General features: G+C 43.3%; 1 protein-coding gene and 1 long non-coding RNA gene across 3 annotated transcripts; both read left to right on the forward strand.

Annotated features, from left to right (window-relative positions):
* The first annotated feature begins 74,225 nt into the window (after positions 1-74,225).
* LOC138673014 (uncharacterized) lies at positions 74,226-75,684 on the forward strand. The gene is made up of 3 exons (XR_011319797.1): positions 74,226-74,555; positions 74,653-74,803; positions 75,233-75,684. It is a non-coding gene; the product is annotated as an uncharacterized lncRNA (long non-coding RNA).
* Positions 75,685-93,799: 18,115 nt separating this feature from the next.
* On the forward strand, positions 93,800-202,668 carry LOC138673015 (granulocyte-macrophage colony-stimulating factor receptor subunit alpha-like). 2 transcript variants are annotated; one of them, XM_069761547.1, is made up of 11 exons: positions 93,800-93,905; positions 99,392-99,509; positions 113,586-113,734; positions 122,136-122,277; positions 125,263-125,383; positions 149,919-150,100; positions 157,717-157,853; positions 163,379-163,529; positions 169,985-170,078; positions 191,966-192,050; positions 202,547-202,668. In XM_069761547.1, the coding sequence occupies exons 2-11, from the start codon at positions 99,425-99,427 to the stop codon at positions 202,640-202,642; spliced, it is 1,242 nt and encodes a 413-aa protein (XP_069617648.1). In that variant the 5' UTR covers positions 93,800-93,905; positions 99,392-99,424; the 3' UTR covers positions 202,643-202,668. The 2 variants fall into 2 exon arrangements, with proteins under 2 accessions (XP_069617648.1, XP_069617649.1); XM_069761548.1 differs by lacking the exon at positions 191,966-192,050 and having other exon boundaries at positions 93,819-93,905.
* The last annotated feature ends 52,497 nt before the right edge of the window (positions 202,669-255,165 follow it).

The following is a 255,165-nucleotide window of genomic DNA, read 5'->3' on the forward strand; positions in this document are numbered from 1 at the left end:
TTTGGATTAGGGTTAGGGTTGAGATTAGGGAAACAGGAACACATGGGCTACTTGCACAGTGAACAAGTCTGTATGATCATGTTCACACACCACCAAGAAACCTGAAGACACAAAAGAGAATAGTAAAACCAAAAACACTCAGTTTGAAAAAATGTTGCAGTAATCCGCAAGTGCTAGTAAAAGATGTAAAAAACAGGGTATTTGGTTGATACGTTTTTTGCAAAAAATGTATACTAAGCTGCTCTACCAATCTTCACGGTATACCCTTATCAGAGCAGTCCTAACTAATGTATGCAATCCCTATCTGATGTATTTAAAAACCTGATCATCTGTATATAACCTGTGTGAACAGGGTTCAGAGAGGAAAAATCCATGTGTGCATACAGGGTAGAACAGCTTTTGTGCAGATAGCCCAAGAGGAGTGGTGGAACTCCCCAGTCTTGTAGACACAAGAGAACAATTATGGAAACAGGAACACATGGGCTACTTGCACAGTGAACAAGTCTGTATGATCATGTTCACACACCACCAAGAAACCTGAAGACACAAAAGAGAATAGTAAAACCAAAAACACTCAGTTTGAAAAAATGTTGCAGTAATCCGCAAGTGCTAGTAAAAGATGTAAAAAAACAAGGTATTTGGTTGATACGTTTTTTGCAAAAAATGTATACTAATCTGCTCTACCAATCTTCACGGTATACCCTTATCAGAGCAGTCCTAACTAATGTATGCAATCCCTATCTGATGTATTTAAAAACCTGATCATCTGTATATAACCTGTGTGAACAGGGTTCAGAGAGGAAAAATCCATGTGTGCATACAGGGTAGAACAGCTTTTGTGCAGATAGCCCAAGAGGAGTGGTGGAACTCCCCAGTCTTGTAGACACAAGAGAACAATTATGGAAACAGGAACACATGGGCTACTTGCACAGTGAACAAGTCTGTATGATCATGTTCACACACCACCAAGAAACCTGAAGACACAAAAGAGAATAGTAAAACCAAAAACACTCAGTTTGAAAAAATGTTGCAGTAATCCGCAAGTGCTAGTAAAAGATGTAAAAAACAGGGTATTTGGTTGATACGTTTTTTGCAAAAAATGTATACTAAGCTGCTCTACCAATCTTCACGGTATACCCTTATCAGAGCAGTCCTAACTAATGTATGCAATCCCTATCTGATGTATTTAAAAACCTGATCATCTGTATATAACCTGTGTGAACAGGGTTCAGAGAGGAAAAATCCATGTGTGCATACAGGGTAGAACAGCTTTTGTGCAGATAGCCCAAGAGGAGTGGTGGAACTCCCCAGTCTTGTAGACACAAGAGAACAATTATGGAAACAGGAACACATGGGCTACTTGCACAGTGAACAAGTCTGTATGATCATGTTCACACACCACCAAGAAACCTGAAGACACAAAAGAGAATAGTAAAACCAAAAACACTCAGTTTGAAAAAATGTTGCAGTAATCCGCAAGTGCTAGTAAAAAAAAGATGTAAAAAACAGGGTATTTGGTTGATACGTTTTTTGCAAAAAATGTATACTAAGCTGCTCTACCAATCTTCACGGTATACCCTTATCAGAGCAGTCCTAACTAATGTATGCAATCCCTATCTGATGTATTTAAAAACCTGATCATCTGTATATAACCTGTGTGAACAGGGTTCAGAGAGGAAAAATCCATGTGTGCATACAGGGTAGAACAGCTTTTGTGCAGATAGCCCAAGAGGAGTGGTGGAACTCCCCAGTCTTGTAGACACAAGAGAACAATTATGGAAACAGGAACACATGGGCTACTTGCACAGTGAACAAGTCTGTATGATCATGTTCACACACCACCAAGAAACCTGAAGACACAAAAGAGAATAGTAAAACCAAAAACACTCAGTTTGAAAAAATGTTGCAGTAATCCGCAAGTGCTAGTAAAAGATGTAAAAAACAGGGTATTTGGTTGATACGTTTTTTGCAAAAAATGTATACTAAGCTGCTCTACCAATCTTCACTCTTATCCTTCACTCTTATCCAAGAGAACAATTATGGAAACAGGAACACATGGGCTACTTGCACAGTGAACAAGTCTGTATGATCATGTTCACACACCACCAAGAAACCTGAAGACACAAAAGAGAATAGTAAAACCAAAAACACTCAGTTTGAAAAAATGTTGCAGTAATCTGCAAGTGCTAGTAAAAGATGTAAAAAACAGGGTATTTGGTTGATACGTTTTTTGCAAAAAATGTATACTAAGCTGCTCTACCAATCTTCAAAGGGTTAAGTTTGGGACTAGAGTTAGGTTTGGGATTAGGTTTATGGTTAGGGTTGGGATTAGGGTTAGCGGTGTATTGGGATTAGGTTGGGAATATGGTTAGGTTTGTGGTTAGGGTTAGGGTTGAGATTAGGGTTAGGGGTGTGTTGGGCTTAGGGTTTTGAATAGGGTTATGGCTAGGGTTGGGATTAGGGTTAGGGGTGTGTTGGGGTTAGGGTTGTGATTAGGATTATGGATCGGGTTGTGATTAGGGATAGGGATGTGTTGGGGTTAGGGTTGGAGTTAGAACTGGGGGGTTTCCACTCTTTTGGTGCATCAGGGGGTCTCCAAACACGACATGGCTCCACCATTGATTGCAGCCAATTTTGCATTCAAAAAGTCAAATGGTGCTCCATCCCTTCCGAGCTCTGCCGTGCGCCAAAACAGTGGTTTACCCCCACATATGGAGCATCAGCATACTCAGGACAAATTGGACAACAACTTTTGGGGTCCAGTTTCTGTTGTTACCCTTGGGAAAATAAAAAAATTGGGTGCTAACAAATATTTTTTGTGGAGAAAAAATTATTTTTTCATTTTCACGGCTCTGCGTCAAACTTCTGTGAAGCACTTGGGCATTCAAAATACTCACCACACATCTAGATAAGCTCCTTGAGGGAATCTAGTTTCCAAATTGGGGTGACTTGTGGGGGGTTTCTACTGGGGCTTCTTCAGGGGCTCTGCAAAAGCAACATGATGCCCGCAGACCATTCCATCAAAGTCTTCATTCCAAAACATCACTACTTCCCTTCCGAGACCCGACGTGTGCCCAAACAGTAGTTTTCTCCCACATATGGGGCATCAGTGTACTCAGGACAAATTCAACAGCTTTTGGGGTCCAATTTCTCCTGTTACCCTTGGGAAATTAAAAATTGGGGAATTGTGAAAAAAAAGATTTTTTATTTTCACGGCTCTGCATTATAAACTTCTGTGAAGCACTTGGGGGTTAAAAGTGCTCATCAAACATCTACATAAGTTCTTTGGGCGTCTAGTTTCCAAAATGGGGTCACTTATGGGGAGTTTCCACTGTTTAGGTACGTCAGGGGCTCTGAAATTGCAACATGACACCCACAGACTATTCCATCAAAGTCTGCATTTTAAAACGTCACTACTTCCCTTCCGAGCCCCGATGTGTGCCCAAACAGTGGTCCCCCCACATATAGGGTATCAGCGTACTCAAGACAATCTGGACAACAACTTTTGGGGTCCAATTTCTCCTGTTACCCTTGTGAAAATAAATTTTGTGGAAAAAAATGATTTTTTATTTTCACGGCTCTGCATTATAAACTTCTGTGAAGCACTTGGGCGTGCAAAATTCTCACAACACATCTAGAAAAGTTCCTTAATAGGTCTAGTTTCCAAAATGGTGTCACTTGTGGGGGTTTCTACAAGTGCTCTGCAAACGCAACATGATGCCTACAGACAATTCTATCAAAGTCTGCATTCCAAAACGGCACTCCTTCCCTTCTGAGCTCTGCCATGTGCCCAAACAGTGGTTTTCCCCACAGATGGGGCATCAGTGTATTCAGGATAAATTGCACAATAAATTTTGGGGTCTAATTTCTCCTGCTACCCTTGAGAAAGTTGAAAATTTAGGGGGGGGAGATAATTTTTGTGGAAAAATATGATTTTTTATTTTCATGGCTCTAAGTTATAAACTTCTGTGAAGCACTTGGGGGTTCATAGTGCTCACCACACATCTAGATAAACTCCATTGGGGGTATAGTTTCCAAAATGGGGACACTTCTGGGGGGTTTCTACTTTTTAGGTACATCAAGAGCTCTGCAAATGCAACATGACGCCCGCAGACCATTCCAACAAACTCTGCATTTTAAAATGTCCCTACTTCCCTTTCGAGCCCCAATGTGTGCACAAACAGATGTCCCCCCACATATGGGGTATCAGTGTACTCAGGAGAAACTGGACAACAAATTTTGTGGTCCAATTTATCCTGTTACCCTTGTGAAAATAAAAAATTGTGGGCTAAAAAATCATTTTTGAGGAAAAAAAAGATTTTTAATTTTCACGGCTCTACGTTATAAACTTCTGTGAAGCACTTGGAGGTTCAAAGTGCTCACGACACATCTAGATAAGTTGCTTAATGGGTCTAGTTCCCAAAATGGTGTCATTTGTGCGGGGCTTCCACTGTTTAGGCACATCAGGGGCTCTCCAAACACGACATAGTGTCCAATCTCAAATCCAGCCAATTCTGCATTGAATAAGTCAAATGGCCCTGCATGCAAATAAACAGTGGTTTATTCCCACATATTGGGTATCGGCGTACTCAGGACAATTTGCCAAACAACGTTCGTGGTCTAAATTCTCTTGTTACCCTTGTAAAAATAGGAATTTGGGGGCGAAAAGATCATTTTTGTGGAAAAAATACGATTTTTTATTTTCATGGCTCAACGTTAAAAACTTCTGTGAAGCACTTGGGGGTTCAAAGTGCTCAACACACATCTATATAAGTTCCTTAAGGGGTCTGGTTTCCAAAATATTGTCACTTGTGGGGGTTTTTCACTGTTTAGGCACATCAGGGGCTCTCCAAACACGACATGGCATCTGATAGATTCCAGCCAATTTCTGCATTGGAAAAGTCAAACGGCACTCCTTCTCTTTCAAGCTCTGCCGTGCACCCAAACAGTGGTTTACCCCCACATGTGGGGTATCGGCATATTCAGGACAAATTGCATAATACATTTTTTGGTTCATTTTCTCTTTTTACACTTGTGAAAATAAAAAAAATTGGTTCTGAAGTAAAATGTTTGTAAAAAAAAAGTTAAATGTTAATTTTTTCCTTCTACATTGTTTCAGTTCCTGTGAAGCACGAAAAGGGTTAATAAACTTCTTGAATGTGGTTTTGAGCACCTTAAGGGGTGTAGTTTTTAGAATGGTGTCACTTTTGGTTATTTTCTGTCATGTAGGCCCCTCAAAGTGACTTTAAATGTGAGATGGTCCCTAAAAAATTGTTTTGTAAATTTTGTTGTAAAAATGAGAGATTGCTGGTCAACTTTTAACCCTTATAACTTCCTAACAAAAGCAGAAAAAATATTGCTTCCAAAATTGTGCTGATGTAAAGAAGACATATGGGAAATGTTATTTATTAACTATTTTGTGTGACATATCTCTCTGATTTAAGGGCATAAAAATTCAAAGTTTGAAAATTGCAAATTTTTAAAAATTTTCACCATATTTCCGTTTTTTCATAAATAAATGCAAGTATTGTCGAAGAAATTTTACCATTAGCATGAAATACTATCTATCAGGAAAAGAATTCTCAGAATCAGCAGGATCCGTTAAAGCATTCCAGAGTTATAACCTCATAAAGTGACATTGGTCAGAATTGTAAAAATTATCTTGGTCTTTAAGTACCAAATTGGTTCTGTCACTAAGGGGTTAAATACAAAATTTTACACTGACTTATCTTCTGACATGTTCTCAAGGGCGCAGCTCTCCAATATCTGACAGCTGAAAACTTCTCAACATGACATTTAAAAAAGTCGTGGCAATATTTATTTCTAGACAAGATCTAGGAGGAATTAGGAGGAAATGTTCTATTTTTATACATATTTCTACAATGTTGTGTAATTCACAGGTTTCCCTTCTCATTAAATTTGTCAGAATGCTGCAAAACATTTACTGTAAGACATTGTAAAGGATATAACAATTGCAGGAAAGAATTACATTTCTTATCATAAAGTAATTTAACATGTTCTTTTATGACATGGTTTTAAAAGTTAATTTAAATAGTCATAAACTGTTATCAATGTGGCTTAGAGGGTTTGTTACCTGAAGACAATCATTGTTTATAGGCTTTATTAAGGCATACAGAAATAATGAAGAGGGGCCCTTCACTATGAGATAAGAATAATTTTATTTATATAGGACCACACATATTCAGCTCCAGTTTACAATTATGAAAGGGAGAACTGAATTGTATGAGCAACTCCAATTCTGGCAGAATTGGCAGAGTCAAACTACCCTTGTACTACATGAACAGCTACTGAGAAAATACTTGAATGGCTTTTGCCTTCACTGGCTCCATTCCAGCCATCTCAGCACTGGTTTTTCCAGTGATTGTGTGACATTTTATGCCACATGATCCCTGTGGCCAATCAGCACTGGCTTCACTCTACCTGCCTTTGGATATATCACATACAGTGCCTTGCGAAAGTATTCGGTGCCATGCAACTTTTCAACCTTTTCCTACATATCATGCTTCAAACATAAAGATAATAATTTTTGATTAAGAATCAACAAGTGGAACACAATTGTGAAGTTGAACAAAATTTATTGGTTATTTAAAAATTTTGTGGAAATTCAAAAAACTGAAAAGTGGGGCGTGCAATATTATTCGGCCCCTTTAACTTAAAACATTGGTGCCTCATCTTTTGCTGCGATTACAGCTGCAAGTCACTTGGGGTATGTCTCTTATCAGTTTTGTACATCGAGAGGCTGAAATTCTTACCCATTCTTCCTTGGCAAACAGCTCGAGCTCAGTGAGGTTTCATGGAGATCGTTTGTGAACAGCAGTTTTCAGCTCTTTCTACAGATTCTCGATTGGAATGAGGTCTGGACTTTGACTTGGCCATTCTAACACCTGGATATGTTTATTTGTGAACCATTCCATTGTAGATTTTTCTTTATGTTTGGGATCATTGTCTTGTTGGAAGACAGATCTCCCTCGCAGCCTCAGGTCTTTTGCAGACTCCAACAGGTTTTCTTCAAGAATGGTCCTGTATTTGGCTCCATTAATCTTCTCATCAATTTTAACCATCTTCCCTGTCCCTGCTGAAGAAAAGCAGGCCCAAACCATGATGCTGCCACCACCATGTTTGACAGTGGGGATGGTGTGTTCAGGGTGATTAGCTGTGTTGCCTTTACTCCAAACATATTGTTTGGCATTGTTCATCTGACCAGAGCACCTTCTTACACATTTGGTGTGTCTCCCAGGTGGCTTGTTGCAAACTTTAAACAACACTTTTTATGGATATATTTGAGAAATGGCTTTCTTCTTGCCACTCTTCCATAAAGGTTAGATTTGTGCAGTGTACGACTGATTGTTGTCCTATGGACAGACTGTCCCACCTGTAGATCTATGCAGTTCATCCAGAGTGATCATGGGACTCTTGGCTGCATCTCTGATCATTCTTCTCCTTGTTTGAGATGAAAGTTTAGAGGGACGGCCGGGTCTTGGTAGATTTGCAGTGGTATGCTACTCCTTCTATTTCAATATGATCGCTTGCACAGTGCTCCTTGGGATGTTTAAAGTTTTGGAAATCATTTTGTATCCAAATCCAGCTTTAAACTTCTCCACCCACAACAGTATCACAGAGCTGCCTGTTGTGTTCCTTGGTCTTCACGATGCTCTCTGTGCTTCAAACAGTACCCTGAGACTATCACAGAGCAGGTGCATTTATACAGACTTTATTACACACAGGTGGATTATATTTATCATCATTAGGCATTTAGGACAACATTGGATCATTCAGAGATCCACAATGAACTTCTGGAGTGAGTTTGCTGCACTGAAAGTAAAGGGGCCGAATAATATTGCACACCCCACTTTTCAGCTTTTGAATTTCCACAAAAATTTAAAATAGCCAATAAATTTCGTTCAACTTCACAAATGTGCTCCACTTGTTGTTGATACTTCACCCAAAATTTGCATTTGATATCTTTATGTTTGAAGCATGAAATGTGAGAAAAGGTTGAAAATATCCAGGGGGCCGAATACTTTCGCAAGGCACTGTATATCCAAAGGTAGTGAAAGAAAAGCAGCTGTTGATGCGTTGATTGATAATTTGGCTGTCCAGCCTGAGACTGGGAGGCGCTAACTGTCTCCAAGTGTTCATTATCCCAGGTGATTGCCAGGCTACTTAACTGAGCTGTTTCTCCCACACATCTGTCAGACGTACATAAGTGTAGTTTGTTCTCGTTGTGTTTTGCGTTCTATATGTTGATCTTTCATTGCCTGACCCTGGACCTGGTTCTGACCATCCGTCTGTTTAACCCTTTCTGCTCTTATCCACTATCTCCTGGTATTCTGACTTCAGAATGTTACCCGACTATGCTTTTGTCTCTTCCTTCCATTTGACATACCCTCCTGGATTCAGACCTTGGACTCTTTGACTTTCCTTACTCACGGCTTGGCTGTGAGAAGTGACTAGTGTCACAGGTTGGCTAGGTAATACACAAACCCTTTAAATTGCTGCATTACATGATATGTCGATATTTATGAAACCTTTGACAGTGTCAGTAGACATACAATTTTGCAGTCCTCTATAAATTTGTCTTCCACATTCCCAGTATGAGTGTTCTCAAACTGCCATATGATATTCCAGCAGCTGTAACGACAATACAACACAAGGCTGTCCTTTCTGTCCCACTTGGAATAGAGCCCTTGGCTGCTGCCATTGGAGAGCACTAGTCCAGTCACAGTTTCTCTTTCAAAGGTCAATTAAATAAATGTAGACTCTTTGCAGATTATATCTTCACTGAACTGGAATATTTTGGAATAATGCACGAATTCTGACACCTTGTCAAGAAGTATTCTAAGCACCTAAGAAACAACATAATTTCCTGGAGGTGAGCTGGGTACCTTTCTATTCTTTTTTGTAACGCAAATACAAATCAATTATCTAGTGTACTTTTTAGCTCCTAACTTTGATAAATACTGCTGAGTTACTCCAATAGTAAAGCTGATGGGATGCAAGAATAACACTTCTTCTAGATGGGCCCATCTAGAATCTGCTTTAGGGCTTGGTCACACGAGCTTATAACTAAAGTTGAGCAAATTTTTCAAAATTTGGTTCCGATTACAATCGATGGCGAATATTGTTTTTGCAATATTCACCAAACACAGCTGAACGTCATTGTCAATGGGAGTAGAAATTAATGAATATGTTTGGAACCGATCATCAAACATAAATTCAGCATAAATAGGGTAGCAATATGGTAGAATATGGCAAATCCATATTCGGCGGCTGATTCCGAACATAGTCGCTTAACTCTACTTATAACACGGCTGAGTACTATCTGATATTTTGTCGGACAACACTCGGCCTTATGTTATACTATGGTGCAGTGACGACTATCACTTTTGTCTCATGCAAGTGCATCTGGAAATTGGACCATGCACACCCATACATGGCTATGGGTGCACGTAAAACATCAGTCTGCACTCAGATAGCATCCTAGTGCATACCAGCATCTGTGAACTCTGACAATTGAGAAGATGGAGAAATTAAGTTCTCCACTTATGGCTCATCATGTAAAATGAGACCTGTTTATCTCACACATGGCTGTGTGTATGGAGGGGTGCAGATTACCTGGAATGAGTTTCTTTACTAAAGAACTAAGAAGCTGGACTCTAAGCCAGGCAGGCTAACCAGCACTATTGCATGGACTTTTTGCTTTATGTTGTACTTTGAGCCAGACAAGGGCTATATTTGAACTTCCTGTGTTGTTGTTTATGAGGACTGCAATAAACCAGCTAGGCTTTTAAATAGAACGGTTCTGGTGATTTCTTTGTTGTTACATTTGGTGTTAGAAGTGCAGGCAGCATTCCGAGGGCATACCTGTGACTGCTACAGAAGTCCTGCATGTCATGGGTGAATGCACCTATAAGCCAGGGAGCAACGTCAGACTGCATGGAGGACCTGATTAAACAACTGGTGCAAGCCCAACAGCAGCAGCTGGGGAACCATGTCTGAAGGATTGCCCTTCCCTTGGGCTTAGAAGGTTAATGCCAATGTTAACTCTTTATAATCATGATAAAATTGGATCTGGTAAAAGATATACAATAGCAAATTCAAAACAAAAAATACAATAAAGCATTCATCATTATGCAAGTAATAATTAATTGTTTAACCCCTTTCTGTCATTGGACGTACTATTCTGTCCATGTGGGGTGGGCCTAAATTCCCAAGGACGGAATAGTACGTCCAGGGCGATCGGCCGCGCTCACGGGGGGAGCGCGGCTAATCGCGGCCCGGGTGTCAGCTGCCTATCGCAGCTGACATCCGGCACTATGTGCCAGGAGCAGTCACGGACCACCCCCAGCACATTAACCCCCGGCACGCCGCGATCAAACATGATCGCGGTATGCTGGCGCTGCAGGGAAGCATCGCGCAGGGTGGGGGCTCCCTGCGGGCTTCCCTGAGACCCCCGCAGCAACGCGATGTGATAGCGTTGCTGTGAGGGTCTCCTTACCTCCCTCCCTGTAGCAGGCCCGGATCCAAGATGGCCGCTGCATCCGGGTCCTGCAGGAGGGAGGTGGCTAACCAAGTGCCTGCTCAGAGCAGGTGCTTGGTAAGCCTGCAGCGCTGCAAGTCAGATTGCTGATCTGACAGACTGCTGTGCAAACTGTCAGATCAGCGATCTGTGATGTGCCCCCCGGGACAAAGTAAAAAAGTTTAAAAAAAAAATTCCACATGTGTAAAAATAAATAAATAAATAAATTCCTAAATAAAGAAAAAAAAATATTATTCCCATAAATATATTTCTTTATCTAAATAAAAAAAAACAAACAATAAAAGTACACATATTTAGTATCGCCGTGTCCATAACGAGCCAACCTATAAAACTGTCCCACTAGTTAACCCCTTCAGTAAACACCGTAAGAAAAAAAACGAGGCAAAAAACGCTTTATTATCATACCGCCGAACAAAAAGTGGAATAACACACGATCAAAAAGACAAATATAAATAACCATGGTACCGCTGAAAGCGTCATCTTGTCCCGCAAAAAACAAGCTGCCATACAGCATCATCAACAAAAAAATAAAAAAGTTATAGTCCTCAGAATAAAGCGATGCAAAAATAATTATTTTTTCTATCAAATAGTTTTTATCGTATAAAAGCGCCAAAACATAAGAAAATGATATAAATGAGGTATCGCTGTAATCGTACTAACCCGAAGAATAAAACTGTTTTATCAATTTTACCAAACACAGAACGGTATAAACGCCTCCCCCAAAAGAAATTCATGAATAGCTGGTTTTTGGTGATTCTGCCTCACAAAAATCGGCATAAAAAGCGATCAAAAAATGTCACACGCCCAAAAATGTTACCAATAAAAACGTCAACTCGTTACGCAAAAAACAAGACCTCACATGACTCTGTGGACTCAAATATGGAAAAATTATAGCTCTCAAAATGTGGTAATGCAAAAAATATGTTTTGCAATAAAAAGCATCTTTCAGTGTGTGACGGCTGCCAATCATAAAAATCCACTAAAAAACCCGCTATAAAAGTAAATCAAACCCCCCTTCATCACCCCCTTAGTTAGGGAAAAATAAAAAAAATTAAAAAATGTATTTATTTCCATTTTCCCATTAGGGTTAGGGTTAGGGCTAGGGTTAGGGCTAGGGTTAGGGTTAGGGCTAGGGTTAGGGTTAGGGTTAGGGCTAGGGCTAGGGTTAGGGCTGGGTTAGGGCTAGGATTAGGGCTAGGGCTAGGGATAGGGCTGGGGTTAGGGCTAGGGTTAGGGCTAGGGTTAGTGCTAGGGTTAGGGCTAGGGTTAGGGCTATGGTTAGGGTTGGGGCTAGGGTTAAGGCTACAGTTAGGGTTGGGGCTAAAGTTAGGGTTAGGGTTTGGATTACATTTACGGTTGGGAATAGGGTTGGGATTAGGGGTGTGGTTAGGGTTACCGTTGGGATTAGGGTTAGGGGTGTGTTTGGATTAGGGTTTCAGTTATAATTGGGGGTTTCCACTGTTTAGGCACATCAGGAGCTCTCCAAACGCAACATGGCGTCTGATCTCAATTCCAGCCAATTCTGCGTTGAAAAAGTAAAACAGTGTTCCTTCCCTTCCGAGCTCTCCCGTGTGCCCAAACAGAAGTTTACCCCAACATATGGGGTATCAGCGTACTCAGGACAAATTGGACAACAATTTCTGGGGTCCAATTTATCCTGTTACCCTTGAGAAAATACAAAACTGGGGGCTAAAAAATAATTTTTGTGGAAAAAAAAAGATTTTTTATTTTCACGGCTCTGCGTTATAAACTGTAGTGATACACCTGGGGGCTCAAAGTTCTCACAACACATCTAGATAAGTTCCTTTGGGGGTCTAGTTTCTAATATGGGGTCACTTGTGCGGGGTTTCTACTGTTTAGGTACATTAGGGGCTCTGCAAACGCAATGTGATGTCTGCAGACCATTCCATCTAAGTCTCCTGTTATGACCTGGTGGTCAGGACAATAATGGACCTGGTGGTTAAGAGCACACGGAATGACCTGATAGTTACTGATAAAAAAGGACGAGCTCTGGGACGTGGGAACTCTGCTGACCGCAATCCCTAATCCTATCAAACACACTAGAAATAGCCGTGGATTGCGCCTAACGTTCCCTATGCAACTCGGCACAGCCTAAGGAACTAGCTAGCCCTGAAGATAGAAAAATAAAGCCTACCTTGCCTCAGAGAAATTCCCCAAAGGAAAAGGCAGCCCCCCACATATAATGACTGTGAGTAAAGATGAAAATACAAACACAGAGATGAAATAGATTTAGCAAAGTGAGGCCCGACTTACTGAACAGACCGAGGATAGGAAAGGTTACTTTGCAGTCAGCACAAAAACCTACAAAAAGACCACGCAGAGGGTGCAAAAAGACCCTCCGCACCGACTCACGGTGCGGAGGCGCTCCCTCTGCGTCCCAGAGCTTCCAGCAAGCAAGACAAAAATGAAAATAACAAGCTGGACAGAAAAATAGCAAACCAAAGAAATACAAGCTGGAACTTAGCTTCTGTTGGGAAGACAGGTCACAAGAACGATCCAGGAGTGAACTAGACCAATACTGGAACATTGACAGGTGGCATGGAGCAAAGATCTAAGTGGAGTTAAATAGAGCAGCCAGCTAACGAATTAACCTCGTCACTGTTAGGGCTAGCGGAACGCACCGAGTAAATAGAGATGTTTATTGATATTGGTGCGTTCGCAGCCCGGGGTCCACCGTGCAGGAGTACCTGCTGCTAGCAAACGGCGGAGCTATATGGCGGTATAGACTAACTCAGTTAATTCACTGAGTAGCCGTGAAAGGAAAGCACTGTGCCCTGTTAGACTCCACAGAGGCACAGGCTAACTGCCCAAACAGAGAGCAGTCAGTGGTCACACAAACACACAAAACTCCTCGCCGGAGGAGCCAGCATTCTAGGGGCTTATTTCAGCCGGGTCCCTGAATACACTCAGACTCAATCTCCTCGCCGGAGGAGCCAGCATTCTAGGGGCTTATTTCAGCCGGGTCCCTGAACACACATACATGTGACCACACTGGCGCAAAGCACATAACATAAGACAATACTAGCGCATGGCCGTGCGGTCATGCGCAGTTTATATAGTTGCAGCACAGGAAGCTGCCACTGAAGTTTTTGCCCTTTCAGGACCTTCCAGAAGGACCAATGGAAAGTGCTGCAGTACCTGAGCATGTTTTGCCCTTTCAGGACCTTCCAGAAGGACCAATGGAATGTACTGCAGCACCTGAGCATGTGACCGAACATGTGGCCCTCGACCTCCAATGGAAGACCCTGCCCTGGGCATGCTCAGTGTGAGTAAACAAGGACTTAGTCCCAGAGAGGCTCGCTCGCCGCAGATCAGTGCAGGGTACCATAGGAAATCCAGAAAAGGCAGTAGTGACCCTATGCACCGAATCAGCCCCAGCGAGACGCTGGGAGCGACGTCTCCGCTGAGCAGAGCCCACTGCGGCCGATACCGAATGGGAGACCGCAGCAGACACGGATCGAGATTCCCCCTGTGCAGCAGAGGAAACTCGATTCCTAACAGTCACCTGAGGAAGGAAACTCAGAAACACCCACCAGAGGAATTGCATGGACAGAACCAGCTGAAGTACCATTCATGACCACAGGAGGGAGCCCGACAAGAGAATTCACAACAGTCTCCATTCCAAATGGAGCTCCTTCCCTTCCGAGCCCTCCCATGCACCCAAACGGTGGTTCCCCCCACATATGGGGTATCAACGCACTCAGGAAAAATTGGACAACAACTTTTGTGGTCCAATTTCTCCTGTTACCCTCGGGAAAATACAAAACTGGGGGCTAAAAAATAATTTTGGGGGGAAATGTCTTTTTTTTATTTTCACGGCTCTGCGTTATAAACTGTAGTGAAACACTTGGGGGCTCAAAGTTCTCACAACACATCTAGATAAGTTCCTTGGGGGGTCTAGTTTCCAATATGGGTCACTTGTGGGGGGTTTCTACTGTTCAGGTACATTAGGGGCTCTGCAAACGCAATGTGATGCCTGCAGATCATTCCATCTAAGTCTGCATTCCAAATGGCGCTCCTTCCCTTCCGAGCTCTCCCATGCACCCAATCGGTGGTATCAGCACACTCAGGACAAATTGGGCAACAACTTTTGGGGCCCAATTTCTTCTGTAACCCTCGGAAAAATGCAAAACTGGGGGCTAAAAAATAATTTTTGTGGGAAAAATTTTTTATTTTATTTTTACGGCTCTGCATTATAAACTTCTGTGAAGCCCTTGGTGGGTCAAAGTGCTCACCACACATCTAGATAAGTTCCTTAGGGGGTCTAGATTCTAAAATGGTGTCACTTGTGGGGGGTTTCAATGTTACGCACATCAGTGGCTCTCCAAACGCAACATGGCGTCCCATCTCAATTCCTGTAAATTTTGCATTGAAAAGTCAAACGGCGCTCCTTCCCTTCCGAGCTCTCCCATGCGCCCAAACAGTGGTTTACCCCCACATATCGGGTAACAACGTACTCAGGACTAATTGTACAACAACTTTTTTGGTCCAATTTCTTCTCTTACCCTTGGGAAAATAAAAAATTGGGGGCGAAAATATAATTTTTGTGAAAAAAAATGATTTTTTATTTTTACGGTTCTGCATTATAAACTTCTGTGAAGCACTTGGTGGGTCAAAGTGCTCACCACACCTCTAGATAAGTTCCTTAGGGGGTCTACTTTCCAAAATGGTGTCACTTGTGGGGGGTTTCAATGTTTAGGCACATCAGTGGCTCTCCAAACGCAACATGGCGTCCCATCTCAATTCCAGTCAATTTTGCATTGAAAAGTCAAACGGCGCTCCTTCGCCTCCAAGCTCTGTCATGCGCCCAAACAGTGGTTTACCTCCACATATGGGGTATCGGCTTACTCAGGACAAATTGTACAACAACGTTTGTGGTCCATTTTCTCCTGTTACCCTTGGTAAAATAAAACAAATTGGAGCTGAATTAAATTTTTTTGTGAAAAAAAGTTAAATGTTAATTTTTATTTAAACATTACAAATTTTTTTGTGAAACACCTGAAGGGTTAATAAACTTCTTGAATGTGGTTTTGAGCACCTTGAGGGGTGCAGTTTTTAGAATGGTGTCACACTTGGGTATTTTCTATCATATAGACCCCTCAAAATGACTTCAAATGAGATGTGGTGCCTAAAATAAAATGGTGATGGAAAAATGAGAAATTGCTGGTCAACTTTTAACCCTTATAACTCCCTAACAAAAAAAAATTTTGGTTCCAAAATTGTACTGATGTAAAGTAGACATGTGGGAAATGTTAATTATTAAGTATTTTGTGTGACATGCAGTACAGAACAAAAGTTTGGACACACCTTCTCATTTAAAGATTTTTCTGTATTGTCATGACTATGAAAATTGTAAATTCACACTGAAGGTATCAAAACTATGAATTAACACTTGTGGAATTATATACTTAACAAAAAAGTGTGAAACAACTGAAAATATGTCTTATATTCTAGGTTCTTCAAAGTAGCCACCTTTTGCTTTGATGACTGCTTTGCACACTCTTGGCATTCTCTTGATGAGCTTCAAGAGGTAGTCAGCGGAAATGGTCTTCCAACAATCTTGAAGGAGTTCCCAGAGATGCTTAGCACTTGTTGGCCCTTTTGCCTTCACTCTGCGGTCCAGCTCACCACCCCAAACCATCAGGTCATCTGGCGTAGCACCCCATCAATCTCCTTTTTCGTCAAATAGCCCTTACACAGCCTAGAGATGTGTTTGGGGTCATTGTCCTGTTGAAAAATAAACGATGGTCCAACTAAGCGCAAACCGGATGGAATAGCATGCCGCTGCAAGATGCTGTGGTAGCCATGCTGGTTCAGTATGCCTTCAATTTTGAATAAATCCCCAACAGTGTCACCAGCAAAGCACTTCCACACCATCACACCTCCTCCTCCATGCTTCACGGTGGGAACCAGGCATGTAGAGTCCATCCGTTCACCTTTTCAGTGTCGCACAAAGACACAGTGGTTGGAACCAAAGATCTCAAATTTGGACTCATCAGACCAAAGTACAGTTTTCCACTGGTCTATTGTCCATTCCTTGTGTTCTTTAGCCCAAACAAGTCTCTTCTTCTTGTTGCCTGTCCTTAGCAGTGGTTTCCAAGCAGCTATTTTATCATGAAGGCCTGCTGCACAAAGTCTCCTCTTAACAGTTGTTGTAGAGATGTGTCTGCTGCTAGACCTCTGTGTGGCATTGACCTGGTCTCTAATCTGAGCTGCTGTTAACCTGCGATTTCTGAGGCTGGTGACTCAGATAAACTTATCCTCAGAAGCAGAGGTGACTCTTGGTCTTCCTTTCCTGGGGCGGTCCTCATGTGAGCCAGGTTCTTTGTAGCGCTTGATGGTTTTTGCAACGGCACTTGGGGACCCTCTCAAAGTTTTCCCAATTTTTTGGACTGACTGACCTTCATTTCTTAAAGTAATGGCGGACACTCGTTTTTCTTTACTTAGCTGCTTTTTTCTTGCCATAATACAAATTCTAACAGTCTATTCAGTAGGACTACAGGTCCTTCTCAAAAAATTAGCATATAGTGTTAAATTTCATTATTTACCATAATGTAATGATTACAATTAAACTTTCATATATTATAGATTCATTATCCACCAACTGAAATTTGTCAGGTCTTTTATTGTTTTAATACTGATGATTTTGGCATACAACTCCTGATAACCCAAAAAACCTGTCTCAATAAATTAGCATATCAAGAAAAGGTCCTCTAAACGACCTATTACCCTAATCTTCTGAATCAACTAATTAACTCTAAACACATGCAAAAGATACCTGAGGCTTTTATAAACTCCCTGCCTGGTTCATTACTCAAAACCCCCATCATGTGTAAGACTAGCGACCTGACAGATGTCAAGAAGGCCATCATTGACACCCTCAAGCAAGAGGGTAAGACCCAGAAAGAAATTTCTCAACAAATAGGCTGTTCCCAGAGTGCTGTATCAAGGCACCTCAATGGTAAGTCTGTTGGAAGGAAACAATGTGGCAGAAAACGCTGTACAACGAGAAGAGGAGACCGGACCCTGAGGAAGATTGTGGAGAAGGACCGATTCCAGACCTTGGGGAACCTGAGGAAGCAGTGGACTGAGTCTGGTGTGGAAACATCCAGAGCCACCGTGCACAGGCGTGTGCAGGAAATGGGCTACAGGTGCCGCATTCCCCAGGTAAAGCCACTTTTGAACCATAAACAGCGGCAGAGGCGCCTGACCTGGGCTACAGAGAAGCAGCACTGGACTGTTGTTAAGTGGTCCCAAGTACTTTTTTCTGATGAAAGCAAATTTTGCATGTCATTCGGAAATCAAGGTGCCAGAGTCTGGAGGAAGACTGGGGAGAAGGAAATGCCAAAATGCCTGAAGTCCAGTGTCAAGTACCCACAGTCTGTGATGGTGTGGGGTGCCATGTCAGCTGCTGGTGTTGGTCCACTGTGTTTCATCAAGGGCAGGGTCAATGCAGCTAGCTATCAGGAGATTTTGGAGCACTTCATGCTTCCATCGGCTGAAATGCTTTATGGAGATGAAGATTTCATTTTTCAGCACGACCTGGCACCTGCTCACAGTGCCAAAACCACTGGTAAATGGTTTACTGACCATGGTATTACTGTGCTCAATTGGCCTGCCAACTCTCCTGACCTGAACCCCATAGAGAATCTGTGGGATATTGTGAAGAGAAAGTTGAGAGACGCAAGACCCAACACTCTGGATGAGCTTAAGGCCGCTATTGAAGCATCCTGGGCCTCCATAACATCTCAGCAGTGTCACAGGCTGATTGCCTCCATGCCACGCCGCATTGAAGCAGTCATTTCTGCCAAAGGATTCCCGACCAAGTATTGAGTGCATAACTGAACATTATTATTTGTTGTTTTTTTTGTTTGATATTAAAAAACACTTTTATTTGATTGGATGGGTGAAATATGCTAATTTATTGAGACAGGTTTTTTGGGTTATCAGGAGTTGTATGCCAAAATCATCAGTATTAAAACAATAAAAGACCTGACAAATTTCAGTTGGTGGATAATGAATCTATAATATATGAAAGTTTAATTGTAATCATTACATTATGGTAAATAATGAAATTTAACACTATATGCAAATTTTTTGAGAAGGACCTGTATCAGCTGTGTATCCACCAGACTTCTGCTCAACACAACTTACGGTCCCAACCCCATTTATAAAGCAAGAAATCCCACTTATTAAACCTGACAGGGCACACCTGTGAAGTGAAAACCATTCCCGGTGACTACCTCTTGAAGCTCATCAAGAGAATGTAATGAGTGTTCAAAGCAGTCATCAAAGCAAAAGGTGGCTACTTTGAAGAACCTAGAATATAAGACATATTTTCAGTTGATTCACACTTTTTTGTTAAGTATATAATTCCACATGTGTTAATTCATAGTTTTGATGCCTTCAGCGTGAATTTACAATTTTCATAGTCATGAAAATACGGAAAAATCTTTAAATGAGAAGGTGTGTCCAAACTTTTGGTCTGTACTGTATCTCTGTGATTTAATTGCATAAAAATTCAAAGTTGGAAAATTGCAAAAGTTTCAAAATTTTCGCCAAATTTCTGTTTTTTTTCACAAATAAACGCAGGTAATATCAAAGAAATTTTACCACTATCATGAAGTACAATATGTCACGAGAAAACAGTGTCAGAATCACCGTGATCCGTTGAAGTGTTCCAGAGTTATAAAGGGAAAGTGGTCAGAATTGTAAAAATTGGCCCGGTCCATAACGTGCAAACCACCCTTGGGGGTAAAGGGGTTAAGGACCGTGATTATAACAGTGCGGGCAATGTCTTCTCCATTTCATCTGGTGAAAGAAAGAGGTAGAAAGACAATTTACCTCCTCTATATAAACCCCCCCCCTCCTCTATTAGTTAAAATGAGTCCACCTTAACTTGTCCACAACTTTCACCTGACTCCTAAACCACCACCAAGAGGCCATTTGACACCTTAATGGACTCGACCACCATCAACCATTTCTACATGCTATGGAAAGACTGTGCCTACAAGTAACACAATTCCAGAGCTCCAACAAAATAATTTTATCAATGCAACTCTACCAAATTATGATAGATAATACTGCAATTAAAGCAAAATAACAGTCACCAGACATCCAGCAATGAGGATCCCACCATGGGAATGTGAAAAGTAAACCATAACAATGGTGTTAGGCACAGTCTTTATACCTGGATGCATCATAACCAGCTCTAATATTTCACCAATTCACAGTTTTTTGGTTCTAGAAACCACCACTATATGCAATAGCTGTGCTGTGCAGGAATCATTTCTTAAACCCACTTACTACTACTACCGGAAAAATTATGAGTATACAGTATATAAAGTAAAAAATACTATAAAGTAATTAAAACACAACACAATATAACATCAACATTAAAACCGGCCCTTAAATAACTTTTATAATATTTGGACATAGAAATTGAAATAAACCTATAGCAGAAAAAATGTACAAATGCATTATGAATAATCCTGCCACGCCATTGTTGATTGTTTTAATGCACTTGATGACATTCTCTGTTAACCGCTCTAACTGGGTCAAAATCATCAGGGAAAACATCTTACTTGATTACTTCACCGTTAGTCACTCCCCACTGACTCAAGGGCACACAGATTAAGCATACTGTTCTTCAGTTTAATGCACTGCTTTGTCAAGAACACAACCTTAAGACAAACAAGAGTTGGTCAATACAATGTATATTATTTATGTTCTGCGCACGAGCCACCACCACCACCAGCGCTCCAAGCCTCACTCTGGCTGCACGCTCTAGTACCGACCTCCCCCCTCATTTCCACCACCTGGTTATAGTGGTATTTAAAGCACACTGCCACCAGTGTCCACTAGGGTTGAGCGAAACGGGTCGAACATTTTCAAAAGTCGCCGACTTTTGGCTAAGTCGGGGTTTCATGAAACCCGATCCGACCCCTGTGCGGGGTCGGCCATGCGGTACGCGACTTTCGCGCCAAAGTCGCGTTTCAATGACGCGAAAAGCGCCATTTCTCAGCCAATGAAGGTAAACGCAGAGTGTGGGCAGCGTGATGACATAGGTCCTGGTCCCCACCATCTTAGAGAAGGGCATTGCAGTGATTGGCTTGCTGTCTGCGACGTCACAGGGGCTATAAAGAGGCGTTCCCGCCGACCGCCATCTTACTGCTGCTGATCTGAGCTTAGGGAGAGGTTGCTGCCGCTTTGTCAGAAGCAGGGATAGCGTTAGGCAGGGTCCATTAACCACAAAACCGCTTGTGCTGCAGCGATTTGCACTGTCCAACACCACCCTCGGTGTGCAGGGACAGTGGAAGTTTTTTTTTTTTTTTTTTTCCCCTCAGCGCTGTAGCTCATTGGGCTGCCCTAGAAGGCTCCCTGATAGCTGCATTGCTGTGTGTACGCCGCTGTGCAAACCAACTGCTTTTTTCAAAGCACAAATCCTCTTGTTCCTTCCTTTCTGCACAGCTATCTTTTTTGTTTGTCCACACTTTTTATTTCATTTGTGCATCAGTCCACTCCTTATTGCTGCCTGCCATACCTGGCTGAGATTACTGCAGGCAGGGAGATAGTAGCTGCCTGCCATACCTGGCTGAGATTACTGCAGGCAGGGAGATAGTAATTGTAGGACATTCCCTGTTTTTTTTTTTTTTTTTTTTTTGGTGGGAGATTAAGATTGGCAATTTGGCATTTCTGCTAGAGTGCCATCCCTGTGTGTGCCATCTCTCTCACATAGTGGGCCATAGAAAGCCTTTTCATTTTTCTGTATTTTTTTTTGTGGGGTGTATAAATTCTCCCTGATAAAAATACAGTGGGAGATTAATATTGGCCTTTGGGCTTGTGTGCCAGTCCTGAGCGTGCCATCTGTGCCAGCCCTGAGCGTGCCATCTCTCTCACAAATAGTGGGCCATAGAAAGCCTATTTATTTTTTTTTTTGGTTTTATAAATTCTCCCTGAAAAAAAGGGAGATTAATATTGGCCTCTGGGCTTGTGTGCCAGTCCTGAGCGTGCCATCTGTGCCAGCCCTGAGCGTGCCATCTCTCTCACAAATAGTGGGCCATAGAAAGCCTATTTAATTTTTTTTTTTGTTTTATAAATTTTCCCTGAAAAAAGGGAGATTAATATTGGCCTCTGGGCTTGTGTGCCAGTTGTGAGCGTGCCATCTGTGCCAGTCCTGAGCGTGCCATCTCTCTCACAAATAGTGGGCCATAGAAAGCCTATTTAAATATTTTTTTGGTTTTATAAATTCTCCCAGAAAAAAAGGGAGATTAATATTGGCCTCTGGGCTTGTGTGCCAGTCCTGAGCGTGCCATCTGTGCCAGCCAGCCCTGAGCGTGCCATCTCTCTCACAAATAGTGGGCCATAGAAAGCCTATTTAATTTTTTTTTTTGTTTTATCAATTTTCCCTGAAAAAAGGGAGATTAATATTGGCCTCTGGGCTTGTGTGCCAGTTGTGAGCGTGCCATCTGTGCCAGTCCTGAGCGTGCCATCTCTCTCACAAATAGTGGGCCATAGAAAGCCTATTTAAATATTTTTTTGGTTTTATAAATTCTCCCAGAAAAAAAGGGAGATTAATATTGGCCTCTGGGCTTCTGTGCCAGTCCTGAGCGTGCCATCTGTGCCAGTCCTGAGCGTCCCATCTCTCTCACAAATAGTGGGCCATAGAAAGCCTATTTTATTTTTTTTTTGGGTTTTAGAAATTCTCCCTGAAAAAAGGGAGATTAATATTGGCCTCTGGGCTTGTGTGCCAGTTGTGAGCGTGCCATCTGTGCCAGTCCTGAGCGTGCCATCTCTCTCACAAATAGTGGGCCATAGAAAGCCTATTTAAATATTTTTTTGGTTTTATAAATTCTCCCAGAAAAAAAGGGAGATTAATATTGGCCTCTGGGCTTCTGTGCCAGTCCTGAGCGTGCCATCTGTGCCAGTCCTGAGCGTCCCATCTCTCTCACAAATAGTGGGCCATAGAAAGCCTATTTTATTTTTTTTTTGGGTTTTAGAAATTCTCCCTGAAAAAAGGGAGATTAATATTGGCCTCTGGGCTTGTGTGCCAGTTGTGAGCGTGCCATCTGTGCCAGTCCTGAGCGTGCCATCTCTCTCACAAATAGTGGGCCATAGAAAGCCTATTTAAATATTTTTTTGGTTTTATAAATTCTCCCAGAAAAAAAGGGAGATTAATATTGGCCTCTGGGCTTCTGTGCCAGTCCTGAGCGTGCCATCTGTGCCAGTCCTGAGCGTCCCATCTCTCTCACAAATAGTGGGCCATAGAAAGCCTATTTTTTTTTTTTTTTGGGTTTCAGAAATTCTCCCTGGAAAAAAAAAGGGAGATTAATATTGCCCTTTGGGCTTGTGTGCCAGTACTAAGCGTTCCATCTCTCTCTCTCTCTCAGTCAGTGGGCCATAGAACGCATATTTTTGGTTTTATTTGTTTTCTAAATTCTCCCTGAAAAAATCATTTTATTTTATTTGGTTTCTAAATTCTTCCTGATAAAATCATATTTTTTTTATTATTTTTTTTTCTAAAGTCTCCCTGAAAAAAAAAAAAAAAAACAGTGGGAGATTAATATTGGCCTTTCTGCTTGTGTGCCAGTCTTGACTCCTGGGTGCGTCATCTCTCAGTCAGTGGGCCATAGAACGCCTATTTTTGGTTTTATTTGTTTTATAAATTCTCCCTGAAAAAATCATTTTATTTTATTTGGTTTCTAAATTCTTCCTGATAAAATCATATTTTTTTTATTATTTTTTTTTCTAAAGTCTCCCTGAAAAAAAAAAAAAAAAAACAACCAAAAAAAACAGTGGGAGATTAATATTGGCCTTTCTGCTTGTGTGCCAGTCTTGACTCCTGGGTGCGTCATCTCTCAGTCAGTGGGCCATAGAACGCCTATTTTTGGTTTTATTTGTTTTATAAATTCTCCCTGAAAAAATCATTTTATTTTATTTGGTTTCTAAATTCTTCCTGATAAAATCATATTTTTTTTATTATTTTTTTTTCTAAAGTCTCCCTGAAAAAAAAAAAAAAAAAAACAACCAAAAAAAACAGTGGGAGATTAATATTGGCCTTTCTGCTTGTGTGCCAGTCTTGACTCCTGGGTGTGCCATCTCTCTCTCTCTCTCTCTCTCTCTCTCTCTCTCTCTCTCTCTCCAATTGTGGTCCATAGAAAGCCTATATTTTTTTTCCTTGATTTGGGTTCTAAAATCTACCAGAGAAAATAACTACATCAATCATTGGTAGAAAAATATTGGCCTCTGGGTTTGTGTGCCACTCCTGACTCCTGTGTGCGTCATCTCTCAGTCAGTGGGCCATAGAACGCCTATTTTTGTTTTTATTTGTTTTATAAATTCTCCCTGAAAAAATCATTTTATTTTATTTGGTTTCTAAATTCTTCCTGATAAAATCATATTTTTTTTATTATTTTTTTTTCTAAAGTCTCCCTGAAAAAAAAAAAAAAAAAAAAAAAAAACAGTGGGAGATTAATATTGGCCTTTCTGCTTGTGTGCCAGTCTTGACTCCTGGGTGTGCCATCTCTCTCTCTCTCTCTCTCCAATTGTGGTCCATAGAAAGCCTACATTTTTTTTCCTTGATTTGGGTTCCAAAATCTACCAGAGAAAATAACTCCATCAATCATTGGTAGAAAAATATTGGCCTCTGGGCTTGTGTGCCACTCCTGATTCCTGTGTGCGTCATCTCTCACTCAGTGGCCCATAGAAAGCATATAGTTTGTTACATTTGTTTTCTAAATTCTCCCTGCAAAAATCTATTTTTTTTTTTTGGGGGGGTTTCTAAAGTGTTCCTGAAAAAAATAAAAATAAAAAAAAAATAATAGTGTGACATTAATATTAACATTTGTGCTTCAGTGACAGTCCTGCGTGTGGGGCATCTCTCTAATTTGCAGCCACCAAAAAAAGAGTGTGTAACATTGGGCCTGATTTTCGCTGTGGTCTCACCAACCTGTAAAGGGGTAGCTAAATCATACTGAAGTTATAGCTCACCGTGTAAGTTGTGTGACTGCAACAAATAACGTTAGTTTGGTTACGTTTTTAAAACAATGAGGAAGTCTAGTGGAAGAGGTCGTGGCCGGGGGCGTTCATTGTCAGCTGGTAATGAGGGTAGTGGTAGTGGTGGAGCATCAGGTGGTCGTGGGGGAAAAAATATTGCACCTAAGTCTGGAGCTGTGGAGCCAGGTTCGTCGTCCGGCTACACAAGGCCTCGAACGCTCCCTTTTCTGGGATTAGGAAAACCGCTTTTAAAGCCGGAGCAGCAAGAGCAAGTTTTGGCTTATCTTGCTGACTCAGCCTCTAGCTCTTTTGCCTCATCTCGTGAAACTGGTAAAAGTAAAAGCAGCGCGTCGTTAGTGGATGTTCACGGTCAGGGACAAGTCACTTCCTTGTCCTCTTCAGCAAAAACAACAACAGAGAAGAATGCAGCAGGCGACACAACGGGTTACTCCATGGAGCTCTTTACACATACCGTCCCTGGCTTAGAAAGTGAAGCAGTTAACAGTCCATGCCCATTACAAATTGAATCTGACATGGAGTGCACTGACGCACAGCCACAGCCAGACTACTATGCTGGTCCTTTGACTCAGACCACAACATTGCCCTCGCAGGGTGCTGATCAAGAATCAGACCCTGATGAGACTATGTTGCCCCATCACGAACGCTATACCACCGAACGACACGGTGACACAGACGAAGTTGCGCAGGAGGTACAAGAAGAGTTATTAGATGACCCAGTTCTTGACCCCGATTGGCAGCCATTGGGGGAACAGGGTGCAGGCGGCAGCAGTTCTGAAGCAGAGGAGGAGGAGGGGCCGCAGCAGGCATCAACATCGCCACAGGTTCCATCTGCCGGGCCCGTATCTTGCCCAAAACGCGTGGCAAAGCCAAAACCTGGTGGAGGACAGCGTGGCCATCCGGTTAAAGCTCAGTCTGCAATGCCTGAAAAGGTATCCGATGCTAGAAAGAGTGCAGTCTGGCATTTTTTTAAACAACATCCAATTGATCAGCGCAAAGTCATCTGTCAAAAATGTTCTACTTCCTTAAGCAGAGGTCAGAATCTGAAAAGTCTCAATACTAGTTGCATGCATAGACATTTAACCACCATGCATTTGAAAGCTTGGACTAACTACCAAACGTCCCTTAAGGTTGTTGCACCCTCGGCCAATGAAGCTAGTCATCAACGCAACATCCCTTCCGGCAGTGTAGGACCACCATTTAGCGCACCACCTGCTGTATCTGTGCAGGTATCTTTGCCAGGCCAAAGCAGTCAGGGTCAGGGAATCACCAGTTTCGTAGTAGGAAACACTGCATCTAGGGCACCGGCGGCAACAATACCATCTCCCACCGTCTCTCAGTCTGCCATGTCCACCGGCACCCCCGCTAGTTCCACGATCTCCAGCTCTCCAGTCCAGCTCACCCTACATGAGACTATGGTTAGAAAAAGGAAATACTTAGCCTCGCATCCGCGTACACAGGGTTTGAACGCCCACATAGCTAGACTAATCTCGTTAGAGATGATGCCCTACCGGTTAGTTGAAAGCGAAGCTTTCAAAGACCTGATGGACTACGCTGTACCACGCTACGAGCTACCCAGTCGACACTTTTTTTCCAGAAAAGCCATCCCAGCCCTCCACCAGCATGTTAAAGAGCGCATCGTCCATGCACTCAGGCAATCTGTGAGCACAAAGGTGCACCTGACAACAGATGCATGGACCAGTAGGCATGGCCAGGGACGTTACGTGTCCATCACGGCACACTGGGTAAATGTGGTGGATTCAGGGTCCACAGGGGACAGCAAGTTTGGGACAGTTCTGCCTAGCCCACGGTCTAGTAAACAGTTGTCTGTAGCCGTTCGCACCCCCTCCTCCTCCTCCTCCTCGTCCTCCTGCAGAAGCAAGAGCTCGTCCACAGACCGCAGTCGCACAAACACTCCATCCGCACCTGCCACTGTTGCACACCAGGTCTCCCATTATGGGGCAGCTACTGGCATACGTCAGCAGGCTGTATTGGCTATGAAGTGTTTGGGCGACAATAGACACACCGCGGAAGTTCTGTCCGAGTTCTTGCAGCAAGAAACGCAGTCGTGGCTGGGCACTGTAGATCTTGAGGCAGGCAAGGTAGTGAGTGATAACGGAAGGAATTTCATGGCTGCCATCTCCCTTTCCCAACTGAAACACATTCCTTGCCTGGCTCACACCTTAAACCTGGTGGTGCAGTGCTTCCTGAAAAGTTATCCGGGGTTATCCGACCTGCTCCTCAAAGTGCGTGGACTTTGCGCACATATCCGCCGTTCGCCTGTACACTCCAGCCGTATGCAGACCTATCAGCGTTCTTTGAACCTTCCCCAGCATCGCCTAATCATAGACGTTGCAACAAGGTGGAACTCAACACTGCACATGCTTCAGAGACTGTGCGAACAGAGGCGGGCTGTTATGTTTTTGTGGGAGGATACACATACACGGGCAGGCAGTAGGATGGCAGACATGGAGTTGTCAGGTGTGCAGTGGTCGAAGATTCAAGACATGTGTCAAGTCCTTCAGTGTTTTGAGGAATGCACACGGCTGGTTAGTGCAGACAACGCCATAATAAGCATGAGCATCCCCCTAATGCGTCTGCTGATGCAAAGTTTGACGCACATAAAGGATCAGGCGTCTGCACCAGAGGAAGAGGAAAGCCTTGATGACAGTCAGCGATTGTCTGGTCAGGGCAGTGTACATGACGAGGTACCGGGCGAAGAGGAGGTGGAGGATGAGGAGGATGATGGGGATGAGTATATTTTTAATGAGGAAGCTTTCCCGGGGGCACGGGAAATTGGTGGCGTGGCAAGGCCGGGTTCTGGTTTTTTGAGGGACACAAGTGACGTAGATTTGCCTGCAACTGCCCCTCAACCAAGCACAACCGCAGATTTGACAACGGGAACTTTGGCCCACATGGCGGATTATGCCTTGCGTATCCTCAAAAGGGACACACGCATTACAAAAATGATGAACGATGACGATTACTGGTTGGCCTGCCTCCTTGATCCTCGCTATAAAGGCAAATTGCAAAATATTATGCCACATGAGAACTTGGAACTAATATTAGCAACAAAACAATCAACTCTTGTTGACCGTTTGCTTCTGGCATTCCCTGCACACAGCGCCCGTGATCGTTCTCACACGAGCTCCAGGGGCCAGCAGACCAGAGGTGTTAGAGGGGCAGAAATCAGAAGTGGCGTTGGACAGAGGGGTTTTCTGACCAGGTTGTGGAGTGATTTTTCTATGACCGCAGACAGGACAGGTACTGCAGCATCAATTCAAAGTGACAGGAGACAACATTTGTCCAGTATGGTTACAAACTATTTTTCATCCCTTATCGACGTTCTCCCTCAACCGTCATTCCCATTTGATTACTGGGCATCCAAATTAGACACCTGGCCAGAATTGGCAGAATATGCATTGCAGGAGCTTGCTTGCCCGGCAGCTAGTGTCCTATCAGAAAGAGTATTCAGTGCTGCAGGTTCAATACTAACAGAAAAAAGGACTCGTCTGGCTACCCAAAATGTAGATGATCTAACCTTCATTAAAATGAACCACAACTGGATTTCAAAATCTTTTGCCCCACCCTGCCCGGCTGACACCTAGCTTTCCTATGAAAAGGTCTTGCCTGTGGACTATTCTGAATGACTTTTCCAATCTCGTAATTTTCTTCACCTGATTGTCCAGCATACGACATGTTTCCACCTCACGAAATGGCCAAACTCCCCACACGGGGCCGTGCTATCGCCACTTTGCGCTTGGACCCTTGAGAGTGCTGTTTGTCTGAAGAGGTGGGTGTGGCCGCTTTTGGTCGACGGCACTGCCACTGGGTCCCTCATAGTACAATAAAGTGTCTCTGGCGGTGGTGGTGCGCACCCAACGTCAGACACACCGTTGTAATATGAGGGGCCCTGTGCCTGTACCGCCGGCCACAAGACAGTTCCCCCCCCCAGCTCAAACAGTGCTCTACCACTAGCAAAATTATCTCTCACAGCTTCACCAATGTGTAGTCTAGCCGCTGACATCCTTCAATGCCTGGCACTGACAATACCATTGTTTTGACATTTTTGTTATGTTAGGCCTTCGAAGCCTGTCTGCGGTCCCTTCTTTCTACAACTACTACACTGACCAGGCCACTGCTGGCCGTGTTACCCTGGAACCAATTTAAAAGTGCCTACAGTCAGCCCAATTTTGTTATGTTAGGCCTTCGAAGACTGTCTGCCGTCACTCCTTCCACTAGACTTCCACTGACCATACACTGCTGCCCATGTACCCCTGGAACCAATTTAAAGTGCCTACAGCCAGCCCAATTTTGTTATGTTAGGCCTTCGAAGCCTGTCTGCGGTCACTCCTTCCACTAGACTTCCACTGACCAGACCACTGCTGCCCGTGTACCCCTGGAACCAATTTAAAAGTGCCTACAGCCAGCCCAAGTTTGTTATGTTAGGCCTTGGAAGCCTGTCTGCGGTCACTCCTTCCACTAGACTTCCACTGACCAGACCACTGCTGCCCGTGTACCCCTGGAACCAATTTAAAAGTGCCTACAGCCAGCCCAAGTTTGTTATGTTAGGCCTTGGAAGCCTGTCTGCGGTCACTCCTTCCACTAGACTTCCACTGACCAGACCACTGCTGCCCGTGTACCCCTGGAACCAATTTAAAAGTGCCTACAGCCAGCCCAAGTTTGTTATGTTAGGCCTTGGAAGCCTGTCTGCGGTCACTCCTTCCACTAGACTTCCACTGACCAGACCACTGCTGCCCGTGTACCCCTGGAACCAATTTAAAAGTGCCTACAGCCAGCCCAAGTTTGTTATGTTAGGCCTTGGAAGCCTGTCTGCGGTCACTCCTTCCACTAGACTTCCACTGACCAGACCACTGCTGCCCGTGTACCCCTGGAACCAATTTAAAAGTGCCTACAGCCAGCCCAAGTTTGTTATGTTAGGCCTTGGAAGCCTGTCTGCGGTCACTCCTTCCACTAGACTTCCACTGACCAGACCACTGCTGCCCGTGTACCCCTGGAACCAATTTAAAAGTGCCTACAGCCAGCCCAAGTTTGTTATGTTAGGCCTTCTAAGCCTGTCTGCGGTCCATTCTTTCAACTACTACTACACTGACCAGGTCACTGCTGCCCGTGTACCCCTGGAACCAATTTAAAATTGCCTACAGCCAGCCCAATTTTTTTATTTTAGGCCTTCGATGCCTGTCTGCGGTCCATTCTTTCAACTACTACTACACTGACCAGGTCACTGCTGTCCGTGTACCCCTGGAACCAATTTAAAATTGCCTACAGCCATGTGTTATTATTTTAGGCCTTCGATGCCTGTCTGCGGTCACTCCTTCCACTAGGCCTCCACTGACCACACCACTGCTGTCCGTGTACCCCTGGAACCAATTTAAAATTGCCTACAGCCATGTGTTATTATTTTAGGCCTTCGATGCCTGTCTGCGGTCACTCCTTCCACTAGGCCTCCACTGACCACACCACTGCTGTCCGTGTACCCCTGGAACCAATTTAAAATTGCCTACAGCCAGCCCAATTTTTTTATTTTAGGCCTTCGATGCCTGTCTGCGGTCCATTCTTTCAACTACTACTACACTGACCAGGTCACTGCTGTCCGTGTACCCCTGGAACCAATTTAAAATTGCCTACAGCCATGTGTTATTATTTTAGGCCTTCGATGCCTGTCTGCGGTCACTCCTTCCACTAGGCCTCCACTGACCACACCACTGCTGTCCGTGTACCCCTGGAACCAATTTAAAATTGCCTACAGCCATGTGTTATTATTTTAGGCCTTCGATGCCTGTCTGCGGTCACTCCTTCCACTAGGCCTCCACTGACCACACCACTGCTGTCCGTGTACCCCTGGAACCAATTTAAAATTGCCTACAGCCAGCCCAATTTTTTTATTTTAGGCCTTCGATGCCTGTCTGCGGTCCATTCTTTCAACTACTACTACACTGACCAGGTCACTGCTGTCCGTGTACCCCTGGAACCAATTTAAAATTGCCTACAGCCATGTGTTATTATTTTAGGCCTTCGATGCCTGTCTGCGGTCACTCCTTCCACTAGGCCTCCACTGACCACACCACTGCTGTCCGTGTACCCCTGGAACCAATTTAAAATTGCCTACAGCCATGTGTTATTATTTTAGGCCTTCGATGCCTGTCTGCGGTCACTCCTTCCACTAGGCCTCCACTGACCACACCACTGCTGTCCGTGTACCCCTGGAACCAATTTAAAATTGCCTACAGCCATGTGTTATTATTTTAGGCCTTCGATGCCTGTCTGCGGTCCATTCTTTCAACTACTACTACACTGACCAGGGCACTGCTGGCCGTGTACCCCTGGAACCAACATCAGAAAATATAAAAATAAGTATTTTGCTTATAAAAAAGAAAATACTGGTGAGATATCAAATGCAGACATTTTAACATTAAAAACAAACACACAACTCTAATCTGGTACAGTACTAAAAATGGCCACCAGCTACAATTACTTTCTCCTGCAAGTAGTTAACTGAAAGTTTTTTTAAATTGAAAACACACATATGGCATCCACCGAGTGTTGTCCTGTCGCGTCTTCTTTATATTATTGCCGAGAAGATGCAAAATAATGAAAATAATAAAATCATTAATTACCAAAATAATAGAGAAAGTCAACACCACATTGCAAATAAACATTCATTCCAAATAAAGAAGCAGGGCGCGTCCGAGGGTGAGTATATACCTAATAAGAATATAATCACCCTCGGACGCGCAATGCTTATTTCCAACAGCCTTCCTTCCTAAGAATCAGCCCTTCCGTCGTGTAGAGAGACGTTGTGTTACACTCCAAGGTGTTCCCCAGGTTGCCTTTCCTGAGCTTCGATCTTCCCGCTCTCGTTTAGTAGTTCTTGGAAACTACTCTGCATTAGGCCTTCAAATTGGGTATGGGGTGTAGAGAGATGGTGTGTTCCACTCCAAGGTGTTCCCCAGGTTGCCTTTCCTGAGCTTCGATCTTCCGGCTCTCGTTTAGTAGTTGTTGGAAACTACGCTGCATTAGGCCTTCAAATTGGGTATGGGGTGTAGCGAGAGGGTGTGTTACACTCCAAGGTGTTCCCCAGGTTGCCTTTCCTGAGCTTCGATCTTCCGGCTCTCGTTTAGTAGTTCTTGGAAACTACACTGCATTAGGCCTTCAAATTGGGTATGGGGTGTAGAGAGAGGGTGTGTTACACTCCAAGGTGTTCCCCAGGTTGCCTTTCCTGAGCTTCGATATTCCGGCTCTCGTTTAGTAGTTGTCGGAAACTACGCTGCATTAGGCCTACAAATTGGGTATGGGGCGTAGAGAGAGGGTGTGTTACACTCCAAGGTGTTCCCCAGGTTGCCTTTCCTGAGCTTCGATATTCCGGCTCTCGTTTAGTAGTTGTCGGAAACTACGCTGCATTAGGCCTACAAATTGGGTATGGGGTGTAGAGAGAGGGTGTGTTACACTCCAAGGTGTTCCCCAGGTTGCCTTTCCTGAGCTTCGATCTTCATGCTCTCGTTTAGTAGTTGTCGGAAACTACGCTGCATTAGGCCTACAAATTGGGTATGGGGTGTAGAGAGAGGGTTTGTTACACTCCAAGGTGTTCCCCAGGTTGCCTTTCCTGAGCTTCGATCTTCCGGCTCTCGTTTAGTAGTTGTTGGAAACTACGCTGCATTAGGCCTTCAAATTGGGTATGGGGTGTAGCGAGAGGGTGTGTTACACTCCAAGGTGTTCCCCAGGTTGCCTTTCCTGAGCTTCGATCTTCCGGCTCTCGTTTAGTAGTTCTTGGAAACTACACTGCATTAGGCCTTCAAATTGGGTATGGGGTGTAGCGAGAGGGTGTGTTACACTCTAAGGTGTTCCCCAGGTTTCCTTGCCATTGCTTCGGTCTTCCGACTCTCGTTTAGTAGTTGTAGAAAAGTACACTGCATTAGGCCATACAAAATGGGTATGGGGTGGAGAGAGATGGTGTGTTACACTCCAAGGTGTTCCCCAGGTTGCCTTTCCTGAGCTTCTATCTTCAGGCTCTCATTAAATTGTGGTTAAATGGAACAACTGCATTTGGCGTACTAGTTGGTTTGGGGCCTACTATCGGTGTCTGCCACTCCTTGCTGTTCTCCTCCACTGAACAAAGCTGTGCCGCCTGTTTACTACGGTTGCCAATTTTGAACTGCATTTCGACTACTTACTGATTTGGCCCTACTCTCTGTGTCAGCCTCTCATTCCAGTTGTCCTCCACTGCAATGCCCCCTGGTTATTCCTGTGTTACCAATTTTGAACTGCATTTAGCCCACTTTCTTCTTTGGGCCTATATCTGTGTTTCCACTTCATCGTGCCCATTGCCCAGCCAGTGATAGATGAGTCTGCTGGTACATTGACCCATAACGCAACATTCCCCGTGCACGCTACACAACAACATTGTGACCCTGCTGAAAGTCAGGTTGCTCTTCCCGCATACCATACCACCTTACACGGGGACAAAGAGGAAGGTGCAGATGAAAGTGCAGGTTCCTTCATCAGGTGGGGGGAGGAATACTAGTTGGCGACGTCACTGGCACAGGGCCTCTCATAGTACGCAAAAGTGTTGCTGCCGGTGGGAGGCGCCCCCGCCGTGCAAACACACCGCTGTACTTTGAGGGGCCCTGTGCCAGTGCCAATGCCAACGAGTGGGCCCCCCCTGCTTGCTCAGGTTCACAGCACTTGCAAAGTTGAAATACTTACCTCTCCCTGCTCCACTGCCGTGACGTGGTCCAGATTTCCTGGGCCCACTAATTACTTGAACCAGCCCTACCCCCCACAACTTTAGCCAAATGACCCCCAATTTCAAATGCCTTCCAATTATTATAAGGTAAATTACGCTTGACAAGCTTCATTAAGAAGAATGGATGGTTTTGACATTAAAATGGCCACTCTAGGTGTTTTCCTGGCCCCCACTCACTGCCGACTATGCTGCCCCATTGACTTGCATTGGGTTTCGTGTTTCGGTCGATCCCGACTTTACGTCATAATCGGCCGATTTCACTCGACCCGACTTTGGACATAGTCGGGTTTCGCAAAACCCGGCTCGACTCTAAAAAGGTCAAGGTCGCTCAACTCTAGTGTCCACACATGGCACCACAGAAGGCACTGGATACGCCGCTCTCCCTCAAACCGGCACATAAGTTCAGTATAATCTTTTGTCTACCATCCCCTGCTGGATTTATTGCTTTATAATCAGGTTACATGTTTTCCCCACAGCGTCAACAGGGTGTTCATCCTGAAATTCCCCATACAAATCTTTCTCATACTCAGGTCAGTGCTCCTTTACATTCCTTGTCCAGCATGCCCAGACTGTCCACCTTATCCTTTATACACATTGTATCTTCTGGCCATTGCCAGATGTATTTTGTTTAGTAACTCTGTGAATGGTTACCTGGGTGCTGCTTTACTATATATTTTTTTCTACATATGATATAAGGGAGCTGTGAATTGTATTTTTATGGATCTTCAATCTACTGTATTATATTGCCACATGTATATATGTACCGCACGCTAACATGCTACGTATTTGTTTTACAGTGAGGTTTTACAAAGACCCGGGAAGGGTTGAAACATTACTGTACCTTTAGTGATGAGCAAAAATACTCGTTACTCGAGATTTCTCGAGCATGCTCGGGGGTCCTCCGAGTATTTTTTAGTGCTCGGAGATTTAGTTTTCCTTGCCGCAGCGGAATGATTTACATCTGTTAGCCAGCATAGCAACCAGGCAACCCCCACATGTACTTATACTGGCTAACAGATGTAAATCATTCAGCTGCGGCAAGAAAAACTAAATCTCTGAGCACTAAAAAATACTCAGAGGACCCCCGAGCATGCTCGAGAAATCTCAAGGACCGAGTATATTCGCTCATCACTAATTACCTTACCTTCAATGTTTTTTCTTTCTGTGGTGTTCTATGCACATGTAATAAATACAAAAAAACCTTTATGCAAACTACAGAATTGCCTGAGTGCGGCTGTTTTCTTCTGAGTCAGAACTTTGGGTCCACCCAAGTTCAGCCCCCACCTTTTATTGAGCAGTGGGCACTTCATTTTTCTTTTCTTTACAGTATTCATTGTTCTGGGGTACATTTTTTTGATATATAACACTCCAAACAAGCGTAAAACTGTATTGTTAGGTAAAATTTCATACAGTTTTCCGTGGTGTTGAGTAAGTTTATGGATATCTAACATTACAAAAAAAGCATTTAAAAAATTTGCTGGGTTAAATTTCTCAGCCATACTGTTTTCTGTGGTGTGGAGTACATTTATCTGATATCTATCACTCCAAAAAAGCATTTAAAATGTTTAATGAGTTAAACTACTCACCCATACATTATTCTGTGGTCTAAGGTACATTACTGTGATATATAACACTACAAAAAAGAGTAAAAAAGTTTTACAAAGTAAAATTTGTCACCCATACATTTTTCTGTGGGCTAGGGTACATTTCTGTGATATATAACACTCCAAAAAAGAGTAATACATTTTTACAGAGTAAAATTTCTCACCCATACAATGTTCCGTGGTCTGGGGTACATTTTTGTGATATATGACACTCCAAAAAGAGCGTTTAAAATGTTGAGTTCAATTTATCACCCACACAATATTTGAATGAGGTACTACAGTTGGTGCCTTCAATGGTGTATGGATGACAGTGCTTGGATATTTTGGCAGACTTTGCACTTAGTGAATAGCCTGTATGAGTCTAGGAGAACCACTACATGACAATTTGAACATGTGTTTGAGGCCCTCCTTGTCTCCTTGTCATCGTTTGTCTAATTCACGGTATATATTAGTCCCTCTTGCATCACATTTTTGCAGTTCTTGCTTCCTTCATAAAATACACTACAATTTCAATTTTTTTAATGAAACATTTAAACTTTAGATTACTTAAATTATTATTTTTAAAAAAATTCCTTTTAAAATGTTGCGTTATATAGATGTTATTATACAGGAAAGAACGTTTCTTAACATTTTTTTTTCACTAAACTCTAATTTCTTTTCGACATTGAATGTTTTTTTTCAGTCCAATGTGAATATTTAAATAACAGGTGTTAATAAATGTACTATATGAAATAAAGCTTAATTTCTGCATGTTTAAGTCACCACTCCCTCCCTCCCTCCCTCTTGATTTTCTGCTTCCTGTTTCTCATATGCTGGGAAGTCCTTTCAACTATTAGCTAGTGTGTTTTCCTCTGACCATGCAACTTTATGCCGGACATGGCAAAAACATTCTGCTTCTCTTATATCTTCTATGAAAAAGTGTGTTGCTCTCAGTGCTGAATGTGTTTTTTCATAGTGCTTTTCTTGCTTCTGATGAAAGATTAGATCTTGTTTTTTACATAAATACTTGAAATGTTTCTCTGACATTTTGTAATTTGCTTGCTTCATTTTTTCTTAGAAAGTTTTCTACTTACAAATTATTTTAGCTCATGATGATAACCTATTGATGTTAATTTTTTTAAATGGAGGCGTAACTTTACTATTTCAGAAAGTGTTGTATATTTGCTTGTGATTATATCAAACGAACATCAGTCATAAATTCCTGGACAGTCCACAAAAATAGACAATTTTTTTCACGCATTTGTAATACAGTTAGCATGTGAATATTAGTATAATGAAATATACAGTTAGGTCCATATATATTTGGACAGAGAGAACATTTTTCTAATTTTGGTTATAGACATTACCACAATGAATTTTAAACAAAGCAATTCAGATGCAGTTGAAGTTCAGACTTTCAGCTTTCATTTGAGGGTATCCACATTAAAATTGGATGAAGGGTTTAGGAATTTCAGCTCCTTAACATGTGCCACCCTGTTTTTAAAGGGACCAAAAGTAATTGGACAATTGACTCCAAGGCTATTTAATGGACAGGTGTGGGCAATCCCTTTGCTATGTCATTCTCAATTAAGCAGATAAAAGGCCTGGAGTTGATTTGAGGTGTGGTGCTTGCATTTGGAAGGTTTTGCTGTGAAGTAAACATGCGGTTAAAGAAGCTCTCCATGCAGGGGAAACAAGCCATCCTTACGCTGCGAAAACAGAAAAAACCCTTCCGAGAAATTGCCACAATATTAGGAGTGGCAAAATCAACAGTTTGGTACATCCTGAGAAAGAAAGAAAGCACTGGTGAACTCATCAATGCAAAAGGACCTGGGCGCCCAAGGAAGACAACAGGGGTGGATGATCGCAGAATAATCTCAATGGTGAAGAGAAACCCCTTCACAACAGCCAACCAAGTGAACAACGCTCTCCAGGAGGTCGGCGTATCAATATCCAAATCTACCATAAAGAGAAGACTGCATGAAAGTAAATACAGAGGGTTCACTGCAAGGTGCAAGCCACTCATAAGCATCAAGAATAAAAAGGCTAGACTGGACTTTGCTAAAAAGCATCTAAAAAAGCCAGCACAGTTCTGGAAGAAGAACAGTATGGCGAAGGAATGGTACAGCTCATGATCCAAAGCATACCACATCATCTCTAAAACACGGCGGAGGCAGTGTGATGGCTTGGGCATGCATGGCTGCCAGTGGCACTGGGTCACTAGTGTTTTTTGATGATGTGACACAGGACAGAAGCAGCCAAATGAATTCTGAGGTATTCAGAGCCATACTGTGTGCTCAGATCTAGCCAAGTGCAGCCAAACTGATTGGTCGTCGTTTCATACTACAGATGGACAATGACCCAAAACATAAAGCCAAAGCAACCCAGGAGTTTATTAAAGTAAAGAAGTGGAATATTCTTGAATGGCCAAGTCAGTCACCTGATCTCAACCCAATTGAGCATACATTTCACTTGTTAAAGACTAGACTTCAGACAGAAAGGCCCACAAACAAACTGTAACTGAAAACCACCGCAGTGAAAGCCTGGCAGAGCATCAAAAAGGAGGAAACACAGCGTCTGGTGATGTCCATGAGTTCAACACTTCAGGCAGTCATTGCCAACAAAGGGTTTTCAACCAAGTACTAAAAATGAACATTTTATTTAAAAATTATTGAATCTGTCCAATTACTTTTGGTCCTTTTAAAAACAGGGTGACACATGTTAAGGAGCTGAAACTCCTAAACCCGTCATCCAATTTTAATGTGGATACCCTCAAATGAAAGCTGAAAGTCTGAACTTCAACTGCATTGGAATTGTTTTGTTTAAAATTCATTGTGGTAATGTCTATAACCAAAATTAGAAAAATGTTGTCTCTGTCCAAATATATATGGACCTAACTGTAGACATGCACTATATGGAATATATATTTTTTCTTTCAAAGAGGACCTGGCTGTCACGTGTCCAAAATCCCTGTGCTGCCCTGAATCTGCCAATGATTTCCGTTTTTCATTTAGTGCCTCTGTTATGAAGATATGACTTTTTCTCTATGTTAGTACTAGTTATGCTTGTGCTCCAAGAGGGTGTGGTCAAAAGAGTTTTCACAACTTGGCAGCATCTCAAACTGGTTAAACAATGTGATCTCATAAGATCAGCCTTGTGAGACCATGCTGTAAAAAGGCTATCTGAGCACATGCCACAACCAATCACTTTGACAACAGGTGACCTTTTTGACCCGGTGACCTGTTATGTTTTTATTTTTCCTTTGTTGGTGCTGTGTGAGGGTATGTTATTTATATCGTGAGCTGACATTTTTATTGATAGCAATTTGTGGTACATACAATGTATTGTATCACTTTTGATTGCATTTTCTATAGGGGAATAAGGTGACCAAAAATAATGCAATTTGGCTTTTCAATTTATTTTTTCTTTGCAACATTTACCGTATGGGTTAAATCAGTTTATATTTTGATAGATCCAGCTTTTATGGATAGGGCAGTAGCAAATATGTTTTTTTTTATTTATTATGAAAAAAGACGTGAGTTTAATTTTTGTTTAAACTGAGTTTTATTTTTCAGTTTCATTTTTATTCCCCCTAAGGGACTTGACCCTGTGATTGTCTAATTGCTTATAATATGTATTGTAATACCAAAGCATTGCAGTTTAAGGCAACTCATAGTCTGTTATTAAACCAGCCTGTGGTTGAGATGCACAGGAAATCCAAAATGACAGCAATGAGAGCATTAAGTAGGCCCCTGGCTACCATGGCATCCCATTGGTAGCCCATATTGCAGGGGACCAATGGTAGCATGTGCACGTGTGCATTATCACACCACTACATTGAATGCTGCTGTCAGAGATTGACAGCGACATCCAAATGGTTAACAGCAGAGCTCATAGTTTAGCTCCAGCCACTGCTGTTAGAGACAGATGCTGGCTATGCCACACTTCAGGCATCTGATCACCAACCATACCATTCTTCTGGTGAACCTATGGTGCAAGCAGAGGCTTTTACTCACCTGATCCAGACCTTCATGGATGAGGTAACGGAGCTGCGGTCTCAGGTGGTGCAGCAGCTTCAGCAGGCATCTGGGTTCTTAGTCTCGGCTCATGTCCAGGCTCAACCAGAACCCAAAAGATCTCTCCCTGACAGGTTCTCAGGAGGGAGAGATACATTTATTATATTTAAAGAAGCCTGTAAATGATATTTCAGGCTTCGCCCTCATTCTTCAGGGAGTAAGGAACAGTGTGTGGGGATATAAGTCTCCCTTCTCAAGGGTGATCCCCAATCCTGGGCCTTCTCCCTGCCAACTGATTCATCATCTTTGTGGTCGGTGGACAACAGATTTGCCAGTGTGGTATTTCTGTTACAGCTGTCATATATCTCTGTGCTCCAAGTTTGGGTATTGGAGGCCAGTGCCCTTATTTTTTGGTTGTGTGATACAAAAATTCAATACAGCGCTATTTAGCATAAAAAAATATTGAAAGGCCACAGATTTGCCAGTGTGGTATTTCCGTTACAGCCGTTATATATCTCTATGCTCCAAGTTTGGGCATTGGAGGCCTGTGTACTTATTTTTTGGCTGTGTGATACTCAAATTCTATACAGCACTATTTCGCATCAAAAAAATTCAAAGGCCACAGATTTGCCAGTGTGGTATTTCCTTTACAGCCGTCATATATCTCTGTGCTCCAAGTTTGGGCATTGGAGGCCAATGTACTTATTTTTTGGCTGCATGATACTCAAATTCTATACAGCACTATTTCGCATAAATTAACTTTAAAAATAAAATATTTGAATACAGTCTGTTAGGTCAGGCTGAGGCCTGCCTGGTGTTTGGGTTTGAAAAATCGTAGATTTTCAGGCATACTGATCATGATCACATATTATTTCGCTACTAATAAACACATTTGTGTTGAGCATTTGAAATAGTGCAGTAATCCATTTAAAATGATTAAGGCAAGGGGAAAGGGACGGGGAAGTGGACGTGATGCTGATGGTGCATCCAGAGGACGAGGTCGTGGGCAAGGTGAATGTTGGCAACAACAAAGACCCACATCTTCTCGCTCCACCTTCATGTCCCAGTTTCTAGGGGACCACAGCACACCACTATTGAAGCCAGAGCAGTGTGAAACAGTTGTTGGTTGGATAGCAGATAATGCTTCCAGTCACTTAGCCACCACCACCACCTTGTCTTCCACATGGTCAAGTCAGAGTAGCCGTGAGTGTGGGCAGGATAATCCTCACCCTGATCCTCCTTCCTTCCACCATGCCGAGTGCCCTGAGACAACTGATTCCACACTTGGACACTCTGAATAGCTGTTCAGTTTTCCATTTCAAGATTCAGAAATCTCGGCCCGTCAACTTAAAGTGGGGAAAGGTGAGATTGCATGTAGAGCTGCCCAAAGCTTTGACCAGCCCGGTCAAAAGAAGGCGATGTGGGAAAGAGTCACAAGAGGTGAACGATGATGAGACACAACTGCCAGAAAGTTAGGAGGAGGAGCAGGGTGTGTATGTGGAAGACGAGGTGGTAGATGACTATGTGACTGACCCAACCTGGCAGGAGGACATGCATAGCGAGGACAGCAGCATAAAAGGGGAAGGAGGCATATCCCCCCAACAGGCAGGAAGAAGCAGTGTGGTGGCCACAGACAAAAGGCGTGTATCCATTCCCCGTAACACCAACATGAGTGAAGTTGGCATTCCACCTGTGATTCCCGAGTCTGGCTATTTTTTAAAGACTCTGCCGATAACTCCAAACAGGCCATTTGCAGTACATGCCATGCCCGCATCAGCAGTGGTAGCAAAACAACCAGCCTGACCACCACCAGCATGATCAGGCACATGCAAGCAAAGCACCCGACTTTGTGGGCCGAACCCCAGGCTCCAGGACCACTGCCTGCTGGTCACACCACTGCTTCTTCCACTGTTTTGCTTAGAAGCCAATCCCCAGTACACCGTGCATGTGAAGATGCCTCTAGCCCTGCATCTGTTGTGGCCCACAGTCAAGCAGCACCATCAGCAAGACGGTCCATGTCCTTGTCCCAGCACAGCGTTCAGTTGTCCATAACCCACTCTTTGCAACGCAAGTGGCAATACCCAGCCAACGCCCCACAGACCACAGTCCTCAATTCTAATATTTCTCTTCTGCTTGCGCTTGAAATGCTGCCTTTAGGCTTGTTGAGATGGAAGCTTTCCGCTACCTAATGGCGGCAGCCGTCCCAAGGTACTCGGTCCCCAGCATGAGTCCCACAACATTACCCATGCAACAATGCTGTTACCGGGAAAGTCCACCTAACCACAGACACGTGGACAAGTGCTTGTGGACAGGGACGGTACATCTCAATGACGGCACACTGAGTTAACATAGTGAATGCCGGGACCCAGTCAGACCTTGGGATGGAACACATCCTCCCCACGCCGAGGATTCCTGGCCCTACGTCAATCAGGGTTGCCCCCACAGTCTACAGCTCCTGCACCTCCTCCTCCTCTTCATCCTCCATCTCTGAAATCAACACATCAGTCAGAAGCTGGAAGCACTGCAGCGATGCCTCAGCCAAGTGGCAACAGGCTGTGCTGAAGCTAATCTGCATAGATGACAAACCGCACAATGCAGAAGAGTTGTGGACAGCGCTGAAAGAGCAGTCAGATGTTTGGATGACACCGCTGAACCTACAGACAGGCATGGTCATGTGTGACAATGGCCGTAACCTGGTGGTGACTCTGAGGCAAGGTGAGCTCACACACATACCTTGCTTGGCCCATGTGCTTAACCTCATGGTTCAACGTTTCCTGAAAAGCTACCTGGACCCGCCGCATCTGCTAGTGAAAGTATGCTGTCTGTCTGCCCATTTTAGAAAGTCAGCTATAGCTTCAGCCGCCCTTGCCGTGCTTCAGCAGCGTTTTCAGCTTCCAGCTCACCAACTGTTGTGCGATGTCCCCACGCACTGGAGCTCTACATTGCATATGTTGGAAAGAATTTGTGAGCAGAAGAGTGCCGTTGTTGACTACCAACATCAACAAGGCGGTCTAATTTCAGGTCAGACTCCACACATAAGACCTCAGGAGTGGACATGGATGTCAGACATATGTAACATCCTACAAAACTTTGAGGACTGCACCAAGATGTTGAGCGTTGATGATGCCATAATTAGCGTCACCATCCCGCTTCTCAGCATTCTGAAAACCTTTCTGCTCACAATTAAAGAGGATGCATTGCAGGCAGCGCACGAGTACCTGGAGCAAGGAGACATACAAGGGGATTACACTCAGCCCAGCCTCATGTCTTCTCAACATGGATTGGTAGGCAATGAGGAGGAGGAAGAACAGGACCAACTTTCATGCGCTATAGACGGTACTACAAACACATCTATATTAGCTTCTCTTCAGCGGGGATGGCCTGAGGACAGGGAGAAGGAGGAGGAGGAGAACAGCATGGTCAGTCATAATGAATCATGTGGTTACTCCAGCTCCAATAAAATGGTAAAATTCTTTATTTATCCAACGTAGTCATAAAACAGGATAATCCTTACAGATAGCGGACAAAATAAGTGATTGCACAAGCTATGGCAACGCGTTTCGATCGCTGCAGATCTTACTCACTGGCATGAGTAAGATCCGCAGCGATCGAAACGCATTGCCATAGCTTGTGCAATCACTTATTTTGTCCGCTATCTGTAAGGATTATCCTGTTTTATGACTACATTGGATAAATAAAGAATTTTACCATTTTATTGGAGCTGGAGTAACCACATGATTGATTTTCTGATGCTTGGAGTCCTGTTGTGAATTCCGCTCTTGGGCTCCCTCTGGTGGTTGTAAGTGGCACTTTTGTGAGTTCTGCTCTTAGGCTCCCTCTTGTGGTTTCAAGTGGTATGGCTGCTCCTTGGAGTTAGCTGTCATCAGCTGCCTCCACTTATCGTCTCTTCTGCTCGGCTATTTAGGCCTGGCTGTTCCTTCAGCCAGTGCCACTTGTAAATGGTTCCTGGTTGGATTTACATCTCTTTGGATTTCCCTGTTATCCTGACCAGTTCAACAAAGCTAAGTTTTTGCTTGCGCTTTTCTGTTCACAGATTGTGGACTTATCCGTTCAGTGCTTTCTATGTTTGTCCAGCGTTATCAGTATGAATTAATTCTGTCTTGCTGGAAGCTCTGGGAAGCAGATTTACCCTCCACACCTTTAGTAAGGTGTGGAGATTTTTTTGTAAACTCTGCATGGATTTTTGTAGTGTTTTATACTGACCGCACAGTATTCCATCCTGTCCTATCTATCAAGCTAGACTGGCCTCCTGTGCTCATCCTGGTTTCATTCTATGTATGTCTTTTTCCTCTCCACTCACAGTCATTATTTGTGGGGGGTGTTAGGGGTCGAGTTCCCGCTTCTGCACAGGGGGAATCTCGAGCCACCTCCGCTGCGGTCTCCCATTCTTGTCCAGCCGCAGTGAGTCTGCTCAGCAAAGACGTCGGTCCCAGTGTCTTGCTCATTCTCACTCTGTTCTGAGAGTTACTGCTGCTTCTCCAGTCTCTGCCATTAAAGTCAGTGCTGGTCAGCAGCGAGCGGACTTCTCTGGGACTAAGTCCTTGTCTGCACGTACTGAGCATGCCCAGGGTAAGATCTCCCGTTGGAGATCGAGGGTCATGTGCTCAGGCTCTGCAGCACATTCCATTGGTCCTCTTGGCAGGTCTTGGAAGGGCAAAGGTGCTGTGGCCACTTCCTGTGCTGCTGCTATATAAACTGCGCATGACCACACGGCCATGCGCTAGTATTGTCTTTCAATCGCTAATGTGTGTATGTTGTGAGTGCAAGTCGTCCTTGGATACCCCTACCCTATTGAATGACTGTTCGCGGAAGGTGTATGGCTGCTACCTAGCGCCCGACTTATCCTACAGCACTAGTCACACATTATAGCGTCCAGTTGCTGTGACCGCCAGTACGGCGCCGTGCACTTCCTCTGTGCTTTCCTTACCCAAGCCTGGGTGGTTAGTGGCGTTCGTCAGTGCGGCACTGCATGCACTCTTGTGCCTTAATATTGCTCTTCAGTTTCCTTACACACCCAGTTGCGGTGTTGTGCCAGCAAGGGTCTAATCGGACTTTAATCCTAGTTGGGGTTGAGTTCGCTGACTACTTGCTCGCGCTTTAGGTGCGGTACCGCGGTCCTGTGCCTTAACAGGATTGCTTCTTTCACGCTGGGTGAGGTTAACCCACGCGTGTATCTTTAGTGTAGCGCCATATAGTCTGCTAATTGCTAGCAGCAGGTTTTCACCTGCACGGTGGACCCCGGACTGCGAACGCATCTATACCATCTGTCTTGGTGCGTTCCGCCAGTCCTAACAGGGGGCTAATCTATCCTTTGGGGATTTTTCTCTGAGGCAAGATAGTTTTCCTGCTTCTGTCTTTAGGGGTAGTTAGCTCTTAGGGGCTGTGACGAGATGCCTAGGGAGAGTTAGGAGCATTCCGCGGCTACTTCTAGTGTTGTGTTGAGCTTAGGGACTGCGGTCAGTACAGTTACCACTTCCTTCAGAGCTCGTTCCATGTTGCTCCTAGACCACCGTATCATAACAGAGTCCGGGTCAGGACGAACTCTCGTGCTCCACATCTGATGGTCTGGTTGGTGAGCTGGCTGCGGCTTTTTTTAGCCATTTTTTCTTGCTTTAACAATGGTAGGTCATAATGTTGGTGAGGACACGGAAGTCTTGGCATGCATGGCTGACTTTATGTTGCTCTGCATTTTGGGTGACACTCATTACTGGTTGGTGACACTTCTAGACCCACGCTACAAGGAGAACTACAAGGAGAACTTTCAATCTCTTCTGCCTGAGGCAGAGAGGTGTACTAAAATTTTGCAGTACTACAGGGCCTTTGTAGCGGAATTACTTAGAAAATTCTCATGTGAGAACGCTGGCAGCAGACGTCAGAGTTTGTTGTACAACCAAGGAGTCCAAGCGAGAGAGACAGAAGTAAAATCCAGCTCAGGCAGGGGAACAATGGCCAAGTTCTGTTATACACTCCCAACAACCCCCATGTGCTCCAAATGAGCTTGATGCTCATTTGGAGCACATGGGGGTTGTTGGGAGTGTATAACAGCCGTGACCTTAATAGTAACAACATAACCAACTGGCAACAGTTTTAGGTCATGAATAGGGTTGAGCGAAACGGGTCGAACATTTTCAAAAGTCGCCGACTTTTGGCGAAGTCGAGTTTCATGAAACCCGATCCGACCCCTGTGCGTGGTCGGCCATGCGGTACGCGACTTTCGCGCCAAAGTCGCGTTTCAATGACGCGAAAAGCGCCATTTCTCAGCCAATGAAGGTAAACGCAGAGTGTGGGCAGCGTGATGACATAGGTCCTGGTCCCCACCATCTTAGAGAAGGGCATTGCAGTGATTGGCTTGCTGTCTGCGGCGTCACAGGGGCTATAAAGGGGAGTTCCCGCCGACCGCCATGTTACTGCTGCTGATCTGAGCTTAGGGAGAGGTTGCTGCCGCTTCGTCAGAAGCAGGGATAGCGTTAGGCAGGGTCCATTAACCACAAAACCGCTTGTGCTGTAGCGATTTCCACTGCCCAACACCACCTTCGGTGTGCAGGGACAGTGGAAGCTCCTTTTTTTTTTTTTTTTCCTCAGCGCTGTAGCTCATTGGGCTGCCCTAGAAGGCTCCCTGATAGCTGCATTGCTGTGTGTACGCCGCTGTGCAAACCAACTGCTTTTTTCAAAGCACAAATCCTCTTGTTCCTTCCTTTCTGCACAGCTATCTTATTTGTTTGTCCACACTTTTTATTTAATTTGTGCATCAGTCCACTCCTTATTGCTGCCTGCCATACCTGGCTGAGATTACTGCAGGGAGATAGTAATTGAAGGACAGTTCCTTTTTTTTTTTTTTTTTTTTTTGGTGGGAGATTAAGATTGACATTTCTGCTAGAGTGCCATCTCTGTCTGTGTCATCTCTCACTCAGTGGGCCATAGAAAGCCTATTTATTTTTTTGCTTGATTTGGGTTCCAAAATCTACCAGAAAAAATCACAACATCAATCAGTGGGAGAAAAATATTGGCCTCAGGGCTTGTGTGCCACTCCTTACTCCTGTGTGTGCCATCTCTCACTCAGTGGGCCATAGAAAGCCTATTAATTTTTTTGCTTGATTTGGGTTCTAAATTCTACCTGAAAAAATCAATAAATCAATCAGTGGGAGATTAATATTGGCCTTTGGGCTTGTGTGCCAGTCCTAAGCGTGCCATCTCTCTCTCTCTCAGATAGTGGGCCATAGAAAGCCTATTTTTTTATTATTTTATTGGGTTTATACATTTTCCCTGGAAAAAAAAAAAGTGGGAGATTAATATTGGCCTCTGGGCTTGTGTGCCAGTCCTGAGCGTGCCATCTCTCTCACAAATAGTGGGCCATAGAAAGCCTATTTATTTTTTTGGTTGATTTGGGTTCATAATTCTACCTTAAAAAATCAATCAATCAATCAGTGGGAGATTAGTATTGGCCTTTGGGCTTGTGTGCCAGTCCTAAGCGTGCCATCTCTCTCTCTCAGATAGTGGGCCATAGAAAGCCTATTTATTAGGGTTGAGCGAAACGGGTCGAACATTTTCAAAAGTCGCCGACTTTTGGCTAAGTCGGGGTTTCATGAAACCCGATCCGACCCCTGTGCGGGGTCGGCCATGCGGTACGCGACTTTCGCGCCAAAGTCGCGTTTCAATGACGCGAAAAGCGCCATTTCTCAGCCAATGAAGGTAAACGCAGAGTGTGGGCAGCGTGATGACATAGGTCCTGGTCCCCACCATCTTAGAGAAGGGCATTGCAGTGATTGGCTTGCTGTCTGCAACGTCACAGGGGCTATAAAGAGGCGTTCCCGCCGACCGCCATCTTACTGCTGCTGATCTGAGCTTAGGGAGAGGTTGCTGCCGCTTTGTCAGAAGCAGGGATAGCGTTAGGCAGGGTCCATTAACCACAAAACCGCTTGTGCTGCAGCGATTTGCACTGTCCAACACCACCCTCGGTGTGCAGGGACAGTGGAAGTTTTTTTTTTTTTTTTTTCCCCTCAGCGCTGTAGCTCATTGGGCTGCCCTAGAAGGCTCCCTGATAGCTGCATTGCTGTGTGTACGCCGCTGTGCAAACCAACTGCTTTTTTCAAAGCACAAATCCTCTTGTTCCTTCCTTTCTGCACAGCTATCTTTTTTGTTTGTCCACACTTTTTATTTCATTTGTGCATCAGTCCACTCCTTATTGCTGCCTGCCATACCTGGCTGAGATTACTGCAGGCAGGGAGATAGTAGCTGCCTGCCATATCTGGCTGAGATTACTGCAGGCAGGGAGATAGTAATTGTAGGACATTCCCTGTTTTTTTTTTTTTTTTTTTTTTTGGTGGGAGATTAAGATTGGCAATTTGGCATTTCTGCTAGAGTGCCATCCCTGTGTGTGCCATCTCTCTCACATAGTGGGCCATAGAAAGCCTTTTCATTTTTCTGTATTTTTTTTTGTGGGGTGTATAAATTCTCCCTGATAAAAATACAGTGGGAGATTAATATTGGCCTTTGGGCTTGTGTGCCAGTCCTGAGTGTGCCATCTCTCTCACAAATAGTGGGCCATAGAAAGCCTATTTTATTTTTTTTTGGGTTTTATAAATTCTCCCTGAAAAAAAGGGAGATTAATATTGGCCTCTGGGCTTCTGTGCCAGTCCTGAGCGTGCCATCTGTGCCAGTCCTGAGCGTCCCATCTCTCTCACAAATAGTGGGCCATAGAAAGCCTATTTAATTTTTTTTTTGGTTTTATAAATTTTCCCTGAAAAAAGGGAGATTAATATTGGCCTCTGGGCTTGTGTGCCAGTTGTGAGCGTGCCATCTGTGCCAGTCCTGAGCGTGCCATCTCTCTCACAAATAGTGGGCCATAGAAAGCCTATTTAATTTTTTTTTTGGTTTTATAAATTTTCCCTGAAAAAAGGGAGATTAATATTGGCCTCTGGGCTTGTGTGCCAGTTGTGAGCGTGCCATCTGTGCCAGTCCTGAGCGTGCCATCTCTCTCACAAATAGTGGGCCATAGAAAGCCTATTTAAATATTTTTTTGGTTTTATAAATTCTCCCAGAAAAAAAGGGAGATTAATATTGGCCTCTGGGCTTCTGTGCCAGTCCTGAGCGTGCCATCTGTGCCAGTCCTGAGCGTCCCATCTCTCTCACAAATAGTGGGCCATAGAAAGCCTATTTAATTTTTTTTTTGGTTTTATAAATTTTCCCTGAAAAAAGGGAGATTAATATTGGCCTCTGGGCTTGTGTGCCAGTTGTGAGCGTGCCATCTGTGCCAGTCCTGAGCGTGCCATCTCTCTCACAAATAGTGGGCCATAGAAAGCCTATTTAAATTTTTTTTTGGTTTTATAAATTTTCCCTGAAAAAAGGGAGATTAATATTGGCCTCTGGGCTTGTGTGCCAGTTGTGAGCGTGCCATCTGTGCCAGTCCTGAGCGTGCCATCTCTCTCACAAATAGTGGGCCATAGAAAGCCTATTTAAATATTTTTTTGGTTTTATAAATTCTCCCAGAAAAAAAGGGAGATTAATATTGGCCTCTGGGCTTCTGTGCCAGTCCTGAGCGTGCCATCTGTGCCAGTCCTGAGCGTCCCATCTCTCTCACAAATAGTGGGCCATAGAAAGCCTATTTAATTTTTTTTTTGGTTTTATAAATTTTCCCTGAAAAAAGGGAGATTAATATTGGCCTCTGGGCTTGTGTGCCAGTTGTGAGCGTGCCATCTGTGCCAGTCCTGAGCGTGCCATCTCTCTCACAAATAGTGGGCCATAGAAAGCCTATTTAATTTTTTTTTTGGTTTTATAAATTTTCCCTGAAAAAAGGGAGATTAATATTGGCCTCTGGGCTTGTGTGCCAGTTGTGAGCGTGCCATCTGTGCCAGTCCTGAGCGTGCCATCTCTCTCACAAATAGTGGGCCATAGAAAGCCTATTTAAATATTTTTTTGGTTTTATAAATTCTCCCAGAAAAAAAGGGAGATTAATATTGGCCTCTGGGCTTCTGTGCCAGTCCTGAGTGTGCCATCTGTGCCAGTCCTGAGCGTCCCATCTCTCTCACAAATAGTGGGCCATAGAAAGCCTATTTTTTTTTGGGGGGGGGTTTTAGAAATTCTCCCTGGAAAAAAAAAGGGAGATTAATATTGCCCTTTGGGCTTGTGTGCCAGTACTAAGCGTTCCATCTCTCTCTCTCTCTCTTAGTCAGTGGGCCATAGAACGCCTATTTTTGGTTTTATTTGTTTTCTAAATTCTCCCTGAAAAAATCATTTTATTTTATTTGGTTTCTAAATTCTTCCTGATAAAATCATATTTTTTTTATTATTTTTTTTTCTAAAGTCTCCCTGAAAAAAAAAAAAAAAAAAAAAAAACAGTGGGAGATTAATATTGGCCTTTCTGCTTGTGTGCCAGTCTTGACTCCTGGGTGTGCCATCTCTCTCTCTCTCTCTTTCTCTCTCTCTCTCTCTCTCCAATTGTGGTCCATAGAAAGCCTATATTTTTTTTCCTTGATTTGGGTTCCAAAATCTACCAGAGAAAATAACTCCATCAATCATTGGTAGAAAAATATTGGCCTCTGGGCTTGTGTGCCACTCCTGATTCCTGTGTGCGTCATCTCTCAGTCAGTGGGCCATAGAACGCCTATTTTTGGTTTTATTTGTTTTCTAAATTCTCCCTGAAAAAATCATTTTATTTTATTTGGTTTCTAAATTTTTCCTGATAAAATCATATTTTTTTTATTTTTTTTTTTCTAAAGTCTCCCTGAAAAAAAAAAAAAAAAAAAAAAAACAGTGGGAGATTAATATTGGCCTTTCTGCTTGTGTGCCAGTCTTGACTCCTGGGTGTGCCATCTCTCTCTCTCTCTCTCTCTCTCTCTCTCCAATTGTGGTCCATAGAAAGCCTATATTTTTTTTCCTTGATTTGGGTTCCAAAATCTACCAGAGAAAATAACTCCATCAATCATTGGTAGAAAAATATTGGCCTCTGGGCTTGTGTGCCACTCCTGATTCCTGTGTGCGTCATCTCTCACTCAGTGGCCCATAGAAAGCATATAGTTTGTTACATTTGTTTTCTAAATTCTCCCTGCAAAAATCAATTTTTTTTTTTTGGGGGGGTTTCTAAAGTGTTCCTGAAAAAAATAAAAATAAAAAACAAATAATAGTGTGACATTAATATTAACATTTGTGCTTCAGTGACAGTCCTGCGTGTGGGGCATCTCTCTAATTTGCAGCCACCAAAAAAAGAGTGTGTAACATTGTGCCTGATTTTCGCGGTGGTCTCACCAACCTGTAAAGGGGTAGCTAAATCATACTGAAGTTATAGCTCACCGTGTAAGTTGTGTGACTGCAACAAATAACGTTAGTTTGGTTACGTTTTTAAAACAATGAGGAAGTCTAGTGGAAGAGGTCGTGGCCGGGGGCGTTCATTGTCAGCTGGTAATGAGGGTAGTGGTAGTGGTGGAGCATCAGGTGGTCGTGGGGAAAAAAATATTGCACCTAAGTCTGGAGCTGTGGAGCCAGGTTCGTCGTCCGGCTACACAAGGCCTCGAACGCTCCCTTTTCTGGGATTAGGAAAACCGCTTTTAAAGCCGGAGCAGCAAGAGCAAGTTTTGGCTTATCTTGCTGACTCAGCCTCTAGCTCTTTTGCCTCCTCTCGTGAAACTGGTAAAAGTAAAAGCAGCGCGTCGTTAGTGGATGTTCACGGTCAGGGACAAGTCACTTCCTTGTCCTCTTCAGCAAAAACAACAACAGAGAAGAATGCAGCAGGCGACACAACGGGTTACTCCATGGAGCTCTTTACACATACCGTCCCTGGCTTAGAAAGTGAAGCAGTTAACAGTCCATGCCCATTACAAATTGAATCTGACATGGAGTGCACTGACGCACAGCCACAGCCAGACTACTATGCTGGTCCTTTGACTCAGACCACAACATTGCCCTCGCAGGGTGCTGATCAAGAATCAGACCCTGATGAGACTATGTTGCCCCATCACGAACGCTATACCACCGAACGACACGGTGACACAGACGAAGTTGCGCAGGAGGTACAAGAAGAGTTATTAGATGACCCAGTTCTTGACCCCGATTGGCAGCCATTGGGGGAACAGGGTGCAGGCGGCAGCAGTTCTGAAGCAGAGGAGGAGGAGGGGCCGCAGCAGGCATCAACATCGCCACAGGTTCCATCTGCCGGGCCCGTATCTTGCCCAAAACGCGTGGCAAAGCCAAAACCTGGTGGAGGACAGCGTGGCCATCCGGTTAAAGCTCAGTCTGCAATGCCTGAAAAGGTATCCGATGCTAGAAAGAGTGCAGTCTGGCATTTTTTTAAACAACATCCAATTGATCAGCGCAAAGTCATCTGTCAAAAATGTTCTACTTCCTTAAGCAGAGGTCAGAATCTGAAAAGTCTCAATACTAGTTGCATGCATAGACATTTAACCACCATGCATTTGAAAGCTTGGACTAACTACCAAACGTCCCTTAAGGTTGTTGCACCCTCGGCCAATGAAGCTAGTCATCAACGCAACATCCCTTCCGGCAGTGTAGGACCACCATTTAGCGCACCACCTGCTGTATCTGTGCAGGTATCTTTGCCAGGCCAAAGCAGTCAGGGTCAGGGAATCACCAGTTTCGTAGTAGGAAACACTGCATCTAGGGCACCGGCGGCAACAATACCATCTCCCACCGTCTCTCAGTCTGCCATGTCCACCGGCACCCCCGCTAGTTCCACGATCTCCATCTCTCCAGTCCAGCTCACCCTACATGAGACTATGGTTAGAAAAAGGAAGTACTTAGCCTCGCATCCGCGTACACAGGGTTTGAACGCCCACATAGCTAGACTAATCTCGTTAGAGATGATGCCCTACCGGTTAGTTGAAAGCGAAGCTTTCAAAGACCTGATGGACTACGCTGTACCACGCTACGAGCTACCCAGTCGACACTTTTTTTCCAGAAAAGCCATCCCAGCCCTCCACCAGTATGTTAAAGAGCGCATCGTCCATGCACTCAGGCAATCTGTGAGCACAAAGGTGCACCTGACAACAGATGCATGGACCAGTAGGCATGGCCAGGGACGTTACGTGTCCATCACGGCACACTGGGTAAATGTGGTGGATTCAGGGTCCACAGGGGACAGCAAGTTTGGGACAGTTCTGCCTAGCCCACGGTCTAGTAAACAGTTGTCTGTAGCCGTTCGCACCCCCTCCTCCTCCTCCTCGTCCTCCTGCAGAAGCAAGAGCTCGTCCACAGACCGCAGTCGCACAAACACTCCATCCGCACCTGCCACTGTTGCACACCAGGTCTCCCATTATGGGGCAGCTACTGGCATACGTCAGCAGGCTGTATTGGCTATGAAGTGTTTGGGCGACAATAGACACACCGCGGAAGTTCTGTCCGAGTTCTTGCAGCAAGAAACGCAGTCGTGGCTGGGCACTGTAGATCTTGAGGCAGGCAAGGTAGTGAGTGATAACGGAAGGAATTTCATGGCTGCCATCTCCCTTTCCCAACTGAAACACATTCCTTGCCTGGCTCACACCTTAAACCTGGTGGTGCAGTGCTTCCTGAAAAGTTATCCGGGGTTATCCGACCTGCTCCTCAAAGTGCGTGGACTTTGCGCACATATCCGCCGTTCGCCTGTACACTCCAGCCGTATGCAGACCTATCAGCGTTCTTTGAACCTTCCCCAGCATCGCCTAATCATAGACGTTGCAACAAGGTGGAACTCAACACTGCACATGCTTCAGAGACTGTGCGAACAGAGGCGGGCTGTTATGTTTTTGTGGGAGGATACACATACACGGGCAGGCAGTAGGATGGCAGACATGGAGTTGTCAGGTGTGCAGTGGTCGAAGATTCAAGACATGTGTCAAGTCCTTCAGTGTTTTGAGGAATGCACACGGCTGGTTAGTGCAGACAACGCCATAATAAGCATGAGCATCCCCCTAATGCGTCTGCTGATGCAAAGTTTGACGCACATAAAGGATCAGGCGTCTGCACCAGAGGAAGAGGAAAGCCTTGATGACAGTCAGCGATTGTCTGGTCAGGGCAGTGTACATGACGAGGTACCGGGCGAAGAGGAGGTGGAGGATGAGGAGGATGATGGGGATGAGTATATTTTTAATGAGGAAGCTTTCCCGGGGGCACGGGAAATTGGTGGCGTGGCAAGGCCGGGTTCTGGTTTTTTGAGGGACACAAGTGACGTAGATTTGCCTGCAACTGCCCCTCAACCAAGCACAACCGCAGATTTGACAATGGGAACTTTGGCCCACATGGCGGATTATGCCTTGCGTATCCTCAAAAGGGACACACGCATTACAAAAATGATGAACGATGACGATTACTGGTTGGCCTGCCTCCTTGATCCTCGCTATAAAGGCAAATTGCAAAATATTATGCCACATGAGAACTTGGAACTAATATTAGCAACAAAACAATCAACTCTTGTTGACCGTTTGCTTCTGGCATTCCCTGCACACAGCGCCCGTGATCGTTCTCACACGAGCTCCAGGGGCCAGCAGACCAGAGGTGTTAGAGGGGCAGAAATCAGAAGTGGCGTTGGCCAGAGGGGTTTTCTGACCAGGTTGTGGAGTGATTTTTCTATGACCGCAGACAGGACAGGTACTGCAGCATCAATTCAAAGTGACAGGAGACAACATTTGTCCAGTATGGTTACAAACTATTTTTCATCCCTTATCGACGTTCTCCCTCAACCGTCATTCCCATTTGATTACTGGGCATCCAAATTAGACACCTGGCCAGAATTGGCAGAATATGCATTGCAGGAGCTTGCTTGCCCGGCAGCTAGTGTCCTATCAGAAAGAGTATTCAGTGCTGCAGGTTCAATACTAACAGAAAAAAGGACTCGTCTGGCTACCCAAAATGTAGATGATCTAACCTTCATTAAAATGAACCACAACTGGATTTCAAAATCTTTTGCCCCACCCTGCCCGGCTGACACCTAGCTTTCCTATGAAAAGGTCTTGCCTGTGGACTATTCTGAATGACTTTTCCAATCTCGTAATTTTCTTCACCTGATTGTCCAGCATACGACATGTTTCCACCTCACGAAATGGCCAAACTCCCCACACGGGGTCGTGCTATCGCCACTTTGCGCTTGGACCCTTGAGAGTGCTGTTTGTCTGAAGAGGTGGGTGTGGCCGCTTTTGGTCGACGGCACTGCCACTGGGTCCCTCATAGTACAATAAAGTGTCTCTGGCGGTGGTGGTGCGCACCCAACGTCAGACTCACCGTTGTAATATGAGGGGCCCTGTGCCTGTACCGCCGGCCACAAGCCAGTTCCCCCCCCCCCCAGCTCAAACAGTGCTCTACCACTAGCAAAATTATCTCTCACAGCTTCACCAATGTGTAGTCTAGGCGCTGACATCCTTCAATGCCTGGCACTGACAATACCATTGTTTTGACATTTTTGTTATGTTAGGCCTTCGAAGCCTGTCTGCGGTCACTCCTTCCACTAGACTTCCACTGACCATACACTGCTGCCCATGTACCCCTGGAACCAATTTAAAGTGCCTACAGCCAGCCCAATTTTGTTATGTTAGGCCTTCGAAGACTGTCTGCCGTCACTCCTTCCACTAGACTTCCACTGACCATACACTGCTGCCCATGTACCCCTGGAACCAATTTAAAGTGCCTACAGCCAGCCCAATTTTGTTATGTTAGGCCTTGGAAGCCTGTCTGCGGTCACTCCTTCCACTAGACTTCCACTGACCAGACCACTGCTGCCCATGTACCCCTGGAACCAATTTAAAGTGCCTACAGCCAGCCCAATTTTGTTATGTTAGGCCTTGGAAGCCTGTCTGCGGTCACTCCTTCCACTAGACTTCCACTGACCAGACCACTGCTGCCCGTGTACCCCTGGAACCAATTTAAAATTGCCTACAGCCATGTGTTAATATTTTAGGCCTTCGATGCCTGTCTGTGGTCACTCCTTCCACTAGGCCTCCACTGACCACACCACTGCTGCCCGTGTACCCCTGGAACCAATTTAAAATTGCCTACAGCCATGTGTGATTATTTTAGGCCTTCGATGCCTGTCTGCGGTCACTCCTTCCACTAGGCCTCCACTGACCACACCACTGCTGCCCGTGTAACCCTGGAACCAATTTAAAATTGCCTACAGCCATGTGTTATTATTTTAGGCCTTCGATGCCTGTCTGCGGTCACTCCTTCCACTAGGCCTCCACTGACCACACCACTGCTGCCCGTGTACCCCTGGAACCAATTTAAAATTGCCTACAGCCAGCCCAATTTTTTTATTTTAGGCCTTCGATGCCTGTCTGCGGTCCATTCTTTCAACTACTACTACACTGACCAGGGCACTGCTGCCCAAGTACCCCTGGAACCAATTTAAAATTGCCTACAGCCATGTGTTAATATTTTAGGCCTTCGATGCCTGTCTGTGGTCACTCCTTCCACTAGGCCTCCACTGACCACACCACTGCTGCCCGTGTACCCCTGGAACCAATTTAAAATTGCCTACAGCCATGTGTGATTATTTTAGGCCTTCGATGCCTGTCTGCGGTCACTCCTTCCACTAGGCCTCCACTGACCACACCACTGCTGCCCGTGTAACCCTGGAACCAATTTAAAATTGCCTACAGCCATGTGTTATTATTTTAGGCCTTCGATGCCTGTCTGCGGTCACTCCTTCCACTAGGCCTCCACTGACCACACCACTGCTGCCCGTGTACCCCTGGAACCAATTTAAAATTGCCTACAGCCAGCCCAATTTTTTTATTTTAGGCCTTCGATGCCTGTCTGCGGTCCATTCTTTCAACTACTACTACACTGACCAGGGCACTGCTGCCCAAGTACCCCTGGAACCAATTTAAAATTGCCTACAGCCATGTGTTAATATTTTAGGCCTTCGATGCCTGTCTGTGGTCACTCCTTCCACTAGGCCTCCACTGACCACACCACTGCTGCCCGTGTACCCCTGGAACCAATTTAAAATTGCCTACAGCCATGTGTGATTATTTTAGGCCTTCGATGCCTGTCTGCGGTCACTCCTTCCACTAGGCCTCCACTGACCACACCACTGCTGCCCGTGTAACCCTGGAACCAATTTAAAATTGCCTACAGCCATGTGTTATTATTTTAGGCCTTCGATGCCTGTCTGCGGTCACTCCTTCCACTAGGCCTCCACTGACCACACCACTGCTGCCCGTGTACCCCTGGAACCAATTTAAAATTGCCTACAGCCAGCCCAATTTTTTTATTTTAGGCCTTCGATGCCTGTCTGCGGTCCATTCTTTCAACTACTACTACACTGACCAGGGCACTGCTGCCCAAGTACCCCTGGAACCAATTTAAAATTGCCTACAGCCATGTGTTAATATTTTAGGCCTTCGATGCCTGTCTGTGGTCACTCCTTCCACTAGGCCTCCACTGACCACACCACTGCTGCCCGTGTACCCCTGGAACCAATTTAAAATTGCCTACAGCCATGTGTGATTATTTTAGGCCTTCGATGCCTGTCTGCGGTCACTCCTTCCACTAGGCCTCCACTGACCACACCACTGCTGCCCGTGTAACCCTGGAACCAATTTAAAATTGCCTACAGCCAGCCCAATTTTTTTATTTTAGGCCTTCGATGCCTGTCTGCGGTCCATTCTTTCAACTACTACTACACTGACCAGGGCACTGCTGCCCAAGTACCCCTGGAACCAATTTAAAATTGCCTACAGCCATGTGTTAATATTTTAGGCCTTCGATGCCTGTCTGTGGTCACTCCTTCCACTAGGCCTCCACTGACCACACCACTGCTGCCCGTGTACCCCTGGAACCAATTTAAAATTGCCTACAGCCATGTGTGATTATTTTAGGCCTTCGATGCCTGTCTGCGGTCCCTCCTTCCACTAGGCCTCCACTGACCTGTCTACTGCGGCCCGTGTACCCCTTGAACCAACCTAATAAAATATTTAAAAAATTAATTTGATTATAAAAAATAAGATCGTGTTGAGATCTCAAATGCAGACATTTTAACAATCAAAACAAACACACAACAAATATCTGGAACTGTACTACAAAGGTCCAACAGCTACAATTTCTTTCTCCTGCAAGAAGTTAACTGAAAGTTTTTTGGAGTTGTTAACACAGATATGGCATCCACCGAGTGTTGTCCTGTCGCGTCTCCTTTAAATTATTTCCAATAAGATGTTAAACTATTAATTTAATAAAATCAATAATTAAAAAAATAATTGAGTAAGTCAAAAGCACATTGCAAATAAACATTAATTACAAATCAAGAAGCATGGCGCGTCCGAGGGTGAGTAGATACCGAATAAGAATATAATCACCCTCGGACGCGCAATGCTTATTTACAACAGCCTTCCTTCCTAAGAATCAGCCCTTCCGTGGTGTAGAGAGAGGTTGTTGTTACACTCCAAGGTGTTCCCCAGGTTGCCTTTCCTGAGCTTCGATCTTCCGGCTCTCGTTTAGTAGCTGTTGGAAACTACGCTGCATTAGGCCTACTAATTGTGTATGGGTGAAACAGTGGCGCATCTGCGGTCCCTCCTTCCACTAGGCCTCCACTGACCTGTCTACTGCGGCCCGTGTACCCCTTGAACCAACCTAATAAAATATTTAAAAAATTAATTTGATTATAAAAAATAAGATCGTGTTGAGATCTCAAATGCAGACATTTTAACAATCAAAACAAACACACAACAAATATCTGGAACTGTACTACAAAGGTCCAACAGCTACAATTTCTTTCTCCTGCAAGAAGTTAACTGAAAGTTTTTTGGAGTTGTTAACACAGATATGGCATCCACCGAGTGTTGTCCTGTCGCGTCTCCTTTAAATTATTTCCAATAAGATGTTAAACTATTAATTTAATAAAATCAATAATTAAAAAAATAATTGAGTAAGTCAAAAGCACATTGCAAATAAACATTAATTACAAATCAAGAAGCATGGCGCGTCCGAGGGTGAGTAGATACCGAATAAGAATATAATCACCCTCGGACGCGCAATGCTTATTTACAACAGCCTTCCTTCCTAAGAATCAGCCCTTCCGTGGTGTAGAGAGAGGTTGTTGTTACACTCCAAGGTGTTCCCCAGGTTGCCTTTCCTGAGCTTCGATCTTCCGGCTCTCGTTTAGTAGCTGTTGGAAACTACGCTGCATTAGGCCTACTAATTGTGTATGGGTGAAACAGTGGCGCATCTGCGGTCCCTCCTTCCACTAGGCCTCCACTGACCTGTCTACTGCGGCCCGTGTACCCCTTGAACCAACCTAATAAAATATTTAAAAAATTAATTTGATTATAAAAAATAAGATCGTGTTGAGATCTCAAATGCAGACATTTTAACAATCAAAACAAACACACAACAAATATCTGGAACTGTACTACAAAGGTCCAACAGCTACAATTTCTTTCTCCTGCAAGAAGTTAACTGAAAGTTTTTTGGAGTTGTTAACACAGATATGGCATCCACCGAGTGTTGTCCTGTCGCGTCTCCTTTAAATTATTTCCAATAAGATGTTAAACTATTAATTTAATAAAATCAATAATTAAAAAAATAATTGAGTAAGTCAAAAGCACATTGCAAATAAACATTAATTACAAATCAAGAAGCATGGCGCGTCCGAGGGTGAGTAGATACCGAATAAGAATATAATCACCCTCGGACGCGCAATGCTTATTTACAACAGCCTTCCTTCCTAAGAATCAGCCCTTCCGTGGTGTAGAGAGAGGTTGTTGTTACACTCCAAGGTGTTCCCCAGGTTGCCTTTCCTGAGCTTCGATCTTCCGGCTCTCGTTTAGTAGCTGTTGGAAACTACGCTGCATTAGGCCTACTAATTGTGTATGGGTGAAACAGTGGCGCATCTGCGGTCCCTCCTTCCACTAGGCCTCCACTGACCTGTCTACTGCGGCCCGTGTACCCCTTGAACCAACCTAATAAAATATTTAAAAAATTAATTTGATTATAAAAAATAAGATCGTGTTGAGATCTCAAATGCAGACATTTTAACAATCAAAACAAACACACAACAAATATCTGGAACTGTACTACAAAGGTCCAACAGCTACAATTTCTTTCTCCTGCAAGAAGTTAACTGAAAGTTTTTTGGAGTTGTTAACACAGATATGGCATCCACCGAGTGTTGTCCTGTCGCGTCTCCTTTAAATTATTTCCAATAAGATGTTAAACTATTAATTTAATAAAATCAATAATTAAAAAAATAATTGAGTAAGTCAAAAGCACATTGCAAATAAACATTAATTACAAATCAAGAAGCATGGCGCGTCCGAGGGTGAGTAGATACCGAATAAGAATATAATCACCCTCGGACGCGCAATGCTTATTTACAACAGCCTTCCTTCCTAAGAATCAGCCCTTCCGTGGTGTAGAGAGAGGTTGTTGTTACACTCCAAGGTGTTCCCCAGGTTGCCTTTCCTGAGCTTCGATCTTCCGGCTCTCGTTTAGTAGCTGTTGGAAACTACGCTGCATTAGGCCTACTAATTGTGTATGGGTGAAACAGTGGCGCATCTGCGGTCCCTCCTTCCACTAGGCCTCCACTGACCTGTCTACTGCGGCCCGTGTACCCCTTGAACCAACCTAATAAAATATTTAAAAAATTAATTTGATTATAAAAAATAAGATCGTGTTGAGATCTCAAATGCAGACATTTTAACAATCAAAACAAACACACAACAAATATCTGGAACTGTACTACAAAGGTCCAACAGCTACAATTTCTTTCTCCTGCAAGAAGTTAACTGAAAGTTTTTTGGAGTTGTTAACACAGATATGGCATCCACCGAGTGTTGTCCTGTCGCGTCTCCTTTAAATTATTTCCAATAAGATGTTAAACTATTAATTTAATAAAATCAATAATTAAAAAAATAATTGAGTAAGTCAAAAGCACATTGCAAATAAACATTAATTACAAATCAAGAAGCATGGCGCGTCCGAGGGTGAGTAGATACCGAATAAGAATATAATCACCCTCGGACGCGCAATGCTTATTTACAACAGCCTTCCTTCCTAAGAATCAGCCCTTCCGTGGTGTAGAGAGAGGTTGTTGTTACACTCCAAGGTGTTCCCCAGGTTGCCTTTCCTGAGCTTCGATCTTCATGCTCTCGTTTAGTAGGTGTCGGAAAGTAGGCTGCATTAGGCCTAAAAAATGGGGAATGGGGTGGAGAGAGATGGTGTGTTACACTCCAAGGTGTTCTCCAGGTTTCCTCGCCATTGCTTCGATCTTCCGACTCTCGTTTAGTAGTTGTAGAAAACTACACTGCATTAGGCCTACAAAATGGGTATCGGGTGGAGAGAGATGGTGTGTTACACTCCAAGGTGTTCCCCAGGTTGCCTTTCCTGAGCTTCTATCTTCAGGCTCTCATTAAATTGTGGTTAAATGGAACAACTGCATTTGGCGTACTAGTTGGTTTGGGGCCTACTATCGGTGTCTGCCACTCCTTGCTGTTCTCCTGGTTTCCTGTCCTGAAATTCCATTTTCAGCCTCTCGTTAAGTAGTTGTTAATGTTAGACTGCATTTGGCCTACTAGTTGGGTTGGGGCCTACTATCGGTGTCTGCCACTCCTTGCTGTTCTCCTCCACTGAACAAAGCTGTGCCGCCTGTTTACTACGGTTGCCAATTTTGAACTGCATTTCGACTACTTACTGATTTGGCCCTACTCTCTGTGTCAGCCTCTCATTCCAGTTGTCCTCCACTGCAATGCCCCCTGGTTATTCCTGTGTTACCAATTTTGAACTGCATTTAGCCCACTTTATTCTTTGGGCCTATATCTGTGTTTCCACTTCATCGTGCCCATTGCCCAGCCAGTGATAGATGAGTCTGCTGGTACATTGACCCATAACGCAACATTCCCCGTGCACGCTACACAACAACATTGTGACCCTGCTGAAAGTCAGGTTGCTCTTCCCGCATACCATACCACCTTACACGGGGACAAAGAGGAAGGTGCAGATGAAAGTGCAGGTTCCTTCATCAGGTGGGGGGAGGAATACTAGTTGGCGACGTCACTGGCACAGGGCCTCTCATAGTACGCAAAAGTGTTGCTGCCGGTGGGAGGCGCCCCCGCCGTGCAAACACACCGCTGTACTTTGAGGGGCCCTGTGCCAGTGCCAATGCCAACGAGTGGGCCCCCCCTGCTTGCTCAGGATCACAGCACTTGCAAAGTTGAAATACTTACCTCTCCCTGCTCCACTGCCGTGACGTGGTCCAGATTTACTGGGCCCACTAATTACTTGAACCAGCCCTACCCCCCACAACTTTAGCCAAATGACCCCCAATTTCAAATGCCTTCCAATTATTTTAAGGTAAATTACGCTTGACAAGCTTCATTAAGAAGAATGGATGGTTTTGACATTAAAATGGGCACTCTAGGTGTTTTCCTGGCCCCCACTCACTGCCGACTATGCTGCCCCATTGACTTGCATTGGGTTTCGTGTTTCGGTCGATCCCGACTTTACGTCATAATCGGCCGATTTCACTCGACCCGACTTTGGACATAGTCGGGTTTCGCAAAACCCGGCTCGACTCTAAAAAGGTCAAGGTCGCTCAACTCTACTATTTATTATTATTTTTTTTATTGGGTTTATAAATTTTCCCTGGAAAAAAAAAAAAAATGGGAGGTTAATATTGGCCTCTGGGCTTGTGTGCCAGTCCTGAGCGTGCCATCTCTCTCACAAATAGTGGGCCATAGAAAGCCTATTAATTTTTTTGCTTGATTTGGGTTCCAAAATCTACCTGAAAAAAATCACTAAATCAATCAGTGGGAGATTAATATTGGCCTCTGGGCTTGTGTGCCACTCCTGACTCCTGTGTGCGTCATCTGTCACTCAGTGGGCCCTAGAAAGCCTATTTTTTGTTTTATTTGTTTTCTAAATTCTCCCTGAAACAATCATTTTATTTTCTTTGGTTTCTAAATTATTCCTGAAAAAAATCATTTTTTTTGTATTTTTTTTTCTCTCAAGTCTCCCTGAAAAAAAAAAAAAAAAAAATCTGTGGGAGATTCATATTGCCCCTTCTGCTTGTGTGCCAGTCTTGACTCCTGGGTGTGCCATCTCTCTCTCTCTCCCCAATTGTGGGCCATAGAAAGCCTATTAATTTTTTTGCTTGATTTGGGTTCCAAAATCTACCAAAAAAATCACTAAATCAATCAGTGGGAGATTAATATTGGCCTCTGGGCTTGTGTGCCACTCCTGACTCCTGTGTGCGTCATCTGTCACTCAGTGGGCCCTAGAAAGCCTATTTTTTGTTTTATTTGTTTTCTAAATTCTCCCTGAAACAATCATTTTATTTTCTTTGGTTTCTAAATTATTCCTGAAAAAAATCATTTTTTTGTATTTTTTTTTCTCTCAAGTCTCCCTGAAAAAAAAAAAAAAATCTGTGGGAGATTCATATTGCCCCTTCTGCTTGTGTGCCAGTCTTGACTCCTGGGTGTGCCATCTCTCTCTCTCTCCCCAATTGTGGGCCATAGAAAGCCTATTAATTTTTTTGCTTGATTTGGGTTCCAAAATCTACCAAAAAAAATCACTAAATCAATCAGTGGGAGATTAATATTGGCCTCTGGGCTTGTGTGCCACTCCTGACTCCTGTGTGCGTCATCTGTCACTCAGTGGGCCCTAGAAAGCCTATTTTTTGTTTTATTTGTTTTCTAAATTCTCCCTGAAACAATCATTTTATTTTATTTGGTTTCTAAATTATTCCTGAAAAAAATCATTTTTTTTGTATTTTTTTTTCTCTCAAGTCTCCCTGAAAAAAAAAAAAAAAAAAAAATCTGTGGGAGATTCATATTGCCCCTTCTGCTTGTGTGCCAGTCTTGACTCCTGGGTGTGCCATCTCTCTCTCTCTCCCCAATTGTGGGCCATAGAAAGCCTATTAATTTTTTTGCTTGATTTGGGTTCCAAAATCTACCTGAAAAAAATCACTAAATCAATCAGTGGGAGATTAATATTGGCCTCTGGGCTTGTGTGCCACTCCTGACTCCTGTGTGCGTCATCTGTCACTCAGTGGGCCCTAGAAAGCCTATTTTTTGTTTTATTTGTTTTCTAAATTCTCCCTGAAACAATCATTTTATTTTCTTTGGTTTCTAAATTATTCCTGAAAAAAATCATTTTTTTTGTATTTTTTTTTCTCTCAAGTCTCCCTGAAAAAAAAAAAAAAATCTGTGGGAGATTCATATTGCCCCTTCTGCTTGTGTGCCAGTCTTGACTCCTGGGTGTGCCATCTCTCTCTCTCTCCCCAATTGTGGGCCATAGAAAGCCTATTAATTTTTTTGCTTGATTTGGGTTCCAAAATCTACCTGAAAAAAATCACTAAATCAATCAGTGGGAGATTAATATTGGCCTCTGGGCTTGTGTGCCACTCCTGACTCCTGTGTGTGTCATCTGTCACTCAGTGGGCCCTAGAAAGCCTATTTTTTGTTTTATTTGTTTTCTAAATTCTCCCTGAAACAATCATTTTATTTTCTTTGGTTTCTAAATTATTCCTGAAAAAAATCATTTTTTTTGTATTTTTTTTTCTCTCAAGTCTCCCTGAAAAAAAAAAAAAAAAAAAAAATCTGTGGGAGATTCATATTGCCCCTTCTGCTTGTGTGCCAGTCTTGACTCCTGGGTGTGCCATCTCTCTCTCTCTCCCCAATTGTGGGCCATAGAAAGCCTATTATTTTTTTTAGCTTGATTTGGGTTTCAAAATCTACCTGAAAAAATCAGTACATCAATCAGTGGGAGATAAATATTGGCCTCTGGGCTTGTGTGCCACTCCTGACTCCTGTGTGCGTCCTCTCTCACTCAGTGGGCCCTACAAAGCCTTTTTTTTTTTTTTTTTTTTTCCTAAATTCTCCCTGAAACAATCATTTCATTTTATTTGTTTTATAAATTCTTCTGTAAAAAATAATTTTTTTTTAATTTTTTTTTTTTCTTAAGTCTCCCTTTTAAAAAAAACAAACACAAATCAGTGGGAGATAAATATTTACATTTGCGCTTCAGTGACAGTCCTGCGTGTGTGCCATCTCATTTGTTGCCAACAACAACAGAGTGTGTAACATTGTGGCTGATTTTCGTTGTGGTCTCACCCACCTGTAAAGGGGTAGCTAAATCATACTGAAGTTATAGCTCACCGTGTAAGTTGTGTGACAGCAACAAATACCGTTCGTTTGTTAACGTTTTTAAAACAATGAGGAAGTCTGGTGGAAGAGGTCGTGGCCGGGGGCGTTCATTGTCAGCTGGTAATGAGGGTAGTGGTAGTGGTGGAGCATCAGGTGGTCGTGGGAAAAAAAATATTGCACCTAAGTCTGGAGCTGTGGAGCCAGGTTCGTCGTCTGGCTACACAAGGCCTCGAACGCTCCCTTTTCTGGGAGTAGGAAAACCGCTTTTAAAGCCGGAGCAGCAAGAGCAAGTTTTGGCTTATCTTGCTGACTCAGCCTCTAGCTCTTTTGCCTCCTCTCGTGAAACTGGTAAATGTCAAAGCAGCGCGTCGTTAGTGGATGTTCACGGTCAGGGACAAGTCGCTTCCTTGTCCTCTTCAGCAAAAACAACAACAGAGAAGAATGCAGCAGGCGACACAACGGGTTACTCCATGGAGCTCTTTACACATACCGTCCCTGGCTTAGAAAGTGAAGCAGTTAACAGTCCATGCCCATTACAAGTTGAATCTGACATGGAGTGCACTGATGCACAGCCACAGCCAGACTACTATCCTGGTCCTTTGACTCAGACCACAACATTGCCATCGCAGGGTGCTGATCAAGAATCAGACCCTGATGAGACTATGTTGCCCCATCACGAACGCTATACCACCGACCGCCACGGTGACACAGACGAAGTTGCACACGAGCTACAAGAAGAGGTAATAGATGACCCAAATCTTGACCCCGATTGGCAGCCATTGGGGGAACAGGGTGCAGGCGGCAGCAGTTCTGAAGCGGAGGAGGAGGGGCTGCAGCAGGCATCAACATCGCAACAGGTTCCATCTGCCGGGCCCGTATCTTGCCCAAAACGCGTGGCAAACCTAAAACCTGTTGGAGGACAGCGTGGCCATCCGGTTAAAGCTCAGTCTGCAATGCCTGAAAAGGTATCCGATGCTAGAAAGAGTGCAGTCTGGCATTTTTTTAAACAACATCCAATTGATCAGCGCAAAGTCATCTGTCAAAAATGTTCAACTACCTTAAGCAGAGGACAGAATCTGAAAAGTCTCAATACAAGTTGCATGCATAGACATTTAACCACCATGCATTTGCAAGCCTGGACTAACTACCAAACGTCCCTTAAGGTTGTAGCACCCTCGGCCAATGAAGCTAGTCAGCAACGCAACATCCCTTCCGGCAGTGTAGGGCCACCATTTTCCGCACCACCTGCAGTATCTGTGCAGGTTTCTTTGCCAGGCCAAAGCCTTCAGGGTCAGGGAATCACCAGTTTCGTAGTAGGAAACACTGCATCTAGGGCACCGGTGGCAACAATACCATCTCCCACCGTCTCTCAGTCTGCCATGTCCACCGGCACCCCCGCTAGTTCCACGATCTGCAGCTCTCCAGTCCAGCTCACCCTACATGAGACTATGGTTAGAAAAAGGAAGTACTTAGCCTCGCATCCGCGTACACAGGGTTTGAACGCACACATAGCTAGACTAATCTCGTTAAGAGATGATGCCCTACCGGTTAGTTGAAAGCGAAGCTTTCAAAGCCCTGATGGACTACGCTGTACCACGCTACGAGCTACCCAGTCGACACTTTTTTTCCAGAAAAGCCATCCCAGCCCTCCACCAGCATGTTAAAGAGCGCATCGTCCATGCACTCAGGCAATCTGTGAGCACAAAGGTGCACCTGACAACAGATGCATGGACCAGTAGGCATGGCCAGGGACGTTACGTGTCCATCACGGCACACTGGTTAAATGTGGTGGATGCAGGGTCCACAGGGGACAGCAAGTTTGGGACAGTTCTGCCTAGCCCACGGTCTAGGAAACAATTGGCTGTAGCCGTTCGCACCCCCTCCTCCTCCTCTTCGTCCTCCTGCAGAAGCGAGAGCTCGTCCACAGACCGCAGTCGCACAACCACTCCATCCGCAGCTGCCACTGTTGCACACCAGGTCTCCCATTATGGGGCAGCTACTGGCAAACGTCAGCAGGCTGTATTGGCTATGAAGTGTTTGGGTGACAACAGACACACCGCGGAAGTTCTGTCCGAGTTCTTGCAGAAAGAAACGCAGTCGTGGCTGGGCACTGTAGATCTTGAGGCAGGCAAGGTAGTGAGTGATAACGGAAGGAATTTCATGGCTGCCATCTCCATTTCCCAACTGAAACACATTCCTTGCCTGGCTCACACCTTAAACCTGGTGGTGCAGTGCTTCCTGAAAAGTTATCTGGGGTTATCCGACCTGCTCCTCAAAGTGCGTGGACTTTGCTCACATATCCACCGTTCGCCCGTACACTCCAGCCGTATGCAGACCTATCAGCGTTCTTTGAACCTTCCCCAGCATCGCCTAATAATAGACGTTGCAACAAGGTGGAACTCAACACTGCACATGCTTCAGAGACTGTGTGAACAGAGGCGGGCTGTTATGTTTTTGTGGGAGGATACACATACACGGGCAGGCAGTAGGATGGCAGACATGGAGTTGTCAGGTGTGCAGTGGTCGAAGATTCAAGACATGTGTCAAGTCCTTCAGTGTTTTGAGGAATGCACACGGCTGGTTAGTGCAGACAACGCCATAATAAGCATGAGCATCCCCCTAATGCGTCTGCTGATGCAAAGTTTGACGCACATAAAGGATCAGGCGTCTGCAGCTGAGGATGAGGAAAGCCTTGATGACAGTCAGCCATTGTCTGGCCAGGGCAGTGTACAGGACGAGGTAGCGGGCGAAGAGGAGGAGGAGGACGAGGAGGATGATGGGGATGATTATATTTTTAATGAGGAAGCTTTTCCGGGGCCACTGGAAATTGGTGGCGCGGCAAGGCCGGGTTCTGGTTTTTTGAGGGACACAAGTGACGTGGATTTGCCTGAAACTGCCCCTCAACCAAGCACAACCGCAGATTTGAGAACTGGAACTTTGGCCCACATGGCGGATTATGCCTTACCTATCCTCAAAAGGGACACACGCATAACTAAAATGATGAATGATGACGATTACTGGTTGGCCTGCCTCCTTGATCCTCGCTATAAAGGCAAATTGCAAAATATAATGCCACATGAGAACTTGAAACTAATATTAGCAACCAAACAATCAACTCTTGTTGACCGTTTGCTTCTGGCATTCCCTGCACACAGCGCCCGTGATCGTTCTCACACGAGCTGCAGGGGCCAGCAGACCAGAGGAGTTAGAGGGGCAGAAATCAGAAGTGGCGTTGGCCAGAGGGGTTTTCTGACCAGGTTGTGGAGTGATTTTGCTATGACCGCAGACAGGACAGGTACTGCAGCATCAATTCAAAGTGACAGGAGACAACATTTGTCCAGTATGGTTACAAACTATTTTTCATCCCTTATCGATGTTCTCCCTCAACCGTCATTCCCATTTGATTACTGGGCATCAAAATTAGACACCTGGCCAGAATTGGCAGAATATGCATTGCAGGAGCTTGCTTGCCCGGCAGCTAGTGTCCTATCAGAAAGAGTATTCAGTGCTGCAGGTTCAATACTAACAGAAAAAAGGACTCGTCTGGCTACCCAAAATGTAGATGATCTAACCTTCATTAAAATGAACCACAACTGGATTTCGAAATCTTTTGCCCCACCTTGCCCGGCTGACACCTAGCTTTCCTATGAAAAGGTCTTGCCTGTGGACTATTCTGAATGCCTTTTCCAATCTCGTAATTTTCTGCACCTGATTGTCCAACATACGACATGTTTACACCTCACTAAATGGCCAAACTCCCCACACGGGGCCGTGGTATCGACACTTGGCGACAGCACCCGTGAGAGTGCAGTTTGTCTGAAGAGGTGGGTGAGCCTGCTTTTGGTCGACGGCACTGCTACTGGGTCCCTCCTAGTACAATAAAGTGTCTCTGGCGGTGGTGGTGCGCACCCAACGTCAGACACACCGTTGTAATATGAGGGGCCCTGGGCCTGTACCGCCGGCCACAAGACAGTTTCCCCCCACCCCAGCTCAAACAGTGCTCTACCACTTGCAAAATTATCTCACAGCTCCACCAATGTTTAGTCTATGCGCTGACATCCTTCAATGCCTGCCACTGACAATACCATTGTATTGACATTTTTGTTATGTTAGGCCTTCGATGCCTGTCTGTGGTCACTCCTTCCACTAGGCCTCCACTGACCACACCACTGCTGCCCGTGTACCCCTGGAACCAATTTAAAATTGCCTACAGCCATGTGTTATTATTTTAGGCCTTCGATGCCTGTCTGCGGTGACTCCTTCCACTAGGCCTCCACTGACCACACCACTGCTGCCCGTGTACCCCTGGAACCAATTTAAAATTGCCTACAGCCATGTGTTATTATTTTAGGCCTTCGATGCCTGTCTGCGGTGACTCCTTCCACTAGGCCTCCACTGACCACACCACTGCTGCCCGTGTACCCCTGGAACCAATTTAAAATTGCCTACAGCCATGTGTTATTATTTTAGGCCTTCGATGCCTGTCTGCGGTGACTCCTTCCACTAGGCCTCCACTGACCACACCACTGCTGCCCGTGTACCCCTGGAACCAATTTAAAATTGCCTACAGCCATGTGTTATTATTTTAGGCCTTCGATGCCTGTCTGCGGTGACTCCTTCCACTAGGCCTCCACTGACCACACCACTGCTGCCCGTGTACCCCTGGAACCAATTTAAAATTGCCTACAGCCATGTGTTATTATTTTAGGCCTTCGATGCCTGTCTGCGGTGACTCCTTCCACTAGGCCTCCACTGACCACACCACTGCTGCCCGTGTACCCCTGGAACCAATTTAAAATTGCCTACAGCCATGTGTTATTATTTTAGGCCTTCGATGCCTGTCTGCGGTGACTCCTTCCACTAGGCCTCCACTGACCACACCACTGCTGCCCGTGTACCCCTGGAACCAATTTAAAATTGCCTACAGCCATGTGTTATTATTTTAGGCCTTCGATGCCTGTCTGCGGTGACTCCTTCCACTAGGCCTCCACTGACCACACCACTGCTGCCCGTGTACCCCTGGAACCAATTTTAAATTGCCTACAGCCATGTGTTATTATTTTAGGCCTTCGATGCCTGTCTGCGGTGACTCCTTCCACTAGGCCTCCACTGACCACACCACTGCTGCCCGTGTACCCCTGGAACCAATTTAAAATTGCCTACAGCCATGTGTTATTATTTTAGGCCTTCGATGCCTGTCTGCGGTGACTCCTTCCACTAGGCCTCCACTGACCACACCACTGCTGCCCGTGTACCCCTGGAACCAATTTAAAATTGCCTACAGCCATGTGTTATTATTTTAGGCCTTCGATGCCTGTCTGCGGTGACTCCTTCCACTAGGCCTCCACTGACCACACCACTGCTGCCCGTGTACCCCTGGAACCAATTTAAAATTGCCTACAGCCATGTGTTATTATTTTAGGCCTTCGATGCCTGTCTGCGGTGACTCCTTCCACTAGGCCTCCACTGACCACACCACTGCTGCCCGTGTACTCCTGGAACCAATTTAAAATTGCCTACAGCCATGTGTTATTATTTTAGGCCTTCGATGCCTGTCTGCGGTGACTCCTTCCACTAGGCCTCCACTGACCACACCACTGCTGCCCGTGTACCCCTGGAACCAATTTAAAATTGCCTACAGCCAGCCCAATTTTTTTATTTTAGGCCTTCGATGCCTGTCTGCGGTCCATTCTTTCAACTACTACTACACTGACCAGGGCACTGCTGCCCGTGTACCCCTGGAACCAACATCAGAAAATATAAAAATAAGTATTTTGCTTACAAAAAAGAAAATACTGGAGAGATATCAAATGCAGACATTTTAACATTAAAAACAAACACACAACTAAAATCTGGTACAGTACTAAAAATGGCCACCAGCTACAATTACTTTCTCCTACAAGTAGTTAACTGAAAGGTTTTTTCAATTGAAAACACACATATGGCATCCACCGAGTGTTGTCCTGTCGCGTCTTCTTTATATTATTGCCGAGAAGATGCAAAACAATGAAAATAATAAAATCATTAATTACCAAAATAATAGAGAAAGTCAACACCACATTGCAAATAAACATTCATTCCAAATAAAGAAGCAGGGCGCGTCCGAGGGTGAGTATATACCTAATAAGAATATAATCACCCTCGGACGCGCAATGCTTATTTCCAACAGCCTTCCTTCCTAAGAATCAGCCCTTCCGTGGTGTAGAGAGACGTTGTGTTACACTCCAAGGTGTTCCCCAGGTTGCCTTTCCTGAGCTTCGATCTTCCGCCTCTCGTTTAGTAGTTCTTGGAAACTACACTGCATTAGGCCTTCAAATTGGGTATGGGGTGTAGAGAGAGGGTGTGTTCCACTCCAAGGTGTTCCCCAGGTTGCCTTTCCTGAGCTTCGATCTTCCGGCTCTCGTTTAGTAGTTGTTGGAAACTACGCTGCATTAGGCCTTCAAATTGGGTATGGGGTGTAGAGAGAGGGTGTGTTAGGCTATATTCACACGTTGCGGTTTTTACCGCGGAACCGCAGCGATTTTGCCGCTGCGGGTCCGCTGCAGTTTCCACAGCGTTTACATTTCCATGTAAACCTATGGAAACCGCAAACCGCTGTGCACATGCTGCGGGAAAAACCGCGCAGAAACGCAGCGGTTTTCATTCCGCAGCATGTCACTTCTTTTTGCGGAACTGCAGCGGTTCTGCACCCATTGACCTCCATTGTGAGGGTCAAACCCGGAGTAAAACCCGCAGGTGAAAAAATATCTGCGGGTTTTCTGCGGTTTTGTGGTGCAGAAACCGCTACAGCCGGAAGTGCGGGGAAGCAGGAGGAAGTGCGTGGGCGGAAGTGCGTGGGCGGAGTGTGGCTGTCATGATGGAGGCATATCGTCGCATGGGGATCGATGTCGGTCGCTTGATCGATTTGGTATGTATGTGTATATGTGTGTCCCCATGCGACGATAGTGCCACCCAATTGTGTTAAATCACCGTATGGGACTACTACTCCCATCCGATATTAGGATGGGAGAGTTGTCCCTGTGTCCGGCGACTTTAGCACAATTGTACGGTAAAACAAAACACATCACACATCACACACAATACACACACAATAAACGTGACATACATGACACACAGTACATAAAACATAGAGTATATACTCACCAACACCACACTTGTAGGCGAAGCCCTCGTCCATAGAAAAAAATCCAAAAATAATAAACCAAATCCATACTCCCTGTCCGCAGAATCCATAAAACGATTGTCCCACGACGATCGGCTGCTCTCCGGTGATACACTGCCAGGAGCGAAGCTCCTAGCAGTGTATCGCGTACTGTCCCGGAGCTCAATGGCGCCGGCGTCTCGGTTACCGGCAGTACAGCTGCGTTGAACTTTCCCACGCAGCACTGCCGGTAAGCGCGAGTGCCGGGGTCAATGACCGCCGGTAAACTCGCTCGCGCATGCGCAGTAACACACCGACAGGAACTATGGCTCCTGTCAGTGTGTTGCTGCAGCCATGGAGAGCAGACACATCTCTGGATGTGTCTGTTCTCCATGGAAGATCTTCGTGGGACCCTCGATGGATTTCTGCGGACAGGGCCAGGGAGTATGAATTTGTTTTTTGTTTTGCCTTTTTTTCAGGTCGAGGGTCTTCAGGACGGATTTAAGCGTGCAATAAATTATGGTCAAAAAGTGTGTGTCTTTTTTTTAACCCTTTCATTGGCTTAATAATGGATAGGCGTCTTATTGACGCCTCTCCATTATTAACCGGGCTTAATGCCACCTTACAATAGCAAGGTGGCATTAACCCCTTATTACCCCATATCCCACCGCTACACGGGAGTGGGAAGAGAGGGGCTAAGTGCCGGAATTGGCGCATCTTTTTGATGCGCCTTTTCCGGGGCGGCTGCGGGCTTATATTTGTAGCCAGGGGGGGGCAAATATCTATGGCCCCTTTCCTAGGCTATGAATATAAGCCCACGGCTGTCTGCGTAGCCTTTCTGGCCTAAAAATATAGGGGGACCCCAACACTTTTTTTTTTTGGGGCCCCCTATATTTTAGGGCCAGAAAGGCTACGCAGACAGCTGTGGGTTAATATTCATAGCCTGGGAACAGCCATGGGTATTTTAACCCCTTCCCGGGCCTCAAATATTGGCCCACGGCTGTCTGCCTAGCCTTTCTGGCCTAAAAATATAGGGGGACCCTATGTATTTTTTTTAGGGGGTCCACATATATTATAGTAACCCTTTAATAGGATTAATAATGGATAGGCGTCTTATTGACGCCTCTCCATTATTAACCGTGCTTAATGCCACCTTACAATAGCAACCCTATCATTAACCCTAGGATCCCTTTAGGGTTAGGGTTAGGATCCCTTTAGGGTTAGGGTTAGGGGTAGGGTTAGGATCCCTTTAGGGTTAGGGGTAGGGTTAGGATCCCTTTAGGGGTAGGGTTAGGGTTAGGATCCCTTTAGGGTTAGGGGTAGGGTTAGGATCCCTTTAGGGGTAGGGTTAGGGTTAGGATCCCTTTAGGGGTAGGGGTAGGGTTAGGGTTAGGGTTAGGATCCCTTTAGGGTTAGGGTTAGGATCCCTTTAGGGTTAGGGTTAGGGGTGGGGGTAGGGGTAGGGTTAGGATCCCTTTAGGGTTAGGGGTAGGGTTAGGATCCCTTTAGGGTTAGGGGTAGGGTTAGGATCCCTTTAGGGGTAGGGGTAGGGTTAGGGTTAGGGTTAGGATCCCTTTAGGGTTAGGGGTAGGGTTAGGATCCCTTTAGGGGTAGGGTTAGGGTTAGGATCCCTTTAGGGGTAGGGTTAGGGTTAGGGTTAGGATCCCTTTAGGGTTAGGGTTAGGATCCCTTTAGGGTTAGGGTTAGGGGTAGGGGTAGGGGTAGGGTTAGGATCCCTTTAGGGTTAGGGGTAGGGTTAGGATCCCTTTAGGGTTAGGGGTAGGGTTAGGATCCCTTTAGGGGTAGGGGTAGGGTTAGGGTTAGGGTTAGGATCCCTTTAGGGTTAGGGGTAGGGTTAGGATCCCTTTAGGGGTAGGGTTAGGGTTAGGATCCCTTTAGGGGTAGGGTTAGGGTTAGGATCCCTTTAGGGTTAGGGTTAGGATCCCTTTAGGGTTAGGGTTAGGGGTAGGGTTAGGGTTAGGGTTAGGATCCCTTTAGGGTTAGGGGTAGGGTTAGGATCCCTTTAGGGGTAGGGTTAGGGTTAGGATCCCTTTAGGGGTAGGGGTAGGGTTAGGGGTAGGGTTAGGATCCCTTTAGGGTTAGGGGTAGGGTTAGGATCCCTTTAGGGGTAGGGGTAGGGTTAGGATCCCTTTAGGGGTAGGGTTAGGGGTAGGATCCCTTTAGGGTTAGGATCCCTTTAGGGGTAGGGTTAGGGGTAGGATCCCTTTAGGGTTAGGGTGCCCACGGCTGTCTGCCTAGCCTTTCAGGCCTAAAAATATAGGGGGACCCTACGTATTTTTATTTTGGAGGGATCCGTGTGATGTCCGTGTGTCTGCTTTTGTGTCTGTGTCCTTGCATTGCAACAATTTTTTCAATGTTAACACTATGACAGAAAAAATGCACACGGATGGCACACAGACAACATCCGTGTGCGGTACGTGTTTACACGGACCCATTGACTTTAATGGGTCCGTGTAATCCGTGCGCTCCCACAAACACTGACATGTCTCCGTGTTTTGAAAACGGACACACGGTCCTTGAAAACACGCTGACATCTGTAGAGATACATTGATTTTAAAGTGTCTACGTGAGTCAGTGTCTCAGGTACGTGATAAAACTGTCACCTCACGTACCGGAGCCACTGACGTGTGAAATGCAATGTCAAATTTTTAAACATTTGTGCTGTAAGGAAACCTCTTAACTCCAACATGGAAGTTGAGCTTAGCCCACCGGCATCAGGGGCTTATCTACCCATTCTGGTATACTGTAGATAAGCCCCCGATGTATCCTCAAAGATGATTAAAAGAGGTTAGATTATACTCACCCAGGGTCGGTACCGGTCCAATGAGCGTGGCGGTCTGGTACAGCCCCTCCCATCTTCTTATGATGACGTCCTCTTGTATTCACGCTGTGGCTCATCTCCCTGGTGAGGGCACAGCAACGTACTGCAGTAATGCAACGTAATGCCCTCAACAGGGCAGACAAAGTACGCCTGCGCAGGAGCCGCAGTGTGAATACAAGAGGACATCATAACAACAAGATGGGAGAGGATGGACCGGACAGCAACGCCCATCGGTCCGTTACCGCCCCTGTGTCACTATAATCTAACCTCTTTTGATCATCTTAGAGGAAACATGGAGGGCTTATCTACAGTTCCCATTTTGGGGGTGACAGGTTCCCTTTTAGATTACTTATCATTTGGATATAGTATGTAATGACACTATTCTATTCATTGTAGGTTCGCGATATACCTTGTATATGGGATGCCGCTGATGTGTCCTACAAGGACAAATATTTCCGAGACCATTGCTGGACCAAGATTGTGAGGGACCTCTATCCGGAGTGGGATTCCCTGTCCATTGCAAACCAATTGGAAATTGGTAATTATATTGTTACCGATTATTATTAATATTATTATTATTAGAGTTTATGATACATTTACTTTGAAAAATATATATATATTTTTTTGTTTCTTAGAAAAAAATGTCAAGCAGAGATGGAGGTCAGTTCGTGACCGGTACAATAAATTCATCAATACATGTGACCGGAGTGGATCTTCTCCAAGTCGAATAACCTTTCCTTTTTACGATGAACTGCAGTTCCTGCTCACAAGCCGGACTTTGCGGAGGTAGGTTATAAACCACTAATATATATGTAGCCTCATCAATGTTGCCATGTGGTGTAGCACAGTTGACTGCGTATTGAACCCTGTGTCCTGCCGCAGCGTTCAATACACAGCATCCAGAATTTATACCATAGTGAAGAGAGCATTTTCCAAAATCCTGTCTGCGCTATGATTCAACAGATGGAGTTGTGAGAGGTATGGCACTACACCGTGTCTATTTATCTTGTGTTGGCACTTTGACTGCGCAAGATAACTAGCACATTGTTTGGCTAGCATGTTGTGATAACGCATGTGTTAAATCAAAACATGCATTATCAGCACACATGCAAAAAAATTAACTGCGTTTAGGAGTAATCGGCCTTTATGCAGTTCCTAAAATGTTGCTCCTCCGCAGCGGTCATGATTAATAATTTTTTTCCTTTTCTCACACAGGACTGAGGGAAACCTTTCCAACCCGCCTCCTGTGGATGACCACTCCGAAGATGGAGCAGGCACTGATGGAGCAGGCACTTCCTCGGGAGCGGGAGGGACAATTTTTCCATCTCTTACCACAGCTTCTGCTGAGGCCGCATGTCCAGCAGCTGCTGCAGGCACATCAACTGCAGCAGCTGTTGGATCATCTGGTTCGTCAGAAGCTGTGGTAACAGAGAAGAGAGCTCCCTATCCGGTGGCAGGAGAGTCCATTAAAAAAAAAAAAAAAAAAAAATGAGGATAAAACTGAGAAGATGGCCAGTGACACACTTGATTTACTGAAACAATCCTCAAGTGAGGACCAGTGTGACTTTTTTGCATTGACCATTGCCCGAAAGGCACGCTCACTGCCACCGGATAGGCAGTCTCTCTTCATGTCTCTGTGCCAAACATCCCTCACCGCCCTGGAGGACCCTGCTCCAATTGAGTCATACGAGAATGTTTTGACGGGGGTTTTCGGACTCTTTCGCCCACGACCGAAACCCAGTGAACCGCACTATAGAGTGTCTTCCTACACCCAACCGGCACAGAATTTTTCTGGAGGAGGAAACACAAGCCTGGGACCATCAGCAAGTCAATCTTTCATGACTGACACAAGTAGCTCATATGGGTGTTCCCAGGAATACACCTACTTGCATTAAGATGCAATTGTTTTTGAAAAAGTTAGTTCAGTTTTTCATATTGAAAAAATTTTTCTCAAGTGTTTGGAAAAATTTAGTTGCTTGTTAAATAAATTAATGTTGATCAAATGTCATCTCTGATTTTTAGATACTTTACATACTTAGCTGACAGGTGTACGGTGTCATGGCTATATGGGGGCTGGACTATGGGATGGACATAGTGTGATGGCTGTATGCGCACTGGACAATGGGATGGAGAATAATTCTTAGTTAAGAATTTTATATATACAATACTTATTCAATCCAAAAACAACCAAATTAAAATAAGAATTTTTTTATTAACCATAAATAAAAATTACAAATTATTTTGTTCCCCAAAAAAATACAACAAACAAAATTGAATATCGATGTTGAATTCTCTCCTGTGGCCAAAAATCTGCAAAGAAACAAAAATGAATATTAGAAATGTCACACAAAAATACAATAAAACATGTCAGCAGTTATGGGCGCTATAATATGTGTTCAGCCCCTTTCATGTTTTATCTAAAGTATTCTATAATGCTGCCATTAGTAACACGGCACAACACAAGGGTATCAATAAATAAACCACCAGTCACATCAGAAGGGACTTGCAGGTCCGTGTCCAGCCACTCCAATGTTTAGCCAACGACACCACCCTCCTACTTCCTTCAACGCACTAATCCGGCCTGTTGAGGGCAGAAGTAAGTCCTGCAGTGAGCGAAGGCAAGAAAAGGAGACAGGCCCAGCGCATGCACATCTGCGCACTTTGCTCTATCCTCATCAGGACCAGAAAGTACATCTGCGCAGAAGAGAGGTATCGCAAGAAGGGAGGCGCACAAACTGGACACAGCAAGATGGGATAACATTACAAAACACACACACGGGTATGATGTATCTCCACTGACCCAGGGCCCAAATTATAGAATTCTGTAGATAAGGCATAAAATACAGTGGGCACATCTGGTAGCACACAAAAATGTTTACATTTTCCTGGCGTGTTATAAACATGATATTTCCGGTAAAGCATTTGCCCGTAAAGTATTTGCCCATAAAGCAGAGCACAGTGGTGATGACACCGCTCTGCTTTCCGTCCAGCGCACTTACTGCAGGGAAGCTGACGCTGCGGGACGCGACAGGAATGGATTTTTTTTTTTTTTTTTTTTTTTTTTACAATTATACAATGGTAACTAGGGTAAACATCGGGTTACTAAGCATGGCCCTGCCATGTACCCGATGTTTACCCTGGTTACTCGGGGACTTCGGCATCATTGGTCACTGGAGAGCTGTCTGTGTGAAAGCTCTCCAACGACCACACAGCGACGCTGCAGCGATGGACATCGTTGTCTAGATCGCTGCAGCGTCGCTAAATGTGACGGTACCTTTATTAGTTTGTCAGTGTCTCCGAGACATGTGAAAACTTTCATCACACATACCGGACACACGGACATGTGAAAGAGCCCTAATAACATTCAACCCAAAAATTATTTACTTACCGCAAGGTGATGAGCAGCCTTTCCTCAGCAGAGATGGCCTTCCTCATAAAAGTGTCTTGCAGTGTGAGATGGGGGGAAACTATTGCCAGAAGTCGGTCGAACGCCAGGATTGGCAGACGGCAAAATGAAACGAACTTTTCCGGGTATCTGAAAATGTAAAAAAAAAAAAAAAATTGTTACATAATATATCATAACATTTTTGGAAAAACATTACTTTGTATTTTCATGAATTTCTACTTACTTCCGCAAATCATTATAAAGCACATAACAGTGGCCTTTTTGTGTACGTTCTGCAACAAGCGGGTGCACCCACAGTCTTTTCCGTCTTCTCTCCTGCTGCTGCCTCTAAAATAAAAAAAAATACATTTTTTTTACAACACAACACTGTGAAAATTAAGAAAAATAAAGATGTCGGTAAAGCGCTGTAGAATATGTGTAGCGTAAAAAAAAAAAAAATGCACTTCAGCTTACCTGCTGTCTATGCATATTCAAGATTTGCAGCAGCAACCCCAGCATAAGTATCCGGTGCGGCCTGCGGACGTGTACCTGCGGCATATTTTGGTAACTTCCACTCATGTTTGCACAAAATGGAGGATGAAAGAAGAAGGGGATGGACAAGGAAATGACATCATTATTTTTTTTTTTTTGTAACTGAAGTTTGTCAAGTTTCCAGAGCTTTATTTAGGTAAAAAACGCAGACAATCTGCACTAAAAAACGCACTAAAAAACGCACTGAAAAACGCACCAAAAACGCACCAAAAACGCACCTGCGTTTTCTGCCATGAGCTGCAGATTTTAGTGCAGAAAAAAAAGCTGGAAAATCTGCAATGTGTACACATAGCCTAACACTCCAAGGTGTTCCCCAGGTTGCCTTTCCTGAGCTTCGATCTTCTGGCTCTCGTTTAGTAGTTCTTGGAAACTACACTGCATTAGGCCTACAAATTGGGTATGGGGTGGAGAGAGATGGTGTGTTACACTCCAAGGTGTTCCCCAGGTTTCCTTGCCATTGCTTCGGTCTTCCGACTCTCGTTTAGTAGTTGTAGAAAAGTACACTGCATTAGGCCTACAAAATGGGTATGGGGTGGAGAGAGATGGTGTGTTACACTCCAAGGTGTTCCCCAGGTTGCCTTTCCTGAGCTTCTATCTTCAGGCTCTCATTAAATTGTGGTTAAATGGAACAACTGCATTTGGCGTACTAGTTGGTTTGGGGCCTACTATCGGTGTCTGCCACTCCTTGCTGTTCTCCTGGTTTCCTGTCCTGAAATTCCATTTTCAGGCTCTCGTTAAGTAGTTGTTAATGTTAGACTGCATTTGGCCTACTAGTTGGGTTGGGGCCTACTATCGGTGTCTGCCACTCCTTGCTGTTCTCCTCCACTGAACAAAGCTGTGCCGCCTGTTTACTACGGTTGCCAATTTTGAACTGCATTTCGACTACTTACTGATTTGGCCCTACTCTCTGTGTCAGCCTCTCATTCCAGTTGTCCTCCACTGCAATGCCCCCTGGTTATTCCTGTGTTACCAATTTTGAACTGCATTTAGCCCACTTTATTCTTTGGGCCTATATCTGTGTTTCCACTTCATCGTGCCCATTGCCCAGCCAGTGATAGATGAGTCTGCTGGTACATTGACCCATAACGCAACATTCCCCGTGCATGCTACACAACAACATTGTGACCCTGCTGAAAGTCAGGTTGCTCTTCCCGCATACCATACCACCTTACACGGGGACAAAGAGGAAGGTGCCGATGAAAGTGCAGGTTCCTTCATCAGGTGGGGGGAGGAATACTAGTTGGCGACGTCACTGGCACAGGGCCTCTCATAGTACGCAAAAGTGTTGCTGCCGGTGGGAGGCGCCCCCGCCGTGCAAACACACCGCTGTACTTTGAGGGGCCCTGTGCCAGTGCCAATGCCAACAAGTGGGCCCCCCCTGCTTGCTCAGGATCACAGCACTTGCAAAGTTGAAATACTTACCTCTACCTCCTCCACTGCCGTGACGTGGTCCAGATTTCCTGGGCCCACTAATTACTTGAACCAGCCCTACCCCACACAACTTTAGCCAAATGACCCCCAATTTCAAATGCCTTCCAATTATTATAAGATAAATTACGCTTGACAAGCTTCATTAAGAAGAATGGATGGTTTTTACATTAAAATGGGCACTTTAGGTGTTTTCCTGGCCCCCACTCACTGCCGACTATGCTGCCCCATTGACTTGCATTGGGTTTCGTGTTTCGGTCGATCCCGACTTTACGTCATAATCGGCCGATTTCACTCGACCCGACTTTTGAGATAGTCGGGTTTCGCGAAACCCGGCTCGACTCTAAAAAGGTCAAGGTCGCTCAACTCTAGTCATGAACTATGTCATGGCTTTATTTTTTGGTCCAGTTGTATTGAAATAATATATGAGAAAGATAAAATTATCTATAAATCAGCAATTGTGCAAATTGCATTTGGTTTTCAACAAAAAAAGCCTTCTACATGTTCTCTAATGTTTTTATTGCACGTGTGGGGTACAGGATTCCCTATTTATAGGTGTGATCTATGTCTAGATTTATAGGGGCACCTTTAGTTCATTTTTGTGTGGACAGAGAGACCCTTTGGATTGTTAGGGTCGATTAGGGACTGCAGGGTCAGCCGCCGCTGAGCTGGGGCGCCAGAATCGTATCCCCTAAGGCGCCAACCCCCGCAGATAGGTAGACACCAGCATAGGTATCTTGTAGGGATTTTCCATTTCCCACACTAGTTTTTTCACGGTGGTATTTGTTTTGTGTTCTGTGTGGTGTAGCCACAGGTTTGGTGGCATTTTAATGATATTTAATAAAATGTGTTAATTTTTTTGGGGGGGCTTTATATGATTTTCTTCAGCCTATTACCCATTTACATTTACTTGAAACTGTAAGAGAAAATGCTCATAATGACACAATCTTGACAAATGTTTGTTTGCTCACTTCACAAACAGTTCGAAGCCTCTACATGGTTACTGTTTGTCATTGTAAAACATTAAGGTTTACTGAAAATCTGCCTGTAGTGATTTGATCTAAATCCTTGAGGCTTTTATTTTCTAAGGGTTTATGGCCCCTCGTCTGATGAGTCCATGGCATCTCAGTTTCATCCAACCTTGAAAAGTGGCCACTTGAAGGTCTGGGTGAAATTAGAGTTACTACATACAAAATGCATATTGTGAAGTGGATTTTCATGGGCCCATCCACTATGTGAGTTCCAAGGACTAATGGGGTGCATATGACTATCCAGCAGGGCTGGCCTTGCCGCCAATGTGTAATACTAAAGAGTACGGGAGTACAAAATGCATATTGTGAAGTGGATTTTCCTGAGCATATCCAATATGTGGGTTCCAAGGCCTAATGGGGTGCATATGACTATGCAGCAGGGCTGGCCTTACCACCAATGTGTAAAACCAAGGAGTACGGGAGTACAAAATGCATATTGTGAAGTGGATTTTCATGGGCACATCCACTATGTGGGTTCCAAGGCCTAAAGGGGTGCATATGATTATGCAGCAGGGCTGCCCTTACCACCAATGTGTAACACCAAGGAGTACAGGCGTAAAAAATGCATATTGTGAAGTAGATTTTCATGAGCACATCCAATATGTGGGTTCCAAGGCCTAATGGGGTGCATATGACTGACTATGCAGCAGGGCTAGCCTTGTTGGCAATGTGTAAAACCAAGGAGTGGGTTAGTACAAATGCATATTGTGAAGTGGATTTTCATGGGCACATCCGATATGTTGGTTCCAAGGCCTAATGGGGTGCATATGACTGACTATGCAACAGGGCTAGCCTTGTTGGCAATGTGTAAAACCAAGGAGTGGGTTAGTACAAATGCATATTGGGAAGTGGATTTTCATGGGCACATCCACTATGTGGGTTCCAAGGCCTAAAGGGGTGCATATGATTATGCAGCAGGGCTGCCCTTACCACCAATGTGTAAAACCAAGGAGTACAGGAGTATAAAATGCATATTGTGAAGTGGATTTTCATGAGCACATCCAATATGTGGGTTCCAAGGCCTAATGGGGTGCATATGACTGACTATGCAGCAGGGCTAGCCTTGTTGGCAATGTGTAAAACCAAGGAGTGGGTTAGTACAAAATGCATATTGTGAAGTGGATTTTCATGGGCACATCCACTATGTGGGTTCCAAGGCCTAATGGGGTGCATATGACTGACTATACAGCAGGGCTGGCCTTACCACCAATGTGTAAAAAAAAAGTAGTACGGGAGTACAAAATGCATATTGTGAAGTGGATTTTCATGGGCCCATCCACTATGTGGGTTCCAAGGCCTAATGGGGTGCATATGACTATGCAGCAGGGCTGGCCTTGCCGCCAATGTGTGAAACGAAGGATTGCGGAGTACAAAATGCATATAGTGAAGTGGATTTTTATGGGCACATCTACCACGTGGGTTCCAAGGCCTATTGGGGTGCATATGACTGACTATGCAGCAGGGCTGGCCTTGCTGGTAATGTGTAAAACAAAGGAGTGCGGCGTACAAAATGCATATTGTGAAGTGGATTTTCATGGACCCATCCACTATGTGTGTTCCAAGGCCTAATGGGGTGCATATGACTATCCAGCAGGGCTGGTTGTTATGTTTGCTAATGACAGGTGTTATGAAGGCAATCCAGAAACACAGTGTGCTTAGCGATCAGAGCGCACACAGTGATCTGACAAATACCCAAAAATACAAGAACGAGCTCTGAGACATGGAAACTCTGTAGACTGCACACCTGATCCTATCCTAAACACAACTAAAAGCGGCTGTGGATTGCGCCTAACAACTACCTAGGCAACTCGGCACAGCCTAAGAAACTAGCTAGCCTGAAGATAGAAAAATAGGCCTGACTTGCCCCAGAGAAAGTCCCCAAAGGAAAAGGCAGCCCCCCACATATAATGACTGTGAGTAAGATGAAAAGACAAAACGTAGGGATGAAATAGATTCAGCAAAGTGGGGCCCGATATTCTAGGACAGAGCGAGGACAGTAAAGCGAACTTTGCAGTCTACAAAAAACCCTAAAGCAAAACCACGCAAAGGGGGCAAAAAAAAAACCACCGTGCCGAACTAACGGCACGGCGGTACACCCTTTGCGTCTCAGAGCTTCCAGCAAAACAAAAGACAAGCTGGACAGAAAAAAAGCAACAAAAAAGCAAAAAGCACTTAGCTATACAGAGCAGCAGGTCACAGGAACAATCAGGAGAAGCTCAGATCCAACACTGAAACATTGACAAGGAGCAAGGATAGCAGCATCAGGCGGAGTTAAGTAATGAAGCAGTTAACGAGCTCACCAGAACACCTGAGGGAGGAAGCTCAGAAGCTGCAGTACCACTTGTGACCACAGGAGTGAATTCAGCCACAGAATTCACAACAGTACCCCCCCTTGAGGAGGGGTCACTGAACCCTCACCAGAGCCCCCAGGCCGACCAGGATGAGCCGCATGAAAGGCACGAACAAGATCGGAAGCATGAACATCAGAGGCAAACACCCAGGAATTATCTTCCTGAGCATAACCCTTCCATTTAACCAGATACTGGATTTTCCGTCTAGAAACACGAGAATCCAAAATCTTCTCCACAATATACTCCAATTCCCCCTCCACCAAAACCGGGGCAGGAGGCTCAACAGATGGAACCATAGGTGCCACGTATCTCCGCAACAACGACCTATGGAATACATGTATGGAAAAGGAGTCTGGGAGGGTCAAACGAAAAGACACAGGATTGAGAACCTCAGAAATCCTATACGGACCAATAAAACGAGGTTTAAATTTAGGAGAGGAAACCTTCATAGGAATATGACGAGAAGATAACCAAACCAGATCCCCAACACGAAGTCGGGGACCCACACGGCGTCTGCGATTAGCGAAAAGTTGAGCTTTCTCCTGGGACAAGATCAAATTGTCCACTACCTGAGTCCAGATCTGCTGCAACCTATCCACCACAGAATCCACACCAGGACAGTCCGAAGACTCAACCTGTCCTGAAGAGAAACGAGGATGGAACCCAGAATTGCAAAAAACAGGAGAAACCAAGGTAGCCGAGCTGGCCCGATTATTAAGGGCGAACTCAGCCAACGGCAAAAAGGACACCCAATCATCCTGGTCTGCAGAAACAAAACATCTCAGATATGTTTCCAAGGTCTGATTGGTTCGTTCGGTCTGGCCATTAGTCTGAGGATGGAAAGCCGAGGAAAAGGAAAGGTCAATGCCCATCCTACCACAAAAGGCTCGCCAAAACCTTGAAACAAACTGGGAACCTCTGTCAGAAACAATATTCTCAGGAATGCCATGCAACCGAACCACATGCTGAAAGAACAAAGGTACCAAATCAGAGGAGGAAGGCAATTTAGCCAAGGGCACCAGATGGACCATTTTAGAAAAGCGATCACAGACCACCCAAATGACTGACATCTTTTGAGAAACGGGAAGGTCAGAAATGAAATCCATCGAAATATGTGTCCAAGGCCTCTTTGGGACCGGCAAGGGCAAAAGCAACCCACTGGCACGAGAACAGCAGGGCTTAGCCCTAGCACAAATCCCACAGGACTGCACAAAAGTACGTACATCCCGTGACAGAGATGGCCACCAGAAGGATCTAGCCACAAACTCTCTGGTACCAAAGATTCCAGGATGACCAGCCAACACCGAACAATGAAGTTCAGAGATAAGTTTATTAGTCCACCTATCAGGGACGAACAGTTTCTCTGCTGGACAACGATCAGGTTTATTCGCCTGAAATTTTTGCAGCACCCGCCGCAAATCAGGGGAGATGGCAGACACAATGACTCCTTCCTTGAGGATACCCGCTGGCTCAGATAAACCCGGAGAGTCGGGCACAAAACTCCTAGACAGAGCATCCGCCTTCACATTTTTAGAGCCCGGAAGGTACGAAATCACAAAGTCGAAGCGGGCAAAAAATAACGACCAACGGGCCTGTCTAGGATTCAAGCGCTTGGCAGACTCGAGATAAGTCAAGTTCTTATGATCAGTCAATACCACCACGCGATGCTTAGCTCCTTCAAGCCAATGACGCCACTCCTCGAATGCCCACTTCATGGCCAGCAACTCTCGATTGCCCACATCATAATTACGCTCAGCGGGCGAAAACTTCCTGGAAAAGAAAGCACATGGTTTCATCACTGAGCAATCAGAACCTCTCTGTGACAAAACCGCCCCTGCTCCAATCTCAGAAGCATCAACCTCGACCTGGAACGGAAGAGAAACATCTGGCTGACACAACACAGGGGCAGAACAAAAACGACGCTTCAACTCCTGAAAAGCTTCCACAGCAGCAGAAGACCAATTAACCAAATCAGCACCCTTCTTGGTCAAATCGGTCAATGGTTTGGCAATGCTAGAAAAATTACAGATGAAGCGACGATAAAAATTAGCAAAGCCCAGGAACTTTTGCAGACTTTTCAGAGATGTCGGCTGAATCCAATCCTGGATGGCTTGGACCTTAACTGGATCCATCTCGATAGTAGAAGGGGTAAAGATGAACCCCAAAAATGAAACTTTCTGCACACCGAAGAGACACTTTGATCCCTTCACAAACAAAGAGTTAGCACGCAGGACCTGAAAAACCATTCTGACCTGCTTCACATGAGACTCCCAATCATCTGAGAAGATCAAAATGTCATCCAAGTAAACAATCAGGAATTTATCCAGATACTCACGGAAGATGTCATGCATAAAAGACTGAAACACAGATGGAGCATTGGCAAGTCCGAACGGCATCACTAGATACTCAAAATGACCCTCGGGCGTATTGAATGCAGTTTTCCATTCATCTCCTTGCCTGATTCTCACCAGATTATACGCACCACGAAGATCTATCTTAGTGAACCAACTAGCCCCCTTAATCCGAGCAAACAAGTCAGATAACAATGGCAAGGGATACTGAAATTTAACAGTGATCTTATTAAGAAGGCGGTAATCAATACACGGTCTCAGCGAACCATCCTTCTTGGCTACAAAGAAGAACCCTGCTCCCAGTGGTGATGACGATGGGCGAATATGTCCCTTCTCCAGGGATTCCTTCACATAACTGCGCATAGCGGCGTGTTCGGGCACGGATAAATTAAATAATCGACCTTTAGGGAATTTACTACCAGGAATCAAATTGATAGCACAATCACAATCCCTATGCGGAGGTAGAGCATCGGACTTGGGCTCTTCAAATACATCCTGATAATCAGACAAGAACTCTGGGACCTCAGAAGGGGTGGATGACGAAATCGACAAAAATGGAACATCACCATGTACCCCCTGACAACCCCAGCTGGATACCGACATGGAATTCCAATCCAATACTGGATTATGGGTTTGTAGCCATGGCAACCCCAACACGACCACATCATGCAGATTATGCAACACCAGAAAGCGAATAACTTCCTGATGTGCAGGAGCCATGCACATGGTCAGCTGGGCCCAGTATTGAGGTTTATTCTTGGCCAAAGGTGTAGCATCAATTCCTCTCAATGGAATAGGACACCGCAAAGGCTCCAAGAAAAACCCACAACGTTTAGCATAATCCAAATCCATCAGATTCAGGGCAGCGCCCGAATCCACAAACGCCATGACAGAAAACGACGACAAAGAGCATATCAAGGTAATGGACAGAAGGAATTTGGACTGTACAGTACCAATGACGGCAGACCTAGCGGACCGCTTAGTGCGCTTAGGACAATCAGAAATAGCATGAGTGGAATCACCACAGTAGAAACACAGACCATTCAGACGTCTGTATTCCTGCCGTTCAACTCTAGTCATAGTCCTATCGCACTGCATAGGCTCAGGTTTAACCTCAGGCAGTACCGCCAAATGGTGCACAGATTTACGCTCGCGCAAGCGTCGACCGATCTGAATGGCCAAAGACAAAGACTCATTCAAACCAGCAGGCATAGGAAATCCCACCATGACATCCTTAAGAGCCTCAGAGTGACCCTTTCTGAACAAAGCTGCCAGCGCAGATTCATTCCACTGAGTACTGACCATTTCCTAAATTTCTGACAATATACTTCTATATCATCCTGACCCTGGCACAAAGCCAGCAAATTTTTCTCAGCCTGATCCACTGAATTAGGCTCATCGTACAGCAATCCGAGCGCCAGGAAAAACGCATCGACACTACTCAATGCAGGGTCTCCTGGCGCAAGAGAAAATGCCCAGTCCTGAGGGTCGCCGCGCAAAAAAGAAATAATAATCAAAACCTGTTGAATAGGATTACCAGAAGAATGAGGTTTCAAGGCCAGAAATAGCTTACAATTATTTTTGAAACTTAGAAACTTAGTTCTATCTCCAAAAAACAAATCAGGAATAGGAATTCTTGGTTCTAACATAGATTTCTGATCAATAGTATCTTGAATTTTTTGTACATTTATAACGAGATTATCCATTGAAGAGCACAGACCCTGAATATCCATGTCCACACCTGTGTCCAGAATCACCCAAATGTCTAGGGGAAAAAAAAAAGTGAACACAGAGCAGAAAAAAAAAAAAAAATGATGTCAGAACTTTTTCTTTCCCTCTATTGAGAATCATTAGTTAGGCTCCTTGTACTGTTATGTTTGCTAATGACAGGTGTTATGAAGGCAATCCAGAAACACAGTGTGCTTAGCGATCAGAGCGCACACAGTGATCTGACAAATACCCAAAAATACAAGAACGAGCTCTGAGACGTGGAAACTCTGTAGACTGCACACCTGATCCTATCCTAAACACAACTAAAAGCGGCTGTGGATTGCGCCTAACAACTACCTAGGCAACTCGGCACAGCCTAAGAAACTAGCTAGCCTGAAGATAGAAAAATAGGCCTGACTTGCCCCAGAGAAAGTCCCCAAAGGAAAAGGCAGCCCCCCACATATAATGACTGTGAGTAAGATGAAAAGACAAAACGTAGGGATGAAATAGATTCAGCAAAGTGGGGCCCGATATTCTAGGACAGAGCGAGGACAGTAAAGCGAACTTTGCAGTCTACAAAAAACCCTAAAGCAAAACCACGCAAAGGGGGCAAAAAAAAAACCACCGTGCCGAACTAACGGCACGGCGGTACACCCTTTGCGTCTCAGAGCTTCCAGCAAAACAAAAGACAAGCTGGACAGAAAAAAAGCAACAAAAAAGCAAAAAGCACTTAGCTATACAGAGCAGCAGGTCACAGGAACAATCAGGAGAAGCTCAGATCCAACACTGAAACATTGACAAGGAGCAAGGATAGCAGCATCAGGCGGAGTTAAGTAATGAAGCAGTTAACGAGCTCACCAGAACACCTGAGGGAGGAAGCTCAGAAGCTGCAGTACCACTTGTGACCACAGGAGTGAATTCAGCCACAGAATTCACAACAGCTGGTCTTGCCTCCAATTTGTGAAGCCAAGGCGTACGGGAGTACAAAATGCATATTGTGAAGTGGATTTTCATGGACCCATCCACTATGTGGGTTCCAAGGCCTAAAGGGGTGCATATGATTATGCAGCAGGGCTGCCCTTACCACCAATGCGTAACACCAAGGAGTACAGGAGTACAAAATGCATATTGTGAAGTGGATTTTCATGAGCACATCCAGTATGTGGGTTCCAAGGCCTAATGGGGTGCATATGACTGACTATGCAGCAGGGCTGGCCTTGCTGGTAATGTGTAAAACAAAGGAGTACGGAGTACAAAATGCATATTGTGAAGTAGATTTTCATGGGCCCATCCACTATGTGAGTTAAAAGGCTTATTGGAGTGAATATGCAGCCGGGCAGGCCTTGAATTCAATGCAACACATTTTCAGGAGTCCCCCCTGGACACCTTATGACAGGGTTATTGTGGTGCATCGTAATTCTTGGAAGCCCATTCACTCACAGCATAGGCTACAACAGCTTAGGAGACCCACTATTTCATAATGGCCCTTTAAGAAGATTAATGCCGCCTGATGCACCAGTAAAAATATGTTCTGTGACTTTAGGAGTCCTTCCTTCATAAATGAAACAAGATGGGTCTGCTTATGTGTCACACACCACATGGCCAGCTAGGGTTGTTAAATGTTACAATGACATTTCCCAGTGAATGTATTTGTAGTGGTTGAAAGCAATGTTAAAGTTGAAAAACGCTTCAAAAATGCTGCTTCTGAACTAAGCCTAAGTGGGAGAGGAAATTTTTGGTCTGGGGTTAAATATTTGGCCTTACAGGCAAGTTATTAACCTGCAAAGGATGTACTTGTACATATTTCCCAGCAAAACCCATTTTGGTTTCGTTTTAATGTGTCTTTTGTGGCAACGGCAAAAATGGCATGAATCTCGGAAAAAATTATTAAATCTGTGACCTTGAAGTCAGGAATGCTTCCAGGGGCGATCCCCATGATGTCCCTGTGTCATTTGAGCAGTGTTTCCATCATTTTCAGACGTTTTTAGACCTTAAAAGGTCCCTCGGGTCTCCCATAGACTTACATTGGGCTCGTTGTTCTGGCCGAGTACCCGAGTATTCCAATCTGCTCGACCCGAGCAATGAGCACCCGAGCATTTTGGTGCTCACCCATCACTAATCACTAATCATAAATTATATTCCTGTAAAGAAGAACAAGGAGTCATGGAAGACATGATATGGCCCCCACAGAGCCCTAATTGCTGCATCATCTAGTTTGTGTGAGATTACATGAACAGACAGAAGAATTTCTGTAAACCTACATCCACAGAGTGGTTCGTTCTCTGAGATGTCGGGAACAACCTAACTGATGAGTTCATTCAAAAAACTGTGTGCAAGTGTACCTAGAAGAATTCATGCTGTTTAAAATGCAAAGCAAGGTCACATCAAATGATTTGATTTAAATCCATTTGATTCACTCCCTTTGCATTTTCTTAACTCATAAAATATTCTATGAACACTTCTATCATTTAAAGAATTTTTACTTTCCACATCTGTCTAAAACTTTTGCAAAGCACTGTACTTTATGTAAATCTTACTTTGCAAAGAGGGTGTACTCATTTATGCTGAGCATTATATATATTTACATATATATATATATGTGTGTATATATACTAGATGGTGGCCCGATTCTAACGCATCGGGTATTGCCCAGCGACGTAGTATATTGCCCAGCGATGTAGTATATTGCCCTGCCACGTAGTATATTGCCCAGCCGCGTAGTATATTGCCCAGCGACGTAGTATATTGCCCAGCGACGTAGTATATTGGCCAGCCATGTAGTATATTGCCCAGTCACGTATTGCCCAGCCACATAGTATATAGCACAGCCCACGTAGTACGGTATATTGCCCAGTCACGTAGTATATTGCCCAGCCACATAGTATATAGCAGAGCCACGTAGTATATTGCCCAGTCACGTAGTATATTGCCCAGACACGTAGTATATTGCCCAGTCACGTAGTATATTGGCCAGCACAGAGCCACGTAGTATAGAGACTTAAAAAAATAAATAAACATATACTCACCTATAGCCTGTTGAAGTCCTGCTATACTCACCATCCGCCGCCTTTCCCGCTCCTCGCCACGCTCCTGGGATCGTTCCATTGCAAGCGGCAGCTTGCGGTCCCAGAGCTGGTGTGAGCAGGACCTATGATGACGTCGCGGTCACATGACCGTGATGCCACGGCAGGTCCTTGTCGCACACCAGCCCTGGGACGGCACCGGAAGCTGCCGCTTGCAATGGAGCGGTCCCAGGAGCGTGGCGAGGAGCGAGAAAAGCGGCGGAGGGTGAGTATAGCAGGTTTTTTTATTATTATTATTTTTAACATGACATATTTTTACTATTGATGCTGCGTAGGCAGCATCAATAGTAAATAGTTGGGGACACATAGGGTTAATAGCAGCGGTAACGGAGTGCGTTACACCGCGGGCCATTACCGCTGCCATTAACCCTGTGTGAGCGGTGAGCGGAGGGGATTACGGAGCGGGCACCGGGCAGTGAATGCAGGGGAGTAGGGGAGGGATTAATCGGACTGTGGCCGTTTCTGATTGGTCACGGCAGCCATGACAGGCAGCTGCCGAGACCAATCAGCGAACGAATAACCGTGACAGAAGGACAGACAGACAGACGGAAGTACCCCTTAGACAATTATGCATATAGATATACACTGTTCAAAAAAATAAAGGGAACACCAGAATATAACTCCAAGTAAATCAAACTTCTGTGAAATCAAACTGTCCACTTAAGAAGCAACACTATTTGACAATCAATTTCACATGCTGTTGTGCAAATGGAATAGACAACAGAAGCAAATTATTGGCAATTATCAAGACACACTCAATAAAGGAGTGGTTCTGCAGGTGGGGACCACAGACCACATCTCAGTACCAATGCTTTCTGGCTGATGTTTTGGTCACTTTTGAATGTTGGTTGTGCTTTAACACTCGTGGTAGCATGAGACGGACTCTACATCCCACACAGTGGCTCAGGTAGTGCATCTCATCCAGGATGGCACATCAATTTGAGCTGTGGCAAGAAGGTTTGCTGTGTCTGTCAGCGTAGTGTCCAGAGGCTGGAGGCGCTACCAGGAGACAGGCCAGTACACCAGGAGACGTGGAGGGGGCTGTAGGAGGGCAACAACCCAGCAGCAGGACCGATACCTCAGCCTTTGTGCAAGGAGGAACAGGAGGAGCACTGCCAGAGCCCTGCAAAATTACCTCCAGCAGGCCACAAATGTGTATGTGTCTACACAAACGGTTAGAAACTGACTCCATGAGGATAGTCTGAGTGCACGACGTCCACAGATGGGTTTTGTGCTCACAGCCCAACACCATGCAGGAGGCTTGGCATTTGCCACAGAACACCAGGATTGGCAAATTCGCCAATGGGGCCCTATGCTCTTAACAGATGAAAGCAGGTTCACACTGAGCACATGTGACAGACGTGACAGAGTCTGGAGACACCGTGGAGAGCAATCTGCTGCCTGCAACATCCTTCAGCATGACCAGTTTGGCAGTGGGTCCATAATGGTGTGGGGTGGCACTTCTTTGGAGGGCTGCACAGACCATGTGCTCACCAGAGGTAGCCTGAATGCCATTAGGTACCGAGATAAGATCCTCAGACCCCTTCTGAGACCATATGCTGATGCGGTTGGCCCTGGGTTCCTCCTAATGCAGGACAATGCCAGACCTCATGTGGTTGGAGTGTGTCAGCAGTTCCTACAAGATGAAGGCATTGAAGCCATGGACTGGCCCACCCATTCCCCAGACCTGAATCCGATTGAACACATCTGGGACATCATGTCTCGCACCATCCAACATCACATTGCACCACAGACTGTCCAGGAGTTGACGGATGGTTTAGTCCAGGTCTAGGAGGAGATCCCTCAGGAGACCATCCGCCGCCTCCTCAGGAGCATGCCCAGGCCTTGTAGGGAGATCATACAGGCACGTGGAGGCCACACACACTACTGAGCATAATTTCCTTGTCTTGAGGCATTTCCACTGAAGTTGGATCAGCCTGTAACTTCATTTTCCACTTTCAGTTTGAACATCATTCCAACTCCAGACCTCCGTGGGATATTAGTTGTGATTTACATTGATCATTTTTAGGTTTTATTGTTCTCAACACATGTAATGAATAAAGATTTACAATTGGAATATTTCATTCAGTGATATCTAGGATTTTAGTGTCCCCTTTATTTTTTTGAGCAGTATACAGCATATAGAGGTGCTTCTCACAAAATTAGAATATCATCAAAAAGTTAATTTATTTCAGTTCTTCAATGCAAAAAGTGAAACTCAAATATTATATAGAGTCATTACAAACATAGTGATTGTTTTCAGTGTTTATTTCTCTTAATGTTGACGATTATGGCTTACAGCCAATGAAAACCCAAAAGTCATTATCGCAGTAAATTAGAATAATTAACAAAACACCTGCAAAGACTTCCTAAACATTTAAAAAGGTCCCTTAGTCTGTTTCAGTAGGTTCCACAATCATGGGGAAGATTGACTTGACAGATGTCCAGAAGGCAGTCATTGACACATTATCCAAGGAGGGTGATCCACAAGGAGTGGACTCCTGCTGGAGTCATTGCTTCAAGAGCCACCACACACAGACGTATCCAGGACATGGGCTACAAATGTCGCATTCCTTGTGTCAACCCACTCATGACCAATAGACAATGCCAGAAGCGTCTTACCTAGGCCAAGGAGTAAAATAACTGGACTGTTGCTCAGTGATCCAAGGTGTTAATTTCAGATGAAAGTAAATTTTGCATTTCATTTGGAAATCAAGGTCCCAGAGACTGGCGGAGGAGTGGAGACGCCACAATCCATGCTGCTTGAGGTCTAGTGTGAAGTTTCCACAATCAGTGATGGTTTGGGGAGCCATGTCATCTGCTGGTGTAGGTCTACTGTGTTTTATCAAGATCAAAGTCAGAGCAGCCGTCTACCAGGAAATTTTAGAGCACTTCATGCTTTCCTCTGCTGAAAAGCTTTTTGGAGATGGAAATTTCATTCTCCTGCAGGACTTGGCACCTGTCCACACTGCCAAAAGTACCAATACCTTTTTCAAAAACAAAAGTATCACTGTGCTTGATTGGCCAGCAAACTAGTCTCACCTTAACCCCATAGAGAATCTAATGGGTTTTGTCAAGAGGAAGATGACAGACACCAGACCCAACAATGCAGATGAGCTGAAGGCTGCTAGCAAAGCAACCTAGGCTTCTATAACACCTCAGCAGTGCTATAGGCTGATCGCCTCCATGACACTCTGTATTGATGCAGTAATTGATGCAAAAGGAGCCCAGACCAAGTATTGAGTGCATTTACCGAACATAGATTTCAGTAGGCCAGCATTTTGGATTTTAAAGCTGGTGTGATAAAGTATTCTAATTTACTGTGATAATGACTTTTTGTTTTCATTGGCTGTAAGCCATAATTTTCAAAATTAACAGAAATAAACTCTTGAAATAGATCACTCAGTTTGTAATGACTCTATATAATTTATGAGTTTCGCTTTTTATATTGAAGAACTGCTCAGTACAAATGAGTACATCCTCTTTGAAAAGTAAAATTTATACATTTACCTGAATTTTTGTAATTAAAGTTTATATTATTAACCTTACTTTCATGCGATGTGTTAAAAAACGTTCAATGAAACTCAGTCAGAAATTGTTCTTGGATTCAGTGAGATATTGATTAAAATCTTACTTTTTAAAAGGGGGATGTACTCATTTATGCTGAGCACTATTTACAATCTCTAGACATAATTTAGTTGTCAAATATGAGATATTTAATTGCAATCTAAAAAAGCTAAATATAAGCACTGTACATGTAATATATAAGTATAGCAGGTTGTAAAATAAAATATAAAAACAGTTGTAAAAAAGCCAGCACATTGGAAGCAGTTGTCATGAGTCTGCCAGACCTCCTCCCCTTGTGGAGATAAGTATCGCAGCACTTACTGGAACTGTATTTGCCAGATAGAGCACAGTGAGAACTATTACAAGTCTTATTTGCTTGACGATGCTGCTTGTCTTTTATGCAGAAACATCTGGAAACAGTTATACAGAGGTAAGTGAATACTGAATAAACCCGACAAAGCAATGGAGGGAAAGTAAAGGGTTGGTTAAGGTTAGAGTTAAAGATGAGCAAGCAAAAATAAGCAGAAAAAAATGTAATAAACAGAGGAAGCAGGAAGTGAAACACAAACTGAATAAATTTTATGCTGGTAAAAGCCTCTGTAGTTAACTTCCAGAAGTACCTGCATAAAAAAATCCATTAGCATTTGCCTTATTAATATTACATATTAATAAAGGTTTGAAAAAATGAGATTTGTGTGGATAGGATATACATTTAGGTTTGGTACAAATCTAGTACATATATATATATATATATATATATATATATATATATATATATATATATATATTCAGCAGCACAGTGGCTCAGTGGTTAGCACTGCAGCCTAGTAGCGCTGGGGTCCTAGATTGAAGTCCCACCAAGGACAACATCTGCAAGGAGTTTGTATGTTCTCTCCGTGTTTGCGTGGGTTTCCTCCGGGTTCTCCGGTTTCCTCCCACATTCCAAAGACGCACTGATAGGGAATTTAGATTGTGAGCCCCATTTGGGAGAGTGATGATAATGTATGTAAAGCAGTGCAGAATTTGATAGCGCTGTATAAGCAAAGCATAATAAGTAAATTAATAACTAATAATAATGGAAACATGTCTCCCAGAGATGGTCAGTACTCATTATATAAAGTTCACAAAAAGTGTACACCACTAATAGATGTATTCTTATATGAAGGGAAAAGGAAAAAGGAGGGAAAAGAGTAAGAACTTTTGAGAGATTGGGAACTGACGATCAGTTTGACAGTTTGAGTCTCCTTGACCGGTATAGGGAAAATGACTGTAATCTCCTATAGGGTGGTAATACAGTCATAAAATTGTCAGAAACTCCTCACCAAATTTTCAGGGATAGTTGTTACACAGACATAATCATGTTTATTAATATACCCCTCTTTTCTACCACCAAGGCTGCTAGCGGCTCCTTTCAATTATAGACAGTAAATGATAGAGGTTAAAGTGTGATATTAATATCTGTCACAGACCCTGATCATTATATATTGTTCTATTGTACAGTATGTGTTTTGCTTTTATCTTGTGCTGTGATAATGTAAAGTATTTCATTCCTTACGATTTGGAATGAGCCATACTATTGTCGCATACGGTATTTCATTTTGTAACACAGCATTAGAATATTGATTTTATCATTCCAGATTTGGAATGACAAATTGGTGTGCTATGTAGAAATCGACCACGAATTGAAGCATTGTATATTCATGTATTCAACAGCATGGGTCTAACTCAGAGGCGTAGCTAGGGTTTTGGTCCAGGGGGGGCGAAGCTTCTGAGTGGGCCCCTAACCAGGTAAAATTGATTACAACTCGGTGATGCGCCCTAATAATGGAGGAAAACCTCAGCAGATGACCGCGCTGTTACTGAAGATAATCTCTATATAACACCAATATGGATATTACCGCTATATGGTCAGTGGTAGATACCAGTCCTATAGAACATATAAGAGATCACTGCACAGTTACAGATAATGTCTTACCGCTGACGTCCTTTCTGATGGAATCGTTAATTTTTCCCGTCTCTTCCATCTGGCCCAGACCGACATGACAACTTCTTCCAGCAACGACTCGGCTGCAGAGAATACAACAAAGACACATTTCACTTCTCATATTCCAGCCCCATCACCATCTATTCCCAACCTGCACAAACTCCTCATCCTGCTGATACCTCAATACTGAGTCACTGCTGTCATATGTGACAGTATTACTGCCCCTAATATCCCAATACTGAGCCTCTGCTGCCATATGTGTCCCTATTACTGCCCCTGATACCCCAATACTGAGCCGCTGCTGCCATATGTGTCCCTATTACTGCCCCTGATACCTCAATACTGAGCCGTTGCTGCCATATGTGTCCCTATTACTGCCCCTGATACCCCAATATTGAGCCGCTGCTGCCGTATGTGTCCCTATTTCTGCACCTGATACCCCAATAGCCGTATGTGTCTCTATTGCTATTGCTGCTCCTGCTGTGTGGTTCTCTGTGCCCTCTAAATTCTAAAGCAACTCTCTACAATATATTAATGCCGGGTGCAAGTGCCCTAGAAAACAGTGCCCATACTGTGCCCCTAGAAAGTAATAATTCCCTGTGTGCCCCTTTGATAGCCACAGTAACCTGAGTTCCCCTATAAAAATAAGTGCCCACTTTACATTTAATAAAGTCCCGACTCCGAGTCTCCCCCATACAGCTCCCCTTTACACAGCATGATGCTCTCTTATACATAGTATAATGCACCCACATAGTATACTGACTCCTTAGTAGCCCCCAAACTGTTTGATGGCTCCAACAATGTATAATGACCCCCACACTGTAATCTACACACTGTATGATTGCCCCCTAGATAGCCTAGATATACAGTAGTATAATGCACCAAATAGTCCACAATATAGTATAATGCACTCCCCATAGGCAGACTCTATAGCATACGGCAGCCCCTATAGGCAGACACTGTAATAAGACAGCCCCTATAGTCAGATCCTGTAAAAAGGCAGCCCCTGTAATAAGGCAGCACCCCATAGTCAGACCCTGTAATAAGGCAGCACCCCCATAGTCAGACCCTGTAAAAAGGCAGCCCCTGTAATAAGGCAACACCCCCATAGTCATACCCTGTAATAAGGCAGCACCCCCATAGTGAGACCCTGTAATAAGGCAGCACCCCCATAGTCAGACCCTGTAATGAGGCAGCACCCCTATAGTCAAACGCTACAATAAGGCAGCGCCCCTATAGGTGGACCCTGTATTAAGGCAGCACCCCCATAGTCAGACCCTGTAATGAAGCAGCACCCCCATAGTCAGACCCTGTAATAAGGCAGCACCCCCATAGTCAGACCCTGTAATGAGGCAGCACCCCTATAGTCAAACGCTGCAATAAGGCAGCTCACCTATAGGTGGACCCTGTATTAAGGCAGCACCCCCATAGTCAGACCCTGTAATGAAGCAGCACCCCCATAGTCAGACCCTGTAATAAGGCAGCCCCCTTAGTCAGACCCTGTAATAAGGCAGCACCCCCATAGGCAGATCCTGTAATAAGGCAGCACCCCCATAGTCAGACCCTGTAATAAGGCAGCACCCCTATAGGCAGACCCTGTAATAAGGCAGCACCCCCATAGTCAGACCCTGTAATGAGGCAGCACCTCCATAGTCAGACCCTGTAATAAGGCAGCCCCACAGTCAGACCCTGTAATAAGGCAGCACCCCAATAGTCAGACCCTGTAGTAAGGCAGCACCCCTATAGTCAGACCCTGCAATAAGGCAGCCCCTTAGTCAGACCCTGTAATAAGGCAGCACCCCCCTAGTCAGACCCTGTAATAAGGCAGCACCCCTATAGGCAGACCCTGTAATAAGGCAGCACCCCCATAGTCAGACCCTGTAATGAGGCAGCACCCCCATAGTCAGACCCTGTAATAAGGCAGCCCCCCATAGGCAGACCCTGTAATAAGGCAGCACCCCTAAAGTCAGACCCTGTAATAAGGCAGCCCCCCATAGGCAAACCCTGTAATAAGGCAGCAGCACCCATTAAAAAAAAAAAAATACTCACCTCTCTTCTTCCTGGTTCCTGCGCTGCTCCAGCTGATCTCTTGACAGCGGGCTTCGGGCAGTGATGTCATCGCGCCCGCTGTCAGTGTCGATATAGTTGCAGTAGCGTACTTCCAGGTGGGCCCCCTCAGAGCACCGGGCCCGGGGCGCCCGCACCCTCTGCCCCCCGGTAGCTATACTACTGGTCTAACTGATGAGCTGGAGTGCTGCGAGTGCTGAGTGCAGCACTGGTTGTGGTAGCAAGCACTCTCAGTCCCAATATGACCAGTAATGCATGGCGTAGTCAATGCCCTGGGGCACATGGGCTGCGTATCCCTGAGTGTGTCAGTGTATGCCTGCAGCATAACCATTCCTATTTTTTGTATTGCTTAATATGCATTGCTTATATAGCGCTATCATATTCCACAGCTCTTTACATCTATCTATCTAATCGTCTAAGGGGTACTTCCATCTGTTTGTCTGTCTGTCTGTAACAGAAATCCCGCGTCGCTGATATAATGTTAAAAACCAAAAAAAGTATGCTATTCTCACCTTCCGACGTCCACCGATGCACGCGATGCTGACGCCAGCTTCCGTTCCCAAAGATGCATTGCGAAATTACCCAGATGACTTAGCAGTCTCGCGGGACCGCTAAGTCATCTGAGTAATTTCACAATGCATCACTGGGAACGGAAGCTGGCGGCCGCATCGCGCGCATCGGGACAGCTTCGATGGACGACGGAGGGTGAGTATATAACTAGTTTTTATTTTAATTCTTTTTTTGACAGGGATATGGTGCCTACCTCTGTTTACATCCTAACCACTTTTGTAATCAGATTTATTATAACATATCTTATACTTCTCAGTATCTTCTTAATCCTTAAATGCACTTTTTTTTTACTTCACTTCCTGTGATGTTTCTGTGAGAGGACTCTCAAACAGGACATCACAGGAGGCTGGAGCTGCACTCACTTCTTTGCAGGAATCACCGCTCCTTCTGGAACTGGATATCATCTGGAGGCAGTGCTGCAGTTTCTTACTACAGTTTCTTGCATTGCCGTCCTCTGAAGATGTTCTGGATTAATGGGCATAGCACCAGCACTCTGCTTCTATTACGGCCGCCACTGCTTCTAACTGTGAAAGAAGATATCACTAGGGTGTGGAAAAAGAAGCAATGAGTGGCATCTCCCCACAGTTTTATAGCACCGCCCTCAAACGAGTTATCAGCTGGGGTCTGTGCTAGTGTTAGTCACTGCTTCCATTTCCACCACTGCAGCAACCAAGATAGAAGCAGAGTTCCAGCGCTGTGCTCAAATCTTCCTCAGATCCAGGAAGTCTTCAAAGGGTGGCAATACAATAAACTATAGTAAGTAACTGCAGCACTGATTCCTAATGACATCTTGTTCCAGGGAAGTGAATGCAGCCCCGGCCGCCTGTGTCATCCAATTTGAGACTACTTTCAAATGAAACATCACAGGAAGTGAAATAAAAAACAACTCATTAAGGGATTAGATCGATAGGGAAAAATGTACGGTATTGTGCAGTAAATCTCATTACAAAAGTGGTTAGAATGTAAACGTAGGTATTTAGAAAGGACATTTTAGGTTCCGGACCAACCCTTTAAACATTGTACAGTGCTACTGCTTATTAAAACTTGTGGGTTGTCTCTGTAATACATCGTAGGACAGGTCCTCCAAGGAGAAGGATGCTCATGGCAAACACCCTATACGCTGACCAAAAAATGCAGATCCTAGATAAAGAACTCCCTCTGTTCACTAAGAATTCCCTATTGAAAAATATTTCAAACGTTTCAAATATATTTCTGGGTAATTCTTTTATTGATCTATGTGACACATTTTAAAATGTGATAATAACCATTTATTTTTTCACATTTTTGCTTTCTAGATCTTATAGGATTGAAATCTAAATGACCAGAAAATGGTTAATTCATCCTGTCTGGTATTTTTGCTTTTCATATGGTTTCCTCTTAAAATAGTATGTAATGAAGAAAATACTACTGAAGGTAAGAACATTTTCAGATATAGAATATCTCTTGAAAAACGCAATGTGCAGGTACTCTGGTAACCAAATATTAGGGCTGGGCTGATCATGTATGGATTCCAGTAATGCTTCATGGTTGCTGTGGCAATTCAAGGCCAAATAACAGCCAAATAACAGTTTGTTCAAAACGTAGCGACATTTAGTTGGTAAAAATATATTTTTTTAATTCCTGTCATGCCACTTTACATTAATGCCTGGAAAGCACCCGAAGGGTTAATAAGCTATCTAATAATAGTTTTGAATATGTTGAGAGGTGCAGATTTTAAAATGGTATCACTTTTGGGGACTTTCCGATATACAGGTCTCCCCAAAGTCATTACAAAGCTGACTAGGTCCCTAACAAATATCTTTTGCAAATTTCCTTGAAAAATGAAAAATTACTGCTACAGTTTTAAAGCTTCAAATATCCTAACAAAATGAAAGAACATTTTACATACAGTGCTGATGTAAAGCAACTATGAGGTAAATGTTATTTATAAACTATTTTGTGTGGTCTGATTATCTGAAATAAAAGGATAATCATTCAAAGTTTGAACATTGCTAATTTTTAGATATTTTTGTAAATAAATGCCTAACATATCGACCTAAATTTACATTTCTCATAAAATATAATGTGTCACAAAAAACTGTCTCAAAATGATTGGCATATGTATAAATAATTCCAGAGTTGTTACCACTGTTGTAGATCGGCTCACTCGGCTGAACACAGAGGTATAACTGGAACACTGTCTCTTTAAGAAAAGGCTTGGTTTATTGAAGACAGCTTAAACCAAGCTTTGGAAAGTAAACACTGCCCTCTGGGCAAAATATCAAAACAAAGAAACACAGTCCTTTTCCTAGTGGGGATCATCCTGCTCTCAGGTAGCAATGTCCACAGTTCAGGTCTAGCACACGCTTCTCTGGAGTTCTCCCTCTCCAGGCAGACACTGAACACTGAAAGCTCTGGCCTTAAGCCATTTAAGCCCAGACCTTGTGACTCCTCCATCATGTGACTGATCACATGATCTTGACATCACACAGGTCCTGTCAGGACTCTGAAGCGTCACTGACGCCATTGTGTGCAGTAACACGTATCTCCCCTCCATAACTTCCCCAGTGACTCTGTCACAGCACATAAAGTGACCATGTCAGATTTTAACAATATGGCTTGATCACTAAGGGGTTAAAATGTAATCTTTTTCAATGTACATTTTTGTTTGATAGAGATGATGAGCGATAAAATTTGCAGAACACTGTTCCAGCAACCACATCAGTACTCCTTGCTTATAACAAGAAGAAAGAAAAATGTAGTCAGCTCACTATCCTCGTCTCACTCCGGCGATCCTTCCGGCAGCCAGGGTCGCGGCTCGGCAGCCACACCAACAAAATCCAGATAAAAGATATATGACACGGCGATGTGCAATCCACTGCACCCTCAGAGGTCTTATTTGTATAAAACTTTCATTTATTGAGAAATCGTTAAAAAATGTAAAAAAGCACAATTATATGCAGTCAGATCTAAACAATGGACATCTAGAGCAACATGTTTCGGCCTAAAGCGAGGCCTTAGTCATGGTCCCAGAAACTCACTCAGCTTTAATGCACACACACTGATTACAAGCAAACAGGTCGCAGGTGAGGATGTTACCTTCAGTAGCCATTCAAACCCATTTGTGTCACCTTCTGTGCATGGTATCAGGCCAAAATCACCAGGGTATGTGAATTTTTGATCAGGGTCATTTGGATGTTTTGGGTTGTCATTATGATTTAAAAAGAGAAAACACAGTAGTTTGACAATAAATGGCTTCACCCAACCAGTAACCATAAATGGAGAGAAAGTTTTGGTGTTATCATTGATATTCTCTGAAAAAAGGCCAAGAAGGCAAAAATTCTGCCGGGGTATGTAAGCTTTTGAGCACAACTGTGTAGCTGCACTTCCTGTTCACACTTTAAATAAATGGCTGCCTAACCAGACTAATGTGAAAAAAAGAAAAATGTTAAAAAGGTAGCCCAAAGAGAGAAAAGCATGACTGTTTTCTTCAAGCAGCAGCACAACACCAAGTTGCAAGTGGAACTACAGCACATTCAATTCAATATGGTTCCATGGAGAGGTGTTTGAAAGTCTCTTGATGGAAGCAGTCATGTTATTTTTTTAAGGGGACCCTGTCAGAATGATCTAATCCCCAAACTGTTTATATGGTTATGTTACTCTTTGAAATATAAGATCAAACCAGCATGCTGTCAACCAAACAGATTAATGGTTGTCGTGTGAAAAATCACAACATGTACAAGTCTGACCATTTTTCGATCAGACTCGCTCATTAAGCTCAATTTATGAGCTTTTACTCTGAAAAGTTCCATAATTTTTGTGCAACTCTTAGCTATGCTAAAATGTTGTGATTTATGGCGTTTTCATGCCATGTTCTCCTAGCTCCAACAAAGTGTGCAGAGCTGGGGCAAGACGAAGGCATGGAGAATGCTGCTTGTCAAATTCATGTTGAGCGGTGGCATTTACTAAACCACAAATCTAACTCCAACAGGACATTTGTAGAGAGATGTACCCAGAGTGGCACGCCATTCGTCCGGGGCTCCTGACTCATGAAGAGACATATGCCTCTTCATTAATATGTGATCATCTGATTCCAGGGCTCCCCCTCATTAATACAGACATGTCATGATGAATCGGGCACTCTATGTCATGCAGACATCCTCCATATGACATCCGTTTTAGCACAGCTCCATTTTAATCATTAATTAGGAAACTGTATTTGGTCCTGTACATTTTATTACCTGTTGATTTATTAAAAAAAAATGATGCCATATAGATGTGATAAAGATGTAAAAAAAAACAGATGATTGGCATACTGATGATAATATAGATTAAAAATCGTCCATGTTTGCATAAAAATGAAAAAAGGACCAATTTCCATCCATGTGCTGAATCATTTTTTCAACAGAGTTTTGTCAGTGTGTCAGGTTTTATTATCGGTGTTACATCAGTTTATCTCATATGCAAAAAGAAATATAGAAGTTTCTCTAAGCTTCCCCTAGCAAACAGGCAGTGCAAAACATAGAAAAGCACCATGATGCAACTCACATGGCCTTAGTGTGCAACTCACATGGCATTAGTGGAGCACCCGCCAGGGCCGTGGAGCACTCAGGCCGGGTCCAACGGTTCTTGAGGGGGTGGTCACGGCAGCAGTGACCCGGTACGTGGCTCTGGTCATCCAATAAAAGTCAATGAAATAAAGGGGAAATTAAAGTTTATAGGGGATTTGTTCATGATGCCACTCATGGTGTTCGGCAATAAGTGGCCGACGCTGCTTACGGGGACCGCTGGGGCTGATGGTGATGCAGCAGAGTTGTTATGGCTCTCCACGGGTCAAGCTGGGCCCCAGGGCAATTATGGTGTTAAAGCTGTTGGTGATGATGAATGTTGTGATGCAGGACATGTGATGCAGTAATAATTCAAAGGACACAGCATGGTGCAGCTTCCAAACTTTACTCACAGTTCTTATATGCAGTCCCCAGACGGATGCAGTGTTCTCCAGGTCTGTGGTCCACCCAGCTCTCAGGTAAATTGGGGTTCTTTTTCCCAGAACCCCCTCCTTATGTTTCTTCCCTGGCCTTCTCTCTGTGCTGCTTCGCCCTACTGCCCTGCGCCTTCACACACAGTGTCCCAAGCCAGCAGCCTCGGATCCTGTTGGGCGACGTCCTCTTGGATCCGTTGACCCTATATGGCTGCCTTTTCAGCAACTATGGGTGGAATTGGCTGTAGCACATGCAGTTACTTCAGTCTCCAGTTTGCTAGCTGTGTCCTCAGTTTCTCCACTAGTCTAGGGCCAGTCCCTTACTGCGACCTGGTCCCTCCACCCAACTATGGTCAGGGTGGATTCGGGCCCCAAGGGTGGATTCCTCACTACCTGTGCCCCTAGGACCTCTTCTTCCTCTCTCATTCTCTGTAACTTCTATCTTCCTTGTTCTCTCTCTCTGTCCTCTGGTGCAGGGACGAGCTCCTCACTCCTCAAGTCCCCAGCTCCAACTCTCTCTGACTCCTCATACTTGTTTCCATGACAACTCCCCACAACTGCCACTCTATCCACCAACACCCTCTACCTAGTCCCTCCCTGGCCTGGAGCGGTCTAGTGTTGGGTGCTAGTGTGTGGGTACTGGGTAATGTCCCCTCCTTACCCGAAAGCGGAGTACCACACCTCTGGCTGAGGTGCAGTACCTCTGTGGCAACTGGACCCTCAGGAGGGCCACATTAGTGTGCAACTCACATGGCATTAATGTGCCTCTGGCATGGCATTTGTATGCAACTCCCATGGCATCAGTGTGCATCTCACATGGCATTAGTGTGCAATTGAATTGTAAACACGAAAAGTAAATCCAGCACCGAAATTCAAATCATGATTATGAATTATCATCCAAAACAAGTTGAATGCGACGTGTTCTAAATTCACCGTGCTTTTGTAAAGTGTGTTTTTATGGTGGCTACTTGTATGGAATTTTCCTAATAAAGAAGTGGAGAAGCGGTGGTGGGTCTATTTTTCATGTTTATAGTTCATATAGGAGCCTTGGTTCATGACATTAGGTGTGGGTGCGCTGCACTTACTTCCTAAATAGATTTGTATTCATGAGTTTGATATGTGACTTCTGTCAAAAATGGGCATGATTATTTTTTTAAATTGTTCATTCACACTTGATAAAAAAATGAAAACTAACAATCGATAGCAATTGTGATATTTAGGAAGATTGTGAGGGGGGTGGGTCTCCCTCTCTCACCCCCATCCGCACCTCCATGATGAAATCACAGGGAGCCAGGTGTGACGGCCTTTTAGACCCAACCTTTAGGCAGAGTCTAGTAGGCATTCTGCTAGTGTAATACAGGTGTAATGCATTGCAGACGCAGTACATCTATATTGCAATGCATGAGACTAGTGATCAGAGTAATAATAGTTAATGTCCCATAGAGGGACTAAGTGAAAAAGTAAAAAGTTAAGAAAAAAATTGCAAAAAATATAAAAAAAAATGAAAAACACAAGATAATAGACAAAAATGTAACAGCAATGAATCATATTTATGCAAAATCTAAATTAAAGTACATATATTAGGTATAGCCACGTCCAGAATGACCCGATCAGCAAAATGTTCGCACTATTTATATCTTAGAGTGAAAACTGTAATAAGAAAAAAGTGGCTAAAAGCTATGCTTTTTCATTGTACACCTGAAAAAAGTGGAATAAAATGCAATCAAAAAGACAAGGGTAAATAACAATGATACTGATTAAAACGTCATTTTGACCCATAAAAAACAAGCTGCCATACAGCTCCATCAGTGAAAAAGTAGCTAAAGCTCTCAGAATATAGCAATTTAAAAACAATATTTTTCTATAAAATAACTGTTATTGTCTAAAAGCAACAAAACATAAAAAAATATAAATGTGGTATCGTTGTAATCGTACTGATTAAAATAATGAATCTGCCTTATCAATTTTGCAAAACAGTGAATAATTTAAAAATAACTCCCAAAAAAACAATTCCGGAATTGCTGTTTTTTGTTCAATCTGGCTCCCAAAAATCAGAACATAAAGCGAAAAAAAAAGATATCCCTAAAAATGGAATGAATAAAAACTCCAACTGATCCTGCAAAAAAACAATTCCTCACATCACTCTGTCAGTAGAAATATAGGAAAATTAAGGCTCTCAAAATATGGCAATGCAAAAACATTTTTTTTTAGTGTGTGAAAGCAACCAAACATAAAAAAAGATATAAGAATAGTATCACAGTAATCACACCAACCTGAAGAATAAAGTTATCTAATCACCTATACCGAATAGTGAATGACATAGAAAAATAAAATTGATTCTTGACCTGCTGTTGATTTGTTTCTTCTGCATTCCAAAGATCACAGTAAAGCTCGGCTCTCATTTCTCCTACGCTCTACGCTGAGCGCTTCAATTGGTGTATACATGTAAATCTCTGAAATATGTATTTCAGACGGAATCCTGGACATAAGATTCCCCATAAAGAGGCTGAATGAAGCACTTTGGTCTCTATATGGCCTATGGTCTGACTGTTTGTCATGATCCGTTCCAGGGTTTATTCTTGTCTGCCCTTTTTCCGGGCGGATCATGTCAAGGGTTAACTTTGCTCTGCCTCATTCTGGGTTTAGGTTTGCTATTTAGCTCCCATGAATCTTGCTGGCAGTGTCAGCTATAGTTCTGCCTTCAGCGTGTGAACCTGACTCTAGTAGCTTTTGATTTGTCCTACTGTGAACCCTGACTTATCCCGTGTCTGTTATTTCCCTCTGTCTGCCCTTTTCCCAGCGTTTCTCTGTTTGTCTGTTTGTCTGATTTTCTGGTACCTCACTTGGCTCGTATTTCGGACTCGCTTCTGTTTTCTGACTTTGTCTTATCCGCTTCTGACCGCTGCTGAACCTCCTGGCTTGTCTGACCAGGTTACCTTCTTATCCCTTCTTGTACTTCTGCTTCCGATTTCTATTTTGACCCAGCTTGTCTGACCACTCTCTCGCCACTTGGTGGCGCCTGTGCTGCTGATCTGCGGTACTTCTCTGTGTATGCAGTCTCACTCCCCTCCCGAGCTCCCTCTGGTGGAAGTTATGTTATACTGCACTGCAGCAGAATGACACTGTGCCTTGTGTATTTTTAGGCATGCATAAACGCAGAGTTGAGCACAATTTTTTGCACCTCTTAAAAACCAGATAACGCCGAACAAAAGCCACATGGAGACCAGAGTATCTTTACCCTGTACTCAAGAAACAATTGAACACATAATTTCTTCCTTCTGCAATTCCTTCTGCTACCCTTGTGAAAATTAAACATTTAGGCTCTCAGCAATATTTTTGTTGAAAAAAAAATGTAATATTTCATTTTCAAAGCCCAATATTATAAAATTATGTGAAGCACCAATGGGTTTAAGATGCTCACCCCACTTCTACATAAATTCATTGAAGAGTGTAGTTGCCAAAAGGAGTCAATTTTGGGGGGTTTCGGCTTATCCAATTTTACAAAAATCAAGTAGTGCTCCTTCCCTTCCGAGCACTGCCATGTGCCAAAACAAGAGTTTTTTTTACTATATATAAGGTATCCCTTTACTTGGAAGAAATTGCACATTATGGTACAGTATGTGCACAAGATGTCTTTTAGACATGTGTGATTTTTTTAAGACACTTCACTCCAGGAAACGCGAATGTGTTTTCAGACGTCCTTTTCTATCTACTATAAAATAGAGAGCATTCAGGTCACTCTATTTAACCACTTCATATTTTTTTTCAATCTGTAGAGCACAAAAACAAATCTACAAGACAAAAAATAAGAAAAAACTCCAAAAAAAGCTGCAGTCAAACGAAGTCCCATAAAAAGTCAAAGTTTATTACATATCCAAATCAATAAAATATAACAAGTGAACAGACCAATGGAAAACAGAGGGAGAATGAAGCACTATATGGCGGTACTAGAGTAACCAAAGGACTCGTACACCCAATACTGTAGCACTAATCACATGTTGTGTAATAAAGGGACCCCTGGCCATAAATCAATGATACTGGGATCAGTGACCCCATATAAAGCAATGGTAGCCTATGTCCATATACATCCTAGGGTCAATAACGCCCTGTATAACCAATATTAATGCCACCTAAAGCATAGCCAAGGACCCCAGAAGTATATACTAATTACATGCTAGTGGCACAGTGTGAGGTCCCGAGTCCACCCCGACGCGCGTTTCGGAGCGCTACGCTCCTTCCTATGTCTAGTATGTTTATTCCCATACGGTATATGCACAGGTCCTATCCAGGATGCTAATAAATGTCTCCCATTTTCTTTGTGTATTTTTATGTCTCAGGATATTGTCCCAGTTAATTGCACCGAGATCATCTCTCATCCGTTGGAAATTTGCCCTACTGAAGTTTAGTGTCCTTGTAACCCCTCTACTACACATCTTATTAACCCTCCGTCAGGAACAATATTCGCACTAACTCATAATGGAGCAATGTGCCTGTCAAGCGCAGGCTAGAAAAATGCCTAGAATATCTAATTTTCTCAATTTCAGTGATCTAAAAGTGATCATAGACCTTCATAGGGATGTAATAAAAGAGACTACACATTATCAGGTGCAAAACAAACCCATTTACTCAACATAAAAGTAATAACTTTGATATCCACAAATTTCTAAACTCCCACCAAATAGCCATTCATTTGTAAGAAAATCTGCCTTATTTATATGAAATATCCACAAACCTTTCTCTATCCATTCAGAAAACAAGCTAAATAAACAATAGTAATGACTAAAAACATTACATACCAACCTTATAAAGTGTGATGTGTTCGGGACCAATGAGCCTGAGAAGCCAGCACAGCTATATCTTCCTTCCTGAAGCTCTGCAGACCAACTGTGGTATCAGGTTTCACACAGCAGCTAGAGCCAGGAGACTATCTAGAGGGAGGGGCTTTCCTGAAAATCTGGTGAGAAGGGAGAAATGAAAGTAGAAGTGCTGCGCCTGTCAGATCCATTGTTCCTGACGGAGGGTTAAGGCTATGTGCACACGTTCAGGTTTTTTCACGTTTTTTCGCATTTTTTGCGATAAAAATGCATAAAAACCCATACATATGCATCCTATCATTTAGAATGCATTCTGCAATTTTTGTGCACATGATGCATTTTTTTCCGCGAAAAAAATGCATGGCAGTAAAAAAAACCAGGATGTTTATTAATTTTGCTGATTTTTCGCGTTTTTCCCGCTATTTAATGCATTGGGAAAAAATGCGTCAAAAATGCATAAAAAACGCGAAAAAACGCATGCGGATTTCTGGCAGGAATTGTCAGGAAATTTCTGCACGAAATCCTGAACATGTGCACATACCCTAAATAAGACATGAAAACTTATTATTTTGTGATCACTATTCCCCAAGTGACCCCCAACCCTTATATTTGCTATGCGGTCTGGCCTGTTGGTTAATATTAGGTCTAGCAGTGCCCCCCTTCTTGTTGGGTCATGAAACAGTTGTGAAAGGTAATTGTCTCTCAGAGTTGTCAAAAACCGATTACCTTTGCTGGAACTGCAGGTTTCTGTTCCCCAATCTATTTCAGGGTAGTTGAAGTCCCCCATAATAATGACTTCTCCTTGAGTCGCAGCTTCATCTATTTGCTTTATGAGGATATTCTCTGTTGCTTCCATTATTTTTGGAGATTTATGACAAACCCCTATCATTAATTTATTATTTTCCCCCCTCCCCTTATCTCCACCCACAGGGATTCTACATTTTCATTAGATTCACCTATATCATCACGCCAGATGGGTTTTAAGGATGATTTTACATATAGACACACCCCTCCCCCTCGCTTATCCGTTCGGTCATTACTGAACAGGCTATAGCCCTGCAAGTTAACAGCCCAGTCATGGCTCTCATCCAGCCATGTATCGAATATCCCGACCATGTCATAATTATGCTGCACAACATTAATTCTAATTCCTCCATTTTTTGGCGAGGCTTCTGGCATTACTATACATGCACCTTATGTATCTCTCTGTGTCTCTATATTCTTTCTTAAATTATTCATTGTTCTAACCCCACCCCCCATGCCACCGCCACCCCCAACTTCCTTATTTGTGCCCAGCTCTCTATCTGCACTATCTTCCTCTCCTATAAAATGAATACCCTCCCCCCATTCCCTAGTTTAAACACTCCTCCAACCTTCTACCCATTTTCTCCCCCATCACAGCTGTACCTTCCCCATTGAGGTCTCGAACGCTTCAACATATCCCAATGATTCTGAGACCGTTTCTTCATGACATGTTAGACTTCATATTAATGGCAAATTTAGTTCAATATGATTTGCATTTATTTATGAAAATTTGGCAAAAAAGTAAAAATTTTGCAATTTTCAAACTTTTAATTTGTATGCCCTAAACCAGATAGTCATACCACACAAAATAATTAATAAATAATATTAACCACATGTTTACTTCACATCAGCATCATTTTTGAACAATAGTTTTTGTTATGAGGTTAGAAGGGTTAAAAGTCCAGGTAATTTCTTATTTTTCCAACAAAATTTACAAAACTATTTTTTTTAGGAACCACATCCCTTTTGAAGTGACTTTGTGAACTCTATGTGATAGAAAATACCCCAAAGTGACACCGTTTTTAAAACTATACTCCTCAAAGTGCTAAAAGACCACATTCAACAAGTTTATTAACCATTTAGGTGCTTCACCAGAAAGAAAGCAATGTGAAAGGAAAAAATACAAATGTTACCTTTTCCTACCAAAATAAAGATTTAGCCCCAAATTTTAGATTTTAAAAATGTTAACAGGGGAAAAGGAACCATAAAATGTGTTGTGATTCTTCTCCTGAGTGCGCCGATACCCCAGTTGCCAGGTCACGTTTGTAGAGCCATTAATGTGCCTAATCAGTGGAAACTCTCCAAAAGTTGCAACATTTTTTAAACTAGACTCTCATGGAATATATCTAGCGGTATAGTAAGCACTAGTGTTGAGCATTCCGATACCGCAAGTATCGGGTTACGGCAGATATTTGCGGTATCGGAATTCCGATACCGAGTTCCGATATTTTTGCGATATCGGGAATCGGTATCGGGATCCATATTCATGTGTAAAATAAAGAATAAAAATAAAAAATATTGATATACTCACCCTCGGACGCGCCCTGGTTGAAACCGCTGTAACCGGCAGTCTCCCCTCCTAAGAATGAGCGAGTGAAGGACCTGCGATGACGTCGCGGCTTGTGATTGGTCGCGTGAGTGGTCACATGAGTGGTCACGCGACCAATCGCAAGCCGCGACGTCATCGAAGGTCCTTCACCCTGCATTCTTAGGAACAGAGGCTGCCGGTTACACCGCTTATAGCCAGGGGCCGTCGGAGGGGTGATTATATCGATATATTTTTATTTTTATTCTTTATTTTTTACATGAATATGGATCCCAGGGCCTGAAGGAGAGTTTCCTCTCCTTCAGACCCTGGGAACCATTACAGGATACCTTCCGATATTTGCGTCCCATTGACTTGTATTGGTGTCGGATATCGGTATCGGCGATATCCGATATTTTTCGGATATCGGCCAATACAATCCGATACCGATACTTTCAAATATCGGAAGGTATCGCTCAACACTAGTAAGCACCTTGAAACTGCAGGTGCTTCACAGAATTTTATAACGTAAGGCCATGAAACTAAAAAATCTCATTATTCCCACAAAAATGTTGCTTTAGCTCCAAATTATTCATTTTTACAAGGGTAACAGGAGGAAATGGACCACAAAACTTGTGCAATTGTCCAATTACGCGCATATGCAGTGTAAAACTACTGTTTGGGTGCATGGCAGGGCTTGAAAGGGAAGGAGCACTATTTGACTTTGGCTGGAAAAGATAGCCAATGCCATTTCACGTTTGCAGCACCTTTGATGTGCCAAAACAGTAAATAGCCCCCACAAGTGACCCCATTTTGGAAATTACTCTCCTCAAGAAAGTTATCTACAGGTGCGGTGAGCACATTGAAATGCTAGGCACTTCACAGAATTTTAATGTTAAGTCGTGAAAATAAAAAAATATATTTTTCACACAAAAATATTGCTTCAGACCCAAATTTTTCATTTTCACAAGGTTAACAATAGAAAATAAACCATACAATGTTTTGCAATTTTTCCTGAATATGCCGTACGTGGTTGAAAACTACTCTTTAGGCCACATTCACACGTTCCTTTTTGTCCCGCGGGTTTTCCCGCAGCAGATTTGATAAATCTGCAGGGCAAACCCGCTGCGGTTTTCCCTGCAGATTTATCGCGGTTTGTGTTGCGGGTTCCGCTGCGGGATTTACCCCTACTATTGATGCTGCATATGCAGCAATATGCAGCATCAATAGTAGTGTTAAAAATAATAAAATCATGATGATATACTCACCCTCTGAAGTCGCGATCTCCTGGGCGCTGCAGGCGGCGGTCCGGTTCCAAAGATGCTGTGCGACCAGGACCTTCGGTGACGTCACGGTCATGTGACCGCAACGTCACCGAAGGTCCTGGTCGCATAGCAAACCTGAGACCGGACGGCCGCGTGCAGCGCTGAGACTTCCGAGGGTGAGTATACAAGATTTTTTATTTTAATTCTTTTTTTTTTAATACAAATATGGTTCCCGGGGCCTGGAGGAGAGTCTCCTCTCCTCCACCCCGGGTATAACCCGCACATTATCCGCATTACTTCCCACATGGTGGGCACAGCCCCATGCGGGAAGTAAGCGGATCAATGAATTTCTATGGGTGCAGAATCGCTGCGATTCTGCACAAAGAAGTGACATGGTCCTTCTTTTTTTCCGCAGCAATTCTGCGCGGTTTTTTTTGGGTTTTTCCGCATCATGTGCACTGCGGTTTCTGTTTTCCATAGGGTAACATTGTACTGTACCCTGCATGGAAAACAGCTGCGGACCCGCAGCGGCAAAATCGCCGCGGTTCCGCAGTAAAAACCGCATAGTGTGAACATGGCCTTAGGCACATGCAGGGCTTGTAAGGGAAGGAGCACTATTTGACTTTTGGAGTGCTAAATTGGCTGGAATTAATGCCATGTCGTATTTGCAGAGCCATTGATATGCCTACACAATGGAAACCCCCCACAAGTGACCCCATTTTGGAAACTACACCGTAAAGGAACTTATCTAGGGGTGTGGTGAGCATCTGGAGCACCCAGATGCTTCACAGAACTTTATAACATTTTTCCCTCAAAATGTTACTTTAGCCCCAGATTTTTCCTTTTCACATTGGTAACAGAAGAAAATGGACCACAAAATATGTTATGCAATTTCTCATGTGGATACAGATATCCTACATGTGGTGGAAAACTACAGTTTGGGCGAACAGCAGGATTTGAAAGGAAAGGAGTACCAATTAAATACTAATAATAAAAATTGAAATTGAATTAAAATTTTGTGCTGGAAATTATTCACAAGTCTTTTTTCATTGTATCTCAGAGAAATAAAAAAATGGACTTGTAAGAAATGTGTCACGGCACAGTTGCCAGAGATGCCGGGGCTAGGGCAGTCTCCTTCCCTACTCCTAAATATAGGGGTGCCCTAGCTATCCCTGCTCGCCAGATTGCTTCTGATGATGGAGACACTTGGACCATATGCCTTACTTAGCTCCTAAATAAGCCCTAATCTGTCCACTCCCCCACCCAGTGAAGTGGGGAGTAGCAGTTTATACAAATACACAAAACAGACTAACAGGGGAAAATGTACAATGATAAATGAGAATATTAATCATACAAATATGCACTCACAGACAGAGTGGAACTCCAGGAAGAAAAGGGAGGGAATACTAAATAGGAGAGGATGAACGCACACACACAGACAAATCACCAAGCAATAGTCTTTAGAATAATACTCCAAACACCTCCTAACAAACAACCATTCCAACTCCAGAACCAGGCAGTATAAAACTAACACTGGTAATCACTGATTAACAGAGGTGAGTGGACAACACTGAACAGCTGAAGCCATCAAAGCAGGAAAGCTTCCAGGAGTTCTCAACTGAACAAAGAAACCTCCACTGTTTAATATGAAGAGGGAGTGCTTCTAATCAGCGCAGAAGTACAAGAAATCAGACACTGCAGTTTTCTGGCCCCTCTCAGTCGCAGTAAACTTGTGACAAAATGGTTACATGGATGCAAACAATTCCTAATCTAAACCCAAAGTTCACAATATTAAACTGATCAGTTAAAAGAATTCCATTGCTGTCCGTTCAAATTTAAGGTAAAAAAAGTTTGACAAACTACTTTTTGTCCATCAAAAACACGGGTAGCAGATGAAACATTCACTTTTCAATTCTATGGGAAATGGATCATAATGGATAAATGGATCAGTCCAAAATGATGACCAAAATCAAACCAATTCAAATAAACCTGTAACTGAATGTATAATTCCATTGTTGTGCTTCTCAAGCAAATAATAAAAACAAATATAAACTGGCAAGTGAACACCGCCTTACAGGAAATTATTTTTTTTTTTCTTGTTTGTTTTTTTAAACTTTACAGAAGAAAATACTGTTCCATTATTAAGGGATTTCTCAGTTAACATTTCTCCTGCATTCATCACTATTGCCTGGAACTGCAATATAACAGAGTCTATGAAGAAATACAACTATTATGTTATCATTGGAAACGAAATTTATGAATATCTGACGGTAAGAATATAACACTTTATTTTTTAATGTGTTAAGTACACTCTATGCTTCCTAAGAGTGATCTTTACTATTAGGGCATGTTTATGCAAAGAGGACTTTATTATTTTTGCATCGCTTTCTTTTGAGAACTATAACTTTTTCATTTTTCTACTGATGGAGCTGTATGGTGGCCTGTTTTTTGCGGGACAAGATGACGTTTTCAGCAGTACCATGTTTATTTATATCCATCTTATTCCACTTTTTGTTCTGCAGTATGATAATAAAGCATTGTTTTTTGCCTTGTTTTTTACATAATGTTTACTAAAGGGGTTATCTAGTGGGACAGTTTTATAGGTCGGGTCGTTCCGGACGTGGCGATACCAAATATGTGTACTTTTATTGTTTATATTTTTTTTTTCATACCAATATTTATTTATTTGTACAACATATTTTTATTTTTTAATTATTATTTTGTTATATCTTTTTTAATATTTTTACAATTATTTAAAAATAAGTTGTAATTTCTTTAACTTTTTTTTTGTTTGTCCCACTATGGGACTATCTTTTTTTGCAGGCTGATCGCTTGTATAGCATGGGGATGCAGGAGCATCCCCATGATATAAAAACTGTCAGCTCTGCTCTGAAAGAGAAAGTTGATCATGCACTGCACATGATGAAGCAACTAGTAACATCTTGCTGCTGCAGATTGGACGATGCGGCTGTACGCAGCGTCCAATCCGCAGCATTTACTGACCGTGGAAACATACCCTCACTGACTATGTCGGAATGGGAATAAGATTCATGTTCCTCCTAAAGGTAATATTAGGATTTGAAAGAATATTTCCCGTTAATATAGGATTATTGGTGAGTATCCCCCTTTGTTCTGATAACACACCTCTTATCAGTTTATGAGACTGATTGAAGGTGGTTATCAAACAATATTTGATTTTGTTCTCCATTCTATTGGGATTTGAGAGTGGGGATGATGTTGCATTTTTATCTGATTTTTTTTATAGAGTCTTCCTGTTGCATGTTTACCGTCCATTTGAAGTCATCAGCTATGAGTTTTTTAGGATAATGCTCCTTTTAAAGCTTTTCTTTAAATTGCTGGACTCTTGGAGAAAATCGACCTTTTCTGTACAGCTTTTTCTTATCCTTCTGTTTTGCCCATATGGAATGTTTGTGATCTATTTTGGGTGATAACCGCTGCTGAACTCTAAGTAACTATTCACATTGACACTTTTTAAAAATGTTGAAGTGAGAATAGAGTCCTGTGGACCCTTAGATCTTTACATTTAAGAACTCAATGCTTGTAGAGGAAATTGTATGTGAAAAATTGAGTCCCGAGGTGTTTCTATTGAGATTCCGAACAAACAGTTTTGCTTCATGTGAAGTACCTGTCCATACGATGAACAGGTCATCTATACATCTTTTATAATAGAAAATGTGGCCTACCGGCGGGGAGGAGGTCGAGTGATGTGGACCGATTCAAAACAACCCATGAAGAGTTTCGCATAACTCGGTGCAAATCTCGTCCCCATCGCACAGCCCCTCAACTGACGGTAGGCCACACCCTCAAGAGAAAAAATATTATGTTCCAATACAAACTGAATGCCTTTCAGCAAAAAATAGGACTGGATATCAGATATTGATGAATCTTGGGTTAAATAATATTGAACTGCTTTGAAGCCCAGCCCAAGTAAGAAGTTGGAGTAAAGGACTGCTGCGTCTAATGTCATGAATGCAAAAACTTTAGGTAATTTGAGTTTCTTGAGATCTATAATGAGATGAGTGAAATCTCTCAATTGAAAGGGCAGCTGTAGTACATATGACTGCAGAAAGATATCAACATAATGGGATAAGTTGGCTGAGAGTGATTGGATTCTCGATATAATTGGATGACCAGGGGGATTGGTAAGGCTCTTTTGTACCTTCGACAGGTAGTAGAAAAACAGCAGCTGGAATTGCTTGAAGTCAAGAAAATACCTTTCCTTTTTATTTAACAAGTTGTGGCAGTTGGCTAACTGGATCAAGACATATATTCAGCACGATGTTGGGAGGTGGGATCAGTTTTTAGTTGGACATAGTATTGCTTATCAATTTCACCGCACTTGGAATTTTTTCCCATTTTCCAGCACATGATATGTTAAAACCAATGGTGTTGTTCAAAACTACAAGTTGTCTTACAAAAAAACTAAGCCCTCATATGGTCATATTAACCAAAAAATAAAGAAGTTATGGCTCTGGAAAGGCGAGCGAAAAATGAAAACGCAACAACGGAAATACCTCCGGTCATAAAGGGGTTAATAATCTTCTCTAGGGACTTGGAGACTTAGGGACTTGAATCGTTCCATCACTTCTGCTATGTATAGAGAAAGTCATAATCAACTATGAATGCCAGCCATGAGGTCGCTTTCACAGAATGATCATAATAAGAGTCCCTGGGGTCATCAGCAACTCATCTGCATCCCACAATAGAATCACGGATGCTTCGATGAGAGCACTGTGCAAAAAATTTAGACAGGTGTGGAACAAATTCTGCAAAGTAAAAATGCTTTTAAAAATGGAAGCGTTAATTGTAATTTTTATTAACAAAATGCAAAATAGATAAACAAATAAGGAATCAAGATCAAATCAATATGTGGTGTGACCGAACTTTTCCTTAAAATAGGATCAAAACCTCAATTATTATTGAATTGCACACAGTTTTTGAAGTAACTTGTCAGGGAGTTTGTTCCAAACATCTTGAAGAACTAACCACAAATTTTCTCTGGATGCAGACTGCACAAATCCTTCTTCCCTTTAAAGAATTTCATACAGACTCAATGATTGTGAGAGGAGTGTATTGAAGAACATGGAGCCCCGTAAGGCATGATATAGCCCCAATAGAGCCCCAAATATACACTGCTCAAAAAAATAAAGGGAACACTAAAATCCCACATCCTAGATATCTCTGAATTAAATATTCCAGTTGTAAATCTTTATTCATTGCATAGTGGAATGTGTTGAGAACAGTAAAACCTAAAAATTATCAACGTAAATTGCAACTAATATCCCACGGAGGTCTGAAGTTGGAATCATGCTCAAAATCAAAGTGGAAAATGAAGTTACAGGCTGATCCAATTTCAAGGGAAATGCTTCAAGACAAAGAAATGATGTTCAGTAGTGTGTGTGGCCTCCATGTGCCTGTATGACCTCACTACCACTCCTGGGCATGCTCCTGATGAGGCGGCAGATGGTCTCCTGAAGGATCTCCTCCCAGACCTGGACTAAAGCATCTGCCAACTCCTGGACAGTCTGAGGTGCAATGTGATGTTGGTGAAAGGTGCGAGACATGATGTCCCAGATGTGTTCAATTGGATTCAGGTCTGGGGAATGGGCGGGACAGTCCATAGCTTCAATGCCTTCATCTTGCAGGAATTGCTGACACACTCCAGCCATATGAGGTCTGGCATTGTCCTGCATTAGGAGGAACCCAGGGCCAACCGCACCAGCATATGGTCTCACAAGCGGTCTGAGAATATCATCTCGGTACCTAATGGCAGTCAGGCTACTTCTGGCGAGCACATGGAGGGCTGTGCGGCCCTCCAAAGAAATGCCACCCCACACCATTACTGACCCACTTCCAAACCGGTCATGCTGAAGGATGTTTCAGGCAGTAAATCGCTCTCCATGGCATTTCCAGACTCTGTCACGTCTATCACATGTGCTCAGTGTGAACCTGCTTTCATCTGGGAAAATCACAGGGCACCAGTGGCGAATTTGCCAATCCCAGTTTTCTGTGGCAAATGCCAAGTGTCCTACATGGTGTTGGGCTGTGAGCAGAACCCCCTTCTGTGGACATCAGGCACTCAGACCATCCTCATGGAGTCAGTTTCTATCTGTTTGTGCAGACACATGTACATTTGTGGCCTGCTGGAGGTCATTTTGCAGGGCTCTGACAGTGCTCCTCCTGTTCCTCCTTGCACAAAGGCTGAGGAAGCGGTCCTGTGCTGGGTTGGTGCCGTCCTATGGCCCCCTCCACGTCTCCTGGTGTACTGGCCTGTCTCCTGGTAGCGCCTCCAGCCTCTGGACACTACGCTGACAGACACAGCAAACCTTCTTGCCACAGCTCGCATTGATGTGCCATCCTGGATGAGCTGCACTAGCTGAGCCACTTGTGTGGGTTGTAGAGTCTGTCTCATGCTACAATGAGTGTGAAAGCACAACGAACATTCAAAAGTGACCAAATCATGAGCCAGAAAGCATTGGTACTGAGATGTGGACTGTGTTTCCCACCTGCAGAACCACTCCTTTATTGAGTGTGTCTTGATAATTGCCAATAATTTCCATCTGTTGTGTATTCCATTTGCACAACAGCATGTGAAATTGATTGTCAAACAGTGTTGCTTCCTAAGTGGACAGTTTGATTTCACAGACGTTTGATTTACTTGGAGTTATATTCTGGTGTTTAAGTGTTCCCTTTATTTATTTTTTTGAGCAGTGTAGTTCTTAATGTTAATTTCTGTATGTTTGGGGTTCTTGCTGTAGATTAAATTTGGAGCCATACAGACACCTCCCTGATGGTATTGTACTATGCATAAATATCTTCCTATATTTCTCAGCATCGAGGACACTATTTATCCTGATCTACTCTTGTAGCTTGTTCAAAAATGTAACATTTTTCCATTAGTACAGAACACCTGTTGACATTTTCATGCATCCCAGTTCTTATGTTTAAAATGTATAGTTGAGTCAATTGGCCTTCTATATGTTGAACATATGACCTTTTGGTTACAATTCTTTCATGTGGACCATATCTGGCTAGACCTCAAGAAACAGTAGATGGGTGTAGCTGGGTTCAACTGTTTTGTGTCAGTCCTGAGCTAATAGCACTGCTGTACATCTTCCAATTTCAAAGATAAGTGGTATGTGTCTTTTATCTGCTGCACTGAGTTTCTTGGCTGACCATTACATATATAGTCCTCAAAATTGCCTATTTCTTGGTGTCTCTAATGCTGAGAAATACAGGCTGATAATTATCCGTCATGCAGTACCATCTGTGGGGCATCTTTTATCTCCAATTTTATTCTGTAACAGTATCACGACCCCAAACATACAGCCAATGTCATTAAAAACTATCCCCAGCATAAAGAAGAACAAGGAGTCCTGGAAGTTATGATATGATTCCCACAGAGCCCTGATTTCACCATCATTGAGTCTGTCTGGGAATAAATTTGGAGGTGCAAGGATTTGGACCAGCCTACATCCACAGAAGATACGTGACTAGTTCCCAAGATGTTTGGAGCAAGCAGTCAGTTCAAAAACTGTTTGCAAGTGTACCTAGAAGAATTGTTGTTGTCTTGATAAAGGCAAATATTGGTCACACTAAATATTGATTTAATTTAGACTTCTCTTTTATTTGTTCACTTTACATTTTGTTAAATGACAAAATTTAATTTATAACACCTCTATTTTCTAAAATCCTTCTACTTTGCGGCAAGTTTTCCACACCTGACTAAAAATTTTTGACAGAAGGCTTAAACATGACTAATTTCCCCTTTGCGCCTAACTTTCCTTTTCTTTTTAGATTGATAGAATAGATAATTGTAAATATCCTCTATCGAGGTAAGTAATTTATCTTCAAAACTGTGCCTAATGGGATTCTCCAAGACATTTAATAAGATAAATACATAAAATAAATAATGGACATTTAAATATCAAACATTTTTCAAAATATAACTGCAACTACTAGGATACACAGCAGGTCGGACTGCGTGAAGCATGAGTCAGACACAGGTAGAACAGAGTAATATGCTTTCAAGATGCTTGACTTGACTCTGACCCCTATCTCATGCTTCACACAGCCAAGAATAAAACTCAACGCGTTTCCCCTCTTGTATGAGGTTCATCAGGAGTGCATAAACATGTTAGAACGACTACTTAGCTTATCACTTGGTGATACAGAAACATAGATGAAGTCCTCAGCGCACAGGGAGAGTCCCCTCTGGCACTATATCCAGAGGACTTCATCTATGTTTCTGTACCACCAAGTGTTAGGAGTCGAGTTTCCTCTGCTGCACAGGGGGAATCTCGATTCGTGTCTGCTACGGTCTCCCATTCTTGTCCAGCCGCAGTGGAGTCTGCTCAGCAAGGACGACGGTCCCAGCGTCTTGCTTGGTCTCACTCTGTACAGAGAGTTACTGCTGCTTCTTCAGCCCCTGCCATTAAAGCCAGTGCTGGTCAGTGGTGAGCGGACTTCTCTGGGACTAAGTCCTTGTCTGCACACACTGAGCATGCCCAGGGCAAGATCTCCCGTTGGAGATCGAGGGTCATGTGCTCAGGCTCTGCAGCACGTTCCATTGGTCCTCTTGGCAGGTCTTGGAAGGGCAAAGTTTCTGTGGCCACTTCCTGTGCTGCAACTATATAAACTGCACATGACCGCACGGCCATGCGCTAGTATTGTCTTGTAAATATATGTGTGTGTGTAGATGGATGTATGTCGAAGGATGAAAGCTCCTAAGTATCCCTCCCTAGTGTTGTTGTCTGTTTGCGGATGTTGGTAGCTATCTAGCGCCCGACTAGCCATCTGCACAAAACACACATAACAGCGTCTAATTGCTGTGACCGCCTGTACGGCGCCGTGCGTTTTCCTTACCCAAGCCTGGGTGGTTAGCGGCGTCCGTTAGTGCGGCATCGCACGCCCTCTCGTGCCTTTATTTACTATTACTATAGTTTCCTTACACACCCAGTTGTGGTGTTGTGCCAGCAGTGGTCTAATCGGACTTCAATCCTAGTTGGGGTTGTGTCCGCTGACTTATTGCTCGCGCTCTATGTGCGGTACCGCGGTCCTGTGACGCAACAGGATCGCTTCCTTCACGCAGGGTGAAGTTAACCCTTGTATGTATATTTATAGTACCGCCATATAGTCCGTCTTACTAGCAGCAGGGTCCTTACCTGCACGGTGGACCTCGGATTGCGAACGCACCTAGTTTCATACCATCTATACTTGGTGCGTTCCGCCGGTCCTTAACACCAAGTGATAAGCTAAGTAGTCCTTCTAACAAGTTTATGCATTCCTGATGAACCTCATACAAGATGGGAAACGTGTCGAGCTCTGTTCTTGGCATACATGGTTTCTTTGACTTTAGGGACTCCTTTCTTCCCTAAGGATGAGCTCACTAATTAATTTGTTTTTCTATCTATGATGTTAATCTTGGGTCCACGTATGGGGAAATGGCCCGGGGAGCTGTATAGATAATATTTCTGTAGATAATCTCTGGTATATTATAGTTTATACAATTGTAAAGTATCGATATCTGTTATTTGCATCTCGTAAATCCATTGTATTGTCATAGGAGTCAACACCACATGCTTTCCTTAGATGAGCTCTCCTTCATAATATCATGTTTTGCATTTATCACTTGCCCAACTCAACAGTCTATGTATTCTGTTGATGTCTTGCGGAAGCACTCTAGCAATTTATATGTTACAAAATTCCCATTATAATTAACTGGCTAGGGTAATTTGGGACAGCCGTTGAGGAGCAGGGGTGCCAAGTTTGTTATTAAAAAGGGTGCCAACCTCCGTTGACAGGCAGGGTCAGGACAGGGATAGCTATATCCTGTGTCCAGAATATACTTTATACTGACTGTCAGCCCCTTTTTTTTCTCTCCCCCTTTTTACTGAAAAGTTTAAATTTTTTAGTGTATCTACATTGCTGGAGACACTTTATTCTTACTAACAGTTTTCCACCCTATCCGTACAGGGCCTTGAAGGGGTAGAAGGGATAGTCAACGGTGAGCTGGGGCACCATCTGCTCAGGAATAAGGTGCCAACCTCCACTAATTGGTAGGGCGGATTCAATTATAGATTAGGGTCAGGCACCCCCTTTGCCCTTTCCTATCCAGTGCCTTTAATATTTGGTGATGGAATTGGTTTGATTTGCACTGGTTGTCAATCAATAATAGATGTGCATAAATTAAAAAGAGACAAGTTAACAGACTATATCAAAGGGGTTGTCTCAACTTCTTACATAGGTAAAATTGCAAGGTGCTTTTAAATAGAAGCATCTTTGCTATTTAATTCTTATAAAATATTTTCTCCGTTAAGAATGGAGAGATTTTTAATTCTATCATGTAGAGTTAATTGTGACGTCCTTTGCATCCTACTGTACGTGGTCAGTTTGACATACATCTTGCATGCGCAGCTCTGAAGCTTGTCTTATCATCAGATCCAGCTAGGATCAATAGTCCTGTGATCCTCTGCATGTAGCATCATAGAGCATTTCATCCAGACCAGTGGTGAGATCTTGATACTGGTCCGCATTGTCAATCTTCTTAAGCGCAGGAAGTCAGAAGACAAAGGAGAGGTAGGCTCCTAAAGAAAAAAGATTCACGATTAGACAACTCTTTTTTAAAACATTATCTTTTACATCTTGCAGGTTACCGATTGTTCCTATGTTTATGAAGTTTTTCACGAAATGTCACTTACATTACACAAAGGAGTAAGTGTCCAACTTTATGTATGTAATTCGATGAAAGAGAAAGTGAAAAGTGGTAAGGAAGAAACATACCTGCCTGAAGGTAAGGGTCTTTTACTTGATACTCAGCATACAATATTGCTGTCAGTACAATATATTTCTTTGCATTTTTGGACTGAACTAAAGGGATATCATTGATCCTCTGGCATACTTAAAGGGGTTTAAAATATATATATTTTACTCCACAGATTTGCCAAGGTTTAAAAAATTTAATTAAATATTGCTCCCCACCTATGTTCCATCATTAGCGCCCTGCTGCTGACTCTGTTTTTTGTTAAAATAAAATCCAGCTCACCATGGTTACATGTTGAGCATATTGAGAGTGCGCAAGTGCCTTGTCAAGGCGGGGAAAATGCAAAAATGAAAAGACTCCAGCTCCATGAACTGTAATTCTTTATTCACATAAACAATTCTGAGGACACACACAGCCAGCGATACAAATTCACATGACCCACATCAACGTGTGTCAGGTGTCTGCGCACCCTTAATTATGATTTTTGTTGTCCAGCTGTGACGTCACGACATCAGCACATTTTGCTGCTGCAGTCATTCGCTGGGTTCAGCAGTAGTTGACAAGAGACAACTAAGAATAATGTTTGGTTGTCAGCCAAGACCAGTAGCAGCAGCAGAGAGCCGGCACTGGGGCAAAGATGGGTGAGTAATGTTCATATTGTTGTTTTTAATTTTGGAAGTCCATTTATTATTGGAAAAAACTATTCAGCTGTAATAATGTATTAAGCCACCAATTTTGTATATTAAGGATCCAAGCATCTAGCAGGAGACCGAGTCTTTGGGAGCAGGATTTAAAGACAACAATTTATTAGATCTTTCACTGACCTGTCCTGTATTTGCAACTAAAAAATAATTTAATTGACTTAAAAGTAAAGGTTGCTTCTCAAAAAATTAGAATATCAATAAAATGTTAATTTGTTTTAGTTCTTCAATACAAAAGTGAAACTCATATATTATATAGAGTTATTATAAACAGCAAGGTCGCCCTACCTTATCCCCATAGAGAATCTATGGGGTATTGTCAAGAAGAAAATGAGAGACACCAAACCCAACAATGCAGACGAGCTGAAGGCTGCTATCAAAGCAACCTGGGCTTCCATAACACCTCAGCAGTGCCACAGGCTGATCGCCTCCACATTGATGCCGTAATTGATGCAAAAGGAGCCCTGACCAAGTACTGAGTGCATTTACTGAACATATTATTCAGTAGACCAACATTTTGGATTTTAAAATAATTTTTCAAGCTGGTGCTATAAAATATTCTAATTTATTGAATTATTGAGTTTTGGGTTTTCATTGGCTGTAAGCCATAATCATCAACATTAACAGAAATAAACACTTGAAATAGATCACTCTGTAATGACTCTATATAATAGATGAGTTTCACTTTTTGTATTGAAGAACTGAAATAAATTAACTTTTTGATGATATTCTAATTTTGTGAGAAGCACTTGTAGATGTGCCCATGCAGGAGGCGATATTATATGTTAAGAGGGTACTGAGAGGGCTTTATTAATTAAGATGCCACTCAAGGGAATTAAGAAACTGTTAATAGGGCACTAAGAGGCATGATTAATTGTTAAGGGTCACACAAAGGGCGTCTTTATTTTTGGGGGTCAGTCAATGAGAAATATTTCATTTTGGATGTATTATTTTATGATAAGGGCAATCAGGGGATATTATTACATTTAATTGATCAGAATAATGTCCAATAGTAGATTCTAGAAACACAGTCTAATGTTAAAGGACTTTTTCTCTAAAGGACAGTACCTTATTATAGGGGGTGTCCGGTCTAAAACTACAAGTCTCCAGTCACTCTATGTGACTGCACTGCAAACTTGGGAATCCTCAGATTGCGCACTCTGCGTGCTGTGAGGGTTCTCCTTTGTCAGTGCCTCGAATGGCGGTCATGTGAATACAACTATGGGATATGCATACAGCTGGCCACATTCTGACAAGATGGGTGCGTCCTAGCTCAATGCAAGTGTATTGTGCAAGGCCAGGAACAGTCTAGTCGGATTGTGTCCATGAACATCCATATCACATACATGCAATCACATGACCGCCATTCCCAGCACTGACACTGGAGAATTCTCACAGCACGCAGTGTGTGCAATCTGCGGATTCACAAATTTGCAGTCACACAGAGAGACTACAGACTTGTAGTTTTCTAGACTGGACAACTCATTTAATTGCTCCAGTGTGCTGCATAAATAGAAAAAAAATGCATACTTACTTCCACTATTACTAGTGCTGCATCTCTAAGTCATTGCTCCAAAAGAAAACATACTGTAGTTACAGTCCTTTTAATATATTAAGCTTGCTGAGAGATAGTGAAATATGTGTACTGCATCTCTTGGGGATCTATTTAGGGAGCTGAATTTTTTGTTTGTTTGTTTTTTTAAGAAAAGCCATGTGTCATCTATATTAATATTTTTTATTTTTAGAGAACCATTGATTTAATGGTGCCGTACATGAGAAGGGGTTACATATTTGATACATTTATCAAATACATGGAACAGTAAGAGTGTGAAAGAGTGATGGAGGTCTTGGGAGGACCGTAGATTGCATGTTGAAAGATATCTGGGAATTAGTTCAAAGATATATGGAGGAGACAGATTGTGGATGACTTTGTAGGTCAGTGTTAGCAGTTTGAACTGGATGCATTGGGGAATTGGGGGCTAATGAAGGGACATTCAAGGGAGAGGAGCAGCATGGAGAGAGGTGGATTAGCCGAGTAGCAGAGTTAACGACGGACTGGAGAGATGCAAGAGTGTTACCAGGGATGCCACAGAGGAGGATATTGCAGGAGATGATGAGGCATGCTCTACCATTTTAATAGATTCAGGGTTGAGGAAAGGACAGATTATGGAAATATTTTTTTGTTGGAGGCGGCGGGAGGAGGCAAGAGCTTGGATGTGCGGTTTGAAGTACAGGACAGAGTCGAGGGTTACTCTGAGACAACAGACTTCCGGTACTGCAGAATACTCAGTTCTACTAAACGTTTGTTTTTCAGGAAAGAAATACACAGCTGCAGAGAATTTTTCCTGTGTGATTTACAATGTTGACATTGTGAACTGTTCATGGTCTGTGGGCAGGGAAGCCCCTGAAGATACTCAATATTCTTTGATTTTCAGGTAAAAAGTAAGATTAAGGGGGTACTCCACTACTTTTACTTAGTTTAAATTCATATATTTTCCTATAGCATGCCTTCATCTTCTAGTGGGATGTATATTAGGTGACCACTTCAAGTGACCACTGATTGTTTGAAGCATTCCTCTTCCTCCATAACTAGGAGATTGAGTCTTCCAGCTCACATGGAAAATGACCGCTGCAGTCAAACAGTGGCCACTGATTGACTGCAGTTGTCACCTACTGCTCCCATGTCGGAAGACAAGATGGGATACACAAGTAGCAGTAAAGAGAAATATGTGTTTTGTTTTGTTTTTTTACTAAAAGTTAGTTTACATTGGTGCCATGTCTTAATCCTGCTCACGATGCACAGATCGGGATATTTGTTTTTTAACGGGTAATCCAAGCTCAAGGATAATGGACAGCACAGAAAAATAAAAATAATCAAACAAAACATCCTCAGAGATTATTCCTTTGCATTTCAAACCTTATAGATTCTTAGTCTGAGCATACATGATGGGCTAAGTCTCCCAGTTTAGAACAGAGTGTGAAATTAATAAACACCATGCCACGATTCCACAAATCAGTGTGTCTTGAATGCAGTGATTGACAGCTCAGTCATCCAGTCTGGTGCAGGAGCGTGCCAAGCTATCTGTATTTTGATTGACAGCTCTGCCATCCAAGCTGAGACTTGGAAGTGCTGGGCTTCATTCAAGTTTTCCCTGTTCCTTATGATTCCTCAGCTACTTAACTTGACTGGCAGTCCCAGATTGCTGTTGGTCGTAGCTTCAGATAAGTATGGAATGTTTGCCTTGTGCTTTGCTTGTAGATCTATTGCTGCCAGGCCTTGGATCTCATTGTGACCATCTGCCCCTTTGCTCTGATCCACTAACTTCCTGATATTCTGACCTCGGACCATTACCTGACTACACCTCTGTCTTTTCCCTCTGTTTTTGACTTATTCCCTCGGCTCTTGACCTTGGACTCCTTCACTTAAGGCTTGTCTGTGAGAAGTGACTCAGCGTCACACACCAACTGACTTTTGCTAATCACCTATGTGCAATACTGAATATATACTAATCAATATATAATATCATCCACAATATAAGACAAGAGTCATTCTGTGGTATCATAACATGTTAGAAAAACTGCTAAAATAGATATTCGTGAGTTAAATCACTTAGATAATGAAAATAATACAGAATAAATTGTATTGTGATATGGCTAGATGTATCTTTTAGTATCTTTTAGTAAATATTTAACTAAATTAAGTAAATGAAGAACTATAACGAATATAGCAATCAGGCCTCATTCCGACATATTATATTTACGTATGTGTTGAATCCACAGTTTTCATGGAATAAAACATGGGGTGTCTGCAAAAAAATCATGGAGAGATGTGCAGTTTTGATTGGAGTTATGAATCAAAATTACCCATACAAGTCTATGGGTGTGTGAAAATCATGAACAGCACACGGATGGCATCAGTGGGCAGTATGTGTGCTCTCTATGGCAATTTATTTATTTATTTTTTCCATACAAGAAAATCACTGATGAAAAACTGATGGCAAAAACAGACAAATTGACCAAACACTGATGAAAATCTGATGAAAAACACTGATGATACTTGTGTTTTGTTACAGTTTTTTGTGTATGTAAAAAATCACTGATGCCTGAATGAGGTCTTAGACTATATGAAATCATTGTTTATATGGCATTTCCTGAGCTAGAAAAACATAGTAATGGATAAATTGGTACTGATGGAAATAACTTCTGTCAGGGAGTGTAAATGTTATGTCGCTTATCCATGTTATGTAAAGAAAAGCTTATAACCTGACATTAAATTCATCAATTGGTTCTATAAATTATTATTTGAAAGCTGAAAACCTCCGAAATGTGGTTTATGTTAAGAAAATAAATTGGCATCAATGCAGAAATATTGATCAGTTAATGGACACAGAATGGTCAGATTTTGGCAAGACAAAGTTTTGTCGCCCACAGAAAGTAATGTGATATTCAAACAAATAATTAACTTAAAATACAAATACATGTTGCATAACATTGATGAATGAAGTTGTGGTGCTATTAGAGTCATATTTAATATTTTGTGTGACTTCCATGAGCTTGAAGAACTGCATCCATGCCGTTCAAAAATGATTCATACAATTTATTAATTAAGTTATCAGGAATAGCAAAGAATGCAGTCTTACATGTGTCCCAGAGTTCATCTAGATTCCTTGGTTTTGTCTTCCAAGCTTCCTCTTTCATCCTACCCCAAACATGCTCAATGATGTTCATGTCTGGTGACTGGGCTGGCCATTCCTTGAGCACCTTGATCGTTTTTGCCTGGAGGAACTTTGTTGTAGAGATGGATGTATGAGATGGAGCACGATCCTACTGCAGAATTTGACCCCTTTTATTATTTGGAATATAAGAGGTAGCTAAGACTTCTTGATATTTTAGGCTATTGATATTGCCTTCCACCTTGCAAATGTTTCGCACACCCCCACACTGAATGTAACCCCAGACCATGATCTTTCCACCACCAAATTTAACTATTTTCTGGGTGTATTTTGGATCCATATGGGCTGCAGTAGGTCGCCTGCAGTATTTGCGATGGTTGTGGTGTAATTCTACTGAAGATTCCATAGAGAAATCCACCTTCTGCCACTTTTCCAGGGTCCATCTGTTTAGCAGGCTGTGGGACTTTGCAAATGCCACACATTTTTTTATTTACCTTTTGTTTAGTGCTGGCTTCTGGGCACTGATTCCACCATGGACACCATTTAGAGACAGAATCCTACAAACTGTTCTAGTTGACACAGGGACTTGAGGTGACTAGGCCTGTTGGAGCTCTGCTGCAGTGGAAAAGGGACTTGCTTTGGATTTTCTAACCAACAAACGTTCCTCCTGAGCAGTTGTCTTGCGGGATCTGCCAGACCTAGGCTTGTCAAACACATCTCCAGTCTCTTCAAATCTATTTTTAATTCTTTGTACTTGATGCTGAGACACATTAAAGGTGCCAGCCACCTCTGCAGTGGATCTGGTTTTTCAGCCTCTTGATAATCCAGGCTTTGGTCGCAGGGTGGATTTTTGGCAAGTTGTCAGAGCTTAAGTTGCAGTTCAAGTGAAGGTCTGGGGTGCTGGGTTTCTTTTTATACACACACGCTATTTAACCGAGCACTTACTGAGCACAGGTGAGGATGTAAACTAGGATTGGGTGCATTATATGGCCAGGCAACAAAACTTTTGTCTTGCCAAAATTTGACCATTCTGTGTTCATTAACTGATCAATATTTCTGCATTGATGCCAATTTATTTTCTTAACCTAAGCCACATTTCAGAGGGTTTCAGATTTCAAAAGAATAATTTATACAACCAATGGATGAATTTAATGTCAGGTTATAAGCTTTTATTTACATAACATGGATAAGCGACATAACTTCTGTCAGGGAGTGTATAATAATAGGAAAATCAGCCTTATGTTAAAGGTCAAACATTAGATGGAGAGGTAAACGTTTCACAGGTGATATTCTTTCATTTTTCAGTTTATGTCTTTTCACTTTTCCCATCTTTTCTATCTAGCCAGGACTAGTATAAAACCTTTTTCTTCTGGCTATCACTAATACCTGCTGAGTTTGCACCACACACATTTGACGTCTCACATTTCCAGCAGCTTCCGCAGGCTGAAGCTAACTCTGCCTGCATGTAAAGCCAGTGCAGGTGAGCCCCTGCAGGTTGGCTAACTCTGCTGGCATTTGGCGGGTAGGGAGCGCTCCCTGCAGCTTGGCAGCGGAGCGGAGCTGCAGGGATCCGATGCTGTTCTGCTTCCTTCCCGCTGCCCGGCGCTTCCTGTCTGACACAGCACAGTTGGATGACATGACATCATTAAGGGTACAGCTGTTTCAGACAGAAAGCTGCCGGTGACAGAGATGCTGCCGGGATGTGCTGCGGCTATGGGAAACGTTCGGAGAGGTGAGTGATGCTGTGTGCTTGTCTGCGTGCGTGTGTATGTGGTGTGGTGCAGTGCTTTGTGTGTGTGTGTGTGTGTGTGTGTCAGAGTGGTGCGGTGCTGTGTGTGCAGTGCTGTTTGTGTGTATTGGAGATGTGTGTATTGGAGATTGGCAATGATGTAGGTGATGGAGAGAGCAGTGGTGGGGAGAAGACAATTTCGGACTGCCAACCATTTTTCTCTTTGGAAATAAGCATTTGCCAGACATGTTTGGTGGCACCTCTCTCAAAAAGAACACAGAAGCACTCAGAAAAATAAGCGCTCCTGTGTATATGAGAGCAGCCATATGCCATATAATGCATATGGCCTAATTTATCTCCCAGAAACATGATGCAAAACATAAAAGGGTTCTGCAGGCAAATGATATTTATGACTTCTTCGATGCCAGCACCCAAAGCTGTCATTAAAGCTCCAACAGTGGACAGATAGAAATAGTGAATGGAGATGCACTTTGCTGCTTCATTCAATATGTAACCTCAGGGTGGCCAATCATACCGAAATTCCTGGACAGTCAGTAAAGATAGGGCACTTTTTTGCCTTGTCTGTGAAAAAAAAGTGATGGGTCCAAGATTTTTACAAAGCTCGAGAAACTTGTATGGATTATTATGACTGTAATTATTATCATTTTACAATTTACAGTAAATGCTGCTAATATTTTCATGTCACTATTATGGGATGTAGTGATATTATATACTTGAGTAAAAGTTGACCCAAGTACAAGCCTAGGCAACTAGTTTTACAAAAAAAACTGGGAAAACTTATTGACTCAAGTATAAGTCGGGTATGAATTGTCCCCTCATTTCCATTCTGGTATGCATTGCTTTTCATCCCTATCCTTGTATCCATGGCTCCTCATTCCTATCAGTGTATGCATGGCTCTTCATCCCTATCCTTGTATGCATGGCTCTTCATCCCCATCCTGGTCTGCATGGCTCCTCATCCCTATCCTCATCTGCATGGCTCCTCATCCTTCTCCTCGTCTGCATTGCTCCTCATCCCTATCCTGGTCTGCATCGCTCCTCATCCCCATTTTGATCTGCATGGCTCGTCATCAGAATCGTTGTATTCATAGCTCTTCATTCCCATCCTGGTCTGCATGGCTCCTCATCCCTATCCTTGTATGCATGGCTCTTCATCCCTATCCTGGTATGCATGGCTTTTCATCCCTATCCTGGTTTGCATGGCTCATCATCCCTATCCTTCTACGCATGCCCCCCCCCTCAAGAACAATAAAAAAATAAACCATCCTACTTACAGTCCATGCGCTCCCTCACATCGTCTTGTTCCGGTGCCAGCAGCTGATTTATGCTTGTAAGCAACGCATGGCAGTGACATCATGTGCTGCTTACAAGTACAGGGCAGCTGCCAGAATATATGCACTGCTCTCCACGCCAGGACTATGTGTGTGGAGGGCAGTGAGCATACATTGCTATTTAGTAACGCACATAGTGTCAGCCGCAGCTGACGGCTTCCTGTGGCGACCGGTCAATCTCGTGTGCCTGCTACTTAAGGGAATGAATATTCACTGCCATCCATGCCCATGGGAGTAGAGAGAAGTGAATCTTCATTTCTCTTAAGTAGCAGGCACACGTGGTCACCCGACAGCACCAGGAAGCTGGCGGCTGTGACTACTGTGCCCACTATAACAGAGAAATGAATATTCACTGCGAGCACAGTTAATATTCATTTCTTTTTGGCAGCGGGCACAGGCGTTAGCCTCCACAGCCAGCTCCTGCCTCCTGTGACCAACTGCTCCGTCGCTGCTGCTCCTCTTCCATCTTCTGAGACCCTCACTCGAGTATAAGCCAATCAGAGCATTTTCAGCACAAAAAATGTGCTGAAAAACTCGGCTTATACTCTGGTATATACAGTAACTTTAAAATCTAAATGATTAATGATTTTACAATGTGTTCATAAAAAATGATAGCTGTACATCATTTTTGGATAATTTGTCCAGAAAAAAAAATTCAAGTTGAGAAAATCCGCTACCAATGTCTGACTGGGATGCCAGGGGCCCACCAGTAACGTTAATTTTTTTTGGGGGGGGACTTTTCACCTGAATACAAATATTACACTGCCATCATTCAAAAATTTACCTATGTCCCTATATAATAATAAACTGTGTTGTTTACTTAATGAATGATGAGATGCTGCTTTTTTCTGTACAGAGTGAATCAAGTGAATTATGCCAAGTACTGCCCATACAGCGGGGTTGGCAGCCCAGATCTGCACAGGAGCCCACCAGGGGATTCCCCTATTACCCTATGGGCCAGTCCAAGCCTGACTGCTACACATTGGTGTGCAGGGCAGATCTGGTCAATATTTCCATCAGCCCATGGTCAGAGCCCCGTCGCAGCTAATCCATGATGGTGTCACGTGTCAAAACCACATTAATCTGATTTAGATGATCTATCCTTATGATAGCTCCTCTATAATTTTTGACTAGACAAACCCTTTACATTTGTACCCTTATTATGTAAGTTGGTGAAAGTCTTATGTCTTGTATTTTTAATGTTCATTTTTGTCTGACTACTGTTTATATTGTTTAGTATATATCTAGTATTGCACACAACTGATTAGCCAAGGTCAATGCATGTTCATTTACATTACACTATGTTTAAACAGGAAAAGTCATCCAGTTAGTTACGTCATGACTAGGAATCTCATGAGGTTCAAAACATGTACAGTCATGGACAAAAATTTTGAGAATGAGACAAATATTAATTTTTCCAAAGTCTACTGCTTCATTTTTTCTAATGGCAATTTGCATATACTCCTGTATGTCAGAGTGATCAGCTTAACAGCAATTACTGTACTTGCAAAGTCAATATTTACCCAGAAAATGAACTTTAACCCCAAAACACATTTCAACATCATTGCAGTCCTGCCTTAAAAGGAGCAGCTAACATCGTTTTAGTGATTGATCCATTAACACAGGTGTGGGTGTTGATGAGGACAGGGCTGGCGATCAATCAGTCATGATTAAGTAAGAATGACATCACTGGACACTTTAAAAGGAGACTGGTGCTTGGTATCATTGTTTCTCTTCAGTTAAGCATGGTTATCTCTAAAGAAACATGTGGAGCCATCATTGCACTGCACAAAAATGGCCTAACAGGGAAGAGTATCGCAGCTACAAAGATTGCACCTCAGTCAACAATCTATCGCATCATCAAGAACTTCAAGGAGAGAGCTTCCATTGTTGTCAAAATGGCTCCAGGGTGCCCAAGAAAGACCAGCAAGCGCCAGGACTGTATCTTAAAACTGTTTCAGCTGCGGGATCGGACTACCAGCAGTGCCGAGCTTGCTCAGGAATGGCAGCAGGCTGGTGTGAGTGCTTCTGCACGCACTGTGAGGCGGAGACTCTTTGAGCAAGGCCTGGTTTCAAGGAGGGCAGCAAAGAAGCCACTTCTCTCCAGAAAAAAACATCAGAGACCGACTGATATTCTGCAAAAGGTACAGGGAGTGGACTGCTGAGGACTGGGGCAAAGTCATTTTCTCTGATGAATCCCCTTTTCGATTGTTTGGGACATCTGGAAAACAGCTTATTCAGAGAAGAAGAGATGAGCGCTACCACCAGTCTTGTCTCATGCCAACTGTAAAGCATCCTGAAACCATTCATGTGTGGGGTTGCTTCTCAGCCAAGGGAATCGGCTCACTCACAGTCTTGCCTAAAAACACAGCCATGAATAAAAATGGTACCATAATGTCCTCCAAGAGCAGCTTCTCCCAACCGTCCAAGAGCAGCTTGGCGCCCAACAATGCCTTTTCCAGAATGATGGAGCACCTTGCCATAAAGCAAAGGTGATAACTAAATGGCTCATGGAACAAAACATAGAGATTTTGGGTCCATGGCCTGGAAACTCCCCAGATCTTAATCCAATTGAGAACTTGTGGTCAATCATCAAGAGACTGGTGGACAAACAAAAACCAACAAATTCTGGCAAAATGCAAGGATTGGTTATGCAAGAATGGACTGCTATCAGTCAGGATTTGGTCCAGATGTTGATTGAGAGCATGCCAGGGAGAATTGCAGAGGTCTTGAAGAAGAATGGTCAACACTGCAAATATTGACTTGCTGCATTAACTCATTCTAACTGTCAATATAACCTATTGGTACTCATAATATAATTGCAATTATATTTCTGTATGTGATATAAACATCAGACAAACACTAATAAAAACCAGAAGGCAGCAGATCATGTGAAAATATAATTTTGGTGTCATTCTCAAAAATTTTGGCCATGACTGTAGGCTAGATACACTGAGGATGTTTTTTTTGCTATTGTTTGAAGTTAAAGGGAACTTGTCACCCCCATTCTGGAATGCTGTAGATAAGCCCCCGATGTATCATGAAAGATGAGAAAAAGAGGTTAGATTATACTCACCCAGGGGTGCTCCAGGTTCTGTTCTGGTCAGATGGGCGTCGTGGTCCAGTCCGCGGCCTCCCATCTTCTTACGATGACGTCCTCTTCTTGTCTTCAGGCAGCGGCTCTGACGCAGGCGTACTTTGTCTGCTCTGTTGAGGGCAGAGCAAAGTACTGCAGTGCGCAGGCGCCGGCCTCTCTGACCTTTCCCGGCACCTGGGCACTGCAGTACTTTGCCGGAGGCGCAGCCTGAAGACAAGTAGAGGACATCATCGTAAGAAGATGGGAGGCCCCGGACCAGAACAGAACCGGGACTGCCCCTGGGTGAGTATAATCTAACCTCTTTTTCTCATCTTTCAGGACACATCAGGGGCTTATTTACAGTATTACAGAATGCTGTAGATAAGCCCCTGATGCCGGTGGGCATAGCTCACCTTCGATTTTGGTGGTGACAGGTTCCCTTTAAGTTCCTACAATAAGTTTTTGGGGTGTTTTGATGGTACATGTTTTCATTGAGTAAGAAACACATAGTCTTAGGCCATGTGCACACATCCATTCCTTGGCATTCCTGCCTTTTCTAGAATTAGCGGTATAATAATAATAATCTTTATTTTTATATAGCACTAACATATTCCGCAGCGCCTTACAGTTTGCACACATTATCGTCACTGTCCCCAATGGGGCTCACAATCTAAATTCCCTATCAGTATGTCTTTGGAGTATGGGAGGAAACCGGAGTACCCAGATGAAACCCACGCAAACACGGAGAGAACATACAAACTCTTTGCAGATGTTGTCCTGGGTGGGATTAGAACCCAGGACCCCAGCGCTGCAAGGCTGCTGTGCTATCCACTGCTCCACGGTGCTGCTAAGCGGTATCCTTATCTGCTTTATTTCCCACCAGGTCCTTTATCTTATATCTCGGATCCGTCATCTATCCTGACCTGGTTAATCTAGCACCCATAACAGCTGTCAAAGGTAGCGACCCCTATCTTCAGCCCTGTTATGTATAAGCTAGATTAACCAGGTCACTTGTTTTACATGCGTTACTGTGTCATGTTTTAAATAAAATTCCTTAGTTTTTGATCATTCCTGGTACTTAGTGATAAAGTCATGTGTGGATTTCATGATTGTTTAGGTCATGGGAATACAAGGACTGCTACATTAATAAAACTTAATAAAATGTTCGGTAGAAACCAAATAATATCATATATGAATAAATACTAAACAACTGGTAGGATAAATAAGGCTGCAGTGCTTTATTAAGGATAAAATTCCAACAGTCAAATAAATATATCTTTAAAAAAACATAAAAAAATCATAAAACCTTACTGACTCAGTGCTTACTTGACACGAGTCGGTCAACCAAGTCCATTATAAATAATTAATAAAGATCACACAGCCGGGTGGCTTAGGTTTACCTCCCTTCAATAAAGCAATGCGACAAGATGATTAACGAAAAAACAAAGCCGCCTACCTGTGTTGTCCATCATCCAATTGGTACATAATTTTGGCGGGAAAGACAGTATCCAGGTCTCTGAATTCTGATATCCCTGTTTTTTTTTTGTCAATTTACATTGCATAAGACCTTCTTAACATGTCCGTATTTCCAGTACATGTGGAATTGCTTTTTTTCACGGATACCACATGTATCCATTATAACTTATGATGCTATTCACATGTCCGTGTTGTTACACAGACTGTGTATCTGTGCAAAACACACAGATATCCCTGTTTTTTTCCCAGACGCATGGATGACAAGGGCCAAATCAAATCTATGAGTCCATAAAAAACACATACAGCACACAAATGGAATGTTTGTCCCATCCTTGTCCTGTCCATGTTTTAAGGTACCTTCACACTAAACAATTTAACAATGATATCGCTAGCGATCCGTGACGTTGCAGCGTCCTAGATAGCAATATCGTTGTGTTTGACACGCAGCAGCGATCTGGATCCTGCTGTGCCATCGTTGGTCGGAGCTAGAAGGCCAGAACTTTATTTCGTCGCTGGATCTCCCGCAGACATCGCTGAATCGGCGTGTGTGACGCTGATTCAGCGATGTCTTCACTGGTAACCAGGGTAAACATCGGGTTACTAAGCGCAGGGCCGCGCTTAGTAACCCGATGTTTACCCTGGTTACCAGCGTAAACGTAAAAAAAAAAAAACACTACATACTTACATTCCGGTGTCTGTCCCCAGGTGCTGTGCTTCTCTGCACTGTCAGCGCCGGCCAGCCTTAAAGCACAGCGGTGACATCACCGCTCTGCTTTACGGCTAGCCGGCGCTCACACAGTGAGTGGTAGTATATTTGTCCCCACATGTTTATTGTAGGACATTATTTCAATCTGTCCCTTAGAATAGGCTAGTCCATATAAGTTGTCCTGATAAATATGATCTAGTTTGTGCTGTGCGCGTCTTCTGCTCCCGCGGTGTGGGCGCCTACCTTCCCGTGTCCTGCCTGCGGCGCCGTGGGTCGCGCGATAGCGCGATTCTGTGATGCTGCCGCGGGATACGGGGAGGGGGTGCTGTCGCCGTGGAAGTGGAAGACGCGCCACTATCATTGCACAACTTCCTACTGCTCCCATTGGATTTATGTGTGGTGTTTTGCGCATCTCTTGCTCCCGTGGTGGGCGCGCCATCCGTCCTGTGCCTCGCCTGTAGCGCGTCTCTGTGGCGCTGCCGCGGTGTGCGGGGTGGGGGTGTCGTCGCCATGGCAGCGGGCGATGGCCGCTACAGTGTTGTGTGCATTCTCAGCTGCTCGGGTGTGCGCATGCTCAGCCTCTTGCCTGGCTTGTGACGTCTCTGACGGCGCGTCGCGCCTTCTTGTGACGTCGCTGCTGGGCGTGGGGTGGTGTGTGGGCACCGGAGTTGCGTGTAAGGCGCTTAATAATGCGCCGGTATTGTGATTGGATCTTGTTCCAACTCTGATCATATATAAGGTGGCAGCTTGACCTCCCTCACATCACTCCCTGAAGAAGCAAGACATGTGAAACGCACGTTGGAGTGTGAGAAGGCAGCTCCGGTTCATCTGTTATGACTACTGGTTAGTATGTATACTTTTGCACTATGCACTATGCACTTTTCTTGCTTCAAAGCTGCTTTATGTGAGGGGTAGGTGCATTATACTGAAAGTTACTTTTAGAATATTTACTCTGATATAGACATTTATGCACTTTCTCCCCTATACTTATGTCCCATGGTGGAAATACATTGATATAGCAGCCCTGCGAAATATGTTTATATAGCAGCCTTGAGAAGCAGGTGTATTACTTTTTCCTGACTAGTGGTACTCAAATATTATAATAGGAAATATCCTTGTACAAAACATTGTATATATTATTATTTTGGATGTCCAGAGCTGCTCCTCCTGTTTTTATTATTTGTGTATTGTTCTATTGGTGTCAATAAAATATTTTGATTTTTTATATATCTTTCTGATTATTTATATTCAAGTGGTTTTTTTTTTTCTTGATTGGTTTAAAAAAAATAAAAGACTTCGCATAGTTGGTCGCAGGAGAGGTGTCTGTGTGACAGCTCTCCAGCGACCAAACAGCGACGCTGCAGCGATCGGGATCGTTGTCTAGATCGCTGCAGCGTCGCTTAATGTGAAGGTACCTTAACATTGCAAACTGTATGAGAAGTTTTGTAATTTATTTCTTTCTTTATCCATACTGGAAAGACACTGATGGCACACATGGTAAAAACGGACACACTGATGGGAATCACAGGTGACACTGGTATCGTTTATTCATGTACATGTTTTATATGGAAGTGGGAAGAAGGCCTAAAAGGATTTCACATGCTGGATCCATATTCCCTGATGTATAACTGCAATTTCCTTTCTCAGTAATGGAAAAATTTGTCTTCACTGAACACAGATTTTACATGGGAATTGAGAATTTTGAAAATGAATGATTAGTCGTGGTACAGAAAAGCAGATAAATTACAAAGTTTCTTGTTTTGATGTGCACTATTAATTTATTAAATAAAAAGTAAAACAAGGATTACTCTGTGAATATTCACTCTGAGTAAAATTGGCATGGTTTCTTCTGTTAGTAATGTACATGACATAAATATTAGAGATTTATTTTCCCACTAAATCCTTAATCTGTGATTTATCATCTCTGTTCCAGTCCTTCAGTTGCACCATAGTATTCTGGCTCTCTGAATTATCTAAAAACCAACACAATACCACATGGATCAAAGTGCAAAAGAATTATACGAAGGCATAGGGTAAATAGTATATGGCTTTATTAACCCCTTCCCGACCCATGACGCCACGTAGGCGTCATGAAAGTCGGTGCCATTCCGACCCATGACGCCTATGCGGCGTCATGGAAAGATCGCGTCCCTGCAGATCGGGTGAAAGGGTTAACTCCCATTTCACCCGATCTGCAGGGACAGGGGGAGTGGTAGTTTAGCCCAGGGGGGGTGGCTTCACCCCCTCGTGGCTACGATCGCTCTGATTGGCTGTTGAAAGTGAAACTGCCAATCAGAGCGATTTGTAATATTTCACCCATTATAACGGGTGAAATATTACAATCCAGCCATGGCCGATGCTGAAATATCATCGGCCATGGCTGGAAATACTAGTGTGCCCCCACCCCACCCCTCCGATCGCCCCCCCACCCCCCCGATCTGGCCGGTACACTGCTCCGGCTCCCCTCCGTCCAGTGCTCCGCTCCCCCCCGTGCTCGTGCCCGCTCCCCCCGTGCTCCAATCACCCCCCCGTGCTCCAATCACCCCCCCTGCACTCCGATCCACCCCCCCCCGTGCTCCGTTCCACCCCCCCGTGCTCCATTCCAGTCCCCCCGTGCTCCGTTCCACGCCCCCCGCGCTCCGTTCCACCCCTCCCGCGCTCCGATTCCTCCCCCCGTGCTCCGATCCCCCCCCCCGTGGTCCCCCCCCACCCTATCATACTTACCGATCCAGCCGTGGTCCCGTCCGTCTTCTCCCGGGCGCCGCCATCTTCCAAAATGGCGGGCGCATGCGCAGTGCGCCCGCCGAATCTGCCGGCCGGCAGATTCGTTCCAAAGTGCATTTTGATCACTGAGATATAATCTATCTCAGTGATCAAAATAAAAAAAATAATAAATTACCCCCCCCCCCTTTGTCACCCCCATAGGTAGGGACAATAAAAAAATAAAGAATTTTTTTTTTTTCCACTGTTAGAATAGGGTTAGGGTTAGGGGTAGGGTTAGGGGTAGGGTTAGGGGTAGGGTTAGGGTTAGGGGTAGGGTTAGGGGTAGGGTTAGGGGTAGGGCTAGGGGTAGGGCTAGGGGTAGGGTTAGGGTTAGGGGTAGGGTTAGGGGTAGGGTTAGGGTTAGGGCTAGGGTTAGGGTTAGGAATGTGCACACGTATTCTGGTCCTCTGCGGATTTTTCCGCTGCGGATTTGATAAATCCGTAGTGCTAAACCGCTGCGGATTTATGGCGGATTTACCGCGTTTTTTTCTGCGCATTTCACTGCGGTTTTACAATTGCGATTTTCTATTGGAGCAGTTGTAAAACCGCTGCGGAATCCGCACAAAGAAGTGACATGCTGCGGAATGTAAACCGCTGCGTTTCCGTGCAGTTTTTCCGCAGCATGGGCACAGCGATTTTTGTTTCCCATAGGTTTACATTGAACTGTACACTCATGGGAAACTGCTGCGGATCCGCAGCGTTTTCCGCAGCGTGTGCACATACCTTTAGAATTAGGCTATGTGCACACGGTGCTGATTTGGCTGCGGATTGGCCGCTGCGGATTCGCAGCAGTGTTCCATCAGGTTTACAGTACCATGTAAACATATGAAAAACCAAATCCGCTGTGCCCATGGTGCGGAAAATACCACGCGGGAACGCTGCGTTGTATTTTCCGCAGCATGTCAATTCTTTGTGCGGATTCCGCAGCGTTTTACACCTGTTCCTCAATAGGAATCCGCAGGTGAAATCCGCACAAAAAACACTGGAAATCCGCGGAAAATCCGCAGGTAAAACACAGTGCCTTTTACCCGCAGATTTTTCAAAAATGGTGCGGAAATATCTCACACGAATCCGCAACGTGGGCACATAGCCTTAGGGTTAGGGTTGGAATTAGGGTTGTGGTTAGGGTTAGGGGTGTGTTGGGGTTAGTGTTGTGGTTAGGGGTGTGTTGGGGTTAGGGTTGTGATTAGGATTATGGCTACAGTTGGGATTAGGGTTAGGGGTGTGTTGGGGTTAGTGTTGGAGGTAGAATTGAGGGGTTACCACTGTTTAGGCACATCAGGGGTCTCCAAACGCAACATTGCGCCACCATTGATTCCAGCCAATCTCGTATTCAAAAAGTCAAATGGTGCTCCCTCACTTCCGAGCCCTGACGTGTGCCCAAACAGTGGTTTACCCCCACATATGGGGTACCAGCATACTCAGGACAAACTGCGCAACAATTACTGGGGTCCAATTTCTCCTGTTACCCTTGTGAATCTAAAAAAATGCTTGCTAAAACATAATTTTTGAGGAAAGAAAAATGATTTTTTATTTTCACGGCTCTGCGTTGTAAACGTCTGTGAAGCACTTGGGGGTTCAAAGTGCTCACCACATATCTAGATAAGTTCCTTGGGGGGTCTAGTTTCTAAAATGGGGTCACTTGTGGGGGGTTTCTACTGTTTAGGCACACCAGGGGCTCTGCAAACGCAACGTGACACCCGCAGACCATTCCATCAAAGTCTGCATTTCAAAAGTCACTACTTCCCTTCTGAGCCCCGACGTGTGCCCAAACAGTGGTTTACCCCCACATATGGGGTATCAGCGTACTCAGGAGAAACTGGACAACAACTTTGGGGTCCAATTTCTCCTGTAACCCTTGGGAAAATAAAAAATTCTGGGCTAAATAATTATTTTTGAGGAAAGAAAACGTATTTATTATTTTCACGGCTCTGCATTATAAACTTCTATGAAGCACTTGGGGGTTCAAAGTGCTCACCACACATCTAGATAAGTTCCTTTCAGGGTCTAGTTTCCAAAATGGGGTCACTTGTGGGGGGTTTCTACTGTTTAGGCACATCAGGGGCTCTGCAAACGCAACGTGACGCCCGCAGAGCATTCCATCAAAGTCTGCATTTCAAAACGTCACTACTTCAATTCCAAGCCCCGGCATGTGCCCAAACAGTAGTTTACCCCCACATATGGGGTATCACCGTACTCAGGAGAAACTGGACAACAAATATTGGGGTCAAATTTCTCCTGTTACCCTTGGGAAAATTAAAAAATTCTGGGCTAAATAATTATTTTTGAGGAAAGAAAACGTATTTATTATTTTCACGGCTCTGCATTATAAACTTCTATGAAGCACTTGGGGGTTCAAAGTGCTCACCACACATCTAGATAAGTTCCTTTGGGGGTCTAGTTTCCAAAATGGGGTCACTTGTGGGGGGTTTCTACTGTTAAGCCACATCAGGGGCTCTGCAAACGCAACGTGACGCCCACAGAGCATTCCATCAAAGTCTGCATTTCAAAACGTCACTACTTCACTTCCGAGCCCCGGCATGTGCCCAAACAGTGATTTACCCCCACATATGGGGTATCAGCGTACTCAGGAGAAACTGGACAACAACTTTTGGGGTCAATTTCTCCTGTTACCCTTGGGAAAATAAAAAATTGCAGGCTAAAAGATCATTTTTGAGAAAATAATTTTTTTTTTTATTTTCATGGCTCTGCGTTATAAACTTCTGTGAAGCACTTGGGGGTTCAAAGTCCTCACCACACATCTAGATTAGTTCCTTTGGGGGTCTAGTTTCTAAAATGGTGTCATTTCTGGGGGATCTCCAATGTTTAGGCACACAGGGGCTCTCCAAACGTGACATGGTGTCCGCTAATGATTGGAGCTAATTTTCCATTTAAAAAGCCAAATGGCGTGCCATCCCTTCCGAGCCCTGCCGTGCGCCCAAACAGTGGTTTACCCCCACATATGGGGTATCAGCGTACTCAGGACAAACTGGACAACAATATTTGGGGTCCAATTTCTCCTATTATCCTTGGCAAAATAGGAAATTCCAGGCTAAAAAATCATTTTTGAGGAAAGAAAAATTATTTTTTATTTTCATGGCTCTGCGTTATAAACTTCTGTGAAGCACCTGGGGGTTTAAAGTGCTCAATATGCATCTAGATAAGTTCCTTGGGGGGTCTAGTTTCCAAAATGGGGTCACTTGTGGGGGAGCTCCAATGTTTAGGCACACAGGGGCTCTCCAAACGCGACATGGTGTCCGCTAACAATTGGAGCTAATTTTCCATTCAAAAAGTCAAATGGCACGCCTTCTCTTCCGAGCCCTGCCGAGTGCCCAAACAGTGGTTTACCCCCACATATGAGGTATCGGCGTACTCGGGAGAAATTGCCCAACAAATTTTATGATCCATTTTATCCTACTGCCCATGTGAAAATGAGAAAATTGAGGCGAAAAGAATTTTTTTGTGAAAAAAAATTACTTTTTCATTTTTACAGATCAATTTGTGAAGCACCTGAGGGTTTAAAGTGCTCACTAGGCATCTAAATTAGTTCCTTGGGGGGTCTAGTTTCCAAAATGGGGTCACTTGTGGGGGAGCGCCAATGTTTAGGCACACAGGAGCTATCCAAACGCGACATGGTGTCCGCTAACGATGGAAATAATTTTTCATTCAAAAAGTCAAATGGCGCTCCTTCCCTTCCGAGCCTTACCATGTGCCCAAACAGTGGTTTACCCCCACATATGAGGTATTGGTGTACTCAGGAGAAATTGCCCAACACATTTTAGGATCCATTTTATCCTGTTGCCCATGTGAAAATGAAAAAATTGAGGCTAAAAGAATTTTTTTGTGAAAAAAAAGTACTTTTTCATTTTTACGGATCAATTTGTGAAGCACCTGGGGGTTCAAAGTGCTCACTATGCATCTAGATAAGTTCCTTGGGGCGTCTAGTTTCCAAAATGGGGTCACTTGTGGGGGAGCTCCAATTTTTAGGCACACGGGGGCTCTCCAAACGTGACATGGTGTCCGCTAAAGAGTGGAGCCAATTTTTGATTCAAAAAGTCAAATGGCGCTCCTTCCCTTCCAAGCCCTGCCGTGCGCCAAAACAGTGGTTTACCCCCACATATGAGGTATCAGCGTACTCAGGACAAATTGGACAACAACGTTCGTGGTTCAGTTTCTCCTTTTACCATTGGGAAAATAAAAAAATTGTTGCTAAAAGATAATTTTTGTGACTAAAAAGTTAAATGTTCATTTTTTCCTTCCATGTTGCTTCTGCTGCTGTGAAGCACCTGAAGGGTTAATAAACTTCTTGAATGTGGTTTTGAGTACCTTGAGGGGTGCAGTTTTTAGAATGGTGTCACTTTTGGGTATTTTCAGCCATATAGACCCCTCAAACTGACTTCAAATGTGAGGTGGTCCCTAAAAAAAATGGTTTTGTAAATTTCGTTGTAAAAATGACAAATCGCTGGTCGAATTTTAACCCTTATAACTTCCTAACAAAAAAAAATTTTGTTTCCAAAATTGTGCTGATGTAAAGTAAACATGTGGGAAATGTTATTTATTAACTATTTTGTGTCACATATCTCTCTGGTTTAACAGAATAAAAATTCAAAATGTGAAAATTGCGAAATTTTCAAAATTTTCGCCAAATTTCCGTGTTTATCACAAATAAATGCAGAATTTATTGACCTAAATTTACCACTAACATGAAGCCCAATATGTCACGAAAAAACAATCTCAGAACCGCTAGGATCCGTTGAAGCGTTCCTGAGTTATTACCTCATAAAGGGACACTGGTCAGAATTGCAAAAAACGGCAAGGTCTTTAAGGTCAAAATAGGCTGGGTCTTGAAGGGGTTAATGGGATGCCTATATTTAACAAGAATCAAAAAAATGAATAAAAAGTATTTTTAAAAACATAAATAGAATATGCGCAATAACAGGATATATTGAGTTGTATATATATTATACAGTAGTAACACCACCACAATATCAGGATTTTTACAAAATTACAGGCTATACCAAAGTACGTGAAAAAAAGAAAAAAATGGAAAAAATAAAGGAAAAACATAAATAAAATAAAAATATATATATATATATAATATAAAGAATAAAAAAACAAAACAAAAAAACAATTTTATGCCAACGAAACAATAACCATATGTAATTTATGCCTCCACTGCACATAAAGTGACCAAGTGCCAAAGAGTAAAAAAATCTCCAAGTAAAAATCTAATTACAGTACTTTCTCACACATATAGTGTATATTGTGCAAATATAATTCAGTCTGGTAAAAAAGTTTTTCCAAACCATACAGTGGCCCGTATATAAATACCCTTACACGTATCAAAGCACAATATGTGAAAAAACAAGAACTAGAAAAAGCTGCCGTGGACTATAGTAAGGTACAAGTTACTACTAAGAAATAAAAATATTCCTGTTGAGGAACTAAAGTGCAAGTTTCCACTGAGAAATAGAAATAATCCTGTTGAGGAACTAAAGTGCACAAGTGCAGTGACCCACAATTAAACACAGCATAGTGTTGCCATAAAGTGTGTAATAGAAGCGTGCAGTGGTATAGCCTAAGAATAAATTTCAATATACCTGAGGGGGTTAAATCCTGTATATGCGCTCACCCGACGCGCGTTTCGGAACGTATGTCTTCCTTCGTCAGGGGTGGCTATGGTGTATGAAGGGGGGCTTTTTATAGCGTCCAGATCCGAGCGCTGCGGCCCAGGTATATCCGGCGCGTGCGCAGTCAGGAGGTCCGTGAGTTCCGGACCCCGCGTCACATGACCGGCCGCATGGGGACGGAGTACCCAGCGTAACCACAGTAACATGGACGCGGGGAACCGGAACCCCAGGACGCAGACCACGCACGCGCACAGCCAGAGACGCAGCGTGGGAGAGACAAGTAAACAAACAGGGCTGAATGCAGGCATAGTATAAAGTCTCATAGAAACTGGTAGTTATGGGCGTTGGAATGAGTGATGAAGGAAATTATAAATACATGTATAATTTATCCACTGTACCCAAATACATGTGATATGTTTTTGTATATCCTGAAATTTATAAGGTACATCATATGATTCAGATTTGCTAATAAATATAATAGTATCTATAAGAGAATAATTAATGAAAAAACTTCTTTTATAAAAAACATTATATATATTGGTACACTAAAAAAGGAAAAAACAGAAAAACAAATAATCGAAGTATATGAAAAACAATGCATCAAAAAATAAGGAAAAAATATAACAAAAATTATATGATAAAAAATAAAAAATAAATAATATAAATAAGAAAAAATGAATCAAAGGACAGAAATCACCACAGTTGGGCCAATAATATGATAGGCCACACTAATATATTTCTCCTTCCACAATTAATAGAATATCTTTCTCTTTTGTAGTGTCCATAGATATAGAACGTCTCTTCCGGGATCGTCTGTCCAGAGTTTCCTTCCAGCCGACCGATCAGCAACCTGCGATCAGGCCCACAACACGCATATGGTAAGTAGACTGAAATAAATAAAATATAAATTAGCCATAATATAGACAAGAAATAAAATTCCATACAACTAGCCAAATATAAGCTATAAAAAAGAAAATTAGAAAAAATATATATATAATACAATAATAATAAATAAAAAAATAAAAAAATAAAAAATACATAAAAATTCTTTTATGTTTAAAAAATTCTATATTATCCTAAAAAAAGATTAAAAGATCCTATAAAAGCTAAAAATGGTTGTTACAAAAAAGGTACAAAACTCAAGTTTTCATTTAGTCCTTTTGGTGACACTGTATCGAGAGTCCAGATCCACTTAGTTTCTTTCTTGGCCAGTGCTATGCTCACTTTGCCACCCCTCTCATTGGTTTTTATCATGTCTATGCCAGTTATCTTAAGCAGAGATGCATCACAGTTATGATGTAATTTAAAATGCTTCGGTATTGTCTTTAGCAGCGATGGATCATTCACTTCTTTTGCAGCCAAAATACCCAAAATATGTTCCCTGGCACGGACCTTCAGTTGTCTTGTCATCATGCCTATATATACCAAGGAGCAGGGGCATGTAGCATGATAGATCACCGCTCTGGATGTACAAGTTATGGTCTGCTTAATTCTAATTAAGTCTATACCTCCTGGGAGACCTATAGTTTCTGGATGTGGAAACTATCTTGAAAACATCAATAAATTTCTTGACTCAAGGCTACAAACTCTGGTTGAAAATTTGCCGTCTTTTATTAAAGACACGAATGAATTTTTAAAGAAAATAGATGGCCTTTTTGTAGGGAATGATACATTCCTGGTGCCATGCGACGTAGAGAGTTTATACACTAATATCCGCCACCACGATGGTCTGCAGGCGTCAGGCTATTTTTTGGAGACGTCATCAATACCCATGTCCATGAGGAAGTTTGTTATACAACTCCTCGAATTTTCATTGTCTAAGAATTTTTTTCTTTTTAAGGGGTCCCTCTACCTACAGCTCCAGGGGACAGCAATGGGGGCTTCATTTGTGCCCTCATATGCAAATCTGTTCCTGGGGCTGTGGGAGAGGGACCTCTTTCACACTGAGCCAATGTCATCGATGGACCGCATCCCAATTTGGGTGCGGTTCATAGATGACATATTCTTTATTTGGCAAGGCCCTGTGGAATCTCTCCATAAATTTATGGAACGATTGAATTTGAATTCCAGGAATATTCACCTTACATATAAGTGTGACATGAAGTACATGGAGTTTTTGGACGTGGGGGTCCACAAAGGTGACGATGGCTTTCTTTACACTAATATTTTCCGTAAATCCACGGCAGTAAATTCCTTCCTCCACGCTTCCTCGTCACACCCTCCGTCAATGATTAGATCTATCCCCATAGGCCAATTTTTACGCCTACGAAGAATATGTACGAACGAGGTAGATTTTGAGGAACAAGCGTCAGATTTAAAAGAGAGGTTCTTGGAACGTGGGTACAGCAAACGCTCAATCAAGAAAGGCTATAATCGGGCCAAACATGTAACAAGACATCAGGCCCTATATGAAAGAAAACCACCCAAAACCAGCCGGGTGACTAGATATATTACTCAATATCATGGACAGACTGAGTTGATGAAGTCATTTTTGACCAAGTCATGGGCCATTCTAAAGGCGGACCCAATTCTATCGCAATACATCGAGGATAAACCCAACATTACCTATCGTAGATCTAGAAATTTGAAGGACCAGCTGGTTAAAAGTCACTACACTTATGCCTCGGTGGTCCCCTTGTTTCTAACTAACACCAAAGCAGCTGTAGGATGTAGACCATGTGGCCAATGTGTCGCTTGTCCTAATATGAAAAGAACTGATTCATTCTGTAACCATGACGGCACATCTACATTCAAAATTAAGCAGACCATAACTTGTACATCCAGAGCGGTGATCTATCATGCTACATGCCCCTGCTCCTTGGTATATATAGGCATGACGACAAGACAACTGAAGGTCCGTGCCAGGGAACATATTTTGGGGATTTTGGCTGCAAAAGAAGTGAATGATGCATCGCTGCTAAAGACAATACCGAAGCATTTTAAATTACATCATAACTGTGATGCATCTCTGCTTAAGATAACTGGCATAGACATGATAAAAACCAATGAGAGGGGTGGCAAAGTGAGTATAGCACTGGCCAAGAAAGAAACTAAGTGGATCTGGACTCTCGATACAGTGTCACCAAAAGGACTAAATGAAAACTTGAGTTTTGTACCTTTTTTGTAACAACCATTTTTAGCTTTTATAGGATCTTTTAATCTTTTTTTAGGATTATATAGAATTTTTTAAACATAAAAGAATTTTTATGTATTTTTTATTTTTTTATTATTATTGTATTATATATATATATATTTTCTAATTTTCTTTTTTATAGCTTATATTTGGCTAGTTGTATGGAATTTTATTTCTTGTCTATATTATGGCTAATTTATATTTTATTTATTTCAGTCTACTTACCATATGCATGTTGTGGGCCTGATCGCAGGTTGCTGATCGGTCGGCTGGAAGGAAACTCTGGACAGACGATCCTGGAAGAGACGTTCTATATCTATGGACACTACAAAAGAGAAAGATATTCTATTAATTGTGGAAGGAGAAATATATTAGTGTGGCCTATCATATTATTGGCCCAACTGTGGTGATTTATGTCCTTTGATTCATTTTTTCTTATTTATATTATTTATTTTTTATTTTTTATCATATAATTTTGTTATATTTTTTCCTTATTTTTTGATGCATTGTTTTTCATATACTTCGATTATTTGTTTTTCTGTTTTTTCCTTTTTTAGTGTACCAATATATATAATGTTTTTTATAAAAGAAGTTTTTTCATTAATTATTCTCTTATAGATACTATTATATTTATTAGCAAATCCGAATCATATAATGTACCTTATAAATTTCAGGATATACAAAAACATATCACATGTATTTGGGTACAGTGGATAAATTATACATGTATTTATAATTTCCTTCATCACCCATTCCAACGCCCATAACCACCAGTTTCTATGAGACTTTATACTATGCCTGCATTCAGCCCTGTTTGTTTACTTGTCTCTCCCACGCTGCGTCTCTGGCTGTGTGCGTGCGTGGTCTGCGTCCTGGGGTTCCGGTTCCCCGCGTCCATGTTACTGTGGTTACGCTGGGTACTCCGTCCCTATGCGGCCGGTCATGTGACACGGGGACCGGAACTCACGGACCTCCTGACTGCGCACGCGCCGGATATACCTGGGCCGCAGCGCTTGGATCTGGACGCTATAAAAAGCCCCCCTTCATACACCATAGCCACCCCTGATGAAGGAAGACATACGTTCCGAAACGCGCGTCGGGTGAGCGCATATACAGGATTTAACCCCCTCAGGTATATTGAAATTTATTCTTAGGCTATACCACTGCACGCTTCTATTACACACTTTATGGCAAGACCATGCTGTGTTTAATTGTGGGTCACTGCACTTGTGCACTTTAGTTCCTCAACAGGATTATTTATATTTCTCAGTGGAAACTTGCACTTTAGTTCCGCAACAGGAATATTTTTATTTCTTAGTAGTAACTTGTACCTTACTATAGTCCACGGCAGCTTTTTCTAGTTCTTGTTTTTTCACATATTGTGCTTTGATACGTGTAAGGGTATTTATATACGGGCCACTGTATGGTTTGGAAAAACTTTTTTACCAGACTGAATTATATTTGCACAATATGCACTATATGTGTGAGAAAGTACTGTAATTAGATTTTTACTTGGAGATTTTTTTACTCTTTGGCACTTGGTCACTTTATTTGCAGTGGAGGCATAAGTTACATATGGTTATTGTTTCGTTGGCATAAAATTGTTTTTTTGTTTTGTTTTTTTATTCTTTATATTATATATATATATATTTTTATTTTATTTATGTTTTTCCTTTATTTTTTCCATTTTTTTCTTTTTTTCACGTACTTTGGTATAGCCTGTAATTTTGTAAAAAACCTGATATTGTGGTGGTGTTACTACTGTATAATATATATACAACTCAATATATCCTGTTATTGCGCATATTCTATTTATGTTTTTAAAAATACTTTTTATTTATTTTTTTGATTCTTGTTAAATATAGGCATCCCATTAATAAAGCCATATACTATTTACCCTATGCCTTCGTATAATTCTTTTGCACTTTGATCCATGTGGTATTGTGTTGGTTTTTAGTCTCTTCCTCACAGTGGGGTTCACTGTAACTTTGCACAGTACACCCGGGTGGTTCTCTATATTTTATATATATATTTAGAATTGTCTTTTTTAGACTGGGAATTTCTTCTTATTTTCCAATTACGAGTGTACTGTGACATATAAACTCTCTGAATTATGCAGGCTCATATGTGCTGACTGTAATTCACTCTCTCTACTCATTAAGTCACATCAAGGCTCTCGTAAGACTGTATAGAGAGAATGGCTTTACATACTGTCAATGTACAATTCAGAGAGTCAGAGTCACGTCTTACAGCCGACGGACAAGGCACGGCTAGGAAACCAAGAATAGAGTGTTAGGTAAGAAAATGTACAATATTATACTTACATCATGTACTTTACAAATGGAGGATACAATAAAACATTTTCCCTAAGTGTTTATTTCAAAACAAATATGCAATTCTTTTTTCTAAGTGCTTTATTCATTTTGTAATAGGCAGCTGTCTGTATATGACAAGTGCCAAGACTACAGATATGATTCCTTTGGAAGACAAGTAGGATGTGTATTGAGAAAGCCAAACATTTCTTTCAAAGAAAAAGTTTATGTGGAAGTGACGGGATTAAGCACTCAAACTTCAGTCCAGTTCTTTGATGTCGTGTTTTCCCTCATTGATGATGGTAATTAGATGAGCTTCTTATATCATTTGGTTCTAACTTTACTGTTTATTCTTATTACAGTCAATTGATTAAACTTAATGAAAGCCAAGTATTTTTATATCCGTGTATTACTACACACTAGCGCTGCTAACATTCAATGACAGGGCAGCAGTGTGACGGGTCTGATAAAGAATAAAAGCCAATATATAATAACGTAAACCTCCTATACTAATGTCTGTACAACATGAAGAGACAGCCATAAAATGTTAACAAATAACCCTAATATATTATCCAAATACTATATGCCCTGATTTATCAAGACTGCGAGTGTTTGATGAGAGTATGTGCTGCAGTCCGAGGTACCTGATTAATTAAAGGGTCTGGTCTTAAGGTACCTTCACACTGACCAACTTCACAACGATATCGCTAGCGATCCGTGACGTTGCAGCGTCCTGGCTAGCGATATCGTTGTGTTTGACACGCAGCAGCGATCTGGATCCTGCTGGGAGATCGCTGGTCGGAGCTAGAAGGCCAGAACTTTATTTCATCGCTGGCTCTCCCGCAGACATTGCTGAATCGGTGTGTGTGACGCCGATTCAGCGATGTCTTCACTGGTAACCAGGGTAAACATCGGGTTACTAAGTGCAGGGCCGCGCTTAGTAACCCGATGTTTACCCTGGTTACCAGCGTAAATGTAAAAAAAACAAACAAACACTACATACTTACATTCCGGTGTCTGTCCCCCGGCGCTGTGCTTCTCTGCACTGTCAGCGCCGGCTAGCCGTAAAGCACAGCGGTGACGTCACTGCTCTGCTTTATGGCTAACCGGCGCTCACACAGTGCAGAGAAGCACAGCGCCGGGGGACAGACACCGGAATGTAAGTATGTAGTGTTTGGTTTTTTTTACGTTTACGCTGGTAACCAGGGTAAACATCGGGTTACTAAGCGCGGCCCTGCGCTTAGTAACCCGATGTTTACCCTGGTTACCAGGGGACCGGCATCGATGGTCGCTGGAGAGCTGTCTGTGCGGCAGCTCTCCAGCGACCAAACAGCGACGCTGCAGCAATCGGGATCATTGTCTAGATCGCTGCAGCGTCGCTAAATGTGAAGGTACCTTTAAGCTACAAATCTCCAGTCACTCATTGTGATGCAGACTTTTTAATCCTTGCATTCGCACACTGTGGGGATTATCATATGATCATGTGAGATATGCCACATTCCGACTAGACTATTTCCAACCTCGCTCAATACACTTACATGGAACAAATCCACTTCCATCTAGTCGGAATGTGGCCTGGAGTATGCATATTGCATACATGAGTACACATGACCACCGACGCCGTCACAGGAGAATCCTTACAGTGTGAAGTGCAAACAATGCAAGGATTCACCAATCTGTGTTCATAGAGTGACTGCAGACTTGTAGTTTAAAACCAGACAAACTCTTTAAGAGAATGTACTGGGCATGCCACAAAAGTTATGAGCACTTACGTGCACCTCTCCACAAATATTATTGAAGTCAAAAACTGGAGTAAGATTTACAGCATTAAGTACACAACAGGTCATCATAAATTAGATTAGCTGTGGTTTCACACCACCATTCAACTCTCAGCTTGCCCCAGCTTTAGCCAGTGTGCCAGTGCTTGGCAAAACAGGTGTGGAAATGCCAAAATTCATAACATTTTTGAGCAACTTAGAGTTGCGCAAAATGTTACAATTCCTCAAAGTGTTTTACACCTAATTTCTGGCAAAAACATTTTCATGAATCTAGGCCTATGCCTGTGAATGAACAGGTAAAATACAGCATGATAACGAATATGAAAAATGCAAGAAAAATGTATATGAAAGAGCAATGATCAACTGGAACTAGTTAAAACAAAGGAATGGGTCGGGAAATAGACAGATGAAATCGTATAAAAGCAAAGCAGGCGCAATAGTAAGGTTATAACAAAGAGGAACATTTTAAACGTGTCACACTACTGAATACAGCTTTACGTAAAAAAAAAATTAAAAACACACGGGTATACTGGGTCAGGATAGGTTAGAACAGAAACTGCTTCCAGTACACCCTAAGTTTGTTTGTTTTTTAAAAGCTAAAAGCATTCGTAATATTGTAGCATTGACAGTACAACAATTTATGGGGAAAAAAGAATATTATGTCGTTAAGGGCAGGTGCAAAAGACCGTATATTCTCTCATCTGAGAGAATCGGGTTGATAATGCAAATGACACTCTGATCAAACTCTGATCAGAGTCTGATCAGAGTGTGATCATAGTGGGATCCGATTTTCTCAGATGAGGAGAAGATGGAGAAAAAATATCACCAGTGTGACGACCAGAGTGCACAGAAATTGGATTGCACCAGTTCAATGGTTCCCACACACTCATTGACTGCATGGCTGAACGTGATCCGAAGTAGGATCAAAATTGGGCATGCAGTGTTCTTCTCCTTGGACAGTGTCTGTCCAAGGAAAAAATTGGACCTGTGCATAGCCCTATAGACTAACATAGTTCCGGATGCAATACCATGTTTTGTCTGATTGCATTTGGACAGCAAATATGCTTGTCTGCAACCGCCCTTAAGAAAAATGTTTGGGCTTTTTTCCTGTGTAAAGGCCATCGAGAGAAATAACTGTGTAGTCAGCATTAGGGTTGAGCGACCTTGACTTTTTTAGGGTCGAGCCGGGTTTCGCGAAACCCTAGTCAGCATCACAGATCATTCAAAATAAAAAAAAACAAATATTACATTATTACATGATCATGTTCCCTTGTCACAATAATCATGAAGGATTATACAAAACACCATTCCTTTACATGTAAGTATGAGCAGGTGCGCAGGGTGCAGTGACGGATAGGAAGCAGAGCAAGGGATAACAAGTTTAATAACAGGGGAATACTCCACAAAGGGAGGTAAAGGGTTAAATAGGGAATGAAACAGTTTAAATGGCAAAGGATACTGTGAGTTGAAGAACAACAGTTCATTAGCGGCAGTCCTGATGAAAGTCAGTGCTTCCTAAATCCATGAAATGAATAGTGCAGACAACGGCCGGCGTGGTGTCTTTTCCTATGGGGTCCTGTGGACAACAATGTCTCATCTTCTGGCGGCAGTGGTCAGTCTCCGGTACCTTCCACTGAGCCTAGTCCATATCTTGCAGTGGCTGACAAGGGTACGGGCCACAGTCCTATATGAGCCCAACGTGGCTCTGCTAATATACACTGCTGAAGTTAGGGTCTCCTGTGAGCGGGAAACTATGAGCTTGTAAGGTGGGTTATGCAAGTCTATCCAGCACTCGGTTCTCTCTTTGCGGTATCTGCACTGCACTCACTGTCATGAAGCACATGGCACCTCGATCTCTGTCAGCTACAAGGCATGCTGCACTCTTCTCTCTATGCTGCGTGCTGCCTGCTGCTGCCAAGACTGAAACACTAACAACCACTGGCGCTCTGCTTCTCCGGCGGTGTGCTGCACCTGATCTCTCTCTGGCAACACGCACAGCACTCACTAGCCTGGAACGTTTCACACTCCGTGCTGACCAATGGGCACCCTGCACGTCTCTCCTCACAGTCTCTATAAGTGGCAACAGGGATAATATAGCGTGGGCCTGCGGTGTACGAATGCTCCGAGGTCGCAGCACTCACTGGTCCCTGCTGTGCACTATCTGTTCCCACCAAGTCTTTCTCTGAGCTGCTGCTAAGAGCACAGCTCCCCTCAGCGCAGTGGTCCCTCTCTCTGGACTGCTGCACAATGCCGGATTCTCTCCTGGCAGCGGTCCCACTGTAGACGGTGGGGCCCTGTTGCAGCGCCGTTGCTCAGTGGAGGGGAAGGGGAGCGTGCAGCTCTCCTAACTGCACGCTGCCCTTTGTTCACACCAATCTCCTCTGCTGCGCGCGCTTTCTCCTTTTATATCCCCGCCCCCCTAGGACAGGAGGATGGTCCCGCTCACTATTGCTTCCCTCCGGGAACAGGAGATGCAGCCTCGACAGTTCTGGCCCTGCCAAGCAGGTACCTGCGGTGCGGTCATCCCCCTTACATAAGGATAAGAGAACATTTAAAAAATATTATTAATAAATACTGTAGAACATACTTAATTAACAAATTAAGGTACTTCTCTCACAAATTGACAAATTCATGTTTGCCATCAAGCCATTACAACGTGACCATTCTTTGTTACAACACTAAACCTAATATTTAGCAAACATGCCTCTCTGGACTAAAAGCCTACAAATGTAAAGCAAAAGTAGAATCTGTCACTAATTAAAAACAACTTGAGTGCTTGCTCAGTCTAGCATATAACACTGAGGATGCACTCTGGCCAATGTTAGTAAATGAGTCAGTGCTCTTCTGCAATTTTTTTCTAAGCGCAGATCGGGCTAAGGCCTCTTTCACACTTCAGTGTTTTTGTTTCAGTCAAAATCAATTGTTTTGTGAAAAAAACAGATCCAGCGAATTTGCCCAGTGGATCCGTCTTTTTCTCGTAGACTTGTATTAGCGACGGATTACGACGGATGGCCTCACATTTCATCCATCATGCGCTGGATCCGTCGGAATTTGTTTATCCGTCGTCTGGAGAGGACAGACAAAGTAAAATTTTTTGCATGCATCGAAAAGTCAGACAGCGACGAATCCAATGTCGTCCGTCGTTGGCTAGAATGGAAGCCTATGGTCCCAGGAACTGTCGCTGTCCGTCAAATGACAGAATCCAGCGACGGATTCCGTGTTTTTACACTAAGCATGCTCCAAAAGCAAAATCCGCATAGATGGTCACAATATTTGCTAGAACTCCTTCCATTTCTGCCACTTGCTCTACAACCTCTCAAAGATGGGGTGTTAAAACACTCAATATATAGGTTTCCATTATTTTCCAGTAGCCAATCACGTTTATGAGACTCCCATTTAGAGATGTGAAAAAACGGATCCATCGAAAAAACAGAAGAAACGGATGAAAAAACGGATGCAACGGATCCGGTTTTTCGACGGATCTGCTATATGGATCCATCGAAAAACCGTATCCGTTGTTTCCGTTTTTCACTATTTTTGATGGATCCGTCACGATGACGGATTTTGACTGACTCCAGAAGACTGAAGTGTGAAAGAGGCCTAACAGAAAAAATTGAGTCATGCTGCGATTGTTTGCAAGAATGGGATTGCACTCATCAATGAATGTGAGAAAACAATTACACTGCACACAGTCCATGCATGTGCTGTCCAATTTTTACGCACACATCTCATAGAAAACCTGACATTAAAACAGCCAAGTACAGCAAATTCACAGTCCAAATTGTCAGAATAGAATGGATAGTATAGACAGATAGATAGATAGACAGACAGAAAGATAGAAATATGTCATTGAAATATATTATCAGTGCTTTATATGCGTACTTTTCTGTACTTGTATTTAGCAAAATAAATAAATGAAAAAATGGCATGGGGATATCCCCTATTTTTAATAACCATCTAAGGAAAAACAGACAATTGAGAGCTGGTCTTATTAGTCAGGGAAGTGGCAATAACCATGGAACATCCCAGCCTATAAATATCAGCCCCCAGCTGTCTTATTTGCCTTTACAGGTTAATAAAAAGGGCTACCCTAATAAAATGACATGGGGTCCCCTCTATTTTTAATGACCAGCAAAGGCTAAGCAGACAGCTGCAGGCTGATATTAATAGGCTGCGAAGGTCCATTTTTATTGGTTCCTTCCCAGACTATTAAGACCAGCTCACAGCAGTCTGCTTTCCCTTAGCTCGTTATTAAAAAATAGGGGGGACCCCACACCAATTTTTTTACATTTATTCTTAAAAATCTGCTGAATATGCTCCACAGAGCCTAATCAATATTTGACGGCTATCTATATCTTTCTCGGTATCCTATTTATTCTATCTACCTATATCTGTATATAACAATGCCTTATTCTTTAGAAAACTAGCTTTAAATTACATAGGTTACCTCATGCTCTTATGGTCAACTTGGTTCTCTCTCTCTTCTCTCGCATGTGCATATTCCTTCGTGCTCCTTTTACATCCTGTTTAGTGAACTGAATGCATCAAATGTGTATTCTATCACTGTAGGGATTATATAAGCCAAGTAAAGAGTGGTCTCCAATTTTCATAATGCTTGGAATTCAGCCTAAAGAATTTAACATTTATTTTTTCACTGGAACATACTTTTTACAGTCTTTTGAGCAACTTTTGACAAACTTCAAATATGCTGTCAAATACATGTTACTGAGGAGATGCTTCCATAAAAACACAGGATTATAAAGGTCTCATTGGTTCTCAAACCTTGATAGTGGCTGTTTGAAGCTCTGCCATAGTGATCAAGATATTTTGGTCACCTCTATAGCCAAGGACCTTCTTCAAATTGCTATGGTGGTTCTGGTGTTTCTGAAGTTCTTAGCTTTAATAAAAATGACAAAGTGTTTTTCAGGACCTCCAATGCTACAGCAATACTGTATCTTGACACAGTCATGAGACCCTTAACATGGGATTGTTCATGTCAAAGTAATCTTATATGCCAATTGATTAAAGTTGCAATAAGGCTAGGTTCACACTAGCGTTGCGCCGCCCTGCGTCGGCGACGCAACGCGCGACGCACGTAAAAACGCGCGCAAACGCGCGCAAAAACGCGCGCGTTTTGCGACGCGTGCGTCGTTTTTGACGAAAATCGGACGCACAGAAAATGCTACAATGTAGCGTTTTCTTGCGTCCGACGCTAGCGTCGGAAACGACGCACGTGGCGAAAAACGCCACCAAAACAACGCACGCGTCCCCTATGTTAAACATAGGGGCGCGTCGCCGCTGCGTCGCCGCTGCGTCGCCGGCGCAACAGCGACGCACATTGGCAGAACGCCAATGTGAACGTAGCCTAAGATGATTCAACTAGAGTTAAAGAAACATCTCAAAGATTGCTCCTGGAAACAGGATGCCCCTGAGCTCAAATTTCAGTCAAACAGCAGAGAGATTGGATACATAGTATATACAGTAAAAACGCAAAAGTTGAGCTTGGTTTAAGTTGGCCATTGCATCTTAATTTTTCCTCAGGATTACACGTGTCCCAGCCTGGCCATCTTCTGTGAACCTCAGGTCTCGATACACCTCCACTTCTTGTCTTGTGTAGATAAGGCTTGATGTAGGCCCCCACTTGTCTGAGATAAGGAATCCTTCTGTCACTTAATTCTTGTTTACTACAGAATGTGTTACCTGAGCATGGTCCCCCTCCTTTGCACACAACGCCATTTTCAATGCAGGTCTGTGAACAATGGGACATAGTGGAAATTACTGAAAAGGGAAGGACCTAACTGCCTAATAAACAGGAAGCTGGATTTCTTGCGCCCACTTAGCTCCTCCCACTATGGGTTGGCCCCAATAATTAATCCTCTCCAATGGTTAGGCAAGTGCCGCATGCCACAAAATAAATATAACAACATTCAAAATATGGCAATGCATTATATCACTATAAGATCTTCAAGGGGGGGTCTCGACAGCTTCTGCGCTTTGTTATATTTGTAATATTACAAATAATGTTATTACTATGCATTTGGTAACTGTCAGCAATTCAACATTGTTTTCATTTTTTACGTAATATTTTTTTTACTTATATGAAATATGCGTGTGAATAATTCTACAAAACTTAATTTCAGTCATTTTAGACCCTCCAAGGAGCATAACATTAACATACAAAGGAGATGATCTTGAAATTAAATGGCAGAAGCCAAAAACACATGACGATATGCAAGAAACCTGTTTTTTCTACAATATCAACATCACACACAAAGAGGTAATTATTTTACATTCAATTAATATTTAAATTTAAAACTTTCTTTATTCTAAGAAATAATGTAACACTTAGTATTATTAATGAATATTACAAATCATAATATTATTTTTTTTAATTAAAGACAGTCCTATGTAAACCCGTGTATCTGCATGGCTACATGTGTAATCTGACCTTGATGTAATATCAAGTCTCTACCGCCTCTTCTTAAAGTGTAACCATCGTTTTAATTTTTCTTTCATATCTTAACAGTACACATGAAAATAAGAAACATTGTAATATATCTTATTAGAGAATATGGCCAAAGAAAATGGGTCTGTTTCTACGTATAACCTGGCCAGAACAAAGCATATTAGGCCGGCATCACGCTAGCGAGTTTTACGGACATATGAGCGCATAAAATACGTCCGTAAAACACGCATTACACACGGCCCAATTATTCTCTATGCCCCAGCTCCTATCTGCCGTATTTTACTGATCCGTATTGTACGGCTTTCTACGGCCGTAGAAAATCGCAGCATGCTGCGTTTGTCATCGTATTGCGCAAAAAAATCGCCAATGAAAGTCTATGGAAGCCAGAAAAATACGGATTACACATGGACCAGCAGTGTGACTTGCGAGAAATACGCAGCGGTGTTAGAGAGAAAAGCCAGCAATTCAGTGCGGTGTACAGTAAAATCACACTGACAGCTTACAGTAGAATAGGTAGAATAAATGTGTACACATAGAATAGGTATATATATATATATATGTCAGTGAGACACATATATGTATATATATTAATATTTCATACAGCGCTAGATAGCTTTAAAGCCGGTAATTCAATTGCCGTCTTTTGCTATCTCCTTCCTAAACCCGACATTATATGAGACATGGTTTACATACAGTAAACCATCTCATATCCCCATTTTTTTGCACATTCCACACTACTATTGTTAGTAGTGTGTATGTGCAAAATTTGGCCGTTCTAGCTATTAAATTAAAGGGTTAAATGGCGGAAAAAATTGGCGTGGGCTCCCGCACAATTTTCTCCACCAGAGTAGTAAAGCCAGTGACTGAGGGCAGATATTAATAGCCTGGAGAGGGTCCACGGTTATTGGCCCCCCCTGGCTAAAAGCATCTGCCCCCAGCCACCCCAGAAAAGGCACATCTGGAAGATGCGCCTATTCTGGCACTTGGCCACTCTCTTCATCACCGCGAATGAAGGTAAATATAGGTCATTGACCTACTTTACCTTCATTCCCCGGGGTTTTACAACCACGAGCACCACTGCATTAGCAGAGCTCCTGGCTGTAAAATATTTTAACCCCTTCAGATGGATTTACATCGTGGGAAGTTACAGATCTTCGGAAGGTATGTATATTGTTGGTTTATTATTTTTTCTTTGTTACAGAGCAAGGGTCTTCAGGTGGATTGAGAGTACAATAAAATATTACAACAACCTTTGTGTTTATTTCATTAAAATACTTTTTAATAATGTGTTTGAGTTTTTTTTAACCCTTTACTACTATTGGATTAATAATGGATAGGTGTCATAATTGACGCCTCTCCATTATTAATCTGGCTTAATGTCACCTTACAATGGCAAGGCGACATTAACCCTTCATTACCCCATATCCCACCGCTACACGGGAATGGGAAGAGAGTGGCCAAGTGCCAGAATAGGCGCATCTTCCAGATGTGCCTTTTCTGGGGTGGCTGGGGGCAGATGTTTTTAGCCAGGGGGGGCCAATAACTGTGGACCCTCTCCAGGCTATTAATATCTGCCCTAAGTCACTGGCTTTACTACTCTGGCGGAGAAAATTGCGCGGGAGCCCACGCCAATTTTTTCCGCCATTTAACCCTTTAATTCAATAGCTAGAACGGCCAAATTTTGCATATACACACTACTAAAATTAGTAGTGTGGAATATGCAAAAAAATGGGGATATGAGATGGTTTACTGTATGTAAACCATGTCTCATATCATGTCGCGTTTGTGAAGGAGAAAGAAAAAGCCGGCAATTGAATTACCGGCTTTTCACATATCTCGCGCTGAATGAAATATAAATACAGTGTATATATATATATATGTGTCTCAATGACATATATATTTATATATATATATATATATATATATATATATATATACACACTGTATATATGTTTTAACGAACATTTGAGCCCAAAAATCCATTAGATGTCGGTTTTGCAAGTCTGCGAGAAAATATCGCAGTACGTATGCCATACGGATTACATATGGAGGATGCCATGTGCAAAATACGCTGACACACCCTGCCTACGGAGGAGATATGGATCACTATTTTGGGAACATTTCTGCATATTACGGCCGTATTACGGCCGTAAAATATGGACCGTATTGTCTTACGCCGAGTGTGACGCCGGCCTTACTGAGAATATGTAATTACTACGCCCTATCAGGAATGATAGACAACCAAAAACACATGGGATAAATTTGGAAATATTTATTGAACAATACTTATACACACATACAATAATAAAGTGAAAAGTATAAGGTGAGAAGGACAGCTAAATTAGATAGGGAGAATGATGGTCACATATCAAGATAAGAGACAACAAATCCCTCGTGAAAAATGGCTCTTTTCTTGACGGCTATCTAATTTTAGCCGACCTTCTCACCTTATACTTTTCACTTTATTATTGTATATGAATATCAGTATTGTTCAATAAATATTTCCAAATTTATCACCTTGTGTTTTTGGTTCTCTATCATCCCTGATAGAATACAGTTAGGTCCATATATATTTGGACAGAGACAACATTTTTCTAATTTTGGTTGTAGACATTACCACAATGAATTTTAAACAAAACAATTCAGATGCAGTTGAAGTTCAGACTTTCAGCTTTCATTTGAGGGTATCCACATTAAAATTGGATGAAGGGTTTAGGAGTTTCAGCTCCTTAACATGTGCCACCCTGTTTTTAAAGGGACCAAAAGTAATTGGACAATTGACTCCAAGGCTATTTCATGGACAAGTGTGGGCAATCCCTTCGTTATGTCATTCTCAATTAAGCAGGTCAAAGGCCTGGAGTTGATTTGAGGTGTGGTGCTTGCATTTGGAAGGTTTTGCTGTGAAGTAAGCATGCGGTCAAAGGAGCTCTCCATGCAGGTGAAACAAGCCATCCTTAAGCTGCGAAAACAGAAAAAACCCATCCGAGAAATTGCTACAATATTAGGAGTGGCAAAATCTACAGTTTGGTACATCCTGAGAAAGAAAGAAAGCACTGGTGAACTCATCAATGCAAAAAGACCTGGGCACCCATGGAAGACAACAGTGGTGGATGATCGGAGAATAATCTCCATGGTGAAGAGAAACCCCTTCACAACAGACAACCAAGTGACCAACACTCTCCAGGAGGTAGGCGTATCAATATCCAAATCTACCATAAAGAGAAGACTGCATGAAAGTAAATACAGAGGGTTCACTGCACGGAGCAAGCCACTCATAAGCATCAAGAAGAAAAAGGCTAGACTGGACTTGGCTAAAAACATCTAAAAAAGCCAGCACAGTCCTGGAAGAACATTCTTTGGACAGATGAAACCAAGATCAACCTCTACCAGAATGATGGAAAGAGAAAAGTATGGGGAAGGCGTGGTACAGCTCATGATCCAAAGCATACCACATCATCTGTAAAACACGGCGGAGGCAGTGTGATGGCTTGGGCATGCATAGCTGCCAGTGGCACTGGGTCACTAGTGTTTATTGATGATGTGATACAGGACAGGAGCAGCCGAATGAATTCTGAGGTATTCAGAGCCATACTGTGTGCTCAGATCCAGCCAAATGCAGCCAAACTAATTGGTCGTCGTTTCATACTACAGATGGACAATGACCCAAAGCATAAAGCCAAAGCAACCCAGGAGTTTATTAAAGCAAAGAAGTGGAATATTCTTGAATGGCCAAGTCAGTCACCTGATCTCAACCCAATTGAACAGCATTTCACTTGTTAAAGACTAAACTTCAGACAGAAAGGCCCACAAACAAACAGCAACTGAAAACCACCACAGTGAAGGCCTGGCAGAGCATCAAAAAGGAGGAAACCCAGGGTCTGGTGATGTCCATGAGTTCAAGACTTCAGGCAGTCATTGTCAACAAAGTGTTTTCAACCAAGTACTAAAAATGAACATTTTATTTAAAATTATTGAATCTGTCCAATTACTTTTGGTCCCTTTAAAAACAGGGTGGCACATGTTAAGGAGCTGAAACTCCTAAACCCTTCATCCAATTTTAATGTGGATACCCTCAAATGAAAGCTGAAAGTCTGAACTTCAACTGCATCTGAATTGTTTTGTTTAAAATTCATTGTGGTAACGTCTATAACCAAAATTAGAAAAATGTTGTCTCTGTCCAAATATATATGGACCTAACTGAATGTAATTAGTGTGACCTAAGTACAATGATTTGTTCTGGCCAGGTTTTACGTAGATAGAGACCCATTTTTTTTGGTTATATAGTTTAGTTCAGGGGCATGCTCCTCTTTTCAGTGGGACTTCTTTTATAGGTTAAGATATCTTCTTAGAGAAATCCACCTTCTCAAAGTTCTCAATTCACAGGTACAATCTGTATTCAGTGACTACAGAGTCTCCCATTATTGAGATAGGAGATGGCAGTTGGTGTTAATAAAGTTCTATGAAGAAATGTAACTGTTGTTTCAGGTGAACTTGCAGCAGAATTTCTGTGTCTGCCTCTAGCTCCTCCCAATCTCCATAGAAGTGTGAAAGCACCAACTGTCATTTTTTATCTCAGTAATGAGAAAGTATTCACTAAATACAGATTTTACCCATGAATTGAGAGTGAAAGATCAATCCAGGAGGAGAAACAAGCAGTTCACTCTGATGAGGTATATTGCAAAGTTGCTTATTTTCAGGTGTACAAATGATTTATGAGATAAAAATTAAAATGACAGTTACACTTTAAAGTACAGAAGAACTTCAACAGCTAGATTCCAGCAGAATAATAAAGTAAAATATGATTGGAGAATCACACTTTATAATCTGTAACTATTGAGACACATAAATCTCCATAGATGCTATATACACAAAATAATGTTATTAAAATAACAAAATAAAATGACTGCCATGATGTACAAACCCTTTAACCAGAATGTTAGTAGGTGGGATAAATATCAAGATCAACTTCCAAAATCAAAATGTATAAATGTTTGTAGTTAACTGTTAAGTTTTTGTGGAAAATATTGGTCTAAAGTTGCGCTCTTGAGAAGAATAAACCACATATTTTATGGGAAATTACAAGCAATGGGGGGACATGTATCCTCTGACCGGAGGGTCCAGCTGCTAATGTAACATTTTGAAGTGAGAAGACTTTCCTGTAGAGCGCTAGGGCAAAACGACATCTCCGTTGCCTGCAGATTTTTGGGGATGATGCAGCTTGCTCTTCTCAAGAATGTTTTTATAAAAAAACGTATTACATTGTTTCATCGTAACACCATATAAGATGATAACTAATTCCTTTATTTCTTTTCAACTTTCCATTTATTTCATTTTAGGAAACCAACAGTAAGGGGAGCGAGGGAAATGTTTATAAAATCACTAGATTCCATCCAAATGAAAAAGCTACTGTAACCATGAGAGTAAAATGGCTCAGACGTTGCTCACTTAATCATGAGTGGAGTGCATGGAGCAAACCACAGACAATAGGCAAGTAACAGTTTGTAAAAAGGGTTGAAATTTAGGCCACGAGCACACGAGTATTTGCTGAGTTTTTTACCTCAGTATTTGTAAGGCAAAACTAGGAGTGGGTAAAAAATGCAGAAGTGGTGACGTGTTTCTATTATACTTTTCCTCTGATTGTTCCAATCCTGATTTTGGCTTACAAATACTGAGGTAAAATACTGACCAAATACTCAACGTTGCTGTAGGGTTATAATCTATAAACAGTGGTATTTTCATCTGTCTGCAGCAGCGTCGGACTGGAGCACCTTGGGCCCACCAGAAAAAATCCTTCTAGGGGCCCACTAGGGGCCCATAGAAATAGATACAAGACCATCAATTGTGCGGTAAAAAGCACTAATATCAGGGTCTAATATAATGAAGTTCACGTCTTAATTATGTAGCAAGGGTTGGGGTAGTCCCCTCCCAGAATATAATGTAGCCCCCTCATAAAATATAATGCAGTCCCCTCTCATAGAATATAATGCAGCACCCCACAATATATAATGCAACCCCCTCAGGTATAACGCAGTCCCCGCCATAGAATATAATGTAGCCCCCCTCATATAGTATAATGCAGCCCACCACAGAATATAATGTAGTTCCCTGAGAGAATGCAGCCCCACCACATAATATAATGCAGCCCCCCATAGAGTATACTGTAGCCCCCTCATATAGTATGATGTAGCCCCCCATAATATAATGTAGCACCCTGAGAATAATGCAGTTCCCCACGGAATATAATGTAGCCCCCTCATAAAGTATAATGCAGCCCCTCTCCACCCCCATCATTGTCCTCATCACCACCGCCATCATTGCTTCTCCCCTCCACCCCTATCATTCTCCCCCACCACCTCCATCACTGCCCATTCCACCACCTGTATCATTGCCTCCTCCCCACATCATTGTCCATTTCATCACCTCCTTCATCACTTCCTCCCACCACCATCATTGCCCATTTCATCACCTCCATCATTGTTTCCCACCACCATCATTGCCCATCACCTCCATCATTGCCTCCTCCCACCACCATCATTGCCTATCACCTCCATCATTGCTTCCGCATCATCATCACTGCCCATCACCTCCATTATTGTCTCCCCCACCATCATTGCCTATCACCTCCATTATTGCCCATCACCTTCATCATTGCCTCCCCCACCACCATCAGTGCCCATCACCTCCATCATTGCCTCCCCACCACCATCACTGCCCATCACCTCCATTATTGTCTCCCCCACCATCATTGCCTATCACCTCCATCATTGCCCATCACCTACATCATTTCCCATCACCTGCATCATTGCCTCCCCCACCACCATCATTGCCCATCACCTCCATCATTGCCTCCCCACCATCATTGCCTATCACCTCCATTGCCCATCACCTCCATCATTGCCCATCACCTCCATCATTGCCCATCACCTCCATCATTGCCTCCACACTATCATTGCCTATCACCTCCATTGTCTATCACCTCCATCTATGCCCATCACCTCCATCATTGCCCATCACCTCCATCATTGCCTCCCACACCACCATCATTGCCCATCACCTCCATCATTGCCTCCCCACCATCATTGCCAATCACCTCCATCATTGCTCATCACCTCCATCATTGTCTCCCCCCACCATCATTGCCAATGACCTCCATCATTGCCCATCACCTCCATCATTGCCCATCACCTCCATCATTGCCTCCCCCACCACCATCATTGTCCATCACCTCCATCATTGCCTCCCCACCATCTTTGCCTATCACCTCCATTGCCTATCACCTCCATCATTGCCCATCACCTCCATCATTGTCTCCCCCACCACTATCATTGCCTATCACCTCCATCATTGTCTCCCTCCACCAATATCATTGCCCTTCACCACCACACGCACACACACACCTCACTGCAGCAGCAGCTCATCACACACACACACGCGGGCACACACACACTCTCACACACACGCAGACACACACACTCTCACACACACATGCAGGCACACACACACGCAGGCGCACACACACGCAGGCACACACACAAACATGCAGGCACACACACGCAGGCACACAGCACAGCTCACCTCCCCCAGCAGCCTCTTCCTCGCTGGAAGCTTTCTGTCTGAGACAGCATGCTGGATGATGACGTCCTCCAGCTGGGCTGTCTCAGACAGGAAGCAGGACGCCGGGAGGTGAGCTGCTCTGTGTGAGTCTGTGTGCCTGCATGTGTGTGTCTGTGTGCGGTGCTATGAGTGTGTGTGGTGCTTTGTGCGTGTGTGTGGTGCGGCTTTACATGCGGGCAGTGTTAGCTGCACCCTGCGGCTAACGCTGCCCGCTATTAAAGAGAAATGATATTCACGCCCCTCCACGCCCATAGGGGCATGGAAAAGTGTGAATATTCATTTTGCTTTAGCAGCGGGGACAGGATCCTGTCTCCAGCTGCTGCTACTAGCACAGGGCGGGCTCCCTTGACTCAGGGACCCCATAGCCACTGGCTGGGGGCCCCTGGAGCAGTGGGGGCCCTAGGCAGCTGCTGGCCAGTATGCCAGCAGGTGTCAGTGCCTGGGCCCACCGGAGAATCCTCCGGTTCTCCGGTGGGCCAGTCCTAGCCTGGTCTGCAGCTATAAGGCTAGGTTCCCACGATGAGCTTTTGGTGAGTTCTTGATGTTGCACCTCTGACACTTCTGAGTTCATGCGCAGTGCGCCTTACAGGCACAGGTTGTAAAACCACCTGTAATATCTAGTTATCTAAATTTCAGGACTATAAAAGTAATCAGTGACCTTCATAGGGATGTTTTAAAAGAGAGTAGACAAATTCAGATGCCCAAAAAAATTTAATAACCATAAACATATTAGGACAAAAAGTACCAAATTTCTCAACAACCACCAAATAGTCTCCAGTTTTCATGGCATAACTATTACTAAACATTAAAATTGAGAAAAAAAAACTAAATAGTAACGCACTTAGATGCTACTTGATTACTATTTACTCAGATTCAGAGGTTACTTGTTTAGCAGAATAAATACAGTTACACTTGGAGAAGCAAGACAGGCAGATTATATTTGCATGGGACAGGCAGATCTCGTTGTGACATTTTTTACATTCATAATTTGACATCCTTCTGCCACCAGTTTCAACAGTGCAGCTGGTGCATCTGTGTCTTTTGGAAGGTGGGAGAGTTGGTGATTTTTCTCGATCATCTTTGAGATGAAATCTTTTTAGTTGGATTTGCAGGCTAGAGGGGATTCCACTCGTCTTCAGAGTTCTTCGTCACAGCTCTCCACTCACCAGTTCATTAGCCAATGTTTTCAGGTAAATTCTTCTATGCAGTTGTTCCAGTTAATTGCCAAGGTTAATCACTTGTGAGTTGATACCACCAACATTCAACATCGCAGAGAAGATGACCATTGGCCAGCGCTTGGTATTTCGGTTAATGCTGTAAGTGGCTTCTTGCTCCTCTTGGTCTTTTTAACTTTGCCAAAATAATAGGTGTTATCTGTATCTTATTCATCTGTATCAGTTCCTTCACCATCCTGTGTTACTGAATCAAATTTACATGCTTCCACCTCAACTTGAGATGAAATGTTAGTATGTTCCCCTAAATCTTCACTTAGTGTGGGGTCTCCCTTAACATCATTTACGTCCAACACATCTCAATTAGCAATAAGGGTATCGAAAATAAGTTAACAAAGACAAATCCATTTAAATCAGTTTTATTAAGTATAATTAAAATGAACCTATAATGTTCCAAATCACCAGAAGACACAAACAACAGATATAACAAAGAACACATATAGACTCTTAATAAGCCCCTTCCTTCTAAATCAAACGTAGGGGGATGTTACTAGAAAGTGGTCTATATTAATCCTGTTAATCTCAAAAGATAGAGAACGAAAAGGGTCACTGTTCCTGATGTTTAGCCCCTACCTGCGCCACAACGATCGGCACCCTATAATGTCAACAGTGGTGCCCCTGCTGCCTGATCCACAGGCATGTACCAGCTGTTAATTTCACTTTAAGGAAATTTGTATCTGTCAGATATCTGTAGTGGGACTTATATTGTGGAGGAAATACAAAGCAAAAAACATATTTCCTCCTAAATATGTCATTATTAGTGATGAGCGAGTATACTCGTTACTCAAGATTTCCCGAGCATGCTTGGGTGGTCTCCGAGTATTTCAGCGTGCTCGGGGATTCAGTTTTCCTTGCAGCAGCTGCATGATTTACGGCTGCTAGACAGCTTGAATACATGTGGGGATTGGATTCCCTAACAAACAGGCAACCCCCACATGTATTCAGGCTGTCTAGCAGCCGTAAATCATGCAGCTGTGTCGATATAAACTAAACCTCCGAGCACGACGAAATACTCGGAGAGCACCTGTGCATGCTCGGGAAATCTCAAGTAACGAGTATACTCCTCATCACTAGTCTTTATACTTGACAATATTTTACTACTATTACCCTTTGATATCTGTGGCTATTTAGCTATTAATCTGCATCCTGTGCACTAATAAGAGTTAATGTGTTTAATGACATGGCAACTAGAGTGTTCCTGCCCTCTAATTACACAAAAACACCGATGCAAGCTTTTTTTATTTATCATGTTCACTATATGGTAAAACTGACATGGTAATATGTTTTTTTTATTTGAGTGGTAAAAAAGAAATTGGAAATTTGTAAGAACAAAAAAAAATGCTTTTTTTCGCCATTTTCCGAGACCCGTAACTTTTTCAATTTTTGGGATTTGGGGCTGTGTGAGATACGATGTTCTGATCACCTCTTATTGCATTTTTTTGTAATGTTGTTATGTTGATCAAAAAAACATAATTCTGGCATTTCTGCTTTTTTCTAGTTACGCCATTTACTTATCGGATTAATTAATTTTATGTTTTGGTAGAGGGCAATTTTCTGAATGCAGCTACACCAAATATGTGTATTTTTTTAATTGTTTTATTTTTAAGGGGGCAAAAGGGTGATTTGAACAGTTGTCATTTTTCTCACATTTTACATTATCTTTTAGTCTCCTTTGGTGACTTGAATATGTGATCACCTCATAACATGTTAACAGTCACTGGCTCCACTCTGTTCCATCTGCAGCTGTTAGAGGCACATGATGGCTGATTAAATAAGCCACTGAGTGATGGGAAATATGCAGGCTCAACGTGCAAGCCCACATCAAAGGCACATGACATATGGCATAATTGTAAGTCATATGTCATGAAGGGGTTAAAGTCATTATACCATGGCAATAATTATACAACATGAATAGATGAGATTTTATATGTATTTCAATCTCTCCTAAATAGCTTTATTCAGTGGATGCTCCATGGTGATGTATCCAATTGTAACTTCTACAACATTGGTCAAGACTGAGATGGTATTAGGAAATCTGTCACCAGATTTTTGCTATCCCATCAGAGATCAGCATAATATAGGGGCAGAGACTATTCTTCCAGCAATGTGCCACTTACTGGGCTGCTTGTTGTCATTTTGATGTTTTCTCTGCTGCAGATCTACCAGTTCTCTGAATGCTAAGCTCTGTATAACCCCGCCCACACCACTGATTGGCAATGTTGTGCCCATGTACTGTGTACACAGAAAGCTGCCAATCAGTGGTGGGGGTGGGGTTATACAGAGCTTATGAATATGGAGGACTACCTGGCAGCAGGTTTCCTAGTCCTCTAGTGATAATCTCCTGCTGTTAAAACAGTGATTTTTGAAAAGTACAATATCGCTGGAATGAGTGTCTCTATCTCTACATGATGCTGCTCTCAGTTTAAGTGGAAAAAACTGTTGATGGATTCCCTTTAAGATAGCCGTACTCATGAGACAACTATTGTTCTTTCAGAACACATATCTTACCTAAAACCAAAACAGTTGGCCATGAAAATACCAATGGTGCGATCCTCTTCTCCCTGATGTCATCTGTTGGGGAAGAATAGTTTTCTCTTAGGCTATGTTCATACTAGCGTTGTGCGCCGCTGCGTCGGCGACGCACAACGCACCGAAAAACGCGTGCAAAAACGCTGCGTTTTTCGACGCGTGCGTCGTTTTTTGACGAAAATCGGACGCAGGAAAAATGCAACTTGTTGCGTTTTCTTGGTCCGACGCTAGCGTCAAAAAAGACACACGTGTCGGAAAACGCAACAAGCAAAAACGCATGCGTCCCCCATGTTAAACATAGGGGCGCATGACGCGTGCGTCGCCGCTGCGTCGCCCGACGCTAGCGCGACGCACACTAGCCGAACGCTAGTGTGAACGTAGCCTTACAGTAATGTAAAAATTTACCACCATTCCACCTGGTGTTTCTAATTAAGTTGCTTTTAGGATTCCTTATAGCATTTATACTACAAACCTATATTTGTGATACTAATATTCAAAGCGTTTATACTGATTTAGATGATGTGCAGTAAAAAATTTTACCATTAACATATATTTTATTTCCCTTAGGAGATTTTTTTGAGTTCTCAGTATATCACATTTTGACAGTAGTAGGAGTTTGTACAGCTATTATTATTAGTGTCTTCATTTTCCTGTGTTACAGGTAAAGTATTACTTAGTCTTGAATATTGTCTTAGTAGTTAATGATGATTTTTGAGGCTATTTTATTTCTGTTCAGCCCAGAGATGTCTTAAAGAAGATGTCATCAGAAAATGACTAATTGTTTAAATCAAGTTTTTATATTAAATGCATTTTTATAAATTTGTAATAATATTTTAGAAAATTTCCATATGGCTACCTATGTAAAAAAAATGATATTTTGCAATTTTCCCACTTGCCACTAAGCCTACAAGACTCCTTCTTATTGTTCTGTACAGATGACATTTCGGCAGTCAATATCAGAACAGGTAGGATTACAATGTAAGACCCAGCTCCCCAGTGAAAGATTATCTTGCTGAGGTTTTTTTCTATTGCTTCTCCTGTGGTTTATGCAGATATTCCCCTTCTCGGCACTTTTCCCATTTTGATACATTCAGGGTCTGGGGTTTTCACATATACCGAAGGTTTTTCTAGATTCCTTTCTTTGTTTTCTGTCTTTCATGTATGACAGTGTGAACACGTCTTTAGCCCGGTGTCTCACCCTCTGTGTCCACTACATTCTGTTGGTGTTGTGTATGGGTTTCACTCTGTGTATAGTAATAGGTGCAGTTAAGGACACTCATGGTCAGCAAACGTTGAGTGGGGGCGCCAAAATTAGGGTTTAACATCTCCCACAGTTTGTTCATTCACATTTGAGTGTTAAGGCTCAATAATAACAAAGACACACCTAAATCATTAAGAAGTGCACTGCACTTAATGAACTGGGTGCATCTTATCAGTGTTATGTGCCTCCATGGCCTTGCCAGAAATGTTGGGCAACATTTTTGACATAAAGAAAGTCTCTCTTTTTAATGAGTTTGTCGGACAGACTTTGACACAGCCTGTCCTGCCCCAACTCTTTTCCAGTTCTACCCATCTTGGCAGAGCTGCCCAAAATCGCGGAGCCTCAAAGTTGCAAATGTTCTGAGACATATGAAGGTGTTTTACGACAGAATTCTGGCATAAACACAGTGATAAATCAGCCCGTATGAGTTTAGATTTAGACTTAGTGGCCAGTGTAAAATTTGCAATATATTTCTATGTAGATATGGAAAATAAAAGCAAACGTTATCAAACATATTTAAAAAATACAATTAAACTGTACTTGTTGTTTGCATGAATTTTGTGATTTTCAAGTTCTTAAGCTATTTTAATTCTTTAGACAGCATGCAAATAAGCACGTTTGCAATTAACTTGCTTTTTCTACTTGCTGTTATTCTCCTGTTATGAAAACTTTGCCCTTTACAGATCGCTAATTTCCATGGAGCCTGACTTCTACAGCTAGGCTGAGTGTGTGCAGTAGTTACAGGGCAGGAGAGAGGTTAACTCTTAGCATACTAGCCACCTCTGTCCAACTCACTCATTTCTATACAGCAGTTTCTGCTCACCTCCCTCACCCTCTTTTGCAACTCCACCAGTCCAGACCACAGCCTTCAGTGCAAATTTAATCACATCTCTCTGCTCTTGCTGTCTGGAGCTATGTGCTTGCTGAAATACCTTGTTATCTCTATATGAAGAAATAGTATTAGCAGACTTAGAACAACCATTGGTCGTTGAATGTGTTACAACAGTAGTTGTGCTGAGCATTAATTCTACTAATACTGTAGCTTTACTCTGTCACTCAAGGTAGAGTGCCCACCCTGCTAGAAACCAGGAAATAAGGAAACTGCACTGCTATTAGCTGCTCAAGAGACAACTTAAGGATACCCCTTTATTTGCAGAATCCTATATAACATATGATACCTAAGCTAGTATTCAATGTTTTTATCCTTCTAGTTGCACTTAATGACCCGTGCATCTGTCATTACAATGGAATCCCCTTTTCTATTTCTCTGAAGAGTAGAGAGTGTGTGCTATGCTCATTAAGATGCCAGTAATATGTACACCTGACTACGTCTGCCTGTCTTCCACAAAGCATTGCATTATTGTAATAAGGAACATTGCACATAGTCCTATCTATAGTGGGGAAAATACAATAAACATTTGATACAATCCCAATTTTGCAAGTTTTCTCAATTAGAAAGAATGGAGAGGTCTGTAATTTTTATTGTAGGTACACTTCAACTGTGAGACAGAATCTAAAAATAAGAAACATAAATAAATCATATTGTACGATTTATAATTAAACTGCTTTTTATTGCATAACTATTTGATGCAAAAGAAAAACAGAACTTAAACCATTTACCCCCCCAGGGTGGTTTGCACGTTAATGACCAGGCAAATTTTTGCAATTCTGACCACTGTCCATTTATGCGGTAATAACTGTGGAACGCTTCAACGGATACCGGGGATGCTGAGATTTTCTTTTGTGACATATTGTACTTCATGATAGTGGTAACATTTATTTGATATGACTTGTGTTTATTTGTGAAAAAAAATGGAAATTTGGAGAAAATTTTGTAAATTTTGCAATTTTCCAACTTTGAATTTTCATACCCTTAAATAACAGAGATATGTCATGTAAAATACTTAATGAGTAACATTTCCCACATGTCTACTTTACATCAGCACAATTTTGAAACCAAACTTTTTTTTGTTAGGAAGTTATAAGGGTTAAAAGTTGACCAATGATTTCTCATTTTTGCAACACCATTTTTTTTTTAGGGACCACACCACATTTGAAGTCACTTTGAGGGGTCTATATGATAGACGATAACCTAAATTGACACCATTCTTAAAAATGCACCCCTCAATTTGCATTTAAAAAGTGTATTAACCTTTCAGGTGCTTCTCAGGAATTTTTGGAGTGTGGAAAAAAAAATCACTTTTTTTCACTAAAAATTTTATTCAGATTCAATTTTTTTTATTTTCACAAGGGTAAGAGGAAAAAATGGACCCCAAAATTTGTTGTACAATTTCTGCTGAGCATGCCTATACCCCATATGAGAGAGAAAACCATTGTTTGGGTGCACAGCAGAGCTTGGAGGAGAAGGAGTGCCATTTGACTTTTCGAATGCAAAATTTGCTGGAACAATTGGTGAACACCATGTTGCGTTTGGAGAGCCCCTGATGTTTCTAAACAGTGAATATTGTTGCAGAGTGCGTCTTCTTGCAGTCACCGCTGTACTTAGGAGAGCTTCAATCAGCAAGATATCTTGAGTAAACAGTATTTACTTCATACTGGATAAACATGAGATACAATTCAGTATCACACAGTCCGTGCACTGAAGACAACACATTCATGAAGAAAAGCAAAACCGAAAGTAAGAAAAGCAACCAACCACTGAGAGCTTCCCTCCCCACATTACAGCAAGTATATAACTTTACACACTATCGCCATCTGCTGTCTGGTTAGTATAAAGTCCTCCTTTCACTTATAATAAGTCCCAATCTGTTGCATATGCCAACACCCTTTCTCAACAGTAAGGACTTATTCAATCAAACCCAACTTTTTTATTAGTCTCTGATGTTTATCAGCATTCAACGCCTTCGTGAAAATGTCTGCTGTAATTTCTTCAGTAGCACAGTACTCTAACTTCAAGACTCCTTGTTCCTGATGATCTCTCAAGAAATGATATTTCACATCAATATGCTTAGTTCTTGGATTGACTCTTTCCATCTGAGCAAGAACAAGACATCCTTGATTGTCCTCTTTTAGTTTTGTTGGTGCCAACTGTGGTTGTCCTAATTCTGTCAACAATTGTCTTAACCACAGTACTTCTTGACTCGCATGTGCTGCAGCAACATATTCTGCTTCTGTTGAAGATAGTGTCACAATTGACTGTTTCTTACTTGTCCAACTTATTGGTCCACCTGAGAGGAAAAAAATATGTCCACTGGTAGATCTTCTGTCAGTTGGATCTCCAGCCCAATCTGCATCAACATATCCTGTTAAAATGCAATCATCGCTTGTGGGTAATTTCAGCTCAACATTGCTAGTTCCTTTCAAATAACGTATTACTCTCTTCACGGCATTCCAATCAGCTTTATTTGGTTTTGATACCTTTCTACTCAGGATTCCTACTGCTGCTGCGATGTCTGGTCTTGTAACGGTTGCTAGATACAGTAGTTTTCCTATTGCTGTTCTGTATTCTTCATTATTTGGTAGCATATTTTGTTCACCGTTCATCTCTTTGAGATAATTAGTTTCCATTGGAGACTTTACTGTTTTTGCATCCTTTAATCCAAATTTTTCTGTTATGTCTTGAATCATGTGATTTTGATTCAGTAGGAAACTTCCATCTTCTTCTCTTTCTACTTGTATTCCTAGGTATTGTTTTACATTTCCCAAGTCTTTGATTTCGAAATGTTGCTTCAGGATTTTTAGAATGTTTTTGTTATCCCTTTCTTGTTCAAAACAAATCAAAATGTCGTCTACATATATGAGTATGTAAATCCATCTATTAATCAGCCTTTTTGTGTATAAGCATGGATCAGCTTTGCTTCTTTGAAATTTTTCATTTGTAAGTACTTCCGTGATTTTGTCATTCCACGCTTTAGCTGCTTGCTTTAAACCATATATGCTTTTCTGTAGTTTACAAACTTTGTTTGGATTTCTTTCATCTTTGAATCCTGGAGGTTGTTCCATATAAATGTCTTCTGTTAAATCTCCATTCAGAAAAGCTGTCTTTACATCCAGATGTCTCAGTTGCATCTGTTTCATTGCTGCAACTGTAAGTAAAGTTCTTATTGTAGTGTGTTTGACAACTGGAGCAAATGTTTCATCATAGTCTTCTCCATATTTTTGAGAATACCCTTTAGCTACGAGTCTTGCTCGGTATCTTTCAGCTGTGCCATCTGTTTGGTATTTAACTTTAAAAATCCATTTACATCCTATGGTTTTTCTTCCTTCTGGTAAATCTGTCAGTGTCCATGTATTTGAATCTTGCATGGATTTAATTTCTGTTTCTGTTGCTTCTATCCATTTATTAGCTTCTTCCACTGGAAGTTTAGATATTTCCTCCCAAGAAGTAGGCTCATAGATTTTTCTTGTGCTTGTCTTGTATGAGAGACGTTTTGGTGGTTTTCCTTTGTTCTCGCTCATTGAACGTCTTGGTTCTGTGTCTGTTTGTAGTTGTGATTCTTCACTTTCAGTATTTTCTTCTTCATTAACTTCTACTTCTTTCTCATCAGATATTTCTTCAGTTGTGTCATTATTGGTTTTCTCATTTTTTGTTTCAACTGAAATCATAATATCTTCATTCAAATCTTCAATGAATGTCACACTGTTACTCACCGTAACTCTGTCTGTTTTGGGATCTAGGATTCTGTATCCTTTGCAATTTTCACTATATCCAACAAATATTCCTTCCATGGATCTGTTTTGAAGTTTGGAACGTTTTTCTGTTGGAATGAATATGAGAACTTTACATCCAAAAACTTTTAAATGATTGACACTTGGTTTCATACCTTGCCACAGTTCATATGGAGTTTTCGTCAGTTTTCTAGAAAAAAGTCTGTTCTGTAGATAAGTAGCTGTCATTGCTGCCTCACCCCAATATTTCTCTGGTACTTTGGAATCAGTCAGCATACATCTTATCATCTCTGTTAGAGTTCTGTTTTTTCTTTCTACTACTCCATTTTGTTCAGGTGTGTATGGAACCGTTTTCTGGTGTTTTATTCCATTTTGTCTTAAGTAGTCTTCTATTCTGTGACCTGTAAATTCACCTCCATTATCACTTCTGATGACAATTGGCTTCCTTTGAAATTTGTTACTTGATCTTGTTACATAGTCTACAAGTTTATCAAAAACTTCACTTTTGTTTTTAATTAAGTATGTGACTGTGTATCTTGAGTAATCGTCTATAAAAGTCAACATCTATCTATTGCCTCCTGATGTAGTCACTTTCATGGGTCCACATACGTCAGTATGCACCAAATCAAGTGGTCTTTCGCTTTTCATCTCACTTTCTTTTGGAATAGATATCCTTGTGGCTTTGGATTTTATACAACAATCACATCTTATGGTAATTGAGCAATCTGATATCTTTAAATCTTTTGTCAATTCTTTTCTCTGTAGTTCCCTTATACTGTCAGGGTGTCTATGTCCTAGACGTCTATGCCACATGTGAATACAGTTTTTGTGATCATGTGTACATACCTTCATCTGTTCCTTTGGTGTGTCAAAATGATATAATTGTTCATCTGCCTTGACTTTGGTTATCACCTTGTTTCCTGCAATAAGTGCACACTCATTGTCTTTGAATTTCACTGTAAGTCCTTTTGCTGTTAAACGTTTCACAGATAATAATCCGCCTTCCAATTTTGGAACATACAACACATCTTGTACAAGTATCTTTGAATCTTGTCCGAACTTGTTTGAACAATTTAGCATACCTTGTCCGATACCTTCTGCGGTTATTTTGCTTCCATCTGCGAGATAAATGGCTTCATTCTTATCTAAATCAAGATCAGTAAAGAAATTCTTGTCACTTGTCATATGACTTGTTGCTCCTGAATCAATAAACCAACCAAGTGATGATTTCTTGTCTGTTACTTTAAATGTGCCATTCCAATTATTCTCACATGAATCGGAAATTGTCTTTTTTACTTTCTCTGTATGCTTTTTATGTTGTAATTTTTGTTGTTCTACTTTCCATATGGTACAGTCTTTCTTTAAATGACCTTTTTTCTTACATCTGAAGCATTCTCTTGTCTCTTTATTATAGGGGTTTTTTAATTCTGTAGCTTTAAGAGCGTTTTCACTGTCCTTTTCAGTAGAATAATCATTTCTTTGTTCTTTTCTTCTCTGATATTCATCTATTAGTCTTGTTTTCACAAAATCTAATGTAATGTCAGTTTCTGGTCTCGTCTCAAGGGCATTTATCAAGGCTGTATACGAATCTGGTAAACTGCACAACAATATAGCTGCTACATGACTTTCTTTAATATCTTCACCAATAGATCTTAGCTGTGATATCACTTCCATCATTGAGAATATGTGCTTCTGCATATCGTCATTTGCACTCAATCTCATACTGTACAGCTTTCTTTATAAAAACAACTTGTGATTCAAGCTAGGTCTTTCATACAGTTTTCTTAATGCTTCCCACATTCCCTTAGCTGTTTCTTCATTTCTTATATGTATTAATTGAGCATCATCCACTAATAAGCTAATGGTGGCTCTAGCTTTTATATCCTTCTTATCCCATGTCTGATTATCTTGATCTGGTCTTGCTGTAACAATTACTTTCCATAGATCATCCTTAGATAACAACATCTCTACTTTGAATTTCCATAACTGATAATTTTCACTATTCAGTTTAGCTACTGTAAATTTCAGTTCTGTGTTACTCATCATCTTTATATAGTCTTACTTGTTTAGAGAGTTGTACTGAAGATATTCTCCTGTATGTCCTGTGAATTCTCTGCAATTATATCCAGCTCCTGGGATGCTGAATTCCTCTGTCACTCTGTATCTGGATTTAGTTCCTTCTGTTTACAGAGCTTATCTGTGTGCTCCGTTATCTGGGCTATAAACCAGGATCCTTCTCCCTGAGCTTGTAGTGCAGACCTGTAGTGTCTGGAGTGCCTGGGTTGCCTGGAGTTATCTGGGCTGCCTGGGGTTATCTGGGGTGCCTGGGATGTCTGGGCCCATAACCTGTTGCAGAGTGCGTCTTCTTGCAGTCACCGCTGTACTTAGGAGAGCTTCAATCAGCAAGATATCTTGAGTAAACAGTATTTACTTCATACTGGATAAACATGAGATACAATTCAGTGTCACACAGTCCGTGCACTGAAGACAACACATTCATGAAGAAAAGCAAAACCGAAAGTAAGAAAAGCAACCAACCACTGAGAGCTTCCCTCCCCACATTACAGCAAGTATATAACTTTACACACTATCGCCATCTCCTTTCACTTATAATAAGTCCCAATCTGTTGCATATGCCAACAAATATCTCCCACAAATGACACCATTTTGGAAACTGGATTCTTCACGGAACTGATCTAGATCTGTGGTGAGCACATTGAACCCTTAGGTGCTTCACAGAAGTCTATAACAAAGAGATGTAAAAATAAAAAAAAATCATGGTATGGTAAAATTGATAAGGCAGTTTTATTCTATGGGTCAGTACGATTACAGCGATATGTCATCTACATAGTTTTTTATGTTTTGGCGCTTTTATACAATAAAACCTTTTACCAAAAAAATAATTATTTTTGCATCACTTTATTCTTATTATTTTTCTGCTGATGGAGCTGTATGGCAGCTTTTTTTGTTGCAGGACTGGGTTTTTTAGCGCGTTTATTCCACAGTTTAATAGGTTCAGACACGGCGATACCAAATATGTGTACTTTTACTGTTTATATATTTTTTACATTCAAAAATTTATTTAGAGATACAATAACTTTAGATTTTATTATTATTTTTGATTTTTTTTACATATTTTTACAATTATTTAAGAAAAGCTTTTACTTTTTTACTTTGTCCCACTATGGAGCAATCATTTTTTGCAGGCTGATTGCTTCTACAGCATGGAGCAGCATTCCCATGCTGTAGAAACTGTCAGTTCTGCACTGACAAACTTGCTCATCATGCACTGGGCATGATCAGCAAGTTTTCTAGGTCTGGTGTCATGATCCCAATGGCAGGGGATCACAAAAGGACAAGCACAAAAACAAAACAAGCTCTAGGGTGATGGAACCTGAGCTGACCGCGATCCTGAACCTAAACACACAACTAGCAGTAGCCGGGGAACGTGCCTACGATGATTCCTAGACGTCTTGCACCAGCCGAAGGATTAACTTCCCCTATAAGAAGAAACACAGACCTCACTTGCCTCCAGAGAAACACCCCACAGAAATAGCAGCCCCCCACATGTAATAACGGTGAAATGAAAGGAAAGCACATACGTAGTTATGAAAATAGAATCAGCAAAAATGAGGCCCGCTAAAGCTAGATAGCAGAGGATACAAAAGTGAACTGCGCAGTCAGCGAAAAACCCTTCAAAAAACCATCCTGAAATTACTTGAACTCATGTGCCAACTCATGGAACATGAGGAGTAATTTCAGCCCACTAGAGCAACCAGCAGCAAGGAATCACATCTCTGCAAGCTGGACTAAGACAAAAATTAAGCAAAACGTGGAACAGGAAAATCAAAACTTAGCTTGTCCTGAAGATAACAGACGCAGGGAGCAGAGGTAAAAAGACACGCTGATTACATTGATAGCCGGCGAGGAAATGACAAAAAAGCCAGGTTAAATAGGAAACTCCCATAACCTGATGGAACAGGTGGACACCAGAGACCGCAGAGAACACAAGTCACCCAGTACCATCAGTAACCACCAGAGGGAGCCCAAAAACAGAACTCACAACAGTACCCCCCCCTTGAGGAGGGGTCACCGAACCCTCACGAGAACCACCAGGGCGACCAGGATGAGCCCTATGAAAAGCACGAACCAAATCGGCAGCATGAACATCAGGGGCAATCACCCAAGAATTATCCTCCTGACCATAACCCTTCCACTTGACCAAATACTGGAGTTTCCGTCTGGAAACACGAGAATCCAAGATCTTCTCCACAACATACTCCAATTCACCCTCCACCAGCACCGGAGCAGGAGGCTCAAGCGAAGGAACGACAGGTACCTCATACTTCCGCAACAACGACCGATGGAACACATTATGAATAGCAAACAATGCCGGGAGATCCAAACGAAACGACACAGGGTTAAGAATTTCCAAGATCCTATAGGGACCGATGAACCGAGGCTTGAACTTAGGAGAAGAGACCTTCATAGGAACAAAACGAGAAGACAACCACATCAAGTCCCCAACAAGAAGTCGAGGACCCACGCGGCGACGGCGATTAGCAAACTGCTGAGCCCTCTCCTGGGACAACTTCAAATTGTCCACCACATGACTCCAAATCCGATGCAACCTATCCACCACCATGTCCACTCCAGGACAATCAGAAGGCTCCACCTGACCAGAGGAAAAACGAGGATGAAACCCCGAATTACAAAAGAAAGGAGACACCAAGGTAGCAGAACTAGCCCGATTATTAAGGGCAAACTCGGCAAGCGGCAAAAAGGAAACCCAGTCATCTTGATCAGCAGAAACAAAACACCTTAAATAAGTTTCTAAAGTCTGATTAGTTCGTTCCGTCTGGCCATTCGTCTGAGGATGGAATGCAGACGAAAAGGACAAATCAATGCCCATCTTAGCACAGAACGTCCGCCAAAATCTAGACACAAACTGGGATCCCCTGTCAGAAACGATGTTCTCCGGAATGCCATGCAGACGGACCACGTTTTGAAAAAACAGAGGGACCAACTCAGAGGAGGAAGGTAACTTAGGCAAGGGTACCAGATGAACCATCTTAGAAAAGCGGTCACACACAACCCATATGATGGACATTTTTTGAGAGACAGGGAGATCCGAAATAAAGTCCATGGAAATGTGCGTCCAAGGCCTCTTCGGGATAGGCAAAGGTAACAACAATCCACTGGCCCGAGAACAGCAAGGCTTAGCCCGAGCGCAAACTCCACAAGACTGCACGAAAGAACGCACATCCCTCGACAAGGAAGGCCACCAAAAAGACCTGGCCACCAAGTCTCTAGTACCAAATATTCCAGGATGACCTGCCAACACAGAAGAATGGACCTCGGAGATGACTCTACTGGTCCAATTATCCGGAACAAACAGTCTTTCCGGCGGACAACGATCAGGTTTATCCGCCTGAAACTCCTGCAAAGTACGTCGCAAGTCTGGGGAGACAGCCGACAAAATCACCCCATCCCTAAGGATACCAGTGGGCTCAGAATTTCCAGGGGAGTCAGGCACAAAACTCCTAGAAAGAGCATCCGCCTTCACATTCTTTGAACCTGGCAGGTATGAAACCACAAAATTGAAACGGGAGAAAAACAGTGACCGACGAGCCTGTCTAGGATTCAGACGCTTGGCAGACTCAAGGTACATCAGATTTTTGTGATCAGTCAAGACCACCACACGATGTCTAGCACCCTCAAGCCAATGACGCCACTCCTCAAATGCCCACTTCATGGCCAAAAGCTCCCGATTACCAACATCATAATTCCGTTCAGCGGGCGAAAATTTTCTAGAAAAGAACGCACATGGCTTCATCACTGAGCCATCGGAGCTTCTCTGTGACAAAACCGCCCCCGCTCCGATCTCGGAAGCATCGACCTCAACCTAAAAAGGAAGCGACGTATCTGGCTGACGCAACACAGCAGCAGAAGAAAACCGGCGCTTAAGTTCCTGAAAGGCCTCCACAGCCGCAGGAGACCAATCAGTAACATCAGCACCCTTTTTAGTCAAATCCGTCAAAGGCTTAACAACACTAGAAAAATTAGTTATGAAGCGACGATAAAAATTAGCAAAGCCCAAGAACTTCTGTAGACTCTTAAGAGATGTAGGCTGCGTCCAGTCACAAATAGCCTGAACCTTGACGGGATCCATCTCAATAGTAGAAGGGGAAAAAATATACCCCAAAAAAGAAATCTTCTGGACTCCAAAGAGACATTTAGAACCCTTTACAAACAAGGAATTGGCCCGCAGGACCTGAAACACCTTCCTGACCTGCTGAACATGAGACTCCCAGTCATCAGACAAAACCAAAACATCATCCAAATACACGATAATAAATTTATCCAGATATTCACGGAAAATATCGTGCATAAAAGACTGGAAGACAGAAGGAGCATTAGAAAGTCCAAAAGGCATCACCAAATACTCGAAATGGCCCTCAGGCGTATTAAATGCGGTTTTCCACTCATCACCCTGCCTTATCCGCACAAGATTATACGCACCCCGAAGATCAATCTTAGTGAACCATTTAGCCCCCTTAATGCGAGCGAACAAATCAGTCAACAATGGCAAAGGATACTGATATTTGACTGTAATCTTATTCAAAAGACGATAATCTATGCAAGGCCTCAAGGAACAATCTTTTTTGGCCACAAAAAAAAACCTGCTCCCAAAGGGGATGAAGATGGACGGATATGTCCCTTTTCCAAGGACTCCTTAACATAATTCCGCATAGCAGTATGCTCTGGCACTGACAGATTGAACAAACGACCTTTAGGGAATTTACTGCCGGGAATCAAATCTATAGCACAATCGCAATCCCTGTGAGGAGGAAGCGAACTGAGCTTAGGCTCCTCAAAAACCTCCCGATAATCAGACAAAAATACCGAAACCTCAGAAGGAGTAGATGAAGCGATAGAAATCGGAGATGCATCATCATGAACCCCCTGACATCCCCAGCTTAACACAGACATTGTTTTCCAGTCCAGGACTGGGTTATGAGTTTGTAACCATGGCAGACCAAGCACTAAGACATCATGTAAATTATACAGTACCAGGAAGCGAATCACCTCCTGATGAACGGGAGTCATACGCATGGTCACTTGTGTCCAGTACTGAGGTTTATTCATAGCCAAAGGTGTAGAGTCAATTCCTTTCAAAGGAATAGGAACTTCCAGAGGCTCCAGGCTAAACCCACAGCGATTGGCAAATGACCAAACCATAAGACTCAGGGCAGCGCCTGAATCTACATAGGCATCGACGGAAATGGATGATAATGAACAAATCAGCGTCACAGACAGAATGAACTTAGACTGTAAAGTACCAATGGCAACAGACTTATCAACCTTTTTTGTGTGTTTAGAGCATGCTGATATAACATGAGCTGAATCACCACAATAAAAACACAATCCATTTTTCCGCCTATAATTTTGCCGTTCACTTCTGGACTGAATTCTATCACATTGCATTATCTCAGGTGCCTGTTCAGAAGACACCGCCAAATGGTGCACAGGTTTGCGCTCCCGTAAACGCTGATCAATCTGAATAGCCATAGTCATGGACTCATTCAGACCTGTAGGCGCCGGGAACCCCACCATAACATCTTTAATGGCCTCAGAAAGGCCATCTCTGAATTTTGCAGCCAGAGCGCACTCATTCCACTGAGAAAGCACCGACCACTTCCGAAATTTCTGACAATATATTTCTGCTTCATCTTGCCCCTGAGAGAGAGCCAATAAAGCTTTTTCAGCCTGAATCTCTAGGTTAGGTTCCTCATAGAGCAAACCCAATGCCAGAAAAAACGCATCCACATTGAGCAACGCAGGATCCCCTGGTGCCAATGCAAATGCCCAATTCTGAGGGTCACCCCGCAGGAAAGATATAACAATCTTGACCTGCTGAGCAGGGTCTCTGTTATGTTTGCTAATGACAGGTGTTATGAAGGCAATCCAGAAACACAGTGTGCTTAGCGATCAGAGCGCACACAGTGATCTGACAAATACCCAAAAATACAAGAACGAGCTCTGAGACGTGGAAACTCTGTAGACTGCACACCTGATCCTATCCTAAACACAACTAAAAGCGGCTGTGGATTGCGCCTAACAACTACCTAGGCAACTCGGCACAGCCTAAGAAACTAGCTAGCCTGAAGATAGAAAAATAGGCCTGACTTGCCCCAGAGAAATTCCCCAAAGGAAAAGGCAGCCCCCCACATATAATGACTGTGAGTAAGATGAAAAGACAAAACGTAGGGATGAAATAGATTCAGCAAAGTGGGGCCCGATATTCTAGGACAGAGCGAGGACAGTAAAGCGAACTTTGCAGTCTACAAAAAACCCTAAAGCAAAACCACGCAAAGGGGGCAAAAAAAACCACCGTGCCGAACTAACGGCACGGCGGTACACCCTTTGCGTCTCAGAGCTTCCAGCAAAACAAAAGACAAGCTGGACAGAAAAAAAGCAACAAAAAAGCAAAAAGCACTTAGCTATACAGAGCAGCTGGTCACAGGAACAATCAGGAGAAGCTCAGATCCAACACTGAAACATTGACAAGGAGCAAGGATAGCAGCATCAGGCAGAGTTAAGTAATGAAGCAGTTAACGAGCGCACCAGAACACCTAAGGGAGGAAGCTCAGAAGCTGCAGTACCACTTGTGACCACAGGAGTGAATTCAGCCACAGAATTCACAACAGTACCCCCCCTTGAGGAGGGGTCACCGAACCCTCACCAGAGCCCCCAGGCCGACCAGGATGAGCCGCATGAAAGGCACGAACAAGATCGGAAGCATGAACATCAGAGGCAAAAACCCATGAATTATCTTCCTGAGCATAACCCTTCCATTTAACCAGATACTGGAGTTTCCGTCTAGAAACACGAGAATCCAAAATCTTCTCCACAATATACTCCAATTCCCCCTCCACCAAAACCGGGGCAGGAGGCTCAACAGATGGAACCATAGGTGCCACGTATCTCGGCAACAACGACCTATGGAATACATTATGTATGGAAAAGGAGTCTGGGAGGGTCAAACGAAAAGACACAGGATTGAGAACCTCAGAAATCCTATACGGACCAATAAAACGAGGTTTAAATTTAGGAGAGGAAACCTTCATAGGAATATGACGAGAAGATAACCAAACCAGATCCCCAACACGAAGTCGGGGACCCACATGGCGTCTGCGATTAGCGAAAAGTTGAGCTTTCTCCTGGGACAATATCAAATTGTCCACTACCTGAGTCCAGATCTGCTGCAACCTATCCACCACAGAATCCACACCAGGACAGTCCGAAGACTCAACCTGTCCTGAAGAGAAACAAGGATGGAACCCAGAATTGCAAAAAAATGGAGAAACCAAGGTAGCCGAGCTGGCCCGATTATTAAGGGCGAACTCAGCCAACGGCAAAAAGGACACCCAATCATCCTGGTCTGCAGAAACAAAACATTTCAGATATGTTTCCAAGGTCTGATTGGTTCGTTCGGTCTGGCCATTAGTCTGAGGATGGAAAGCCGAGGAAAAGGATAGGTCAATGCCCATCCTACCACAAAAGGCTCGCCAAAACCTTGAAACAAACTGGGAACCTCTGTCAGAAACAATATTCTCAGGAATGCCATGCAACCGAACCACATGCTGAAAGAACAAAGGTACCAAATCAGAGGAGGAAGGCAATTTAGCCAAGGGCACCAGATGGACCATTTTAGAAAAGCGATCACAGACCACCCAAATGACTGACATCTTTTGAGAAACGGGAAGGTCAGAAATGAAATCCATCGAAATATGTGTCCAAGGCCTCTTTGGGACCGGCAAGGGCAAAAGCAACCCACTGGCACGAGAACAGCAGGGCTTAGCCCTAGCACAAATCCCACAGGACTGCACAAAAGTACGTACATCCCGTGACAGAGATGGCCACCAGAAGGATCTAGCCACTAACTCTCTGGTACCAAAGATTCCAGGATGACCAGCCAACACCGAACAATGAAGTTCAGAGATAAGTTTATTAGTCCACCTATCAGGGACGAACAGTTTCTCTGCTGGACAACGATCAGGTTTATTCGCCTGAAATTTTTGCAGCACCCGCCGCAAATCAGGGGAGATGGCAGACACAATGACTCCTTCCTTGAGGATACCCGCTGGCTCAGATAAACCCGGAGAGTCGGGCACAAAACTCCTAGACAGAGCATCCGCCTTCACATTTTTAGAGCCCGGAAGGTACGAAATCACAAAGTCGAAGCGGGCAAAAAATAACGACCAACGGGCCTGTCTAGGATTCAAGCGCTTGGCAGACTCGAGATAAGTCAAGTTCTTATGATCAGTCAATACCACCACGCGATGCTTAGCTCCTTCAAGCCAATGATGCCACTCCTCGAATGCCCACTTCATGGCCAGCAACTCTCGATTGCCCACATCATAATTACGCTCAGCGGGCGAAAACTTCCTGGAAAAGAAAGCACATGGTTTCATCACTGAGCAATCAGAACCTCTCTGTGACAAAACCGCCCCTGCTCCAATCTCAGAAGCATCAACCTCGACCTGGAACGGAAGAGAAACATCTGGCTGACACAACACAGGGGCAGAACAAAAACGACGCTTCAACTCCTGAAAAGCTTCCACAGCAGCAGAAGACCAATTAACCAAATCAGCACCCTTCTTGGTCAAATCGGTCAATGGTTTGGCAATGCTAGAAAAATTACAGATGAAGCGACGATAAAAATTAGCAAAGCCCAGGAACTTTTGCAGACTTTTCAGAGATGTCGGCTGAATCCAATCCTGGATGGCTTGGACCTTAACTGGATCCATCTCGATAGTAGAAGGGGTAAAGATGAACCCCAAAAATGAAACTTTCTGCACACCGAAGAGACACTTTGATCCCTTCACAAACAAAGAGTTAGCACGCAGGACCTGAAAAACCATTCTGACCTGCTTCACATGAGACTCCCAATCATCTGAGAAGATCAAAATGTCATCCAAGTAAACAATCAGGAATTTATCCAGATACTCACGGAAGATGTCATGCATAAAAGACTGAAACACAGATGGAGCATTGGCAAGTCCGAACGGCATCACTAGATACTCAAAATGACCCTCGGGCGTATTGAATGCAGTTTTCCATTCATCTCCTTGCCTGATTCTCACCAGATTATACGCACCACGAAGATCTATCTTAGTGAACCAACTAGCCCCCTTAATCCGAGCAAACAAGTCAGATAACAATGGCAAGGGATACTGAAATTTAACAGTGATCTTATTAAGAAGGCGGTAATCAATACACGGTCTCAGCGAACCATCCTTCTTGGCTACAAAGAAGAACCCTGCTCCCAGTGGTGATGACGATGGGCGAATATGTCCCTTCTCCAGGGATTCCTTCACATAACTGCGCATAGCGGCGTGTTCGGGCACGGATAAATTAAATAATCGACCTTTAGGGAATTTACTACCAGGAATCAAATTGATAGCACAATCACAATCCCTATGCGGAGGTAGAGCATCGGACTTGGGCTCTTCAAATACATCCTGATAATCAGACAAGAACTCTGGGACCTCAGAAGGGGTGGATGACGAAATCGACAAAAATGGAACATCACCATGTACCCCCTGACAACCCCAGCTGGATACCGACATGGAATTCCAATCCAATACTGGATTATGGGTTTGTAGCCATGGCAACCCCAACACGACCACATCATGCAGATTATGCAACACCAGAAAGCGAATAACTTCCTGATGTGCAGGAGCCATGCACATGGTCAGCTGGGCCCAGTATTGAGGTTTATTCTTGGCCAAAGGTGTAGCATCAATTCCTCTCAATGGAATAGGACACCGCAAAGGCTCCAAGAAAAACCCACAACGTTTAGCATAATCCAAATCCATCAGATTCAGGGCAGCGCCCGAATCCACAAACGCCATGACAGAAAACGACGACAAAGAGCATATCAAGGTAATGGACAGAAGGAATTTGGACTGTACAGTACCAATGACGGCAGACCTAGCGGACCGCTTAGTGCGCTTAGGACAATCAGAAATAGCATGAGTGGAATCACCACAGTAGAAACACAGACCATTCAGACGTCTGTATTCCTGCCGTTCAACTCTAGTCATAGTCCTATCGCACTGCATAGGCTCAGGTTTAACCTCAGGCAGTACCGCCAAATGGTGCACAGATTTACGCTCGCGCAAGCGTCGACCGATCTGAATGGCCAAAGACAACGACTCATTCAAACCAGCAGGCATAGGAAATCCCACCATGACATCCTTAAGAGCCTCAGAGAGACCCTTTCTGAACAAAGCTGCCAGCGCAGATTCATTCCACTGAGTGAGTACTGACCATTTCCTAAATTTCTGACAATATACTTCTATATCATCCTGACCCTGGCACAAAGCCAGCAAATTTTTCTCAGCCTGATCCACTGAAGTAGGCTCATCGTACAGCAATCCGAGCGCCAGGAAAAACGCATCGACACTACTCAATGCAGGGTCTCCTGGCGCAAGAGAAAATCCCCAGTTTTGAGGGTCGCCGCGCAAAAAAGAAATAATAATCAAATCCTGTTGAATAGGATTACCAGAAGAATGAGGTTTCAAGGCCAGAAATAGCTTACAATTATTTTTGAAACTTAGAAACTTAGTTCTATCTCCAAAAAACAAATCAGGAATAGGAATTCTTGGTTCTAACATAGATTTCTGATCAATAGTATCTTGAATTTTTTGTACATTTATAACGAGATTATCCATTGAAGAGCACAGACCCTGAATATCCATGTCCACACCTGTGTCCAGAATCACCCAAATGTCTAGGGGGAAAAAAAAATGAACAAAGAGCAGAAAAAAAAAAAAAAATGATGTCAGAACTTTTTCTTTCCCTCTATTGAGAATAATTAGTTTTGGCTCCTTGTACTGTTATGTTTGCTAATGACAGGTGTTATGAAGGCAATCCAGAAACACAGTGTGCTTAGCGATCAGAGCGCACACAGTGATCTGACAAATACCCAAAAATACAAGAACGAGCTCTGAGACGTGGAAACTCTGTAGACTGCACACCTGATCCTATCCTAAACACAACTAAAAGCGGCTGTGGATTGCGCCTAACAACTACCTAGGCAACTCGGCACAGCCTAAGAAACTAGCTAGCCTGAAGATAGAAAAATAGGCCTGACTTGCCCCAGAGAAATTCCCCAAAGGAAAAGGCAGCCCCCCACATATAATGACTGTGAGTAAGATGAAAAGACAAAACGTAGGGATGAAATAGATTCAGCAAAGTGGGGCCCGATATTCTAGGACAGAGCGAGGACAGTAAAGCGAACTTTGCAGTCTACAAAAAACCCTAAAGCAAAACCACGCAAAGGGGGCAAAAAAAACCACCGTGCCGAACTAACGGCACGGCGGTACACCCTTTGCGTCTCAGAGCTTCCAGCAAAACAAAAGACAAGCTGGACAGAAAAAAAGCAACAAAAAAGCAAAAAGCACTTAGCTATACAGAGCAGCTGGTCACAGGAACAATCAGGAGAAGCTCAGATCCAACACTGAAACATTGACAAGGAGCAAGGATAGCAGCATCAGGCGGAGTTAAGTAATGAAGCAGTTAACGAGCTCACCAGAACACCTGAGGGAGGAAGCTCAGAAGCTGCAGTACCACTTGTGACCACAGGAGTGAATTCAGCCACAGAATTCACAACAGGTCTCCAGAGGAGCGAGATTTCAAGGAAAGAAACAACTTGCAATTGTTCCTAAAATTCAGAAAACTAGATCTATCTCCAGAAAAAAACTCTGGGACAGGAATTCTAGGTTCAGACATAGGCGTATGTACAACAAAATCTTGTATATTTTGAACCTTAGCAGCAAGATTATTCAGGCTGGAAGCCAAACTCTGGACGTCCATGATAAACAGCTGAGGTCAGAGCCATTCAAGGATTAAGAGGAGGAAAGAAGCAGTCAAGCTGCAATTAAGGCTAGGCAGCAAACACTGAGGAGGAGAAAAAAAAAAAAAAAAACTTCCTCAGACTACTTTTCCTCCTACTTCAGCCAAAACGATGACCAATTTTTTCTGGCCGGCTATACTGTCATGATCCCAATGGCAGGGGATCACAAAAGGACAAGCACAAAAACAAAACAAGCTCTAGGGTGATGGAACCTGAGCTGACCGCGATCCTGAACCTAAACACACAACTAGCAGTAGCCGGGGAACGTGCCTACGATGATTCCTAGACGTCTCGCGCCAGCCGAAGGATTAACTTCCCCTATAAGAAGAAACACAGACCTCACTTGCCTCCAGAGAAACACCCCACAGAAATAGCAGCCCCCCACATGTAATAACGGTGAAATGAGAGGAAAGCACATACGTAGTTATGAAAATAGAATCAGCAAAAATGAGGCCCGCTAAAGCTAGATAGCAGAGGATACAAAAGTGAACTGCGCGGTCAGCGAAAAACCCTTCAAAAAACCATCCTGAAATTACTTGAACTCATGTGCCAACTCATGGAACATGAGGAGTAATTTCAGCCCACTAGAGCAACCAGCAGCAAGGAATCACATCTCTGCAAGCTGGACTAAGACAAAAATTAAGCAAAACGTGGAACAGGAAAATCAAAACTTAGCTTGTCCTGAAGATAACAGACGCAGGGAGCAGAGGTAAAAAGACACGCTGATTACATTGATAGCCGGCGAGGAAATGACAAAAAAGCCAGGTTAAATAGGAAACTCCCATAACCTGATGGAACAGGTGGACACCAGAGACCGCAGAGAACACAAGTCACCCAGTACCATCAGTAACCACCAGAGGGAGCCCAAAAACAGAACTCACAACAGTCTGGTGACCCGTGTGTCATCATGATAACATCAGCTCACCATGGCGCAGGGTTTCCGATCCAAAGGCAGAGGGGCTATCAACCCTGAGTGGATGATTTACTGATACTATTTTGGGGTAGATACAATGTTTTGATAAGTTCTTATTCAATTTTAATGCAATGATGCGGTGCCCATTAACTAATCGGATTAGTTTACCGTATTTTATATTTTCATAGTTCAGATGTTTATGAGTTCATCGATATCAAATATGTGTACTTTTGAGGCAAAAGGGGGATGAGTTGAACTGTTTTTTCATATTTTCAAAAAAATGTTTTCACTTTTTACTGTATTTATTAGTCCCCTTATTGGACTTAAAGCTGAGATCACCTGATCGCTTGTACTATACATAACAGTGCCAGAGACTGCCATGTACAGTGAAAATCATGATCTCCTATCTGCACCAGCCAAACGCTAGCTTTCACAGAAGAATCGTCATGACAATGTCACACACAGTGTAGGAAAGACTAAGTGCAACACGAAGGGATGAGGGGAAGGGAGCCCATCGCTAGGGAAGGGAGGAGTGGAGACCCCTAGGCAGATCTAAAGTCACCTTGTCTGTCCTAAACATCCCTGCATAGGTTCTGCACCAATCCCCGAGCAGGAACCTAATCCCTGGCAATAAACCCTACCTAGGGAAAGACGGGGTTGCACTAGTCAATCTCCACTACCACTAAATACAGCTGGGATAGATGAACAAGGGGATCACTCATCTTGAGTACACTCAGAGATGTAACACAGAAGTCCTTCAGCAACACTAAAGAGAAAGATAGCCTACTGCTATAGCTCCAAGCCTCAACAGGGGGAAAGGGAAATATCACTGGCAATTCTCAGCTGGCTGGGAGTCTATAAACAATGAAGGGAAAATAATGGGGAAAACATCAGCTCACCATCTGTTGCAGCACCTTGCCGGATGAAGTAACATCGTCCAGAGCTGTCTTCCCCCACCTTTTTGTATTTGCCAGGAGCCTATAAATACCCAGGTCCAGGTGTGTCAATTAGAGCTAAAGAAAGGTTTCCACAAGAGTCAGAAGGGTTAAGAAGGTGTCTGCAAAGCCAAATGCAGAGATCTTCTGCAGATAGATGCAGTGCGACTGTCTGCAGCTTCTGACGTACCCATGACAAGCACGGTGGTCTTCTGTAGACCCCCAGCTGTCATGGCAACCCATCAGCATCCCTCAATCACGTCATGGGTGCATTGATGTGCTCGTGGAATGGCACGCCCCCTGCCAGAGCATGTTAGATGCCACTGTCAGAGGTTGATAGCAGCATATAAAAGTTCGGAAAACTGTTAAAGGCAGACGATGGCTGAATCAAAAATGCAGACATGATGGGGCTTAATTTATGAAGAAATTCCTCTTGACAGAGTCCCTTTAAAGAGACCTTTTAAACAAATCACTGTTTAAAAACTAACCCAGAATTTAAGACTGTTCAGACTTGAATTGAGATTTTGGGTTTATTACAAAAACCATGATGTTTCCCAGATTTATCGACAGACACTGTTCTTTCTGATGGTGTACTTTTATTCATTTAAGTAGTGTTTATTTTTTCGTTATCCTCTATATGTGTAATGTATTTTCCATCACAATTTATTTAACAGAATTAATGGTGACACTGCATTTACTTAGCTTCTTATAGATGGCACTAATTGCAGTGAAAGTAAGAGCATGACTTGCATATAAAAAAAGCTGATATAAACCTACGATCCATTGTTTGAATATAAGTATTTGCAATTTGATTGACTAAATTTATGAGAGACCGATCTAAGTCATATCAAAAGTATTCAATATAGTTCTGCTTGTCTTTAAGGTTCAAAATATGGAAGAAACTGTTTCCGCAAGTTCCTAGACCATCAATGAAATTGTTTGATCAAGTTCAGCAAAATGGAAAATCAGTGGGTAGATTTGAACCATTTCAAATTTGGTTGCTTTTAACATTATACTATATTTTTTCTTTTGAAGTACAGTGATATTTCGGACTATAAGACGCACCAGACCATAAGACGCACCCCAAATTTGGGGTGAAAATTGCAGAAAAAAAGATTTTTTATAAGATGGGGGTCCGTCTTATTGTCCGAATGTACAGTATCTTACCTGAGGGCTGGCGGTGGCAGAGCAGGGTCACAGGAGGCATGGTGTCGGCAGAGGTGGGGTGATGCGGTGTGGCGTGCACCTGAGCAGGGTCTCTTCCTGCTTAGGTGGGCGATGCCACGGCCTGGTGTCCATGGGAGGGTTGCAGCAGTGATTATCAGCAGAGGTGCTGAGATGAGGAGGTGCTGGGATGAGGAGGTGCTGGGATGAGGAGGTGCTGGGATGAGGAGGCGCAGTGAGAGGTATGGCGTGAGAGGGGTCCCTTTCCCCGGTGAGGTGAAGCAGCAGCCCGGTAAGCAGCAGAGTCGGGTGAATCCTGTTGTTATCGGTGGGGTCGGCCATCTTCCTGAAGCCGCGCGTGCGCAGATGAAGCGCTCTGCTTCCCGGGGCTTCAGGAAAATGGCCGCGGGAGGCCGCGCGTACGCAGATGGAGATCGCGTCGGCCATTTTCCTCTTCATCAGGCCGCCCCCACCGATAACAACAGGATTCACCCGGTTCTGCTGCTTACCGGGCTGCTGCATCACCTCACCGGAGAAAGGGACCCCGCTTACTGCGCTTCCTCATCCCCGCACCTCTGCCGCCATGGTAAGCCTGCATTGCGACTATTAGATGCACCCCCAATTTTCCCCCCTTTTTTGGGGGGGAAAAAGTGCGTCTTGTAGTCCGAAAAATACGGTAATAGAGATTCAATTTACTATTATTAGAATGTATTCTCTGACAATTGAATTTACTTTATTATGTTTTGGGATTCGGTGAGATCCAAGTACATAATAAACGTAAAAAAGTAGAAAAAAAATGAAACAATACTTAACTCGTGTCCCAACTTCGCTGCTCACTGTCCACCATATGGTAAACGCCACCTCTTCTTACCACCACCATGCACTGAATCTCCAGGCATCTTTAAGCTATGCTGGATCTTCTGGACATGACTAGGCCTTTGACGTTCTTTTGCTTGTGCAGGGATGTGTAGTGCCTTGTTATGGCTGGAATTCCTTGCCTAGAGAGTACATTGTAAGGTCACGAGTTACGACACATGTCATGAAGTCAAACCATCACCTCAACTTTACAACATGCATGAGCAAAGACGTCCCAAGCCCAGTCATAGACCAGGAGATCCAGCCTGGAGTACCCATGATAAGATCACATAGCATCTCATGACATAATCACAACACCCAACCTTTCAACGCATACTGTATATACTAAAACGTCTCATCAGGCATAGTGGCGGACAGAAGTCCTGCCCTAGAATGCGCATCCTAAGGAACAGCAAATTTCTGCTCATAACAAGCAGGGCCGGTTTTAGGCAAAGTGGGGCCCTAGGCAAATATTTAAAATGGGGCCCCAAATGCTAACATATTGCACCATCAAACAGAAACATTGTGGTTGTAGCTACATGCGCTGATTTAAGGCCACTAAACGAGTGTGATTAACAATATTGAAGTCATTCGCCGCTTGTTTCCAGCCTCTTTACACTGGCTGAGGAATAATGATGGGGACAGAATGATCACTAGTAAATCAATCTGTCCCCGTACAGTATCATCTTAGCAGCATATCTGCAGTTTTAACTGGGCGATGTGCTGATGAGAACAATGATTTTTGTTCCGGCATATACTGTACATACATACACCGTACATACACACAGATACACATACCGTACATACATACACAGACATATACCTTACATGCACACATACAGTTATATACACATATAGTATACACATACCGTACATACAGGCTCGGACTGGCCCACCGGGGAACCGGAGGATCCTCCGGTGGGCCCTGGTACTGACACCTGCTGGCAGGGCCTCCCCCCGCTCCAGAACCCCCGCCGCCGCCGCCCGCCTTGAATACTCACCCTGCTTCAGCGATGGTCTCGGCGTCTGCACTGCAGCTCATCCTGAACGAGCGGTCACGTGACACCGCTCATTAAGATCATGAATATGCGCATATTCATGATTTTAATGAACGGTGTCACATGACCGCTCAAGCAGGAAGAAGGTGCTGCGCCGGCGCCGCCGCCTGGAGTCGGGACAGAGCGCGAGGGATGTCGGCACGGCCGTGCAGTGGGACAGGTGAGTACTGTATGAGGGACGGGGGGGATGAAGGAGGACATAAGCCGGCGCGCCGAGCAGGAGCGGTTGCGGAGAGAAAAGCCTGCATACAGGGGGGAATATAAGCCATGCAGGGGGGAATATGAGCCATGCAGGGGGGAATATAAGCCATGCATACAGGGGGGAATATAAGCCATGCATACAGGGGGGAATATAAGCCATGCATACAGGGGGGATTACAAGCCATGCATACAGGGGGGATTACAAGCCATGCATACAGGGGGGAATATAAGCCATGCATACAGGGGCGGACTATGAGCCATGCATACAGGGGCGGACTATGAGCCATGCATACAGGGGCGGACTATAAGCCATGCATACAGGGGGGAATACAAGCCATGCATACAGGGGGGAATATAAGCCATGCATACAGGGGCGGACTATGAGCTATGCATACAGGGGCGGACTATGAGCCATGCATACAGGGGCGGACTATAAGCCATGCATACAGGGGGGAATATAAGCCATGCATACAGGGGTGGAATATGAGCCATGCATACAGGGGCGGACTATGAGCCTTGCATACAGGGGGGAATATAAGCCATGCATACAGGGGCGGAATATGAGCCATTCATACAGGGGGGGGATATGAGCCATGCATACAGGGGCGGAATATGAGCCATGCATACAGGGGCGGACTATGAGCCTTGCATACAGGGGGGAATATAAGCCATGCATACAGGGGCGGAATATGAGCCATTCATACAGGGGGGGGGTATGAGCCATGCATAGGGGGTGGGGAATATGAGCCATGCATACATGGGGAGATATGAGTCATGCATACAGGAGGGGGTAATATGAGCTATGTATATGGGATAGGAGGGAGATGAGCCATGCATACAGGAGGGGGGTCATTATACAGTATTGAGCATCATGTGTGGCCGTTATACAGTATGGAGCATCATGTGTGGCCAATGGACATTATACAGTATGGAGCATCATGTGTGGCCGTTATACAGTATGGAGCATCATTTGTGGTCACTATACAGTATTGAGCATTATGTGGGATCATTATACAGTATGGAGAACTGTGTGGCCGTTATACACTATGGAGCACTATGTGTTGGTGGTCATTATACAGTATGGAGCACTGTCTGGCCATTATACAGTATGGAGCAATGTGTGGCCATTATACACTATGGAGCATCATGTGTGGCCCTTATACAGTATGCAGCATCATGTGGCCGTTATACAGTATGGAGCATCATGTGTGGTGGCCGTTATACAGTATTGAGCATCATGTGTGGCCATTATACAGTATGGAGCACTGTGTGGCCATTATACAGTATGGAGCATCATGTGTGGCCATTATACAGTATGGAACACTGTGTGGCCATATTTTTGTTTGCTTATAATTATTGTCAGGGCCGGTTTTAGGCAAAGTGGGGCCCTAGGCAAATATTTAAAATGGGGCCCCAAATGCTAACATATTGCACCATCAAACAGAAACATTGTGGTTGTAGCTACATGCGCTGATTTAAGGCCACTAAAGGAGTGTGATTAACAATATTGAAGTCATTCGCCCATTGTTTCCAGCCTCTTTACACTGGCTGAGGAATAATGATGGGGACAGAATGATCACTAGTAAATCAATCTGTCCCCATACAGTATCATCTTAGCAGCATATCTGCAGTTTTAACTGGGCGATGTGCTGATGAGAACAATGATTTTTGTTCCGGCATATACTGTACATACATACACCGTACATACACACAGATACACATACCGTACATACATACACAGACATATACCTTACATGCACACATACAGTTATATACACATATAGTATACACATACCGTACATACAGGCTCGGACTGGCCCACCGGGGAACCGGAGGATCCTCCGGTGGGCCCTGGCACTGACACCTGCTGGCAGGGCCTCCCCCCGCTCCAGAACCCCCGCCGCCGCCGCCCGCCTTGAATACTCACCCTGCTCCAGCGATGGTCTCGGCGTCTGCACTGCAGCTCGTCCTGAACGAGCGGTCACGTGACACCGCTCATTAAGATCATGAATATGCGCATATTCATGATTTTAATGAACGGTGTCACATGAACGCTCAAGCAGGAAGAAGGTGCTGCGCCGGCGCCTCCGCCTGGAGTCGGGACAGAGCGCGAGTGATGTCGGCATGGCCGTGCAGTGGGACAGGTGAGTACTGTATGAGGGACGGGGGGGATGAAGGAGGACATAAGCCGGCGCGCCGAGCAGGAGCGGTTGCGGAGAGAAAAGCCTGCATACAGGGGGGAATATAAGCCATGCAGGGGGGAATAGGAGCCATGCAGGGGGGAATATAAGCCATGCATACAGGGGGGAATATAAGCCATGCATACAGGGGGGAATACAAGCCATGCATACAGGGGGGAATATAAGCCATGCATACAGGGGCGGACTATGAGCCATGCATACAGGGGCGGACTATGAGCCATGCATACAGGGGCGGACTATAAGCCATGCATACAGGGGGGAATACAAGCCATGCATACAGGGGGGAATATAAGCCATGCATACAGGGGCGGACTATGGGCCATGCATACAGGGGCGGACTATGAGCCATGCATACAGGGGCGGACTATAAGCCATGCATACAGGGGGGAATACAAGCCATGCATACAGGGGGGAATATAAGCCATGCATACAGGGGCGGACTATGGGCCATGCATACAGGGGCGGACTATGAGCCATGCATACAGGGGCGGACTATAAGCCATGCATACAGGGGGGAATATAAGCCATGCATACAGGGGTGGAATATGAGCCATGCATACAGGGGCGGACTATGAGCCTTGCATACAGGGGGGAATAAAAGCCATGCATACAGGGGCGGAATATGAGCCATTCATACAGGGGGGGGATATGAGCCATGCATACAGGGGCGGAATATGAGCCATGCATACAGGGGCGGACTATGAGCCTTGCATACAGGGGGGAATATAAGCCATGCATACAGGGGCGGAATATGAGCCATTCATACGGGGGGGGGATATGAGCCATGCATAGGGGGTGGGGAATATGAGCCATGCATACATGGGGAGATATGAGTCATGCATACAGGAGGGGGTAATATGAGCTATGTATATGGTATAGGAGGGAGATGAGCCATGCATACAGGAGGGGGGTCATTATACAGTATTGAGCATCATGTGTGGCCGTTATACAGTATGGAGCATCATGTGTGGCCAATGGACATTATACAGTATGGAGCATCATGTGTGGCCGTTATACAGTATGGAGCATCATTTGTGGTCACTATACAGTATTGAGCATTATGTGGGATCATTATACAGTATGGAGAACTGTGTGGCCGTTATACACTATGGAGCACTATGTGTTGGTGGTCATTATACAGCATGGAGCACTGTCTGGCCATTATACAGTATGGAGCAATGTGTGGCCATTATACACTATGGAGCATCATGTGTGGCCCTTATACAGTATGCAGCATCATGTGGCCGTTATACAGTATGGAGCATCATGTGTGGTGGCCGTTATACAGTATTGAGCATCATGTGTGGCCATTATACAGTATGGAGCACTGTGTGGCCATTATACAGTATGGAGCATCATGTGTGGCCATTATACAGTATGGAGCACTGTGTGGCCATATTTTTGTTTGCTTATAATTATTGTATATAAAACAGTGTGATCAGCAGTGCTAAATGGCTGAAGTTGGGACGTGGATATGGGTGTGACTAGTTGTGAAATGGGTCTGGTCAGAGGCGTGGCCTAAAATTTCCCGCGGCGCACTACGCGCGCAGCAAACTTTATACCTCCTTCCCTTCTTCAAAAGTTGGGAGGTATGGTACCACATTTGCCAGATCACGGCAAGTGCCGCAAATCCCATAGGGAATGAATGAGGCCGAAGGCAGTGTTGCCGTAAGTGATCTGTTACGCGGCAGATGCAGAAAAACTGCCCAATATGCTGCAAAATGCGACTTTCACATCAGCGATTCTTGCCAAAGTCACTGCCAAAAGGGGAGGCAGCGCTAAAAGTGCCTAGGGCAGCAGAAACTCTAAATACGGCCCTGGGGGGCTACATTATATTCTGTGAGGGGGCTACCCCAACCCTTGCTACATTATTAAGACGAACTACCTTATATTATACCCTGATATTAGGGCTTTTTACCGCACAATTGGTGGTCTTGTATCTATTTCTATGTAGCTACATAGTGGGCCCCAAGAATGATTTTCTCTGGTGGGCCCAAGGTGCTCCAGTCCGACGCTGCGTACATACATACACCGTACATACACACAGATACACATACTGTACATACATACACAGACATATACCTTACATGCATACACACATACAGTTATATACACATATAGTATACACATACCGTACATACATACACCGTATATACACACAGATACACATACCGTACATACATACACAGACATATACCTTACATGCATACACACATACAGTTATATACACATATGGTATACACATACCGTACATACATACACCATACATACACAAAGATACACATACCGTACATACATACACAGACATATACCTTACATGCATACACACATAGTTATATACACATATAGTATACACATACCGTACATACATACATACACCGTACATACACACAGATACACATACCGTACATACATACACAGACATATACCTTACATGCATACACACATACAGTTATATACACATATAGTATACACATACCGTACATACATACACCGTACATACACACAGATATACATACAAATACAGTATAAGCAAACACATACATATACCTTACATGCACACAGATAAGTATACATATACCGTCATAAATACACATACCGTACATACACACATGCATATACCGTACATTCACACAAATACAGTACATACATATACCATACATACACACAGATACACATACATATACCATACATACATACACATACCTTACATGCATACACACACATATACTGTACATACACAGATAGTTATATACACATATAGGACACACTGTTGTGAATTCTGTTATCGAACTCCCTCCTGTGGTCATGAATGGTACTTCGGCGAGTTCTGTCCATGGACTCCCTCTGGTGGCTGTGAGTGGAGCTGCTGCTTCTGAGGTTCCTTCCACAAGTGACTCAGTTTATTCTTTGGCTGGCTGCTCTATTTAACTCCACTCAGATCGTTACTCCATGCCAGCTGTCAATGTTCTTGTACTGGTTCAGTTCGGTCTTGGATCTTTCTGGTGACCTGTCTACTCCAGCAGAAGCTAAGTCCCTGCTAGTTTATTATTTGTTCATTGTTTTCTTGTCCAGCTTGCTATCATGATTTTGCCCTGCTAGCTGGAAGCTCTGGGATGCAGAGTGGCACCTCCGCACCGTGAGTCGGTGCGGAGGTCTTTTTGCACACTCTGCGTGGTCTTTTTGTAGTTTTTTGTGCTGACCGCAAAGATACCTTTCCTATCCTCAGTCTGTTTAGTAAGTCTGGCCTCCCTTTGCTGAAACCTGTTTCATTTCTGTGTTTGTGACTTTCATCTTAACTCACAGTCAATATATGTGTGGGGCTTCCTTTACCTTTGGGGAATTTCTCTGAGGCAAGGTAGGCTTTATTTTCTATCTCTAGGGCTAGTTAGCTCTTAGGCTGTGAAGAGGCGTCTAGGGAGAGTCAGGAACGCTCCACGGCTAATTCTAGTGTGTGTGATAGTATTAGGGATTGCGGTCAGAAGAGCTCCCACTTCCCAGAGCTTGTCTTTTGTTAGTTTAACCATCAGGTCTTTTCGGGTGCTCCTAACCACCAGGTCCATAACAACACACATACCGTACATACATATACCATACATACACCCAAATACACATACCGTACATATATATATATATATACACCGAACATACAGATACACATACATGTACCATACATACACACATATAGTATATACACATAGTATACACATACCATACACACATATACATACACATATACTGTATGTACATGCACATAAACATACATATATACCATATATCCAAAGAAATTTATTGCACATACACAGATACACACAGATACTGTACATACATACACACATAGACATACACATACCGTACATGCATACACACACAGCCATACAAATATACCATACATACACACATATGCCGTACATACATACACAGATATACAGACAGATAGAAACATACACACAGATGCACACACACATACATACATACAAGCACATATATACACACATACTAATCTTGTATAGGTGATCAGATGAGCCCTGGATGAGGTCACATAGTTCAGTTGCAGAGGGCTGCAGACCCCACTGTGGGGGATGGGGCACAGAGCAGACAGCACTGATATCAGCCCCCTGGTTCTACCTGCTGTCCCGTGCAGTGAGCCTCCTCCTCCATCTCTTCACAGTGAGGAGACGCTGCAGCCTGCCGGGGACAGAACAGTGGAGGGAGCAGAAGACCCCCTAAGGCTCTCTTCCTCCACTGTTGTCTCTATGTGCTGTGCGGTGGGGCACCTCACCTGACTGTAGGGGTGGGTACTCACGATTGGGACGCGCCATGCAGGAGGACAGCAACCAGTGAGCACTCTCCTCAGTCTGGTCATGGGGAGGTAAGGAAAGCGTTCATTGGCCAGCGTCTCTCCCTGCATGACACGCCCCCTTTTTGATCTCCTGCACTTCGCGCCCCGCTCTCTCCCTCGCACTGGGTGTTCCATCATTATAGGAGGGAGTGAGAGGGGCCCGATCCTGCATAATACCGGGCCTGCCTGCAGGGGCCCCCCCTCCACCGCTGGGCCCTGGAGCAGTGCCATCAGCAGTGTGTCCGCCCCTGGCTGGGGGCCCCTAGGGCAGCGGGGGCCCTAGGCAGCTGCCTTGTCTGCCTGCCCCTAACGCCGGCCCTGATAACAAGGCATGTGCAGGGACATCTCTGACCTGCTCATAGAAATCACAGCCTAGTATGAAGCTCTCCAGTGTTTTAACGCATGGCAGTGGTAAGAAGAGGCATCAGCCAGCCACCATTTTGATGAGTAATCATGAAGCGAATTACAAAAAATCTGGAGAATATGGATTTGTGCAGAATGTGGTAAAGAAACTTTCTTTACCTTGGCCATGTCTTAGAGCTTGTGCTCTATAGCCTGGTGCTTCTTGGCACTCCAGGGAGGTTGCAGTTCTGAAATATATCAGCCCTGGAGAATAATGGGATGGTGGTCGATTGACATTTGATTTTTCTGAAATCTTTGTCAGTTAATGTGTAAACAGATGATGTAAAAAAAGAATTAAGTCTACGTTCACATTAGCGTCGCGTCGCCGTTGCGTCGGCGACGCAGCGGCGACGCACGGAAAAACGTGCGCAAACGCGCGCAAAAACGCGCACGTTTTGCGACGCGTGCGTCGTTTTTGACGAAAATCGGTCGCACAGAAAATGCTACATGTAGCGTTTTCTTGTGTCCGACGCTAGCGTCGGAAACGACGCACGTGGCGAAAAACGCCACCAAAACAACGCACGCGTCCCCTATGTTAAACATAGGGGCGCGTCGCCGCTGCGTCGCCGACGCAACAGCGACGCACATTAGCGTAACGCTAATGTGAACGTAGCCTAACAAGAACCATTTTATCGCATGATGTCCTCTGTAAAATAAATAATGCAGTAGTCAGCTCACTATTGTTAGAGAATTTTGAACTACAACATTAATATCCCACAGAGCAATTGGTCATGTATCAGAAACATTGAGGGGAAAATCCAGTAACACAAAATTTCTGTGCAATGATTACAGTATTTGGTGAAGCATAATTCCCTCTTGGATGGCTATTCGGGGATAAACCCAAACGTGCTATAGCACTTTAGTTGATATACTGTAACAGTATCATAGCATAGTATTTGGTCATATTTTGTTATGGAGCTAAGACTTTGTTCACATGTGCATCATGGTTTGTATTGTATAATGAAAGTCAACAATTTTTTTACAAGTATATGCTATCTACTGTATCACCGAACATGGTATAAACCAAGTCTGAAAAGATCTTATACAGTAGAGTCTAACCTGTACATAGATATAAGGGAATCTGTGTCCATAAAAACATTTATTGAACCCATACATACAGTGTAAGTCCTTACAGTTGTTATAAGCACTTCAACAGTTTTATCTACCGATTGCAACAATTCGTATCATATAGCGCATGTTAGTGCTATACACGTAACCAAAACTGTCTTCTTTGGTTTCAGGTGCAAAAAGAGTCTGAAATGGAAATCAAATTCATGGAAAAAGACAAAGAAGAATTTATATGCACAGATGTGACTGAAATGCCAGAAAATCTTTAAACCTTGAATAAAAATTTAAAAATGTGTGTGAGATTTAAAAAGACTGGTAATAAACTGGAATTTTGCTTTAAAAAGTCAGTTCTTAGGCTAAGTTCACTGTTATGGCTGGCAATCAGGCAACACAGCGTGCAGTAATCAGCGCACATACAGAGATCTGGCAATAACCAAAAACAATAGGACGAGCTCTGAGACGTGGAATCTCTGTAGACTGCAGTACCTGATCTATCCTCACACAACTATAAGCAGCAGTGGATTGCGCCTATCAACTACCTATGCAACTCGGCACTGCCTGAGGAGCTGACTAGCCTGAAGATAGAAATACAAGCCTGACTTACCTCAGAGAAATACCCCAAAGGAATAGGCAGCCCCCCACATATAATGACTGTTAGCAAGATGAAAAGACAAACGTAGGAATGAAATAGATTCAGCAAAGTGAGGCCCGATATTCTAGACAGAGCGAGGATAGCAAAGAGAACTATGCAGTCTACAAAAAACCCTAAAACGAAAACCACGCAAAGGGGCAAAAAAGACCCACCGTGCCGAACTAACAGCACGGCGGTGCACCCCTTTGCTTCTCAGAGCTTCCAGCAAAAGTTAATAGCAAGCTGGACAGAAAAAACAGAAAACAAACTAGAAGCACTTATCTAGCAGAGCAGCAGGCCCAAGGAAAGATGCAGTAGCTCAGATCCAACACTGGAACATTGACAAGGAGCAAGGAAGACAGACTCAGGTGGAGCTAAATAGCAAGGCAGCCAACGAGCTCACCAAAACACCTGAGGGAGGAAGCCCAGAGACTGCAATACCACTTGTGACCACAGAAGTGAACTCAGCCACAGAATTCACAACAGTACCCCCCCCTTGAGGAGGGGTCACCGAACCCTCACCAGAACCCCCAGGCCGACCAGGATGAGCCACATGAAAGGCACGAACAAGATCTGGGGCATGGACATCAGAGGCAAAAACCCAGGAATTATCTTCCTGAGCATAACCCTTCCATTTGACCAGATACTGGAGTTTCCGTCTAGAGACACGAGAATCCAAAATCTTCTCCACAATATACTCCAATTCCCCCTCCACCAAAACAGGGGCAGGAGGCTCCACAGATGGAACCATAGGTGCCACGTATCTCCTCAACAACGACCTATGGAATACATTATGTATGGAAAAGGAGTCTGGGAGGGTCAGACGAAAAGACACCGGATTGAGAATCTCAGAAATCCTATACGGACCAATAAAACGAGGTTTAAATTTAGGAGAGGAAACCTTCATAGGAATATGACGAGAAGATAACCAAACCAGATCCCCAACACGAAGTCGGGGTCCCACACGGCGTCTGCGATTAGCGAAAAGCTGAGCCTTCTCCTGGGACAAGGTCAAATTGTCCACTGCCTGAGTCCAGATCTGCTGCAACCTGTCCACCACATAATCCACACCAGGACAGTCCGAAGACTCAACCTGTCCTGAAGAGAAACGAGGATGGAACCCAGAATTGCAGAAAAATGGAGAGACCAAGGTAGCCGAGCTGGCCCGATTATTAAGGGCGAACTCAGCCAACGGCAAAAATGACACCCAATCATCCTGGTCAGCGGAAACAAAACATCTCAGATATGTTTCCAAGGTCTGATTAGTTCGTTCGGTCTGGCCATTAGTCTGAGGATGGAAGGCCGAGGAAAAAGATAGGTCAATGCCCATCCTACCACAAAAGGCTCGCCAGAACCTCGAGACAAACTGGGAACCTCTGTCAGAAACAATATTCTCAGGAATGCCATGTAAACGAACCACATGCTGGAAGAACAAAGGCACCAAATCAGAGGAGGAAGGCAATTTAACCAAGGGCACCAGATGGACCATTTTAGAAAAGCGATCACAGACCACCCAAATTACCGACATTTTTTGAGAAACGGGAAGGTCAGAAATGAAATCCATCGAAATATGTGTCCAAGGCCTCTTCGGGACCGGCAAGGGCAAAAGCAACCCACTGGCACGTGAACAGCAGGGCTTAGCCCTAGCACAAATTCCACAGGACTGCACAAAAGCACGCACATCCCGTGACAGAGATGGCCACCAGAAGGATCTAGCAACCAACTCCCTGGTACCAAAGATTCCTGGATGACCGGCCAGCACCGAACAATGAAGTTCAGAGATAACTATACTAGTCCACCTATCAGGGACGAACAGTTTCTCGGCCGGACAACGATCAGGTTTATTAGCCTGAAATTTCTGCAACACTCTCCACAAATCAGGGGAGATGGCAGACACAATGACTCCTTCCTTGAGGATACTCGCCGGCTCAGATAACCCCGGAGAGTCGGGCACAAAACTCCTAGACAGAGCATCCGCCTTCACATTTTTAGAGCCCGGAAGGTATGAAATCACAAAATCAAAACGAGCAAAAAATAACGACCAACGGGCCTGTCTAGGATTCAAGCGCTTGGCAGACTCAAGATAAGTAAGGTTCTTATGATCAGTCAAAACCACCACACGATGCTTAGCACCCTCAAGCCAATGACGCCACTCCTCGAATGCCCACTTCATGGCCAGCAACTCTCGGTTGCCCACATCATAATTACGCTCAGCAGCAGAAAATTTCCTGGAAAAGAAAGCACATGGTTTGAACACTGAGCAACCAGAACCTCTTTGTGACAAAACCGCCCCTGCACCAATCTCAGAAGCATCAACCTCGACCTGGAACGGAAGAGAAACATCAGGTTGACACAACACAGGGGCACAGCAAAAACGACGCTTCAACTCCTGAAAAGCTTCCACGGCAGCAGAAGACCAATTAACCAAATCAGCACCCTTCTTGGTCAAATCGGTCAATGGTCTGGCAATGCTAGAAAAATTACAGATGAAGCGACGATAAAAATTAGCAAAGCCCAGGAATTTCTGCAGACTTTTTAGAGATGTCGGCTGAGTCCAATCCTGGATGGCCTGAACCTTAACCGGATCCATCTCGATAGTAGAAGGGGAAAAGATGAACCCCAAAAATGAAACTTTCTGCACACCGAAGAGACACTTTGATCCCTTCACGAACAAGGAATTAGCACGCAGTACCTGGAAAACCATTCTGACTTGCTTCACATGAGACTCCCAATCATCTGAGAAGATCAAAATGTCATCCAAGTAAACAATCAAGAATTTATCCAGATACTCACGGAAAATGTCATGCATAAAAGACTGAAAAACAGATGGAGCATTGGCAAGTCCGAACGGCATCACCAGATACTCAAAATGACCCTCGGGCGTATTAAATGCCGTTTTCCATTCATCTCCCTGCCTGATTCTCACCAGATTATACGCACCACGAAGATCAATCTTAGTAAACCAACTAGCCCCCTTAATCCGAGCAAACAAGTCAGAAATCAATGGCAAGGGATACTGAAACTTAACAGTGATCTTATTAAGAAGGCGGTAATCAATACACGGTCTTAGCGAACCATCCTTCTTGGCTACAAAAAAGAACCCTGCTCCCAATGGTGACGACGATGGGCGAATATGTCCCTTCTCCAGGGACTCCTTCACATAACTGCGCATAGCGGTGTGTTCAGGTACGGACAAATTAAATAAACGACCTTTAGGGAATTTACTACCAGGAATCAAATCGATAGCACAATCACAATTCCTATGCGGAGGTAGGGCATCAGACTTGGACTCTTCAAATACATCCTGAAAGTCCGACAAGAACTCTGGGATGTCAGAAGGAATGGATGACGAAATAGACAAAAATGGAACATCACCATGTACTCCCTGACAACCCCAGCTGGTTACCGACATAGAGTTCCAATCCAATACTGGATTATGGGTTTGTAGCCATGGCAACCCCAACACGACCACATCATGCAAATTATGCAGTACCAAAAAGCGAATAACTTCCTGATGTGCAGGAGCCATGCACATGGTCAGCTGGGCCCAGTACTGAGGCTTATTCTTGGCCAAAGGTGTAGCATCAATTCCTCTCAACGGAATAGGACACCGCAAAGGCTCCAAGAAAAATCCACAACGTTTAGCATAATCCAAATCCATCAGATTCAGGGCAGCGCCTGAATCCACAAACGCCATGACAGAATATGATGACAAAGAGCACATTAAGGTAATGGACAAAAGGAATTTGGACTGTACAGTACCAATAACGGCAGAGCTATCGAACCGCCTAGTGCGTTTAGGACAATTAGAAATAGCATGAGTAGAATCACCACAATAGAAACACAGTCTGTTCAGACGTCTGTGTTCGTGCCGTTCTACTTTAGTCATAGTCCTGTCGCACTGCATAGGCTCAGGCTTACTCTCAGACAATACCGCCAGATGGTGCACAGATTTACGCTCGCGCAAGCGACGACCGATCTGAATGGCCAAGGACATAGACTCATTCAAACCAGCAGGCATAGGAAATCCCACCATTACATCCTTAAGAGCTTCAGAGAGACCCTTTCTGAACAAAGCCGCTAGTGCAGATTCATTCCACAGAGTGAGTACTGACCATTTCCTAAATTTCTGACAATATACCTCTACATCATCCTGACCCTGGCATAAAGCCAGCAGATTTTTCTCAGCTTGATCCACTGAATTAGGCTCATCGTAAAGCAATCCCAGCGCCTGGAAAAATGCATCAACATTACTCAATGCAGAATCTCCTGGTGCAAGAGAAAACGCCCAGTCCTGTGGGTCGCCGCGCAAAAAAGAAATAATAATCAAAACCTGTTGAATAGGATTACCAGAAGAATGAGGTTTCAAGGCCAAAAATAGCTTACAATTATTTCTGAAGCTCAGGAACTTAGTTCTGTCACCAAAAAACAAATCAGGAATCGGAATTCTTGGTTCTAGCATCGATTTCTGATCAATAGTATCTTGAATCTTTTGTACATTTACAACGAGATTATCCATTGAGGAGCACAGAGCCTGAATATCCATGTCCACAGCTGTGTCCTGAAGCACTCTAATGTCTAGGGGAAAAAAAAGACTGAAGACAGAGCTAAGAAAAAAAAATGATGTCAGGATTTCTTTTTTCCCTCTATTGGAAATCATTGGAGGGCTCCTTGTACTGTTATGGCTGGCAATCAGGCAACACAGCGTGCAGTAATCAGCGCACATACAGAGATCTGGCAATAACCAAAAACAATAGGACGAGCTCTGAGACGTGGAATCTCTGTAGACTGCAGTACCTGATCTATCCTCACACAACTATAAGCAGCAGTGGATTGCGCCTATCAACTACCTATGCAACTCGGCACTGCCTGAGGAGCTGACTAGCCTGAAGATAGAAATACAAGCCTGACTTACCTCAGAGAAATACCCCAAAGGAATAGGCAGCCCCCCACATATAATGACTGTTAGCAAGATGAAAAGACAAACGTAGGAATGAAATAGATTCAGCAAAGTGAGGCCCGATATTCTAGACAGAGCGAGGATAGCAAAGAGAACTATGCAGTCTACAAAAAACCCTAAAACGAAAACCACGCAAAGGGGCAAAAAAGACCCACCGTGCCGAACTAACAGCACGGCGGTGCACCCCTTTGCTTCTCAGAGCTTCCAGCAAAAGTTAATAGCAAGCTGGACAGAAAAACAGAAAACAAACTAGAAGCACTTATCTAGCAGAGCAGCAGGCCCAAGGAAAGATGCAGTAGCTCAGATCCAACACTGGAACATTGACAAGGAGCAAGGAAGACAGACTCAGGTGGAGCTAAATAGCAAGGCAGCCAACGAGCTCACCAAAACACCTGAGGGAGGAAGCCCAGAGACTGCAATACCACTTGTGACCACAGAAGTGAACTCAGCCACAGAATTCACAACAGTTCACATTTGCGTTGGGCGGTGCTGCGTCGGCGACGCAACGCACAACGCATGTAAAAACGCATGCAGCTTTTTGTGACATGCGTTCATTTTTGCATGATTTTTGGCGCAGAAAAAAATGCATCATGTAGCGTCCTCTGCGCCATGACAGTTGCGCCAAAATGACGCATGCGTCACAAAACGCATGTCCATGCGCCCCCAATGTTAAATATAGGGTCGCATGACGCATGCGTCGCCGCGGCTGTGCCCGACGCTGCCCCGCACAACACTAATGTGAACATAGCCTTAGGGTGTATAATGTTCTGGAAAGTTTACAAAAATAAAACCATATAGCAACCATTTCAGCTTTTATCAAAAAACTCTGCCTTTAAAAAAAGAGAGAATGGAGTCTGTTGAAGTGTCACGCAGTTACCGCAGAGGAGCCGAAAACTGCAGCATCTGATTGCTCCTACTCCTGCGCTGAAAAGAAGCACAGCACCTTCTTTTTAAATAGGCAAAGGAAAAAGGTGGTCTCCAGGGATGAATAGCTCAGCTTCAGAGGTAGAGTAAAAAGAGTTAGCTTTTAATTAATCCATTAAAATCATACAACCAGTGTAGGTAACAGTACAGATAGTCCACACAAATCATGGCCATGATTAAGACATCAAGTCGAAACGCGTCGGAATAACGCTGCCACTCCATGAATTTTTTATGTGTGATGCTGTGCAATACTTTTTGAGTGGTTTACCATTATCTATATTTTAAATCTGAAGAAATAAACAAGAATTTTTACTTGAATTTCCAGTTGGATCTATCGTATTTTATAATCTGGGTCCTGATTGAAACACATCGTCAGAGCTAGCTTTTGCTGCATGGCTTGGAGCGTTTTTTTTTTTCAATAATATTTATGTAATACAGCAAAACACTTTCTCTAACGCAAAATGCAAAATGTTTCACAATTCATTTATTAAAGCTGTTCAACATGTAAAATGGCTTTGATAGTCAATAGTAACCAATCAGACATCACCTATAATTCCTGAAACTGCTGTAAAAGAGTAAACAAAATTGCACTGTGGTTGTTATGGGTTATTACAGGTTATTGAAAATAAATCTGAAAATCTGTTGTGTATTCATTAACCCACGCTGCTTTTTACGTACAATGTTAATAGCAAATAAAAACACATTTACTTGCATTACTCCAGAATCGTAGTGGAATCTTTACAGACTTCAATACAGAATCAGAGTGTAAATCTAGGATCAGAATCCTCAATTTGTGTTTATGACTACATTTATCGTATACACTATAAAACAATATTATGAATATTTTTGGCTTCTGAGTGTATAAAAATTCTATTTTAAAGGGAACATGTCTGCAGCAGCGCGCAAATAATTCATGGGGCCCCAAGCAGAAGTCCTATTTTTGAACCCACCTTCACTTTCATAAAGAAATTGATGGAATAGGTGGGGACACTGGGCATAGTCAGTCACAGAAGAGAATAGCTCACAACTTTTATAAAAGGACATATGACAGTGAGAAGGGCAAGTATTGCAGTTACAAAGTTATTTTCCTCTTATTCAAGCCCCTTAGAGTTCTCACACAGTATAATAATTTCACTTTCCTATAAAGTATGATAACAAAAATATCCCCAAACACAGCATGATACCCCCATAGAGCATTAATCCAAAGTACCCCTCACACGTACTGTAGAATATGATGACTGCACAGTACCCACAGCAAAACATGTTGCCTCCATAGTTTTCCCCAACACAGTATTATGTCCCCACAGAATCCACACTTACATTATGAGGCCCCCAGTGATCCCATCACAGAATTATACCACAGTTCACCACAGACAATATTATGGCCCTCACAATCCCATGACAAATATGATGGCACCCACATTCCCACAACACATAATGATGTCCCCCCACATTCCTACACACATTATGATGGTGCACAGAGTATGATGACCCACCTCAGCCTTCTATACAATATAATGGACCTCAAATCAAAACCTTCTATGCACAATTATGGCCTCTATATAGCTTTCTCATGCAGTATGATGGCCGCAACAGTCACTCCACACAGAATGATGCTTTCAACAGAATACAGGATCCAGAATCCAGAGTCTTGTAGAAACAAGAAAACAATTATTTAAAGCAGGAACACATGATCCATGCACATGGCTCATGTGTTCCTGCTTTAAATAATTGTTTTCTTGTTTCTACAAGACTAGGGAGCTCTCCACCCCTCCTTGTGAGCCATGTGCACAAGAGCCGTTCTATGCAGCGTGTCCACATTGGACATTACCTTTCTGAATCCTGCTCATGCAGGTATTATACATATGACCAGGTTTTTAAATACATCAGATAGGGATTACATGCATTAGCTAGGACTGCTCTCATACGGGTATACTTTGACGTTTAGCAGAGCGGCTTAATATACATTTTTTGCAAAAAACGCATCAACCAAGTACCCTGTGTTTTTCCATATTTTTACCAGCACTTGCTGTTTACTGTAATTTTTTTTGCAACAGAGTATTTTTTTGTTTTACTGTGCTTTTTTGTGTTTTCAGTCTCTTGGTGGTGTGAACATGTCCCTACAGGCTTCACTGTGCGCATGGCTCATGTGTTCCTGCTTTAAATTATAAATATGTCACACAAAATAGTTAATAAAATAGTTAATAAATAACATTTCACACACAATTTTTTTTTTTAAATGAACATTTAACTTTTTTCACAAAAAATTGACTCAGATCCAAGTTTTTCTTATTTTTGCAAGGGTAACAAAAAAAATGGACCCCAAAATATGTTGTGTAATTTCTCCTGAACATGCTGATACCCATATGAGGGAGAAAACCAATATTTGGGTGCATGGCAGAGCTTAGAAGAGAAGGAGCGTCATTTGACTTTTTGAATGCAAAATTTGCTCGAACAATTGGCAGATGCCATGTTGCGTTTGGAGAGCCCCTGATGTGCCTAAATAGTGTAAACCCCCACAAGTGACACCATTTTGGAAACTAGACCCCTCCGGGAATTCATCTGGATGTGTGGTAAGCACATTGAACCCTCAGGTGCTTCACAGAAGTTTATAAGGTTGAGCCATAAAAATAAAAAAAAATAAAAATGTTCACCACAAATGTTTTTAGCACAAAATATTGCATTTTCATAAGTGTAATAGTAGAAATTGCACCATACAATTTGTTGTGCAATTTCTCCTGAGTACGCTGATATCCCATATATGGGGGAATACTACTTTTGAGGCACAGTGCAAAGCTCAGAAGGGAAGAGGCGCCATATTGGAATTCAGATTTTGCTGGAATGGTTTGAGGGTGCCATGCCACATTGGCAGAGCCCCTGAGGTGCCAGAAGAACATAAACCACCTATATGTGAACTCATTTTACAAACTACACTCCCCAATGAATTCATCTTGTGGTGCAATGATCGTATTGACACATCATGTGCCTCACAGAATTTTATACCACTGAGCGGTAAAGAAAAAGTAAATTACATTTCTATCACTAAAATGTTGCTTTAGCTGTAAGTTTTAAATTTTTCTTTGGGCTAATAGGAATTTATTTTTACAGCAAACTTAGCTATATTTTTCCCAGAGTGCACCAATACCCTACATGTAATTGGGAAATATTTTTCAGGCACAGTGCAAAGCTCAGAAGGCAAGGAGCGCCAGATTTTACTGCTATGGTTTGCAAGTGCCACGACCCACTGGGAGAGGCCATGAGATGCCAAAACAGCAGAATCCCCCATAAGTGACCCCATTTTACAAACTATACCTCTCAATGAATCCATCTAGCGGTGCAGTGATTATATTGACACCACGGGTGTGTCACAGAATTTTATACCATTGGACAGTGAAGAAAACATAACTAAATTTTTACCACAAAAATTTAGTCTTAGCCCCAGATTTTACATTTTTACACAAGAAGTGGGTAAAAATGGCATAAAAAAAATTGTCTCACAATTTCTGCTGAACGTGTACAGTACTACTTAGCCATATAGAAAGACTCGGGAGGAATAGATTGCTTTTTGCCTCATGGAACGCAGATTTTCCTAGAACAGTTTGCGGACTCCATATACAGAGCCACTAATTGCTAGAAGAGCAGAATTCCCTCTCAAGTGACCTCATTTGGGAAAGTACACCCCTTGGGGAATTTATCTACAAGTATAGTGACAATTTTGACTCCATGGGTATTTTCCAGAAACAAGCAACCATGAATGCTGCCGGGTGAAAATTGCAAACTGACGTTGTACTGACCAGTACGTTGCAGTCACCAGTACATTATGCCCAGCCCGTGCTTCTGGAGGCATACATCTGTAAGTTAGGCAGGCTCTCATAGCTTCAGAAATGCCAAACATGGATGATATATGTGGTTTAGATATACTGTGGGGATCAGCAGGGAGGGGTGCATTAGGATTTGGGAGCGCAGAATATGCAGAATTTCTTTTGGCAGGTGAGAAGCTATGTTGCTTTTCCAGAGTCTTCGTGCTACCAGTAACTTGCATGCCCCCTATTTTTCCATTAAGAGATGATGGACCTAAGCCAGGGCTTGCTTTTTTGTGGATTGAGGTGAAGCTTTTTTTTGGAACACTTTACATAATGTTTGGGATCACATTTATCCAAGTGACGTGATTCAGATGAAACCCCCGAGGGATCCATTCACTATAATAAGACAGCAGAGTTCCTCTGGACTCTGTCTGGCCTCTGTTCATCGGTGTCCTTCTTTTCAGAAGTGCATAAAACTGTGGCCAATGGCACGTTTATGCAGTCCTAAAAAGACGGACATCGCCAGATTACAAGTCCTATGGTGTCCATAGTGCCTCCATCTACCTCATTATAGAAAATCTTACGTAGGGGGTTTTGTCTGAATCTCGTATTTTAGAGTCTTACACAGAAAACCTGATGTAAGAGGTCAATGCAGAGCACAGGATAATTCTGCACCGAGCCTTACTGCGATCTTTGGGAGGCAGAATAAAAAAATCAACAGCATGTGAAGAATTGGTTTTATTTATTTTTTACGCCGTTCTTCGTGCAGTATAAGTGGTTAGGCGACTTTATTTTTCAATTCAGTGCGATTACAGAGATACCAGTTTAATATTGGGTTTTTATGTTTGGCAGCTGTCACACACTAAAAGATGCTTTTTATTGCAAAAAATAGTTATCGCATCGCCACATTTTGAGAGCTATAATTTTTCCAGACTTTGGTCCATGAGTTGATGTTTTTATTAACCCCATTTTCGGGTACATGACTTTTTTTATCGCTTTCTATTCTGATTTTGTGAGGAGAATGAACAAAAACCAGAAATTCAGGAATTTCTTATTGGGGGTTATGCTATTCCATGTGTGGTAAAATTGATAAGGCAGTTTAATTCTTTGGGTCAGTATGATTACAGTGATACCTCGTTTCTTTTTTTTATGCTTTGGCGCTTTTATACAATAAAAACTATTTTATAGAAAAAATAATTATTTTTGCATCACTTTATTCTGATAGCAATAAATTGTTTTATTTTTCTGCTGATGGAGCTGTATGTGGCTTGTTTTTTGCAGGCTAAAATGACGTTTTCAAGGGTACCTTGTTTATTTATATCCGTCTTTTTTATCACGTTTTATTCCACTTTTTGTTCGGCGGTACGATGATAAAGCATCATTTTTTGCCTTTTTTATGGTGTTCACTGAATGGATTAACTAGTGGGACAGTTTTATACGTCAGGTCGTTGCAGACGCGGTGATACCAAATATGTGTACTTTTATATTTTTTGTCTTTTTTCATTCAAATATTTATTTTTAGATACAATATATATTTTTATTACTTTTGATTTTTAAAAAAAATATTTTTACAATTATTTTAACATTTTTTTAAATTTTTTTCTTTTTTACTTTGTCCCAATATGGGACTATCATTTTTTGCAGGCTGATCGCTTCTGCAGAACAGAGATGAAGCAGCATCTCCATACTGCAGAAACTGTCAGCTCTGCACTAACAGAGAGACTTGCTGATCATGCGCATGACAACATCCGGTCACCATGGCAACGATCGATACCCTGCGTCACACCGCGGAGTCTCTGATCCAAAGGCACAGGGGGTGTCAGCCCTCTGCCTGCTCCCGGAATGCTGTAATTGTGTTCAATCTCAGCATTTTGAAGGTTAAAGTACCAGGAGTGGTCTGTGACTGCTCCTGGTACTTAGTGCTGGGTGTCAGCTGTCAGAATCAGCTGACACCCGGACGGATCATTACTTCTAATGTCAGAAAGGGGTTACCCTTTTAGATGCTTAACAGGAGTTAAAGCAACATGGAAAAAAAACCTGAAAATTAAGATTTTTCCCCAGAAATGTTGCTGTAGCCCCCAATTTTTCATTTATACAATGGTAACCTGCAAAAACTGGACCCAAACATTTTCAACATTGGTTATAATATATAGCATAAGCCATGTCTCATTTGGAGAGCACCTTAAATCCACAGGTGTTTCACATAATTTGATAACGTTGAGCCGTAAAATTGAAAATTAAGGTTTTTCCCCAAAAAATGTTGCTTTAGCCCCAAATTTTTAATTTTCACAAGGATAACAGGAGGAAATGGATCACACAATTTGTTGTGCAATTCCTCATGGGTATGCCAATACCCCATGTATGATGCAAAAATACTGTTTGGGAGCACAATAAAACTCAGAAGAAAGGGAGCACCATTTGACTTTTGAAGCACAAAATTGACTGGAATGCATAGCGGATGCCATGTTGCATTTGCAGAGCCTCTGATGTGCCTAATTAATGGAAATTCCCCACATGTGACCTCACTTTGGAAACTATACCCCCCAAGGAATTTATCTAGAAGTGTGGTGAGCACCTTGAACCCACAGGAGCTACACATAATTTGATAACGTTGAGCAGTGAAAATGAAAATTAAGATTCTTCCTCAAAAAATGCTGTTTAACCCCTTTACCCTCAAGGGTGGTTTGCATGTTAATGACCAGGCCAATTTTTACAATTCTGACCACTGTCCCTTTATGAGGTAATAACTCTGGAATGCTTCCATGGATCCCGGTGATTCTGACAATATTTTCTTGAGACATATTGTACGTCATGACAGTGGTAACATTTCTTTGATATTGCTTGCATTGATTTGTGAAAAAAACTGAAATTTGGCAAAAATTTTGAGAAATTTGCAATTTTCAAACTTTGAATTTTCATGCACTTAAATCATAGAGATATGTCACAGAAAATACTTAATATGTAACATTTCCCACATGCTTACTTTACAACAGCACAATTTTGGAACCAACTTTTTTTTTGTTAGGAAGTCATAAGGGTTAAAAATTGACCAGTGAATTCTCATTTTTTTACAACACCATTTTCTTTTAGCGACCACCTCACATTTGAAGTCACTTTGAGGGGTCTATATGACAGAAAATACCCAAAAGTGACACCATATCTAAAAACTGCACCCCTCAAGGTGCTCAAACCCACATTCAAAACGTTTATTAACCCTTCAGGTACTTTTGGAATGTTTGAAAAAAATGTTTACTTTTTTTCACAAAAAAATTACTTCAGACCCATTTTTTTAAATTTTACCAAGGGTATCAGGAGAAATTGGACTCTAAAATTTGTGCCATTTTTCCTGAGTACGCTCATACCCCATATGTGGGGGTAAACCACTGTTTGGGCGCACGGCACACCTCAGAAGGGAAGGAGCGCATTTGACTTTTTCAATGCAAAATTGGCGGGAATAAAGATCAGAAGCCATGTCGCATTTTGAGAGCCCCTGATGTGCCTAAACAGCGGAAACTCCTCACAAGTGACACTATTTTAGAAACTAGACCTAACTAAGGAACTCATCTAGATGTGTGGTGAGCACTTTGAACCCTCAAGTGCTTCACAGAAGTTTATAAAGTAGAGCCGTAAAACTAAAAAATAATTTTTTGTCAAAAATGATCTTTTCTCACCCAATTTTTTATTTTCCCAAGGGTAATAGAAGAAATTGGACACAAGAGTTATGTGCAATTTGTTTTGAGTATGCTGATACCCGGTATGTGGGGGTAAACCACTGTTTGGGCACATGGCAGAGCTCAGAAAGGAAGGAGCGCCAGATTTTACTGTTATGGTTTGCAGATGTCATGACCCACTGGGAGAGCCCATGAGGGGCCAAAACAGCAGAATCCCCCATAAGTGACCCCATTTTATGAACTACACCTCTCAATGAATTCATCTAGGGGTGCAGTAATCATATTGACACCATGGGTGTGTCAGAGAATTTTATACCATTGGGCAGCCATGCGGAGAGACTCGGGGGGAACGGAGTGCTATTTGCCTATTCAAGTGAATGGGTCTGTGCACATGTCAGTGTGTTTCCACGGACCGTGTGTCCATGGGCTAAACACGCTGACATGTCTATTTTTCATGTCAGCACGGGCCACAAGACAACCCGCACATGTGTTTACGTATAACACATATGGATGTCATCCATGTGACATGCATCGGCACCGGGGAAAAAGCGTTACAGTAAGCGCTGATCCCCGAAGCTGGATGCTGAACATGCATCTAATCATTCGCTGCTCTGCAAGCGATCGGCAGGGAAGAGCTATAACTTTTTCATATTTTGGCCTGCAGAGTCATGTGAGGTCTTGTTTTTTGCGGGACGAGTTGACATTTTTATTGGTACCATTTTCAGGCACATGACATTTTTCAATCGCATTTTTTGGTTGCGGGGTCTCCGATCCAAAGGCAAAGGGGCTGTCAGACCCTGTGCCTGCTCTGGAATGCTGCGATCGTGTTCGTCCACTTAGTGCCGGGTGTCAGCTGTGAGAATCCAGATCGGCCGCAATCAACCGCACACCACCCGTATGTGTGGCCGAGCGCTATGACGTACTATCCCGTCCATGTGCCCTGGGCCTGTCTGCCCAGGATAGTACACCAGATGTCAGAGAGGGGTTAAACAGGTGCAATCAATACAGGTAATGAGTGCAGAGTAAGAGGCCTTCTTAAAGAAGAATTAACTGGTCTGTGAGAGCCAGAATTCTTGCTCGTTGGTAGGTGATCAAATACTTATTTCATGCAATTTGATTTAAAAATCATGCAACGTGATTTTCTGTTTTTTATTTTTAGATTCTATCTCTCACAGTTGAAGTGTACCTACTATAAAAAAAACTACAGACCTCTCCATTCTTTGTAGGTGGAAAAATGTAGAAAATTGGTATTGTATCAAATACCTATTTTCCCCATTATCTACTATATAATTGTCTAAGGGTCACTTTCGTCTTTCTGTCTGTCCTTCTGTCTGTCTGTCATGGATATTCATTGGTCGCGGCCTCTGTCTGTCATGGAATCCAAGTCGCTGATTGGTCGTGGCAAAACGCCCATGACCATTGCCACGACCAATCAGCGACGGCCACAGTCCGGCGGCAATATGGCCGCTCTTTCCTCCCCGCAGTTAGTTCCCGCTTTATACTCCCCTCCAGTCATCCAGTCAGCCTTCACACAGGGTTAATGCCAGCGTTACCGGAGCGCGGTGTAACGCACTCCGGTTACGCAGCTATTAACCCTGTGTGACTAACTTTTTACTATTGATGCTGTGTATGCAGCATCAATAGTAAAAAAGATGTAATGTTACAAATAAGAATAATAAAAAAAAAAGGTTATTCTCACCCTCCGTTGTGGCGTAGTGTCCTCGGCAGTGCAAGCGGCAGGTTCCGGTGCTAAGGATGCTATGCGAGAAGGACCTGCCATGATGTCACGGTCATGTGACCGCGACCTCATCACAGGTCCTGCGCTCATACCAACCCTGGGACTGGAAGCTGCCGCATGCACCGCACACAAGCGACAGGACTACAAGGGGCCCTCGGAAGGTGAGTATATGTTTATTTTTATTTTTTAACCTGTTACATACGTGGCTGGGAAATATACTACGTAGCTGGGCAATATACTACGTGACTGACCAATATACTATGTGACTGGGCAGTATACTACGTGTTTGTGATGTATACTACGTGGCTGAGTGCTGTATACTACGTTGCTGTGCAATATACTACGTGGCTGGGCAATATACTACGTCACTGGGCAATATACTACGTGACTGGGCAATATACTACGTGGCTGGGCAATATACTACATCACTGGGCAATATACTAGGTAGCTGGGCAATATACTACATCACTGGACAATATACTACGTGACTGGGCAATATACTACGTGGCTGGGCAATATACTACGTGACTGGGCAATATACTACGTGACTGGGCAATATACTACGTAGCTGGGCAATATACTACGTGGCTGGGCAATATACTACGTGGCTGGGCAATATACTACGTGGTTGGGCAATATACTACGTGGCTGGCCAATATACTACGTGGGCTGTGCAATATACTACGTGAACATGCATATTCTAAAATACCCGATGTGTTAGAATCGGGCCACCATCTAGTATATATAATATACATATACACATATTGGCTCTAATGTAATTAAAAATATTGTTACTTTCATTTATATATGAAGTCCTAATTTATTAATGAATTAAACTCTAAATTATATTATATCACTACAAATATACTGCATATAATAATTACAGATAACTAAATAAATACATTGCATAACACTTTTATACAACATATAGCATATTTTTCAGATTATAAGATGCATTTTTATGATCCCCAAAATTAGAGGGGAAATGGGGGTGCATCTTATAAACCGAACACTGTTCTTACCGATGCTGTGGGGGGGTGTTACGGTGGTGGTGCGGTGGCCCTGCGGTGTGCGGTGGTGGTACGGCAGCGAGCGGTGGTCCTGTGGTGCTGATACGGCGGTGAGCGGTAGTGTTATGGCAGCGAGGAGTAGCGCTGCAGCGGTGGCATATGGCGGCAGCCATTCTTCTTCCGGGGTCCGGCTTCCGGCTTCTCACTTGACGCAGGTGCAGATGGAGGAAAGCTGAGATCTCCATCCACTCCTGCCTCTATGCAATGTCTCCAGGAAAATGGCCATGGATGCGGTGCAGGCGCGGATGGAGATCTCGACACCAAGATCTCCATCTGCGCATGTGCCACCTTGGCAGTCATTTTCCCAGAGTCCATCACATAATAAACAGGGTGGGGGATCTGGGCTTTCACAAAATGTCAGCGGAGCCCAAGCACCACCAAACACCGAACACCCTGCTCCACTGCGGCCTGCACCACCGAACACCAGCAGCAACCATGGGACCCCGCTTCACCGCAGTCACCACCCCTGGTAAGCAATAAGATGCCTGGATTGTAATGAGTACCACCATTTTATTAAAAAAAAGTTTTTTTCCTATTTTTCTTGTCTTATAATCCGATGCATCTTATAAACCGCAAAATACGGTAATTAAATTTTTTTTTGTCAATTCCTTAACCAAATCTTATTTCTCTGTTGAAAATGTCCCGAAAAGCTCTATTTAGCATGGCCATTTTAAAATTGACGGATTATTTGAAGAGCTCATTATTTTTCAGTTTACATTCCATGACATCACTCTCAAAAATCACTGGTCCCTGTGTGTCAATTTCTGTAATTTGTCTTCTTAGAGAGAAGATCAGAACTTTGATTTTTTTTAATTCCTTCTGTGAAGCAATGGACTTTTGCATCATTTGATAAAATTTAAAACAAATATGTCATTTTCCACATACTTCGTAGATTTAAGGGGATAACTCAATTTAAGAGAGTTTGATACTGGCTTTCTCTAATATTTTACCCTTTCTGATTTATCATAATTGACTTTTTATTTTTCTTTCATTATTCTGATGTTTTCTAGCAATATCAAGCCTTTGTGCGCGTTTAAATAAAGAATCTATTTGTGACGCAATAACAAAAGTGACAGAATCCAAGAATTCAAACTTGTTTGCAATTGTCTTAATCATGATTGTGATTTGATATTTTCAATGAGAGTTCTGTATAACCGTTCAAATATGGAAATGAATGTAAACGTGTATTCTTTCCAACTAATCCTTAATTTTTGGAGAATATCAAGGCCTGGACAACTATCTTTGGTTGTACAGAAGATCAAATGTCTCAATCTGTCAGTATCAAATATCTGTGAATTACGACACACTTGGATTTTTGCATCATATTTTGGTATGATTTTGCTTAACTTTAAAAAAAAAAGTTAATTTGGAGCTGGGCCTCTGTGGCTTTTTACTTTTTTGCTAGTTTTAGTGGCCTTGGTACATCACTTATCCTTAGGTCAGTTCCTATGTCTCCTCACACATTTCTTCCTACATCATTTCCCACGTCGTCAGACACAAGGTCACGTTCTGCAGCTCTTACAGACATGTCTCACATCTTGTTGAATTTCCACATTACAGACAAAATCACTAACATTACAGTCAGTAACACAATTTTCTTTTGACACAATCTCTACACAGTTATGTTTGGATTTCTCTGACACAAACTTATGAAATATGTCAACCAACTGTAATATTTTTAATTTCTCTTTTTCTCTATTAAGAAACCATCTTAGAACCTAACTTTAGATTTTTCATTTTATATCCTACTTATAAGCAGAGCAATAAAACTGGGCAATATACTATGTGGCTGGGCAATATACTACGTGGTTCTGTGCTGTATACTACGTAACTGGGCAATATACTACGTGGCTCTGTGCTGTATACTACATCACTGTGCAATATACTACGTAGCTACGTAATATACTACGTGGCTGAGCAATACACTACATCACTGGGCAATATACTAGGTAACTGGGCAATATACTCCGTGGCTGGGCAATATACTATGTGGCTGGGCAATATACTACGTGGCTGGGCAATATACTACGTGGCTGGGCAATATACTACGTGGCTGGGCAATATACTACGTGGCTGGGCAATATACTACATGGCTGGGCAATATACTATGTAACTGGGCAATATACTACGTGGCTGGGCAATATGCTATCTGGCTGGGCCATATACTATGTAACTGGGCAATATACTACGTGGCTGGGCAATATGCTACGTGGCTGGGCAATATACTACGTGGTTGGGCAATATGCTACGTGGCTGGGCAATATACCACGTGGGCTGTGCAATATACTACGTGGACATGCATATTCTAGAATACTCGATGCGTTAGAATCGGGCCGCCATCTAGTATATATATATATATATATATATATATATTTTACACAAGAATAACTTGTGTACAAAAATAATTTAAATGTCATGTCAGAAAATATACCCAGTACAAGGTAAAGAGTAAAAAAATGAATCACCTAATTAATATTTAACTGCTACTTGCTTGAAACACAGGCCTTGGAAATTAAGGAAGATCTTTTGGATCTTCTTTTCGCAAAGCTCTTGAGGGACTAGCACAGTGGAAGCACCCCACAATATACACCATTTTGAAAAGTACAACCTACCTATGAATCATTTTATAAGTGTTTTCCAGAAATTAGTGCATAATACAGTAGATCTTGCAGAGTGAAGGTTGCAACTTTTCTCTGCAGCAATGAGTAGTGCCAATATTAGGACGGATTCTGACAATTAAACACTTTAGATACCGTGGTCAATAGTGAATGTGGTGTCTAAGGGGTTGACAGAAGGAAGAGCTCCCTCTGTATCCCATCGGTGTCTTGAAAAGTGGCATTGTTTTCTACAGAAAAGAGACATAAAAATAGTTTTAAGGTCTGAGGGCAATGGAAGGCAATTGGGCCCTGACAACAGAATGGTCTAATAAGCTGAATTTCAGTGTGAAGTTGACAGGTAGAATGCACTATAATAAATTTGTATTGTGAACATACCACTGCCATTTTTGTGAGTGATGCAAGCATCGTAAGATACAGCTCTGTTAACGGCACTGTATATATATGTGATAATTTCAATATGTTATATCAACATGCCAGTAATAACCCTTGACAAGTTGCAGACCACAGCACAACCACTGGGTGGCCACACATAAACATATTTAGCATATAATCTAAATGCATAATATTATAAAATTGTGTTTCTTTTTTTCATTACGCTGATAACCTCACATCATATTTTTTAGGATATCTTTTGCCAATACAAAAGGTAAAGAAGGAGATACCTGTACAATGTCTGTGCTACACATGACAAGTACAAACTTTTATTCACTGGCAGGAGACAATAATTGCTCCTTCTATATGGTAGCAAGTTAAAACCTTAAAGACTGCAGGGACTGGATACAGTTATTAAAAAGTTGTATCATTTTTCATTATATAATGACTAACCTTTATTTGCTGATCACATTTTTAATGGGTATGTTATAGTTTGTTCTAGTGCAGGGTGAACCATGAAACCTTTTAATTAACCTATATAATATTACTTTTTTTTTACAAATGTAAATCTTTCCAGAACAGTGAACATTTATTTCCCCTATAGGATGGATATACTTATTTCTGGTCATATAGTTACACATTTTTGGTAAGTGTCCAAAGCTTAGCATTCATGTACTAAAATTGCCTGAAACTTTAAAAGTAACACTAGCCAGAAATGCTGAACATTTTTACAACTGGTAACCGAACAATTTGTCCTGGAGATATTTGATCTAGGAAATGCCTCTTTTATTATATTTGACTCCCTGTACTATTTTTATAACCATGAGATTATGCCATGAAATTCCCAGACTTATATTGCTTTTCATAAGCTGTAAATGTGAAATACATGTTTTAGGAATACATTTTACCAATTATTTTGTGTTGGGAATATCTAAATGCCTTTATTCTAAGCAATATGACTTGTAAAATGAGTGCATTGGATTGCATAACTGCTAAAATTCTGTGGGAATTATTTTAAAATGTTGCTGCTTGACAGCTATGGACCCTAATTGTGGAAAGCAAACCCTGATTTAGAAACCCAAATGTAGCTATAAAAATTAAAAAAGGTTTAAAGAATTATTTTAAGGACGTAATGAATACAGAAAAATATAACTAACACAGATAGTCTCTAGTATCAGTTCTTCGAGAAAGTAAACAGTCAAATGATGAAGAGAAATATAAATCTTAAAAAAAACCCGCATTCATAAAACAGTATGCAGTGTTGCAGAAAAGTGAACTTTTATTTTAAAGGGGTTGGCCAGCCCATATCGATGTCTGCAGTCACTCTGTGTGACTGCAGACATATGAATCCCGAATGCAGTGTGCATTGCAGGGATTCACCAGTTTTGAGCCAGGACCGGAGCATATATATGAGTTATACTTACTCCAGACCAGACAAACATGTCTAGGTTCTTTTTTACTTAAGTGGTGAAAAAAACATCCAAAGTTTGTTAAAAAAATCTCCATTTTTTGTGCGCTCGGGTTGGGTGAGGGTTTATTTCAATTCTGGCGTTTTTATTTTTTTTTTTTATTACGCCATTTAGCGATCAGGTTAATTCTGATTTTTTTATTGATAGATTGGGCGATTCTGAACACGGCGATACCAAATTTGTGTATATTTGATTTTTGTTTATTGCTTTATTTTGAATGGGGCGAAAGGGGGATGATTTGAACTTTTATATATTTTTTTTTTTTTTAATATTTTTTAAACTATTTTATTACTTTATGCATACTTCAATAGTCTCCATGGGAAACTAGAATCTGCACATGTCCGATTGGATCTGCTACATACAGGCGATGATTAGATCGCCTGTATGTATCAGAATTGCTGACTTGCTATGAGCACCAACCACCAGGCTCATAGCAATCCAGCAGTGACAACCATAGAGGTCTGCAGGAGACCTCTGGTTGTCATGCCAACCCATCGGTGAACCCGCGATCACGTGACGAGGGTCACAGATGGGTGGATTTCCGGCGTGATTGTCAGAGTTTGACAGCGGCATTTAATGGATTAATAGCTGCGGGTTGATCTCGATTCCACCTGCGGCTGTTTCAGGCACATCAGCTATTCAAAACAGCTGACATTTGCCAGGAAAGATGAGGGCTCACCTTCGGAGCTCACATCAAAGTGAAGGAGTCCGACATCGGAATACATTTACGCCCGATGTCGGAAAGTTGTTAAACAAATATAAATCTGAAAATTTTGACATGCTTTTGTATTCAACACCCGAGTCAATACTTAATAGGAACACCTTTTTCTGCAAGTCTTTGGGTGTGTCTCTACCAGATTTAAAATTTTTGCCCATTTTTCTTTGCAAACTAGCTCTAGCTCAGTGAGATTGGATGGAGGCATCTATGAAGGGCATTCAGTGTGGGGACCACTGTGGGGGCATTAGACTATATAGGAAGCTATAGGAGGCATTACATTGTTTATAGGGGAGCTTTGAGGGCATTATACTTTTTGTAGCAGTGTCGTGAACTCATCATATTTTCTATAGGGGAGCTGTTGGCCCATTTTACTGTGTATGGATTAACTGTTCGGTCATCATTTTGTGTATAGGAAGCTGTTGGAATTAAACTGTGAAGGGTTAAACCAAGATCAAAATTAAAGCGGGCTTCATTTTGTGCTTTTCGACTCCATTTTGCTGTTTTGAGATAAATTATGTTACTAGGCTAAAGTTCATAGCTGTTATGAGACCTTGCTTGTTCTAGTTTGAACAAGAGCATGAGACTGAAGGTGTATTGTTCTACAAGACCTTGACGTACAGGCTGTTCCTGCATTCTTATAGGTTAATAACTGTGAGCGTGTTCTTAGGTTGATTGGTTGAAGTATAACTTGCTAAGATTATGAAAAGTGCGACACAATAAACGGGAGGTCAGAGATCTGCTCGATCCTCCCAAACAGAGACACACGTCTAAGTCTGGTCATTTTTAGTTGCCGGCAATGCTCTGTGGATCAATTTGAAAATCAGTGAGTCAACCGTGAAGGGTTACTCCAGATCCTCCTTCAACAGCTTGGTGCCCAACATGGGGCCCCAAACAGGGATGCCTCTGCCCCCCGGAGGACAACAAGACAAAAGACCCTGGGACCGGACACAGGCACTGGAAATTGGGACTGATCATCCCCCACGACAACCACGGTAAGTTGCCAGTTATGCTGTTCAGACTGACCATTTGGTGTGGTTTTCCAGTGTTTGCTGCTGCAAAGAGGATCTGAGGTTGTCCCCGATGGTGGGGTGATTTTTGGGTGGAATCATATAGAGGTATAGTCCCGTTGGGGGCCCAGTGCTGGAACCGTACCTCATAAGGGACGGACACCCCGGAATGACCAGTGATGTAATTCTCTTTCTAGTCAAAATATCCTGATATCCTCATCACTATTAGAATCAGGAGAGGTGAGGTGATCGAAGATTGGGTATGATACGTAACTCAGGAATATATATATATAACCAGAGGTGTCCAAAGGGCTAGTCTAAGACACCCCCCTCCTTTCACTGAGTACCGCGTTGGAAGTTTGGGCATCCCAGAGAGGGATAGACCCAGTGGAACAGTCTGAACGGCCGCTCCAGTACTGTGCACAACTGAAGTAAGGATATTTAGCTCTAAAGGATAATCATGTTTCCGTGGAAGAAGAAGAGTTTGGATTTGTGTGATGAAGGTTTTGTAGAAATTAATTAAGTCTGAGAACTGCTGTATTCTGTTTCTGTGTGAAAGACACTACATTTCTAAAAATCTGATGGGAGGGGCAGTCTAAGCAGCTGCACAATTGCTTTTGCGTTTCTCCATTCTATGTTGAGGAATGCTGTGAGTTCTTATCTCCACTGAAGTCTCGGATGGGAGGGGGCATGTAGCTGCGCTCAAGATTCTCTGTATATTCTGTCCTTGGTGTAGTACGTGCTGGGAGATCTGTGTTTTGTTTAAAGCAACAGTATTGTATTGAAGTAGAAAGAAATATTGTAAGTTGAAGTTGGAAGTTGAAAGTAAAATATGGTGCCTAGTTTTAGAACGTTGAAAAAGGAAAGCTGTCTACTACTATAACAAAGACTGAGAAAGTGACTGGATGTTTTGCGGTGCAGGAAGAAATTGAGCAAGTGATTGAGGGTAATGTGCTAGAAAAACAAACAATTAAAAATGAAGATCTGGGGCAGGGAGTCTCCCTGTTAGATAATATGGTCCCTCCCCAGGAAATCAAGCCTTTTCTCCCGACTGTAAGCCATATGCCCCTTAACCCCAAGGCACCAATATATCCTGGACTGCCGAGACGTTTTATGGGCGTCTTATGGTAGTGTTTAAAGATTTGGCATTCTCACTGTATAATAAAGCCCATTTACACCTTTTTGTGGCAGCTTTAATATCCGGCCTCAAATCTGAAATGAAAGAGGCAATAATGTCAGTTAGACCTGATATCAAGACATCCACTCTGGATGATGCATTGAAAATAGTAAAAAGTTTTCAGAAGAATATAGCCCGCTCTGTATCAGCAGGGAAATCAAAGGTTAAACCAGTAGCTGCAGCGATTCCTGCTCCAACCTCAGCCCCCAGCTACAAGGACACAGCTCGTTCCTTATCAATGGCCTGCCCAGCAGCAGACTCCAGCTCCTGCCCTCCTCCCGTACACAAATTCAGTTCCCTACTCCAATATTCCCTTCAATCCTATGATTAGGAACCCCCCTCCCCTCCCCAGCCCCGCCACACCAGTTCCCGCTTGCAGTGCTGCCGCTGTGGCCGACTCGGACACTTTCAGAGAGATTGTCATACCTGTTATGATCTGGTGGTTTAGGAACAACATGAGACAAGCTCTGAAGGAGGTGGTATCTGTACTGACCGCAGACCCTGAACCTAGCAGCGCAACTAGAAATAGCCGTGTGGGGTACCTGACGCTCCCTAGACCCCTCGGCACAGCCTAAGATCTAACTTCCCCTAAAGAAGGAAACAGGAAACCTATCTTGCCTCAGAGAAAATCCCCAAAGGAAAGATAGCCCCCCACAAATATTGACGGTGAGAGGAGGGGAAAATAACATACGCAGAGATGAAATCAGATTTTAGCATAGGAGGCCAGTCTAGCTTGATAGATAGGACAGGAAAGGATACTGTGCGGTCAGTATAAAAACTACAAAAATCCACGCAGAGATGACAAAATCTCCACACCTGACTAAAGGTGTGGAGGGTAAATCTGCTTCCCAGAGCTTCCAGCTAACAGAAAAAATCCATAATGACAAGCTGGACAAAAATAGAATGCACAGAACAATAAGTCCACAACATGTGGACTGAAATGAGCAAAGCCAGAACTTATCTTTGCAGAACTGGTCAGGAAACCAGGAGAATCCAAGGAGAGATGTGAATCCAGTCAGAGAACATTGACAAGTGGCATAGGCTGAAGACTAGAGCCAGGTTAAATAGCAGAGCCAGGAGAGACGATAAGTGAAAGCAGCTGCTAAAGCTAAACCCAAGGAGCGGCAGTTCCACCCAAAACCACTAGAGGGAGCCCAAGGGCAGAATTCACAAAAGTGCCATTTACAACCACCGGAGGGAGCCCAAGAACGGAATTCACAACAGTACCCCCCCCCTTGAGGAGGGGTCACCGAACCCTCACCAGAGCCCCCAGGCCGATCAGGACGAGCCAAGTGAAAAGCACGAACCAAATCAGCAGCATGGACATCGGAGGCAACAACCTAAGAATTATGCTCCTGGCCATAACCCTTCCACTTGACAAGATACTGGAGCCTCCGCCTCGAAAAACGAGAATCCAAAATCTTCTCAACCTCATATTCCAACTCTCCCTCAACCAACACCGGGGCAAGAGGGTCAACCGAGGGAACAACGGGCACCACATATCTCCGCAACAAAGATCTATGGAAAACATTATGAATGGCAAAAGAGGCTGGAAGAGCCAAACGAAAAGAGACCGGATTAATAATTTCAGAAATTTTATAAGGACCAATAAACCGAGGCTTAAACTTAGGAGAAGAAACCTTCATAGGAACATGACGAGAAGACAACCAAACCAAATCCCCCACACGAAGCCGGGGACCAACACGCCGACGGCGGTTAGCAAAACGTTGAGCCCTTTCCTGAGACAACGTCAAATTGTCCACCACATGAGTCCAAATCTGCTGCAGCCTGTCCACCACAGAATCAACACCAGGACAATCAGAAGGCTCAACCTGCCCAGAAGAAAAACGAGGATGAAAACCAAAATTACAAAAGAAAGGTGAAACCAAAGTAGCTGAACTAGCCCGATTATTAAGGGCAAACTCGGCCAACGGCAAGAAAAACACCCAATCATCCTGATCAGCAGACACAAAGCATCTCAAATAGGTCTCCAAGGTCTGATTAGTTCGCTCAGTTTGGCGATTAGTCTGAGGATGAAACGCCGAAGAAAAAGACAAATCAATGTCCATCCTAGCACAAAAGGCCCGCCACAATCTAGAGACAAACTGAGAACCTCTGTCAGACACAATATTCTCCGGAATGCCATGCAAACGAACCACATGCTGAAAAAACAATGGAACCAGATCTGAGGAGGAAGGCAACTTAGGCAAAGGTACCAAATGGACCATTTTAGAGAACCGGTCACAAACAACCCAGATAACAGACATCTACTGGGAAACAGGAAGATCCGAAATAAAATCCATGGAAATATGCGTCCAGGGCCTCTCAGGGACCGGCAAAGGCAAAAGCAACCCACTAGCACGGGAACAGCAAGGCGCTTGGCCCGGGCGCAAGTCCCACAGGACTGCACAAAAGCCCGCACATCGCGAGACAAGGAAGGCCACCAAAAGGACCTAGCAACCAAATCTCTGGTACCAAAAATCCCAGGATGACCAGCCAACACTGAACAATGAACCTCAGAAATTACCTTACTTGTCCATCTATCAGGAACAAACAGCTTCCCCACTGGACAGCGGTCAGGCCTATCAGCCTGAAATTCCTGAAGCACCCGGTGCAAATCAGGGGAGATAGCAGAAAGAATCACCCCCTCCTTAAGAATGCCAACCGGCTCCAGGACTCCAGGAGAATCAGGCGAAAAACTCCTAGAGAGGGCATCAGCCTTAACATTCTTAGATCCCGGAAGATACGAGACCACAAAATCAAAACGGGAGAAAAACAGGGACCATCGAGCCTGTCTAGGATTCAGCCGCTTGGCCGACTCGAGGTAAATCAGATTCTTATGATCGGTCAGGACCACAACACGGTGTTTAGCTCCCTCAAGCCAATGTTGCCACTCCTCAAACGCCCACTTCATAGCCAACAACTCCCGATTGCCGACATCATAATTGCGTTCCGCAGGTGAAAACTTTCTGGAAAAAAAAGCACACGGTTTCATCAAAGAACCATCAGACTCCCTCTGAGACAAGACGGCCCCTGCCCAAATCTCAGAAGCGTCGACCTCAACCTGAAAAGGAAGAGAAACATCCGGTTGACGCAACACAGGGGCAGAAGTAAATCAGCGTTTAAGCTCTTGAAAGGCCTCAACAGCCTCAGAGGACCAATTCGTCACATCAGTGCCTTTCTTCGTCAAATCAGTAAGGGGCTTAACCACACTGGAAAAGTTGGCAATGAAACGGCGATAGAAATTAGCAAAGCCCAAAAATTTTTGAAGACCCTTCACAGATGTGGGTTGGATCCAGTCATGAATAGCTTGGACCTTAACAGGATCCATTTCTATAGACGAGGGAGAAAAAACAAAAACCAAAAAAGAGACCTTCTGAACTCCGAATTGGCACTTAGACCCCTTCACAAATAAAGCATTATCACGAAGGATCTGGAACACCATCCTGACCTGCTTCACATGAGACTCCCAATCATTGGAAAAAATCAAAATATCATCCAAATATACGACCATGAATTTATCAAGATAATTGCGGAAAATATCATGCATGAAAGACTGGAACACAGATGGAGCATTAGAGAGCCCAAATGGCATCACAAGGTATTCAAAATGGCCTTCGGGCATATTAAATGCAGTTTTACATTCGTCACCCTGTTTAATACGAACAAGATTATATGCCCCTCGGAGGTCAATCTTAGTAAACCAACTAGCCCCCTTAATCTGAGCAAACAAATCAGTAAGCAAAGGCAAGGGGTATTGGAATTTGACCGTGATCTTATTAAGAAGACGATAATCAATACAGGGTCTCAAGGAGCCATCCTTCTTAGCAACAAAAAAGAAACCTGCTCCCAATGGTGAGGAAGAGGGCCGAATATGCCCTTTCTCCAAAGATTCCTTAACATAGCTCCGCATGGCGGCATGCTCTGGCACAGACAGATTGAAAAGTCGGCCCTTAGGGAACTTACAACCAGGAATCAAGTTAATAGCACAATTACAGTCCCTATGTGGAGGAAGGGAACTGGACTTGGGCTCATCAAATACATCCTGGAAATCCGACAAAAACTCAGGGACCTCAGAAGAGGGCTGAATGATTCCTCTATAGGATGTTTAGAGAAATCAAAATAAAACTAGGTTATGACTAAAGGAGCTGGAGTAGAAAAACCACAAACAACGCACAGCGTCCAGCCTAGTTATATGAGCAGACAATAGAAAAAAGCCATCAGAACTAGCATATAGTATAAACAGTGGCTATATAAATAGTATAAAACGGAACAATCTCACCAGTTCCACGGTGTAGGCACAGGAGCACCGGATGGTCTCTAGTCAGAGGTTAATCCGGTGAATAAAGGGGACGACAGTCCCTATGTCAGTCCCTATGGGGCTATCACTATGCTATCCCCAAGGCTCCTGCCCTTACAAGGGCAGTCCACAGCTACCCCTGTATAAACATGCCCTGCACTCTCCCTATATAGTCCGTCCCGACGCGTTTCATCCAAGCCAATTCTTCAGGGGACTTGCTTGTGCATGGAGCTAGAGTGCCAATATGCTAAAAAGGAGGGACAAAAAGTCTTGCCACCCTCAATGCTGTCCAGCTGCTGTAGCTTGATAGATAAGACAGGAAAGGATACTGTGCGGTCAGTATAAAAACTACAAAAATCCATGCAGAGATGACAAAATCTCCACACCTGACTAAAGGTGTGGAGGGTAAATCTGCTTCCCAGAGCTTCCAGCTAACAGAAAAAAATCCATAATGACAAGCTGGACAAAAATAGAATGCACAGAACAATAAGTCCACAACATGTGGACTGAAATGAGCAAAGCCAGAACTTATCTTTGCAGAACTGGTCAGGAAACCAGGAGAATCGAAGCAGAGATGTGAATCCAGCCAGAGAACATTGACAAGTGGCATAGGCTGAAGACTAGAGCCAGGAGAGACGATAAGTGAAAGCAGCTGCTAAAGCTAAACCCAAGGAGCGGCAGTTCCACTCAAAACCACCAGAGGGAGCCCAAGGGCAGAATTCACAAAAGTGCCATTTACAACTACCGGAGGGAGCCCAAGAACGGAATTCACAACACATACCCCTGCTGACAGATGCTACCCTCAAGTTCCCCCTCCCACCTGTAACGCCTGAATACTGGGAACTCTGGGGGATACTCTGGTTATGGACAGCCCCAAAATCCTGATAATCGCCATACTGAAGGGGTGGCCAGCTAGGGTCTGCCATCACAATGTCCTCCATCAAACCTGGGGTGGCCAATTCCATGATCAAGTCATCAGATGTACCTACGGATATCCCTATTCAATTCTCAGACCAAGAGCTTGTTTTAATTGGAGTAGATGGTAGAACCAATAAACATACTCTTACAAAACCCATCCCTGTGGGACCCTTCCCTGAGGTCACGGCCCAGTTCATAATCTCTCCCACATGTCCGGTAAATTTACTGGGGGCAGATTTATTATCACAGTTCCGCTCCAGAATACAATTCCAAGATGATGGTCAGATAGTTATTACGTTATATAACCCCTATGCAGATGAACACAATGAGAAGATCTGTATCCTACACGCCATTCCCACGGATAGGCCCAGACCCTCCCCCAATAATGCCTGAGGACGAGCGACTCAACCCATATCTCTCAGAGATACCACCCAAACTCTGGTCAAAAGGGCCAGATGACATAGGGAAAATGTTTCTCAAACCTGGTGCCCCTTTTCCCAAAGTCCATCTGTTCCCTTTGAAACATGATCAGGAGCGGGGCCTAAAGGGGCAAATACAAACGTTACTCGATAATGGTGCCCTGGTACCCTGTGTTTCCCCATGTAATACGCCCTTGGTTTTGCTGTCAGAAGGTCATTGGTCACTTTGATGAGTGCAGTTTATGTCGAATGTAGGGGGCGGAAACTGGACTGTGAACCACATTCGTACTACCCCTATTGCAAAACATGGCCTGTCCCCATATGAGATATTGTTTGGTGCTAGGTCCCCAGTTGCAAATTTCCAGCCTCAGCAGTTGTCAGAGGAAACTGACCGTGCTTTTCAATATGTTATTCAGCTTAATAAAAATCTTGCTAACACCCATGCTTTAGTTTCTTTTTCCCTTCCAGATTCAGCAGAAACCAACACTTGTCACAACCTGAAGCCTGATGATTTTGTGGTCGTGAAAAGGCATGTCAGAAAACACGGTCTGGAACCCGTGTAGGACGGTCCTTATCAAGTCCTCCTTATCACTCCTACGTCAGTAAAGAGGAAGGAAGGCCGACTGGATTCACGCATCACTGTCACGCTCACGCCCTGACTGGTGGGCGTGAGCTCGTGGGGTTTGTGGCCCCACTGTGCCACAAACCAGACTACCCTGGAAGGGGCGTGACTATGACAGCTGCCTGGGTTTTCACTGGAGCCTCTGATGGTGAGGTCAGGCTTGTGCAGCAGGCAGCTGCCAGGTGCTACTCCAGGGTGGTGTCTGGCTGTGGCTGCTGATCCCACTTGGGAGACAGGAACACCAGGATTGGTGCGGGCATTAGGCAGGACTGGCAGAAGAGCACGGCTGGAACTCAGACGAGTAGGCTGGCAGAGACACGGCAGAGAACACAGGACTGGCTAGGACAGCAGGAACACAGGACTGGAAGGCAGGGCAGGAAGGGCAGGACTGGCAGGAACACAGGATTGGGAGGCACTGCAGAGAACACAGGACTGGAAGGCAGGGCAGGAACAGCAGGACTGGCAGGAACACAGGATTGGTTGATGTGGTATATAAAGGAACAGGTAGGGGCCTGTTCTCACTGGAGGTGCAGGTACAGATATGTAGTTTGGAGGAACAGGTAGGGGCCTGTTCACACTGGAGGTGCAGGTACAGATATGTCGTTTGGAGGAACAGGTAGGGACCTGTTCACACTGGAGGTGCAGGAACAGATATGTAGTTTGGAGGAACAGGTAGGGACCTGTTCACACTGGAGGTGCAGGTACAGATATATAGTTTGGAGGAACAGGTAGGGACCTGTTCACACTGGAGGTGCAGGTACAGATATATAGTTTGGAGGGACAGGTAGGGACCTGTTCACACAGGAGGAGCAGGAAACGAAACAAGCAGAAAGGAATGAGGTATGAAGAAACAGGTTGGGACCTGTTCACACAGGAGAGGAGTGTAAGACTGCAGATAGGAGTGGAAAAGCAGCAAGAGATAGCGTAGCAACAAAAGCTGAGCAGAGCCACAAAGAATGTGGAGAGAAGCTGCAGCAAGAGATACTGCAGAAGCTAAGCAGAGTGGAACCGCAAGGATTGCAGAGAGGAACTGCAGCAAAAGGTTTCTGCAGCAACGGGAGCGGAGCAGAGTAGAACGAAGCAGAACCGCAGGAGTGCGGAGCAGCGGCAAAGCCACCAAGATACAGAGCAGGCAGAGCCGCAAGAGTGCGGAGCATAAGCAGACTGAGAACACAAGGAAAGACACAGCAGGGAAGGAAGCCACAGACAAGGAGACCGAGAAAAGACAAAGTACAGACAAGGCAATGGAACAAGACACAGGGACAAAGACACAGGGACCAGGATATTCTGCCTCCTGGAGGGCGGACTACAAGATCAAGGCAATAGCACAGAGAAAAGCCTCCAGAGAGGGAGTAACTCAGAGCAGGACCTGGCAAACTCAGAAGCAAGAAACAAACTGAGCTAACACATTGCACAGACCCAGACCACAGGGTGGAGCAGCACTATATACAGGAGGCCTCTTGATAATTGGTCAGGAACTGATTAGACAGATGCACCTGATTCCTATAAGAATCAGAGAGTTCAGGCGCCGGCCCCCTATACACACAGCCATGAGGCATGCAGAGAGCAGAGACACAGAACATGGAGCTGGCATGAAACAGAAACCACATCATGACCTGGAGCAGTGGGTAAGATAGTGTGAGAGATGTGAGGCCATGACGTGATGCCAGCAGAGTTGTTACAGTACCCCCCCTTTACGGCCCCTCTTCTTCAAGCCCGCCAGAATAACTTGTAGAAGAAGGATAGGAGCACACAGTCAGAGCCATCACAACATTCCTCTGGTAGAATGAGGTATATGAGACATTACAGATCTCAGGTTGCCCAGTCTCTTTGAGTCCAGTAAGATCAGCTTCCCACACAGAAGATGCAAGGGCCAGGACTTCTTTCACCTGGTTAATTGAAAGCAGGGACTTGGAAGCTTGCGATTTGACCACAACATAATGTGATTCCTTGGAAACTGAAGACACGTTCACTGGATCCAACTTAAGCCCATCATTACAAGAAAATTGGACCTTCTCCTTTAGACCGGTGGGAAGCAGAGATGAGAATACTTCTGTCTTGGGATCTTCACCAAATAGCCAGATGGAAACTGGAGGCATACATACAGGAAACATCTTCAGCCTGTTACCCTGAAAAAAACTGGACCTCCTCTTCTAGATTAGAGGATGAGTAAGTCTCTGTCTTAGTATCAAGTAGCCACTTGGAAGCAGAAGGCATACATTCAGGAAGCCCCATCAGCTTGTTACTCAGACAAAACTGGACCATCTCTTCCTCCGGACTGGTGAAGAACAGAGATGCAAGAGCTTCAGCTTCAACTTCTTCATCCACCTGCCACATGGAATCTGAAGGCATCATTACAGGAAGCATCTTCTTCCCAAAGTTCAGAGAAAATTTTTTAAGCAACAGGGATGTTTCTGGGAACTGGTCACTGGAGGTGTGCGGAGAGGACGCCACTGCTTCCTTTACTTCAGTGACGTCAGCACACTGTGACTCAATAGCCAGCTGATTAGGTGGAGAGGATATCAACACTGTACATTGACCTTGCAGTTTAGGAACAAGAAACTTCTGGAGACTTGATAGTTCCAAACGCAGAACCACGCTGGGTCTTCGGGCCGGAACGGGCAGCAGAGTATCCGGTTCAGAACGACCGACGGGCGGACTGGTCAACAAGTGGAAAACAAATTTCTCCGCATACAATGCTCCAATTTGGAGCTGTAGTTGTCCCTTCAACACTGGACTGTTCATAAGTAGGGCTCGAGCATCACCAAACACCTTCACAGGATTCTGGAGTAGTGGAACAGGAACCACATTTAGACTCCGTCTGGTTAGCAGCTTGAATATATCTGCAGGGCCGAAGCTCCCACAAGGCACCGGAACAGACACAGACTTTAGCGGAAGGGAATTATTCTCACCAAGGGCAGTCTCTCCTACTGGCCCGAGGTTTTGGAGCTTTAGATCCTCTGGACAGAGGCTATCCAGGTGTCCCTCACAACAGCAGCGACATAGTAAGCCCTTCTTACGACTGGTCTTAGACTGGTGCTTTGCCAGTCCACTCTTGACAGTCTTTTTGGGTTCTATTTGAGTAGCTGCTTTAACGGGTAGAGGAACTGGAGGATCAAAGACGGTCATGGCTTGATGTGGAGGTTTCTTCATGGGTTTCGCCCATCTGGAGCGCCTCTCGGATCTAGATGGGGAAGACTTCACAGGAGCAGCAGGACGAGGCATGTCAAAGACTTTACGGAAGGCCACCAGGAAGGCCCCAAGACTCATGACGATAGGATCCCCTGCTACCCAGAGGGGAAAAATCCATAATAAAGCATCTCCTGCTAGGTAGGACATGATGTAGCCCACCTTAATCAGGTCAGAGGGAAAACAAGCTGCATTCTGCAGGATGTAGCGCAAGCACTGTTCCAGGAAGCTTTGGCATTCCTCTGGATTCCCATAGAACCTAGGTGGGTCTGCTGGGTTGTGCTCTTCCTCATAGGCCAGAAGTTGGTTGTAGAGAGCATTTGAAACTATGATTTGGCCCGAGGTCTCCTCAATTGGAACGACACAGGGCGGAACAAATTCTTCAGCTTGCTCATACTGGTAGAGAGAAAGTTCATCATGCTCTGAGAGCGGTAGGACATGGGATACAGCGGAGGCCATGGCCTGTGCAAACTGTCACGCTCACGCCCTGACTGGTGGGCGTGAGCTCGGGGGGTTTGTGGCCACTGTGCCACAAACCAGACTACCCTGGAAGGGGCGTGACTATGACAGCTGCCTGGGTTTTCACTGGAGCCTCTGATCGTGAGATCAGGCTTGTGCAGCAGGCAGCTGCCAGGTGCTACTCCAGGGTGGTGTCTGGCTGTGGCTGCTGATCCCACTTGGGAGACAGGAACACCAGGATTGGTGCGGGCATTAGGCAGGACTGGCAGAAGAGCACGGCTGGAACTCAGATGAGTAGGCTGGCAGAGACACGGCAGAGAACACAGGACTGGCTAGGACAGCAGGAACACAGGACTGGAAGGCAGGGCAGAAACGGCAGGACTGGCAGGAACACAGGATTGGGAGGCACTGCAGAGAACACAGGACTGGAAGGCAGGGCAGGAATGGCAGGACTGGCAGGAACACAGGATTGGTTGATGTGGTATATGAAGGAACAGGTAGGGGCCTGTTCACACTGTAGGTGCAGGTACAGATATGTAGTTTGGAGGAACAGGTAGGGGCCTGTTCACACTGGAGGTGCAGGAACAGATATGAAATATTAAGGAACAGGTAGGGACCTGTTCACACAGGAGGAGCAGGAAACGAAACAAGCAGAAAGGAATGAGGTATGAAGAAACAGGTTGGGACCTGTTCACACAGGAGAGGAGTGCAAGACTGCAGATAGGAGTGGAAAAGCAGCAAGAGATAGCGTAGCAACAAAAGCTGAGCAGAGCCACAAAGAATGTGGAGAGAAGCTGCAGCAAGAGATACTGCAGAAGCTAAGCAGAGTGGAACCGCAAGGATTGCAGAGAGGAACTGCAGCAAAAGGTTTCTGCAGCAACGGGAGCGGAGCAGAGTAGAACGAAGCAGAACCGCAGGAGTGCGGAGCAGCGGCAAAGCCACCAAGATACAGAGCAGGCAGAGCCGCAAGAGTGCGGAGTGTAAGCAGACTGAGAACACAAGGAAAGACACAGCAGGGAAGAAAGCCACAGACAAGGAGACCGAGAAAAGACAAAGTACAAACAAGGCAATGGAACAAGACACAGGGACAAAGACACAGGGACCAGGATATTCTGCCTCCTGGAGGGCGGACTACAAGATCAAGGCAATAGCACAGAGAAAAGCCTCCAGAGAGGGAGTAACTCAGAGCAGGACCTGGCAAACTCAGAAGCAAGAAACAAACTGAGCTAACACATTGCACAGGCCCAGACCACAGGGTGGAGCAGCACTATATACAGGAGGCCTCTTGATAATTGGTCAGGAACTGATTAGACAGATGCACCTGATTCCTATAAGAACCAGAAAGTTCAGGCGCCGGCCCCCTATACACATAGCCATGAGGCATGCAGAGAGCAGAGACACAGAACATGGAGCTGGCATGAAACAGAAACCGCATCATGACCTGGAGCAGTGGGTAAGATTGTGTGAGAGATGTGAGGCCATGACGTGATGCCAGCAGAGTTGTTACAATCGCACTGCAAGCTGGTTAGACAGACTAGTGGCAGATAAAGGGGCATAATGTTTAATACTACTGTTGCTGTCCAAAACCAACTTATCATAGTCACTAATCAACATACTGTAGTACTGGATTACTTACCAGCAGCACAGGGTGGTATGTGTCAGGTTATTGGACCCGCTTGCTGTCATTATATAGATCCCAATAGCACTATGAAGTTAAAGTAAAAGTTAGAAGACATTCAAAGACTCAGAGATCAATATAATAAAGACAATGACCGTAATAAGGAAACTTGGTGGGCAGACACCTTCTCCTTTCTCATTCCAGCCAATTGGTTCAAATGAATTGGGGACTGGATAGCTGGAATCTTGCAAAGTTTGTTACATAACGCTGCCTTTATCCTTGTCATGTATGTAATACTAAAACTTGTTCTTTGGTGTATTTCTGTATGTTTTAGGAAATTCTGTACTAGGACAGCTAATAATGATACCAAAAGCATTGCCACCCCTGCTCTTCTCTACACTGATTTCACAAAGTTACCTGATGAAGATGTTGAAGCCAAGCGCATGGCTACTTTAAAAAGACCTCCTCCACTGTCATCAAAAATTGTTATCCGTAAATTGTAGCATACAGGGGGACAGGTGCGCCGCAACAGCCATGGCTGGTAACATGGCACCAGTCATGTGAAGACCGTACCCCTCAAACTTATAAATCGGGATAGTACCTCTGATGCTGCATATTAGTTAACAAAATTTATCTAGGGGGGAATGTGAAGGGTTAAACTAAGATCAAAATTAAAGAGGGCTTAATTTTGTGCTTTTCAACTCCATTTTGCTGTTTTGAGATAAATTCTGTTACTAGGCTAAAGTTCATAGTACACAACTATATTCTTTGTACACCAGGTTCACAGAGATACAGTCATGGTCAGTCAGGTAATACTCATTTTCTTCCTGAAAATGATTGCAAACACAAATTATTTGGTATTATTATCTTCATTTAATTTGTCTTAAATGAAAAAACACAAAAGAGAATGAAGCAAAAAGCAAAACAATGATCTTTTCACACAAAACTCCAAAAAAGGGCCAGACAAAAGTATTGGCACCCTCAGCCTAATACTTGGTTGCACAACCTTTAGCCAAAATAACTGCGACCAACTGCTTCCGGTAACCATCAATGAGTTTCTTACAATGCTCTGCTGGAATTTTAGACCATTCTTCTTTGGCAAACTGCTCCAGGTCCCTGATATTTGAAGGGTGCCTTCTCCAAACTGCCATTTTTAGATCGCTCCACAGGTGTTCTATGGGATTCAGGTCTGGACTCATTGCTGGCCGCCTTTGAAGTCTCCAGTGCTTTCTCTCAAACCATTTTCTAGTGCTTTATTTATTATTTTTTATTTATTATTATTATACATTTTTATAGCGCCATTTATTCCATGGCGCTTTACATGTGAATACGGGGCAAATATAGACAAATACATTAAACATGAGCAGATAACAAGGCACACGAGTACATAAGGAGGGAGGACCCTGCCCGCGAGGGCTCACAGTCTGCAGGGGGTGGGTGAGGATACACTAGGAGAGGGAAGAGCTGGCTGTGCGGCTGTTCAGTAGGTATGAAGTGTGTTTTGGGTCATTGTCCTTCTGGAAGACCCATGACCTCTGATAGAGACCCAACTTTCTCCCACTGGGCCCTACATTATGCTGCAAAATTTGTTGGTAGTCTTCAGACTTCATAATGCCATGCACATGGTCAAGCAGTCCAGTGCCAGAGGCAGCAAAGCAACCCCAAAACATCAGGGAACCTCCGCCATGTTTGACTGTAGGGACCGTGTTCTTTTCTTTGAATGCCTCTTTTTTCTCCTGTAAACTCTATGTTGATGCCTTTGCCCAAAAAGCTCTACTTTTGTCTCATCTGACCAGAGAGCATTCTTCCAAAACGTTTTAGGCTTTTTAAGGTAAGTTTTGGCAAACTCCAGCCTGGCTTTTTTATGTCTCGGGGTAAGAAGTGGGGTCTTGCTGGGTCTCCTACCATACAATCTCTTTTCATTCAGACACCGATGGATAGTACAGGTTGACACTGTTGTACCCTCGGACTGCAGGGCAGCTTGAACTCGTTTGGATGTTAGTCGAGGTTCTTTATCCAACATCCACACAATCTTGTGTTTAAATCTCTTGTCAATTTTTCTTTTCCGTCCACATCTAGGGAGGTTAGCCACAGTGACATGGGCTGTAAACTTCTTGATGACACTGCACACGGTGGACACAGGAACATTCAAGTCTTTGGAGATGGACTTGTAGCCTTGAGATTGCTCATGCTTCCTCACAATTTGGTTTCTCAAGTCCTCAGACAGTTCTTTGGTCTTCTTTCTTTTCTCCATGCTCAATGTGGCACACACAAGGACACAGGACAGAGGTTGAGTCAACTTTAATCCATGTCAACTTGCTGCAAGTGTGATTTAGTTATTGCCAACACCTGTTAGGTGCCACAGGTAAGTTACAGGTGCTGTTAATTACACAAATTAGAGAAGCATCACATGATTTTTCGAACAGTGCCAATACTTTTGTCCACCCCCTTTTTTATGTTTTGTGTGGAATTATATCCAATTTGGCTTTAGGACAATTCTTTTTGTGTTTTTTCATTTAAGACAAATTAAATGAAGATAATAATACCAAATAATTAGTGTTTGCAATCATTTTCAGGAAGAAAATGAGTATTATCTGACAGAATTGCAGGGGTGTCAATACTTTTGGCCATGACTGTAGGTGCCAAAGAAAAATTTTAAATGACAACAGATCAATTTTTAAAACTATATTGGTTTTTATTCAATTAAATAAAAAAAACATAAAAAGATATTCAGGAACACGAGATAACTGGAAAGAATGGAGATTACAAAAAGGAAATTACAGCAGACATAAAATTGGCAGTTTTCCTAAATACAGCAATGTTACGGAGCAAAAAAAATAGAACAATATTTATATATGATAAAGTACATTGTGGAAAAAATCATTGTTATACATATAATATAATAAAGTGCTTTCACTAATTAACCAATTTAATATTTCAGATTGCCACTAGAGGGTAGTATTGCTCACTAGGAGTCAAGCATCGCTATATTTATATATCATTAATATATTTTATTTCTGCCATTAGAGCCAGTTAAATTAGTGTAAATCCCTATCTTTATTCATGTGCCAAATAAATAATCTAGCCAGATATACTAAAAGAAGATCAATCAATCAAGAGGTAGGGCATTATACTTTGTGAGGGGATGTGGTGGCTTTTATACTGAGTTGGGGGGCTATGGGGTTTCCCGTATTGAGTGAGGGCACTTATTTTGTGTGGGGACTGTGTGGGCCCTCAGATTGAGTTGTGGGTTGTGAGGACCCTTATACTGAAAAGGGAGCTGTGGAGGCCATCACACTGAATGGGGGCATGATACTGTGTGAGGCCACCTTACTGTGTGAGAGCCATCGTATTATGGGTGTTGGGGGGGACTATGAGGATGTCATGCTATGGGAGGATTTTATGGGCATCATGTTCTCGGGATATTATACTGTGTTAGTAGTACTGTTGGGAAGTCATACTTCGCTGAAGACACTGTGGAATCATCATCCTGTATGTGAGGTATCGCTGATGAAAAATAAAATTAAATCCTCAGGATGCAGATGCTGTTGAAATTCATATGGCACGACATCATTGCCAGGCCACCTTTTGGCACTGTGTTCTCCCTGACTCAGGGGCTCAAAAGCGGTAGCAAGGGCACTGCTTTGATGCATCTGAGGAAGAAGCCAGGGGCCCCAGAGAATTCTCCAAGCTTTCCAGTGGGCCAGAGGAACCCTGAGCAGGTCCCAGCCTACTCACCTTTGTGTGTGTTAATCTCTACCTCTGCATCCGGCATGTGAGTTTTTGCCTCTGTTGTCTGTGCTGTGCAGAACGGGAGGAAAGGGTTACGCCCTCCCTCTTGCTCCATTCTGTGATCCAGTCCCCTGTGTCTTCTACCCTCCATCCATCTATGAACTCCAATGAAGTTTATTCTTGACTCCTTCTCTTTAACATTCACTCGCACAATCTCACCACTTCACGTGTTAATAGGAGAGAGTGATGAGGATGCGCAATTTCCCTGACATATAAAATTAACAACTTTTTTTTACCACAGGAAAAACCAAAACATAAGCAATTTTCTGAGCAACTCGTGTTCTAAAAACTATAATAAAAACTATCAAAAACTTCAGAAAAAAATATTCCTACAAAATAAGACCTCATACAGCTGTCTACAGAAAAATTTAAAAAAGCATGATTCTTGGAATGACTAAATACAGAAACTATTTTTTATTTCTATTAATTCTATCATGCAGTAGAAAAGTAGCAAAATGCTCCCCTGCCAAAACTCTCAATTGAAAATTCTGATAATGTGTATACATGTGAAGATGTGGGTTAAATGTCATTGTGATGGTGTGATATGCTATGTGGGTATCATTTTTGTGTGTATTTCTATTTTACTTATTTTCAAGGTGTTCTCTTGTAGAAGGAGTTATTTGCTAATTGATGAATGGTGTTGCTGCCATCTGTTATCAGCCCCCACAGTACTGTATGCTAATGATAAGTTGACCTAGCGTGTTGAAACAATGAGCCCCTGAGACCTTCCCTGTCCTGACCTATGAATGAGGAGGGGCACTTGTAAATATCAGGGAGGTGAGACACAGATCAGTCCTGTGTGGAATGATGATGGGTTCACAGCATATCAGAGAGAAAGAAGAGTATATTGACTATGCTATCCTCTGTCTGCTGGATTGTTGGACTTTTATCCTGTTACTGAACTGCATTCATGTTCTGGACTATTTTATCCTTTGTGTGGTGGATCGTATATGGACCTTTCGTATTTTTGCCTAAATAAAGGTCTTGGGATTGTTTACTCTTTTCTTGCTCTATTGAGTGTGTGATACTGGAGAAGGACCCCTTGACAACTGGTGGCAAGCAGCGGGGTCAACAGAGTGTAACCCAATGGAGAACCACTCACAAAGTGAGTACAGAAATTGGACTGTATCCAGTTTACAGGAGAGAGCCAGAGACCTGGGCCTGAACTACCAGGGACTGACTAAAGAGGCCTTAATTGACCTAATGGTGGCTGCCAGCCTGGCCACCTCCTCCCATATGTCTGAAGGACAAGCACTGGAGATGAGGACCCTCTCCCCAAAAAGCCAGTGGATGGTGTGGTACAAAGAAGAGATGGCGGTTCTGGGCCCAGGCGTCTCTCAGCGGAGACCAGAAGCAAATGAGCTTTAAAGAGGGAGTAACGCAATGTGGAATGTAAACCCAATGATCCGGGAGCCTGTACAGATCACCCAGACAGAGATTAAGCCATTTGATGAGGCTTCCGGAGATGTGGAGGGGTTCTTCAAGGACTGTGATGGAGGTGCCGCACACTGGCTGAATGCGTTTGTTACTGGGACTCCTAAACGGTAGCCTGGCGGAGGTTTACCGAACCATTGACTCATAGCAGAATCGGGATTATAACATTGTAAAGCAGACTATCCTGGATTACCATGCTATCACCCCAGACTCATATAGGGCCAAGTTCTGAGACCTCCCATGCACTACGGGGGGATTGTTTAGGATGTATGCACATAAGATGTCCCAGGCATGTCAGAGATGGCTGGAAGCAGAAAATGCCTTTACTGTAGAGATGTTATACAGGCGTTCCTTATAGAACAATTTCTTGTCAAGTGCCCCGCAGAGGTACAGGAATGGGTCCGGAAGTGCACTCTGTGCGCCATGGATAGAGCTGCACTCCTGGCCGATGAAGCCCTTACTATCTGACCGCAATGGAGGAGGCTTCAGGACAATGAACCACGGCCTTCTCCCACACCCTGTCCCCCTCCGATTATATCTGCCCTTCCACCTAGTCGCAAGCCGATGACAATCACGCCTCACAATCCTGGGCCCCAAACGGTTCTGACCACGACCTGGGGGTATCACAGAGAGGAGATGTTATGGGTGTGGGCAACCTGGATATTTGCAGTCTGGCTGTCCCTCAAGGATTCAGAGGGAGCCCCATGCAGCCCCACCTCATCCAGTACATCTTGTGCAATCCATCCCGCCTGAGAAAGAGCTACCACCACCCTCACCAGAGTGGACCACCGACCACGGCACCATAGATACCCCTCCTGGAGTGTGCGGAAATACAGAGAAATACAGAGCAACAGCATTGCTACCTGCAGGATGTCTTAATTGATGGATACAAAGTGTCAGGATTTAGAGACACGGGGGCATTCCTGACTATCGCTGACCCCTGTGTGGTTTGACCCGAGGCAATTCACTAGGGCCCAGGGATTCCCATTGTCCTGGTGGGGGGGCGTCCGCAAATATATACAGCAAGCTTTGGTATGTTTGGATTATGGTTTTGGAGAAAAACTGTGTTGGATTGGAGTTATGGGAGGACTTCCTGCAGATATCCTCCTTGGAAATAACATTGGGGAGTTACAAAGTCATTTTGTGGGAGCAGAAGGTCCCTGGGCCTCTCACTCTTCTGAAAGAACAATTGGAGGGAGATATCACAGATACCAGAATGCCCATCATTCTCTACGTTCTAGAGTTCAGACACTGTCTCGCCCAGCTAGCTACCTTGGCTAATGAACATCAGCAAACGGCCCAGAATAGTCAAAAACCCTGGCATGAGCATAAAGCCAGGACCCGGTCATTTATGGACAAGTGCACATGATTATTGCAACCCCTGCCACTGTACAAGGAACTATAAACTATTGAGCAATGTGGACTAAAGTGAGCAGGCCAGAGGTCTGTGTAGACCTCATAGCATGCTCACTTATTATGAGGAGGGAGAGGTTGTGATGGTGTGATATGTTATGTGGGTATCATTTTTGTGTATATTTCTATTTTACTTATTTTCATGGTGTTCTTTTGTAGAAGGAGTTATTTGCTAATTGATGAATGGTGTTGCTGCCATCTGATGTCATCCGCCACAGTACTGTATGTTAATGACATGTTGCCCTAGCTTGTTGAAACAATGAGCCCCTGAGACCTTCCCCTTCCTGACCTGTGAATGAGGAGGGGGACTTGTAAATATCAGGGAGATGAGACACAGATCAGTCCTATGTGGAATGATGATGGGTTCACAGCATATCAGAGAGAAAGAAGAGTATATTGACTATGCTATCCTCTGTCTGCTGGATTGTTGGACTTTTATCCTGTTACTGAACTGCATTAGTGTTCTGGACTATTTTATCCTTTGTGTGGTGGATCGTATATGGACCTTGCCCATTTTTGCCTTAATAAAGGTTTTGGGATTGTTCACTCTTCTCTTGCTCTGTTGATTGTGTGATACCGGAGAAGGACCCCGTGACAGTCAGATATTAGCTTCTGGGCTTTTATAATATAATTACATTACTGAGTAAACAGAAGTGATGTCAGACCACATGAAATAGGTGACCTGAAGTTTAGCAGAAAAAAATCTGAGATTAATTTTTTTTATTTTAATGAATGCAGTTTTTATTTTTAGACCATAGCTCCCCATCCTAGATTAAATAAATTCTTAATACTACGCAAGGGCACCAAAATATGTTTCACCATCCCTGAACCCAGCTAATACCACATGACGGATATCCTGTATTTTTCATGGAGAGGGTCAGCGTTTGTGGAGCGGGTTTAGGAACTGTGTAACATAGCACACAGCATCTGTCTCTAGCAGCAACGGTCAAAACTATGCTGTGATTGCTCTATAAGGGACCATGCTTGACATTCCAAGACCTTATTCAGACATCAATTTTTTTGACGTACAAGAAAAACTGACCAAGTTTCATCAGAGGTTTTCATCAGAGTTTCATTAGTTTATTGCACTGCTGAGATAAAAAAAAAGTTTTCCATTTTCTGTTATCTAATAGTCAGTGAAAATTGGAAAGCACAAGGATGACATCCAAATAATGTCAGATTTTTTCACGGACCCATAGACTTGCTTTACCAATTTTAATTCAATACTTTGATCAATGTCGGACATGTCTCAGTGATATTGCACAAACCGCTTGGTCCAAGAAAAAATATTACATGTAAAGAGCCCCATACACATGAAAAACTAACATGTGAATGAGCCCTTCTATTGGTGGAAGGAGGATTTTTTTCTAAAAAAAAGTATTAAAAGGTAACGAGGTCAGTGGGCTTCTTGCAGATTTCCTTTTAAGGGAGGAAGCAGAATCTCAGAAGGACTTGGTGATGGGGCAGTCCAACCAGATGTAGGAAATTGTAAAGGAGTCCCACTCCCCACATCATCAACATTGGTTATTTCGTCTTGGTCCTGAATGATGAGCAGATTGACCTGAGGACCATTGAGTTCAAGTCGAATTTCCTGAAATTTGGGGTTTCACGCAAGCTCAAACTTTTTGAGATTCGATAAATGTTTTGCAAACAAAAAATTTGCCCAGTACCATTTCCCACACTGTTGAAGCATCAGAGTGAGTTAATATCATTTTCAATGCAGTGCAAACTTCACCATAATGTCCTGCAGCTATGACATCTTATGGATTATCTAATACCTCGTACAAGGGGTCAGTACCTGGGCCATCTTAGAGCAGAAGTTCTCAGCTGAGCAAAATTTATGTATCAGACTTGTTTTCCATATCTAGAGTTACTTTGTAAGTCTCTATTTTCTGTAGAGTGTATGCTCTTGTGGTCAGCAGGGTCCTGTCTTTTTCCTGCCTGTAGAGTGTAAGCGCTTATGGTCAGCTTGGTCAAATAACCCTCACTCTTTGGTAGAGTAGATTTTAACCTCTTATGGTTAGTGGAGTTGAGTTGCCCGCCAGGGCCGTGGGGAGCTCGGTACTGGGTCCGGTCGCTAAAAGGGGATGTCACGGTGGCTGCAACCCAGTCCATGGCACTGGGCGCCCAATTAAAGGGGAAGGTCTTTTAAGGGTTGGGTGAATAAAGTTTGTGTTCGTGACGCCACCAGTGGTATTCGGTCAGTGGGGTCCGACGCTGCTTAGAGGAGTCCTCTGGGGTGATGTTATGGCAGCAAGATGATATAACTTCCCACAGGTGAAGTAGGAGCCCAGGGCTCCCGATGTGTAGATGAGGATGGTGAGTGGTGCAGTAAAGAACAGAGGACACAGGTTTGCAATCTCTTTACCTGGTTTAATGTAGGCTTCAGGCAACCACCCTCCAGGGCACCAGATCACAGTTACAGGTAGGGTCTGGCCGGCTTGGAGGAAAGTTCAGAGTCCCCTCTACCAGGTGGAGATGAAAGCCTTCTTCATAGCGCAGTAGTGATGTAGTCCCTTACTGCCTATGGCTTCTGGCAAGGTCCTCACAGTTCTCTCTGTCCTCCATAAAGGTGGGACACAAACCCGTATGACAGGTGGCTCAAGCCTTTTTACAATGTCTCTATCATAACCCGAGCACTACGTGCCACTGTGCCTTCTGGGTGTTAGGGCAGCCAGGTGATATGTAATTCAGCTGTCCTGACAGTTTCTGCTGTGCCTCCTAGAGTACGACACAACCTCGGTCTTCCGGCTACCGGAATCTGCGCTCGGCCAGGGTAGTAGTCTAAACACTGCTATTCTCCCCTGGTGTCTCTTTCCTGTGCTCCACTCTCCTGCACACACACTAACACTGTTCTTCCTTCGGTGTCTCTCAATCCTGGAGCTGCAGCAACTCTGGCTGCATGGCCCCAAACACAGCTCTCTGCCTCAGACTGCTCCAGGCTGCTGTCTGGCATGAATTGTCTGAAAATCTCTTTTCCCTCCTGACCAGAATGTATTTATATGGGAGTTTCCCCTAAACCAGGTTTAGAGCTCCCCCTTCTTGCCTGGAGTGTGAACATGTTGTGTACATTGTGTTTACCTGATAAAAAAGATCTTCCCTTACTTCCAAGCGTGACATCACTCTCCCCATGAGGAAAGCAATGCCACTGTGATGACTAGGACCCTGGGGCGTCACAGAGGCCTCTTTCGCTCTCTCCTGTAATGTATAGATCATGTGCTCTTATGGTCATCAGTGTACTCTTGCTCTTTCGCTCTCACTCTTTCTCCTCTCCCCCCATTTATTTTTCACGCAATTACAAGCTTCCTAGTATTGAGATTCACACAAATTTATTCCTCGCAAATCTTTTTTTTTTTCAGAAAATTCCACAAAGTTGATCAGTTCGAATTTTAAAAGATCCTCTCATCTCTAGTCATGATAAATTTTAATGAGGCTGTAATAACCTATTACTTTTACATGTGGGCATTTCTGAATAATGGCAAACGCACCCGATGGTTGAGCCCTTTGCAGGTGTTAGATCATCGACCCCCTTTTAAAATATAATATTCTGACATTTTTTACTGGCATTTAAAGGTGTTACAGACTTTAAAGGGACTCTGTCACCTGAATTTGGAGGGAACAATTTTCAGCCATAGAGGCGGGGTTTTCGGGTGTTTGATTCACCCTTTCCTTACCCGCTGGCTGCATGCTGGCTGCAATATTGGATTGAAGTTCATTCTCTGTCCTCCGTAGTACATGCCTGTTTTGTACAGCTGACATGTGCGCGCAATAGCGGCGGGTGAAATCGCTATTCACCCGCCGCTATGAACCTGTTAAATGCCGCTGTCAAACGCAGACAGTGGCATTTAACTGGCGCTTCCGGCCGGGCGGCCGGAAATGATGTCATCGCCGACCCCCGTCACATGATCGGGGGTCGGCGATGCATCAGGAAGGTAACCATAGAGGTTCTTGAGACCTCTATGGTTACTGATGCCGGCCTGCTGTGAGCACCCCCCTGTGGTCAGCGCTCACAGCACACCTGCATTTCAGCTACATAGCAGCGATCTGATGATCGCTGCTATGTAGCAGAGCCGATCAGGCTATGCCAGCTTCTAGCCTCCCATGGAGGCTATTGAAGCATGGCACAAGTATCATCCTAAATAAGTACCATCCTAAATAAAACAATTTTAAAAAAAACCTACACGTATTTGGTATCGCCGCGTTCAGAATCGCCCGATCTATCAATAAAAAAAAGCATTAACTTGATCGCTAAACAGCGTAGCGAGAAAAAAATCCGAAACGCCAGAATTACATTTTTTTGGTCGCCGTGACATTGCATTAAAATGAAATAACGGGCGATCAAAAGAACGTATCTGCACCAAAATGGTATCATTAAAAACGTCAGCTCGGCATGCAAAAAATAAGTCCTCACCCAACCCCAGATCACGAAAAATGGAGACGCTTCGGGTTTCGGAAAATGGCACTTTTTCTTTTTTTTTTTTTTTTTTTTTTTTTAAGCAAAGTTTTGAATTTTTGTTTCACCACTTGGATAAAAAATAACCTAGACATGTTAGATGTCTATGAACTCGTAACGACCTAGAGAATCACAATGGCAGGTTAGATTTAGCATTTAATGAATCTAGCAAAAAAGCCAAACAAAAAAACCAGTGTGGGATTGCACTTTTTTTGCAATTTCACCGCACTTGGAATTTTTTTCCCGTTTTCTAGTAAAAGACATGGTAAAACCAAGTGTGTCCTTCAAAAGTACAACTCGTCCCGCAAAAAATAAGCCCTGACATGACCATATTGACGGAAAAATAAAAAAGTTATGGCTCTGGGAAGGAGGGAAGTGAAAAATGAAAACGCAAAGACAAAAAAGGGCCGCGACTTGAAGGGGTTAATCCCTTTAGTGAACACCATAAAAAAGAACAAGGCAAAAAATAATGCTTTATCATCATACCACTGAACAAAAAGTGGAATAACACACAATTAAAAAGACGGATATAAATAATCATGGTACCGCTGAAAACCTCATCTTGTCCTGCAAAAAAACAAGCCCCAATAATGCTCCATCAGCACAAAAAAAAGTTATAGCACTCATAATAAAGGGATGCAAAAATAATTATTTTTTCTATAAAATAGTTTTTATTGTGTAAAAGAGCCAAAACATAAAAAAGATATATATGCGGTATTGCTGTAATCGTACTAAACCTAAGAATAAAACTGCCTTATCTATTTTACCACACATGGAACGGTATAAACACCTGCCCCCAAAAGAAATTCATGAATTGCTGGTTTTTGTTAATTCTGCCTCCCAAAAATCGGAGTAGAAAGCGATCAAAAAATGTCACGTGCCCAAAAATGGTACCAATAAAAACATCAACTCGTCCCCTAAAAAAGAGACCTCACATGACTCTGTGGGCCAAAATGTGGAAAAATTATAGCTCTCAAAATATGGTGATGCAAAAACTATTTTTTGCAATAAAAACCATATTTTAGTGTGTGACAGCAGCCAAACATAAAAACTCGCTATAAGGCCTCTTTCACACATCCTGATATTTACAGTACCAGAGATGTCAGTGTCTGTGTGTGTAAAACTTGTGGCACACGTGTGGCATTCGTGTACCGCATCAGTACCACAAGGAGAGGCGCCAGGGAAGAAGCGCTGTTCCCCGGCGGCGGGTGCTGAACACAGCTCTCATCATTCTCCTCTGTTCTCCTCGGCACGAGAAGGGTAGAATGATGAGAGTTCCATTTAAGTAATGAAAGAAACAGCAGGTGGCGGATGATGGGACTATTACTCCCATCAGCCTACCCATGCTGCTGCTAATAACAGTGACAGCAGGAGCGGCGGATGGGAGTATTCATTTGCCGCTCCTGCACTGTAAATAAATACGATAATTTTAAAAAATGCCATTGATTCCCCCCTATTTTGGATAACCAGCCTGACAAAACTCAAACCTGGGTGCTGCAACCATCAGCTGTCAGCTTCAGCAAGGTTGGATATCAAGAATACAGGAGTCCCCATGCCATATTTTTTAATTGTTTAAATAATAATTTAAAAAAAAAAAGGTGTGGGGTCCCCTCATTTTTGACAACCAGCCTTACTGTGGGCTGGTATTCTCAGGCTAGTAAGGGGCCATGGATATTGACCCCCCAGTCTAAAAATAGCAGCCCGAAACTGCCCAGAAAAGGCACATCTATTAGAGGGTTTCGCTGGAATTATGCGTAATAATAAAAATGGAAAATTGTACTTAGTGTTATTTCAAATAAAATACTTTATTCTTGCTGTGTCTTTATTTACCATACAACTATAGGGTTAGTAATGGATAGGTGTCTTATAGACGCTTCTCCATTACTAAGCCGTGGGCTTAATGTCACCTGACAATATAAAGGTGACATAAACCCTATTACCCCGCTCGTCATCACTACAGGGCAAGTGGGAAGAGCCATTTCTGGGCTGCTATTTTTAGGCTGGGGGGTCAATATCCATGGCCCCTTACCAACCTGAGAACACCAGCCCCCAGCTGTGAGCTTTAGCAAGGCTGGTTGTCAAAAATGGGGGGGACCTAAGACAATTTTTTTAAATCATTTATTTAAAGAATTAAAAAATACCTCTCTATTCTTGATATCCAACCTTGCTGAAGCTGACAGCTGTGAGTTTTTTTCTGGCTGATCACGCCATTTTGTAAAAAAAAAATACCATATACACTCGAGTATAAGCCGACCCGAGTATAAGCCGATTCCCCTAATTTTGCCACAAAAAACTGGGAAAACTTAATGACTCGAGTATAAGCCTAGGGTGGAAAATGCAGCAGCTACCGGTAAATGTTAAAAATAAAAATAGATACCAATAAAAGTAAAATTAATTGAGACATCAGTATGTTAATTGTTTGAATATCCATATTGAATCAGGAGCCCCATATAATGCTCCACAGTTTATGATGGCCCCATAAGATGCTCCATATTAAAATATGCCCCATATAATGCTCCACAGTTTATGATGGGCCCTATAAGATGCTCCATAGACACATTTGCCCCGTATAATGCTCCCCAAATGCTGATTATGGCCCCCATAAGATGCTCCATAGACACATTTGCCCCATTTAATGCTCCACAAATGCAGATTATGGCCCCTTAAGATGCTCCATAGAGATATTTTCCCCATATAATGCTGCACAAATGCTGATTATGGCCCCATAAGATGCTCCATAGACACATTTGCTCCGTATAATGCTGCGCAAATGCTGATTATGGCCTCATAAGATGCTCCATAGAGATATTTGCTCCATATAATGCTCCATATAATGCTGCACAAATAGTGATTATGGCCCCATAAGATGCTCCATAGAGATATTTGCTCCATATAATGCTCCATATAATGCTGCACAAATAGTGATTATGGCCCCATAAGATGCTCCATAGTCTATTATGCCCCATATGCTGTTGCTGCGATTAAAAAAACAAAATGACATACTCACCTCTCGTCGCTCAGGCCCCCGACACTTGCTATAGTCACCTGTCCCTCATTCCACTGCCGGGCGCCGCTGTGTCTTCCGCGTCCTCTGCACTGACTGTTCTGGCAGTGGGCGGCCCGCACACTAATCGAGTCTTCGCGCCCTCTGACCTGAGCATCACTGCAGAGGGCGCAGAAGACGGAGCAGCGCCAACGGTGGAACGGGGACAGGTGAATATCCGCACTGCACTCGTTATACTCACCTGCTCCTGGCGAGGTCCCTGCCCATCCCTGGTTCTCCGGGCGCTGACATCTTCTTCCTGTATTGAGCAGTCACATTACAGTAATGAATATGCAGCTCCACCCCTATGGGAGTGGAGTCGAGTCTATATTCATTACTGTAATGAGCAGTACCATGTGACCGCTCAATACAGGAAGAAGCTGTCAGCCTGGAGAAGCAGGGACATGCAGGGACCGTGCAAGGAGCAGGTGAGTATGATTAGACAGCTGCCGCTCCCCCTCCCCTGCTGACCCCTGGGAATGACTCAAGTATAAGCCGAGAGGGGCATTTTCAGCCTAAAAAAATGGGCTGAAATTCTCGGCTTATACTCGAGTATATATGGTACCCTATTTATTTACAGCACAGGAGTGGCAGATGAATACTCCCATCCGCTGCAATCACTGTTATTAGCAGCAGCAGGGATAGACTGATGGGAGTAATAGTCCCATCAGCCACCACCTGTTGTCTCTTTTATTACTTAAATGTAAGTCTCATCATTCTCTCCTGCTCGCGCCAATCGCCAGCAGAGCAGGGAAGAATGAAGAATGAGGAGAGCCGTGTTCAGCACACGGCGACGGGAATCTGCGCTTACCGTAACTTTTCTTCCTCAGCGCCGATGCGTGTCACATGGATGGCATCCATGTGTGTTATGTGTATGAACGTGTGCGGGACATTTTATGGCCCGTGCCGACATAAAAAAATGAACATGTCAGCGTGTTTTGCCCATGGACACACAGTCCATGGAAACACACTGACGTGCACAGACCCATTCAATTGAATAGGCAAATAGCGCTCCATTCTTCCTGAGTTTCTCTGCATGGCTAAGTAGCACTACACAGCTACATATAGGGTATTGCCACATTCAGTAGAAATTGTGGGACAATTTTTGTTGCCATTTTTACCCACTTCTTGTGTGAAAATGTAAAATCTTTCACTAAAAAAAAATTTTGGTGGTAAAAATGTAGTTATTTTGTCCGCACTGCCCAATGGTATAAAATTCTGTGACACACCCATGGTGTCAATATGATCACTGCACCCCTAGATGAATTCATTGAGAGGTGTAGTTCATAAAATGGGGTCACTTATGGGGGGTTCTGCTGTTTTGGCCCCTCATGGGCTCTCCCAGTGGGTCATGGCACCTGCAAACCATTACAGTAAAATCTGGTGCTCCTTCCCTTCTGAGCTCTGCCAGTTGTTTACCCCCACATATGTGGTATCAGCGCACTCAGGACAAATTGCACAATAACTTTTGAGGTCCAATTTCTTCTGCTACCCTTGGGAAAATAAAAAATTTGGGGCGAAAAGATAATTTTTGTGAAAAAAATATGATTTTTTATTTTTACGGCTCTATGTTATAAACTTCTGTGAAGCACTTGGGGGGTTCAAAGTGCTCACCACACATTTAGATAAGTTCCCTATGGGATTTAGTTTCCAAAATGGTGTCACTTGCGGGGGGGGGGTTCCACTGTTTAGGCACAACAGGGGCTTTCCAAACGCGACATGGCATCCGATCTTAATTCCAAACAATTTTGTGTTGAAAAAGTAAAACGGCACTACTTCCCTTCGGAGCTCTGCCATGCGCCCAAACAGTTGTTTACCCCCACATATGGGGTATCAACATACTCGGGACAAATTGCACAACAACTTTTGGGTTCCAATTTCTCCTGTTACCTTGGGAAAATAAAAAAATTGGGAGCGAAAATATCATTTTTGTGAAAAAACTATGATTTTTTTTTTTACGGCTCTACGTTATAAACTTCTGTGAAGCACTTGGGGGTTCAAAGTGCTCACCACACATCTAGATAAGATCCTTAAGGGGTCTGGTTTCCAAAATTATGTCACTTGTGGGTGGTTTCCACTGTTTAGGCACTTCAGGGGCTCTCCGAACATGAGGTGGCGTTCAATCTCAATTTCAGCCAATTTTGCATTGAAAAGTCAAATGGCGCTCCTTCCCTTCCGAGCTCTGACACACGCCAAAACAGTAATCTACATCCACATATTCAGTATCAGCGTACTCAGGACAAATTGCACAACAACTCTTTGGGTCCAATTTCTCCTGTTACCCTTGGTAAAATAAATAAAAAAATTTTGTGTAAAAAAGTTAAATGTTCATTTTTTCTTAACATTCCAAAAATTCCTGTGAAGCACCTGAAGGGTTAATAAACATCTTGAATGTGGTTTTGAGCACCTTAAGGGGTACAGTTTTTAGAATATTGTCACTTTTGCATATTTTCTATCATATAGACCCCTCAAAGTGACTTCAAATGTGAGGTGGTCCCTAAAAAAAATGGTGTTGCAAAAATGAGAAATCGCTGTTTAACTTTTAACCCTTATAAGTTCCTAACACAAAAAAAATTGGTTCTAAAATTGTGCTGATGTAAAGTAGACATGTGGGAAATGTTACTTTTTAAGTATTTTGTGTGACATATCTTTGTGGTTTATGGGCATGAAAATTTAAATTTGGAAAATTGCAAAATTTTAAAGATTTTCGCCACATCTCCATTTTTTTCACAAATAATCGAAAGTCATAACAAATAAATTATACCACTATCATGAAGTACAATATGTCATGAAAAAAAGTGTCAGAATCACCGGGATCCATTGAAGCGTTCCAGAGATATTACCTCGTAAAGGGACAGTCGTCAGAATTGTAAAAATTGGCTTGGTCATTAACGTGTAAACCACCTTTGGGAGTAAAGGGGTTAACAAGAAAATTTCAAGAAGCTAAACTAACAAGATAAGACATTAAATTGAA

Source organism: Ranitomeya imitator, chromosome 3 (genome assembly GCF_032444005.1).
Source record: "Ranitomeya imitator isolate aRanImi1 chromosome 3, aRanImi1.pri, whole genome shotgun sequence".
Classification (NCBI taxonomy): domain Eukaryota; kingdom Metazoa; phylum Chordata; class Amphibia; order Anura; family Dendrobatidae; genus Ranitomeya; species Ranitomeya imitator.

Coding starts and splice junctions, on each gene's coding strand:
- LOC138673015 (XM_069761547.1), top strand. CDS start 99,425: ATGGTTAATTCATCCTGTCTGGTATTTTTGCTTTTCATATGGTTTCCT. Junction 125,384..149,918: donor CAATATTCTTTGATTTTCAG/GTAAAAAGTAAG, acceptor ATTTTGTAATAG/GCAGCTGTCTGTATATGACA. Junction 170,079..191,965: donor TTCATTTTCCTGTGTTACAG/GTAAAGTATTAC, acceptor CTTGTCTTTAAG/GTTCAAAATATGGAAGAAAC.